The following is a 288358-nucleotide window of genomic DNA, read 5'->3' as shown; positions in this document are numbered from 1 at the left end:
GCGTGTCTTCGTGGTGGTGCAACGCGAAACTATCGAAAACTCAGGGATATCCGGGTTCACCCGGATGACTCTTTGCTGCAACTGATCCTGTTTCGGGAGAATCCAGCCGATGAATTGAAGACTTATCGGCTGAAAACGGTAACATACGGGACTGCCCCTGCACCGTATCTCGCTACACGCGTTCTCAATCAGCTCGCCGAGGACGAAGCCGACAAGTACCCCCTCGCTGCCCCAAAGGTTGGAAAATGTTTCTACGTTGATGATTATTTCTCGGGGGACGACAACGAAAAAGCTTTGCGGATAGTCCCCTTGTACTTCTTGAGGAATTCGATTTCCGCCGAAAAATAGACCTGCTGCGTTTGCCTGACGAGCTCCATCAGCGCTTGTTCCAGTTCCATATGCGAAAGCGGACCAAATTTGCGCCTTTCAGGTGGTTTAGTGCGGCAGTTATTAACAAACCGCCGCAGCCATGCGACCTTGCGTTGTAGATGGGAGAGCGATGAATGCTGTTCGATGAGATCAATCGTATCATGGTGAGCGACTACAACTGAAACGACCTGTTTGAATTCGGTTTTCCGAGCTTCTTGATGTAGTGGTGTTAGTTTGATGCAGTTCTCCGGCCAAGTATCCGAATTTTGCCGAAGGTAGGGGGGACCGTGCCACCAGAGCGAATCTTCCATCAACAGCGACGGAGAGACTCCCCTCGAGATCTTGTCCGCAGGGTTCAGCTCAGTCGGGACGTGCCGCCACATACTTCCTCCTGTCAGCCGATGAATTTCAGCAATCCGATTCGAAACGAATACCTTCCACGGCGTAGAAGACGAAGCTATCCAATGAAGAACGATCGACGAATCGGTCCAAAATGTAACCGGGAAAGCCAGTTTCGTCGAATCCAATACAAAATCGGCCATTTGAGCGCCGAGAACTGCCGCACACAATTCGAGACGAGGAATAGACAAATTACGAAGTGGACTGATACGCGATTTCGCTATCACCAGGTTGCATTGCTGTTCCCCAGTAGAGCTTATGGATTTGACATACATGCAGCAGCCGTACGCATGTTCGGAAGCATCTGAAAAGACGTGAAATTCTACGGCTTGGTAGTCTTCGATGAGAATGCGACGTGGAATTCGAAGCGAAGATAGCGTTGCAATCTCGTTGCGGAACTGGATCCACCACTCTTGATATTTCTCCGGCAAAACGTCGTCCCAGCTGAAGTTTTCGAACCACAGTGCTTGCAAAAAGATTTTTGCACCAACGATGGATGCCCCGACTAATCCCATCGGGTCGAAAAGACGTGACATCTCAGAAAGAACCAAACGCTTTGTGATTGGCTCAGAAGACGTGAGATCTGGAACGTTGAAGCTAAATTCATCTGACTGTGGGTGCCAAAGAAGTCCAAGAGCTTTCACCGAGTCAGATTTGCTGATATCTAGTTCTGTTCGAGCGTCCCGAAGCGATTCCGGAATTTGGGAGAGCACAGTGGGACTATTACTGCTCCATTTTCGCATGTTGAATCCGCCTGAACGAAGCAGCTCGATTAGCTGATGGTTTGTTTCCACCAAGCGTTGTTCGTTGTCGTCCCCCGAGAAATAATCATCAACGTAGAAACATTTTCCAACCTTTGGGGCAGCGAGGGGGTACTTGTCGGCTTCGTCCTCGGCGAGCTGATTGAGAACGCGTGTAGCGAGATACGGTGCAGGGGCAGTCCCGTATGTTACCGTTTTCAGCCGATAAGTCTTCAATTCATCGGCTGGATTCTCCCGAAACAGGATCAGTTGCAGCAAAGAGTCATCCGGGTGAACCCACACTTGCCGGTACATTTTCTCGGCATCCGCACTCACCGCAAAGCGAGGAATGCGAAAGTTGACTAGTGTAGCGATGAGGGGCGGTTGGACGGTGGGACCAATATAGCAGAGATCGTTCAGCGAAATGTTGTTGCTGCCGCGACACGAAGCGTCGAACACCACGCGTGTCTTCGTGGTGGTGCTGTCGGGCCGCTGAATGGCGTGATGAGGAAGATAGAAGTGCGGGGTAGACGGAGATAAATCAGGCTTGATTTCTTCCATGTGCCCCAACGATAGGTACTCATCCATGAACTTCGAGTACTCTGCGTGTAGTTGTGGATCAGACGACAGCTTCCTCTCGATTGCCGAAAACCGCCGCTCGGCGATTCTGAACGACTCTCCCAACGAGTCAAGCATCTCCCCACGAATCGGCAAACGAACCACGTACCGACCGTCAGAAGCTCTATAGTGTGTCTTTCGGAAATGATTCTCGCAGTATAGCTCCTCCAACGAGAGCGCCTTTCCCTTCTCAAAACTCTCCACCTCCCAAAACTTGTGAACCATCGACTCCAGGTTGTCGATCGATGACACGTTGCAGACGACGGAGGGGGCGCATGGTTGTTCTGCTTCACCGGCGACAACATAACCGAAAACTGTTTTGCGAAGCACTGGCAAACCATTTCCAACGGAGATTTGATCGTTCTCCAGAATCGAGAAGAAGTTTTTGATACCGATGATTAGGTCGATATCATGCGCAATGTTGAATTTAGGATCAGCAAGGGGAAGGTGGCGAGGAATGACCCACTTCGAAATGTCAACAGTTGCAGTGGGTAGGACTCTAGTCAATGTGGGCAAAATTAGAAATTCCATGCTACTTGTGTACGAACCGTAGCGCGACGATACAGTAATGATCGTTTTGTGCTTCACTTGTTTTACTGTTTGACTGATACCGTACACATCGATATTGGCTGGTGTGCGTTTCGAGCAAAGCCGTTGAGCGAGAGATTGGGTTACGAAATTGGCTTCGGATGCACAATCCAGCAAGGCGCGAGCGAGAATATGAGTGCCATCCACGTGTTGGACTTTCACGTAGGCAGTAAGCATGAACACTGACGAGATACATGCTTTCGATACGAAAGAGTGATTGGGTGTGACGGTTTGGCAGTTCGTCACTTGCGAGGAGCTTTGAGCTAAGCTTGACGGTATAACCGGGGGAACCGGCGACGAAACGGACGATAACGAACGATTGGTTGGCCTATCCGACGGCGACGAGGCCTGTCCCGTAACCAGAGGGACCCCGTGACATTGATCGACAATGCACGGCACCGACGACGGCGATTCGACGACCGTGGCTGATTGTGAGGATTGCTGACATTGGCCAACCTGTGCTGCCACAGATTTATCGTGGGACTCTGTATTGCTGGCAGACTGCGAGTTCAAATGCAAAAGTGTGTGGTGACGTTTATTGCAGGTCCGACACGAACCAGCAGAGCAATTTTTCATCATGTGAGATGATTTTAGGCAATTCAGACAAAGTCCTTGCCGTTTAGCCAACTCGAAGCGTTTTTGAGGCGTTAGCATCCTAAATTCATCGCACTGCGATAGTGTGTGCGATTGCTTACACAAACTGCACTTTTGAGTGCTATCATTGTTGGCTGAGTGGTACAACGAAGTTTTCGACCGAGCGGGTCTGGACTCATGCTTCGGTTCGGATTTACTCGCAGATGGCGAAGGTTGGGAGAGCGTAATTGACTGCAAAATGCGAGAACGTTTTTGGATGAAGGCAACCAGGTCAGCATACACTGGCCGCACATTCTCCTGGAGCTGATTCTCCCACTCCTTTTGCGTCAACGGGTCAAGTTTGCTGCTGAGCAGTTCAACTAGGAACGAATTCCAATGCTCTCTGGGATCTTCTAATTTATTGAGCACGCTCACGTGCTTGTCGAACTCGTCCGCAAGGTTGCACAGCGCAGACGAAGACTCTTTGCGCACAGATGGAGTGGACATTAATGCCGAAAAATGTTGCTTGATGAGGAAGTTTTTGTTGTCGAACCGCTTTTTTAGCAAGTCCCACGCAACAGCATAGTTTGCCGCGGAGACTGCGAGAGATTGCACGAGTCGCAAAGCATCACCTTTCAGTACAGTTTTCAAGTACTGAAACTTCTGTACTGCCGAAAGTTGGCCGTTAGTGTGGATGAGAGTGGTGAAAAGGTCGTGAAAATTCATCCACTCATCGTAATCTCCACTGAACTCCGGAATTTTAAGTTCAGGGAGGCGAACAAAAGGAGCATGTGCAGGCGGAGCACCAGGTGAACCGGGCCGCCTTTCAGCTCTTTCATCAAAGACCGCAAGTTTGGTGGCTAACGAGCCTTTCAATTCGAAGTATTGCGTTTCAAAATCAACGCGTTCTTCAGCAAGTTCCTCCGAAAGCTCATCCTCAAGTTCAATTTCTGCCTGCACCTCATTGAACTTTTCCCACAGGCTATCTAACGTCTCAAGCCGAAACTTGAGTTGAGGAAAATCACGGTCAAACACGAAATTTTCATCGTATTCTTTAATTAGCTTGGCGGAACCGATGATATTGTTCCTTTTCAGGAGGAGCTTCTTAGTTTTCTTACACTGTCGAAGCACCATTTTCGAACAATGGGACCCAAAATGGGTGCGATAACAATAAAACGCACGAGAACAATTTATTGGTCGAAAATAAAATGGCGGTCCACTCACCTTTTGTCTCCAGTGCGTTACCTGGGCTCACTTGGCTTGACCTGCGTCCTTTGCTCGCTGGTGATCTTCCGTGCCTTTGCAAACGTCCAGGTCGAGAACAGCTACCGATGCAGCAAGTAATCCGGCTGAAGATCCGTGGGGTGGCACAACAGCGGCGAAAATTTCCAAAATGGAGCCCGCTATTGTTCGAGAACAATCCACGCTATCCTCTTACGCCGGCCGATAACGATGACGGGGACCTGGCAGTCCCGGGTTTCGGCACCAAAAAATGTAGGCAAACCTGGCTACGTCGACGGGGACACGGCCGAGATTCCAACAGCCACCAGCTACAGCAGGAGCAGAAGCAGCACAACCATGCGCCCCCTCCGTCGTCTGCAACGTGTCATCGATCGACAACCTGGAGTCGATGGTTCACAAGTTTTGGGAGGTGGAGAGTTTTGAGAAGGGAAAGGCGCTCTCGTTGGAGGAGCTATACTGCGAGAATCATTTCCGAAAGACACACTATAGAGCTTCTGACGGTCGGTACGTGGTTCGTTTGCCGATTCGTGGGGAGATGCTTGACTCGTTGGGAGAGTCGTTCAGAATCGCCGAGCGGCGGTTTTCGGCAATCGAGAGGAAGCTGTCGTCTGATCCACAACTACACGCAGAGTACTCGAAGTTCATGGATGAGTACCTATCGTTGGGGCACATGGAAGAAATCAAGCCTGATTTATCTCCGTCTACCCCGCACTTCTATCTTCCTCATCACGCCATTCAGCGGCCCGACAGCACCACCACGAAGACACGCGTGGTGTTCGACGCTTCGTGTCGCGGCAGCAACAACATTTCGCTGAACGATCTCTGCTATATTGGTCCCACCGTCCAACCGCCCCTCATCGCTACACTAGTCAACTTTCGCATTCCTCGCTTTGCGGTGAGTGCGGATGCCGAGAAAATGTACCGGCAAGTGTGGGTTCACCCGGATGACTCTTTGCTGCAACTGATCCTGTTTCGGGAGAATCCAGCCGATGAATTGAAGACTTATCGGCTGAAAACGGTAACATACGGGACTGCCCCTGCACCGTATCTCGCTACACGCGTTCTCAATCAGCTCGCCGAGGACGAAGCCGACAAGTACCCCCTCGCTGCCCCAAAGGTTGGAAAATGTTTCTACGTTGATGATTATTTCTCGGGGGACGACAACGAACAACGCTTGGTGGAAACAAACCATCAGCTAATCGAGCTGCTTCGTTCAGGCGGATTCAACATGCGAAAATGGAGCAGTAATAGTCCCACTGTGCTCTCCCAAATTCCGGAATCGCTTCGGGACGCTCGAACAGAACTAGATATCAGCAAATCTGACTCGGTGAAAGCTCTTGGACTTCTTTGGCACCCACAGTCAGATGAATTTAGCTTCAACGTTCCAGATCTCACGTCTTCTGAGCCAATCACAAAGCGTTTGGTTCTTTCTGAGATGTCACGTCTTTTCGACCCGATGGGATTAGTCGGGGCATCCATCGTTGGTGCAAAAATCTTTTTGCAAGCACTGTGGTTCGAAAACTTCAGCTGGGACGACGTTTTGCCGGAGAAATATCAAGAGTGGTGGATCCAGTTCCGCAACGAGATTGCAACGCTATCTTCGCTTCGAATTCCACGTCGCATTCTCATCGAAGACTACCAAGCCGTAGAATTTCACGTCTTTTCAGATGCTTCCGAACATGCGTACGGCTGCTGCATGTATGTCAAATCCATAAGCTCTACTGGGGAACAGCAATGCAACCTGGTGATAGCGAAATCGCGTATCAGTCCACTTCGTAATTTGTCTATTCCTCGTCTCGAATTGTGTGCGGCAGTTCTCGGCGCTCAAATGGCCGATTTTGTATTGGATTCGACGAAACTGGCTTTCCCGGTTACATTTTGGACCGATTCGTCGATCGTTCTTCATTGGATAGCTTCGTCTTCTACGCCGTGGAAGGTATTCGTTTCGAATCGGATTGCTGAAATTCATCGGCTGACAGGAGGAAGTATGTGGCGGCACGTCCCGACTGAGCTGAACCCTGCGGACAAGATCTCGAGGGGAGTCTCTCCGTCGCTGTTGATGGAAGATTCGCTCTGGTGGCACGGTCCCCCCTACCTTCGGCAAAATTCGGATACTTGGCCGGAGAACTGCATCAAACTAACACCACTACATCAAGAAGCTCGGAAAACCGAATTCAAACAGGTCGTTTCAGTTGTAGTCGCTCACCATGATACGATTGATCTCATCGAACAGCATTCATCGCTCTCCCATCTACAACGCAAGGTCGCATGGCTGCGGCGGTTTGTTAATAACTGCCGCACTAAACCACCTGAAAGGCGCAAATTTGGTCCGCTTTCGCATATGGAACTGGAACAAGCGCTGATGGAGCTCGTCAGGCAAACGCAGCAGGTCTATTTTTCGGCGGAAATCGAATTCCTCAAGAAGTACAAGGGGACTATCCGCAAAGCTTTTTCGTTCAAATCTCCTTTAAAAACCCTCTGCCCGTTCTTAGATTCGAATGGGTTGCTGCGAATTACTGGTCGGCTGCAGCATCTCGATATTCCGTACGATACCAAACACCCATTGGTATTGCCCCAAAAGGCCCACCTAACAACGCTCATCGTGAGAGCAACGCACCTCCGAATGTTACATGCTGGACCACAACTTCTCTTGTCGACGTTGCGCCAGCGCTACTGGCCAGTGCGAGGCCGCGATCTTGCCAAAAAAGCTGTTCGGGAGTGCATTACCTGTTTTCGCTGCCGTCCCAGAAATGTCTGCCAAATCATGGGACCATTACCTGCAGTGCGAGTTACGCCGTCGCGCGCGTTCACCCACTGTGGCGTCGATTATTGTGGGCCGTTTTCGGTTTCGATTCCGAATCGTCGCGGTCCGTCGGTCAAGATACATGTCGCGATTTTCGTATGTATGTCGTCGAAAGCGGTACACATCGACATGGTGTACAACCTTACGTCCGACGCGTTCGTGAACGCATTAAAGCGCCTCGTCGGTCGTCGCGGTCGTGTCTCCGATATATACTGCGACAACGCACGAACTTTCGTCGGAGCAAATCGTATGCTCGAAGAGAATCGGAAGCAATTCGACGCGATGCACCGATCGCGTGAACTGCACTCGTTTTGTGCAGAAGCTGGAATAACTTTCCACTTTAATCCAGCCCGTTCACCCCACTGCGGCGGCCTCTGGGAGGCTTCCGTCAAGACCTTCAAGTACCACCTCTACCGTGTCATGAAGGATACGGTACTCAACACGGATGACTTCAACACCCTGATCATTCAGATCGAGGGAATAATGAACTCTCGTCCACTATGTCCGATGTCGTCGGACCCCGGAGACGTCCTTGCCTTGACACCAGGGCACTTGCTCGTGGGAGAACCACTTTGCTCTCTCCCCGAGCCCGATTTATGCAATACTCCCATTAATCGTCTCAATTCGTTCCAGAAAATGCAACGAAGCCTCCAGCATTTCTGGAAAGCTTGGTCGCGAGATTACGTAGCCCAATTACAGGACCGCAAGAAGTGGCCAACTGTCCATCAGGACATCGATGTAGGAACGTTGGTGCTCCTTAAAGATGATAACGCACCTCCGATGCGCTGGAATCTCGGTCGGATCGAAGAGGTATTCCCCGGTAAGGATGGACATGTTCGTGTAGTTCAGGTTCGAACTGCACACGGGAGCTACCGACGAGCAATCACCGAAGTGTGTCCACTTCCCATCGAGGATCCCTCTCCCCAGCAGCCTACCACCCACTGAGCATGGAGACGCTTGGTGTTTGTTGAAAGCGGGCTTTCAACGGGGCCCGGCATGTTGGCAATCAAATGACTTGTTAAAATTAATTAGATCTAACATTTGAATTACTTACTATTGTATCCCATATTATAACGTGCAAAAGCACTCACGCCGTTAATGAGCCGAACAATACTCAGAGAGTAGGGGAGTAGATTGATAATCCGATCGGTACCGTGCCGATCGTGTTAGCGCGATGATAGGATAGGATAGGCAGATATGGATCATTTCGGCTCTTTTAGGTTAGTCTTGTTTCGATACCCGTCAAATACAGTCGTGTCCAACAAACCTACCCTCGAGTTCGTCATTCCGCGAGTGAGAAAGACCGTAGAATTCTCTTCGAAAGTGGTGTCCCTCCCCACGTGGTCAACGGAAAAACGTGGTCGCCGCCGTTCCGTAGTGGTTTGCTGCTGTCTGTTCCTGTTGTAGCTGGTGACTGTTGGTCCCTCGGCCGTGTTCTCGTCGACGTAGCCAGGTTTGCCTACAGTTTTGTTAACGTCAAATGGACGAAAACGAGGTTTGAAGTTGAAAAACACTTTCACATTTTTTCCTGCCGCATACTGTAATTGCGCCTGACTTCTTGCATTAAAAGCTTTTTAACCGTTATGTGGCCGGCAAACTTTTGGCTTTTTTCTACACCATGTATTTTAAATGGGTGCTGGGTACCCGGGTACCCTGCTGGCCACATGAGGGTTAAGCATGTTCCTACTCATAGTTACATCGATTCTATCTCTATGTTCATTATAACAAGACATTATTATGTTTAACCCTTTGAAGCCGAATTTTTTCCAAGCGTTATTATGGGTTTTTTTCTACGTATTTCTGTAGTTTTGGTGCTCAATAGTATAAAAAAGGTAGAATATTATGCAGAATATTTTTTCCGGACATCCTAGGTCATCCAAACTGTTCTTGAGTTTAGATCTGAAAGTAACGGTTACTTCTTTCATTACACAAAGCTACGATTTGTGATCTATCATGTCCAGTAAATAAAAGAAAATCGGGTTAAGTACGGTTCCTTTGAATTCCACTAAGAATTTGCATCCTTTGACAGATACGTATTTCGACCTCAACTGTAAGGTCGTCTTCAGTGTCTTGTACTTGACTCGACTCAAGTCGAGTCAAGTACAAGACACTGAAGACGACCTTACAGTTGAGGTCGAAATACGTATCTGTCAAAGGATGCAAATTCTTAGTGGAATTCAAAGGAACCGTACTTAACCCGATTTTCTTTTATTTACAGATATTCCCCTAACAAGCCCAGGTTAATCATCATGTCCAGTAAGTCTTCTGAAAGTTCAATAGAGAGTACTACATCAGTCGGGATATCCTAGGTCATTCAAACTGCTCTTGAGTTTAGATCCTATAGTCTACGGATGTAACGATAGATTCTTTCATTATACAAAGCTTTGGTTTGTAATCTATCATGTCCAGTAAGTCTTCTGGAAGTTCAATAGACAGTATCAGCTCAGTCGGGATATCCTAGGTCATCCAAACTGTTCTTGAGTTTAGATCCTAAAGTCTACGAGTGTAACGGTAGCTTCTTTCATCATACAAAGCTATGATTTGTAATCTATCATGTCCAGTAAGTCTTCTGAAAGTTCAATAGAGAGTATTACATCAGTCGGGATATCCTAGGTCATCAAAACTGTTCTTGAGTTTAGATCCTATAGTCTACGGGCGCAACGGTAGCTTCTTTCATTATACAAAGCTTTGGTTTGTAATCTATCATGTCCAGTAAGTCTTCTGGAAGTTCAATAGACATTATCAGCTCAGTCGGGATATTCTAGGTCATTCAAATTGTTCTTGAATTTAGATCCAAAAGTCTACGGGTGTAACGATAACTTCTTTCATTATACAAAGCTACGATTTATAATCTATCATATAATATGGCAATGATGAACAGATACTCGTTGCGCTGCATGTGATAAGTACATATGTAAGCGTTGTTTTTACGATTTTCTTAAAAAAAACTAGAGGAAGTCTTAGAGTTGTTAAACTTTTACAATTATATTTAATGTAAAACATACATTCTTCAATTGACTTTTTTATTTTTCACTGTAAGAATAGGGTAACCAATATAATTTAGACCCCCATATATTTTGGACCCCCTGGGTCGTATTATCACAACTTACACAGGTTTAATGATGAGTCATCCGTGCGAGTGTCGCATCATGTTTACAAAAAGAGATTGCGTTGCTGAGGAAACTTGCAGATGTAAACAAAAACGTTTATCACTCTAGCGCATTAAATTCGCAAAGTTCGTCTAAACAGCCTTTGTCAATCAAGTAATTAGGATGTGATCCAGCATATTCAAGCGGCATAATCTTCCACAATAGTTTCAAACGAGTTTAAACACCGGGTGTCCAAAATATATACTAAAGAGGGTCCAAAATATATTGGGGTGTCCAAAACAGTGAAAACTGATGCTTCAAAAATTAGTTATTTTCATCAAATTTTCCGCCAGAAATGACCTTTTGGGTATTTTTAACGCACAGTGGAGGCTTTTACGAATATACTAACATCATCATTATGTGTAAATAGCCTCTGAATCTGTTTGATTTTGACTAAAATTCAAAGCAATGCCCTCTAGGGGTCCAAAATTCAACCGTTACCCTACACAAAAAAATGTTGCCCATACACACTCCTAAATATAAACTACCATGATCTGGCTGTGTTATGTATACGACATTGAAAAGGTTGGAACATTTTCGAATATGATTACTTCACTTGACCATTGCTTGAATTTCTCATCCAATTGAAGCGCCCTGTACCGTTGTAATATAAGATAAGTGATGGTTTGTGATACTTCAATATAGTTTATTAAAAAGATGTCGGACTGTAATGAAATGAAAGATATCACATTCCGTGTATTGTTTAATGCAGCCCCTGGACGGTACAGGGCTCTTCACAATAGGTTGAATTGATAGTTATTTCAGGTAAGTCTGCTTGACATCATTATAGTATATTGACAAACCTTTTGATATTCCAACATGCAATCTAGTTGATTGTGTCCCATAATGTTTACAGTGCAAACAGCTACTGTTACGGTTTTATATCTTGAGAACTGAGCTGAAAGTTATTTGGACAACTTACAATATCCCAAAAGTAGTCGATTTTACCTGACAAAATGGTTCAGTGTACATTGTTGATTACTGAACGTTTTTCAACCCATTGTAAAATTCATTTACCATAATTGTAGACTTGAAGCTCTGAACTCCAAATTACTGATCGAGCACCAAACCATGAACTTGTCCAAATTGGCTGATGTGGAATGTGGAATTATCACAAAAATTATCATGAAGTAACCCTTAAGAGTTTAGAGGTTCAGAGATCCTATTTGGTAGTATAACGTTACTATCTAAAACAAAATCACCGCGATTGATTATGAAACTTAACTCAGTATGTCGGATATAGCTGATGTTACGAGTGTAGACCTTAAGTTCTGAACTCCAAGATAGTTTGGCTGACCTTAAGCCTTTTCCATAGTGTCTCTAAATAACTTTTAAGATTGCAAGAGCTTCACGGATCTCAGCAGATTATGCTATGCTGTTATTTATGGCAAAAACACAAAGTTTATCTTGTAGATTTGAAGGACTCCATTTTAGAACAGTTTGCCCGACCCTGAATGTCCTAAAGGTTAATAATAAAAAGTAGCCTTCAGATTGGTCCAGTAACCACAGATAAATATGCAACGTTACTTAGTATTGCAGATATGGCTGTTGTTACGGATGCAGACCTGAAGTTCTGAACTCCAAGGTAGTTTGGCTGACCTGAAATATCCCTATAGTGTCTCTAAATGGCATTTAAGATTTTAAGAGCTTCAGGGATCCCTGCAATACTATTATTTGTGGCAAAAACACATAAAGACATTCTTGTAGATTTTAAGAACTTCATTATATAACAGTTTAGACGACGCGAATATCCCAAAGGGCAAGAAGACTTCAGACTGCTCCACAAACCGCGGTTGATAATGCATCGTTACTCAGTTTAACAGCTATGGCTACTGTTACGAGTGTAGACCTGCAGTTCTGAACTCCAAGGTAGTTTGGCTGACCTGGAATATTCCTATAGTGTATTTAAATGACATTTGAGATTTCAAGAGCTTCACGGATCCCAGCAGATTATGCAATACTATTTTGGACGACCGTGAATATCCAAAAGAGTTAAAATATGCTAATAGACTTCATATTGCTCCAGTAACCGCGGTTAATTATGCAGCGTTACTCAGTATAACAAATATGGCTACTGTTACAAGTGTAGACCTGAAGTTTCGAACTCCAAGGTAGTTTGGCTGACCTGGAATATCCCTATAGTGTCTCTAAATGACATTTGAACATGAATGAGATTTCAAGAACTTCACGGATCCAACCAGATTATATAATACTATTATTTATAGCAAAAACACATAGAGCTATTGCAGATTTTAAGGACTTCATTATAGAACAGTTTGGACGACCCTGAATGTCCCAAAGAGTAATAATAAGCTAGTTGACTTCAGACTGCTCCAGTAATCGCGATTGATTATGCAGCGTTACTCAGTATAACAGATATGGCTATTGTTACGAGTGTAGACCTGAAGTTCGGAATTCCAAGGTAGTTTGGCTGACCTGGGATATCCCTATAGTGTCTCTAAATGACATTGTATATGACAGGAGCTTCATGGATCACAGTAGGTTATGCAATGCTATTATTTGTGGCGAAAATACATAAAATTATTCTTGAAGATTTGAAGGACTTCACTCTAGGACAATTTGGAACACCTAGAACATTCCAGAATATAAAACATCTCATGATATTCTTGACCAAGGGTTAATGAATACATATAAACGTAACCCATATATAAGTTCAGCTTTTAGAACAACTGGTATGTCATTTATTTTGTTTCAAATTTCATGGTGTTCAGGATGTTCTAGGTTGTCAATTAAGTCTCAAATACAAGTATTCCCATTTTTCCTTAATAGAGGACTCAATTTGCAACAACTTTGCCGAAGACAGTATTCTGTTTTGCTGAATGGGTGAATTTATACAGCCGTTTCTATGTTGGGGTCATATATGACCCCTCCGGCTCCAAAGAGGCCCATTCAAGGCGTAATTTGTTCGATGACTGTTTATATAAAACAAGTTTATATTCCTTAATGATCGAGTGGGAGCATAAAAGTTTATGTTTTCAAGAATTTCCGGAGAGCATACTTTATTTAATATGACATCATTTAAAAGTGCTCTACTATTGCTTTTCTGGGTGTTTGAAGGTTTTCAGCAGGCTACCTTACCGGGGCCGCGCTGCCTACATTGCGTTGAAGGGGCTGCCTTCTTAGGTATAGCTGACGCAATACAGCATTTCATACTCAGCCGCTGGATGCCAGAACAGACGCTGTTTGAGCCGCACCTCCTTGGTGAACAGACGCTCGGATCGTACCTCCTCAATCTAGCTGAAGTCAGAAGGACAACAGTGCCCAGGCTGCACTACCAGCTAAGCACACAACTCTTAGCTGGCGGTCTTTGGTCGTGGGCTGGACACGTAGTGCGAATGTCGGAAGAAAGAATAGCGAAAACAATATTCAGCAGAGAACCCGGTAGAGGTAGGCGACTTCGTGGGCGGCCGCGAACTCGCTGGCTGCACGCGGTTGAAGAAGATCTACGATCCCTACACGTTCGGGGAAACTGGAGGAACATCGCCCAAGACCGACGAAGATGGTGCTCTACTATACGCTCGGCATTGGAGTAAAGTTACTTTGTAGCCAACAAGGTATCAAGGTATCATTTAAAAGTGCAACCATCGCAAGCTTTCTTCGTTTTTCAAGGGAACTTAGTAACTTTGGTAAAAAATAAATGCAATTGATGAAATTAAGCCACTGCGTCCAATAAGCTGAACAATTCCACCTTAGAATTTTAAAATTTCTTGAAAAAAGTATTTGTGTCCCACATCAAAATTCTGAATTCCGACCAAATTTTTCCGAGAGGGGAGGTGACATAAGAGAAAATCGAAGTTTGTGTTAGCCTGATAATAAAAAAGTTAATTAAAACTTTGCATAGTTCCAAGGACATCCATCCAGTTCTTGTAACTGTGCTTATTTCGTAACAGTAATTTCTTTAAATTAATCCTACGAATTGTGCTGTGCTCGTGTCATCTGCGGTATACAATGATTCCAAAATTTTCGATTTATGATAAAAATTTTAGTGCTCAACAATTGGCGAATCATCCTATATCTAATTGACGAGAAAGAACAATACCATCGATTCCCTGAAGGAGATACAATAAATAATGAAACGTTGAATGGAAACATAAAACCCAGAAAACAAATGAGTTGATTTTGATCCAAAAAAAAAATTTACTCCAAAAACACTACCCAAATGAAACATTAATGTGTAGGTTAGAACGAAATTAAAATACTACATATGATGATAATATAGAATCATACATGAAGTATTTATCTCCATTCCTGCTAAAAATAATCATGGCACCAACATTTGGTGACTAGCCAGCCAGTCGTTACGAGATCAGTGATTAGCTAAAACAAAATCCCAACAATCCCGCAAAATACGACTAATTGATGTGTTATTCATACTCACTAATTTACGGCAAGCTATCCCAAATAATATACCACAGAAGGTTGGAAAGTGATTCAGCTCTTCGTAATGCCCAAATTCACGAACCCACATATTGATCGACCGTTCCAAGCAAGGGAACCAAATTGCTTCGGACTGTGTGCGGATCATCACCTGGTGGCAGCCCACGTAAAAAGCTTCGGAACGTCATAGTTGGCATCTCCCACGGGGCACGCTGCTGCTGGCTGCTGCGAGGCTGTTTAGCCGACTGGTCATTACCGCGATGCTAATGTAACTCATTCAAATGAATGAATTTTTATTTTTATCCAAATCAATCAATCGCAACGAACTGGGGGCGAACTGTATGCCAGGCCTAACCTAGGCAGACCACTTCAGTGCCTTCAGTCCCAGCCAGAGCTCAGTGTGCGCCAACCAGAAGAGCAGCCAACAGAGAGGATCGAGAATGACACGTACTGTAATTTGAAGGATCGTGTATTTGGACATAATTCAACGGTTGTGGGTAAAGCTTTCCCCACCCATTTGTGCGTCTTGGGCGTTTAGGCTGGTAGAATTAGGCAAACTTGTTTCGAAATTTGTGCATGACATAAATTACATATGATGCTAGTTAATACGATAACCTACAATTAAATTGTTGTTCCCGATTTTTCCGTTTTCCACAAAATTGCTAGAGACCGTCACCTACCCTAAAGTGTCAGGTATCCACTGAGGAAGATTACAAGTGGCAATCTAAATACGCGTATCTGTCAAAGGATAAGCAACATAGGGCGGAATTAAAAGGTACAAACTGATTACACAGTAAGTAAAAGAAAATCGCGTTAAGTACTGCACGCTATGTCTGAACCAGCAGATTGTAAAAATTGAATGTACATCGGGTTTCTTTCCATAAAACATCAGTATTCAAGCTATATTTTCATTTGCAGAAGGTTTCAAAATATTCTATCGGGGAAATTTTGATTTTTCCATCTTTTTGACCGTTTTTCATATAAATTTACTTGAAATCCTCATTTTCGGTCAATTTCTCTCCCATACAAAATGTATGGAAAAAATTTCACCGATAGAATATTTTGAAACCTTTTGCAAATGAAAATATAGCTTGAATACTGATGTTTTATGGAAAGAAACCCGATGTACATTCAATTTTTATAATCTGCTTGTTCAGACATAGCGTGTACTGTTCCTTTGAATTCCACTAAGAATTTGCATCCTTTGACAGATATGTATTTCGACCTCAACTGTAAGGTCGTCTTCAGTGTCTTGTACTTGACTAGACTCGTCAAGTACAAGACACTGAAGACGACCTTACAGTTGAGGTCGAAATACGTATCTCTCAAAGGATGCAAATTCTTAGTGGAATTCAAAGGAACAGTACTCAAAGCGATTTTCTTTTACTTACAGATATTCCCCTAACAAGCCCAGGTTAATCATCATGATTACACAGTCCAACCTGTTTTTTTGTCTCAAAAGCAAACTTAAGGAGTGTATCGTAAAGTAGTTGAAAATGTTTAAAAGAGCCTCAAAATAGTTTGATACAACTTTTAAGTAATTTTATTTTTGAAGATACTGTATAAATCCTTGAAAAAAGAAATGACTTTTATGATTTTCTAAAAATGTTCTTTTAACTGGGTTTTTAACCTAGATTACTGAACGCATGTTTTTAAATTTTTGCACACCTTTTAAAAAAATGAAATTGCGAAAAAAGTTCGATAATGTTCGAAAAATGTTAACTTTTTTGTGCAAATATAATAAGCTAAAGAATCCTCATGATATAGGCAAATTATTTTTTACAAGAAAAATCTCCACTGCATTTAAGCGCAATTCTTAAAAATGAAAAAAAGGCCATTTTTGAGGAACCCCCTTTTTCTATGCTCCTCAAAATCATGTTTACGCAAATAAAAAATACATAAAATGAACTATTCGCATTTTTTTAAATAGGGTATGTTTTTTAATTTATGGACGAGTAAGTTAGGGCAAAAAAATAATTTGATAACCTTTTCAGATATTAAAAGCAGAACTTCAAAGTTTGACCAAAAAATAGACGTTTTTTGTAGTGGACCATTTTGTAGATATAGGAGATTTTTCTATCGAAAATATGAATTTTGAAAGTCGGTGTTGAATGATATGTTATTTGTACATAACTGTTATCAAGCAGCAATATTTTCCAGATTTTTTATCGTACAAACTTTACTCGCTACAGATTTTTGAAATGTTGAAAAGTCTTAACAAAATTGCATTTTGTGCAGATTTTTATTTTGTGATGTATATTCATTTAACCATATTTTCAATAATACTAAACATTTTCCAAATTTTTCCAAGGTATTCTAAACTTAACTATATTGTGAAGATTTCATAGAAGAACCGAAATGAAAAGACCAACCCAGCTTCGAGATAGAGCATTCTGAACATTTTCAACTACTTTCCGATACACTCCTTATGTGTCTCTGACAGATTTTGGGCCACTGAATTCGAATCTGGGCTAAGATTTGCTCCATCACGTATCAATATTGAGCTATACCTAAATTTATAGGGCAAAATATGCGATTTTGGGCGTTTTTTTACTGCAGACCATTGAACACGGGAATATTTTTTAAGCAATCAAAAGGTTAATTGGTCAATTAACATCTAAACAAACGACTCATGCAAAATATTTCGTTTAACAAAATTAACAGATTTAGGCATTTTATGTTGGTTTGTATACTTGCATGCAATTTTTGGAGGGTGACTTGTATGGGAAAAATCGTACCGAACATAAATTGCATTAAACTATCAAATAAGATTTGGTAAAACGTAATATTTTGCATGAGTCGTTAATTTAGATGTTAATTGACAATTTACCATTTGAATGCTTAAACAATATTTCCATGCTTAATTGATTTCGGTCCAAAAAGGCCCAAAATCGCATATTTCATTTTTATTTTTAAATTGAGGTACAGCCTAAAATTGAGACGTGATGGAGCAAATCTAAGCCCAGATTCGGATTCAGTGGCCCAAAATCTGTCAGAGACACATAAGTTTGCTCTTGAGACAGACCAAAGGTTAATTTTTGTTACGCTGTGTTACATTCATTCGAAAATGGTATTCTGCTTAGAGGGTTTGAAAAATCGGTATAAGATGTTTTTTTTTTTTTTTTTTTTTTTTTTTTTTTTTTTTTTTTTTTTTTCCTTTTTTTTCTTCTTTTCAAATTTTTGTACAATTCAGGTACACTTCCAGTGAGAAATAATTCTCTTTTAAGGAAGTGTGTCTTTTTTTTTTTTTTTTTTTATCTTTAAAACTTTTTATTCACGGATCATATCTTAAAATACTAACTACAACCTTATAATGTATCGTACCTCATATACATAAATGGTAATAATTAGGCATTAAATATCTTAGATCTTAACAATTGTTACCTACTTAACATATGTTAAGACACGTGCGGAAAAATGTTCTAAACATTTTCCTATTATTCCATCTTGCTTCTCGTATAATTTTTTGGAAATAAAATAGGCTGGGGTTTCTATTATGATGGATATTGTATGCCATTGCCTCCGCTACCAAGTAGAGAGCAGCGTTTTTAGAATGATTTTTCTTAGTTATGCCGTAATACAAAATTTCTTCTGGTGACCCTAATTTCAGTTTAAGTTTTTGTTTTATAATATTTGTAATCCAGTTCCATATAATTCCCGACTTGCTGCATTCCTTAATTCTATGGATATTTGTATCAGGTTTGTTGCATATTTCACAAACATTATTGTCAACTTTATCAGTATAATTGTACATTTTTGCTTTGTTTGGTATAACATCATTGAAAATAAGGTAAAGCAATGACCTAGTTTTTAGACTGAGGAAGGAATGATTGATATTTTCCCAAATGCAGTCCCACCAGAGTTGCGGAAACTTTTGTTGTATACTGGGTTGGGTTTTTAGTTCATCAATGAAGTAATTATACAATGTCCTATTATTTTCAGTACATGAATGGTTTTCAAGCTTTTTCGCTTCTTCGATCCATTTCTTTGTGTTTCTGGATGAATTAATATTACAATGTTTTATCAAGAAATGGTTGGTCTTTGTACCACAGTCATACAAAATATTCCTAATAAAAAGTGCCTTACACTGACTCTCTGGGTCTATAAGTTTGAGCCCCCCTTCACTATAATCGAGATATAATTGATTCCTATTTACTTTGAAGAAGTAGGAATTCCATAGAAAGTAGCCCGTTCTTTTCTTAATTTCAGCTATGTGAGAATTATTAGGTGGTAACATATGAGCCACATACCACAGTTTTGATAGTAAGTATGTATTCAAAATCATTACTCTTTCGATCAGACTTAAGTTTCTTGCACTGTGGTTATGACATGCAGTAGTGAAGGCTCTTATCACTTTATCAAAATTAGACCTAATCATGTCCTTATAATTATCTCTAATTATTATACCTAAAATTTTGAATTCTTGTTTCTCTTGTATCATTTGGGGCCCTAACGAGCAGTTATTGAACCTTAAGAATCCAGATTTTTGAAAATTTATTTGGATTGCTGCTTGTATGGCAAAATCAGTTACTATAGACATCACAAGATCAAATTCTTCATTGTTTCTTACTATCAGTGTAAGGTCATCAGCGTATGCCATTATCTTATAAAATCTTCCCTCTATCATTAGTCCCATCGTTGAATCGTACAGCTGCCGGATCAGAGGTTCCACGTAGAGTGAAAACAGCAACATAGATAATGGACAACCTTGACGTACAGAACGAAAAATCCTGAACGATGTTGTTAGAGCACCATTCACCAACACTTGTGACGATGCGTTGCCATACAGCTTTCGTACGAACTCAATGAACTGTCCTGGAAGTTGATATTTCGCCAGTGTTTCCCAAAGCCTGGTGTGATCTACAGAGTCGAACGCTTTCTGCAAATCTAAACTCAGCAACGCAAATTGCATTCGCTTGCTTTGTTGGCCCCGTGCAACTACCGTTCTCAGCTTGTCCAAGTTTTGTGTACAAGATTTTCCTTCAAGTCCTGCTGTTTGTCCTTCTCCGATGAGTAGTTCCATACATGCTTTGAGCCTTCTTGCACATAACTTCGCTAGAATTTTGTAGTCTGTGTTCAGAAGGCTGATTGGACGGTAATTCTGTAGATCGTTTCGATTCCCGGACTTGAAGATCAAGACGATGATTCCGTTGGAAAAGTTCTCTTGGATTGTAATAGATCCATCCAAAAATCCATTGAAAAGTTTCAAAAGATCCTGTTTGAGCAGCTCGAAGTGCCTTTCGTAGAACTCATAGGTAAGTCCATCAGGCCCAGGAGCTTTTTTCCTTGTTGCGCTTTTGATTGTTGCAAGTAGCTCCTGTTCTCCTATTGGCGACATTAGATTGTTTCCCATGTTTTGTGGTAGCTGTTTGTTGATATGGTTCAAGGCGGAATAAGCTGATCTTTGTTGCTCTTGTGGTTTACTGAACTGTTTTTCGAAGTGATCGTGCACCGCTTGTTTAGTTGTGTATCCTTCCGGAGTTTCAATTGTCAGCTGTGGCGTAATAAACCCGCGCTTCATAACGCGAGACACCTGGTATATGCTTAATTTCTCACTCTCGAGCATGGTAGATGGCTGCACCTTATTACGAAGGCTTGCCAAACGTTGCTCTTCCAGTCCGACAAGTACTGACTTTACACTGCTCATCTTCTCTTGTACGTCCAAGCCATCAGACTGCTGTCGCATTAAGTCATTTAACTGACTGTAGCAACTTCCTTTCTTTATTGCATGAGCTCGGTTGAATTCAAAGGCTTTAGACTTGTAGAAACTTTTCACTTTGTTCTTAAAGTCGTACGACCACCATTCCGAAAAGCTAACTGCATGCTTGCGTCTTTGCTTTAGACTGGCAAATACTTGAGCAAATTCCTCAGATGTCTCATCATCTGCCAGCAAAGAAGCATTTATTTTCCAATATCCTCTACCCATAGCCGGAGGAATATTTTGGGAGCTGACTTCGAATTTGAGAACTACTGCGTGGTGATCAGAAAATGGAACTGGCATTGTAACGTACTTTTTAACTTGTTGAACGAAGTCTTTACCACCGTAGAACCTATCCAGACGAGATGCCGAATTAAGTCGCAAGAAGGTGTAGTCCCGATTTTTCAACCCAAGGTCCTCGAGTTGGAACAAATTGATGAGATTGCGTATTCCTTTTGAGAAGGGTTTGTACTTCCCTCTACAATCAACTGCATCCAATATACAGTTGAAGTCGCCCCCTATTAGAATCTGCTGTCCCTTATTCAGATGCGGAGCGATAGTGTTCTGGAACAAATCATCTCGCTCAGCGCTATGTTGCGATCCCGAATGCCCATAAACATTAATGACGTTGAGACCACCGATAACTACGGAAATGAGTCGGCCGGTGGGACACATTATGATCTGCTCAAATGGAATAGTTTTTCTTATAAGTATCGCTGTTCCAACATTCGCATCGCTACGGTTAACAATCGCGTGATGTGAAGGGATGAAACAAAAGTCATCAAACGCAACTTCTTGTAGTAGTACAATATCCACGTCGTTTTGTACCACAAAATCTCTTAGCAATTCTTTTTTGGAGCACACTGTTATCGCATTAATATTGACCGTTGAAATATTTCTCACAAAGTTCATGTCACTTGCATTCAATGTTGTGTACGAGATTCGAGTTTCGAGTAGACAGCGACTCGAAGTATCGTTTAATGTTGATTGACATTAAATGTCAGAATCAGCATTTATCGGTTGCAGCATTGGAGAGACTCACCTTCACACCACTTCGTGATCGCGATCGCTCCTCCTGCTGGCGTCTGGATTTTGATCTGGTGATCCGTTCATCGCTTCGCACCGCAGCTGCAATTACTGCCAGTGGATTCGGCCTTTCCGCATCTTCGTCACACCGCTTCTGTTTACGAGTCCTTCTGGATCGGTCAACTGTAACAAACATGACACCACCATCGTCGGACCCGGATTTGCTGCTTGCTGTGAGAGGTCTTTTGTTGGTTCGCTCGTTGTCCTCCGCAGTGAGCTCGTCTGTTGTGTCTGGTTCCTCCTCAGTGTTTGCCTTGGAATCAGCCTCAGACTCCCGGTCCTCTGGCACACGGACGGTTAAGGAGCTCCCATCCATCACCCTCTGCGCCACGCCGTCATCCTTCGCCGATACCAGTTTCACCATTGACAACTGGGGTTCTTCGCTGATTTTGCTTGATGCCGTGGTTCCGATCACTGCACCGGCGTATGTATTCTTGCTGGTTACTGGTTTCTCGCTTGGTGATACTGCCACCCCGGATGCACCACTTTCTGGTAAACGTCGTTTATTTTGGGGGCAGTCTGCCTTCAGATGGCCCTCCTCCTTGCACAAAAAGCACCGCTGCTTCAGCCCTTCGTAATACACCCTAGCTCTTCGATTCGCGACGTACAGGGTTGATGGTATCTCCTTTTTAATGTCCATATGGATCCCTCGGACACCGGTAAAGAGGTCCAATTCGAACTCCGCCGGAAACCTCTCTCTGGTCATACGTTTCACCGTACCATATCTCCCGAGCACCAACGATACGTCCAGCTCAGATATCTCGGGCGGCAAGTCAAAGACACGCACGTAACGTATGCATCCTCCAGCCACCGTCATTCGTACTTGCACTGTGTCGCCATTGGAGTACTGGAACGTATGTAGCTCCGGGTTCTGCAGTAGCGCCTCCTTCATAGCAGCCTCTGTTTTGAACTTGATGCAGATAACCCGTTCATCGGAGATCTTGTAGCTTGACTCCATTGTCCGCTTGTCTGCATCGAAGGCTTTCACAAAGCGGGCGATCTCCACCAAAGTGGGACCTGCCGCACCCTCCGGGAACTGGAATACCAAAGTGTTCTTGATGATTCCGTTCGACATTTTTCCTGTGCTACAGGATAGCCAAAGCACAGCTAGGAAAACAGCCAGAAAAAAGAAAACAAATCTAACTCTCAGTGCAGCGGATAAACAAAAGTGTCTTTTCGCTTCGGCTACTGATCGTCTACTGTCTTAAATCTAGCTTACATTACAGTTATTACATTTCATGTAAAATTCATTATAGCAATCATGTTCCTCTCGTTCATGTTCATACTCCTCAGTTTTCAATCTTTAGTAAATGTTTCAGATATCATGTGTTATTCAGGGCACTATCAAAGTTACCACAAAATAAAAATGTGGTTCTCACTCATATGTAAAAAATATCAAAAAATAGATCATCCAAAATGTTTATTTATTACCCAATCTTTGAATTGCTGTTGATAACTGAAAACCTAGTACTTGTTTTTATAATATAAAACAAAGGAAAATACTGTTACATGAGAAAATATTTAAAATTCCTGAAAAACTGTCAAAGTTACCTCGTTTAACGGTAGGGGAAAATAGGCTGCAAAGGTTCTAAACGGAAATACTTAGCGCAAGTTCTCTTCCATGGATTACCATTGAGGGGCCCAGAATCAAAATGGTGTAAATGACCATTTTGTCGATTTTGAGCTGAGCATATCATAAAATTCTTCAGATTCCAAGCTTTCAGGAACTTTTTTAAGATTGTTTCTACGATGATTGGAAAAATTATAATAAATCTGAGAAAATTGGATTAATTTTGAAACTCCATACATGTATGGGATGAAAAATTGGTCCAAAACTTTAAACCTCATTTACTCGAAACTAGGTTTTTGTCACTTACACCCCTTTGCTTCTAACCCCCTCCATTTGCATTTTAGTTCGTTTGGAAATTTGTTTAAAAATTCATTTAGTATTCGTTACAAACATTTACTCAGGCCTTTTTTGAGATCATCTTTTCTATATGGCTTTGCTTAAGCTTTTCCCTGAATTTGTTTTCCAGAGCATATGTTTTTCCAGAACTGCTCCCAGAGTTCCTCGTGAGATTTCAACTAGAGTTGCTTCCAAAATTAATCTAAGGGTTTGTAAAAAATCCCTTTTCCCAGGTTCCTCTAGAAATACAGAGAACGCAGTGGGGTGGGGTTTGCTGCAGAACAAAGGGGTCCCGGAGATAGATAGTGGGAAGTGCCTAGAATCGGGAATCAGTACAGTGTAAAACCTTAATGAAGTGTCATTATTCATAAGTGCTGTAAGTTCCACAGTTTAAGTTTGAGGTTTTCCAATTCGAGGATACCGTGACGTGAGCGTTCCGACCCTGAGACTATTGAGTCGGGGAGTCTCCTTACCAACATCCGACATTTAAAGTGTTCTCTCAACTCTCCTGCCTACTTCTTGGAGTTCTTGATTGCTCTACGAAAAACGAGGTGACGACAGAAAGCCAAGTCTAAGATACGATGATCTAGAGATATCCCGAAAGAAGCTCCAGATGGATTTCTGAGAAAATTTCAGTGAGAAGGTTCTTTGCAGGTAAGGAAATCGGAGAAATCCAGGGAAACCTTTTAAAAAAATGTGAAAAATCCCAGCAGGGGCTCCAACAGGAAATATTAAAGCAATTTTGGAACAATAAATATGTTCAAGAAATTCTAGAAAAGGATCTTAGAGGGAGTAATCAGGAAAAAACTTCAACAGAAATATTAAAAAGAACTCCAGGAAAAAACGGGTGAAACTTTGACCATAATCAGTAAAAATTTTTGGATAAAAAACCAGTGTGGAATCCTAAAAGAAAAACCGTAATCATGGGCGGAAATTGCTTACTTACCTTACGGGTCAGGCTAAGGCCTGAATAGCCTCTACTGTACATAGTAGCCGACTTCATTCTACTCGGTCCATGGCTGTGTGTCTCCAGCAGTTCCGCACTCTGCGAAGGGTCCGCAGATCGTCCTCCACTTAAAAAGAAACGGACACCGTCTTCTGCCAAAGGCTGTACAGACTGAACGAAACTTAACACTAGACAACGTACACGATACATATTACGAGCACCAGTGGATACGAGGAAGAAACATTTCTTAGGAAAAGTTTCATCCCCCGGAGCGGGAATTGAACCCTCACCCCATAGCATGGTACGATTACAGGCTTGGTGACGCTAACCGCACGGCCACAGGGCTCCACTTTTTTTTAAGAAAACTTGATCGAGTTCGCTGCGCTCTACGTCTCCTTGTAGCGGTCGAATGACTCTTGAGAACCATTTTAGTCGGCATCCTATCCCACATCCTGATGACATGATACACCCTCCAACCCTCCGTAGCCACCCGATTTCCGCGGTGTGGACGATGGTTAGTTATCTCAGCAGCTGATGCAGGTCGTGGTTCATTCGCCTTCTCTAAGTCCCGTCTTCAATCTGCACTCCACCGTAGATGGTACGCAGAAGCTTCCGATCGAAAACTCCAAGGGCGCGTTGGTCCTCTGCACGTAGAGTCCATGCTTCGTACTCACAGAGGACTACCGGTCTAGCGTTTTGTAAATAGTTAACTTCGTTGGACGGCGAACTTTATTCGATCGTAGAGTTCTGCGGAGTCCAAAGTAAGCTTTATTCTTTGCCACAATGCGTCTTTGAATTTCTCTGCTGGTGTCGATGTCGGTGGTCACCAGCGAGCCCAAGTATACGAATTCTTCAACCGCCTCGACTTCATCACCGTCGATAGAAATTCGTGGTATCGGGTGCGTTGATTCCTCCCTGGAGCCCTTTGCCATCATGTACTTTGTCTTCGACACATTAATGACTAATCCAATTCGCCTGACTTCACTCTTTAGTTATCGGACTTTGTGAAAATCGTCCCACTCGTGTTATCCCCGCTCTCCTTATGCCGTGACGAGCTCTTCCACTTCGGTGATCTCGTCAATGTCTTTGACCTTCAGAGTCGCCTCATGTGTCAGAGTCCTCACTTGCACGCCCTCACCAAGGACCTCTTCTGCCAGCCTCTTATAGGCGGCGCCCTTGTGTTCCTTCTGGCGCTTCAGCTCCAGGATCATCTCGCCCGTACGAGTACGTCTAATACTGCGTACGTCGGCTCCAAGACCCTCAAGCTTGACGTCGCTTCGCATCGTCTTCAAAACGTCCGAGTACTTGGACTGTTCCGTCTTGATGACGATAGCGTCGCCTTTCTCGCGCCTGGCACCTGCCCTCCTACGCCTTGTCTTGGCGTCCTGCACTTCTACCTGCGGATTCGCCTTCTTCTTCCTCTTCCGCTCTACCTTTGTCCAAGGAGGGTCCTCTCCTTGGATCGCCCTGCTCTGTGGCTGCTGAGGGCCCACCAGTGGTCGCAGCCCCTTGTTCCCATCGTTCCGGGACGGGCCGGCCTTTTTAGGCCCACCCTTCCCAGCTTTCCGGGAACCCTGGCTGGGGTCCGACTTTCCGGCATTATTACCGACTTTAGGGGTTATTATACGTCTGGCCTTGCGGGCGCGCCAAACAGCTCATCACCTGACGGCTTTTCAGCTCCTCACCTGACGGCTGCCTCGCCCGCTTCTGCGAATGCTTGTCACGTTTGTCACGAGCATTCACTTCCACACTCTTCGGACTGCCTGCGAAGGAGAAGGCCTCCGTTTGTGTAAACTTCGACGCATTCTTCTTTGCGGGTTCCGCCGCTGCAGCAGTCGGCAACGCGACCGCGTGCTCCTGCTTGGCCTCATCGACAGACACTCTAAGTCTAAGCAAGGCCGTTTTCAGGTCCTTGCTTATATTTGACTTAGTTGTCGCGAAGTCGATGATTTTTCCAAGCTGCTGCTCAGCTACCTCTAATGCGGGCCGTCCTTTTCCTACTTCTTGGCTGATGGCCCTCAGCAACCACGCTCCACCCATGACCTCCACCGGCTGGCTTGCCGTGGAGTGGACAGGAGCTCCCACGCTTGAACTACGTAAGCAGCTTCCAGCACCTGACTCCTCACTTCTCCTTGTCGGAGACCTCAACAACCCGCTTCTTGCGAAGGGGTTGATCGCACCACTACTTCCACCTATGTTTTGTTTTGAATTTTTGCTCATATTTGATTCCCACGAGTTGCACGGGAAAGAATGTCCAGTGGACATTGTCCACAACGCCAGAGCCCTGCATTAACGCGGTAAGGGACAGTTTACTGTGGGGGGTGCTAAATTTCCCCAGCAGCGGTGTAGAAAAAAAACACACAATTCTCAGCTGGCGATTGACCCGTAGAAGCATGAGGTAGGAACCAGAACTATGCTGAACGCTACATGTCGACTAACTAATTTGTAGCCCATGTGACACTTGGATTGCAGTATGTAATATTGTGTAGCCAAAAACAGCAATATGAAAGCCGTAATAATGCTTCAGAAAACATTTTCTTAAATTCTGGACAGATTAAAACATCCTGAATATCCCGACAGTATGTCATAGTCTCTATTGATATTCGAAGAACATAAATAACCTAATTTGCCATGTATAAAAAATAATAACTCCATGAGAAACTCCTTGAAGAAAATTTTCCTTCATTTCTTCAAATTTAAAAAAGTCCTTCATCATTGTTTGCAATTTTTATGTTTCCGAGCACCAAAGCTATAGAAATATGTGATGAAAAAACTATATAACAACGCTTGTGAAAATTTGGCCTAAAAAACATCAAGAGATTAGCCAGGAAACTGAAGTTCTATTTTGATGAGTGCATTATTTTATCTTAAGTTGTATAGTTTATTGGAATGATTGAACATTCAAGTTTTATTACCCCATAGTCGATATTTTTTCCTACTCTTATGCATGTCTCACAGAGGAAATATCCCATAGTTGGTGGCAATAAGCTGAGAATGTTTACCACCCGTTGCTGTTTCGACCTCAACCATTTTGGAGAGGGTAATTATACCGGAGCCAATAATTCACTACTGACTATTTTCGTTAGACCAATAATTATGATATTTTAAGTGTGTAACAAAGAATGAGAAAGAGAGATTGTAACAAGCTCAGGCAGCGATCCACAAGCGATCGGTCAGTCGTTCGATCGATCGATTGATCGTTCATACGTACATACGTACCCATAGCACAGCGTAGTGAAAACGAGTAAGAATAGCAGAGAAACTGAAATTGTTAGTTAAAAATCATTTAGTTCACAATTTAGCTCACTGCTTTGGTGCTACTGGAATTTAAATTCGACGATAAATGTGCTCCAGGAGGGTGAGAGGGAGCAGGACTCCCGAGAGCCAGTGACGTTCGAACTGGATGCTTCAACACGAAGGCCTGCAGACGGATGGATGGTGGTGACTCTGTAGAGGCCGCTAGCAAATAAGCACCCCAAGCAAAGCCGGTGGAGGAGAAATCGATGATTGCCCGGTGGTGGCCTGACTTGTTAATCCAGAGGAACGACCAACATTGACCAATTTGGACCATGACGAGTACGAGCATATGCTGAAATTGAACCATATGCTTATTAGAAAGTATTTGGATTGGAATGTTAATTCGCCAAATGTACGGTAAATTACCTTTAATTTTACGGTGAAATGGTTTAGGGAGCCTTGTCTTAAGAAGTTTTGAGATGTACGTACCTGAGTAATCACTGCGAAAGCGTTGCAATGGGCAAACGAGGTTGCTTCCTGTGATGATAAACGAATTTGTTGCCAATTTCGTTAGGTCAGAGCACACATAGCTCGTTACTGTTGGAATTTTATAATTTGAATCCGAGCATGAGGTTTGTGGAAAGGATATGACTGCATGACAATTATTTTTTGGTGAGAGAACGAAATTGCCATAATCACAAATCAGTAGCTTTCGACGAAATTAGGTTTCTAACAACTGAAGCTCCAAGTTCATGCATTCCGTTATAATCGTAAATCGAATCCAAATATGGTAAAATAGATCATCTAAAAAAATATTGTTTCCTTCTCTGTTAAAGGTATCTTTATAGAGGGTACGGCAGGAAATAATGCGAAAGTGTTTTTTTTTTTTTTTTCATTTTAAATCTTATTTACATCAATTTGCCCAATGCATGTTTAGGCGTCCGATCATCTCCATCAATCTATTTTCTCTTAAGTTGTGTGAAGTATTTTGAATATTCATCAATAACCTCCAAAAGACAGTGTCTGGAATTGAAGACATGTAGCATTTTCAAATAAAAAAAAATCAAAATTCTATGTTTGAATTTTTTTTTAATTTCTCTAAAACATTAATTTATGTGTTAATTTTACCGAGAACGGGAACGGGGACAGCTAACATGTAATACATATGTATAATAAAAATTTGAAGTTGTTTCTCAAATTGTCTTCAGGCGCATGGGCCTACCAAATAAAGAAACTATGATAAAAAATGTCCATCTAAAGGAGCACTACCACGAACAGTGTTGCAAAATTTAGTAATACCTAATCTAATTGACATCTCCAATTTTTTGATATGTTATGTATAAATGTCTCAGCTTTCAATTGATGCAAAAAATTTGAAAATCGGTGGTTGCCATCATGATGAAAAAAATGTTTTGTTATAAAAATCCAAGATGGCATCAAAATTCAATATGGCCGACCCAACTTTTATTATTGTAAATAGTAGCTCTATCTTTCCTTGCTTCAACAACAATTCGTTTTGAGGTGGTTTTTGGAGAAACTTTCGAGTTATAACGGTTTAAATGAGCATCCATTTTACCAAAATCGAGGGTTCTGCAAAAAATTGTTGTGGCTAACGGGGGTCCATCAATTTGAGTAACCAAATGCATTTTCCTTACTTTTTTTAGCGAGGGCTTTTAGAAAATCGGCACCTTGTACATTTTTGAAGACAAGGTGTAAAGAGTGGGCCGGTCTCAGCGAGAATTACCCATATGTAGACAGGAGGGAGAAGGTATATACGAAGGGACGGGCCAGGGATTGAACCCAGGACCTTCTGCATATGAATCAGAAGCGGTAGCCACTAGACCACCAAGCCCGTCTATACACAGCTACGCTGAGACTATACGAAAACTGAAGAAATGCTAAATGTTTTCATATCACTTTTATTTTGGATTTTCATGTACGCGGCACTACTTCTTTGGATTTTCCACATTTCTATCTAATCTCACAAATTTCGAAAAGTAATGTTTAGCAAGTATAATTATTTCTACTACTAACATTATCATATTAGTTGAGTTCGAATTTAGTGACTCTGGAAATAAGAATTTAGTGACTGGAAATAAGATAAACCAAATTCGTTCATATATTAATCGCACAACCAAACAAAACTTTGCCATTTTACGATATTCCAGAACAATGACAATTGTGTTTATGTAAAATCTGATAAGTTGGAGTTGGTTCCTAAACATTATTATAAACCATTGTTAAACAGAAAGCTGAATTGTACGAAACTTAAAATCTTCTAACAGACAGCATTTAACAACAGTATAATCTGTACAAATTGACAACATAACCAATAATGTGGCACCTCTGAGCCCTCCAGGGATCCCCTGGGACCTTCTGGAACCCGAAAATATGTTTATGCAATTTAGTATCATAATTTATATTTTATGTAACTCATTTCGGTATCATAATGGTCAACTTTTTTGAACTGGTTCATCATGCAACTGAAATGAGTTGCATAATGAAAAATAGTTGTATAATGTACATAATGCAACTCATTTGAGTTGCATTATGAACATTATGCAACTCAAATGGGTTGCATTATGAAAAAATCATTGCATAAAATTTTGTATGGAACTCAAGCAAAGCAAAGCAAAGCAAAGATAACCGTACACATCGTAGTTGCTACTCCGTGATTGACCAGAACAATCGAAGTTGCACAGAGAGCCAATGAATGTGAAAGCTTGGGACTAGCTTTCTGTTTGGCAGAACATACAAAATATTATTTTGCATCCAACCAGATTGAACTGTAAACCATTCGATAGGATCAGCGAAATATTTTAAGTTCTCCTCATCGCCGTCAGATTTCTAACTTCTAACCGGCTCATTGTGAGATAAATGAACACGTTATTAGAAATATGGGTGTTGAAGGAATCAGCAATGTTTCGATGGCGATGATCGCCATTTTTCCAAATCATATTCAGCCAGACCGAACCAAGTCCACAGCATTTTAGAAGCAATTAATTCTCAAGAATACAAAAACCAACTGGTTTTTAATACAAGCGTTATGTCGATACACCTCATTCTGGTAATTTTTCACAGGAGCCGTCATTGTACAACAAAGCTATTTAGAATAATAAAGCTTGAAAAAATCAAACACTTGGTTCATTTGGCTCATGCTTTGGTTGATCGAAAAATGGCGTTTTCACAAAAACCATCCTTGAGAAGAATGTTTAGAACTTGATTCAGACTTAACGACAGACCTTCAGCAAGGTAATATGACCTAGAGGTAACGCGCTTGGTTATCACTCAGATGATCCCAGCTCGAATCTTTTTCACATTTTTGAAAACTTTTTTTGTACTTAGTGCACTTTGACAGAACATTTTCATGGTTTTCTTCGACCAGCATAAATTTGAAGTACACAAATTGCTCCACATTCACATCTCAGGCCCTCAGGGCATGCAAGGACATCATTTGACATAATCACTCTTGCTCTGTGCCTCCACAGTCCACATGCACCGCTTATGAATAAAAGCATGGGTGGGAAGCTGAGCTGGAAGGGCTTCCGCCGTTCATATTTCAAACTATTTTGAGACCTTTGTGCTACATACTATACGCGTCCTCTTTGATTCATGTAAAGGATTGTGAGTGATATCGATTTCAACTTGATAGACGATGAAAAATCAAGATTATTTTCACAATCCAACTGGTTTTATCTGAAACAAAAAAAAACACATTCAGCCAAACTGAACTATAAACCACTTTCTAATGTTTTTGATCAGCCACAGTGAACTGAGTGCAAAGTACCAAGAAATAAAATGTAATTATAACAATGATTTCAAATAATTTACATTTATTCTTCATTTCTGATGGTTAACCGTTATGTGGCCGGCAAACTTTTTGCTTTTTTCTACACCGTGTATTTTAAGTGGGTGCTGGGTACCCGGGTACCCTTCCGGCCACATAAGGGTTAAAGAAGGCTTGTAAGTCACCTGTGTGCGGAAAAGTTTCGAATAATCTCCGCTGTTGTTTATTTGTGAGTGGTTGAACTTTAAGCTCAATTATCTCGGAATTATCTTTTTGGCGCTTAGTTCGGTTTAGCAGAACCCCGGCCAGTTGAGGTTGAAATACGTATCGTATCTGGATGCAAATTATTAGTGGAATTCAGAGGAATAGTATTTAACACGATTTTCTTTTTACTTACCAACAACATTGCAATGTTGTTATAACCCGAGCAGGAATGAATAACTGTCACATAACTGGAGCATACCAAAGTCAGGTATTTATTATACCAAGACAAGGTATTGGTCGGTAGTCCAGGTATTGAAAATAACTTATTTTGGTATTTTGTAGGTATTGGTACAATACCTCAACGAGTTATTGGGTTGGTGTTGAGTTGACGACTGCTTGAGATATTATTCAATTATGGAAAAATCGCTATTTGTATGGAAAAAAATCTCTGATTATTATTTAGGTATTGATGTCATTATTCACCCGTTATGCACAGAATAAACACCAGTTATTATTTTAGGTATTTTACCTCTTATGCAGGGCTACTCAATACCTCATTCAGGTTGTAGGTATTCGGTTTTCCATACCTGAGTTAGTTATTCTTCAGCTATTTTCTCCTGCTCCGGAAGTACTCCCTGAAGTGCAGAATCCGAAAAACCTTTTTACTTCATCCTCACACCTGCAGTTCTTGAGAAACTCGCTTGGCCCTTGATCGTAGGTTAGGAACCCCTGAACCTAGCAATTTTTTTTTTGTGTCTGTATTAACGAGATTTTTAACCCTAGGCTAGTTCATCTCGGGACCCACGCTTTACTTCCTGATGCGTCGCGCAACGACGCTTTGATGAGCCCCTCGGCTCGCGCTGTGTGTGAGAGGGAGAGTAAAGGAGGAGAGTTCATTTTTGTTTTGAGAAAAAGTTAGTCTGAATAAACGCCTTGTATCGAAAGCACGCGAGTTTTTATTGATGCACCAAATTCCATCGAAAAACCAATTCCACTGAGCTAAATCCGCGAACATTTGGTCCACTCGAACCAGATAGACATTTTCGATGGTTTTTACGTTGGTTTCTGGTGCAATTCCGACGGAAAAGTGAAGTTTTTCGCGATTTCCACCGTGTGGAAAAGTTCGGCATTTGCCAATCGACGCGGCGTACCGTTGTGTGTGTGCACGCGAAACCTGTCGGAACGTGTTCGACACACGTCCTCCGATGAAATAAGTGAACTGTATCAATGAGTGAAGAACAAACCCCACAAGCGTCGCGGAACATAACCCCAAAAAATCTGCTCGACGCTTTGATTGGGGAGCCAACAAGCTACGAACCGATAAAAGTGCAAAAATTGTTGAAAACCCGAGCACAAGTGAAGAAGGCCATGGCTCAGCGGCTGGAGAAGGCGGTTGATCGCCGTGATATGGCCAAAGAAAAGATGTTGCGGATCCACGCAGGCATGAATCAGCCGGATAAAAACATCCACTGGCTGAACCTGCAGCTGGAGAACCTTCGGCGCTGTTATGATGAGGTGGAGAGGAGCTATTTGGAGATCTGCGATGCTGTTCCCCGAGACCAACGAGAGGATTTCAAGCTCCAAAACATCCAAATTGAAGAAATGTACGACCATCTGTACGTGAACATCCAATCGGGAATTGCGGAGTGGAAAGCGAGAGAAGAACAGAGCAAGCTGAATGCATTGGCCCCTGCATACAACCCTCCTCAGCAACCGACGGCTGTGTCTAACATGCCTCCGCACTTGCACGTCCCATTGCCAACCTTCGATGGCAATCTGGAGAATTGGTACTCCTTCAAGTGCATGTTCCAGACCATCATGGGAAGGTATCCGAACGAGTCTACAGCTATCAAGCTGTACCATTTGAAGAACGCCCTAGTCGGAAGTGCAGCCGGAAAGATCGATCAGGATGTCATTAACAATAATGACTACTCGGCTGCCTGGAAAATGCTGGAGGATGCATATGAAGACGAACGTCTCATAATCGACACGCACATCGACGCCTTGCTGAGCCTGCCGAAGATGACGGCGGAGAACGGCGAGGAACTACGCAAGCTAATCGACACCTGCACCAAACACGTTGATGCCCTTAAAAATCGCCAATTGCCGGTTGAAGGATTAGCTGAGATGATCCTGGTCAACGTGATCGCCAAACGTCTTGACAAGGAAACGCGGAAGCTGTGGGAGTCGCAGCTAGCCCAAGACGAACTTCCCGCATACGCCGAAATGATCGATTATTTACGAGAACGAGTCCGGATTTTGCAGAAGATGACAGGATACGCTGAACCACGAACTACCTTGAAGCCGAAGAACAAACCAGAACAGAAGATCCCGCAAGCCAGAAATTTCGTACAAACCAAGGAGGTGTGCCACTGCTGCAACGGTGATCATCTTATCTACAAGTGTGGTCAATTCAAGGAGCTCAACGTCAGCAGCCGGTACGCCAAGGTGAAGCAAGCTGGGCTCTGTTTTAACTGTTTGCGACGCGGTCACCGTACGGTCGACTGCAATTCCGAAAGGTCGTGTAAGAGTTGCAAGAGGAAGCACCACAGTCTGCTTCACGACGACAAGCCCGTTCAACAATCCAGCAGTGCACCCAGCGAACAACCAGCGAAGCCTGAAGAACGACAGGAAGTAGCAGTACAGGCCGGGTCAGTGAACTGCGCCACGTCTCTGATGCTGAAACAACAAGTGCTTCTCTCAACGGCAGAGGTGCTTGTGGCCGGATCCGGTAACGTCGGTTTGCCGTGTCGTGTTCTGTTGGATTCGGGTTCTGATTCGAATCTGATCTCCGAAGCGTTTGCCAAGCGATTGAACCTGCCAATGGAAAATATCAACCTACCGATCAGCGGACTCAACAACGCTGAAACCCGAGTTAAGTTCAAGCTAACCACCAAGATCAGTTCTCGTGTCAATCCTTTCAACGCTATTTTAGATTTCCTGGTGGTGCCAACGATAACCACCAACCTACCGATGATGAAGGTCGACATCCGGTCTTGGTCCATCCCGACGAGCGTTGATTTGGCGGATCCATCATTCCACGTCCCAAAGGAGATCCAGATGATTATCGGCGCCGAGCTGTTCTTTGTCCTCGTGAAGAACGGCCGCATGAAGCTTGCAGAAGGAGCCCCAATGCTGGTGGAGACCGACCTGGGTTGGGTCGTCAGCGGACCGGTGAAAGGGCACTCGTCTGGTCCACAAGGAGGCATCTGTCAACTGAATCTACGCGAAGAACAGATCAACCATACTCTTGTCAAGTTCTGGGAACTGGAAACGGTCCAGGAAGCATCGCCACTGACGTCAAGGGAGCAAGCCATCGAGAAACACTTTGAGCAAACGCACTTTCGTGACGATACAGGCCGATTCACTGTGAGGTTGCCATTCAACGATAACAAGGGTCAACTTGGCGACTCCTTGGAAACCGCTCGAAGTCGATTTGATTGGCTACCACGATCGTTTGCCAACAAAACGAAACTCAAGCGCTATTCGGAGTTCATGACCGAATACCAAGCTCTGGGGCACATGGTCGAGGTTTTCGACAACCCCGTCGATTGTTATTTTCTACCCCATCATGCTGTGTACAAGGAGTCCAGCACAACGACAAAAATCCGTGTGGTTTTTGATGCTTCGGCGAAGACCTCGTCCGGTCTTTCGTTGAACGACGCCCTGGACGTAGGGCCAACGGTGCAGAAGGACCTGATCACGATTCTCTTGCGATTTTGCTGTTTTCCGGTCGTATTAACTGCAGACATCCCGAAGATGTACCGCCAGGTACAAATCCATAAGGACGATCGGAAATATCAACGGATCCTTTGGCTCACCTCGACGAATGAAGTTGGAACGTTTGAGCTGACAACTGTTACGTACGGTTGTTCCAGCGCGCCCTACTTGGCTACGCGCGCTCTGATGCAGTTGGCGAAGGACGAAACATCGGACTTGCCGGTCGCGGCGAAGGTGGTCGAAGAAAACAGCTATATTGACGATTTTCTCACCGGAGGAAATACTACTGAAGAAGTGATCGAAATCTACGAGCAGCTGACGGAGATGCTGCGACGAGGTGGATTTGGAGTCCACAAATTCTGTTCCAACCAGTGTTGGTAAACTCACACTCAAATCACACTCATGAACCGCTCCTGCGTGAGCTATCTCGCGCGCGATTCTGAATCGTTTTCTCACGCGCGAGTTTTTCATGCAAAATCTCGCTCTCACGAGTCAAGCGCCGAAATCTCGTTTGCTTGTAAAACGAATTCCAATCAATTTGAACGACAATCAATGGTGTTGTACGCTAGATATGCTTTTGTTCTATCATGCAAACCTACAAGCTTCGATGTAAATAATAACAAAACCAAGAAATAAAGCAATGAGTGGAATCATGAGTCAACTCATGCATGATTTTTTCGGCGGTGAGTTTGGCGAGTCAAGAATCGCGCGTGAAACAACTCAACCACGAGATTTGAGAATTTGAGTTTTTACCAACACTGGTTCCAACAGTGAAGTCGTTCGGAGTAGCATTCCGACCGAGCTACAGGAATCGCAAGTCAAGTTCGAAGATGCCGATATTAACAACGCGATAAAGACACTGGGTCTCATCTGGAATCAACACGAGGATTATTTCCGGTTCAACGTTGCGCCGCTTGACGAGAAGGTTCCGACCAAAAGAAGTGTTCTCTCTGCAGTTGGTCTCCTTTTCGATCCGTGTGGTTACCTCGGCCCGGTCATCACAACAGCGAAGATGCTAATGCAGGACTTGTGGCGGCTGAAATTGAAATGGGATGATGAATTACCGGAAGAACCAAGGAAAATGTGGATCGACTTCCGCAGACAGCTACCACTTGTGAACACTTTGCAGAAAAAACGATGCGTTGTCAGGAGCGACACAAAACAAACCGAACTTCACGGGTTCGCAGACGCGTCACTACGCGCATACGGGGCAGTCTTGTACACAAGGTGCATCTCCCCTGATGGAACGGTTGAAGTCAATCTGGTGTGCAGCAAATCGCGTGTTGCACCCCTCAAGCCAATGACGATTCCACGCCTGGAGTTGTGCGGTGCTTTGCTACTGGCTCGGCTGGTCGACAAAACGGTAGCAGCCATGGGAATTCCGTTCAAGAGTGTGACACTTCATCTCGACTCGCAAGTGGTGTTGTGCTGGCTGGAAAAATCACCGCTTGCTTTGAACCAATTCGTTTCGAACCGTGTAGCAGAGATACTCGAGCTGACGCAAACCTATCAATGGCAGTACGTACGGTCCGAGCAAAACCCAGCAGACCTGATTTCGCGAGGGGTGCTTCCAGCTGAAATTTCGACAATGGATTTGTGGTGGGATTCCTCCCCTTTTTTGTGGGAACTGGATCCGAAGTACAACGATGAACGAATCAAGCTGAGTGACAACGAGGTACCTGAACTGAAGCCAACGGTGGTCGTTGCTACCACTGTACAAGCGAAGCCGTTGATTGTTATGACCAGATTGAGCAACTTTCGACGACTACACAGAGCGTGGGCGTATGTATTGAGGTTCTGCAAGAACGTCCGCACTAAGAACCGTGACACTTTGGAGCTCAAGGCGCAAGAGATGGCAGATGCACTTCATGCCATTTTGAAGCAAATACAGAAGGAGGAGTTTCGTGAGCTGTTTCGTTCTCTGGCTGGTGATGAAGCGAAGCGGAACAGGTACAGTGGACTGGCCCCATTCATAGACACGGATGGTTTGATCAGAGTCGGAGGCCGGTTGAAGTATTCGTCGATTCCCTATGATGGAAGGCACCAGATCCTGTTACCCGAGAAGCACCATGTGACTGCCATACTCATCCAGCAACTACATGAGGATAACTTTCACGTCGGACAGCGCGGACTGTTGTCGATTGTCCGTGAGCGATATTGGCCCATCAACGCGCAGATGCTGATCAAGAAGATTATTTCCAAATGCCACGTGTGCTGTCGCCATAACCCCCGTCCAGTGGCCCAGTACATGGGAAATTTGCCGGACTACCGAATTACTCCAGCACCTGTCTTTTCGAATACGGGAATCGACTACGCGGGTCCAATTTTCCTCAAGGAAGCAGGTAGGAAGACCGTAGTATACAAGGCGTATATTTGCGTGTTTGTTTGCATGGCCACTAAGGCCATACATATGGAGGTTGTTTCAAACTTGACGGCTGGAAATTTCATTGCTGCTTTGCAGCGCTTTATTAGTCGACGAGGTATGGTAGCTAACATCTACTCTGATAATGGCACTACGTTTGTTGGTGCCAATCACGAACTGGCGGCTTTGCGCCAGTTATTCGAGGATCAGGCGACCCAGAGGAAGCTGGCTGATTTTTGTATCTCCAAGGGAATCCAGTGGCACTTCATACCGCCACGCAGCCCCCACTTCGGCGGCATTTGGGAGGCTGGCGTTAAGTCAGTAAAGCACCATCTAAAACGAGTTGTTGGCGAGACCAAGCTGACGTTCGAGGAAGTGTCAACGTTTTTGGCACAATGCGAGGCGATCCTGAACAGCCGGCCCCTTATTCCGGTTTCCAACGATCCCAACGATGTCGAGGTGCTGACGCCGTCACACTTCCTCATTCAGAGACCGGCCTTGAGCATTCCGGAGCCGTCATACGACGAGGTGAAGATTGGTCGACTTGTCGACTTAGCCGTTGGCAACATGTTCAGCTGATGAAGGAGCATTTCTGGAAGCGATGGTCGGCTGAGTACTTGCACCACCTACAATCTCGACCGAAATGGCATAGCGGAGTGACGGACATCAAGATCGGTGCATTGGTGGTACTCAAGGACGATAACACCCCACCACATCAATGGCATATTGGACGAATCGTGGCCACCCATCCGGGTGCAGATGGAATTGTACGAGTGGTCACCGTCAAGACGGCTACATCGGAGTTTCGACGAGGTGTTGCGAAGATCTGCTTGCTTCCGTCGGTTGAGCCTGCGGACTCAACGGGGGGAGAATGATGCGTCGCGCAACGATGCTTTGATGAGCCCCTCGGCTCGCGCTGTGTGTGAGAGGGAGAGTAAAGGAGGAGAGTTCATTTTTGTTTTGAGAAAAAGTTAGTCTGAATAAACGCCTTGTATCGAAAGCACGCGAGTTTTTATTGATGCACCAAATTCCATCGAAAAACCAATTCCACTGAGCTAAATCCGCGAACACTTCCCTTCCGAAGGAAGAACCCACATTTTGTGAGTATGTCGGGAGTGGGATTCGATCCCAGGTCCTCGGCATGATAATCTTGTGTTCTAAGCACCACACCAGGTCCGCTCCACACCTAGCAAATTGATAAATTATTGATTGTAGCTAAATAACTTGTAATCTTTTCACAGTGTAGTGATCTTCACAAACTAACCCTGAAAAAATACGCTTCCTCGATTTACGCACTAATTCCGAATTAGCGCTCCCCCCAACTTAGCGATTAGCGAACCCCCTTTCATATTTAATTTTGGGGAATGGTCCATTATGGTAAACGGTTTTCTGAGAAAAGATCCATTCTGGCGAATGGCTTTTTGGGAAATAGCATATTCTAGCAAATGGTTTTTTGGCGAAAATCATTCTGGCAAATTGATTCTGGCAAATGTCGTACAATCATATCAGGGGCATTACGAGCGTTTTCAGTGGCGTTCCAGGGGTATTTAAGGGGTTTCAGTGGCGTTACGGCCACCCAAGTAACACACTTGTCACAGGCGAGTCACGGCAGAGCAGGTTTTTGTCGCGCAGAAGGAACTGTGACTTGCTTCTAACAAATAAATACTTACTTGATAGAAGTAAATCACAGTGATTTCTGGGTAACAAAAACTTTCGCCGCCGTGACTCTTCTGTGACAAGTGTTCTACTTGGAGGGGGTGTCAGGGGTGATCCAGGGGGTTTCAAGTTTCAAGGGGGTTTCAGGGGCGTTCCAGGGGATTTCGAGGCATTTTAGCGTAACATGACCGTTCCAGAGGTTTTCAATGGGGTTTCAACACACTTGGTTAAAATCACCGACTTCGGTAATATTTTACCGAAATCTCCACCGTTAAGTTTTGTTTACCGAAAAAATCGGTAAGCTGACAACATTTATCGAACTTCGATAAAGTTTGACAGATAAACAATCAAATTTTTCCGATTTTTTTACAGAATTCCGGTGAAATCCATTACCGAACGCTCAGCAGTTGAGATTTCGGTAAAAAATACCGAACGCGATTCACTGTGGAGGGTGTTAAGATTTCCTCTTAATGAGTTTCTAAAGGAAAAAAGTTGTGGTCGTGTTGTTGTGTTGTACTTTTAGCATCATTCATCTCTCCTAAATAGCAGCACTGTGGCATTAAAGCAGCAGATCAGATGCCTATTAACCAAAGTACACCGTGAACTTGAAATGCTACGCAACAACAGTCAGATGTTAAGCAGCAGTTCTATTGCTTGTTTAGGGCAGTTTAGCAGTCGAACTGCTATTATACAGCAGTAAGCAGGTGGAATGCAGTTTTGAAACTGGAATACTGCTTATTTAAATGCTTATTGATTACCTGGGTATTGTATGCTAAATTTGCTTTTGTTCTATCATATAAGCCTGAGCTTGAGCTTGATTGACCGCCCGTAGATGCTACTCCAAAATCGCCAGATCAGCTACACTCACACAAAGAACCAATGAGATATCTGCCGGGGACTAGCAGGCATCTTCAGTGTGTGAGCGTTGGTGATCTTCTATTTTTAGGCAACAATTGCGCCTGCCACGTCAGGTTGCTGGTCAATGTGGGGAAGGGTAAGGAAGCGATGATTGTAATCGTTTGTATCCACATCTGACCGAATGTACTTCTGCGCGTCAGCACAAATTCATGCAGATGTTGGAGTGTTGGTGGGATATGGTTGGCAGGGGGTTCACACATTGATGCATGGATACCAGGGTAAGGTGATAGAAATGTGTGTTTTTATTATTCTGAAGATGTGCGGTACAGTTCGCTTGTAGGCGTTATCTAATATGATTGAGAGACTGTGCTGTAAAAGTTTGGAAGGAAGGGAAACGGTTTTTTTTTTCAATCCGTTTCTATTCTAGCGATGGCTATGAACATGTAAATATACATGTGATGTATATGTAGAGAAAAGGGAGAAATTATATAGGAAGATACAAAGTAGAAGGAAAGGGACGGGCTAGGGATTGAACCCAGGTCTGCATATGAATCAGAAGCGGTAGCCACTAGACCACCAAGCCCAAAGAGGAAGGAAGTGATGATTGCAAACATTTGTATCCACAGACCGAAGATACCTCTGCGTCTGCACAAATTCATGCGGATATCGAAGTGTTGGTAGGATATGGTTGACAGACGGATCACACATTGATGCGGGGATGTCAGGCGTAAGGTGATAGAATTGCGGTTCGCATGATTGCATAACTAGATAGACATCGTGCAGTCAAAATTGGAAACAAGGAAACGGATTTTTTTCACTTCGTTTCGGAATCTAGCGATAGCTACGAACGAACATATGAATGTACATGAATTCTATATGTAGAGAGGAGGGAGAAAGTACAAATAGATACAAAGTATTAGGAAAGGCACGGGCCAAGGATTGAATCCAGGACCTTCTGCATACGAAAACGATAGTCCCTAGACCACCAAGCCCGCTTTGAATAGTTGAAACCTAACAACAATCAGGAACCCGTGCATGACATCAGATTTTGACCGGAACAAACTCATCTTTAATTAATCGTATAAATACAATATTGAAATACCCAAGATATCGAATGTCGAGAAGATTTACAAGCCGTATGTGCCATTCACATTGAAGCATTGTTCGGAATTATTATTCGTTCCCAGGCAGCCAGCATATCAGCACATTAGAGTTGATTAATCGTTTAATGAACATATAATAGCGAATGTTTATCAACGAGCAACGGCACTGCAAACAAACATCCCATTTTCTCATGTTTTCATTATTGTGGCCCACACTCCTATAGAGGAGGACCGCGTTCACCACTTGCAGGTTCCATTCAAAAATCCCCATTCTGCAGGACATTTCATAAAACATAGAAGAATGTAAAAGGGTAAGCCGAACACAAAGATTCCCACTCGATTGCGAAAAAAATCGCACAATACCAGACTTTGAGGAAGTCTGGCTTTCGGCGCGGTTCGGTTGAGCTTCTGCCTCCTGTTGGCTGTTGTGGTCTCCATATCTACATGTCGAGAGGAAATCGGAACAAGCTGTTAGGATTCAGTCTCTGACGAAATGAATGCCGTGTTTTGTTTTACGGCTTCACGGTATATTAGGGAAATTAATATCAACAGGTTTTGAAACGAAAACACAAAAAAAAAACATGACAGGGTGGATGTTGGACGAAGTTTAAAAATTGCATAAAAATCAGTAAGATGAAAAGACCAATATAAAAAAACAGAATGCAGAAACGAGAATACAAAAGATAAAAATAAAATAAAAAAAACACAGAAGAGAAAGAATTGAACATATAAAATTGAAAATAAAAGACGGAAGCCGAAGATAGAATCAGAAGTTATATGGAAATTGAATGCTGTATACTTAAACTTAGATGGCTGAGTAGTTTATAGAATGTTTAGATGAAGAACAGAAGAAAGCAATGAATGCATATTGCTTTTTAAGTTAATATTTCCATAAAACGCTAGAAGAAGGACCCTAATGTTACGTGATTAAAACAGCACTCTCTCAGCACTTTTCAAGTGTCGCGTTAATTCGCTCTTACTTTCTGCACGGTGTGCCCACAGTTTTGCGGTAATGAATAAACAATGCCACTTGGAAAATGCTCTTTATTAACCCTTATTAATTTCCGCTCCATTGTGATATGTGATATGTTTTTGCATTCACTCGACATTCATAACAGAATTATGAATTACACATCCTGACAGTCGCAGGATTTTTCGTCATCGTCGTCCGTCTTATTTCTTTCCTCAGTCACATTCAAATCTAATTAACAGTTTAAGAAGGGACCGAAATGAAGCTCTCAGAAACAAAACAATTGAGCTATGGCAAAAAAAATAAAATAAAAAACGGGCATCCTCAAACAAAGGAGCATGAAATTAAACGCCCGGGTAAGTTGAATTTAGTGCGAGCGCCTCCGAATCAAAGATGATCTCCATTTGCCACCGGATATATCTGCAGAGCGAGCGATGCGAGAAGAGATTCACGCGGAACAAATCGCGCGGTCAAGAAATTCCGGAATGATAAATTGATTTTTAAAGTAGCATTCTTCAAGCGGAGATGCTTAATTGAGATATTCCACCATTAATTACGGTAACAAATTATACCTGGGACCTGCATACAAATATGCACCTACTTATTACCGAGCACAGAGTGCTTCGGTGCTCTGTTGAAACAAATCTCGAGCGAAAGATCTTGCAAGGAAACAGGGTCGGTTCGAGAACAGGGATTTGCACGAAATTGGTTGCACGCAATGATGCGCACTACTCTAAACTCTCTGAAAAATGTTAAAATTGTTTATTATCAAAGTTTGTGGGTTGCAAAACGATGCAGTCCTTCTGGCTTCAACTAGGTTGAGGAAGTGCGTCCGGAGCGTCTATAAGCCAAGCTGTGACTTAATCAGTGTTTTCCTGGTATACGTACTTTTACGGTGAGATTACATCGTATAAGAACCAAAGAGCCTAACGCGTACAAATGTGTAGGGGACATATATGCATTGGCAGGTCCAGACGGAATTCCGAACCTGGCCTTAAAAGTAGCTATTGCAGAGGCTCCCGAGATGTTCCCAAAAGTTTAAAAACGGCAGAACCTGATTCTATTGCCAAAGGCGGGGAAACCACCCGGACACCCGTCGGTAAAGGTGCTCGAAAAGATTATCCTTAACAGTTTGTCGAGGCAAACTGAGGGTGTAAATGATCTCTCGAGCAACCGGTTTGGCTTCCATGAATCACATGAAAAGGGGTTTTTATACGCCCTGTTAGTGCTACACCGCAAAACAAAAAAATAAATTCACTGGAATTTTCATTATTTTTTTTTATGAACAACTTGGCACGGCACAGTTACACTTCAATACAAATGAAAAAAAAAAAACTACAAAAATCACGCCAAAAGCAGACAATTACCAGCGGTCGTGAAAGTTCATTTTTTTCATTTCATTTATTTAGTTAACATCAAATTCATGATAATACTGAATCAACAATTTGCCGCCATAATACTCGATTTGCAGCTGCAGCTCTCCAACGTCGGTCACGCCCAACACTCGCCAGATCACGCTCCACCTGGTCCGCCCATCGTGTTCTCTGCGCTCCACGCCTTCTTGTACCAACCGGATTGTTAGCAAACACCAACTTTGCAGGGTTATTGTCCGGCATTCTTGCAACATGCCCTGCCCACCGTATCCTTCCGGCTTTAGCTACCTTCTGGATGCTGGGTTCGCCATGTATCCCGTAACGTGGGTAGATCACCTTGGAATGGTGCGTTACGGTGTAAGATCTACGATTTCAAGTTTTGATCTTGCTATTTTCCAGCCCGGTTTATTTAAAGGCAGGAACATTCCAGGATCAAGATTTGGTGTACTTTTTTACATTATTTATTTATTTTTTAATTTTATTTATTTTTCACTGCTAATATATCGTTTGTTTCAGAGGGATAGACTGCCGTGTGCAGCATAGTTGTCCCATGTTCTATGGGAATCCCTATTAACATGGGACAACTATGCTGCACACGGCAGTAGAGGTAAATTTAACCTATATATAAATAACAATTTTCAAAAATATAACAGTGGAGAACGTATCACAATTTAATACTTTTTTCTATTTCAGATTTACAAGCAGGCAATCAGCGATCAAAACGGCGAAGTATCCCTTTCTTTAGAAAGGTCAAGATTACCGTACGATACAGTGACAAGTAGACCACGTTTTCCGCGTTGATTTATTCGTGCCGAGTTCCATAATTTTGGTTTCTTTTTCGAACATTTACGATAATGTATTTTTGTTCATCACACCTTCAACTTATATTACGCGTTGCGAACATTCGCGGAAAATAAATATGTACAACGGTTTTATTATCCGCAATCTTATAACACGGGAACGCGAAAAAAAAGTAATACAAAAACATAGGTGAAACTCAAGTGCAACGATTTTATTTGTTTAGTTGTCCAGTTTTCTCGTAAAGCTACGGCGCGGGTTTCGGGTTTTCAGCATTGGCAGTAACACTAAACGGAATTGCATACAGTTTATTTTCTGACTGAGAAACGATAAGATAAAACGTGCGTTATTACGAGTTGATCCGTCATAAGCGTGGTTTAAAAATTATTCATACCCGGTATATAATTAAATTTAATACACAAACATACAATAAAATTATTGTATTCTTCCGACAACCGGCTGGCGGAAGACTAAATCATATCAAGGGTTGCATAGCTCACATCACTTACCAATGTGAATCCAGATCTATGTAACTTTCTATCCCTTCCCTTCCCACTAACAAACTTCCTTCCTGTGGCAACCGTGGGGATGCGGAGGTACACACGGTCTCTAGTAGCAACGGATGTCACACCAACATTCCTTCTCTTCCCCCGATGACCGTAAGGACGTGGCCGGCGCCGGTACTGACAATATAAAGTTTTGAACCTTCAAAATTGCACATTGAGGATGGAAAGCCACACCCAGGCCCCATCCATTTGGTTCCCTGTGCAATGTTGACTGTTCTGATCAGTAACGGAGTAGCAACTACGAATTGTACGGTCATCTCATGCTCATCTCTGCTCATGCTCTCTTCTGGATGCTGGGTTCGCCATAAAGTGCAGCGAGCTCGTGGTTCATCCTTCTCCGCCACACACCGTTCTCCTGCACACTGCCGAAGATCGTCCTTAGCACCCGTCGCTCGAAAACTCCGAGTGCTTGCATGTCCTCCTCGAGCATCGTCCACGTCTCGTGCCCGTAGAGAACCACCGGTCTTATTAACGTCTTGTACATGGTACATTTTATGCGAGGGTGAATCTTTTTTGACCGCAGTTTCTTCTGGAGCCCATAATAGGCACGAATTCCACTGATGATGCGCCTTCGTATTTCACGGCTCACGTTATTGTCAGCCGTTAGCAAGGAACCGAGGTAGACGAATTCTTCTACCACCTCGAAAGTATCCCCGTCTATCGTAACATTGCTGCCAAGGCTTGTCCTGTCTCGCGCAGTCCCACCTACCAGCATGTACTTTGTCTTAGCCGCATTCACCACCAGTCCGACCTTTGCTGCTTCACGTTTCAGGCGGGTGTACTGTTCTGTCACCGTTCCAAATGTCCTAGCAATAATATCAATGTCATCCGCAAAACATACAAATTGGCTGGATTTCGTGAAGATCGTACCCCGGCTGTTGAGCCCGGCTCGTCGCATAACACCTTCCAGGGCGATGTTGAATAGTAGGCAGGAAAGTCCATCACCTTGTCGTAGTCCCCGTCGAGATTCAAATGAACTGGATAGTTCACCCGAAATCCTTACGCTGTTCTGCACACCGTCCATCGTTGCTCTTATCAGTCTAGTCAGCTTCCCGGGAAAGCTGTTCTCGTCCATAATTTTCCATAGCTCTGTGCGGTCGATACTGTCGTATGCCGCTTTGAAGTCGATGAACAGGTGATGCGTTGGGACCTGGTATTCACGGCATTTCTGGAGGATATGCCGTACGGTGAAGATCTGGTCCGTTGTCGACCGGCCGTCGATGAAACCGGCTTGGTAACTTCCCACGAACTCATTTACTTTAGGTGAAAGACGACGGAAGATGATCTGGGATAGCACTTTGTAGGCGGCATTCAAAATGGTGATCGCTCGAAAGTTCTCACACATTAACTTGTCGCCTTTCTTGTGGATGGGACAGATTATCCCTTTCTTCCACTCCTCCGGTAGCTGTTCGGTTTCCCAGATCTTGACTACTAACTGGTGCAGACAGGTGGCCAACTTTTCCGGGCCCATCTTGATGAGTTCCGCTGCGATACCGTCCTTACCAGCCGCTTTGTTGTTTTTGAGCTGGTGGATGGCATCCTTAACTTCCCTCAGCGTGGGAGTTGGTTCGTTCCCGTCCTCTGCTGCACCAACATAGTCATTTCCTCCGCTGCCTTGGTCCTCCGTGCCTACATTCTCTTCGCCATTCAGGTGCTCGTCGAAGTGCTGCTTCCACCTTTCGATCACCTCACGTTTGTCCGTCAGGAGGCTCCCGTCCTTATCCCTGCAGATTTCGGCTTGCGGCACGTAGCCTTTGCGGGATGCGTTGAGCTTCTGGTAGAACTTGCGTGTATCCTGTGAACGACACAGCAGTTCCATTTCCTCGCACTCCGCTTCTTCCAGGCGGCGCTTTTTCTCCCGGAAGAGACGGGTTTGCTGCTTCCGCTTCTGTCTGTATCGCTCCACATTCTGTCGGGTTCCATGCTGCAGCATTACCGCCCGCGCTGCATCCTTCTCCTCCAGAACCGCTCTGCACTCCTCGTCGAACCAATCGTTTCGTCGACTCCGTTCTACGTACCCGATAGTGCTCTCAGCTGCGTTGTTGATGGCTGCTTTGATTGTACTCCAGCAGTCCTCTAGAGGGGCCACACCGAGCACACCCTCGTCCGGCAACGCTGCCTCGAGATTCTGCGCGTATGCGGTGGCAACATGCGGTTGCTTCAGTCGCTCTATATCGTACCGGGGCGGCAGCCGGTAATGTACGTTGTTACGTACATTGTACGGTCGTGAAAGTATGAACATAAAAAATCATACAAGGAAAATGTATTACAACATTATGTCAAAAGCACACACGTGAAAAAAAAAATTGTTGGATTCCTTGACCCACCATCATAAAAAAAAATCACGTGAAAAGCACAAACACACAAATATTGTTGTGAAATACGCGACATAACGAAAAAAAAACACTTGCACGCTTTATTACCAATAAAAAAAAACTTGAATGGAAAAATCACGCCAAAAGGTAGCATTTACCAGGGGTCGTGACGCCCACAGCAAGATCAAATCACATTTCTCCTCGTCGACACTGTTACATCCGTAAAAAGTAAATAAAAAGAAGACATTTCGGATGTACTATATGTGTGACCGGTTACGTTCGTAGTCATTAGAGAACTAAACTTTATTTTTACATATTAACTCAGTACGCTCAATGTAATTTGAGAACCCTTTGAGAGGGTTCGGTAGTTTTACCGAGTGAACATTGCCACTACACCGTCCACCTCTTTCTCCAGCGTAAATTTTATGCTCTCATGCTGGACATTCAGCAGGTCAAGTAGGGTAAAAAAGCCCAAAATGCCAAGATGGGGTAAAATGGCCCAACTCATAAAATCATTCCTGAATGGGACTTGATCATTGCTATAGGTGAATGGTGTCAAGATATGTTTGCATCAAACATTCTTCTAGAAGCTAGGCCACCAAACCCACGAAAAATCCTTTGATTTCCCAATGAAAATTGGCAACTTCCGGTTTTTCGTGCTTGCAATTAAGGTTTTCTGGTGATTTTATTACCAGCCAAGTGTTTCCAACGAGATTGAGGCATACATGGAGACGCATGGTTGTTGATGTCTAAGCTTTCCATGTTAGGGGTCATTCAAATATTACGATCATCGTTTTGCGGGGAGAGGGTTAACACTCCATTTATTGAGTATACGAAAAAAGCGAGACAGAGGGGGGAAAAGGAGTCGGAAATGCCCGAAAACTGATGGACGTAATTTTTGAATGTTTTCATGAAGTGGCATCTTACCCCTTGCAGATGGTCGTTTTGCACCACTTCCGTTTTACGCATCAGTTTTTAAAATCGCTTAAAATCGATGAAAATGCAATAGTTTTGTGAATATTTTTGCTGAAGTATCGAGCAAATATTGTCTAGTTGCTGTTACCACTTTGGAAGCCTAACAAATGAGGCTAATTATCATTGAAAACGATGAAAGTTTGAAAAATGGCATTTTACCCCACTTGACCCTACCTGGGATAGATACCGCTCCTTTACAACAGCGAAAATATCGTCCACATAACGTCTCCACACTCGGGGAACAACTTTTCTTTTTGCAGTTCTACTTCAAAGTCGCTCATGAGAACGTTTGCCAGCAGTGCCAGTGGAGATAGTTTTCTGCCCATGCTGAGACCAAAGGTTTGTTTATAGAACTTACCCCGGAACGAGAAGTAGTTCTGATTCATACAGACCTCGGCTACTTGCAGGTAAGCGTCTATCTGGTTATGCGGTACACGACTCCTTTCTAGATGTCTTCGAAGGCTTCGCAAAGCATCGCCCACTGGTACGCTAGGGAATAGCGCAGTCACATCAAATGAAACCAACACCTCCCCACGCCGAACTTCGACATCTTTCAAATGCTCTACCAACTCTACAGAGTTACGGACGCTTTTACCGTGGGTTATCGGGAATTTCCGTAATTCATTCACTAACCAACCTGCCATTTTCTCGGTGGGGGTATTAACGTTTGATGAAATCGGTCGCATCGCCACTGGGTTTTTGTGAATTTTCGGCAAGCAGTATAACGACGCAACTTTCGGGTTGGGTACGAGAAACCTGCGTTCCAACCGGTCTTCTCCCATCAAACGCGCAACTTTTTGGCGGACGGCATTGGCCTCTTCAACCATCGCATTAAGAAGTTCTCTCGGTTTCCCGTTCTTAAATTTGCACTCTTGCTATGGGCCAGAGGTGATCATATCAAGAACGCGAAAATCGTAATCATGTTTATCCATCATCACCACTGCGTTCCCCTTGTCAGCTCGAGAGTAAATCACATCTCGCACCCGCAGCTGACGAATCGCACATGTATTAGTGCCTAACGTAATCAGTCGGACATCGTCCTGTAGATGGGCAACGTCGAGCCCGAAACCGGTCGACTTAAAAGGCAAATTAAAACCCCTTTTAATTTTTTGTAAGAACTAAAAGTGTTGTGTCCTGTCTCGCACCGCGTGTTTTGTGTAGCTCCGTGGCAAGCTGGAAAGTTCTTATAGGTTAATTTGCCTGAGGGTTGCGAGCGCCTACCGTATCGTATCGCGCTATGCGTCAGCACTGATATGGTGCTTATCGGTATCTTTATCGGAAAGGACATAGAGTGCTTCGAAACGCGCGGCACAAGAGGCACACGAAGGACTGACAGTTTGGCCTCCATGGTCTAATGGCAGCGCGCGTGGGACAGTTCCACCAAAGGAAGGTGGACCCACAGGTTGATCCCGAGGGTAGAAAGTACGGTGAACAGGTTTCATAGAGAAGTAATATCCCACCTGACTCAGGTCCTTTCAGGCCATGGTTGCTTCGGACAGTATCTATGCACATTGATTCGGTCATGTGGTTTCTCCCGACTGTCCGGTTTGTGCAGGTTTAGAGGAAACGGCGGAACACGAGACGGGCTTGGTGGTCTAGTGGCTACCGCTTCTGATTCGTATGCAGAAGGTCATGGGTTCAATCCCTGGCCCGTCCCTTTTCATCCAACTTTGTATCTTTCTATCCACTTTCTCTCTCTCTCTCTCTTCTCTACATATAAAACTCATGTATATTCATATGTTCATAGCCATCGCTAGAACCAGAAACGAATTGGGAAAAAAAAGTCGTTTCCCTTCCTTCCAATTTCCACTGACAGCACAGTGTATATAACGCCTACACGTTATGCAACCAAAGCGTGCTGTGCCACTTGACCTTATTCACCTCATTCACCACACAATCTATCACCTTACGAACACTATAAATAACCCCCTATCCATGGATCGCATCACCGACCCAACGGTGACTCCCAGATTTCGCATCCTTTCCGTCTAACAAAATACCCCAGTCCGTGCTGGATGTGGGGATGCAAAGGTGATCTCGGTCTTTAGTAGCAACAACCAGCACACTCTAACATTCCTTTCCCTTCCCAACTGACTATAGGGACGTGGCCGGCGCCGGAATTGATCCAAAATGTATGAGCTGCTAGAATTGCACTTTGAGAATAAGTGGAGTGTCCCAGCCCTTATTCATTTGGATCTCAGTACAATTGGTACCAGCTCAGATCAATAACGGAGTAGCAACCATTGACATGTATAGTCAGATTTGATCGTATTTGATCGTTTAGAGGAAACGGCGGAACACGTTTTGTTCGGGTGCCCGCGTTTTCGCACAATGCGTGACCGCATGCTTGCCACATGCGGAGAGGACACAACTCCGGACAGTCTTGTCCAGAGGATGTGTAATGATGAATTTAGCTGGAATTCCGTTTCACCCAAATCGTCTTGGAGTTACAGAGGAGGTAGCGCGTGGGCTCGGAGAATGGCTAGTTCAGATGTGGTACGAGAGGTGGTCCAGGGGTTCGGAGTCGGCTTCGTTGGTCATACAGGTGCGTTGCGGTCAAAATCGACCCTTACAACGATTAAGTGACCGCTGGAAGAACATCCTGGTAGCGTTGCTGTCGTGTCGTCGGTCTACAGGGTTGGTTGGAAAAGGGCCCTGTGTAGTTGGACGCAGGCGTGGTGTCAACCCTGCCTGACTTACGATCAAATCGATCAAACGATCAAATCTGACTATTCATGTCAAGTCAATGGTTGCACCAGGCTCCTCCGTGATTGATCTGAGCTGATACCAATTGCACTGAGATCCAAATGAATTAGGGGTTGGAACATTCCACTTATTCTCAAAGTGAAATTTAAGCAGCTCATACATTCTTGATCAATAACGGCGCCGGCCACGTCCTTATGACTAGAAGGGCTAGTTGGGAAGGGAAAGGAATGTTAGAGTGTGCTGGTTGTTGCTACTATAGACCGAGATCACCTCTGCATCCCCATAGCCAGCACGGACTGGGGTACTTGTTAGACGGAAAGGATGGGAGATCTGGGAGTCACCGTTGGGTCGGTGATGCGATCCATGGATAGGGGTTATTTATAGTGTTCGTGATAGATTGTGTGGTGAATTAGGTGAATAAGGTCAAGCGGCACACAGCAGATGGAGGAGGTGGCAACCCTGCCTGTGAAAGTGTAGTGGATTTATCGTTCCTGATTTTTCATCAATTTTCGTATATTTTACGCGCGATTAATTAGTAAATGTTTGATAATTGAGTGCCCTAAGGGGGCTTCGTGTTAGGAATAGTGAAAATTGAGTGAAGGAACTGATTCCTGCCTCAAAATTCAGAGTTTTCTTTTGGTTCTTTTCATGCTCTCAACATTTTTTTGTGGCGTGGAATGTTGTGCCATGACGGGGTGGTTGTGGTGGTAGATGAAATGTGATTTGAGTGTGCAAGTATGTGTAGTGCTGGGCAGTAAAAAATGTAGAGCAAGTGCGGGCGTCGTCGGCGGTCGGCAGCGTGTCAGAAATATGTTTCACTGTTCGTTGCGTCGAAGCAAAGTAAAGTGTCGCGTCGAGGATTACTATGCAACACTTTGGTTAAATGATGATACATGCTGCACACGTAGAAGTGTAGTAGTCAAGACGTGCTTGAATAATATTGCTTAATGATGATGAAAAGATGCGTGACATGATAGCTGCCACTGAAATAAGATGTTCCGCGTTTCGGTAAAAGGGACTGGAGTGACCAAAATAGTGAACGGCTTTGATTTGATCATCTAGAATCTAGACCGTGGGAAAGTTAGGGTGGTTAGCATAGTTTGGAACTGGTTCATCCTAAATTTCACGGCCGGCAAGTTCTTATTAATGTTTTGTTGTATTCGTTGATGCGATTCATGTTCGTCGCCGTCGTCGTCGTTTTTGTCAAAAAAAAAATGCGAAACAAGAATGCGCGTGTATGTGAATGTGATTTTGGGATCAGAGATGCCAGTGAATCAAATTGTGGTCTCATTTTCATAATAAGTTCTGTCAGAGGTCAAGTGACATGTGTTCTAATGATGACTGAATGCACGATTGAGGTGAGACGAGGAGCATGCCGAGCAAGCTTAGCTGCGCTGTGAAGACGGTGAAGACATTAGAATAACCAGCCACAGAAATCCAATGTCGCGACTGTTCGTGTGACTAACATCTAGTTTGCCTCGCCCTTACAGCGTCAGTAGCGGTACTATAAGTGTCAAATAAATTTTGTTTACCAAAACAAAAGGTCCCCTACAAGATGGGCACTTAAAAATAATTAATTATTACAACTTAGGTTATTAAAATAATTAAATAGGAAAACTGAGTACAGCGCCATTGGCGTTCTAGTGTATTTCTATTGTGAAGACGTTCCCATGCGGTGATGGCAGCGCTACCTTTGATGGATTCCGGTGAGAAAGTTCTGATTATCGTTATTAATTATATACGAAAAATTGAACTAAATACGTGCCAGATTCGAAGACTATTTTTGACTCAGGAAGTGTGTTTGCATTATCATTATCCAATTGATAACGGTAATGCACACATGCGGGGCTTATTGTAAGTGAAAGTGACTTCTGAATGGACGTGTCTCTCCAGCCATTCTGAAATGGGTCTCTGAATCTGCAATAGAGCTATCACCTTCTAACTCCCGGATTAAAGCTTTTTGCAATAGTATCAAAATGATATTGCAGAAATCTTTCTTCCATAATATTGTGCCTTGCAAGATAAATCCGCAAAACGCGTTAGTCTTCTTCTTTTCCATCAAGTTGCAAAAATATGACCGCACCACTATGAGCGACCTGATGGTCAGAAAATCTGCATGCGGCGCTTATATCAAATCCACATGAGGCTGCGGCGATATAGCCGCGAGGAGATGCACGCGATACAGACGCAATGTGGAAATGGAAAAGATGCAGCCGCATCCCCCTGCAGCATCACTAAATAACATCCCGATTATTAAACACAAAGCCGACGAGGTGATGCGTATGCGTATATTGAATCAATGTCGCGATAAATATTTATTATTAAATACGATTTCTGGCCACCTGTGTTGCCATTGTGTTAACTTTTGTTTTGGTATGAACGGCCTGAAGGCTGCTGCGATGCTGCTGGGTGGGTGACAGTATCTGTTCGATTTTGACATTGCGTCTGTATCGCGGGAATCTCCTCGCGGGTATATCGCCGCCGCCCAATGTGGATTTATTATGAGCGCCGAAATATCACTGCCGGACAGTGGGTGTTAGTTGGATCACACACACACACACACACACATAAGGTCAAGCGGCACACAGCACGCTTTGGTTGCATAACTTGTAGGCGTTATATACACTGTGCTGTCAGTGGAAATTGGAAGGAAGGGAAACGACTTTTTTCCAATCTGTTTCTGGTTCTAGCGATAGCTATGAACATATTAGTATACATGAGTTGTATATGTAGAGATGTAGAGAGCGAGAGAAAGTGGACAGAAAAATGCAAAGTAGAATGAAAGGGACGGGCCATGGATTGAACCCATGACCTTCTGCTTACGAATCAGAAGCGGTAGCCACTAGACCACCAAGCCCGTCTTTATGTCAACCCTGCCTGACTTCGGAGGACAAAGGGAGTGAGTGGTGAGGACCACTCGGGAAACTGACTAAGCGTCAGCATGCTACCTTGATGGACTCTCCAAAGCAAGTCACTCAAATATGGCCCAAACAGGTCTTTGCCATTAAGAGAAAAAAAAAACAAGTCATTGATGTTCGTTGCTGCAGGCTACGCAGCTTTATCTTGAGGGTGCATTGGCCCCTCTCTGAAGCAATGCCTGCTTTCTTGCAAAAAGAGACAGATTAGATTATCCAAATCCCTGAACGAATCTTTGTAACGTAGCTTGAAAAAATCCTCGGAGTTGTAACTCTCTAGCTCAGGGAATAGGGGATTGGGGTTCTCAGGGTCGCTTTATAGGATGGCTTGAACCCTCAGTTTCCTCACTCGTTTAGGGACACTTCACTAACAGGAACTAAAGAATAATCTCACAAATAGAGCACAGTATCAAACAGGAATGAACGGTCATATAAACACAGACAATAAAGGGGGGGGGGGGGGGGGGCAACTCGACTATACAAATGGTTTCCGACGGATCATGGGAACAGCGAGGCTTGAAGACTCCGTTATGAGTCCGGAACAAGGCGGAAAACACAAAATGGTGAAAAAGACATTACCAGGGCTGCGTTCTGAATGAATTAGCTAACATTGAGGCAATTTACATAGTACAATAATTTATTCTATGGTGACGTCACATAATTGGGCTACTTCCTCTCCTCTCCTCTTCTTGGCGTAACGTCCTCACTGGGACAAAGCCTGCTTCTCAGCTTAGTGTTCTATGAGCACTTCCACAGTTATTAACTGAGAGCTTCCTCTGCCAATGACCATTTTGCATGCGTATATCGTGTGGCAGGCACGAAGATACTCTATGCCCAAGGAAGTCAAGGAAATTTCCTTTACGAAAAGATCCTGGACCGACCGGGAATCGAACCCGTCACCCTCAGCATGGTCATGCTGAATACCCGTGCGTTTACCGCCTCGGCTATATGGGCCCTTAGGGCTACTTGCATGATCCGGATATTCATTGGTGGATGTTTGGTGGTTGTTCGACTTCATCGGCGGCCATAGCCGATGTTATTCACGGAAAGTAGCGGGGCGCAGGCAGATAGCGATGGCGGCAGATACCAGAGGGAACTATGAATGGCAATGGCGGCTCCTACAGGCAGGCCGGTGAACCAAAATAGTCGTTGGTGGAATGGGTCATCACCTCGCGCCGGGACGCAGTTTCGAGGCACGAAACACCGTTTTTCCGATCGATGACGGGAACATTCGCCCTGGAGAGTGGTTCCTGGGGATCTTCTGTCGGTAGTAGAACAAAAGCACAGAGAAAAAGGCCCAATTGATGGACCTAACCACACTTATTAGCACCTTATGACATCACTATGCAAAGCCCTATAAATTGCCGTGCTATAACAATAAACTTAAGAATTTACCTTTTTCTATGGTTTCTTCACACACTTTAACTTTTTGTTGTGCTTGGTTTGTTCGTTTTTAGCTTTAACGTAATATTAACTGTAGGAAATAACATATTATTTTTAAGTTGATTCTACCAATTTTCTACTCACTAACCGTACTAATATTTGCATGTTTTAGACCGTTTTACATTTGCACTAATCGTTACTAACAATTGCTTTGACCTAATACAAAAGAAACAACACTGAATAATAAAACTTTCACCATTTATAAAAAATAACAATTAACATACAAACTCTACAATCTACACACGCGCGCACTACTACTCTGTTCAAATATCACGATCGGAAAAAAAAGTCGGAGAGGAAGCTCTGAGCTTTTTATAGATGAGTCAAACATACATTTAACATTCTTCACACAAGTAACATAAAATTACATTGTATGCACCTTTAATGCCGGAAACATGAACGAACACCCTATTTTTGCTGGCTCCATCTGTGAGTGAATAACGATTGACCCAGTTGTTTTGGCCTGACAGCTCAAACTGTTATACGAGTAGGTTGTCACCCAACCAGTGTGGAACATGAGAGAGGAGAAACGCTCTACACTCATCGAGCCGCTAAGTGTAGCCTAGTGTAGCCACTGCTCCCTCATAGTGTTAGTGGGCGAAATATTTGAAAAGGGCGTGTTATTATGGCATGAATATTTTGGGACAATAATCGGGAAAAAGGAACTTAAGGAAAATTCGAGGGAAAACTAATCTTGTGGTGGAGCTACAAGTAAAATATGGAACCGACGGTTACAATACCCCATCGACCCTCCTAAAAAAAATGAAAGAAATTTCATTTTTTTTTTCAATTTGATAACCTAATTTATGTTTTCGCACTTTATTTATGCTTTGATTAAGCCCTTTTTGAAAAACTCTTTTACCTTCATCGCTCACGCGATGGAGAAAAGACACTCATTTAGTAACTCAATACAATGATAGAAACTGTCAAATCATCAACTTGCTAATGTTCACGTTCGACGTCCGACGACGATCCGCGGAATCGCGACGGAAGTTTTCTCGGTTTCCCGGCGATTAACGGGTTGAAATTGTGTCCGGCGGTGTGAAGTTCCCGAATTTGTGCACGGATCCTCGATTCGCCTGCATTTTTCGGTTGTCTTCCACTGGTCTGTTGGGGAATCGGCCTGGGAGAACTTCACCCTGCTGAGGCAATTATGCCGTTTACCAGGTAAGAGAAATTTATTGTAAACAAAAGTGTCGACTAAATAATTTGTTATTCTACAGGATTGGCAACATCGCAAATTCATTGATGCCCGCGTCCGGACAACGGAATGGTAAGTAACTAATCAATTAAATCGACTGAATTGAAGAATATTCAATCAGTTTCTGGTTTCAGAATGAACTTGAGAATCGACCGCGAAGGTTCCTGTGAGTGGGATAATCGGTTCGCCAGCTGAAAACTAAGCTGGTCCCGCTCGAGGATGTCATGGATTATGGACCGCAGAACCAACAGCGCCATCTCGGAAGGAGATTGGGCTGCGTCCGCTATCAATGGGAGGACCATTGTTTACATTCCGGATGAATGAACACCGGAGAAGAATTCGTTGAAAAAGTAATTAAATTTCGATTTTTGTTTTTAGATCTTGAGAGCCGAACATATCCGAATCCCACTATTATTGGCTACGATTCCTTTGGGTTTTGCAGTAGGGACATGATGCCGTATCCACGTTATGGAAACCGCAATTTTGGCAGTATTTATGCCTCGGCCTTTCGCAGAATCGCGCGTGATGGCCGTCTAAACGACAGTTGAAGCAGCAACCGTCCTTCGGGGGTTTGTAGTGGGCCAACAGGATTTTCATACCTGTGGAGACATAGGACTCTGCCTCGGCGGAATCTGAATCGTGCTGTGGCGCGTTAAGTGATCGATTTACAACTTTAGAGTTCGTTTTCGAGTGGATTTCGTTTACCTGCGACGGTTTTCCGCGAGATTTTGAATCGTTCGACGCGATTTGTGGTTGATGTTTGAACCAATACGTGGCATCTAATTTCCGACCGAATTTCTTCAAATCGACAAGATTATCAATCTCCGCCGAGACCGCGTGACCTTTATAGTCGCTCCGCAAGTTCCGGAACACGATTTCGAACTTCTTACTCTCCGTCAACGGCTTTGTCAGCGAGTTGAACAGTTTCTGAAGTTCAAGGAAAAACTCCTGGAAACTTTCGCGAGGACCTTGCTTTCGAGAAATCGCGCGTGTCTCAAACGTGTGGTCATGATCAGGGCTGAGGAATTCGCGTTTCAGTTCCTGGACCAATTCACGCCATGACGAAAAGTCTTCATTTTCAATACACGACATGTACCACGCTCGCACCGAACCGGTGAAGAGGTGTATTGCCGATCGGAACAGTTCTTTTTGGGACATCCTCTCAGATTTCGCCAAAAATTCAACCTCTTTTACGAATTTTATTAACGATTTCCCGTTATCCGACCCGTCGTACTTCAGATGCCACTCTGAGACAGGCTTGTATCTCTCAGACCGGTGGACATCCTTCTTTCCGCGGAGTCGTTTACGCGAGTCATCCGATGACCACCCAGATTCGGAACTGGATGAATCTGAAATACAAATTTCCCTTTTCGACCGTCGTGATTCACCGATTCTTTGTGGAACTTGTTCACTCGGGTTGCGCTTCTTACTCCGCCCTTCCTCTCCGTTCGTTTGAGGGGAGGGATTCACCGATAGGGGTAAAAAGCTCCGAAGCGTTGCTGGATTAGCAAACGGGTTGAGGGTTGTATCATGCATGGGTTGTCGCGTGGAACTTGATCCGACGAGTGGATCTTTCGGATTCGATGCTGCTTGGGCTAACGCGAGATTCGCAAGCAGGTAATTCATTTGGTTTAACGGTAAGTACGAGAATTAAGTATTGAACGTATCGCGAACGCTAGATATCAGCGCATCAATGTCGGCTAGATCATCGTCATCGTCCGTGTTATTCGGCAAACGACGTAATCGCGCGAAGTAATGGGCAAGACGGGTTTTTAACTGATCTCGCGGCGCTTCGTATCGTTTCCGGTTCGACAGGAAATCCTGTATTTCCTTCAAATTCTCGTCGATGGTTTTGATCTCATCGTCGACCGTCGTTTCTAATCGATCAAAACTCACGTCGGGATTTTGAACATTTTCGATTTTTAGTCGATCCTTCAACCGTTTTCTCATCTCCGCGCGCGTTTCAGTTTCGACGAACGGCAATCCGCGAATTTTCAGTTCGTATACCATCTCCGATCGCTCGAGATGGTGAATTAGCAAATGTTTGTAGATGAGTTCGAATTCTACATCCATTGTTGATTCAATTGATTATTCTATCGGTTAAAAAAAAAACTTCGTTAGGAGAACGAAGTGGTTACCAAAAATAGGGCTCTATTTTTTCGTTCCCGGTGGGGGGAAAATGAAAATTTCAAGTCATTTTTTTAGTTGGGCGCCATTTTGTAACTCTCTAGCTCAGGGAATAGGGGATTGGGGTTCTCAGGGTCGCTTTATAGGATGGCTTGAACCCTCAGTTTCCTCACTCGTTTAGGGACACTTCACTAACAGGAACTAAAGAATAATCTCACAAATAGAGCACAGTATCAAACAGGAATGAACGGTCATATAAACACAGACAATAAAGGGGGGGGGGGGCAACTCGACTATACAAATGGTTTCCGACGGATCATGGGAACAGCGAGGCTTGAAGACTCCGTTATGAGTCCGGAACAAGGCGGAAAACACAAAATGGTGAAAAAGACATTACCAGGGCTGCGTTCTGAATGAATTAGCTAACATTGAGGCAATTTACATAGTACAATAATTTATTCTATGGTGACGTCACATAATAGGGCTACTTGCATGATCCGGATATTCATTGGTGGATGTTTGGTGGTTGTTCGACTTCATCGGCGGCCATAGCCGATGTTATTCACGGAAAGTGGCGGGGCGCAGGCAGATAGCGATGGCGGCAGATACCAGAGGGAACTATGAATGGCAATGGCGGCTCCTACAGGCAGGCCGGTGAACCAAAATAGTCGTTGGTGGAATGGGTCATCACCTCGCGCCGGGACGCAGTTTCGAGGCACGAAACACCGTTTTTCCGATCGATGACGGGAACGTTCGCCCGGGAGAGTGGTTCCCGGGGATCTTCTGTCGGTAGTAGAACAAAAGCACAGAGAAAAAGGCCCAATTGATGGACCTAACCACACTTATTAGCACCTTATGACATCACTATGCAAAGCCCTATAAATTGCCGTGCTATAACAATAAACTTAAGAATTTACCTTTTTCTATGGTTTCTTCACACACTTTAACTTTTTGTTGTGCTTGGTTTGTTCGTTTTTAGCTTTAACGTAATATTAACTGTAGGAAATAACATATTATTTTTAAGTTGATTCTACCAATTTTCTACTCACTAACCGTACTAATATTTGCATGTTTTAGACCGTTTTACATTTGCACTAATCGTTACTAACAATTGCTTTGACCTAATACAAAAGAAACAACACTGAATAATAAAACTTTCACCATTTATAAAAAATAACAATTAACATACAAACTCTACAATCTACACACGCGCGCACTACTACTCTGTTCAAATATCACGATCGGAAAAGAAAGTCGGAGAGGAAGCTCTGAGCTTTTTATAGACGAGTCAAACATACATTTAACATTCTTCACACAAGTAACATAAAATTACATTGTATGCACCTTTAATGCCGGAAACATGAACGAACACCCTATTTTTGCTGGCTCCATCTGTGAGTGAATAACGATTGACCCAGTTGTTTTGGCCTGACAGCTCAAACTGTTATACGAGTAGGTTGTCACCCAACCAGTGCAGTGTGGAACATGAGAGAGGAGAAACGCTCTACACTCATCGAGCCGCTAAGTGTAGCCTAGTGTAGCCACTGCTCCCTCATAGTGTTAGTGGGCGAAATATTTGAAAAGGGCGTGTTATTATGGCATGAATATTTTGGGACAATAATCGGGAAAAAGGAACTTAAGGAAAATTCGAGGGAAAACTAATCTTGTGGTGGAGCTACAAGTAAAATATGGAACCGACGGTTACAGAGTAAAAGATCATATATTTACTGAAATTTCTTAAAGGATTATTGAACGAATTGCGAAAAAGGACTTGAAAAAATCGCTCGAGGAATCTGTGGCCGATTTCCGACAGCAATCATTGGAGGAATTTTTGAAGAAATCCCTGCTGGTATAACCAAATAAATGCTTGAACAAATTCGTAAGTAATCCTTGAAAGGGCTGCAAGAAAAAACGCTTGAGGCATTGCAAATAGAACCCTTGAAGAAATTTCTAAAACAATATTGAAGGAATTCCTAAAGTATTCCTCTGGTAAAAATGCTGAAGGGGACATATGGGGTAGTCCCAAAGAAATTGTTTGTGGAAATCTTTAAGAAACTTTTGATGAAATTCTTAGGAATACATAATTCTAAAGAAATACCTTCAGAAAAGCTTGGAGGAGTTCCCGAGGCAATTGCTGTAGCAACTTTCGAAGGAAATCTTGGAGGAACTTGTAAAGAAGTCGTTGAAGTAATTCTTAGATGAAGATGAAGTAAGAGTTCTTGGAGATGCCCACTTTAAACAAATGCTTGATGAATTCGTTAGAAACATTTCTTAGAAGTATTGGAAAGGATATTCGAACGAAGATGGTGTTATCGCTGAAGAAATATTTAAAGGTATCAATAAAATATTCCAGATGGAAACCTTGGAAGAATACCTAAAGCATTCCAGAATTTCTTAAAAAAAGCACTCTAGGATCTGTAAAAAAATGATGAAAATGTATCACTTGATCAAACAACGTGTCCCACTGGGTTTCCGTATAAATCCGGAACCGGTCATCTATCTTAACCAACCGATGCATTCTATGAAATGGTAGACATTTCCGGTTTTTCTGTCAAAATCAAAATCGGGAAAAAATTGAAGAAAATAGGGTCAAATGATTATCAAAATTTGGGACAGGATAGGATTCAATCAAATGGCATTCAAAACTTTAAGAATATGATTATTAGAACACAAAGAATTCATGAGTAATGCAAAACTATTATAACAATATTTTCTGATTTCAAAATATACGCTTTAGAAACAAAGAATAATAAAATAGTAAAAATCCATCTCTGTTAAGCATAGCACAATGGCGATCCCAGCAAAAACTACTGAATTTCCGCGCTGAATTTATTACCATTTGTATTAATGATCTCTCACTCCCTTCTGGAATATCATAATCATAATCATTCGAGGGCCTCAAAATGGTTTGTAATGCATAAATGAGCCTCCGAGGCGAGGGAAGCAAAACAAAAACTACATAAAGACAAGTAAAAGGGTTCGACATAGTGCGGTCTCTCGCCCTCTGACTCTCCCCGACGGTCAGCCGGTCGGTGTCAAGGAGGATCTCAAACAAATCGGGAGAATCGTAAAAACAACGATACCCGCGGGACAGGCGATATGTTTCCTTGCGCAGTTCGACAATATTATTTATCGCCAAACCGGGCCGTGAAGTCGCGGTCGGGATTAGCTGCGAGCTTGCAGCGCAGCGCTCTCGTCGCCAGGTTGTCGATATCTTCTGCCGCGTAGTGGCGAGTAGCAAGCGGAATGTTCTTGAAACTTTGTGTACTCTTTAATTATCGTGTGCAGATTTCGGGTGCTAATAAGCGCTATAAAACTACAGTAAATTATACCGTGTCGTAAAATAAGATGTTAGTTGCTAAAATACCGACCGAAACGAGCCCTTTCCAAATTGATGGGCAGTTGTGTCGAAAATATGCAATCCATTCAATGTGTTCAAGGCGATTTTAGTTCACCAGGATTTTGTGCCGGAATTCCTCTGAAATTTTTGCTGAATTTGTTCGAAGATATCTTCGTTTATCATGATATTATTACCTAGACCTAGATGTATCCGATCATGTTCGGTTCCGCCTACCAGCATATACGATGTTTTTGACGCATTCACCACCAGTCCGACCTTTGCTACTTCACGTTTCAGTCGGGTGTACAGTTCTGGCATCGTTCCAAATGTACTGGCGATAATGTCCATGTCGTCCGCAAAGCACATAAATTGACCGGATTTTGTAGAAATTGTACCACCGGCTGTTGACCCTTGTTCATTGCATTACACCTTCCAGAGCGATATTGAAAAGTAGGAACAGGGCCGGATCTAAGGGGTAGCTGGGGGGGCAGGGCCCCGGTCCCCCACATTTTAGGCCCCCCACAAAAACCGTTTTTGCTTGCTAAACATTACCTTTATTTTAAATTTTGCTAAAGGACTGTTCAAAAACAAAAACTTTTATGTTTATCGCATTTGTACCTCCGAGGGGCCTCCACATCAGTTCCGGCCCGGTTTCCCACAATCCTTAATCCGGGCCTGAGACGAGATCCGAATGAACTGGATAGTTCACCCGAAACCCTTAGGTAGTTTTGTTAACCGACCATCGTTGCTTTGATCAGTCTATTCAGCGTCACAGGAAAACCGTTTTGTCCATGATTTTCCATATCTCAGTGTGATCGATTCTGTGTATGCCGCCTTGAAGTCACTGAACAAAGAAGAAACAACATGATGTACCTACTTACTGAATAATTTTATTTAGATTTAGATTTATCAATATGTAATAGTATAGCAACGGCAATTAATTCTTAATTTTTTTCATACTTTAATACTTCAACATTGCGAATCCTAGCTAATATTACTACGATGGGGTGGTTTAATTATTTCCTCCCATGACAAGAGGAATGTTTATGTTGATTCTCAATAAAAAGAATAATAAATTTTGACCACATGAACATGAGTGACTACGTTGAAGATGGTATGCATAGAAGCCTACACATGCCCCCTAATAATGATCTTGGAAGCAGTCTATTAATATCATATGACAAAGGAAAGGTGCTACTTTTATCCGGATAATCACCGGATGGCTCAATACCTGAACATCGAACATCGAGCTTGTTATTTTTGTGCCCTCTAAGCCGTCGACCGCCAACTTCACACTTTTTTTTGTCATAGAAGATGGGCACCGCAATCCGGGGTAACTTTGGTCATTTTGCTTTCCTCGTTCCTTGTTTGTTTCAGAAACCAAAACATAAACTGGTTCAGGGTCGTATCGATCAATGTTACCCCGTTTTACGGTACCTTTCTCAACATACAGATGTAGGCTTAAAAATGCCGTTTTCCTTTCAATTCCGTCTTCTCCTGTTTTTATTTCCGATTGTTCTCTTGATGCTATTAGTTACAATATTTTCATCCGCCGGCCTGACCGACCACTACTGATCCATTCAATTTAAGCTGCTGATGGCTGCTGCTGTGGCTGCCATAGGCCAGATTAGCATGTAAATAAAACAAAAATATTGGAAGGAATGTCAGCAATGTGCGACCGAAGCTTGCTGACGGGTTTATGCTGAAGTGTGAAGCAGATGATTGGTTACCAAGCATCAGAGACATGTGCGTTTTTGACGTTTACATCCGTTCGCGTTGTTGGAGGACCTAGACCATGGCATTCGAATGCTCGTGTTTAGTATCGTTTAGCCGACCTTTTCGCTACTCACGTATGAAAACAATAGCGCCACCGTATATGGACTGTAACATTGGAAGTTGGTGTAAAATCAAACGTTATATCCGAGTGTAGTTCAGAGTTGGAATCAGGTAATCAGGCTTTTAAGGAGTTCCAACAAAACCCAGTAGCTCTCCTAATGCCAAATATATTCTCAATCCCTTCATTAGGACTCATTAGCGTTGGCCTGCTTAAGGTCTCCCACGAGCCACCAAATTCCGTGGTGACCCGAGCAGAAGAAAATATCAACAGCATAATAAAATATGTTATTTGGCCCAATAACTGTATAATGGAATCAGTCATTTTTATGTTATTATAACATATCTTATTGTGTTATAAACATGTCTGTCGTAAGCGGCAAAATAACAAAAACCATAACAAAAAAAAAATGTTCCTGGAAGATCAATTGAATAACATGGTTTGTTAGATTCAACAACAACTTAATAATAATGAGACACGGTAAAGGCTGGGTATGTTGCGCAATTCAGATCCCATTGTGATCCACTAGCCTCTACCCAGCAACTCCTATCCCTACTTCCTCGCGGTACCGGCCGGAAACTATAAGCAACCTTTTTTGTCATTTAATCGTTATTTACATTAACATGAAATATAAAACTATCTAAGCCTATTTCGTTTTCAGGTGTTTCAATTATATAACTGAAGTAAATGCCAAGTGCCTTAATAATCATTTGTTTGGAGTTTCGACTTATGTTACTTAGAGTAGGGTATATAAATTCTTCCGGCTCAAGCCTGCACAAACTAGACTCACTTTTCAAGATTAGGCTACGTTGATATCTCCAGATATCCCTAACACGATTACATCGAAAAACTTTATGCACTACAGTCTCTGGTTCTCCTGGACAAGTTTCACAAATTTTTTCACCAACAACGCCTCGTTGAAATAATAATTCCCTATGTTTAATCTTCTTATGCATAATGGTAAACCAGTTGGAACGTTGTGACGAAATTAAGGTTTTACTGGAGGGGTTTGAATACTGCTTTCCAATTTCGCTGTACTGCAGAGACAAATCCAGGATCGGGCTTCAGCGAAAGAAGATGATGATAAAATCCTAGTGATGACGGCGTGTCTTTAAGGCGATCCGGTAAACTGGGCAGCTCTGCGTTCAATAGAGAAATGTGGTTGAACATTGGAGGGACGGGGGTGTTTGGATTTTCCAACAAACTACTTAAAAATGGAAGCTGGGGCATTAAACTTATAAGACGATTTAGCAACAGTGATTTTGATTTAGTTTCCGGACAATGCAGATTCAATCCACCTCTGTTTTTGGGAAGAATTAAATTGGAAAATGCTATCCGTTGAAGAGATTGTCCATGCCAAATAAATTTTCCCATTTCGGCTCTTATTTTGTTGATGAATCCTTTAGAAACCGGGATATTTGCAGTCAAGCGCATCACACCTTCCAGAGCGATGTTGAAGAGTAGGCATGAGAGTCCGTCACCTTGTCGCAGTCCCCGGCGCGATTCGAATGAACTGGATAGTTCACCCGAAACCCTTACGCAGTTTTGCACACCGTCCATCGTTGCTTTAATCAGTTTAGTCAGCTTCCCAGGAAAGCCGTTTTCGTCCATGATTCTCCATAGCTCTGCGCGGTCGATACTGTCGCGTGCCGCCTTGAAGTCGATGAACAGATTATGTGTTGGGACCTGGTATTCACGGCATTTCTGGATGATTTGCCGTACGGTACAGATCTGGTCCGTTGTCGGCCGGCCGTCGATGTAACCGGCTTGATAACTTCCCACGAACTCATTCGTTTTAGGTGACAGACGACGGAAGATGATCTGGAATAGCACTTTGTAGGCAGCATTTAAAATAGTGATCGCCCTGAAGTTCTCACATTCCAAATGGTCGCCTTTCTTGTGAATGGGGCAGATTGCCCCTTCCTTCCACTCCTCCGGTAGCTGTTCGGTTTCCCAGATCCTGACTATCAGCCGATGCAGACAGGTGGCCAACTTTTCTGGGCCCATCTTGATGAGTTCAGCAGCGATACCATCTTTACCAGCTGCTTTGCTGGTTTTGAGCTGGTGAATGGCATCCTTAACTTCCCTCAGCGTGGGAGTTGGTTCATTTCCGGCCTCCACTGCACTGGCGTCGTCGTTTCTTCCGTTGCCTTCCCGTGCCTACGTTATCCACGCCGTTCAGGTGCTGATCGAAGTGCTGCTTCCACCTTTCGATCACCTCACGTCCGTCCGTCAAAAGGCCTCCGTCTTTATCCCTGCATATTTCGGCTCGCGGCACGGTAAAGGCTGGGTATGCTGCGCAATTCAGATCCCATTGTGATCCACTAGCCTCTACCCAGCAACTCCTATCCCTACCTCCACGCGGTACCGGCCGGAAACTATGAGCAACCTTAGGGAAGATCGGGTAACCAACCCCGGTGGGAACTTTGGTCGTAGGCTGACAGGGAAGGGGGGTTTTGCAAACCTGAGCGTCTGTTCTCCAGGAGGAGCGGCTCACAACGGCGTCTGATCCCCATGTTAGGAGCGGCTGATCTACGTCCGAGTGCCAGGGAAGGACTCTAAGCTCAACTGTGCACTATGGTCCTCCGGAAAGTAGGGGGTTGGTGTCAGGCCCTACGAGCCAGCCGTAAAAAACCATTGTAACGGAAAATCAGCAACAGAATAACACGAACCGAGACCAACGGCAACGACCCCAGCGAACAAAAAGGACTTGCTAATCTAATCTAATCTAATCTAATCTAGTGCTTACACAGCCAGTATTGAAATGCATCCTGGAAATACCGAAATTACTTCTGGTATTTTCTTGTCATCATTAATATTTGCAGCATATCAGGTATGATGTGATACAAATATTAAAACGGCCAGGCCCACTGTGCAGACTAATGGTTGCAAAGATAACTCAAAATATTGTGGCAATCAGATTATCCACGTATGAATAACATGGTTGACACAAGCTTTCGAATTGGAGGAATGATGAAACGGGGACAACCGTACCAACCGTTTCGTTATCAGGGGAATGAGGATTAGGTACAAGATCGTTGGGAGTGGTGAAGCTAAAAAGGTTAATACGCACTCCATTGGTATGCCTACTCCTGGGATGGAACACAGGTATTTGATCTGTGTCCGGGCTCGAAAGCCTAGACTTAAGCGCCATTACTCCCCTCATGCAGCCCTTACATTTTTCAAATATCCAATAGGTTTATGAAAAATAAACAAAATAAATTAGATAGATCTCCACCCATTCTGGATGGAGAAAGTTATGAGGTCAACTTTGAGTACTCAGAAGCTGAAATCACTTGAAAATATCAAAAAATGGATTACATTGAAATGAATTTTAAATACTGTTCAAGTTTTGATTATATTTAATTATATAATAAAAATTAATATGTATGAAACTAGCAAAGCATCAACATGAATTTGAAATTACATTCCAGCGAACAAAAAGGACTTGCGATTGGAAACTCGGTACGTCGAACTGCCTATCTCTCAACTTCATTGGGAGCACCCGCATACCCCGAGCAGAGGAGAATATCAAATTAATATCTACGAAATAACATAACCTGTTTTTATATCTTGGTTTGTTATCATTATCTTATCAAGGCATTACTTCTTCATAACATCTTTTGGTGGGCAATCTTATTTTGTTATGAGCATAGTATTGGTATACATTTATTAAATAGGGCCGGAACAAATCTCATTTTCTTCTTTTGTCACTTTGCTCGTTGAATCGTCAAGGGGAGGGATGATAAATAATAAATAAATGTATTTGATGAAAAATTACCCAAGCAATTAGGCCAAACCGTCAAACTCATCGGATTTGTTGAGAAATTTTCTTGACGACTCTAATTTCGCTTTAAAATTTTTAAATTTCTTAAATAATTTATTTGTGTCCTCCCTCAAAATTTCGACAAAAAATTCCGAGGGGGGGGGGGGGGGGGTGACATAAGAGAAAATCGAAATTTGTGTCAGCCTAATATCTTTTGTTGTAAAACAAATTTAGTTATCGCTGCGGGCTGAAAATCTCCTTAATAAAGCTAATAAAAATAGATAATAATTAAGTTATTATTGAACTATAGAAAGAGCATAAATATGTATTCATCAATACCACAACGATAACATGTTTTGAAATTAAAACTACATCATTAGATTTACGTTGTTTTCAGCATTCCGTGATTGGGAGCTTATGCATAATCTCTCATCTGTTCACCTTCATCTTCTCTTTGGCCCTACATCCTAACTGCTAGCATACCAGCTTCTCAGCCTAATGTTTCAGTGTTATAGATAGTAGAGTCAACATTGATCAGCGGAGTTGAGCGACCTGTATCCAAAAGAACATGATTTCATGATTTCAACGACGCCAACGAGCCATTTTACAAAATGTTTTCGATCAGTTGGTAAAATTCCAGGAGGAACTTATTGAAAGGTTTATTAGAAAAATACCATAAACTTCAGTATATCAATAACATCGAAAGTTCAAAGTTTGTTATTGAAATATTTTTATATTTATTATTATTAAGTTGTTATTGAAACCAACAAAACATGTTATCAAATTGGTCTTCCGGGAACATTTCTTTGTTATGATTTTTGTTATTTTGCCGCTTATGACAGACAAGTTTATAACATAATATATTATGTTAATAACATGAAAATAACTGAATCCAGTGCTCAGTTATTTTGCCAAAATAACGCATTTTGTTATGGAGTTGTTATTTCCTTCTGCTCGGGACACTCGCCGATCTACTGAAGGATCGCGGGTTCGGCATCGTAGCGCTGCAGGAGGTGTGTTGGACAGGATCCATGGTGCGAACGTTTAGAGGTAATCATACCATCTACCAGAGCTGCGGCAACACACGCGAGCTGGGAACTGCTTTCATCGTGATGGGTGATATGCAGAGGCGCGTGATCGGTTGGTGGCCGATCGACGAAAGAATGTGAAGGTTGATTATCAAAGGCCGATTCTTCAACTTCAGCATAATAAACGTGCACAGCCCACACTCCGGAAGTACTGATGATGGCAAGGACGCATTTTACGCGCAGCTCGAACGCCAGTATGATCGCTGCCCATGCCACGACGTCAAGATCATCACAGGAGATTTAAACGCTCAGGTAGGCTAGGAGGAGGAATTCAGACCGACGATTGGTAAGTTCAGCGCCCATCAGCAAACGAACGAAAACGGCCTACAACTCATTGACTTCGCCGCCTCCAAAAATATGTCCATACGTAGCACCTTTTTCCAACACAGCTTCCCTTATCGTTACACCTGGAGGTCACCACAGCAGACGGAATCTCAAATCGACCACGTTCTGATTGACGGACGTGCCTTCTCCGACATTATGACCTATCGTGGCGCCAACATCGACTTCGACCACTATCTGGTGATGGGCAAATTGCGCCCAAAACTCTCCGTCATCAACAATGTACGGTACCGGCGACCGCCACGGTACAACCTAGAGCAGTGATCCTCAGCCTAACTGTCTTTGCGGGCCAAAATTGAATTTTGAAAAGCGACTGCGGGCCGCAAGTCATTTAAGAGTTTATTTAAAAAAAATCAAGATTCAATACAAAGTTCGTTTGTTTGATTTTTATAAACTATTGAACCATAGCAAAGATATAAACAACCTGTAGTTATCAGCAGATTTTATTTCACTAGAAAAAAACCCTGAAAATCGTAGCAAATTAAAAACAGGATGCAATGACAGTAACATTTAGGTTTTTGTAGTTCTCTAGTTCTTGTTGAGCAAATTATTTCAGACTAGCTACTTGAAAGTTATACAAAAAATAAGCAATAGCGATGTTGGCGAGAACAATATGGACCTCTTTAAGAATGTTGTGGATGAACTTACAGTGCATAACTCCTAGACCCGAACACGGATAAATTTCTAGTAATTCCCCTGGATCCAGTTTTGAGAAATTTCCGAATGAAGTTTCTTACTGCAGCTTAGGAATTTCCTGAGAAGTATATTGAAGCCTTTATTTAAAAAAAAATCTTGGAACTGTGTTCCATTTTTTAAGGACTTTTCGTGGATTTTAAGAAATTTCAGAATGATTTATAGGGGTTTAGGGTTCTCGAAAGAAATTCCGAAAAACTGCCTGGAGATACTGTTGTGGAAATCCTTGATGATTTTTTAAAGTTTTTCTAGTGTAATTTCTTACGATACCAATGAAGATAAACCTGAAGACATAATTTCCTGAGCAATGTGTGCAAGTATTTATAGCCGATTTAGAAAAGATATTTTAGATATTTTTTAGAGGAATTCCCAAAAATATTGCAAGGGGAATGAACAGTATCTTGCCAAATCCGTGAAGTTTTCAGCGAAATTACAAAAGCTTGGGCAAAACTTCCTTTAACCCTCGAGCGATCGCGCTGTTGTATTTTGTACAACACGTTGAAAAAATCTCGCTTTTTGTACTCAGCATTGGCGTGGTGCTGACGCAGGTAGTCAACCGCGCGAGTTACGGAAGGTTAAAAAAACTTGTAGACAAAATTTCTGTAAAATGTTTTAGAATATTTGGAATATAACAAAATGGATATTATTTTAATTTTATTTTCGTGAAATTAAACAAATTACTAATGACGAGTTCTGCCACAAGTCCAAAATCCATGGCAGAGAACCTGTAAATTTCGCCTAAACTCAATATTTAAGCGACACACACTTCTTATCAACAGTTTCAAATATTTTTGGAATGATATTCGAAAAGTAGTCTTTTAAAGTTTGTAAAACTTTCAAAAATCTTACATCTTTTGAAAATCTCTCCAGGATATTGGCAAAGTTAATCAGTAGTTAATATTCATTCTCATGAAGGTTTTGAAGTATGGTGATTTTCATTATATGTAGAATCTTTGAGTGGGCCACTTTCTATTACATTTCAAAATCAGTTCGCGGGCCGCACAAAACCTTGTCGAGGGCCGCATGCGGCCCGCGGGCCGCAGTTTGGTGACCACTGACCTAGAGCGACTGAAAAAACCGGCTGTCGCCTCAGCATACGCGCAGAACCTCGAGGCCGCGTTGCCAGACGAGGGCGAGCTCGATGAGGCCTCTCTAGAGGACTACTGGAGTACAGTGAAAGCAGCCATCAACGACGCAGCCGAGAGCACCATCGGGGACGTGGAACGGAATCGACGGAACGAATGGTTTGACGAAGAGTGCAGAACGGTTTTGGAGGAGAAGAACGCAGCGAGGGTGGTAATGCTGCAGCAAGGGACTCGACAGAACGTGGAACGTTACAAACAGAAGCGGAAACAGCAGACCCGCCTCTTTCGAGAGAAAAAGCGCCGCCTGGAAGAAGCGGAGTGTGAAGAAATGGAGCTGCTGTGCCGTTCCCAAGAAACACGGAAGTTCTATCAGAAGCTCAACGCATCCCGCAACGGCTTCGTGCCGCGAGCCGAAATATGCAGGGATAAAGACGGAGGCCTCTTGACGGACGGACATGAGGTGATCGAAAGGTGGAAGCAGCACTTCGATCAGCACCTGAACGGCATGGGCACCGTAGGCACGGGAGCCCACGGCAACGGAGGAAACGACGACGCCAGTGCAGCGGAGGACGGAAATGAACCAATTCCCACGCTGAGGGAAGTAAGGATGCCATTCGCCAGCTCAAAACCAACAAAGCAGCTAGTAGGGATGGTATCGCAGCTGAACTCATCAAGATGGGCACAGAAAAGTTGGCCACCTGTCTGCATCGGCTGATAGTCAGGATCTGGGAAACTGAACAGCTACCGGAGCAGTGGAAGCAAGCGGTAATCTGCCCCATACACAAGAAAGGCGACGATTTGGAATGTGAGAACTTCAGGGCGATCACTATTTTGAATGCCGCCTACAAAGTGCTATCCCAGATCATCTTCCGTCGTCTTTCACCTAAAGTAAATGAGTACGTGGGAAGTTACCAAGCCGGTTTCATCGACGGCCGGTCGACAACGAACCAGATCTTCACCGTGCGGCAAATCCTCCAGAAATGCCGTGAATACCAGATCCCAACGCACCACCTGTTCATCGACTTCAAAGCGGCATACGACATTATCGACCGCACAGAGCTATGGAAAATTATGGACGAGAACAGCTTTCCCGGGAAGCTTACCAGACTGATAAGAGCAACGATGGGCGGTATTCAGAACAGCGTAAGGATTTCGGGTGAACTATCCAGTTCATTCGAATCTCGACGGGGACTACGACAAGGTGATGGACTTTCCTGCCTACTATTCAACATCGCCCTGGAAGGTGTTATGCGACGAACCGGGTTCAACAGCCGAGGTACAATCTTCACGAAATCCGGCCAATTTGTCTGTTTTGCGGATAACATGGGGATATTATTGCTAGAACCATTGGAACGGTGCAGAACTGTACACCCGCCTGGAACGTGAAGCAGCAAAGGTCGAACTGGTGGTGAATGCGGCTAAGACAAAGTACATGCTGGTAGGTGGGACTGAGAGAGACAGGACAAGCCTTGGCAGCAATGTTACGATAGACGGGGATACTTTCGAGGTGGTGGAAGAATTCGTCTAGGGGTGGTGGGGGTAAAGTGGACAACCTAAGCATTTTGGTCGTTTCCCGCGGAAATGCAGCAAAATCCATCTGCTTTTCCGAGTAACATGGAAGGTAATGATATACTCTAGAAATCTTGTAAGGGGTTGCATTTAAAATATATTGTTTTCTTTGATTATTTTCTTCACCAAATCGTGCATCAAAATAGCGTGAAAAAAAATTGTGGGGGTAAAATGGACAATCGATGGGGTAAAATGAACAAGTCGTTAAAAGTTATACAACAGCATATTGTATCTATGTTTTTAAATACAAACTATCAAATTTCATACGATACCTTTATTTTGTTGTTTTCAAACTTTTAATACAAACTTTGAAACACACTTAAATAATTATTGTAAAAATAGTGTAAAAAACAAGCACTGCTTTGGATGAAAATTATATTTTGTTGACATAAAATATTTTTTTATAACTTTTTACTTCAACTATCTCACGATAGGTATGACGGCTGATGATTCTGAAGTTTGCAAAAAAAACATAAAATTTTGGTGAAATTTGAACCGATTGTCCATTTTACCCCCACGGTCTGATTTTGTTAAAAAAATTTCCAAAACTTTTTTTTTTACAAAATTTTATTTTTTTTTTTTTTCGGTCAAATATATTCTTCTACGTGGTCTTTATTGGTTAAGGGTGTAAAACTTGTAATAATTTGAAAACAACTTACGAGAAAACCTTAGCAATTATAAGCAGATTTTACATCATTTCCGATTTTTCACGTGAGTTTTAAAGTTTTTGTCATGTTGAAGAGGTTTATTTGATTTTAATGTTCAAGATCAGCAATAGTATAATGATTCATGCTTAGGCATAAGCTGCAATCGTTGAAATATTTCGAAAAACAATAAAAGCCATGAAACTGTACCCTGTCCATTTTACCCCACCTGTCCACTTTACCCCCACCACCCCTACCTCGATTCCTTGCTAACGGCTGTCAATAACGTGAGCCATGAAATACGAAGGCGCATCATCAGTGGAAGTCGTGCCTACTATGGGCTCCAGAAGAAACTGCGGTCAAAAAAGATTCATCCCGCACCAAATGTACCATGTACAAGACGTTAATAAGACCGGTGGTTCTCTACGGACACGAGACATGGACGATGCTCGAGGAGGACCTGCAAGCACTCGGAGTTTTCGAGCGACGGGTACTAAGGAAGATCTTCGGCGGCGTGCAGGAGAACGGTGTGTGGCGGAGAAGGATGAACCACGAGCTTGCTGCACTTTACGGCGAACCCAGCATCCAGAAAGTGGCCAAAGCCGGAAGGATACGGTGGGCAGGGCATGTTGCAAGAATGCCGAACAACAACCCTGCAAAGTTGGTGTTTGCTAACCATCCGGTTGGTACAAGAAGGCGTGGAGCGCAGAGAGCACGATGGGCGGACCAGGTGGAGCGAGATCTGGCGAGTGTTGGGCGTGACCGACGTTGGAGAGGTGCAGCTGCAAATCGAGTATTATGGCGACAAATTGTTGATTCTGTATTATCATGAATTTGATGTTAACTAAATAAATGAAAAATGAACTAGGCAATGAGGATCTCCAAGAACTCCCTTGAGTACTGAAATTACATGAGTACTGGATTTAGTACTGCACAACGGTGTCTTATCCGATCCCATCCGGGTCGTTGCTGGAGTGAGACAAGGATATATACTATCACCGCTACAGTTCCTCATCGTAATCGACGAGATCCTGGTAGGTGCGATTGATCGTGTACCAAATCGTGGGTTGCTGTGGCAGCTGGCAGCCCATTACCATGGTGCACCTAAATGACTTCGAACTGCCGGATGACGTTACTCTCTTATAGCTCAACGGCGCTCTAATATGCAGAGTAAGCTCAATGATCTAGCAAATCGCTCCTCGGCGGCAGGTCTTACCATCAACATCAACAAAAACAAATCGTTAGATGTAAACACGGTCAACCCTTCCAGGTTCACGGTAGCTGGGCAAGCAGTGGATAATGTTGAAAGCTTGCTATATCTTGGTTGCCAAATGGCGGCCGATGGTGGGACCAAGATGCACATAGGTGCACGGTTAAAGAAGAAAGTTCAATAAATGTATAGAAAAACAATCAGATTAGTCGACGCTCCAAAATCCGAATTTTCAACTCAAACGTGAAATATAGTCCACCTACTTCTATAGAGCCACCCCATAGTGGAGTGGTAGAAACTAGAATTTGACGAAAAAGCAAAAATCATTGCTAATCCGAACTGACCTGCTAAAACAAGCAGCGAAGTACGCCTCAACAGCTCAATGGTGTATATCAATCGATGAGACAGCTGGTCACATTTCAGCCAAAGGTGATGTTGTGAAAACGTTGCACTCCACTTATTTTCGTTGTCCAAAGCCGGAAGGATACGGTGGGCAGGGCATGTTGCAAGAATGCCGAACAACAACCCTGCAAAGTTGGTGTTTGCTAACCATCCGGTTGGTACAAGAAGGCGTGGAGCGCAGAGAGCACGATGGGCGGACCAGGTGGAGCGAGATCTGGCGAGTGTTGGGCGTGACCGACGTTGGAGAGGTGCAGCTGCAAATCGAGTATTATGGCGACAAATTGTTGATTCTGTATTATCATGAATTTGATGTTAACTAAATAAATGAAAAATGAACTAGGCAATGAGGATCTCCAAGAACTCCCTTGAGTACTGAAATTACATGAGTACTGGATTTAGTACTGCACAACGGTGTCTTATCCGATCCCATCCGGGTCGTTGCTGGAGTGAGACAAGGATATATACTATCACCGCTACAGTTCCTCATCGTAATCGACGAGATCCTGGTAGGTGCGATTGATCGTGTACCAAATCGTGGGTTGCTGTGGCAGCTGGCAGCCCATTACCATGGTGCACCTAAATGACTTCGAACAGCCGGATGACGTTACTCTCTTATAGCTCAACGGCGCTCTAATATGCAGAGTAAGCTCAATGATCTAGCAAATCGCTCCTCGGCGGCAGGTCTTACCATCAACATCAACAAAAACAAATCGTTAGATGTAAACACGGTCAACCCTTCCAGGTTCACGGTAGCTGGGCAAGCAGTGGATAATGTTGAAAGCTTGCTATATCTTGGTTGCCAAATGGCGGCCGATGGTGGGACCAAGATGCACATAGGTGCACGGTTAAAGAAGAAAGTTCAATAAATGTATAGAAAAACAATCAGATTAGTCGACGCTCCAAAATCCGAATTTTCAACTCAAACGTGAAATATAGTCCACCTACTTCTATAGAGCCACCCCATAGTGGAGTGGTAGAAACTAGAATTTGACGAAAAAGCAAAAATCATTGCTAATCCGAACTGACCTGCTAAAACAAGCAGCGAAGTACGCCTCAACAGCTCAATGGTGTATATCAATCGATGAGACAGCTGGTCACATTTCAGCCAAAGGTGATGTTGTGAAAACGTTGCACTCCACTTATTTTCGTTGTCCAAACAACATGAGGCATGAGTCAACACGTTGCGGTATGATATATTTTCAAAATAAATACTAAACACCAAATGCTGCTCAGGTCGCAGACGCTGAACGCTCTCCAACGTGTGCCATAATGAGACCAACTTCCACTAATTAATAATCGAAACACCTTTTTCCTCGTGGCTGTGCAGTGAGGAAATACTTGAACAGGTATCAAAAACGTTGGAAAAACACATATAAATGAATGTATGTAGAGTAGATTGACACATAAAAATATAGGAAGTGAAGAGCGCGATCATCATCAAGGGGTCGATTGTTTGGTGCGATGAAACCAACCTGTTTAGATGAATTTTGACAGCCCAATTCGCTACGGTTGCATCCTGCCCGTACACATATCACACTCGATTCCGCTGGAATCCACTGAGTCATTACCTTCAATGGACACCTAATTTAATTACCCTACCCTGCCTACTCGCTCGCTAAAGGGGGAACCCGAGCACGTGTATAAGAATACAGAGGGAAAGACTCGAACAAATTGTTCTCTTTTTCTTGCGTCCTTAAATTAATGATAGTTACATTTACAAAAAAAAAAAAGAGAAGTCCATCAGTGGCGTGGAGCGCGAAAAACAAAGGCAAAGGTGAGGTCAAGTCACGGCCGAGAAGCGAGCTGCCGACAAAAGTGTTGCGCGCATTCAGTGTATACACATAAATAAATTATTCATTTTTAAGACATAGAGTGTAGTAATTGCCTGGGTGCTTAGTTCTGAAAATGAACAACTTCATAAGAGAGCTCGAGATAAGGTAAAAAGCGGACGCTAAGAAAGTGCGCCTTTTGCATCTTTACACAATGGCCGAAAACTTGAATTTTGTGGCGGCAAAATGCGATTCGTTGTATTAAATATTTTATGAAATATGGATTTATGGGTGAACGCGCTACAATGGACAAGATGTTCGCCCTCCGCCAGGTGTTGCAGAAATGCCGCGAATACAACGTGCCCACACATCACTTGTTCATCAATTTCAAATCGGCGTATGATACAATCGATCGAGAACAGCTATGGCGGATTATGCACGAATACGGATTCCCGGATAAACTGATACGGTTGATCAAGGCGACGATGGATCGAGTGATGTGCGTAGTTCGAGTATCAGGGACACTCTCGAGTCCCTTCGAATCTCGCAGAGGGTTACGGCAAGGTGATGGTCTTTCGTGCTTGCTGTTCAACATTGCTTTAGAGGGTGTAATTAGGAGAGCGAGGATAAACACGAGTGGAACGATTTTCACAAAGTCCGTTGAACTGCTTGGTTTCGATATTGATATTGTTGCTCGTAAATTTGAGACGAAGGCGGAAGCGTACATCCGGCTAAAGAGTGAAGCCAGGCGAATCGGATTAGTCATTAATGTGTACTTTACATGATGGCAAAGGGCTCCAGGGAGGAATCTCCGCCCCCGCCACCTCGAATTTATATCGACGGTGATGAAATCGAGGCGGTTGAAGAATTCGTGTACTTGGGCTCACTGGTGACCGCCGACAACGACACCAGCAGAGAAATTCAGAAGCGCATTGTGGCAGGAAATCGTGCCTACTTTGGACTCCGCAGATCTCTACGATCGAATAAAGCTCGCCGTAACACGAAGTTATCCATCCACAAAACGCTGATTATACCGGTCGTCCTCTATGGGCACGAAACATGCACCCTACGTGCAGAGGACCAACGCGCCTTTGGAGTTTTCGAACGGAAGGTGTTGCGTACTATCTACGGCGGAGTGCAGATGGAAGACGGGACTTGGAGAAGGCGAATGAATCACGAGCTGCATCAGCTGCTGAGAGAACCAACCATCGTCCACACCGCGAAAATCAGGTGGCTACGGTGGGCGGGTCACGTCATCAGGATGTCGGATAGCAACCCGACTAAAATGGTTCTCGAGTGTCATCCGACCGGTACAAAAAGACGTGGAGCGCAGCGAGCTAGGTATGGGTCGACCAAGTGGAGGACGATCTGCGGACCCTACGCAGAGTGCGGAACTGGAGACAAACAGCCATGGACCGAGTGGAATGGAGACGGCTACTACACTGAAAAAAGAGTCATGGTAACGGTGACCAAACCGAGGGTAAAATTAAGACACTTTTACCACTTGATTTTGGTAGACCATGATTTAATTTTGAAACTATCATGTGCAGGGTACAATTTACCATGTCGCTTTTTATTTACATTTTATGGTATTTTCAAATATTATTCCATAGTTAATTTTACCATGTGTGTCACATGCGGCATGGTAAGTTTGACTATCGTAACATAGTTTGAATTACTAAGTACGTAATTCAGCAGTAGTGTCATCCGTTTTTGCTCACGTTTAAAAAACCTGTAGATTAATAGTTAACATAAAGTTTAGTACATTTTAATCAAATAAAGCTTTCAATAAATACATATAACAAACATGTTTATAATTAATTTCCGGGAGATGTTGGAGCGGAGTTTTCTCGGTCACCATCAGCGGAGCCGTTAAAAACCCACAGAGTAATTTTCCGACCCGGATGCTTCTGGACGATGCCTACAGGCTGTAGCGAAGTTCTTGATTTCACTCTTCCGAGCCCCAGATTTTCAGCGATTGCTATTGTGGTCTGCATATTTTTGTTGGGTGAATTTAAAAATGTATCTTTCCCTTTGAATGAATTGACGATTATCTCACCCACTAGCTCAAACGACGGATCATTGGATCTGGAAAAAAAAATTCTCCGCTCAGTTCGCCCAGGATGCATTAAAATTGATCACGCATTCCTCCCGTCCTGGATATCCAGACAAGTCTTCCGATTACCTACGGTGGATTAGACTTTAATAAGAAATTTGCTTTTTGTGATGAACAATTGTTTAACAATCGTTTAAACGATTTACTTACCAATAAAACATAATTTGGATTCAACTGAAACGGGTAGTGCTAGTGCAGTTGATTCTTATTGAAGCAAACACGATTGACCGTGTGAACGTATTTTGTTTAATTATCAAGAATGTCGCCTGTTCATGGTAACCATAAATAAGGCATGGTGTACAATAATATAGTAGAATGTACAATACAAACATAGTTAAATTAAGCGGTATAAATAGTGATAATGACAATTCATCAAACTGGCAAAAGCATAGTAGTAATTCCCAAATGCTGGTGTTCGGTACAATATTCATGGTAATGGTAACTAAAACGTCGCATGGTAAAAACAAAAATGGTTGGATAGTTCCTAATACTATGTTATTTTTTTCAGTGTATGTACAGCAGAGGCCACCTCGACCTTAGCCTGATCGGTAAGGTAAGGTATGTATTAAATATTTAATCAGGTACATTATTCGTTAATATATTCTACTATCATTGAAAACGGCTACGCAGTCTTGAATTACCAAACGATGTTTATTACTTGCCCAACGTTTCGACGCGCTGTTAGTGTTTTCTTCAGGGAAAAACTAAATTCGGTCATTTTTGATCTTATATTTCGTTGAAAGTTAAAACAAACCGACTAAATCATAAAACATTAAACCAACCCTGGAGAAGATAGTAACTCCGCGTCAAGACGTTGGGCAAGTCATAATCATCGAATGGCACGTCTTGAAAACCTTTACCAATCAACTAGTAGAGCATAAATGTGTTTCAATCAAAAATGCAAACAACTGGTACAATTTGGATCTACTGCATCTTAAACGCAATAGATACAAACTGTACAAAAAATGGCGTAGAAATGAAAATTTTAATAATTGGAGCAATAAAGTATCGATTTTGATACAGTTTTTGTTTTGTTTTCTAAGAAATTTCTTTCTTATAGAAAACAAAACAAGAGCACTGATAATTGGCCATGCATCGGAAACCTAGCATCACCCTTGTTTACCGCTAAATTGGGTTTTTAAATTTTGAAAAATGTATTGATGTTTTGATTTTATACGAAAGAGCACCTTTTTCTGAGTCACTATGATTTTTTTTAAGATTTTTAGAACTTTTTTTTGATACCTAAAAGCAATTTCAAAGAGATTTTTTGAAATCACCTTTTGACAGGTGGGCAACTGTTTGACAGCTCCGCCCAGTACAAACTGCGACGAGGGGTGATTCGACAAATCGCTCCCATACATACTTCAAGATTTTTAACCCTCGAGTGATCGCGCTGTTGTGTTCTGTACAACACGTTGAAAAAGTCTCGCTTTTTGTACTAAGCATCAGCGTGATGCATGCGGTGGTGGCCAACCGCGCGAGTGCCGTTAAATAGGTTCCCGAGCTCCAAAATTCATGAAAATTTAGATTTCGACTTAGTTTGACATGCAGATTCAGAATATCGAATTATCTCAACACCGTTAAAGAAGCCAATTCTCCCCAGTAAGAAGTTTCGAACCCGGGTTTGAACATTAGCAGCAATACCATTCCAATGATGGAACATGTGTTCAGTAATAAGGATTCTAGTATTGCTGTGTGCATTCAAAATGCAAATATCAAATGCGGTACCACCAAATGCGGTAAGATTTTCTAACAAGTAACCCGATGTCAGTGGGAGCTTTCGGTTCCTAGGTTGGCGGTGATATTGGCTATGGTTGCTACGTTGCCTTTGGTAACATGTGTTACCGCATTTGAAGCGCATTTGGGCACCGTTTGCATCTTGAACGCACACAGCAATATGTTCCTTGCGTGCTAGCACTTTCCAGTCTTCGAAGAGTTTAGTATATACATGGTGAAACTTGCTTTTGACCCCGGGAGAACCTTGACGCTCCAGAAGGGAAGGTCGCTAAGCCCCAAGCAGCTGGTCTGAGCCACGGCCGCTTCCGGGGTGGGCACAGAAGGCCTCTTATGCTCCCGGGTCCCAGGGCGTTGTAAGTGTGGGAGGGGTTTTCGGATGTGGGTGGTCCTGAAAAGCGGTTACATTCGCTTAGTAGGGGGGGGGGGTGTGGTTCTGTAATGCGACGTGACAGGCACTATGGGTGGTGGCGTCGTGGCGTCGAGTGATGTCCACCACTGGCACCACGTAGAACTTGATGGTCCGGCGAAGACAACTCGGACTCGAGGCAGAATACAGGGTCTTGCGCTGTAGGTCGGACTTCTGGACAACACGAGGCGCGGATTCTTCCAGACGGCCTATTTGATGGAAGCCTCGAATGCGACGGGGCTCCGGCTGGACTTCAAGTAGCCAATGGTTTCACGTGGCCGGAAAACAAGTGTGGTAAAGGCTTCTGGCACAAAGCGCGGAGCGTGATCCGTGCGCAGATAAACAGCTTTGCAGAGAACCACACGCTCCCAATAATGGGGGTCCCAAGCAACCAAAAGTTCGGATTCCACTTGAAGAACGAACTCAGAAGTTCAAATTTGGTTCAATTTCGGTTTCGTAGAACTTGATTCTCCAAAAAGTTACTCATGTATTGTTTATGAACTTGGAAGTACATATACAAGCTTTTGACTTCTCTTCAAAACGACATTAAAGTCGAAAAATGGTTCAGAAAAAAACTTACTTTGAACTTTAGGGCAGAGTTCAATCAAATTTTAACCGAACTCATGTTGAACTTTTGCGTGCCACTAAAGTTCAAATACAGTTCAAATGGACATATAACAACAACTTGAAATGTTCCGTTCCGAACTTGTTTTGAACTTACTACTCAAAGTTCGGATAAATATTAACCGTACCAAAAGTGAACTTCACATGAACTTCGGAGACAGCGGAGCTTGGGAGAAGCTCACATTCAATTAAATCACTCGGCAATCGAGCTCAGCAGCCACAGCTTGTGTTAATTTCACAAGTACACTTTGTTTCACTATTATATTTCAACGTACTTACTTGAAATCCACGCAAAGAATCCGTGTTGTGTGGCTCAAAGGCTGCCTTCTCAGCGAGCAACTGCTCCACCCAGTGTTCCGCCGGAATTATTTTTTTCGGCTACGGCAAAAGTATTCCAGTTTTGCTGGATGTTTTCCATCCCGTCTCACTTGTCGCGCCAGCGCACCGGTGATCGACGCGATCGTAGTCACTGAAAACTTATAATCTTTTCCGAATTACCGACACTGGCACTAATTTATTGCTTTACACTTGCCTAAACTGCAAACCAAAACAAACTGAAAATGTCAAACTGTATAAGTTCACAAGAAGTTCCACGTAAACTTCTTCCGAACTTTCGGCTTCAAAAAGTTTGCAGAGTATTTCAAGTTCAGAGAAAGTTCACACGCGATCCTGATTGAGCACTAATAAATGATATCAGCACATTGAGTAAAATCCCTCAGTACTTAAGAATCAAAACATGGAGTAGTGGTAAGGCGCCGGCTTTCAACGAGGAGAACCCGAGTTCAAGTCTCAGTAAGTAAAAAACATCAAAAATGTATTTCAAGATATTAGTCAATTAGGATTCCACATATACTAATGTCTCTCAATCAAAAATTACTTTTGATGACTAAGCGGCTTTTTTTCATTTTACGAAAGCTTATTTTTAAGCTGAATAGCATTCCTTTCAGCGGCAAAAGTGTACTTTTTGTGAACTACTTAAAAAGTGAGCTGTATAGAACGCTATTCATCTTCCTTCTAATAGCTGATTAAGCCCAAACATACTGTTTTATCCGAACTTTTGGTTGCTTGGGGTGGGAGTGCACAGTGGGAAAAATCGACCCAAAAAACGGATCTTTTAACGCCGCTGGTTTCGGTACGTGAAGTTGACCATTTCTGACGTAAAAAAATACGAGAAATCGATTGGTGCTAAATTCATTCACCGCACGGCACGGGAAGTGGTCCATTTTGCCCCATTTTGCCCTTTTTTCATACAAGAAGAAAGTCAAAATGTACTTTCAAACAACAAGCACAACTGTAGATCGTTGAAAATAGCTGCACGCATAATTACACGCTAAGAAAAAGTTACTCTAAAATGAGTAAGATTAACACAAAACTGAGCTAAAATGGAACAGCTCAAAAAATGAGTAAATTGCAGTTCCAGTGATAGCGCTGCCCCAAGTGCAAAAATTAAACCAATTTCAGTCGTATAATATTCTTCACACCAGCAAAAATATTATACGGCTTAAACTGATGCGATTTTCGCACTTGGGCCAGCGCAAACGCTGGAAATAAAATTTACTCATTTTTGAGTTGTCCCACTTTAGCTCTAAAATGAGTGAATTTTCTGACCGTGTAGAGATTCATAGCAATCATTAAAATACATTAAAAATCCTTTCAAATGCTTATTTTGCCCCATATGCCCCCACAACTGCTGGAAATTCACACTATTACCTAATTATGAATGGATTTTTAATGCTACTGATTTGAAGTTGATTTTTTTTTGGCATAAACAAAAAGCGCTAAATCTTTTATCACCAGAATCATCTTCGGGAGTTGTCCAAATTGCCCCATGTTGCCCTTTTTTGATAGAAAAGGAGATTTAAAACGTATTTATAAGAAACAGATACTGCTAAGGAACGTTAAAATTAGTTTTTGGTGCAATTGGCAGCTAACAGTAATCATACTCGTATATGAAAGATTTTTTCCCTATTTTACCCTACATGCCCCAAAATCTGCTGGATGGTAACATTTTTTGTATTGTTTTGTAACATCACTCTACATCATGGTTGCAACATGAAGTCATTTTTGATACATACAAATACGGTTTATCGATTAGCTTTAGAATCACGGGAGGGTACAAACAGCTGTCCATTTTACCCCAATTCGCCCTAATTTTTTGTCGTCTCATGAATAAACTGATTTCTCATGTTTGCTTATGTCCGAATCAATCGACTTCTGGTACTGAAACCAACGTAATCAAAATGACATGACTTTTTTCCAATTTTTGCTTTTGGTGGGGAACTGAGGGCATAATAATCATTAATCTTAATCTTAATATGTGGCAAATATGCTCAGAATTGATTAAATGTATATGTATATATACAGGTGAGCGGGGCATCCACCCAGCTTGCACAGGCAAGTACTATGACAATAGCGTTTTTTCGTTCCCTGAATCCCTTCTCGCTTCCAGTTACGTTTCGCCAGGATGCCGTAGCCAATGCGCTGTTTCTTCTAGTATCTTCAAAGACTCTTTATGGATCCCTGAAGAAAATGACGCTGCCAACGGAACGCTGCCAACGGAACGCATGTCAAAAAGCTCGATGGATGCCCCCAAGCCACCCGATACAGTCGAGCCCTGCGGAAAATCCAACAAAGCTGTTTGTTCCTGCCATCCAAGCCGTTCCGTTCCTGTGATCGGTACAGGCGAGGGGGGCATCCACCTTGCTTTCTCGGGCAAGTATTATGACAATAGCGTTTTTTCGTTCCCTGAATCCCTTCCTACTTGTAGTAATGCTACGCCAGGACGCCAATACCAACTTACTGCATCGTCTACCATCTCCAGAGAGTTTTCGAGAACCGTGGAGTGTTCTCCAAATTATCAAGAAGCTGCGAACGTTGGAAATCTTGATGACATCAGTTTGCTGGCAACGGAACGCATGTCAAACAGCTCGATGGATGCCCCCAAGCCACCCGACACAGTCGAGCCTTGTGGATTTTTCAACACTGCTGATAGTTCCTGCCATCCAAGCCGTTCCGTTCCTGTGTTCGGTACATGCGAGGGGGGCATCCACCTTGCTTGCACAGGCAAGTATTATGACAATAGCGTTCTTTCGCACCCTGAGCTCCTTTCTGCTTGCAGTGATGCTACGCCGGAGCACCGTAGTCAAGTCAGCGCCTCACCTGGCACCCATAGCAGTGCACCAGACATTACATCAGAAACATCAACAGATAGGCTTCTGATCTACTATCAGAATGTTCGTGGACTGCGAACTAAAATCGACGAGTTTTTCACTAGCTATTGCCGAAACTGACTATGATGTGTTGGTGCTCATTGAGACCTGGCTCGATGATCGGATTTATTCTGCACAACTGCTTGGTGACCGCTTTACGGTTTTCCGGAAAGATCGGAATCCGTTGAATAGCACCAAAAAACGTGGTGGCGGCGTTCTGATAGCAGTTTCGACGCGTTTTAGCTGTAGCTTAGACACTACATTGGTGAGCACGGCAGTGGAGCAGTTGTGGGTGAAAATCAAGCTGCTCAATCGCGTTATTAGTATCGGCGCTTCATATATTCCTCCGGACCGTAAATCTGATGTGGCATATATCAACAACCACATCAATTCGATTGGTAGTGTTACGTCAAGACTGGACAGCAACGACCTGGTTCTTCAGTATGGCGATTATAATCAATCCGGCTTGTGTTGGAATATTTTGGGTAGTGATGTACCTACTATCGACGTCCTCCGATCTCAAATGCCAGAGTCATGCTGTATCCTCTTGGATGGCTTTGACTTGCACGGGCTAGTGCAGATTAATAAGATCCTTAATCCAAATTCCAAATTGCTAGACTTGGTTTTGGTTAACGAAGTGGCTCTATCCAGTTGCTCAGTTTCGGAATCACCAGAGCCTCTGATTAGACTCGACTCAGCTCATCCCGCGTTAGAAACATCAGTCAGGATCCCTGTACCCGTCATTTTCGAGGACTTGGAAGATCTACAGGCATTAGATTTTAGAAAAGCTGATTTTGGTTCTATGGCGCAATCACTAGCACAAGTTGACTGGCAATTTCTTGACACATGTTCTAATGTCAATGAAGCGGTTTGCCTTTTTACTCAGACATTGAGTCAAACAATAGCTGTCCATGTGCCTCTGCAAAAACCGATTCCCAAGCCAGTGTGGGGTAATGCTCGACTTCAGTACCTGAAGCGTTTAAGATCTAAAGCACTTCGTAACTATAGCCGGGTTAAGAATGTGTTCACCAAGCGCGCATTCTCAATTGCTAGCAACGACTATCGCAAGTACAACCGCCACCTCTACAAATGCTATACTATACGCATGCAGAATAAACTCCGCCGAAATCCTAAATCATTCTGGTCTTTTGTCAAGACAAAGAGAAATGAGGATGGCCTGCCTGCTGAAATCTATCTCGGAGAAAAACGCGCAAGCTCTGCTAGTGAGAAAAGCAATCTTTTTGCGGAACGCTTCAAGCAGGTTTTCAATGATGCACGTGCTACGACAGCGCAAGTGAATAATGCACTCAGCGATACGCCAAGAAACGTAATTGATTTCAACAACTTCACAGTCACCTCGGAGAACGTGAGGTTGGCTATCAGTAAGCTCAAGCATTCAAACGTAGGAGGCCCGGACGGTGTTCCACCCAGCATCCTAAAAAACTGCTCGGCCGAGCTAATCGATCCGTTGACGAAACTGTTTAACCTCTCTCTGCTACAAAGTGAGTTTCCTGAGCTGTGGAAATCTTCTTTCATGTTCCCAGTATACAAAAAAGGCGATAAACAGAATGCGGAGAACTACCGAGGAATCACATCGCTCTGCGCGTGCTCGAAGGTTTTCGAAATAATTATCAACGACGCTTTGTTTTCTTGCTGCAAAACTTATATTTCTCCGGATCAGCATGGATTTCATCCAAGAAGATCAATAATAACTAATCTTGCTCCTTTCATATCGTCATGCGTAAGGAATATTGAGCAGGGTGCACAGTTAGACGTCGTGTACACTGATCTTAAAGCTGCTTTTGATCGAGTTGATCACTCAATCCTATTAGCCAAATTGGAAAAGATCGGTGTGTCTGCTGACTTGGTTCAGTGGTTTAACTCCTATTTAAAAGACCGCAAACTTTGTGAAAAACTTGGCTCAGCCCTCTCAGTCAATTTCACCAACATTTCCGGGGCACCGCAAGGAAGTAACTTGGGACCATTGTTGTTTACTATTTTCCTGAACGACGCTGGACTAGTTCTTCCTCCAGGATGCAGGGTTTTTTATGCAGATGACGTCAAGATTTTTGTGGTAGTTCGCAGCCTTATCGACTGCTTGCGCCTACAACAGCTGATCAACGAGTTCAGTGATTGGTGTAGCCGAAATTTCCTAACACTCAGTGTCCAAAAATGCAACGTTATTAGTTTTCATCGAAAGCTGAAGCCAATTCTGTTTGATTATATGATCAATGATCAACAGCTGCAGCGAGTTGAAACTGTTCGGGATCTTGGTATCATGCTGGATGCACCGCTAACGTTCAAGTCACATTATGCAGATATCGCGGCCAAGGCCAGCAAACAACTTGGTTTTATCTTCAAGGTAGTGTCGAGTAGCTCCGGATTACGTGCAGTTTCGGATACCACACAGAAATTCCGCATACCTCACTCAAGTTACGAACAGCGATTTGTTAGTCACTCCGCTTTCCGATGTGGTTACAATTCTACTATTATTGTTTATTTTTTTGAGCTTCTTAATAATGACATTTCCATAGACAAATAGACGACCAAAGCTTGAACCAAAGCGTCACAGACAATAGACATACAAATGACAAATATAACATAAATCTAATTACCGCAGGGTACATCAATAGTGTTTATGTACTCTACAGGTAGCTGATGAGTTTCGCGATCCCACCTGCCTCAAATCATTGTATTGTGCTCTTGTGAGGTCAATTTTGGAATTTGGCTTAGTTATTTGGTGCCCGTATCAAAGAGTGTGGATAATGCGGTTGGAGACTATCCAAAGAAAATTCGTTCGATATGCTCTACGCCATTTACCGTGGAATGATCCAAACAACCTTCCACCGTACGAACATCGATGCCAACTTCTGGGAATTGATACGCTTGAACGTAGGAGATCAATTGCTCAAGCAGTGTTTGCTGCAAAAGTGCTGACCGGGGAAATCGATTCACCGGAAATTTTGGCTAATCTTACAATCTACGCCCCAGAAAGACCTCTGCGGATCAGGAATTTCCTATATCTCCCTCTCCGATCAACTGGATATGGACAGCATGACCCTTTGCGATCCGTCGCAGCACAATTCAACGAATTCCATTACGCCTTCGACTTCAATATTACTACGGATACTTTCAAACAGCGGATTTCTAGGAGTTTTCGTGAAGAAGATGACGGCTGCATTAGTTATGTTATTTTTATGAATATTCTTTTATGCGCATTATGTTAGGTTGTCTATTGTTTCATTGACCATTGTTGTAAGTGTTAGTAAAATTACTTTTAATATTATTACTTCATTAAGACATTTTGTCAGATGATTTTAACCAAACTAAATAAATAAATAAATATATATATATATATATATATATACAGGGTGTTAGGATCCTGAGTGCAAACTTTTTAAAGGGTGATAGAGGACCATAAATGGAGAAAAAAATTGTTATACGCGTATGGTCAAATCTCAACCGTTACGTAGTTATTGAACTTCCCATGTTTTTGACTCTTATTGCCTTAACTGGAAATAACTTGAAAATGGTCAAACTTATCGAAGTTTTTTTTACCCTTATTCGAAAGATTATTGAATTTTCTAACAAATGGCATCTTTGAATCGATTGGTTTAGTTAAATAACTAAGTTTTCTAGAGCAAAATAGCTAAAAATAGTGTATTTTTATTGGGTTTTGTCAATTATCTTTGAAACATGCGTAATAAATTAAAATTCTTTCTTTGGCAAAGTTGTGGCCCCTGTTACACTCTACAGTTCGTTCTTTGACACCAAACTTCTAGCTCTTATCGTTTTCTTGCAATTTTGATTTAAATGTGCGGCACAATGCGCAAAAAAGTGCTTTTCATGACAGTTGCAAATTTATGATCTGAAATGCAATGTTAAATACAAGCGATACAATAAGGGGAACTCACTAATTGTTGTCTGAGGGGCTAAAATCACGGTCAGCCCCAATATATGTTACGACTATAAAATTGTTGATAGCGCATCGATTTTTTTTTTAAATTTTGCCTATACAAGTAAAGTAGATTGAGAGGTTTGTGTTCAAAATTTCAGCCATTTCCTTTATTGAATTCAAAAGTTACAGCACTGACAAGCTAAACCAGGGGCTGTACAAAATTCAATTGCTCGCGTTCTACTGTTTCATTGCTACAACAAAAGGTACTTCACCGAGGTGAAATGAACACATCTTAAGATATTATCAGGTAAAATTTGAGCAATTTTAATGTATCTATTGCAGAGTTACACCCATATTTCTGTGTCCCAATTATTGCGGATACAAGCTTTAAATAACATCCTGATTATTAAACACAAAGTCGACGAGGTGATGCGTATGCGTATAGTGAAGCAATGTCACGATAGATATGATTACGATTTCGGGCCACCTGAGTTGCCATGAACTTAACCACCGTGACGTCACATTCGGGAATTCGGGAAACCTAAAAAATGTAGTTGCAGGCAATGTTTACATGTCTTCCGGAAAGACGAACGGCTGAATAAAAGTGAAGTACGTGAGAACTTTCCTCGATTTTCGTAACTGTTTTATAAAGAATGACTAAGAAGTGCATCGTATTTAAGTGCCATTCGACTCACAAAACGAAAGGAGCACGATTCTTTCGTTTCCCACATATAAGGCGAAGAACAGCGGTGGACCTTTCGAAGCGAAGCCTTCACGAATGGCTGAACATTCTCGGATTCAGGGACTGCTTCAATACAAAGGAAAAATATATTTGTGGACTACATTTCATTTCCGGTAGTTACAAATAACATACCCGACCCCAAAATGGAAAAAAATATCGATCATTTTTATTAGGAAAAGCTGCCACTATCACTGATGTGAACAGTGTTGATTGGATACCATCAATCAACATTGCAAATTTCGACGAATCAACTAATCGCATCTACCAAGCTGACGTGACCAACCATGGGGGCTTTGAGTCATTCGAAGAACAGATTTGAACTCTACAGCTTTTCAACATGATTCGTTATCTCCAGCTGAAAATTTGGCCCGGTACAATGAGTGTAAGTATATCATGTCATGTTTCGGTTGTTCAGTTCAATGTTTAGTTTTTTATGTGTTTATACATGTGTACACTTCGTATTTCTAGCTGATTCTTCAAAACACACCATCGAAGAGACACCAGGAAGAGCTAATCGCGTGGTAGTGAATGAAAGCGACTTCGAATCATTTGCGACAAGTTTATTGGAAGGATCCAATCAGATGTCCTCTGAATTGCTGGATTTGTAGTGGCTTAAAAACTGCAACTGATGATGCAGTCACTTTCGAAGGTATGTGAATAGTATTCAAATTGTAAAGTGAAGTATGTATAGAGTTACAATTTTGTTTTATAGCCGAGGTCGCCAAAGAACAGTTTGCAAATGCAGAAATTAGTGATAATACCTGCATCCATCCTGCAAGTTTTACCACCGAATTAGATCGCCTCTCGAAACACCGGGTGACACCGAGGACCCCAGCTGTATAAGTGATCATGGTTACTGCAAAGAAGAACAGTTCAGCTGTAATATCAGTGTTGAAAATTGTTCGCAGGACCGAACAGAATTGGAAGGTATGAAAGAGAAAGAAAAACATCAAGATGCAATCATCGCGCCGTACCAGAAGGAACTTGCCAGGTTGCAAGCAAGAGTTGGTGTATTAAAAGTGGAGCTTTTGAAAAAACAATGCGGCTTCCGCGGAAACTTCCGGTTTTCTCGACATACTTGAGCCAGGTGACGTCGTCATTGCAGACAAGGGTTTCGATGTGAGCGATTTAATTTCATCCAAGGGGACAATCTTGAACATCCCAACATTCCTGCGAAAGGACACACAACTGAACCCTTTAAACTTGGAGAGAGAGATAAGCAAATAACTGCATTACGAGTACACATAGAACGAGAGATTGGGGTCCAAAAATCCAAATATGAATATCTTAATGGGCTGATTTTAGTGGATTCATTACGACGCTTCGAAAACAATTTAATTGCAGTAGATTTATTTAAGATTGTATACGAATAAAAGACAAATATTGAGAAACACTTACAATTGAGGGGCCCAGAATCAAAGGGGTGTAAGTGACCATTTTGTCGATTTTGAGCTGAGCATATCATAAAATTCTTCAGATTTCAAGCTTTCAGGAACTTTTTTAAGATTCAGGGTTGTTACGAGAAGAGTGGAAAAAAATCCGCGCCAAATCCGCGCGAGCAAAATTTGAATCCGCGCCAAATCCGCGCGATACTGGAAATAAATTCGCGCCAAATCCGCGAGAGCGTGAATGTTTTTTTTTTATTTCTTCACGTTATTGAAGAAATTCATTAAATCAATTCAACTGGAATGGACTAGTTGAGCGCTGGAAGAAGAATAAACTGTTGATTCGTAAATCAACGCAACTCATGCTTTCTGAAAGTGAGTTCGAAGACATTTCGGCAAAACTCTCGTTATTTTTAAAATTTCAAAAACATTCCTTAAAAATCTATTGGGCAATTTTTGAAAAGAATTCACTAGAAAAAATCTTAGAAAAAAACATGCCAAGAACTAGGTACTGTATTCGTGGTAAAAATATAAAAGAAACTGGAGAAATTTTAAAAGAAACTACAAAAAACTTTGAAATAAACAGAATTGAACTTTCAGTATTGCTGAATATTTTTGGAGACAGTAACCCGATACAATTTATTTTTAGAAATTTTTGAAACCAATATGAATTTGAGAAGGATACGCATGAAGCATTATCATAAGATCACTTCGAACATTTTTTGAGTAATGCCTTAGTAGTTCTTGAATGAATCTTTAGTGAGAAATTTTCCAAGGAGAATACCTGGCAAAACCTGAGAAAACGTCCCTTAAAATGAGTAATCAATGTAAAAATCCTAGAGGGACAATGTTGTCAATTTTCAAGATTTACTTGCTGGAGTCTTTTGAAATTCCTACAGGGTTTTCCTGGATTTTTTAGAAGTTTCTCCAAGAATTCCTGCAGTAATATATCCAGTAATGCCTGCAGAGATCCCCTAGAGTTTTTCGCCAAAGTTTTTACTAGAAGTTTCCTCTAGGATTCCTCTTAAAGATTTTTTCCAAAAATAATCTAGGGACTTATCTAGAAATCTGTTTTCAAAATATAAGCAGGTGCCTTTCAAAATTGTACCAGTAATTCGGGCAGATTTCTATTACCCTTTCGTGGACACGAATGCCAACTTATTTGGTAAAGTGTCTTTAATAAAATATTATAATAATATTACCCTTTCAGCTTATGATTAACGAATATCATTCGGATATTATATTTAAAGGAACATCGCCACCGGCGGCGGACAATACGTTACGTCTGAGACGAACGTGTACTATGCAGTGGACTCATACTTACGATAAAACGGAGCATAGTTAATTCTCAGAAGAAGGCAACCAAAACGTCGGATGAAAGCTTAAGAATCCGCTTTTGAGTTATTCCTCCAAAGGCTGAACGCCATACCTCCCAACATAATCACCAACAGTCGAAATTCGAAGGAATTCCTAGAAACAAATTGATTTTTTTGAGAAAATTGAGCTTGAGAAAACTCAAAAGTTGAATAAAGATGCACATCATACCCGCCATGGAAATATTGGAGAAATCGTTGCACAATTTCTTCAGAGAAATATTTTGAAGAGCTGATGAAATTCGTTAACAAATGTCGTAAACTAAAACGAAAACTTGCTCCAAATACACTAGTACAATTTTGGGGTCAATGCGACCCAGTCAGGCACGCTGATCGTACACTACGCTATCGTGGTGCGAAAGTTCTAACATCTTAGGAGGGTTAAACACATATTTACTGCCGTGAATCGCATATTTGTCCCATTTGCATAGGAAATCCAGCAAAGGTAGGACTGATATGCGATTCCCGGTAGTTTACATTTCATAATTTTTAATTCAAGTGTCGATAATCATTCAAATATTTCGCTGTACACACTACAAAAATCATTTCCGCGCCAAATCCGCGCGAGGGCCAAATTCCATGGGTAAATCCGCGCCAAATCCGCGAAAATCGCGAAATCCGCGGAATTCGCGAAATCCGCGCTGTTGTAACAACCCTGAAGATTGTTTCTACGATGATTGGAAAAATTACAATAAATCAGAGAAAATTAGGTTGATTTTGAAGCTCCATATATTTTGTATGGGATGAAAAATTGGTCAAAAACTTTAAACTCGAAAGTGGGTTTTTGTCACTTACACCCCTTTGCTTCTAACCCCCTCAATTAAAACTCATTATCCTTTGTTATGCATTTCTGTTTAGTAATTACCAAGCAACTCTGGGAGAATTATGTTCTGCAAATACATTTTGCTTCGCTTCTTGCTATGCTCCCATAATTCTACATCTCGGCTGACTTTAATTATACAGTTTTCTGTTTTGCTCCAAACCATGAAGAGACCGAAATCAGCTCTAGCAATGAAAATTTGAGCCTGGATTTGAAAATAATAAGCATGCGTTTTGACTAACTCGAAAGCATCATTTTCGCACTTTATGAATGAGTTTGGAAGGCAGACCAACTTATCTAAATTTAGCTGATCATTTAAAGGGCTTTTTTATCTAAGCGATAGGGACATTTGATTTCCACCACAAATTTTCCGCAGCATAAGCAACTTCCCACGCAATCAGGCGATGCTGCCTGGAATATATTTTCTTGATCAATGAATGTGCCACAATCCGACAGCTGAAGGTTACCATGATGTTCAGTTAACAGTTTATGTAGGGCTCGATTAGCAATCGATTCATTTCTTCGACCATATGCTAGCGCCGGAGAGTCATAGGTATTCAAATAAGGATGGCATATTTTCTTTAGCAAGGTTAATTTCGGCGGAGGGCATTCATTCGACGTGCACACAACTTCCTTGAGACATGAGGCCGTGACTCTTCCCGTTCGAGCCCACACCCAAAAACTACTATCCTTCTGTTTACGGGTCAATTTCTCAACTGCTTCTACATCGGACACCGTCAGAGAAAATTTGAAGCCCCGTCCTAAATCTCGCAGATCTTGAATATTGCTCCCACGGAGTGCAATGTTGAAGTTTCCTTGCAGAAGTATGCTTTTGTTCATGATAATGTTATCGGGAATGAGATTGTCTTCGCAGTTCTGGCACGAAAAGTTGACACCATCACAAATCGTGTTCAAAATAACAGGATTTTCTTTTTCTTCTCTCAGTTTCCTTAACATACTGTCGAAATCATCTCTCGTCTTGCTAGCAATCGCATCATAATAATATTTGGATGTCTTCCCATAACTAACATCTCGCACTTTTTTATACATATCCATTCGAATGTTCTTCGAAGGTTGACACCAGTAACATGGCATATCTGTAACAGTGACCTATGGATATATTAGAAAGATTAAAAGTGCATGTATCATTTTTCGTATAGAACTTTTGTTTTACCTTTCTATTCACAAACTGTGCATGCAGATTAGCCAATGAATATAGCACTGCGCAGACGTGAGAACATGTCTCACTTATACACGCAATGCACGTACAATGAGCATAGATTACGCGTCCTCGCTTATCTATGATAATCCAAGGTTTCAGCATATTCTCCTTCAATTTCATCGAGTGGATAACCTGCAAAGATAACACTGTATAACATTTTGTAAGTACAAAAACAGAACCACTTACCTTTCCAACGAGGACATGATAGCCTTCGCGGATAGTTCCCTGGACGGAATGAACGAATCCAGACTCGAACTTCTTATATCCTTCCATACTGCGACTATTTTTCATTGGTTGACCACTGTACGGCGAAACGAAGCTCAACAAATAATCGATCACATGACCAGTAGTAACCGAGGTCGGAATGGCCAAGTTTTCACTTCCCCGTGCAAAAAAGGAGGGGTTGTACGGATCGTAGTATCCAATAATCCTTATTTTTTCCAAATATCTACGGCACACATTTGGCGATGATTTCGGCAATGCTTTGGCATAGCTTGAGAGGCGACCTCCAGTTGGATTGAGTTGGCTGAACATGAGCATTATTGTTTATCTAATTGTTTAGATGTTTATGATGCAAAATAACACTAATAATAATGAAAAAACGAATGTACAAACAGTTTAAAACCGCAAACTAAATTGATGTTGCTTCCGGTTCACCAGACACGACAACGACCGATTTGTTTGTAAACATTGCCCGCATTTACTCTGACAAAAAAGAAGAATTTCAAGTGAAGAAGAAGAGCGTGGATAAGTCCATAGAGGTAATCACGTTCAAATGATGCGTGCCTTTTTTGTAGATGTAGTTGTGAAACTGCGAGGAAAATATTTGCACTCTTGCCCCGGACGTTAGTTTTATCATTATTTACCCGTTTTACCTAATTCGATTGGGTAATATTTGCATATGCAATCTGAATAGCCTTTCAATCGTCGTGCACTTTTGTGTGAGGAAAAATTTGCGCTAGTGTTCGTGTGTTGAAATGTCACTTATCTCTATTGTGCTAACTTTTGTTTTGATATGAACGGCCTGAAGGCTGCTGCGATGCTGCTGAGTGGGTGACAGTATCTGTTCGATTTTGACATTGCGTCTGTATCGCGGGAATCTTCTTGCGGACATATCGCCGCCGCCCATTGTGGATTTGATATGATCGCCGCAATAAAATAGCCAATTAACGTTAATAGTAGATTTGAATCTTTTCACCCTATAACATTAAAAGAATTAAAAAATATTTACTTTTCTATGAGCAAAACGTTTGGGGTAGATAATGTAAATGCGAGAGTTGTACAGGATTGCTTTGATGTCATCGGACACGATCTGCTGGACCTGATTAATGAATCGTTACAAACTGGGCACGTGCCACACGTTTGGAAGGAATCTTTGGCGATTCCTATTGAAAAAATTGCTGGAACGATTAAAGCCGAAGAATTTCGTCCCATCAACAAGTTGCACACATTAGAGAAAATTTTGAAACTTGTTGTAAAAGGCCAGCTGTTAGCATATTCAACTACCTAGTTTTAATTTGCTAGTACCAGAGCAATCGGGATATCGGGAAGGTCATTCCTGTGAAACCACATTAAATCTGGTGCTAGCGAAATGGAAAGAAAAACTAGAGCGGAAAGATACGATTGTTGCTGTTTTTTTTTTTAATCTGAAACGCGCTTTTGAAACAATTTCTCGGCCCTTGTTGTTGAAAACGATAAAGCGCTTTGGATTTGCGAGTTCTGCACATAGATGGTTCGAAAGCTATTTGTGTGACAGATTCAATTTCGAGCCCCGTGGCGAACAGCCTTGGTGTACCATAGGAGAGTGTATTAGGGCCGTTTTATTCATTATGTAGGGGGATTAGGGGTATAATGGACACCCTAAGCTAATGAGTATGTTAGGCCTGTATAACAGACAAAAACTTAACATATTATCAGTTGGCTTACAACTTTAACTTGTTTCCTACGTCTTGCAGAAGTGTAAAGGAACAAGTCATGGTTCTATTTTTCAAAAGTACCATTTATATTGCTCCAAAATAACTAAAATATAATTGAAATTGAAATATGTTTTTCATATGGTGAATTTCTTATAATTTAGCAGCAGCAAATAAGATATTACGAGTGCTGGGAGTGTGTCTGCCATAAAAACAAGTTAATTGTTACCTTATCTACATGTATACGGTGATTTAACAATGGATGAAGTATTTTATTTTTGATTAGAATTTACTTAAAATAGCGATTTTAATGTTATAGTCGAATCGGGGCGAAATGAACACTAGCAATTACGAATGGATGTACGTGCATTGTATACTGTTAGGCGTTTTAGAAAGTTGGGAAAAAATCAATCCGATTATTTTAGCCTAAAATTTATTTAATTGGGTTTTTAAATTTAGAAAAATTCATTGATTTTTAAACGAAAGAGCACCTTTTTCTAAGCCTTCATGATTTTTTTCAGATTTTTAGAACTTCGTTTTGATACTGTAACGTTTTGACGTTTTTATTCTTTTAAGTAAAATAAAGTTTGAATTCAATTAGGTAGATTAAATTGATATATTTTCTGAATAATTTGATTTTGATTTTAGAATTTGTTTTTTTTTTAATTAATTATTAGTTTTCATGATTATTTTAGTTAATTTGTAGCTTTTGACGTTTTTATCTTTTCAAGTAAAATCTTATTTGAATTGGATTCGTTGAATTTGCCTTAGAGTTTGAACCGTTTCATTTAGTAGAGATTATCCGTTTCATATAAGGTTTGTGTCTAGGCTAAGCTAATGACGATTCATGTTATGCATCTTATAGGACTTTTTCGATGGCGCTGAATAGTTTTTACGGCCATGTGCGATTTAAATTTGGCGCACTTGTATATAATAGTTTTTAGATTCAATAGACGACTGCTTCAATAGCAGGAAATTTACTTGACTAGAGATTTCGTCTGACTCCATCACTTGATAGTTGAGTCGGCTGGCGAACAGAAGCGAGCTTCGGCGACCTTCTGCCAGTTTTAAGTTTTTTTAAGGTGTGTAGTGTTTTGTAGTAATGTAGTTCTGTGAAGTAGTGCTGTTGAAGTGAATTTATAATAGATTGTCTTTGTTTTCCGTTCTCTAGTTACTTAATTTTTGGATTTTGTCGCCAGGGGCAGACGTTCTGTTCCCTGTGCGTTTAATTGTTGTTAAAAAAGGTAAATATTAAAAATTGAATTCGTTCTAGTGTATGTTGTTTAATTTTGTGTTCGTCTTTGGACCTTAGCGTCCAAGACGCTTTTTATTTTGGGCTTTAAGCCACAACGCTCGTCCTCGCCCGCCAATTACTGGCAGTTAAACGGAGTACAGGGGAATTACTTCCGGCCTACCTGCGTGCGGTGACGCACGATCGGGCAGAGTACCGGAACGCCGACGCCCCTCCGCACCTATAGTCCGGCGAACATTCAGGACAGCGAGCTAACGTCGACGATTGGCCAGGAGAAAGCACCGTCGACGAACAAAACCTGCGCAGGTACGTCGTTTTGAGTTCATGGCCATGATCACACACACACACACACACACACACACACACACACACACACACACACACACACACACACACACACACACACACACAACACTTGACGACCATTTGTAAAAAGCAATATATCCTAAAATGAATTCTACTGTTTTGTTGTTCTCGTTTTATTGTTTTTTGCCTTTCTTACATTCTCTCAAATAAATTCACTTCAAATGCGTCATTTCGTGTGTTCATTCAGTTTCTGGGTTCCGTTCTTTGTGTAAATTTCCGTTATTGTTTGAGTTTATACGTTTTGTATATTAGCTTAGTTCATTTTGAGTTTTTAGTCGGCCGTTCGAGAAAGCCCTTGAGATAGGAGTCGAGTAAATAGTCGGGCAAATCGAAAATGAACCGGTGGTCTCTCGTACGCGAGAGTGGCGCAAAAGCCACCGCGTTTTGGAACATCTCGAGCAAATTCGACGAACGGTTACAATACCTAAAATCAATTTCAAGAAGATTTGTTCAAATCACCTTTTGACAGCTGGGCAACTGCTTGACAGCTCCGCCCAGTACAAAATCCGACGAGGGGTGATTCGACAAATCGCTCGCATACAAACTTCAAATTGATTTTTAAATAGGTTCCCGTGCTCCAAAATTCATGAAAAATTGGATTTCGACTCAGTTTGGCGTGCAGATTCAGAAAATGGAATTATCTCAACATCGCTTAAAAAGCCAATTGACTTTTATGTTATGTAAACTCATCCAAGATGGAGTGGTATTGATCTCCGAAAGTACTTGACTGGTAGATTTAACCAAAGAATTAGCATAAAATATGCAGGGGTGTCCATTATGCCCCGATGGGTGTTCATTTCGCCCCGTACCTTTCCTGCCAGCCCTGAAAAATACTCGGTTTACAATTCAATATTTCTTCACAACATATACATTCTACCTGATGTAAATGATTGAAATACGTAAATAACAAGTTAAAGTTGTAAGCCAACTGATAATATGTTAAGTTTTACTCTGTTATACAGGCCTAACATAAGCATTTGCTTAGGGTGTCCATTATACCCCTAATCACCCTACAGTTTTGTTGTGTTCCTGGTGTATTGCAGTAGGTCTAGCCGAACCAACCTCAAAATCTTCTACCAGGATCGAAGAGTCTTTGTTGAAGTTGGATGTAAGTTATATGTTAAGGGTACCTTTCATATAAGTTTTTATATAATTTGAGTACATACGATTTTTTTGTGGATATTTCATCCTCAAAAATTTCTTCCTGTTGGGTGTGGTTGTATTACAAGTTTTATTTTTTGCGTTAAATGTGATATTTTAACTTGTAAATGTTCCCATATGCACATTAATAGGGCTCTGGCAGAATAGAGGCCCGCAATCCTATTTCGATAGCCAACATTCAGGCCATTTCGGGCCCTGATTAAGTACTAGAGATGTTAACCGTTCCCTGGCACAGACTTCAAGTTATAGAACTCTAGTGATGAAACCCGAATCGGATGCCCTCATAGGATTAGAAATTCCTAGACCAAACTCAAGCTATGAAAGCAATTAATACTGCGAACAAAAGGCAACCTGCCAGAGAAAATACGATTACAGGATTGACTGATGGACCAACAACATTAAGGATACCTCGACATCCTGTCATCGGAAATTGTTATCCACAAGGATAACAGGGTAAAATATATGCTCTGTGTTGTGTACGTCCAAATGTGACGTCCTAATTTATTACGCATTTGTAAGGTTCCACTACATAATGCCATCTTTTAATGTACATTTGTAGTGCTTCATTATTTTTCGTAATACATAATGGCAATATCTGTGGTATTGCTCGCCAAACGTTAAAATATCTTTGCATAAAAATAAGAATGACCTTAACAGCAGCCACATTTGGGAAGCGAGCGGATTGGTTGACAAATTACTCTTTTTGTTTGATTTTAAAATTCGCCGATGGATTGTCACTGGATTCAAGAGGCCCATAGTCAAAATTATTTATTGCATCATTGACTTGGACAATCGTCACTGTTTTATGTGTCTTTACCAGTAGAAGCGCGACACCTTCAAGCAAGTCATGCATTGGATCAAAGGTGTTGTGAGTTGTGAAATGGAAGTGTGGCAACTTATTTAACGCGCATACTTGCTTTAAGCTACCCTGCCATGTTCGGCGAGTCCTTTGTGAAGAAGCAAGCTCATTTGCTACGGTTTCAACTGTTCTTGGTGGGTAATGGTTACCTAATCTTCCAGAGTACAACTGTTCGCGGGTGATGTAGCAAGCCGACGAGCTGACCATCTCGAAAATATCATGCATCGCCGACGTATCGCCTACAACGTGACACAGCACAGCGCGTAAAACGTATTAACTACCGTCGTCAACCAGTACATCGACGCCTTGCTCTGCTTGCAATACTTGCAGATCGCGCAGTAACGGTTGTAATACAGCTTTATACCCGTACCTGTAGAAGAATAAAAAGCAATACTAAATATTCTACAATTCAAAATGTGTATCGCTATTATAATTGTATCGATCTTAGAATTTGTAATGCACTTTATATATATATATATGTATATTTTTTTTTGTTAGAGAGACTAATTCATTCGTCTCTAAATCACTTCATAATCATTACTTACTTTTTCACGTCAGTTGAGCGTGCGATCAAGGCTAGGTATACGCGACTTGGTAAGGCGTTTTTACTTGGATGGATATTCTCTCTTTAATAGCTGATAATAGTCATCTTCTGCTTAGTTTTCCTTGATCCTAAGGGGTTGGCATACTCGACATCATCTAAATGTAGAGATAGGCGTACCGTATGCGGATACTTCTTAAGAACCTCATGATGCTAGAACTGCTGACCGTCCCAAAAGTTTGTTAGGCAATCTTAGAAAAAAAATTTTCTATCCACAAATAATTGTTACCGTTTGAAAGGCGATTGAATTATAAAAATGTGATCTATAAATTATAATCTTACCTTCATGTTGTTTTTTGGGGCATTTCTCGTGGAGATCATTTCTCGTGCCGCTGGTGACCGCACAACGAGAGAAAGAGTTTCCACCACAGAAATGTACTGAGCCGTGTCTGTTTGAACGCGTACTTTTCTAATATGCTTAGGCTTCCTTCCATACTGCGTTGGAAGGACCACTTGGTGCATCCTTGCATTGGTGCCTCATTGCATAGCTGCATCGTTGCATAAGAGCATCGTTGCATATGTACATCGTTGGATTGGCGCAACATTGTATTGATGCATCATTGCATTGGTGCATCACTGCATTCGTGCATCGTTGCATTGGTGCATATTTGAATTAGTACATCGTTGCATTGGTGCGCATAAATGCATTGGTGCATCATTGCATAGGTTCATCTACATTGATGCATCATTTCTAGAATTTTCTTTCCATTCCATGGGTTCTGATCCTACAACAGTCATTTACAGTCAAAAGGTGGATGCTTGGAAGTATACCTTCTGGCGCTTCGCGATGAGATGCTCAATGCTGTGAAATATTTCACATATGCATCGATGTAATAGATTTCGTGGAATCTTTTAAAAAGTTTTCTTCTAGAAGATTCTGTGAATAAAAATCATAGATATAAAATCCCAGAGTTGTCCGTTCTTCAGTCACGTTTGAAATGTTCCGATGAACTGTTATACATGGTTACACAAGTATTACCTTTCCACTGTTCCGTCGTACATTGATGTATTGTTGTATTTTTGCATTGGTGTATCGTATTGTTGCATCGCTGCATTAGTGTATCGCTGCATTGTTTCATCATTTCTTGATGCATCGCTGCATTTTTGCGTTGGTGCATCTTTTTTGCATTGCTGCATCAATCCTATAGAAAGATCTAGAAGTTTCTTCCATTCTATGAATAAGAACCCTACAACAGTAATACACAAGCCAATGTTGGATATGTAATAGTATACCTTATGGCGCTTTCTCAAGAGGTGCACCATGCTGAGTGAAATATTTCATATATGCACAAGAAAGCTTCTTGAAAATTCCTTCTAGGAGATTCCAGGATTTCCTTGATTGTATAAAGAAACTACTTTTTTTAGGATCGTGGCTAGCCACGTTGGGTCTGCTAGTTTCTGTATAAAATTGAATATTTTCCGAAACTGCGTGTTTGGCGAATTTCAAGTACGCTTTCAAACTTTTGTAACCGAAACTGTATCGCACATGGAACAAATATTCGAATAAATGTTTATAGCTGCCAAGTGTTCGCTAAACCTGATTTCGTCATCAAAAGTTCCATAAATATTGATATTTATGCATAAAATTGTACTTTTGCTAAAGTAATCACTTTTTAAGTATGAAAATGCATACTTTTAGGCGTTTTCTTTAGATTTATTCAACTTTAAATTTAAGTAACTAAGAATTTACTAAACTTGTATAAGTTTTACAAAGGTTTCGCATTCTGGGGTGGTTAATTCAGATGGAAAATTTATTTTCAGCATTTACAAAGACATTTCACTGCCTGATCAATTTCACCCCGAAACCAAAATTTCTGATTTTTTAATTTAAATGATATTTACCTATTGCAATTGAATGATTTGCAGTAAAAATTTCAACTTCGTTGACTGATGAAACCCGTGGTCGTACTCGTTTTAAAGCATGGAGTTTGACCATATCGATAACTTTTCAAAAATGAGAAGCCAAAAACTGTGAAAAGTGATCAATTTCACCCGAAATCACGGTATATATTTTCAAATGTCATTTTCTGGACTACAGTGGTTGAGCGAGAAACAAAGCAATGTGCCGCATATCAGCATGGAAAGTAAAGTAACGAATGCGCGGGGAGTGCGCCAAGTTGGAAGTGCACATCACGAGAGGGTCCATCCAGTTTATGTTGAGAAGTGGGTCCCAACCCCATCCCATTATGGGTTTGTCGAAGACGATGCCGATGCCGCGCCACTGACTGCTGCTGCCGATCGAAGCCACGCTTTAGCGAAAAAATGCTACAAGTAACGCGTTCTTTGAAATATGACTACTTTTTCAGTAAACGTATTACTTATGATGATGATTTGACCTCGCTGGTCATTTGTAATAATGAAAGGTGTTTCTGACAGAAGCGAGATTACCGATGGATGAGCTTGCTCGGGGGACTTTTTGTTGTGCCGACTGTGGCAGGGCTTACCGTTTACCCGACCGCCTCGCATAGGGATACATTTCAAATAATTCCGATAATTTTACGACCGGCATGCGTGCAGAGTGATTCGTTGATTAGTCCGATCAATAATTTATTTACATAGTTGTATTGCTATGATTACTTTGAAAATATGCATACCGTCGTTGAAGTGATTTAATAACTTTTTTGCAATTTCTCATCGTAATAGGCTCACGCAAACCTGACAGGGAAAGGCCTATTTTCCCACACCAAATTAGCAGTGCTGTAATGGTTCATTACAACACTGACTTGCGTTGCGTAATGAACCATTACAGCACTGTTTTCTGTTTTGATCAACTTCTTGATGCTTTCTGAACGCAGGTTTGAAAAATTGTGACAACTGCACATTATAACCTGCTATGATCAGACTTTCATAAACATGGCTATGAACTTCAGCGTGCAGTTTGATGAAAACATTTTATGAAAAATTATCCTTAAGTGGTGATTTATGAAATTGCAAAAAACTTTGTACGCCACTCAGTGCAGAATTTGATTTTTATAGCACTCGTCGTAATTATCCAACTCGGCAAGCCTCGTTGGATGAATGTGCGACTCGTGCTGTAAAAATCTTCATTCTGCACCTTGTTGCGTAAACTACTGTAGTGATACCATTTGACATAACTTTCCGTGTATGGACAGAACATACACACCAAACGCTTTCAGCAATACGTTACTGGTGATCAGCCGAGGTTACCGAACAAATCAGTAAATTTTGCTGAATTTCAGCATTTTTTTTTCTAAAGCCTTCAGCTCGGCAAAATTCAGGAAAATTTTGCTGAATCCCGCAATCGTTTTTTGGTACACTCTTGAGTAATGGGTTCGCAAATTTTGATAAATGAAAGTCATTGCTAACTCAGTCTACCCTAATAAACCAACACCATACACGGACAGTGATGCAGACGGTTCAACAATACCGCATACTGTTCGAATTGTATCCCGAATGGGTGGTTAAGCACATGTTATGGTTATCGTTCATGCGGGTAGTCTAATAATACTAGGGGCCATCCATAAACCAGGTGGTCATGCTAAAGGGGGGGGGGGGGGGGGTGTTTGGGCAAAGACCACGATCCATATTTTTTTGTGTGAACAAAAACCACGGGGGGGGGGAATCTTCCAAAAAGTGGACAGCCCCCAAGCAGCACGTGGACGATCGCATTTCAAGTAGGTACGTACCGGTGGTGTACTGGCAATCACTCGCTGATGGCTGCTAACGGCAATGAGACCGTATTGGCCACGCCTAGAAGGGACCTCTTTTGCGTTTAGGGCAGTAGGCCCCCGAGGAATCGATCAGAGTCTGGTCATTTGCGGTTAAGCGTAAACCGGGTTACCGAGCTAGGCCAAATCGTGTTAACAGTGTGGTGGCGCTTCCGTGGCGATACCAAAAGGTAGGTCAAAAAGGTAGGTCAAAAAGGTCCTGTTCATCAGTCAGGAATTAGGCACTAGTGTCATATAGGCCGGAAATTAGGGCATGCCTGAATGAACACTTTTTAAAAGAAAACTCCCTTTCGTCTACAAGCGTTAAAATGTTCTTCATTCCAGTTTTGTGTTCAGGATTTGATTTCTCGCGCTTGAGCAAGCTCTCGCTACTAAACCTCGAGAAGGATATGACCACTTGCGGCACCAGCACACTTCAATGTGATAAGACGTGCGATCGCGCTAGCGTCCAGAACGAAATGCCCCCACAGCATGTGGATAAAAGTTTCGATACCGCGATAACCATTTAGGAACGGATCACTCTGGTGTCCAAAATCTACGGAAAACATAGGTTCTCTCACCCACAAGATACAACGGACACTTCGATCCGACTACCCGGAAGTGGTTACATGTCCACAACAACGGAAAACTGTGAGATCGATCATACCAGGAGTGAAGGACAAGCTGGAAGAAAATCAACGATCGAACGTCATCTACAAAATACCATGTGCAGACTGTGGATCAACCTATGTAGGTATGACATCATGCCGACTAAAAGATCGCGTGTCCGGCAACCGATCGACAATCAACAAATTAACAGAACTACGAGAAGCCGGAAAGGATGAGACCGACCAGGAGATCATGAGACTGAGGGATCAGTGCATCACCAACAATCACCAATTTCTATTAGACAGGGTAGAAGTATTGGATTCAAGCCACAAAAAAACAGAATCTAGCTATATTAGAGTCATGTCACATCCTTAACACACAACACCCTGTCAACAAGCGAACCAACACCGATAACCTGAGCGGCACGTACGCCGGGGTATTACACACAGTTAAAACGATACAACACACTACACACAGACGAACAGTGGAATAGGCGCACAATAGTAGTCATCACCATAACGAGACACAGACAGAATCCGAAATTGGCGCGAAAGTGACCGACAAGTGTAGGAGGTAAAACAAAACCCAATGTAAGTGAACCGGTAGATTTAAAAAAATGCGCCAACGATCGAACTCAACCACGTGAGCGACGATATACCTCCTCCACAAACTGGTATCCGAATATAATCTTGTATCTCGTTATAGTGAATGGATGACGTGCGACTATGTTCAACACATTATAACTCACGATTGAACGGAGTGATTATCTGTAAGATTTTGTAAACTATGTTGTTAAATGTTGTACTAAATTGTCCATTTCTAGATCCTTCGAAAAAGGCTTAATACATGTAGCCGAAACGTCAGGTGTAGAGCATAAATCCGTTTATGATTACGCGAAGACTGAAAGCCGAAAATACCCTTAACATAACCTACGGAAAAGTTCATGCAACAGGTGCTGTTTTAGCCTCGTTTATGTACTGTACAAAATCGCAATATTTTTGGGATATCGTTATTGAAAAGATTGGGGACAAACTTTACATGGACATGCATGATAATGTGAAGTTCTCTGTGATTGAAACCGGCGTTCAGCGATGCATCATCGACAATAGACCATTCTCGTCTGACCTAACCCATTTTTTTGATATTTTGACGTAAACTACGTCTAAGGGGAAGGTACGGTACTGTACCACGGCACCGGGTGCAAAATGAAAATCTAAAATTTTGCGACCGTCACGAAATTGCATCAGATTTCAAACGCTAATAACTCAAAAAGTAATCGATGGATTTTCCGGATTATAGCTCGAATCGATGGGAAAACTGCACAACAATTTTCTACAATACACAAAAGTTACTATTTTCAATTCTAAACTATTGAAAATTTGGAAATAGTGAACCCATGTTTTAATTTTTTTTTCGAAAAACAATCAATTTTCATGATCTTTGGCGCTTTTGAAAATTTTTATATGTACCGTAATCCGGGGTATCATTGATCAGCGGGGTAACATTGATCGGCTTGACCCACCTCATGAAATGTTAAAACAAGCATTTTACATTGAATCAGTTTCTGCTATGGAATGGCATATCGTAATCTGCTATCATTTAGCTATTAAATGACATGCAATTTATGAAAATTGAATTTCATAAACATTGAATTAAATCGATTTTTCCATAACTGTAATTCGTAACGCAATGAGATACATTGTCAAACATTCATGCTTGGCGTGAATACTAGATACAATATGAGGCTCGAAATCACTGTATTACTTCAAAATGATATCCTAGAGTTGAATTTAAAAAACGAAACTTTTGTGAAAATGCTGTTTTTTAGTAAAATATACGATTTATTAAAAGTCGGCTACCGTCAGTGGGGGTGTCATTGGGCCAAAATTGTATAGTCCATCTCTTTGTAGGTCGTTACAACAGTATTTTAGCTCTAAACCAATTCGCCTTGACGGAGGCTCTCTGAGAGAATTGCGCTTGCGTGAAAACAATTTTTTTTAACATGGGAAAGGATAGGAGCTGCATTTTCAAATGCTTCTAATTCTTTATAGAAATTTTTTCAAGCAAAACGTTCTTAATGTTATCGAATGAGATTTTGATACGCTATATTATAGACATAACATTGTAATTTAAAAACTTTTGTCTAAAACCAGTTATAATGTAGCTAATTGAAAGTATATTGCAAAACATTAACACTTTTTTCAATCTGAAGTCCCTAAAATATTTTAGAAGCATTTGAAAATGCAGCTCCTATCCTTTCCCATGTTAAAAAAAATTGATTTCACGCACAGCGCAATTCTCTCAGAGAGCCTCCGTCAAGGCGAATGTTGTATTCGGTAGACACGTTAATTTTATACTGTTTAGGATTGTTTAAAGTGAAAATGCTTTAACTTTAATTTTGACAATGATATAACTTAAATGAAATTGGCCCAATTCCACCCCTTCTAGGGGGTGACATTGGGCCAAACACTAAAATTCAAACAAAACAGTTAAATGTGAGATAATATCGCTTGAAAATCGAAACTATCAAATATATAGATACTTGCCCACAACTTATCAGTGTCTAGTTACTTCAAAATAACATCACAGACAAACAAACGTGACAATTTTACCACATTCATTGTAAACGATCAACGTTCCTACACAATATACCCGCTATCCCATAAATATAACTCCAACTAACATTCTCAAAAGACGAAAGCAATATTTCTTTATCATCTGCCTAGAAACTGATATGCATGAATTTCAATTTTGCATGAATCTAACATTTATTTCCAAAATTTCACACAGTATTATGCATAAAATAATGTGAATACTCTCAGTCGTTTTAATTCACATTTGTATGGTTCTCGTACTGATTGCATTGCTTTTATATGGCCCAAAGTCACCCCCAAAACGAAGTATTTGTACTACAGCTTGAGTAAATAAGTTTTTCATGCTAAATAGCATACAAAACCAAGAAAACTTATTTTACTTTTCAAAACAATTACCCAACACACCGAGGAAACAGTAATTCATTACATGTTCGGTTTTCAGCTGTTTTCTGCTGGGCATTTTAAAACAACGATATTGTACAGTACGCCTAACCAGAAAATTCACATCAAGTTTTCTTAATAGAAAATTGACTAAATGTGACTTTTTTATAGATTGGATGGTCAACGCAAGTTATATTTACTATGTATTCGTTCAATACATGGCCTACTTGTCTAATTTCACCTTCTATAAAATTTTCACACTTGTTCGCTACCTAGCAAATTCTATCATATCTATCATTTCATTATCCACTTTGATCTCTACTCCCTTATACTTATGAGTAGAAAGAGACCGATATAGCCACAAAATCATCAAGTTACAGTAAATAGTATACCATTAACTTTTTGATAATCACTTTGTTAAATTTTAGTATTTTGAGCGATACATCTTTTTTGATTTTTGGCCCAAAGTTACCCCCCAGGCCCAATGTCACCCCGACTGGCGGTATCAATTCCTTAAGCCATTGCCTACCTTTAGGCGTTATTCGTGGTTTAGAGGATTTTAATCCTAAAATAACTTAAAAAGTACATAATTTGTAAGAATTTGGACAACATATTCGAGATCAGCCACCCCGAATTTAGTAAGTAAGGGTATTTTCAACACAAATGAACATTGATCACTGACATGATCAATGTTACCCCAAATCAACACAATCAAAAATTAGATTAAAAACCTATTTAAACATGTTTTAAAGTTTTGCAATACTTTTTCGAGTAGCTTAACACATACTCAGAGGTCCAGTACTTGTTTTAAAAATATAAAACATGTAACGTTTGCTTTAACAAGAGAATTATTCAAGAAAGAAAGAAAATTCTGATCAATGTTACCCTGGATTACGGTATTCCTGACTTTCGTACAATTTTTTGAAAATTCGTAAAATCACTCCAATTTGAAATTAAAATCACCGTGCGAAGTAGTGTGTACACTTCTTGCATGTGGAGATGTTTTTTTTTTTACTGTGGAGAATAGGGTTCCATCCCTACCGTCGTTTTGGCATATTTACATTTCGAACTGTCAAACCCCCATCGCCTCACCTCAGCTCATCTCCTGCCCTTCTGTCAACTGATTGTAAATAGTAAGGAAAAGTCTTCGTCGCAAAAATCGGAACTGTGGCCAAAGGACCGAAGGTGGTGCGGCAATCGGAGCTGTATCTAGTCCTGAGGTTACCGAAACTGCTCCCCACTGACACGCTGGATTCCGACGGAGTTCCCACCAGTGCAATGTCGTCAGAATCAAAGGATTTATGCGGTTATGAAGCATTTTACATTGAACCAGTTTCTGCTATCGAATGGTATATCGTAATCTGCTGTTATTTAGCTATTAAATGACATGTAATTCTTGAAAATTGAATTTCACAAACAATGAAATAAATCGGTTTTTCCATAACTGTGTTGCGTAACGCAATGAGATACATGATCAAACATTCATGCATGGCATGAATACTAGATACAATATGAGGTTCGAAATTACTGTATTATTTCAATATGATATCCTAGAGTTGGATTTAATGAACGAAACTTTTATGAAAATGCTCTTTTTCAGTAAAATATACAATTTACTTAAAGTAAGCTATCAAATCTTTAAGCAATTGCCTACCTTTAGGCGTTATTCGCGGTTTGCAGGAATTTAATCTTAAAATAACTCAAAAAGTACATAATTTGTAAGAATTTGGACAACATATTCGAGATCAGCGACCCCGAATTTAGTAAGTAAGGGTATTTTCAATGTTACCCCAAATCAACAAAATCAAAAATTAGATTAAAAAGTCTATTTAAACATGTTTATAAGTTTTGCAATACTTTTTCGAGTAGTTTAACACATAATCAGAGGGCCAGTACTTGTTTTAAAAATATAAAACATGTAACATTACCTTTAACAAGAGAATTATTCAAGAAAGATCGAAAATTCTGATCAATGTTACCCCGGATTACGGTACTTACAAGCTTCAATGAGATTGCCACAATTTCTAAATAAATTTTATGAGAAGTGCTACAACAAATAGGGGAAACTCACTAGGGTAATTCATGTATTTTGGACAGGCTGAGGACAACGTTGGAAAAATCGCCCCCTGGCTTCCTTAGAAAGCAATTGATTATTTTGCAAAGTTACCAATACGCTTAAAATATGATTGTACTTTGCGTTCCTGGTGACAAAAACCTTAACGAAAGCATTTTAAGCTGAGAAATTCACAATTTCCGATCGCCTGTAAGAATTGCATTTTGGACACCGAATATATGTTTTGGACACCCTCAGCTATATATAATTTGGACAGGGCAATTATCTCAATGTTTAGCCATGAACACTGTTAAATCATGGAAGTAGCATAAATTAACAAATATTTTCTTACAAATAATCAAATTTCTCCGCTTAACAGGAATCTATTTTGATAACTATTACAGTTTTTGTTAAAATCGAGAAAATATCGCCAGACCCACAGAATACGCCTCCAAGTATGCAATCGCACAGCATCCCCATGTAGTTCGTCAGATGACCAAAACATATTAACAGTAGAAACCATGCAATGCATTTTGGACACTTCCTATTTTAGGGTAAAAAATATAATTTGGACATGTATATAATTTGGACATGCACGGCGATGTATGCCTTGTTCCGGAGAGCTAATGAAAGTAGATACTTCTCAATATCGATTATTGGATCAAATAGACCCTATTCTGATGATTTACGTTGAAAATACGCTTAACAATTAAGAATTTACTTCAAAATTATCGAAAATGTAAATTGTTTCACTGAAACCCCTCAAATGCACAGGTATGCAAGACGACATACACTTCACAGTCACATACAATATTCACCCCAAAATCGTTGAAATAATAATTGTAAGAAATTTAAATGCCTTATTGCAACGAAAAATGGTTAATAAAGAAGCATTAGGCAGCCAATCTCTTAACATTCATCTAGAACGCTTAAAATAGGAAGTGTCCAAAATGCATTGCATGGTTTCTACTGTTAATATGTTTTGGTCATCTGACGAACTACATGGGGATGCTGTGCGATTGCATACTTGGAGGCGTATTCTGTGGGTCTGGCGATATTTTCTCGATTTTAACAAAAACTGTAATAGGGGAAATTACCTATTCTCGGCCGTTTTGTTCTCTTCGTCTTAGGGGGTTTTTTAAAACCTATTGAACTCAAAGTTGGTCTCAAATCCTTCCAAACTAAGCTGAATTATATGGCCAAGTTTCAGGCAATTTGGCTGAAAAAAACCCCTTATGACGAAGAGAACAAACCTGCCGATAATACCCATTGTCACCCTAGTTATCAAAATAGATTCCTGTTAAGCGGAGAAATTTGATTATTTGTAAGAAAATATTTGTTAATTTATGCTACTTCCATGATTTAACAGTGTTCATGGCTAAACATTGAGATAATTGCCCTGTCCAAATTATATATAGCTGAGGGTGTCCAAAACATATATTCGGTGTCCAAAATGCAATTCTTACAGGCGATCGGAAATTGTGAATTTCTCAGCTTAAAATGCTTTCGTTAAGGTTTTTGTCACCAGGAACGCAAAGTACAATCATATTTTAAGCGTATTGGTAACTTTGCAAAATAATCAATTGCTTTCTAAGGAAGCCAGGGGGCGATTTTTCCAACGTTGTCCTCAGCCTGTCCAAAATACATGAATTACCCTAAGCGTTCTAGATGAATGTTAAGAGATTGGCTGCCTAATGCTTCTTTATTAACCATTTTTCGTTGCAATAAGGCATTTAAATTTCTTACAATTATTATTTCAACGATTTTGGGGTGAATATTGTATGTGACTGTGAAGTGTATGTCGTCTTGCATACCTGTGCATTTGAGGGGTTTCAGTGAAACAATTTACATTTTCGATAATTTTGAAGTAAATTCTTAATTGTTAAGCGTATTTTCAACGTAAATCATCAGAATAGGGTCTATTTGATCCAATAATCGATATTGAGAAGTATCTACTTTCATTAGCTCTCCGGAACAAGGCATACATCGCCGTGCATGTCCAAATTATATACATGTCCAAATTATATTTTTTACCCTATTATGTATACTACGAAATTTCGCTAAAATTCTTGTATAGGCTTTGCATAAGGGCCCTTATAGCCACAGTTGTAAAGACATGACCATGCTGAGGGTGGTGGGTTCGATTCCCGGTCGGTCCGGAACTTTTCGTTAAGGAAATTTCCTAGATTTCCTTTGGCATAGAGTATCTTTGTGCCTTCCAAACGATATAGACATGCAAAATAATCATTGGTGTTGTTGATTATTTCATAACGATTTCATTTAGAAGTTTCTAAGAATTGCCAAAATATTATTGTGAAATTTCTCTACAGATTGTTTCTAATGACATAATTATTTATAATTTCCATCAGAAATCTTTTTCAATTTGTACGTGACGTAATATCATATTTTTCCTTCTTTCCTTTTCCAGCTATTTCTGCCACCCATCGATAAATAGGATGTATCAATCAGATACCATCATTTCTACTGGAGGTTATACGTTTTGTCATTTGATGGACTATTAATAAATAAATAGGGGGTGGTGGGTAGGGTGGTTGTGGACATCACAATGTGGAACTAACCGAAGATACCCAAAGCTATATTAACTTCTTAACTGATTGCATCTAAAGTGAAGCACTTGTTACCATTGTTTCGTCAATGTTCTTCCAATGTCCTTAGCAAATATTTCCCCATAATCAGATTTATTTCTATTTTTTGCGTGCATCATGTCCACCCGAGGAGATGCAAATATAGGTCGAACGTATTTGAGCTTTTTGGGTGCACCATGTCCTCCCAATGCAAGGTGAAGCAAACATAGTTCGAACGTATTTAAGATTTTTAGGTTCAACATGTCCTCCCGCTTAAGCTTTGTAGGTTCAACATTTCCTCCCACTGCAAGGTGAAGCAAACATAGTTCGGACGTACTTGAGCTTTTTGGGTTCACCATGTCCTCCCAATGCAAGGTGGAGCACACATAGTTCGGACGTACTTAAGCTTTATATGTTCACCATGTCCACCCAATGCAAGGTGAAGCAAATATAGTTCGGACGTACTTAAGCTTAAGTAATGTGAAGCAAATAGTATTCTCTTCTTCCAAGAGCTTCTGGAGTTGTTGCAAAAATTCTTGAGCGATATTTACTTAGTCTCTTTTAGTCCTCCATCTGCAAGGTGAAGAAAATTTAGTTGACTTTTGAAATCAATTATATGTTTCAATATCTTCTGGAGTTCAAGAAATGCTTGGAAGATTAGTCAGTACCTATTCACTATAAATAGAATTTTCGACACGCAGTTTTACTATGATTTTGTCTGTGCTATGATACCATGTCCAATATCTCTCCCCCCTCCTCCCCCGAAAATTTAATTTCAACCTGTCTAAACTGTCTAAACTAAATGACACTTTACCGTCTTTAACCAGACTGAACGGACACTAACATTAAACAATGGGCAACGCGAGCAATAATATCAATATCATCGGCGAAACCAAGCAGCTGAACGGACTTCGTGAAAATCGTCCCACTCGTGTTTATCCCCGCTCTTCTTATTACACCCTCCAAAGCAATGTTGAACAGCAAGCACGAAAGACCATCACCTTGCCGTAACCCTCTGCGAGATTCGAAGGGACTCGAGAGTGTCCCTGATACTCGAACTACGCACATCACTCGATCCATCGTCGCCTTGATCAACCGTATCAGTTTATTCGGGAATCCGTATTCGTGCATAATCTGCCATAGCTGTTCTCGATCGATTGTATCATACGCCGATTTGAAATCGATGAACAAGTGATGTGTGGGCACGTTGTATTCGCGGCATTTCTGCAACACCTGGCGGATGGCGGACATCTGGTCCGTTGTAGCGCCAACAATCAATACGAAACTGGCGAATTTTTTGTGACGCCAGTCGTTCCCCCAGTAAATTCGCCCAATACTGTTGGTTCGGACGCAACGCTTTTAATGTCGGTTGGGTGACCATGACAACGAGAAAAAAAAAGTTTGTTTATTTACTCATTACGTTCCGAAGGAGGAAAAAAACCAACGCCAAACGAAAGAAATGGAGAAAGGTCACTGCTGTTGCACACTTTTTGTCCTTTGCGGCTGCTCCTTCACTACCGTGCGGCCGGAATCTCCTCGCCGGGCCAGCTCGCGATCGGTAGGTTTGGGACCGTATTCTGTCAATGGTAACCAGCGAGCCTAACCGGGTGCGATTCAGGTCTATCGGTCGATGACCAACACTGGCAACGGAGATGGATGGGAGAGCTTGTACACTCGATCGGTCGCAGTTATCGGTATCTGACCGCCACGGGTGACTTAGGCTGATGGGATGATTGCTCACCGTTTCCTCCAACGTGATCGGTTATTATCGGTCCCTGACCGAATACTCTGAATTAAGATAAATGGTGTTTGAGAATCTGAAGTTGTAGTCCGATCATTCATTAGGCCCACTTCCTGATGGTGTCCGGGGCTCTGAAGGGCCTCAGAGGGTCTGAATTCTATATGGATACCTTATGAAAATTGACTGGGCAAGTTATGACTAATTTTTATAACATCTATGTATATAAAAATGAATTTCCGTCTGTCTGTCTGTCTGTCTGTCTGACCGCTATGCATTCGGAAACTACTGAACCAATCGGCGTGAAACTTTATATGTGGGTACTTTTGGGGCCGGGGAAGGTTCTTAGCATAGTGTGTATCAGGTATCAGGTATCAGAAGGCCGGCTCCAGAGGCACGTTATCCTCCATTTGGGACATTTGTGCCATCGCCAAAATAACAGCCTATTTCATCATCTACCTGAGGGAAAAGGAAGGAAAAAGGATTTGGATGGTGATAGGGACAGGTAGGGAAATAGGAAAAATACCCTGGAAGAGGGTACTAACGCACAAGCGTACCACAATGGGTTCAAACAGCGCCCTGAAAAGGGCACTGTAATAACGCATAAAGCGAAAGAGAGCCTATAGCTCTTTACCACAGCGGGTTAAGAACAACAGAATATCCTGAAGATTCAGGTTTCTGAAGTCAGTTTCACTTAAAAAGTGTTTACCGAATACTCGGAAACGCAGTTGCGCGAAAACTGGACAGTTACATATCAAATGATACGAAGTTCCATAATCGGATTCACAGCTATCACAGGCAAATGAATCAGCTTGCTGAATATTCGCCATGTGATAGCTGAGTCGGCAGTGGCCAGTCAATGCTTTGACCAGCATGCTGCAATTCTGCTTAGACAGATTAGTTAGATACTTCGCCACCCGTAGAGATGGCTCAGCACTATACAATTTGGTTTGACGACATGACTCCAAACTATTCCAATATTGTCTGTGTTGAGTGACAGCCCAGGTGTGAATCTGAAGCTTAATCCAACACTTCGATATCGGCCAGCTGGTTCAGGGCCAATGAAGTCATGTACTCCAGAGCGAGCTAGCTCATCAGCCAATTCATTTCCAGCGATGGAAGAATGACCAGGTACCCATAGCAGGTGAACAGCGTTTGCTGAATTCAGCTCCTCGATTTGAGTTCGACAAGCGATAACTATCTTCGACCTGGAGTTGGCCGAAGCAAGTGCTTTAATAGCAGCCTGGCTATCTGAACAGAAGTATATTACTTTGCCCATTACGTGCTGCTGAAGTGCTGATTGCACTCCGCACATAAGAGCAAAGATTTCGGCCTGAAAAACGGTGCAGTGTCTACCAAGTGAATAAGACTGATACAGCCTTAGCTCACGAGAATAAACACCAGCACCTGCTCGACCTTCGAGAAGGGAGCCATCAGTGTAACATACGATGGCGTCTGAAATACTTCTTTCCAGATAACCAGATGTCCACTCTTCCCGGGAAGGGAATTTCGTGGAAAATGTCCTATATGGAAAATTACAAGCAATTGTAAGATCACTTGGAGCAAGGACAATTTTGTCCGAATTCACCAAAAATGGAAACAACGAGGTGTGTGTTGATGTGCGGTTCACAGGAGTTTCCTCTAGTAGACCGAGTACCCGTAACCGGTAAGTGCAAGAAAGGGCTTCTTGTTTGAGATAAATGTGTAGTGGGGCAACGTCAAAGAGAACTTCTAGCGCTGCCGTAGGAGTTGAAGAGAACGCTCCAGACATCGCCATTAAGCACATCCTTTGGAGATGGCCTAATTTTGATTGAACCGTTCTCACTTCACCCTTTTGCCACCACACAAGACATCCATAAGCCAATATTGGCCGAACCACAGTTGTGTAAATCCATTTGATATACTTGGGTTTTAGACCCCAAGTTGTACCAAAAGTACGCCGGCATTGCCCGAAGGCCATACAAGCTTTCTTGATTCTGAACTCAATGTGAGGTGTCCAGGAAAGCTTGGAATCAAGAATGACTCCAACGTACTTTACTTGTTCAGTCACATCGATTTCAGAATCAAAGAGACGCAAAGGTCGAACGCCATTACGGTTTCGCCTTTCCGTGAAAAGAACAATAGATGTTTTACTCGGATTAACCGAAAGGCCATATTGGCGACACCAACCCTCAACTACCTGAAGGGCGTTTTGCATCAGGCCGAAAAGGGTGCTGATGCACATACCAACTAACAATGTTAGGTAGTCGTCGGCAAAACCATAAGTAGGAAAACCGCTATTATTGAGTTGCCTCAATAGCGTATCTGCTACGAGATTCCACAAAAGCGGTGACAAGACTTCCCCTTGTGGGCATCCACAAACACTCAATTTCCTAATCCCTGCTAGACGCAATGTCGAGAAGAGATATCGGTTTTTGAGCATTTGGTGAATCCAATTGGAAATCATTGGAGATATACCATGACTCCGTGCGGCTTCCAATATGGCATCGAAAGACACGTTGTCAAAGGCATCCTCGATATCTAAGAAAACACCCAAACAAGATTGCTTTTGAGCGAATGCTTTCTCGATATCGTAAACAACCTTGTGTAAAAGAGTCACAGTGGACTTACCAGATTGGTAGGCATGTTGGTTCACATGAAGAGGCACGTTGGCCAGATGAACATCACGGATGTGATGATCCACAATGCGTTCTAAGCATTTTAGAAGAAAAGAGATCAAACTGATGGGTCTGAAACTCTTTGCTTCTTCATACGACGCACGACCCACTTTCGGAATAAACTTTACAGTAATATCCCTCCAGGATTTGGGAATATACCCTATAGCAAAACTGCAAACAAGTAGTTTATTCAAAACATGTTTGAGATAATCAAATCCCTTCTGAAGCAAAATAGGATAAATCTCATCTGCCCCAGGAGATTTGAAAGGAGCAAAGCTATTAAGAGCCCACTCAATCGATTCTATAGTTACAATACTCCGAGCCGAAGCTAAAGAATCATAACTACAAGAAAAGACATCAGAATCATCCGAAGATGTAATATCCACACATCCAGGGAAGTGTGTGCTGAATAAGCATTCCAAAACTTCCTCATCAGAGGAAGTCAGATCGCCATTTGGCAAACGAAGTTCGTTCACCCGGAAATCCTTAGATTTCGCAAGGATTTTGTTTAACCGACTGACTTCACTCAAGCTGGAAACATTTGTACAAAGGTTTTTCCAGCCGGATCGTTCAGCAGACCGGAGAGCTTTCCTGTAGGCCTTGCGAGCCGACCTGAAAGCCTCCGAACCAGCCGAACGTCGTCTGTTCCAACTCTTTCTACATTGTTTCCTGAGTTTCGCCAGATCAGAGTTCCACCAAGGGGTTCCTCTTGTGATCTTCACAGACCGTAGAGGGCATGCTTCTTCAAAAGCTTCCATGATGAAGGTCGTTGTAGTATCAACGGCATCATCTAAATCACTTGGAGTGTCAATGGATGGTGAATATCCATGAAATTTGGCTGCAACCAAATCAGTATAAAGATCCCAGTTTGTTGACCGAGGATTCCTGAAACGCAATGTTTGCGAAGTAACATTTAAATGTTCAAAAAAGATATAGCGATGGTCAGATAAAGATTCTTCATCTGACACATGCCAATTGGTCAGCTCGTGACTAATTCTGCTAGAGTAAAGCGTTTTATCTAATACTTCCTCTCTAGCAGATACCATGAAGGTTGGGCGGTTACCTATGTTAAGTAATGCAAGATCTGTACTACTTAAGTACTCCATCAAACTGGAGCCTCTCAAGTTAATGTCTGAGCTGCCCCAGATGATATGGTGAGCATTAGCATCACTGCCAACAATTAGCGGAAGGCCTTTTGAAGTACAGTATGCGATGACTTGTTTGAAAGCATCCGTAGGGGATGGTTCATCATGCGGTAAATACACAGAACAATAGACGTATTTCCTGTTGAGGTTTCCAACAGATACATCAATTGTGATAGCACATACATCTCTGGTGGTTAGTTCAGAGATGAGTGTAGCAACTATTGCGTTGTTGACAAGCACACAGGCTCGAGGCATGACACGCGAGTTTGCCATGTCATGTTTACTGAAAGTGGCAAACACCGGGTTCACAAGGTTTCCTAGATAGAAATTTCCCTTACGAAAGTAAGGTTCTTGTACCAAGGCCACTTGGGCTGTACCATTTTGCATAAGTCTGCAAAGATTGATCGTTACTGTTCTTTTATGCTGAAGATTGATCTGAGCTATCCTAACCGTAGCCACTACCCAAACTAGGTAAGATTGAACTCTTCGCAACAACAGCACAACAAAGAACAGCAACAATAAAACCAAATCGGTATCGATTGGAAAACGCCAAAGGCGAGGATACACAGAATACACTGTGTAAATCGCATAATGCGAAACCATATAGGTGAAAATTTAAACTAATTAACAACATCTTCATAATCCCGCCCTTATTTAGCCTCAAGTGAGACTAAAGAAGGGCAGCTGATTGTCTCGGAGAAACACAAGGTCCACTGCACCATTGCTCCGGTTAGCGCAGTAAGGGCTACATACTGTGGAGGGCGCCCTGGTACTCCACAGGCTCCGTTAGCGGTTAGGTTTTTATTAGACCCCCCTAGCCATTCATTCCTAGGCACGGTAAGCATAAAGCCGCATCACACCATGAATTAGGGGTCACCTGTTGGTGGATTCTTACCACCGGAACAGGCGGTCCGTAGTGTTATTCTTAGCCAATTGAGACAATCGCTACCGACACTACACAGCTATCTAGGCTGATCGAGAAAAGAAATTAATATTGATGATCAACTTCATACGGGCTCGAACAGCCGTGGGCCGGGGAAGGTTCTTAGCATAGTGTGAGACTCCTCCGGTCGCTGGAAAGGGGGATTCCCAAAGAAATGAACCGGAAATGAGCCGAACAAAACCAATCTAGAGTGCGGTGCTGCAATGAGCCCCGCAGTTGTCAAATTGGAAATGACAACAATGTTTGCCGAGATCGACGGGAAGGGCTGATACAATGTTTGATTACGGTTATCGGTTGCGCCAACCCAGTAGTGGACGTTTCCAAGCCCCAAATTGATGATCCAGCCAAAGGCTTGGCCTAGGGCTTGGCCAAAGGCGACTTCCGAGGTAGGCATGAAAGGACTATTTCTAAGCCCGGGTTCCAGGGCGCTTTTGAATGGGTGAGCTATTCAGCACTAAAACAACTTTTGAGTCCGGGAGTGAATCGCGCCGGTCCAGAAGGGGACGTGCCTAAGCCCCAAGCTGCAGGTCTAGCCAACGGCAGCTTCCGAGGTGAGCTCGCAAAGCCACTTTTGACTCCCGGGTCCCAGGTAGTTTTCTGGATGCTGGAGCTTTCGGATGTGGGAAGCCTACAAAAATATGAAGTTCGTAACTTCCTTCGGTTTGTTCATGCATTTCTGGCGATGTACAGGTGGATGGCATGCCGGGCGAGTGTTGCTGAAGTGTAGCTGGCCATTCCTCAGCCCCCGATGTTGAGGTAGCACGTGTCGATGCCAATTGGCCGCTCCCTTGATCGGTGAATGAAGGGGGGGGGGAGTCGGGTTTGATTGATTGCTGCTGGTGACACTCTCTTGATCGTTCGACGGGACATAGGTCTTAGTTGCGATAACGCTTGGTCTTGCAGCGATTGACGGGTATCTATGTGGAGGCTCTAGGTCAACAGGCCGGATGTCCACACGCGATTACATATCACTCGGTGAATCATTAAGGAAGCCACCCTGGTAGATGATCTGGAGGTTAGCGGTCACAGTTGATTTAAAAAAAGGGCTTCCGCCACAGGGTATACGGTTCACACCAGGCCTCAAGGCAGGTTACCATTCTCAAACAATAGGGGTTTTAATTTTCCGAATAGTTCTTCTTGGCGGGTACTCCACCTCGAGACGATTCAAACGTGGTTTTCGTCTGAACTAAGACTCTCCTCGATCGTTCGCCGATCGCTTTCATGCTTACTTTCTGTGACACTATAGCAAAAATAAGGTTATGATTTTGTTCATACACATGTGTTGCTAGAGGAATTATATTAGGGATATAATTTAGAGCTTTTTTACACATGCTTTGAGCTTTTATACGACCTTATTTATAAATTGGTGCATCTCAGATAAATGATAAAACTTTGGTAATATTTCATATATGGGGATTTTTTTTTTATTACCGTACGGCTTTGAGCCGAAGGGTCTCAGTTTTTCATGAAACTGTTTTCACGGGCATTGCTCATGGATATATGAACAAAAAATAATAGAAAAAAATTCAGGGTTGCCTATTTTCGGAAAACTCAGGAGGAAATTTTTTGTTTTCCCCTAACACTACTTGCTATGAAAAATCTTTACTCAAGAACGAAGCATCGTAGAAACATTTTTTTTTTTTAAGAAAATGCAAGCAAATTTTCTCAGAATTCAAAAAAAAATATTGTCGTCGAAGTTTCCCCACACCCGACAATCGAATTTTCTCAAAATCCATACGTGAAACCTAACGTCGGACGTAGTGCGCTGGACAGCGGACGTGGCCCTCTATCCAGCGCACTGTGCCCGACGTACGTCCGACACACGGTTTATGAGAAAAATCGATTTTCGCGTGTCAAAAATTCCGATTTTCAACTGCACGAACAATATGAACTGGAAATTTTTTTCCACTGTTGAGAAAATTCGTTTAGAAAAGCTGGAAAAACTATGCCCGAACTTGTGGAAATTTTTTTCCAAAAAAAAAAAAAAATGAGAAGCTTATTTTATAAGCTTTAATTGCTCTTTGGAATGCACTTTTTTCGTGTTTGAGTTATGGCCAATTTTGTTAAAAAATGTCCAAATTTACTTTCATTTTCATCAAAAAACTTTATTTCTACGATGCTTCGTACTTGAGTTATGATTTTTCAAAGAAAAGGCTAATATGGCACATTTTGACATTTTTCATAAACGAAAAGAAAGTGCATTATTTTCACAAAAAAAAATGTTTCTACGATGCTTCGTTCTTGAGTATTGATTTTTCAAAGTCAGGGGAAAACAAAAAAATTCCACATGAGTTTTCCGGAAAAATAGGCGACACTGAATTTTTTCAATTTTTTTAATTGTTCAAAAATCCATGAGCCCAGTCTGTTGGAAAAGTTTCATGAAAATCTGAGACCCTTCGGCAAAATTTGTTCGAAAATTAGAAAAATCCCCATATTCCTCCAAAAAATACAAATGCTTGGTAGGTTGAAAGGACTAACATGATCAAAATCGAACCTAGGGTACTAATGACTGCTCTTATGGCATAACCACCACGTTGGCCACGGACAGAGATCATTATTAAACAGTAGGAATTAAATTGTTTTCCAGATTGAAGTTAAGTATATGCGCGAACCTTACCTCTTCTGAAAAGGGGGGCAAAAACACAAATGAAACAGATATTTATGCATAACTTGAGAATCAATCGGCATGTAGAGGCTTTAGAAGGAAATTAATCTGGGGATATTCGGCCCCAAATCTTGAACAAAAGAAGGATTTGTGAAATTTCAAAAACCAATTAACCCTAGTCGTGCATTGGGGTCATTATGCCCCTAAACGTGCACTAGATCAGCGAGGTGAGCGCAAGCTAATGCACGAAGAAGGTTAAGCAGATGAAACCAGATTTGTCATGCTGAGGGTTAAATGTTTATGTGGGGGTATGAATTTCTATCTCCCTGCACGGAGAGACAAAACTATTGACGCAATAAAACTGCAAAAATCGTTTATTTCGCTCTTCAAACATGAAAGGAAGATGAAAAAGAACTCAAAATTGAGTTTATAAGTTTCTTATTTTGAGTTTTAAAATGACATGTGGAGGATTATGAAACTACTTCTATGGTAGTGTAAGACCCCTCCTTCTTATGAAAAGGAGGAACCCATGTTTAAAAATGAAACAGAAGAAACTGTCAAAAAGTACATCTTAAATGTTTACTTCTTTTCATCAAAGATTTTTATTTGACTGACTGTAAGTTAACTCTATGGGTGGTTTGTTCTTTTAAGTTTATATGATAAAGTTTGGTTGGTAGCCAAACTGGGAGCCATCTGAGATTTTTCCTTCTTTCAAAATTAGTCTGTTCTTTCACATTACACTGTTATAAAAAGGTAGCTTTCACTTAAAAATTATAATCAAAATGATTAAATTTAAATTAAAAGATGAAATATGTTAAATCAAATGTATACATATAATGTACCTTTTAATTCCCCGCTTAATGTTTATCCTATGACAGACACGCGTATTTCGACTACAACTTGCAGTCTTTCTCAGTGTCAGTTATGGAGTGGATAACTGACACTGAGAAAAACTGCAAGTGATATTACCAAAAAAAATGAGAGGGCGTAATTAAAGGTTCATAATATCAATACACTCGATTCATGAATGTATTGCTTAGTTGGTGCGAAAATTCGTTGGTTCGGTATAAGATAAAATGTGTGTTTCTCAAGTAAAAAGCATGTTCTAATCTTATTCATAGTCAAGAATGAGAGAATGCTCCTAAATGAAAGTCTCTGGATTTGATAAAAAAAAACCTGATTTTTGCAAAGCTCAATTCGTCTTCAGGGTGACTCTGATTAGAAGCAGAAAAAGTGGAGAAAATCTACTAAACCATGAGAAAATCTTTGACAAATACTAAAATATGTATGAGATTAGACGAAATTCAAAACCATAACAACAAAATCAATCTGATGTGCGGTAAATGTGCAGTGTCAATTAAAAAAAAATATTAATGGGCAATACAAGGTTTGCCGGGTCAGCTAGTACATTTATAAAAAAAAAATGCCAAACTGTGCAGACAACTTATTAAAATGATCCGTGCAAAAAGATTGTACAACTATGCAGACTGGAATCGAACCATAAACGTCGAGATCACTGAGCTCTTGTTTAACGCACACGGTTATCAACGCTTGAAGATATGGTGTTGCTAAATATGTATAAAAACCAATCTGTCAGTTGACACTGCGTCATTGGGCAATCTTTCTCGTTGTCATGGTCACTAATTGGCGAACTCAGTCTTGCTTTGATGAAAACGGGTGGAGCCAACTGACATTGAAAGCGTCGCTTTAAGAAAACCAGTATTGGGCGATTTTACTGGGGGAAACATGGGGGAAAAACTGGCGTCAGAAATCGAACTGAATTTGTTCCTGACATTTATGTCTTAGTATTAAGTCTATGGTAGCGCGTTCACCCATAAATCCAGCCTGATATTGCCCCACGAACTCTCTTGCAATCGGTGATAGACAGCGGCATAAAATTTGAGAGAGTATCTTGTAGGCAGCGCTCAGTAGTGTGATCGCGCGGTAGTTCCCACAATCCAACTTGTCGCCCTTTTTGTAGATGGGATACACGATACCTTCCATCCATTCCTCCGGTAATACTTCCTCCTCCCAAATCTTGGTAATGACCCAGTGTAGTGCTCTCACCAGTGCTTCTCCACCGTATTTTAGAAGCTCGCTTGGTAGTTGATCTGCTCCAGCGGCTTTGTTGTTTTTCAACCGGCCAACCTCCTCCTCAATCTCTTGAAGGTCAGGGGCCGGAAGTCTTTCGTCCTGTGCACATACTCCTAGATCTGTTACCACGCCACCTTCGGTACTTGCAACGTCGCCATTGAGGTGCTCATCGTAATGCTGCGGCCACCTCTCGACCACCTCACGCTCGCTCGTGAGAATATTCCCGTGATTATCTCGGCACATGTCGGCTTGTGGCACAATGCCTCTGCGCGAGCGGTTCAGCTTCTCGTAGAACTTTCGTGTGTCCTTAGCGCGGTACAGCTCTTCCATCGCTTAGCGATCTCGATCTTCCTGCTGGCGCTTCTTCATCCGGAAGACTGAGTTCTGCCTGTTCCGCGCCTGTTTGTAACGTGCCTCATTCGCTCTCGTACGGTGTTGCAGCTTTCTCGCCCATGCTGCATTCTTCTCGTTTTTCAACTGTTCACATTCGCCGTCGTACCAGTCGTTTCTGTGATTCGGAGTCGCGAAGCCTAGTGCTGTAGCCGAGGTACTACCTATGGCGGATCGGATGTCCCTCCAGCCATCTTCAAGTGTAGCTGCGCCAAGCTGCTCTTCCGTTGGTAGGGCCACTGTTAACTGCTGCGCGTAGTCTTGAGCCACTTCTACGTTACGAAGTTGCTCGATGTTGAGCCGCGGCGTTCGACTTCGACGCGTGGTGATAACTGTCGAAAGTTTTGAGCGCATGCATCCAGTGACTAAGTAGTGATCCGAATCTATATTCGCACTGCGGTATGTGCGGACGTTGGTTATATCTGAGAAGAATTTACCGTCGATTAGAACGTGGTCGATTTGGTTTTCTGTTTGATGGTCGGGTGATCTCCAGGTGGCTTTGTGGATATCTTTGCGGGGTAGAAGGTGCTTCGGACTACCATACCACGGGAGGCAGCAAAGTTTACGCATCGCTGGCCGTTATCATTCGATACGGCGTGCAGGCTGTTTCGCCCGATTACCGGTCTGTACATTTCCTCCCTTCCTACCTGCGCGTTCATGTCGCCGACAACGATTTTCACGTCACGCGGCGAACAACCATCGTATGTTTGCTCTAACTGCGCGTAGAACGCTTCTTTCTCGTCATCGGGTCTCCCTTCGTGTGGGCAGTGGACGTTGATGATGCTGTAGTTGAAGAAACGGCCCTTAACCACAGAGAACAGACGTCTATCTTCGCTTTCTGCCTTGTGCAAAACTTTGCAACGGTCATATCAGAGTAGGTGGTTATGCTCCCGTTGCGTGACGCTAGCATCCCATCACTTTCATTGTCGTGTTGTCATTTTTGTTTCCAGTGCTCGTCGTTTTTGGCCGTTTGGCGCTCGCGTCGCTTTGTGGGCTAGTGTATTTTAACGATGAACACTGCCATCGCGGGGTCAAGTCGACTTTATATGTCGGGCAGTCTCCGTTGGTGGCGTTGAGGTACTTTAAATCTTTTACACACGATTTCGACGTATTTTTGTTCGAGCTTAAACGTCTGTTCTCTGTGCCTTAACTCTCAACATGCACATCCTTGCGTTGATCGGCTGCCACCCGATCACACGTTGTCGCATCTTGCCCAACACTATAAATCCTGTTCCCAGTTCATTGGTGGTGCCACAGCTTTGGTAGAAGGTAGCCGCTCGATGCCCGCTTTCCCACACTTTCTGTCCAGTCCAACAAAGTTCCTGCAACGCCACGATGTCGAAGTTGCGGGGATGTAATTCGTCGTAGATTATCCTGTCACATCCTCCAAGTTTCCAATCGTAGTCCTTATTTCGTCGCGTGGGTCTTTGCCGATTGTATCGAGTCGTATTTTCTCCTGTGTTATTCGCAATGGGTATTTTTACGGGTGGCTTATTGGGCCTACGCCAACACTCCTGTCTCGCCGGAGGGCCATCGTGCCAGTTCTGTTTAACGTCCCAACCAACACTGGGATGACCACGCTGATGGGGCTACCACCTTGGATCTAGCTGGGCGTGGTGCAGCGTTGTAAGTGTTTGGTTTGTTAATTGGTTGTGTTGAAGGGATTTTGTATTTGTATGTGCGGAAATGTGTTAAGGACAGGTAGATTTTGTGTTGGATATTCAGGTTTTTCCCTAGCTGACCCACCTGGCATACGAGTAGGGCACTAGTAGGCGAAACCACCCTGACTACCACCACCTACCAGCTTTAGAAACCCACCACCAGAGGTCTTCGAGCGGCCCATTCAGGCGGCCATTAGGAGGGCGAAATAGGGGCCATTGCAACAAACCCGAATGAAAGGGTAATGACCGATGGCTCAGGTCAAGAACCTTGAAGGCCAATACTGAAATTCCACTCGCTCACTTGCCTAAAGACAGTCCCAGAGATTAGTTGGAAGAAAAGTTTAAAGCTGTGAGCAAATTTTGTAAGACAGAAGTTATGGTGGAAAGAGTGGAAAGAGAGGAGGAAGAAGTGAGCGGAAAGTGGACATCAGGTAACGGCCATGGACCACTATTTTTCTATTACCATGGTTTGACCATTCCATTCACAACAGGACCCCGCCGTTTTGGTATAGAAACCACCACATTTCTATTACCGCCCCTACGCTGTCCTAGTGCCCCATTCTGGGTGAATTCCGGCATCGTTGTTGGCCGAAGACCGATCCACCAATATCGGTAGCCTAGGACGCGTGGGAAGGTCCCAGGAAGCTGCAGCGAGAACCCCTAGAGCCATCGCAGAAGCAGAAGTGGCCAGACGTGGCCGAAGCCGTGAAGAACCAACGGAGAACATCGGCGGCCGTTACCAGGCTGCGAGGAAAGCGTGGTCAGGTGGTTGGTGAGGAGCAGAGGGGCCCCGACGAAGAGAAAAAGGTTAGATTAGCGCATAAGAAAGTGGGACGAAGTGTAGGATAAGGAGTAGGCCAAACTTGTGTCAGAATAAACAGTTAAGAAAGACAGAATTAAAGTGGGCGTTTTTTGAAAAGTGAAGTGCTTGTGGTTTTCCTGGGTTTAGTGCGAAATTTCCCTGTCCCGCGGTAAATTAAGGGTAGGCATGCCGACCCTGAGGCAGTTGAGTCGGGGAGTCTCTAAGACGCTCCCGATTGGCTGACCCGATACTTACAGCGTTTCATATTCAGCCGCTGGGTGCCAGAACAGACGCTGTTTGAGCCGCACCTCCTTGGTGAACAAACGCTCGAATCGTACCTCCTCAATCTAGCTGAAGTCAGAAGGGCAACAGTGCCCAGGCTGCACTACCAGCTAAGCACACAACTCTTAGCTGGCGGTCTTTGTCATCGCTTGACCCGTGGAAGCATGAGGTAGGAACTTGTGAGGACCAGAGCTATATTGGACGCTCTCCTTATCGACTCACCGTTTTAATGACATGAGAAGCATCAATATTTTGTTGATAAACGTTCAAAAGTTCATTAAATTCGGTTCACTGGTTTCCGAGATATGACAGTTTAAAAATAAGTTGTCTAAAAAATAGTGTTTCACGAGAACGTTTCTAGCTTCGCGAAAGATTAACCAATCGAGCTCAAAATTGTACTAATAATGAACATATAGTAGGTAGGTAAAAAAACAGTGAAAATTTAATATTTTTTTATGCACTCTATGCAAAGTTACAGAAAAAAAAAGTCACCTATCCGAAACATTTTGGCCACCCCGTGTATTCCTTTTTAAAGGGGCATGGTAACAGAAATTAGTTCTAGAATTGGGTAGACAAAGAAAAAAAATTGCAAGTGAATCTTCTGCGAATATTAATGTTTAAATTACTCAGCAACTGTGCACAATTAATGCGAAAAATCAACAAAAAAATTTGCGACGGCAGTTTTACTATTTTTTGGGTGAATGAGTTGTGAACTAGTTTACAGCATTTCTGAACTCGGTAAGCTGATGATCGTTTTTGGTGTAGAATCATGCCCTGAGTTCGCGAAGGAAAAAAATTACAATAGAGCGGATTTTTTTTTTTAATCGAGTTCTGTTCTATTTTTAACACTCCCACTGCCATGCCTCCCAAACAGTGGGAACGGTAATTTCAACTTGATATAACTCAGCCGTTTTTCATCCGATTTGCAAAATTTTTGAAGCTATGAATTTTCCCCGCTATCTAGATGAATCTAAAATTTTCAAACTATGGATTTGACCAAAGTTCTATTTTTGAGTACTCAAAAACTCGGAGCAAGTACCTTAAAAAATGCTGTTTTTCTGGAGCCATTCCGAGTGTAAATAAGTTTCCACGCTTATTTTAATGTTGAATTGCCCATATTACTAAAGCAAAATTATTGTAAAGAAATATGTGGAGATACTCATTATTTAAGACTATAAAATCTTCACAAAATTACGTATAATACAGAAAATTTGTATATTCGATTTGAACTTTTTATTCATCGCGACAACCCCTGTGTTTTATTGCTTGAAACCAATCACGTGCACATGAGAAATCTTTTTCCAAACGATTGTGAAAAATATGAATCTCAGAAACTACAAAATTGTCATAAAATCACGTGTAATACAGGAAATTAGTATTTTCAGTTTGAACTTCACGTTCATCGCGACGATCTCCATGTTATATTGCTTGAAAACAATCACGTGTACATAAGAATACATTTACAGATAAATGAGGACAAGTGTGAATCATAAAAACTACAAAATCTTCACAAAATTACGTATAATACAGAAAATGTGTATATTCGGTGTGAACTTTACATTCATCGCGACAACCCCTGTGTTTTATTGCTTGAAAACAATCACGTGTACATGAGAAAACTTTTTCCGAACGATTGTGAAAAGTGTGTATTTTAGGAACTACAACATTTTCACAAAATCACGTATATATTACAGGAAATTTGTATTTTCAGTTTGAACTTCACGTCCATCTCGACAACCCTTGTGTTTATTGCTTGAAAATAATCTCGTGTACATTAGAAAACTTCTTCCAATCGATTGTGAAAAGTGTGTGTTTTAGTGACTGCAAAATTTTCACAAAATCACGTATAATACAGGGAATTCGTATTTTCAGTTCGAACTTTACGTTCATCGCGACAATCCTTGTGTTTTATTGCTTGAAAACAATCACGTGCACATAGGAAAACTTTTTCAAAGCATTTCTGAGAAGTGTGAATCATCAAAACTACACAATCTTCACAAAATTACCTACAATACAGAAATGTTGTGAATATACACTTTCGAACTTTACATTCATCGTGACAATCCTTGTATTATATTGTTTCAAAGCAATCACGTGTATATAAGAATAAATTTACAGATCACTGGAAACATGGATTCCTACATTTTTTTTCTTCTAGGCATTCCTACAGAAATTGTTTTAAGAATTCTTGAGAAAACTTTCCTGGGATTTCCTAAGTAATTCCTCGGACCTGGTGTTAAATCACAGGCATTTCACCCCGAGGACCTGGGATCAAATCCCACTCCCAAAAAAACACACAAAATGTGAGTTCTTACTTCGGAAGCGAAGTAAAGCGTGGGTCCCGAGATGAACTAGCCAAGGGCTGAAAATCTCGTTAATACAGATAAAAAAAAAATTCATCATAGGATTGCTTATGAGATTCCTCATTGGATTTGTTCAGGAATTCATCCTGAGATTATTTCTTCAGTGTTTATCTCAGGAACAACTCCAGGAATAATTTTAAAAATTCCCCAGGAATTCTTTTAAGAATTTCTTTAGGACTTCCTCTTGGAATCCTTCCAGGAATTCCTCCAGGAATTAATCCAGTACTTTCTCCAGGAAATTTTTATGGATTCCCTTAGAAATGCCTCTTGGAATTGCTTCCAGGATTCATCCTGGGGTTTCTACAGGAACTGCTACAGGGATTCTTCCAAAAGTTCATCCACTCTTTCTAGAATTACTTCAGGATTTCTCTAAGAATTCCATCTGTGATTTATTCAGGAACTTATCATGGGATTCCTCCACGAATTTGTTCAGGAATTTCTCTAAGAGTTTATCCAGTGATTTCTCTGGGGATTGTTGCAGGGATTCCTCTAAAAACTCCTCCAAGGAATCCCTCTGAAATGCCTCTAATTTTTTATCATATTCCTCTAGGAATTCCTTTAGAAATGCTTCCAGGAATTCTTCTAGAGATTCCTCCAGGAGTTTCTCCAGAGATTCCTCAGGAAATCCCTACACGCTTTCCTCTAGGGTATCTTCCAGAAGTTCCTCCAGGAATTTCTCCAAGGCTTCAGTCGGGAATACCTTCTGTAATTCTTTCTGGAACAACTTCAGGAATTCCTTTAGGGTTTTCTTCAGGAACTGCTATAGGGATTCCTCCAAGAATTCCATCAGGAATTTCCCTAGGAATTCCTACAGGATTTTTTTCAGGAATTCTTGAAGGGATTCCTCCAAGGGTTTTTCCAGATACTCCTACAGGAATTCCTCCAAAGATTTCTCCAGGAATTTATTCAAGGGTTCCTCCAAGAATTCCACTACGAATTCTCCTCGGCATTCTTCCAGAAATTTATTCAGGGATTTTCCAGGGATTCCAACTTGGATTCATGAAGAAAATTTTCCAGGATTCTTTTCAGCGATTCCTTCAGGAATCCCTCCTGATATTCCTCCAGGAATTCATGCAGGCATCCCTCAAATATAGGAAATTTCTTCAGGGATTCCTCCAGAAAATTCACCCGGAATTGATCTAGAAACTCCTCCATAAATTCTGTCATAAATTCATCCAAGAATTTCTCTAGAAAATCCTTCAGGGATCCGTTCAAAAATCCTTCAAGGATTATCTCTAGGAAGACCCTCTGAAATTTTTCCAGGGATTCTTACAGGAATTCTTCCAGATTTTCCTCCAGCAATTGCTGCAGCGATTCCTTCAGGAATTCTGCAATTCATCCAGAAACTTCTTCTGCACGAATTTCTCCAGGGATTTTTTAAAAATTCCCTTGAGGATTTCTTCATGAATTCCTCCAGAAATTCCTCTAGAAATTCCTCCAGGAACTTTTCAGATTTTTACAAATTTTTACAAAAAAATCTCCCAGAGTTCCTTTAGAGATTCCTCCAGAAATTCATCCAATAATTATTTCAATGATTCCTCTAGGAGATTCCTCCAGGTAATCTTTCAGATATTCCTCCAGAAATTCTCGCAGAAATATCTCCAGGAATTCCTCTAGGATTTAGTCCAGGAATTGCTCCAGGAACTCCTGGAGGAAAATCTCCAGGAAATACCCCAGGAATTTCTTTAGGAGTTGATACAAAAATTGCTCCTGGACATTCTTCAGAAATTATGCCAGCAATTTCTCCAGGAATTTCTCCAGAAAATCCTTTAGGAATTTCTTCAAAAATTCTTGCAGTAAATTCTCCAGGAATACCTTAAGGATTTCTTAGGAATTCCTTCAGGCACTTCTCCAGGAATTACTCCAAATATTGTTTCAAGAATTGTTTCAATGATTCCTCCTGGGATTTCTCCATGAATTTCTCCAGGACGTTTCTCAAGAATTCCTCCAGGAAAGCCTTCGAAAATTCCTCCGAGAAATACTTCAAAGATTCATCCAGGAAATCGTTCAGAAATTCCTCTAAGAATCTTCTAGGGATTTCTTCAGAAATTCTTCCAGGATTTTTTCCAGGGATACTTTCAGGAATTCCTCTAGAAATTCCTCTAGGAGTTGCTTCAGGAATTCCTCCTGGGATTTCTCACAAATTTCTCTAAGGATTCCACTAGGCATTAGTTCAGTAATTCCTTCGAAAATTTCTCCAGGAATCCCTTCAGAAATTCCTCTAGAAAATCCTTCAGGAATTTCTCAAGGGATTTTTTTCAGAAAAATAAATTTTCCAGATTTCCTTTAGAGATATCTTCAAAAATTCATCCAGTAATTCTTTCAAAAAATTTCTCTAGAGATTCAGCCAGGATTCCTCCAACACTTCTCACAGGAATACTTCTAGGAATTCCTCCAGGCATTCCTTCAGGATTTTATCAAGGAATTTCTCCAGGAACTCCTCCGGGAATAACTCCAGGAATTTCTTCAGGAATTCTTCCAGGAAATGCTCCTGGACATCTTGCAGATTTCAGATTTTTCCAGAGATTCTTCCAGGAAATTCTTCGAAAATTCTTCCAGGAAATCCTTCTGAGATTCATCCAGGAAATCCTCCAGAAATTCCTCTAAGAATTCTTCCAGGAAATCCTTCTGAAATTTCTCAAGTGATTTTTCTAGAAATTTCTCTAGAAATTCCTTCCAGAATTCCTCTAGATATTGCATCAGGAATTGCTCCAAGAGTTCCATCAGGTATTTATCCAGGAATTGCTACTGGGTCTCATCGAAGAATTCCTCAGGGGGTTACGCCAGAAATTCATTTAAAAGTTGCTCCATGCATTCCTTCAGGATTCTCTCTAGAGATTTTCTCAGGAATTGCTTCAGACATTTCTCCAAGAATTCCTTCACGGATTACTCCAAGAATTTCTTCAGAGGTTCCTTCAGTAATTCCTCCAAGACTTTCTATAGGAATTCCTTAAGAGATTTCTTAAAACACTTTCTAGGGATCCCTCCCAGAATTCCTTCAGGATTTTTTAAGAAATTACTCCAAGGAACCCTTATGAAATTTATCTAGGATTTCTTCTAAGAATTCCTCAACAGATTTCTTCACAAATTTCTCGAAGGACTCCTCCCAGAGTTTATCCAATAATTCCTCTTGATATACTTTTAGATAATACTCCAGAGATTCCTTCGGAAATTCTTACGGGGTTTTCCTGGAAGTCTTCCAGGGATTGCTCCAGGAATTCTACAAGTGATATCTTCAGAAATTCCTCTCAGGTTCTTTTCAAAAATATAGTAAGAAGTTCCTTCAGAAATTTCAGAAATTCTTCAGTCATCAGGGATGTACCCACGAATTTCTCCAGGATTATTTGATATTTTTTTTATTATTTCAACAATTTCTGGAGGAATTTATGCACCGAATAGTATTGGAAGATAATTTAATAAAGATGCATACAAAAACCAGGAAATAATCCAGGGATTCTTTCAGTAATCCCTCCAGCAGTTTCTTCAGAAGTTTACTCAGCGATTCCATTAATAATTCTTTCAATAAGCGAGACTATTAGTCCTCCAGGGAATCTTCCAAGCAAAACACATGCCACAAAAAAAAAACACGGCAGGGCAGGTTTTGGATAATGCAGAAGTCACAGTGACTTACTATAAACATCTAGATACTTACATTCTAAAAGTGCTTTCATACATTTCTCCAGGGAGTCCTTCAGGAATTCACCCAGGGAAGACTCTTTCGGAATTCTCCCATGAATTCATCCCGAAATTTCTCTCAAAAATGCACCAGGAATTCCTCCAGGAAATTCTTCTCAAATTCTTCCAAACATTTCTCTTTGAATAAACTCTTGGTTTTTTTAAATTCTTCTAAGGAACCTTCTGGAAATACGTTCATTGACATTTCTGTGACATTGCTCTGACATTAGTGCATGCAGTATAAGGGTATATAATACCACCTTTAGAGAGATTCCAGCAAGGATGTACTCGGAACAATTCAACTGAAGGTTATTTCAAAATAAGTATACAAAGAGGATGCCGCTACGAACGTTGTGTTTTCACCAAAAATAAAAAAAAAATCTGTAATTTACGTAATTTTGTTAAGATATTGTAGTTCTAATAGTTCCTCCTTCTCACAATCATTTTGAGAATGTATTCTTATGTACTTGATTATTTTCAAGCAAAAAAGCAATAAGGTTGTCACGATCAATGCTGAGCTCGAACTTAAAATACATTTATCTTGCATTATACCAGTGGTTTTCAACCAGGGGGTAATTCCCCCATACGGGGGAATTTCGTTCTTTCATGCGGGGAATTGCGAATTCAAGAATATTATCCTATGATTTCATCTAAAGAACAAAGAAACAATTTTCAACATTGAAAATTTCAGTGTATCGTGAATCATCGTCGTCAAAATGTAAGTGTATATGAAAACAGTTATTTATGTAATGTTCTATCAATGTTCATGAAATTCAAAAATGTATATATGTTGAACAGGTGGGTTTGAGGTTAGGGAACCGCCACTGTACGTGATATCGTAAAGATTATACATTCAAGGTTTACAAACTTCTCAAAATTAATCTGGAAAGTATTCTCATGCACACTTGATCGTCTTCAAACAATAAACCCCAGGGGTTGTTACGATGAATGTTGAGTTCCAACCACAAATACAAACTTCCTGTATTATACTTAAAATTGTGAAAACTGTGCAGTTTTTATGGTTCATACTTCTCCCTATCGCTGTGGAAATGTATTCTTATGTATGCATGTGATTGTTTTGAAGCAATGAGAGACATGAATTGTTGCGACGGACGTGAAGTGTAAAACTGAAAATACAAATTTCCAGTATTTCACGTAATTTTGTGGTTTTTTAGCTCTTAAGATTTACACATTTCACATTCCTTTTGAAAAAGTATTCTTATGCACATGCGATTCTTCTCAAGCAATAAAACACAGGGGTTATTACGACAAATGTGAAGTTCAAACCGAATATACTTATTTTCTGTATTATACGTAATTTTGTGAAGATTTTGTAGTTTTTACGATTCACACTTTTCACTTTCGCGTTGAAAAGTATTCCTATGCACACGTGATTGTTTTCAAGCAATAAAACACAAGGGTTGTCGCGATGAATACAAAGTTCAAATCGAATATACAAATTTGCTGTATTATAAGCGATTTTGTGAAAATGTTGTAGTTCCTAAGATACACACTTTTCACAATCGTTCGGAAAAAGTTTTCTCATGAACACGTGATTGTTTTCAAGCAATAAAACACAGGGGTTGTAGCGATGAATGTAAAGTTCAAACCGAATATACAAATTTTCTGTATTGTCCATAATTTTGTAGTTTTTATGATTCACACTTGTCCCCATTTATCTGTAAATGTATTCTTATGTACACGTGATTATTTTCAAGCAATATAACATGGGGATTGTCGCGATGGACGTAAAGTTCAAACTGAAAACACGAACTTCCTGTATTATACGTGATTTTATGAAAATGTTGTAGCTTCTAAGATTTATACTTTTCACAATCGTTTGGAAAAAGATTTCTCGTGTGTACATGATTGGTTTTAAGCAATAAACACAAGGGTTGTCGCGATGAACGTGAAGTTCAAACTGAAAAGACAAATTTCCTGTATTATTCGTGATTTTGTGAAGATTTTGTAGTTTTTGTGATTCATACTTGTCCTCATTCATCTGTAGATGTATTCTTATTTACACGCGATTATTTTCAAGCAATATAACATGGGGATTGTCACGATGAACGTAAAGTTCAAACCTAAAGTAAAAATTTCCTGTATTATACGCGATTTTATCAATCTTTTGTAGTTTCTAAGATTCACACTTTTCAAAATCGTTTGGAAAAAGCTTTCTCATGTGCACGTGATTGTTTTCAAGCAATAAACACAAGGGTTGTCGCGATGGACGTGAAGTTCAAACTGAAAATACTAATTTCCTGTATTATACGTGATTTTGTGAAAATGTTGTAGTTCCTAAAATACACACTTTCCACAATCGTTCTGAAAAAGTTTTCTCATGTACACGTGATTGTTTTCAAGCAATAAAACACAGGGGTTGTCGCGATGAATGTAAAGTTCAAACCGAATATACACATTTACTGTATTATACGTAAATTTGTGAAGATTTTGTAGTTTTTATGATTCACACTTGTCCTCATTTATCTGTTAATGTATGTACACGTGATTGTTTTCAAGCAATAAAACACAGGGGTTGTCGCGATGAACGTAAAGTTCAAACTGAAAATACTAATTTCCTGTATTATACGCGATTTTATGAAAATTTTGTAGCTTCTAAGATTTACATTTTTCACAATCGTTTGGAAAAAGATTTCTCATGTGCACGTGATTGGTTTCAAGCAATAGAACACAGGGGTTGTCGCGATGAATGTAAAGTTCAAACCGAATATACACATTTACACACTTGTCCTCATTTATCTGTAGATGTTTTCTTATTTACACGCGATTATTTTCAAGCAATATAACATGGGGATTGTCGCGATGAACGTAAAGTTCAAATCGAAAATAAAAATTTCCTGTATTATACGTGATTTTTTGAAACTTTTGTAGTTTCTAAGATTCACACTTTTCAAAATCGTTTGGAAAAAGCTTTCTCATTTGCACGTGATTGTTTTGAAGCAATAAACACAAGGGTTGTCGCGATGGACGTGAAGTTTAAACTGAAAATACTAATTTCCTGTATTATACGTGGTTTTATGAAAATTTTGTAGTTTCTGAGATTCATACTTTTCACAATCGTTTGGAAAAAGATTTCTCATGTGCACGTGATTGGTTTCAAGCAATAAAACACATGGGTTGTCGCGATGAATACAAAGTTCAAATCGAATATACAAATTTTCTGTATTATACGTAATCTTGTGAAGATTTTATAGTCTTAAATAATGAGTATCTCCACATATTTCTTTGCAATAATTTTGCTTTATTAATATGGGAAATTCAACATTAAAATAAGCTTGGAAACTAATTTACATTCGGAATGGCTCCAGAAAAACAGCATTTTTTAAGGTACTTGCTCCGAGTTTTTGAGTACTCAAAAATAGAACTTTGGTCACATCCATAGTTTGAAAATTTTATATTCATCTAGAAGGCTGGGAAAATTCATAGCTTCAAAAATTTTGCAAATCGGATAAAAAACGGCTGAGATATTAGCAGTTGAAAAATACCGTTTCCACTGTTTTGAGGCATGGCAGTTGGTGTAAGTGATTTATAGCATGGCAGTGAGAGTGTTAAGCAAAATCGCTCACTTCAAACATCTCATTCTCCGTAATCAATGCTTCGGTTGAGCTGAAGTTTTTACTGTAACTCGCCTACATATGACATGTCAAATAAACGCTGAGAAAGAATTTTTAAATTGTTTTTCTTTCTTATTGAAAAAAATACATTTCTTCACATATTTTTGGAAAATTTGCTAAAATTAAAGGAGATTGTCCTCAAAACTCGCCAATAGGGGTTGTGGGGGTAAAGTGGACAACTAAAGCATTTTGGTCGTTTCCAGTGGAAATGGGGAAAAATCCATCTGCTTTTCCGAGTAACATGGAAGGTAATAGAAATCTTGTAAGGGATTGCATCTAAAAATATTGTTTTCTTTGATTATTTTCTTCACCAAAACTTGCATCAAAATAGCGTGAAAAAAATCGGTGGGGGTAAAATGGACAATCGATGGGGTAAAATGAACAAGTCGTTAGAAGTTATATAACAGCATATTCTCTCTATCTCTTCTTGGCGTAACGTCCTCACTGGGACAAAGCCTGCTTCTCAGCTTAGTGTTCTATGAGCACTTCCACAGTTATTAACTGAGAGCTTCCTCTGCCAATGACCATTTTGCATGTGTATATCGTGTGGCAGGCACGAAGATACTCTATGCCCAAGGAGTTTTTTAAACTTTTAATAAAAAACTTTGAAACACACTCAAATAATTATTGGCCCAGTGTGCTCAAGTGTCCTGATTCACAAAAGTGCAGATAACTTTTGATAAAAAAAAAGATACATCTCTAAATTTATGATATGTTATGTGAAAATGTCCCCGCTTTCAATTGACGCAAAAATTTTGAAAATCGGTGGTTGCCAAGATGGCGGCCAAAATCAATATAGCCGACCCAACTTTTTATAACTGTAAATAGTAGCTCTATCTTTTCTCTTTTCAACAACATTTTGTTATGAGATGGTTTTTGGACAAACTTTTGAGTTATAACGGTTTAAATGAGCCAACAATTGATCAAAATCGAGGGGTCCGCAAAAAAGGTTGTGGTTCTAACTTACGGGGGGTCCATCAAATTGATTAACAAAATGCATTTTTCTTACTTTTTTGAGGAAGACTTCACCACCTTAAACATTTTTAAACACATGGTGTAAATAGTGGGACGTTCTCAGCGAGAGTTACCCAATGCTAGTTGTAACTATATTGGAGGGAATGCAGATGTAGTGTATTGTTGATTGTTGCAATGAATATGATAACATTTTCATATTTGTTTGTGTTTGATGTTGTATTAAACTGATTAAACACTTAAAAGCTGTGCATTAGTATCCATATATTTAATATTCTTGATTTGCGAGTTTTTTTATATTGAACTATTTTGTATGAATTTTAAATGGTTGGTCCAATGTCGGTCCAATTCACCCCTAAGAAGGGTTGAGATTAGGCCAATTTTAATATTGTAATAGGGTGCCTGTACCATTGTACCAACCATGGCACTACCTAAGGAAAACTATTTGTACAAAAATAACGAGAAGAGCAACGAATGGCATCAATATGTTAAAAGATAGCTTAGTTTCCATATTTTACAGGAAAAATATAGAAACGGAGTCAAAACTACTTTTAGTATTTATTACAGCGTGTGCCAATGATAGGAACCCTTTACCAGTTATGGTTACATTTTTTAACTTCGGTCCCTTTTCGCACTATTTGCACAGACAAACAGACGTAACACTCTGATAATTTTTGTTTGTCTGTGCTATTTGCATGCATACATTATGGGATAAGCCATAACTGATACACTATGGCGACAAAGGGTGCAAGTAAGCCGAATTTTTAAGGAAAATTATTTATTTCTACCATAATTTGAGCGAAATGTTCAGTTTAAATGAGTGCAACCATCTTTTATGAACGTGATCTGTTGTTCACATTTTTTTTTAAACGGTGAAAATCAACTATGGCGAATAATTGGCACTATAGCCATAATTGGTTCACTTACCCTATCATCGTGAAGATATGCTTTAGAGAATTCATATCCATGGTCATAGATTACTTAAAAATAAACGAGTATACCACATTTAAAATTAATTTAGAGCCAAAATATTGCTGTAACGACGGCCCAATGGCCCAATGACACCCCTACTGACAATATTCAATGTTCATAATTTTAAATCGAAATTCAGCACCAGAAATAAATCATACTTGGAAAATGTTCACCGAAGATCAATTTCTAGGTTCATATGATTATTTCGCGACTAAAGAACATGCTGAAACGTTTAATTGAAACATTCAAACGATGCGATTCGCACAGCCGACGGAAAACACTAAATTATCATATTTAAATCAAAATGCTCCTCTTCACACGACGATTTTGCATCACTGCGCTGTGTTAGTTCATTGCAATCAAACTAGACAACATCACACTGCTTCACAGCTCGCGTTTCCTACAGCAATGGCTGTATAGTGAACATATACGACAAAATTGTCTCTTCCATAGAACATGCGCCATCTGACGCAAATGGAAGCAAACTCAGAATAAAGAGGGGAACTATGCATGAGTGTGACTTTGCTAACAAACGAGTAATATAACAGGCCAACACATTCACTGAACAGCAACAGACAGATAGATATCTAATACTGTTTATGGGTATAAGCTGCTAACATGTTACTAGTGAAAAACATCAGCGGTTTTGGTTTTCGCAATCAAAAGTTAAAGACAAATTTGTGCGATAAATGTTTTCCCGTTCCATTTTGTAACCCAAAAGCAATTTGCAAGTTTTGATAGGTACTTAATAAATGAGTAATTTTGTTTACATTTTATACAAATTTCGAAGGGGCCAGTCAAATCATATTTGTCAAAATATCAAGTCTTTCTAAAAATTCAGGAGATATCCTGATCATTTTGATAGGCAACATTGCCACTTTTTCAAAAAAAAAATGTTGTCAACTAGCTGTAATTTTTTGTAATAGGCATGAACAATTCTAGAATGTTCACTGTTAGTAATCTATCAATGCAATGGTTCAAATTTGGACTATTCTAAATAAAGTTGGAGTGATTCTTGACGGTTGCACCACTCGGTAGCCTATTTTGAACTATTGTATCTCCCGATTAAATTATCAGAATTAAATAAAATTTTGAATATTTGGGGAATCGCGCCACTTGGGCGGTGGCTTCTATATTCGTCTGTTTTCCACTATCACTCAGTCAAATTTGAACCAATTGACACAACTTTTGGAATATGGTGAGATAGGTATAGTACCCGTGTACAAAATTTCAAGTCAATTGGTTCAAAGTTGACTGAGTTATAGTGGAAAACAGACGAATATAGAAGCCACCGCCCAAGTGGCGCGATACCCTACGAAAATTTGAAAAACTTTGAAAAATCATGCATGAGTTGACTCGCGATATCACTCATTGCTTTATTTCTTGGTGTTCTTATTATTTACATCAAAGTTCTTAGGATTGTATTTATTATAGAACAAAAGCAAATCTAGCGTACAATAACATTAAATTCCGTTCAAATTGATTTGGGTTCGTTTTACAAGCGACCATTTTGACCATTTAGAAAAAGGTGGGGCAAAAGTTCGACCCTAGTTGAAAATTATTTTTTTTTTTTTTGAAAAAATCGAAGCAAATAAAAATAAATGAATACCGTGTAGTGATTCTACCATCCATGAGCTAAACAATGCTGAACAAAGTTACGCCAAATGTCTTTTCAATTTTGAGTTACAACACCTTTTGTATGTGTGCGTCTTATTCGAACTCTTGCCCCACCACTGGGGCAAAAGTTCGAATCTAGTGTTTGTAGAATTTCACTAACCGTAGCACACTATTTTGACACTTTGGTAATAGAAATAACTGAAACCAGTTAATATTTGATGTTGCAACTGGAATACACTTTAAAGTTCGATCTGGATTTTACCCAAATCAGGGCTAAATTTACTACACCAAAAATTTGTAATTTTCCGCCAAATTCAGATAAAACAACAACTTTTTTCAACTTTGAACGCTTTTTCTCACTAATTCCATCATTTTTAGAGATAATATGTACATTTTACACAATTTTAGGTTTTTACCTGAAGTTGCCACATGACTCGAACTTTTGCCCCACAATTCGAATTTTTGCCCCACTATGTGTAAAATATGATTTCCAAATCTTTTTTGCAAAAAGTTATACATGCTAAAGTATCTTCAAAATATACCTAGTTACGCCCCAAAATAAAAGACCGAGTTCGATTTCATTACAATTCCAATCCATGCGTTGGAAGGACCATCGCAAATTACATTTTTTGATCAAAAACCAACATTTTGTCATAACTTTCCGAAACATTGATCAATTTTTGTAAGTTTTGGAGGGAAAGACTCATTTTTAAAGAGGTTTCGAACAACCTAAACACCCGAAAGAAATAAGTTGAATTGCGCTCATAAACTTCAAAAGAAACTCTTTCCCCACTCGAACTTTTTCCCCACTTTACTCTATGACTAATATAATGAGCTTAGAAATGACGTCAAAAATTAACTTAAAAATAATTAGAAAAAAGTTATAGGGATTTATTTAATTTATGGATGTTTAGTAAATTGGTATATTTTTACTGTGCATCCCATTCCTTTTTTTCAATTTATTACCGGCTATTTTGTTACTTTCCTTCAAAACTTTTTTATGTTCAAGTCAATTCGAAGAAATTTAAATTAGCTACAATAACTATCACGAATTTTAAATGATGTTGAAGTTGTGTATACTTTGATGTTAAATTAGAAAAATAATCTAATCGTTACAATTCCGTGTCAATAATTTTAAGTCAAGTCAAACGTTTTTTATAGCTCATTGTATGAGTCACAAATTCTCAAAATTTCATTGTATTCGGTTCATTGAATCCGGAGATGGGCAATTCTCGCAAGGACCGGCCCACTATTTACACCTTGTCTTCAAAAATGTTTAAGGTGCCGATTTTCTGAAAGCCCTCGCCTAAAAAGTAAGAAAAATGCATTTGGTTACTCAAATTGATGGACCTCCCGTTAGTTAGAGCCACAACAATTTTTGCTGGCCCCTCGATTTTGGTCAACTGGTGGCTCACTAAAATTGTTATAACTCGAAAGTTTCTCCAATAACACCCTCAAAACGAATTGTTGTTGAAAAGAGGAAAGATAGAGCTACTATTTACAATAATAAAAAGTTGGGCCGGCCATATTGATTTTGGCCGCCATCTTGGATTTTTATACCAAAACATTTTTTTCACCATGTTCACCAATTTTCAATTTTTTTGCATCAATTGAAAGCTGGGACATTTATACATAACATATAAAAAAAATGAGAGATGTCTTTTTCTTCTTTCAAAAGGTATATCTGCCGTTTTGTAAATCATGCCACTTTTGCGCTCAGAGCCCGGTGCCGGCCGTTTACATAAATGCAGCGTTATTTCACAGTGTTTACGAACACGAATTTAAATTCTGAACCCACTAATGGAAAGCTGAAGGTTTAAGCTTTCCAAAACACTAAAAAGTTATAAAGGCAATGCCCGCATCATTGAGAAACAGTCAAAAACGGAAACGAACCCCCGATTTGGCCAAATTTTGCGGCATGCGCCTTTGTGTATACATGCAGGCGTAAACTCGGATGTTGTTGCATGTCGTTGCCGGCGCGCATGGAAATGTATGGAGAAAACGTGGCTTAATTTACAAAACTGCAGATAACTATTGATAGGAAAAAAAGACATCTCTAATTTTTTGATATGTTATGTAAAAATGCTCAATTGATGCAAAAATTTTGAAAATCGGTGGTTGCCCTCACGGTGAAAAAAATGTTTTGGTATAAAAATTTAAGATGGCGGCCAAAATCAATATGGCCGACCCAACTTTTTATTATTGTTAATAGTATCTCTATCTTTCCTCTTTTCAACAACAATTAGTTTTGAGGTGGTTTTAGGGGAAACTTTCGAGTTATAACGGTTTAAGTGAGCCACCATTAAACCAAAATCGAGGGGTCTGCAAAAATTTGTATTTCTCCTACTAACGAGGGGTCCATCAATTTGAGTAACCAAATGCATTTTCCTTACTTTTTTAGTGAGGGCTTTCAGAAAATCGGCACCTTTAACATTTTTGAAGACAAGGTGTAAATAGTGGGCCGGTCTCAGCGAGAGTTACCCAGATATAACAGCTCAAAGTTGGATATCAGATAATTCTATTTTTTTAACATTTCTAACTTAGTGTAGAATAGCCCGATCTTTTCCAAATTTGGACCACTGATGCACAACTTGTTGATTAACTTACAGTATAAATTGAGATGCCTCCAGAAATTCCTCCAGGAAATCTTGGAGGCCGTTTGTACAAGTTTCCAAATTTATGTATTTACGAGACTCTTCCTCCAGAAATTCTTACGATGATTTATATTAGAACCTCTTCAGATACACCTGTGATTTTCCCAAGCAATGATAGCTACAGAAGTATTCCTCGAGATTCTGTCGGGTTTCAGATTTTGCAGACCCGAAACCGACCCGTACCCGAACAATTTTCAATATCAAAACCCGGACCCGACCCGAACCCGAGAATTTTTTGTTCCGTCAAACCCGGACCCGACCCGAACCCGAAAAATTTTCGATGATCAAACCCGAACCCGACCCGAACCCGAAAAAATATTTGTCAATAAACCCGAGCAAAACCCGAGTTCCCAAATAATTGTTAAATGAATCGGTTATAACAAATCAGGCCGAACATTTCAATAGGTCCTATCTGCATTTGAGAGGCTCTCTTTGTTCACTTTCTCTTTCAATTATTGCAATGTAATGGTACACTTTTCAACTACTTTTGCAGTACAAATCAAAAGACGATTATTTTGACCATCGTTCCATGCAAGGAGACAATCATAATTCAAATAAACAGCTGAGATATTAACGAAAGAGAGGAAAACCAAAGAGAGCCTCTCTTCTGCAGATTGGACCTTTAGACATGTTTGGCCTGAAATATAACATATTTCCAAATACTGATTCATCTACACTGGTACCAAACCCGACTTAAACCCGACGTTATTCAAACCCGACCCGACCCGTACCCCGAAAATTTTGAATTTGTTTAAACCCGAACCCGACCCGAACCCAAGTTTAAGAAAATTTCCAAGCCCGAACCCGACCCGTACCCGTCGGGTTCGGGTTCGGGTCGGGTTTCGAACCCCGACCATCTCTACTTTAAGAATGTCCTCTAAGGATTTCTCAATTGATTACTGCTGGGATTCCTCCAGAAAATCATCCGAAGGGTCATCTAGATATTTCTTCGGAGTTTTCTCTAGAGATTTAAAAAAAAAACATCTATGGTTGCCAGTTTTTTCTCCTAAAAGAACTCAAACAATTTGTATAGGAATTCTTGAGCGAATTTCTACAGGATGCTTCTAGAAATTTTCCCGGAGGGCTTGCTATGAATTTGTTGGGGAATTTCTCTTGAAATACCTCCAAGATTCCTTGTGGTTATCCTACAGGAATAACTCTTGGTAATGCTTAAGGAATATCTTTTGTAATTTCTTCCGGAATTCCTGCAGAGATTCTTCTAGAATTTCTTGCTGAGAGTTTTTTAGGAATTCTGTCGGATTTCACCAGGGTTCCATCTGGAATTCTACCAGGAATTTCATTATAGATTTCAATAGATATTCCTCTAACGTTTATTTGAGGAATTACTCCTGGAATATTTCCAAAAATTCCTCTAGGAATGCCGGGAATTCTTCGGAGATTGAAAAGGTATTTCTTCAAAAACTACTCAAGGGATTTATCCAGGACCTTCTCGAGAGGTTTCTAAAGAAATTACTTACGGGATATCTTCAGAAATTCCCGTTGGGTTTTGTTTGCAGTTCCTCAGGTAATTTCACCAGAAATGGTTACAGAGATTCCTCCGAAAACTCACCTTCAATTTTACCAAGGATTTTTTTTTTTTCATTTGTTCAGATATTCTTCAATCAATCAGAAAAATGCATGGGACCTTGTAAAATGACCTACCGTAAAATGGGGTAACTTTGATAGTTTTTCAGCGAATTTTCTCAATATTTTTACATGTAACAGTATTTCCCCGAGTTTTATATTTTTAAAACAAGTACTGGGGTATCAGTTATCAATTGCAATTAAAAGATTCGACAATCTGAAATACTTTGGATAACTTTTAGTTTTTCATAAAACCGAAAATCAGATTTTCATTTTGGGGTAACTTTGATAATGCCCTATGAATACATCAAATCTCAAAAAATAATCACAGATTGAAATATTAGGAGTATGAACATGATGAGAGAAGGCTTGTGGAATATATTAGATAGAATTTTTATATCAAAACATTGATTTTTTACTAAATTCTACACATAAAAAGGAGTTTGTGGAGTATTGAGTGCAAAACACAATAAATTTAGCTATCAAAAATCATTATATTTGTAATAATAAATGCTTAACAGTACATCAACATATAATTACATGCTATTCATGGTTAGTTTTCTTTTTTTGGGTAGTTTTTTAATGTTTTATTAACAAATTTTGAACAACACATATTATCTTCATGAAATTACAAGGGCATTGCATACTTTTAGGCGTTTATCAATATATGGAGATTAATATCCCAATTTACAAAATTGCTTCCATTTCGTAAAAACACACTTCGTTAAGAGATTCAAGGCCAGATTTGGAATCTACTATGATGAATCTATCGAGAATAAAAGTCCATTCATTGAAAAAATAGTTATAACGAAGTCGTATAGCAGATTGTTTGAAGGGGTTGATAAATGACAAAAATATTAACAATTTTTATTTTTTGTCCAAAAAGTTGTATATAGACTAGATTTTAATGAAAATACGGCTAAGATGGACTTTCATATGTATAGAATTGATTAACGTTTACCTTTTTCTTAACTGGTTGAAGGAATCATTGTTATAAGATAAATTATACAATGCCTGCCGCACTATCAAAGTTACCCGCATTATCAAAGATACCCCGTTTTACGGTACGAACCTTTTTTTACAGTTTTACTGTTTTTGTCAAAATCTATCAATTATTTCTTACACATGTGAGCTTCGACCGCCAAGAATGACATTTAAGAATTTCATTTTTTTATTTTTCATTTTTTTTTAATTTTTCCTTATTTAAGGATGATTTGATGTACGGAATAAATATTACACTACCTATCGAAAGTTTGTGGTCGACTCCTCAAAAACATGTCATTTTTGAGGCCTATATCTCCGTCAATTTGCGTCCAATTTTAGCACCCCAGGTCTCATTCGAAAGATAATAAGTCAAAGAATCATTGAACATGATCTAGATATTGCAACATTTTTCAAAAAATAAATTTAAACTTAGGTACAGCAGTGTCGCTGAAAATTGGGACGACCAAACATTAAGATGAGAGTATCAAAATCGCAATAGTGGAGTCCTTTAGCTTCACAGATAAAAATAATGAGAATCACACGTCATGTTAACTTCATTCTAGTCATGTAAACTTAGTATTGATTTTTACATGACACAGGGGATAGACAAAATGATCGGAACCGGCAAAATTTTCATTTTTTTTAAATATTTAGCTAGCTGTAACTTTTCGAAAAATGGATCAAATATTCTAAAATTTTCACTGAAAGTTCATCAACTAGGTGTGTATCAGGGTCCAAATTTGGAAAAGATCGGAAGATTCTGCCCGTAGTTATAAAGATTCTAGAAAAAGGTATAATTATTCGATAGCCAAATTTGAGCTGTTATATCTCCGGATTCAATGAACCGGATGCATTGAAATATTGATCATTTATGACTTATATAATGAGCTTTGACAAACGTTTGACTTGACTTGAAATTGTTAATAACAGAAAAAAATTATAGCGGTTTCATTTATTGTATGATCTTTTAGTAAATTGGTCTATTTATATATGACCCATTATTATTTTAAAGTAAGAAGAAAATTGGGTTAAGTACTGTTCCTTTTAATTCCACTAAGAATTTGCATCCTTTAACAGATACCGTAATCCGGGGTAACATTGATCAGAATTTTCGATCTTTCTTGAATAATTCTCTCGTTAATTTTTTTTTTTTTTAGGATTTTTCTGGCTTTTCAGTCCGATTGTGAGATCAAAAACAATCTTATGTTCTCTTACTCCGACGTTTCGATCCGTATCGGATCTTTCTCAAGGATTCGAGTTATCGATTGCTTTCTCGTCATTTGGATTTTTCAATCTCTATTTATATATGACCCATTATTATTTTAAAGTAAGAAGAAAATTGGGTTAAGTACTGTTCCTTTTAATTCCACTAAGAATTTGCATCCTTTAACAGATACCGTAATCCGGGGTAACATTGATCAGAATTTTCGATCTTTCTTGAATAATTCTCTCGTTAAATTTTTTTTTTTTTTAGGATTTTTCTGGCTTTTCAGTCCGATTGTGAGATCAAAAACAATCTTATGTTCTCTTACTCCGACGTTTCGATCCGTATCGGATCTTTCTCAAGGATTCGAGTTATCGATTGCTTTCTCGTCATTTGGATTTTTCAATCTCTCAACCGTCATTTGATTTTTGTGGAAATCCGTTTTTTACCCGGAAAAAACGGATAAAAAACGGATTTCCACAAAAATCAAATGACGGTTGAGAGATTGAAAAATCCAAATGACGAGAAAGCAATCGATAACTCGAATCCTTGAGAAAGATCCGATACGGATCGAAACGTCGGAGTAAGAGAACATAAGATTGTTTTTGATCTCACAATCGGACTGAAAAGCCAGAAAAATCCTAAAAATACACCAAGAACAGTCGTAACCAATTGGCAAAAATCTCTCGTTAAAGCAAACGTTACATGTTTTATATTTTCAAAACAAGTACTGGCCCTCTGAGTATGTGTTAAGCTACTCGAAAAAGTATTGTAAAACTTTAAAACATGTTTGAATAGGTTTTTTAATTTAATTTTTGATTTTGTTGATTTGGGGTAACATTGATCATGTCAGTGATCAATGTTCATTTGTGTTGAAAATACCCTTACTTACTAAATTCGGGGTCGCTGATTTCGAATATGTTGTCCAAATTCTTACAAATTATGTACTTTTTAAGTTATTTTAGGATTAAAATTCTCTAAACCACGAATAACGCCTGAAAATAGGCAATAGCTTAAGGAATTGATAGCCGACTTTCAATAAATCGTATATTAAATCCAACTCTAGCATATCATATTGAAGTAATGCAGTGATTTCGAAACTCATATTGTATCTAGTATTCACGCCAAGCATGAATATTTGACAATGTATCTCATTGCGTTACGAAACACAGTTATGGAAAAATCGTTTTTTTTTTAATGTTTATGAAATTCAATTTTCATTAATTGCATGTCATTTAATAGCTAAATGATAGCAGATTACGATATATCATTCGATAGCAGAAACTGATTCAAAGTAAACTGCTTGTCTGAACATTTCCCGAGGTGGGTCCAGCCCGGGTAGAGGTAAAATACTGACGATCAAAACGTGATATTGATTTGATTGATATAAGAGATAAAAGATCTGAAAATAATATCTGAAAAATGTTCCTGGAACATCTGAACAATATCAAAATTTGATATTTCAAGATCAATCGAATAGCTTGCTGCTATTGGTTAGATCTTACAAGATCTAATTATGATCTGATGATGATGTTCCAGGAATAAATTTTAGATATTATTTTCAGATCTTTTATCTCTTATATCAATCAAACCAATATCACATTTTGATCTCAATATCAAAATGTGCTATTATTGAGCTCTTTTCCTCTACTCGGGAGCCGATCAATGTTACCCCGCTGATCAATGATACCCCGGATTACGGTACGTATTTCGACCTCAACTGTAAGGTCGTCTTTAATGTTTTGTACTTGGCTCTACTTTTTATTTTTTTTTTCTGGTTATGTTGTACTTTTCTATCCAAACATATTTATATTCAAGTCAGAAATTTAAAAGAACTATAATTGGCATCTTTAGTTTTGAAACGATGTTGAAGTTTTTGATAATCTAATGTTATATTAGAAAAATAATCTTATCGATATAATTTTCTTCCGTGTTAAGAATTTCAAGTTATTTCAAAATATGTCATAAAAGGTTGAAATTTCATTGCATTCGGTTGATTGAATCCGAAGATACAACTACAGTCATGACCCGCTGGTTGGGGGCTTAATAGTTGGGTGACTTTTTAGTTGGGGCCCCGTTAGTTGAGCTGTCAGCCAACTAAAAAGTACCTGGATGTCATAATTCAATGTCAAACTGAAAATGACAACCAATTTGTTATTCCGAGGGGCGAGCTAATGAGTTTTTGATTTCTTAAACTTTACTGATAATCGAAAAGAATTTCTATTTCATATTTCTTAAAAAAAGAAAGAATATGTACAATTACTTCGAAACAAATGCAAAACATCGGCAATCTTTATTTTGTCGATCACTGAAAGCGTTTTGTGCTTGCTTTTGGCCCGGGAGGTTTCATAAACATCTATATTTTCACTTCACCGACTAAAAATGGGTGAAAATAATTATTTCTCGCATTGGCCATATATGTATCTTGCAAAACGTATCAGTTTTGCTCTGAATGTGAAACAAATTGAAAATTTTTCCTTTTTCATTCCAACCTAAACATGATTTAAAAAAAACAATGAGCACGCCCCTTGTGCTGCTGTCACTTCACCCAACTAGCGAATCGAATTCGTTGGTTGGGTGGAGGTTGTGGCTCAACGAGCGGGTTCCGACTGTACTCAAATTTGGCTATAGGAGAATTATACATTTTTAACTTCATGCCGAACCTACCGATCTTTTCCAAATTTGGACCACTGATACATAACTAGTTTATCAACTTACAGTGAAAATTTGAGAATATTTGATGCATTTTTCAAAAAGTTACAGCTAGTTGAACATTTTTTTAAAGTGAAAATTTTGCCTGCCCCGATCATTTTGTCTATCCCCTGTATTTTATGTAAATTTGTGTAACACTCAGAGTCATGAGTCATATGTCATTAAAACTTCTGTGATATCCCACGCTCCAATTATGTGCATCATTTGTCACATAATTTTACACACTTTTTTCGATCTGTGTTGTTTTGGGAATCAAATAGTAATAAAAATTCTAAGAAAAAATAGTCAGACATATTTGACTAACCATAGACTTTTTGTCAATTTTGAAGCCGAAAATTGGCTATCTACAGAAAATTTATAAAAAAAAATCAAAGAGCTTTTGAAAAATTTAAATTATATTAAATTATATGTCATTTAACATAGATCCGTTATGAATATTACTCTCAGTGTATTTTTTTAAATTCCAATATCTTTAAAGACAAGTAAAAGATAATCGGGTTAAGTACTGTACCTTTTCAGCTCACAAAAAATTTCTTTGTGGAATTAAAAAGAACAGTACTTGAACCCATTTTCTTTTACTTGTTTGACGATTCACGATATTGAATAGTTAAAAATTCAAATTCGTGAACCTGTGATAACATGGCATTAGCTCAGAGATTATTCATTAAATATAATTATTATCTAAAACACGTCAACAATTTATCTTTATAATAGTTTTACGGCTCTCTTGAACGTAATCTATATGTAATGTCTTCTGAAACACTAACTGTTCCACTATAAAGAGCATCTCCGTCATGTCACTAATTTGAATTTACTCCCCCCAAAAGTGGCAGACAAGTGCAACATAAAGTATGCACTTGAACATGTCTGTCATATTGTCAAGTGACACTCATCCGATGTCGTGTAGATATAGATGCTCTACTTGACGTTGCTGCTAAACTTGTACTTGAGGGTGACTCCATCTACCCCGACCGGCCGACCGGCATAAAGAACACAGCGCTTGCCTATCTCGACGATAGAGTTGCTCTCTTTTCTTCGGTTTTCAGGCCGGTAATCGAAATAGAAGGTGGTTCGTCGAGGTATGGCAAGAAAACCTTCTGTCCAGTTGAACCCGCCACTCCGAACCCGAATGAAATAAAATTCAAGAGCTCCACCACCAAGCTCAGGTCGCGTGCAGTCGGCTCGATTGCCGTTGAGAAGGACAAATTTCCCAATTTTGGCCCTTTTCTTCGAACTCTTTCCGAATAATGACAAACTCAAGTGGTCGAGCAATTAGTGAAATCCGGGCAGATTTTAAATGCGTGATTTGGCTAATATTCAGACCATTCACGCTTCAAGATGTTCTTTAGCAAATTGCTATGCTTTTGAGAAGAGCTCTAAATCAATCATTTGTAGGAATGCTCCGGTAGACAACTAGTACCAGACTTCTTGAAGTAAAATTGTGAATATTTGGATATTCTGTATGGAGCTCATAGATGCATGATCCCTGCACAAATTTCCATAAGAATTTCTTCAAAAAATCCTCCAGAAACTCTTTCTGAAATTTCTGTGGTATGTCCTTTGGAAATTCATTCAAAGATTAAAACATTAAAACTCACTTCAGCAATTTTCGTTTAGAAATCCGTCCATATTTTTTTAAGGAAAATCATATAACAAATCTTCCTGATGTACAGTGTATCAAACAATTGTCCGTACAGCAATTTTTTGGTCAAAATAATTTTTCATTCAATTGCTCATAACTTTTTTATACATCAATCAAATACGATGAAATTTTGATCATTTATACACCATATATCAAAGCTCCATTGGTAAAATTTTGAGCGAGATCGAATAAGTTTTCTGAAAGTTATACAACTTTTAGTAAAACATAAATTTTTTGAACGCATTTTCAAAACATTATATCTCAATATGTACTCGATAAAACTTTTTCATTTTTTTTTTTTCTATGATACAGCTTATATCTATGGCTTTCATATGCAGCTTCGTTTGAAGTTTTATATTCACTACAAAAAAAAATGAAAAATCTGTATATGTTCAGAGTGTCATTAGTAAATTTATCATATTTTTAAACAATAAAAGTGCCAAATGCTTTCTAACGTTTTTAAATTCTCCTAATGTAATATTTTTATACAGGACCTACTAAACTACATATGAAGAGTAGGTCCTATGTATTTTTCATTCAGTTAATGCACTTTTATTGGTGGAAAACGTTTGGCAGATTATGTGTGCAAAATATGGTAAATTTTTTAAACATCGTCAACTACAGGGGATGGCCAAAATGTTTGGGATAGGCAACTTTTTTTCTCCCACAAAAAAATTCAACATGCTGTAACTTTTCATAGAGTGCATCAACAAATCTCAAATTTTGACTGTTTATTCACCTGTTATATGTGCACCATTGGTACAAATTTGGGCTCGATTGAATATTTTTTAGCGAAGTTAGAACCGTTCGGGTAAAACACTATTTTTTAGACAACTCATTTTTGAGCTGTCATATCTCGGAAACCAGGAAACCGAATTGAATGATTTTTTTTAACGTTTATCAACATATATTGATACTGAATACAACATTATAAAATGTAATATTTTCTCACGGCGAATTAAGTTATACCGGGTTGAACTTTTTACCCATATAGAGGAAAATAAGTCAAATTTACAATACCACACAAAAATACTAAATGTGTTCTTCCTTTAATCTAAATAGGCTCTAATATATCTGATTAGATAATTTGAGAACAGAAGTGAAAAATCTTTGGACATCAACACTAAAATTTATTGACATTGACGTAAAAAAATACATTTTTTCGAGAACGTTCAAAAAGTATTTATGTTTTAATAGTTTGTGAAGCATTTGTATATTGTTAGTGTACGTTCAAAATTTTATTCAATTCGGTTCACTGGTTTCCGAGATATGATAGCTCAAAAATGAGTTGTATAAAAAATAGTGTTTTACCCGAAAGGTTCTAACTTTGCGAAAGATTAATCAATCGAGCCCAAATTTGTACCAATGATGCACATATAATAGGTTGACAAACAGTCAAAATTTGAGATTTTTTGATGCACTCTATGAAAAGTTATAGCATGTTGAACTTTTTTGTGAGAGAAAAAAAGTTGGCTATCCCAAACATTTTGGCCATCCATTGTACATAAGCACATTTTTCATATTTTTAGTAGTGAATATAAAACCTCGAAAGTAGCTGCATATAAAAGCCTTAGGTATCAGCTGTAACACACAAAAAATTAAAAAAGTTTCATCGAGTACATACTGAGATATAATGCTTGAAAAAGTGTTCAAAAATCTTATAAGTTTTTCTAAAAGTTCTACAACTTTCAGAAAACTTAATCGATTTCGCTCAAAATTTTACCAAGGAAGTTTTGATATATGATTCATGATTGGTCAATATTTCAGCGTTTTTGATTAACGTATAAAAAAAATTATGAACATTTGAATGGAAAATTATTTTGGCCAAAAAATTGCTGTACGGACAATTGTTTGATACACTGTATCTCCAAGTGTTCTACCCACTATTTTTTCATGGATTCCTTCTGAAATTTGTTCATTCAAGAAATTGCTCAAAGATTTCAGGTTTGTTGCAGAGATTCTTTGTAGATACTCCTTCTAGGATTACTTTAGAAATGCATCCAGAGATGCCACTAGCAATTTTCACAGAGATTCCTTCATCCCGGAATTTCTTAAGACCTTCCACCAATCGGTGTCCAGCCATTTTACCGAATATCGTTGGGTCGAATAAGTAGTTCGGCCGAATTATGTTCAAAACAATTCGCAGGAACCTTTTGACATTTAGACTGCCAATCATAAGTTATATTAAATCATTTTAAAGTATTGACTATTCTTTATAGTTTTTAATTCAGGGACAGCGAAGAAACTAAAAATATTTTATCAGAGATGTTTCTTTCTTAAATCATTTCTGTTTTTCAGCTATACTGATTTGGAGAATTTCTTCAGATATTTTTTGCAAACATTTCTGTAGAAGTTCCCCCAGTTACTTCTCAATGCAAATCCTCCAGAAACGACTTTAAAAATTCCTGCAGAGATTGGCTAAGGAAGTAGATTTCTCAAGAAATAATTTCTTCGGGGTTTCTGTAGAAGTTTATTATGAGAGTTCTTCCAATGGTTTCTCCAAAAGTTACTTTAATTATTCCATCAAAAATTCCGGCTTAGATTTTTCAGAAATTTATTCAGAGATTTCTTTAGAAATATCTCCAGGGATTTCTCTCCATGATTTTTTTACAATTTTTACGGTCTTCTGCCAAAGACTGCACAGACTGAACATTAGTAACACTAAACAAAGGATAACACAGAGAACACCCGGTCGCCTAGCGAAGATCGTTTTCGTTTCCTCCGTCTGAGGTGGGAATCGATCCGACTTTTCTGACTCAGTTTTTTTTTTTAAATTTTGAACTTTTGACCTTTTGTCCTTTAGACCTTTCGACTTTGGACCATATGCCCTTCGAACTTTTGGCTTTCGATTCTTTATCCTGTATTACAGATAAAGTTCTTTTAGTGATTTCTTAATGGATTCTTCTGGGAGTTTTTCTAAGGATGAGGTCGTAAGCATCTCTCCCCAAAAGTAAGTTTTCATCGTTTATGAAAGACCGCTTAAATTTGTGTGGGTTTTTGAGTATGAAATGAGCTTCAAGACTTTAATGAAGGAAGATATCCAGGCTTTCTCCGAAAGAATGTCTACTCTACAACTTACATCCAAATGTAACTAAATCGCTACATTTTTTTCAAATTCCGTATTCTTTTAAACAACACTGCATAATGTAATAACGTCACTCTATCAGAGTTCGACAGTACAGCCTTCTGTCATACAGTAACTCAAATTTACAAAATTTCAGGACTATTTGTTTCGAACAACTGATATATTTAAAACTCAAACATTTTTCTCGTAGCCTTATTATCAAGGAGCTGTTCGGGCTCGTTTGGAAGTTAACCATCAATGTTAACTTCTTTTCCCGATCAGCCTAGATAGCTGTGTAGAGTGGTCGGTAGCGGTTGTCTCAATTGGCTAAGAATAACACTACGGACCGCCTGATCCAGTGGTAATAGTGCACTAAACAGGTGACCCCTAATTCATGGTGTTATGCGGCTTTATGCTTACCGTGCCAAGGAATGAATGGTTAGAAGAGTCTAATAAAAACTTAACCACAAACGGAGCCTTTGGAGAATTAGGGCGTCTTCAACAGTAGTAAGTCCTTACTGCGCTTACCGGAGCAATTGTGCTGTGGACCTTGCGTTTCTCCGAGATAACCAGTTGCCCTTCTTCTCCAATTTGAGGCTAAATAAGGGCGGGATTATTCAAATGTTGTAAATTAGCTTACTTTACTACCTATATGGGTTCGCTTAATGCGTTTTCGCGATTGGCGTTTTTCAATTGACACCGATTTGGTTTGTCGTTGATGTTTCCTTTTTGTGCTGTGATTGTGAAGAGTATAATCCTGTCTAGTTTGGGTAGTGGCTACGACTAGGAAACCTCAGATCAATTTTCAGCGTAAAAAGCTTGCATAGCTCAAGTTGCTCTACTTCAAAAAGTTCATTTTCGTAGGGTAACTTCTGTATAGGTTACCTTGTGAACCCAGTTTTGCTTCTTTCATTATAAATGAAGTGTCGTGCCTCGAGCATGCTATATCTTAGAATAACGTTAACAGTATGTTTCAACCTTTCCTTATGGATGTCTTCAAGCAAGCTCTTGTATTCAGCATCTTTTCGCTGATATTTGGCAGTAGTATTTCTACAATGATTATGTCATCAGAAGTAGCTCAAACATTAATTTGAGATGCTTCAGTTTGACGAATTACTTAGGTAGTACAGTTCATGGATAACTTAACATAGAATTGCACCTAATCCAACTCTGCATGAGCATAATTTGTCATGAGTTGACTGATTGGCATGTGTCATATGAGGAGTCTCAATTTGACCTTCTTTACACTTTTGAGTGTTCCTTCGCAAAATTTGCGTATTCAGGCGTCCCTGCTCAACAAACTAGGGAACCTGTACTAATTGGTTGCGAGCGACCGCATTTTATGGATAACTCGCTTCCATTGCTACTCCAAGAGAGTCTCATTGTGGTTGTGTTCCTACAATGCCCTCCATTGTGGTATACCATAACTATTGCTTCGAAAGAAGCTTGTCCTCTGCGGTCTGTGAGGACCGCAAAGAGGTATTCCTGAATGGAACTATGATCTGTACAAGTTCAAAATATCTCCGGGTAAACCATTCTTTTGTATAGTTACGAATCTCTAGCTTCCGTCCCGAGAATTGTTGCTATATAATCGACTTAGTAGGTCGGAAAAGCTCTGCTTACTTCAAATCTCCAGGAGCATATGGGGGTTTGCCCTATTTTTCTCCAGAGGGATTTGAGTATTTCAAACATGTTTTGTAGTTTTCTATTGGGTATTTTCATGGCGTGATATACATACATTTATTTGTTCAACATCATTTAGACAAGACATAATCAACAATAGTACGCCACAATACTCGGTTTGTGGCTGCTGCTCTCCATCCTCGGTCGCGCCCAATGCTCGCCATGTCACGCTCCACCTGGTCCGTCCGTCGTGCTCTCTGCGCTCTACGCCTTCTTGTGCCAACCAGATCAGTTGCAAACACCAGCTTTGCAGGATTGTTGTCCGGCATTCTTGCAACATGCCCTGCCCACCGTATCCTTCCAACTTTGGCCACCTTCTGGATGCTGGGTTCGCCGTAAAGTGCAGCGAGCTCGTGGTTCATCCTTCTCCGCCACACACCGTTCTCCTGCACACCGCCGAAGATCGTTCTTAGCACGCGTCGCTAGAAAACTCCAAATGCTTGTAGGTCCTCCTCGAGCATGGTCTATGTCTCGTGCCCGTAGAGGATCACCGGTCTAATAAGCGTTTTGTACATGGTGCATTTGGTGCGTGGATGAATCATTTTCGACCGCAGTTTCTTCTGGAGCCCGTAGTAGGCCCGACTTCCGCTGATGATGCGCCTCCGAATTTCACGGCTCACGTTGTTGTCAGCCGTCAGTAAGGATCCGAGGTAGACGAATTCCTCCCCCACCTCGAAAGCATTACATTATTATCCACTCGGATCCGGTCGTGTTCGGTGCCGCCTACCAGCATGTACTTAGTTTTTGAGGCATTCACCACCAGTCCGACCTTTGCTGCTTCGCGTTTCAAGCGAGTGTACAGCTCTGCCACTGTTCCAAATATTCTAGCGATAATGTCCATGTCGTCCGCAAAGCACAGAAATTGACCGGATTTTGTGAAAATCGTTCCCCGGCTGTTGAGCCCGGCTCGTCGCATCACACCTTCCAGAGCGATGTTGAAGAGTAGGCATGAGAGTCCGTCACCTTGTCGCAGTCCCCGGCGAGATTCAAATGCACTGGATAGTTCACCCGAAACCCTTACGCAGTTTTGCACACCGTTCATCGTTGCTTTAATCAGTCTAGTCAGCTTCCCAGGAAAGCCGTTTTCGTCCATGATTCTCCCGCGCAGATACTGTCGTACGCCGCTTTGAAGTCGATGAACAGGTGATGCGTTTGGACCTGGTATTCACGGCATTTCTAGAGGATTTGCCGTACGGTAAAGATCTGGTCCGTTGTCGACCGGCCGTCGATGAAGCCGACTTGATAACTTCCCACAAACTCATTCGTTTTAGGTAACAGACGACGAAAGATGATCTGGGATAGCACATTGTAGGCAGCATTCAAAATAGTGATCGCCCTGAAGTTCTCACATTTCAAATGGTCGCCTTTCTTGTGAATGGGGCAGATTACCCCTTTCTTCCACTCCTCCGGTAGCTGTTTGGTTTCCCAGATCCTGACTATCAGCCGATTCAGACAGGTGGCCAACTTTTCTGGGCCCATCTTGATGAGTTCAGCAGCGATAACATCCTTACCAGCTGCTTTGTTGGTTTTGAGCTGGTGAATGGCATCCTTAACTTCCCTCAGCGTGGGAGTTGGTTTATTTCCGTCCTCCGCTGCACTGGCGTCATCGTTTCTTCCGTTGCCGTGGGCTCCCGTGCCTACGTTCTCCACGCCGTTCAGGTGCTGATCGAAGTGCTGCTTCAACCTTTCGATCACCTCACGTCCGTCCGCCAAGAGGCCTCCGTCTTTATCCCTGCATATTTCGGCTCGCGGCACGAAGCCGTTGCGGGATGCGTTGAGCTTCTGATAGAACTTCCGTGTTTCTTGGGAACGGCACAGCAGTTCCATTTATTCACACTCCGCTTCTTCCAGGTGACGCTTTTTCTCTCGAAAGAGGCGAGTTTTATAAATCTGATGTAAATACTGTGAACGTATGACCGGGAGAAATTTGAAATTGATTTGAAATTGATTGACTACATCGCAAGATATTTTAATTCTATATTTTTCTATTTTTTAACAGTACATTACTCAATTTTTATCTATAACTCGAAAACTGTTCTGCTCAATTTTATTTTGGTTAAAACGCTGTTGATGAGCAGTCCATTTGCCCATTTCCGATAATTGAAACAAAAATGCTATTCATTTTTGTATACATATTCATTGCTGATTTCATATCAATATGCGAAAATAAAATTGAAAAAAGTATTCTAATTTATTCAACACAAAACTGACGTCAATTGGTATCGAATTTCCAGCCCAGAAAGGCCCGCAGCAGCAGCAGCGTTCTACCGAGTACATAAGCCCATATGTGCAATTACGGCGACGTCAAGTAGTGTAATTGAAAAAAGAAAACATATTATCGGAAAAGTTTCCTGCCAGCATTATCGTTAGAGCATCATTTAGCGACCCAATATCGGAGTTTCATGATGGCAGAATTCCCTCCTCGTGGAACAGGAATTCTTCGCTCCAGGGGGAAAACGAGTGCCTACCTACCTACCTAACTTGCACAATTCGATGATACGTGTCGCCTGGCGCAAATAGGAAGCCTAACGCTCCGTTCTCCCACAGCCAGTCAGAGTGTGTCATCTGTGACTTCATTGTGTAAATGGAAACCCCGTGTAGCGGCGGCACGGTGGTATTCCGACGAATGGAGGGTAAGAAAGAATTTTCGTCTCGTTTCCAAGCTACAACTCCCGCAGGAAAAATTCAAGAGGGTGTTGAATTGTGTAATTTAATTTGCACGCTTACAAAAGGCCTTTCGTGCCCTCCTAATGTGTCGAGAGCGTCAGCAGCGTAATGTATCAACTTCGATTCGGGTCTCGCTTGGCCTTCCGGGGACGCCTGGATAGAGGAACGTGATACTTTTTCGTGTGGATATATTCTTTTCAAGCGAGTTGTCACGTAACATTGCTGTTGTTGTATTACTTTTACGAATATATGTGCATTATTTTTGCAAATTGAATGTAGCGTCGTTCTCACATAAAAAAATATTACAATTTTGTAAATTGTGTTACAAAAAATGTTAAACCCCTCATGACTCTCTTCTACACCTATTTCAAGACCAAATTTGGTCTTTCCTAGGATATTTGACCGGAGTTCTGCTAAGCCGAACTTAGCGCCAAAAAGTTTTTTGTTAATGTAATCAAGCTTAAAGTTCAACCACTCACCAATGAACAACAGCTAAGATTATTTAAAACTCTTCTGCACACATGTCACTAATTGTTCTAATGTAATATATAACATTACGTTAACTCGCTGGTTTCTCATCCTACCCGTTTCAATTTGCCTCGGTGTACCTCATTTTCGGTGTTGATAAGATAGTTCAAGTCAGTAAATGTCAAATAAGACATGCTCTGCTTTTAAGAATGTCTTGAAACTTATTATCTAAAAATTGGTATTCTTACGAATGATGTTTGGCACGTTAAAGGCTGGGTATGCTGCGCAATTTAGCTCCCATTGTGATCCACTAGCCTTTGCCCAGCAACTCCTATCTCTACCTCCTCGTGGTACCGGCCGGAAACTATGAGCAACCTTAGGGAAGATCGGGTAACCCATCCCGGTGGGAAGTTTGGTCGTAGACTGACAGAGAAGGGGGGTTTGCTTCGGCAAACCTGAGCGTCTGTTCTCCACGAGGAGCGGCTCACAACAGCGTCTGATCCCCACGTAAGGGGCGGCTGATCAACGTTCGAGTGCCAGGGAAAAACTCTAAGCTCAACTGTGCACTATGGTCCTCCGGAAAGTACGGGGTTGGTGTCAGGCCCTACGAGCCAGCCGTAGGAAATCATTGTAACGGAAAATCAGCAACAGAATAATACGAACCGAGACCAACGGCAACGACCCCAGCGAACAAAAAGGACTTGTGATTGGAAACTCGGTACCGTGATTTCGGGTGAAATTGATCACTTTTTGCAGTTTTTGGCGAATAATTTTTGAAAACTTATCGACATGGTTAAATTCAATGCTTTAAAACAAGTACGACCATGGTTTTGATCAGTCAACGACGATGAAAATTCTACTGCAAATCATTTTTATACAAAAAATATCATTTAAAATAAAAAATCAAAAAATTTACTTTCGGGGTGAAATTGATCAGTTAATGAAATGTTGTTGTAAGTGCTGAAAATATTTGTTCCTTCCAAATTAACCACCCTGGAATGCGAAAAGCTATGCAAAACTTGAACAAGTTTACTAAATTTTTAGTTATTTAAGTTAGAAGTTTAATTATTCTGAAGAAAACGCCTGAAAGTATGCAATTTCCAAACTAAATATGTTTCAACTTCCGGAAAAGTACCGTAGACCAAATTGATCTCCGGGTCGAAATTGATCAGACGTTTTTCTATTAGAGAAAGCATATTTTAAATAGTTTCCATTCAATTTTCGATTAGTATCGGATTCCAATAGCACGATACTTGAAAGGATACAACTGAAAGTATACTTCATCTAATAGAAAAACGCCTGATCAATTTCGACCCGTAGATCAATTTGACCCCGGTTTACGGTACAGCTTTATGCATAAATTTCAATATTTATAGAATTTTTGATGACGAAATCGGGTTTAGCGAACACTTGGCAGCTAGAAACATTTATTCGAATATTCGTTACGTGTGCGATACAGCTACGGTAACAAAAGTTTGAAAGAGTATTTGAAGTTCGCCTAACACGCAGTTTCGGAAAATATTGAATTTTAAACAAAAATATGTGACTAATTGGCTGTAGAACAAGTAAACTCATCATTCAATAACTTTTGAGCCAGATGGCGGATATTTTTTACAAATTGTTTTAAGTTTAAAGCGTTATTTTTAACAAATAAAAATGACCCACGTCGATCAATTTCACCCCACTGATCAATTTCACCCGAAGCCACGGTACGTGGAATTGTCGATCTCTCAACATCATTGAGAGCACCCGCATACTCGCCGATCTAACTGAAAGACCGCGGGTTCGGCATCGTAGCGCTGCAGGAGATGTGTTGGACAGGATTCATGGTGCGAACGTTTAGAGGTAATCATACCATCTACCAGAGCTGCGGCAACACACACGAGCTGGGAACAGCTTTCATCGTGATGGATGGGTGATATGCAGAGGCGCGTGATCGGTTGGTGGCCGATCGACGAAAGAATGTGCAGGTTGAGGATCACGGGCCGATTCTTCAACTTCAGCATAATAAACGTGCACAGCCCACACTCCGGAAGCACTGATGATGACAAGGACGCATTTTACGCGCAGCTCGAACGCGAGTACGATCGCTGCCCAAGCCACGACATCAAGATCATCATAGGCCATTGAAACGCTCAGGTAGGCCAGGAGGAGGAATTCAGACCGACGATTGGTAAGTTCAGCGCCCACCAGCAGACGAACGAAAACGGCCTACGACTCATTGACTTCGGCGCCTCCAAAAATATGGCCATACGTAGCACCTTTTTTCAACACAGCCTCCCTTATAGGTACACCTGGAGATCACCACAGCACACGGAATATCAAATCGACCACGTTCTGATTGACGGACGGCACTTCTCCGACATTATCGACGTCAGGACCTATCGTGGCGCCAACATAGACTCCGACCACTATCTGGTGATGGATAAACTGCGCCCAAAACTCTCCGTCATCAACAATTTACGGTACCGGCGACCGCCACGGTACAACCTAGAGCGACCAAAACAACCAGATGTCGCCTCAGCTCAGCACACGTGCAGAATCTCGAGGCCGCTTTGCCAGACGAGGGCGAGCTCAATGAGGCCTCTAGACGGAGTACAGTGAAAGCAGCCATCAGCGACGCAGCCGAGAGCATCGTCGGGTACGTGGAACGGAATCGACGGAACGAATGGTTCGACGAAGAGTGCAGAACGGTTTTGGAGAAGAAGAACGCAGTGAGGGCGGTAATGCTGCAGCAAGGGACCCGACAGAACGTGGAATGTTACAAACAGCAGCGGAAACAGCAGACCCGCCTCTTTCGGGAGAAAAAGCGCCACCTGTAAGAAGCGGAGTGTGAAAAAATGAAACTGCCATGCCGTTCCCAAGAAATACGGCAGTTCTATCAGAAGCTCAACGCATCCCGCAACGGCTTTGTGCCGCGAGCCGAAATATGCAGGGATAAAGATGGAGGCATCTTGACGGACGGACGAGAGGTGATCGAAAGGTGGAAGCAGCACTTCGATCATCACCTGAATGGCGTGGAGAACGAAGGCACGGGAGACCACGGCAACGGAAGAAACGACAACGCCAGTGCAGCGGAGGACAGAAATGAACCAACTCCCACGCTGAGGGAAGTTAAAGATGCCATTCACCAGCCCAAAACCAACAAAGCAACTGGTAAGGATGGTATCGCTGCAGAACTTATCAAGATGGGCCCAGAAAAGTAGGCCACCTGTCTGTTCATCGACTTCAAAGCGGCATACGACAGTATCGACCGCGAAGGGATATGGAGAATCATGGACGAAAACGGCTTTCCTGGGAAACTGTCTAGACTGATTAAAGCAACGATGGCGGTGTGCAAAACTGCGTAAGTGTTGCGGGTGAACTATCCAGTTCATTCGAATCTCGACGGGGACTACGACAAGGTGATGGACTTTCCTGCCTACTATTCAACATTGCCCTGGAAGGTGTGATGTGACGAACCGGGCTCAACAGACGGGGAACGATTTTCACAAAATCCGGTCAATTTCTGTGCTTTGCGGACGACATGGACATTATCGCCAGAATATTTGGAACGGTGGCAGAGCTGTACACCCGCTTGAAACGCGAAGCAGCAAAGGTCGGACTAGTGGTGAATGCCTCAAAAACAAAGTACATGCTGGTAGGCGGAACCGAACACGACCGAATCCGTTTGGATAGTAATGTAACGATAGACGGGGATGCTTTCGAGGTGGTGGAGGATTTCGTCTACCTCGGATCCTAACTGACGGCTGACAACAACATGAGCCGTGAAATTCGAAGGCGCATCATCAGCGGAAGTCGGGCCTACTACGGGCTCCATAAGAAACTGCGGTCGAAAAAGATTCACCCACGCACCAAATGCACCATGTACAAAACGCTAATAAGACCGGTGGTCCTCTACGGACACGAGACATGGACCATGCTCGAGGAGGACCTGCAAGCACTCGGAGTTTTCGAGCGACGCGTGCTAACGACGATGTTCGGCGATGTGCAGGAGAACGGTGTGTGGCGGAGAAGGATGAACCACGAGCTCGCTGCACTTTACGGTGAACCCAGCATCCAGAAGGTGGTCAAAGCTGCCAGGATACGGTGGGCAGGGCATGTTGCAAGAATACCGTACAATACCCCTGCAAAGCTGGTGTTTGTAACTGATCCGGTTGGCACAAGAAGGCGTGGAGCGCAGAGAGCACGCTGGGCGGACCAGGTGCAGCGTGACCTGGCGAGCATTGGGCGCGACCGAGGATGGAGAGTGGCAGCCACAAACCGAGTATTGTGGCGTACTACTGTTGATTATGTCTTGTCTTAAATGTGATGTTGAACAAATAAATGTAAGAACGAAAGGTGTTTGTAACCACGATTTGAATTTAAGAAGGATCAACAGATTCGCCTTTATTCACTTCACCACTGTTTCCTGGGCTGTTCGTGCGAATAAATAATTGAGAAAATGGACATGAAAGTAAGATAAACGCGAAAATACGGTTCAACATTTTGTGGAGAATATCTTTAAAAAAAACTATAGGGTCGGCACGCGTGTGTTCGTTCTTTTTTTCCCGCATTTTATCATTATGTGCCGGTGGTGTCTTCGCGGAGCACCAAATCGAAGTCACGATTTTAAAGCATTCGCGTAGATGCAAATGTAAGGATACATTACATATACAGCTAGTTCATGGCACGCGTGTGTTAGAGCCGAAATTAGGGTATTGGTTCCCTTATTAAGCATGTGGCTCCCATTTTCATCCTACGAAAAACAATGGATTGAAGCGTTGTTTGTTTTGTTTCTTATTTTTGTATTTTTTGTTAGAAGTGAGCACGGACAAAAACAAAAAAAAACGGAATCAATCGGTGCCGTAATCGCTTGTTTTCGAATAGGATGAATATGGGAGCGTGAGATTACTGATGGCACACATACCCTAGTTCCGTTAGGGGTGGTTTGGTCGTGCGGTAGCTAAAGATCGGAGTTGTGCGGTAGCTTTGCAGCTAATCATCCAAGTTAGTGCGCACTTGCCTTTGTGATTTGTTCGACGTCGAGATACATAGACAACCAGCGATGGAGACACATAAATGGGTGAGCTCGTTTCATGCTATTATTTTATTGTGAATATTCGTTGTAAAATAACATGACTTAGATAGTCGTAGACTTTATTTTGTATTCTCTAAAGCACACTTTGTATAGTCCGTCACTTCAAGTAACGGCGCTGACTCATAAAACTTTGGGAATTATACATATTTTTTTAATGACCAGTCCGGACAGTCTGGCAAAATAAGTTTTTATAATTTCTCGCCGAAAACACGGTAACAAACCTATTAAAATACGATAACAAAATAATGAGGCTTTAATGAATCAATGAAAAAGTGATACATTGAGAACAATTTTCTTTCTGGAACCTGGGATATGCATAAACTACGACGCGTTAAGTACGCGCAGCATGGACCCTAGTATTTGACGAACTACGAATCAAGAAAGGTTCGGTTCGTTGTTCAATGAAGCGAAGTTCAATTCAGATTTCCCAGGAACTTATTCGCAATAGATGATAGACGACGGAAGGTCACATTGAAGGTTGCATTAAGAAAAGTGAGTGCTCATTCTCACATTACATTTTTAAATTATTGTGTGTAGAACCGATTGTCTTTATCTTTAGCAAAAACTTTTCAAAGAACTACTTCGAGAATTCTGTCCGGAAATTCAATTGTTAGGTTCTTCTTTCAATTTCTTAGGAAATTCCTCTAATGGTTTTATCTAAGAATAAGTCATTGAGAACCTTACGAGATTTTCCGTTTGCCAAAAAACTTCATAAAAAATCTTTAAATAATTGTTATAACAAATTATGAACATAATATATTACATTGCTTCAGATATCCTTCCAGATAACACTCTAGTAGACATCTTCAAGAAGTCTTCCAAGCCTTTCTCCATGAATAATCATAACAATTTCGTGTTGTATTACTTTAAAAAACCCAAATTAATCCACCTAGTGGTGATAGTGCCTTTCTCGTTGAATATGTTCTCACGATATTTCCGTCGACGTAAGCCAAAGTGTTCTGAATCCTGATACTTTATAAGAAAAACAAGCATTTCATCAAAGCCATCATTGAATTGACTCAAAAATTATTGATGGGACATATGTAGTCCGACGTTATGCTCAACGTATGAGCAGAGCTGTAATGTATCAGACTTCTCAGTTGTCTGCTTGAGCACCTTCACTAACACTGGAGGCCAATCAATATCTAGACGATACTTACAAGCTAAGATATAACTTTTAACACAATCACAGATCGCTTTGCGGTTTTTTCTGCACACTTAAGGCTATATTAAGGCTATTTTATCATATCATAGGTTACAACATTCATGTAAAATTTGACAAAAAATGCAAGCATGTGAAATTTTCCATACAAACTTCAACCACATTATAGAGCGCAAGGGCGCAACCAGTTGCATCAAAATTTTATCCAGTAATTTTAAACGCAAAAGGGAATTGGAAAACTTTTGTTCGGTGTTGATGCGATTAGTTTTAAATTTTACCATACAACGTTGACTCATCCTACTGTACAGACGCGCCAACTTGGTCAAATTATTGGGGGGGCAAAGCCTGGTTTTTCGGATTTTTTGTATGGGAAAATCGAAAAATCAATAAAAATCGTCAAATATTGGGGGGGCAAAACCATGCTTGCCCCCCCTAAGTTGGCGCCTATGCTACTGTATATTTACACCTCAGGAATCTGAAATTGTGTGATTTGGTGAGATCTCTTCACGGTTAGTTAGACGGTAGAGGAGCAAAAAGCGACATGCGCCGTGAACGTTCAATTTGCGTACTGATGAATACTTGGTTGAAAACAAGAACGATAGATAGTGAGTATAGTAAGACGTCTGTTTATACATATTTGGGTTTATTTTTTCAAGATTTTGTTCTCTTACATATATCTATCGCTTGCATTGATTTTATTCACTTTCGTAGTTCCGGCGAAGCACCAAACGCTGGTTCTGCAACCCTACCGGTAGCTTTTATGTGGTATGATCCTATTTTCTAGTTAACCGTTAAAAAAGAAAAAAAAAGACACGGACACGTTCAATGCTTCTAGTGAGCTTTTCGCTCTTTGAAGGAAACACGACACTAGACAACGGACTAGCATGCAACGCCCAGTGGCACAGCCGAAAACTTTTCCTGACAGCTGCGGCGGGAATCGAACCCGCGCTCCTCAGCACGATGCGACTAAGAGCTTGGTGATCCTAGCCACACGACCACGGAGCCGCACCGCCCAAGTAACCAAAAGTTCCGCTTCCCTTGACAAAATGCACTTTCAAGTTCCGCGAAGTTCAGATAAAGTTCCAAATGGAACTTTCTGGCTGCTTAAGAGGCTAACGATGAGCCTTGATGGAACTTCAGTCACAAGTTCCGGCAAGGCTCATTGCTAGCCTCTTAAGCAGCCAGAAAGTTCCATTCGGAACTTTATCTGAACTTCGCGGAACTTTAAAGCTGCTTAAGACGCTACTCGGAACTTTGTCGGAACTTTCAAATTCATAGAAGTTCAGTTCAGTAGCATTGTGTTTCAATGAAGATTAAATTTATTTCTTTTACAGAAAACAACTGTTTAAGCACAAACGAAAAAAAGACAAATATGAATTTATCAAATCAATGAATACTAAGCTTGAGCAAAAAAAAAAAAGAATTGCCACCCATCAGATTCGAACCGATAGTCGCTGCGTGAGAACCCTACGCTCTACCACTGTACTACAGTTGCGATTGAGTGAGCAGCAGGTAAAGTCTAACTTGAATCGATTTTCTGTCGGCAGCTAGTTTTGCACATTTGTACAGTAGTGAAGTTAGCTTGCCTTTGTAAAGTGTCTTCAGCAGCGCAGCGGTAAGTCGGCAGGCTATAACACAGGAGGATCCGGTTCAAATCTCCATAGTCGCGACATGTGTGTAAATATAATTATCAGAAGCAATTTCCAGATATGAATTTCAAACCCACCAACAGGGAGGGGGAGTGTGATTCTGAAAAACACATTTTTGTTTTTGCATGAATTTTATCAAAGTTCTGTCAGAAGCTGCTTAGAAGGCTATCCAGCGTGCTTATGTGAACTTTCAAGTTCCAAAATTACTTAAAAATGAAGCTGCTTAGAAGGCTAATGAGCAACCTCGAACAAGCTGCTTAGCTTATAAAGTACCCTTTTATCTGAACTTTTGGTTACTTGGGCGTTCCTCAGGTTATTAAAAAAAGCCGTAGTTTGATGTGTCACATGGTACATTTGGCACTTTCGGTGGGGTCCCCCGAGCTGGTTCCGGAGCACTACCAGGTCCCCCAGATATATTCTGTGACTATTTAATTGCTAGTGTTCATTAGGTTACCCAAACAACACGATTTAATGTATCGCCTGCATGGGTATTAGAGTGGGTCATCGTTGATATGGAAAAATGAAAAATTCAATGGTATCCAATCAGATCAAAGCCATTTTGATCCCATTTCAGGACCCAAACGAGTGTGCAAAATTTGAGCACGATCGGTTATGTCTACGTTTTGCGCATCGCGTTTGAAGTTTGTATGGAGTTTTACATGAGAAAACACACTTTTTAGCATTTCTCTCATAACAAGCTCGAATTTTTCTGAAACCATGTAACCAATAAAGTTAGAACATAGCCTAAAGTGTCCTGAAAAACTTTGTCGAAGACCGCGAAGTGATCTGATCCTCAGTGATGGGACCATTCATTTGCAAAGAGTTACATTCACTTGCTATTATCTCAGTTCAGAAGCATGCTATCGAAAAACAATGTATGGATGAATTTAACCTTGTAGTTTTATCTCAAAGTTTGTTGAATAACATTGGGGTCGCACATGCATACCAAACTCGTGAGCGAGCTGTGAAGGCTACTCTCCACGCTATGAATGTAAATTACATTCACGCCTTGGAGAGTTGCGTTTGCTGAATCCTGTTGACTTAATTAATGATTCTACGCTGATATGTTCTTCTACAAAGTTTCAGGTAAAACAAAGATGAAAAAGTGTTCCATACATTGCTTTTTGCTGCGATGTTTCTGAAGCGAGTTAACAGCAAGTGAATGTAAATAATTGCAAATGAATCATCTCTCCCTTGCTGATGCTTATGAAAAAAGTTATAGCGTTGACATTGCTTGGCGAAACAGTATGATTTTGTTGCTATTGTTATTCCTTTACATGTTAAAAAAAACACATGCATGCGATTCGTTGGTTATAACTATTTTCACAAGCATCGGATTGCTTTGCGGTTTTCAACGAAGTTTTTCAGAACATCCTAGGCTATCAATTTATAGTATCGGTTAAAAAGTTTCAGACAAACTTTTTCAACTTATTGCAAAAATGCAGTTTGGGATAGGGGGTGGGGATCTGGCCAAAGTCTACGCTTCATATAAATTTCAAAATTTGTGTATGGGCAAAAGTCTACGAGGGGAGAGGGGGGGGGGGGTCTGAGATTGCCAAATTTTGGTCTACGTGGTTTATGAACAGCCCCTAACCGTTCATCAGGTTACCTAAAAAGTCATTTAATGTGTCGCATTCATGGGTTGGTTCTCCTTTACGTTTGACCATTTTCTATGGATCATCCGTAATCGGTTACGGAACACTAGCGGTAGTCCTAAATATGATCGGAAACTATGTACGGATTTGGTTTACTTTCATAATTGGCCATTTCCTGCTATTTTCCTACTTACTGTTCATAAGGTTATCGAAAAAGCCGCGGTTTGATATGTCGCATGCATGGGTTTAGTTCACTTTTATATTTGGTCACTTCCGGTGGGATACCTGGAACCGGTTCGAGATCACTACCGGTTCAAGTATTTTCTGAGAATATGTTCCTGCTTACTGTTCATCAGGATATCAAAAAAGCCACCATTTGATATGTCGCATGCATGGGTTTGATTAACTTTTATACTTGACCACCTCATACCTTTTATATGACACCTTTTATACTTGGCTCACCTCAGCAGAGTTCGATTTTATGTTTGGCCACTTCCGGCGGGACACCCGGAACCGGTTCTGGAACACAACCGGTTCAGATATGGTCTGGGACCATTTTCATGGTTACCATTCATCAAGTTATCGAAAATGCCGTAATTTGATGTGTCGCATGGATGGGTTTGTAGCATTTTCATATCTGGCCCCTGCCTGGGGTACCGGTCCGGAACACCTAAATGGCCATAACTCCTGAACGGCTGGACCGATCCGAACCATTTTCAATAGGAAACAATGAGACCAGATTCCGCGTCGAATGAATCGTTGGTCATTAAAATCGGTTGAGGTTTACTGCCAAAAAGTGATGTGAGTTTATTTGTACACACACATACACACATACACACACACAGACATCACCTCAATTCGTCGAGCTGAGTTGTTTGGTATATGTGACTAGACCCTCCGGGCCTTCTATCAAAAAGTCATTTTTGGAGCGAACATATAGCCTTTCCAGTACACTTAGTGTACGAGAAAGGCAAAAAATATGTCGATCTCACACCAACGTTTTATTCAGAGTACTATTTTGAAGTTATTATTCTTTCGTTTCAGTCAAGTTAAACAAAGCGAATTACCAACACTTTTATCGTGTCCTAATCATTATTTTTTTATTTTTTTTTTTCTTATTCAATTATAAAACTCTCGCAGGGTTTCACCAAGAACTTCCGCCATATAACATAACATATTCTAACATTTTCCGGAAAGTTGCAGACTAGCTCTTTCCATTGATCAACCTAACAAATAAAGGTACACAATTTCAAAATTGACAACTCACTGTCGTCAAATGAAGGCAGACGAAAGAACACGAGACACAGTTATAATGGCAATATGGATAGAAAACAATTCCCAATGGCGCCAATCTGTGCAATTATGCACTTTTATTTCCATTTTTTTCCAAATCGATGGCTGACTTCTCCATTCGTCTCTTTGACGTCGTTTTTTCCACTGTTGCTGGCTTGAAGGAAAACGAAGAAAAGCATAATTGCTCTGCTCAATTTAGATAACTACGGTGAGGTTACACGCTTGTTATTCTTACCTCTGGCACGAAACAAATGTTTAAGCTTAATTCGTCTTCCTCTCGTTCGAAAAAAAAACGAAGGTCCATGATATCAACCCTTGCGCCATTGCGACCAGCCAATGTAGCTAGATACAGACACCAAAACGGCCTTCTCTGCATATAGTCTACCACTAGGTCCAAGCAAGTCATTCCCGCAGTGCCATCCTATACCGCATCGTTTTCCCTGGAAGAGGCCCATGAGGCTGAAGTACTCGGCCGTCGTCGTCGTCGTCATCGGTCGTTCGATCCCGGACCTAAGCGACTACCACTACTTAGCTTTGTTTGCTTTAGAAAATGAGCTGTTTCCAGATAATCATGTAATTTGAAGTAGCACAAAACAGAAAAAAGCTTCTCCCATTTCCACACGCAGACCCCGTAGGCTCAGACGTGAGCGAGCGACCAGCAGCAACCAGCAGTCCTAGGTTTGGTTTGGATAGACGGACGAAATGCTTCACGAAACGATTCTAGCTCTAGATAATCATCAGATACCCTTCATAACATGGAATTGATTTTAAGCAATTTAAAATTTGTAATTTTATAATAACATCTTTTAGCGCAAGATGGCCAGTTGAACGTTTTGTCTATGCAGCAATCTCTAGGCCCTTTGTTTCTGCCTTGGTTCACTCAACCGTATAGTTATTGAGTGGTTTGTTTTGAGTACACACTTCCCTGTATGTTATGAAACCAGTGGTTTCACCTTGTTCAAATCTAAAATGGTCTTTTGACGTTAACGGTTTTTATTTTAGGGCTCAGATCTTGCTGGATCATGCTCAGCAAACTGATGGACATCATCATTGACTGAATTAGGGCCAGTGACATCATGAAGGATGCAGGCCCAGGGTACATACACCGTGAACCAGAACTTGCAAACCACTGACTTGGAATGATTGTTTCGTTGTTCTCCTTCTTGATACCTAGGTGCACGCCACATACCCGCCCAATTATGGGTGGTTTTACCGTAACACTAATAATCACTCACATTTAAATTTTAGCGTGATGTCGCTTGTTTGGAAAATGATTTGCAACTATTTCTTAAACGCTCTCCTTCCATAACTATCCTCGCTCATGGCTGATATAATTTCACAATCTGCGTCTGCTGCTATACTGCCAATATAATGCACCATCGTAGGCACGCTTGCCATCATCACGTCGTCTTCGTCGTCGTCGCCCTCAATCATCAGTCGTTACATGAGTTGGCATTTTGTTCTCAGCGATTTCAAACTAGTTACAATAATGCACCCCAGCTCAGGTCTGAACCCCGAGCCTGAACAGCACTCATTTGTCTCCAATTTATATAACAGAATTATTTGACAAGGCGTACCGTTCGAAAGGAAGAATCAAATTACCATCACGATCACACCTTGTTGTCGCCAGAGAGCAAATGAATCCCATTACTTTGATATTTAGGATGCCAACCGAGGAAAAAAATGTCACAATGTGTGTTGAAAGTGATTCAATAGCTGCGTTGAACAGGAAACAGAAAAGGAATTATCAAAACCACATCTTTCGAAAGAAGTCATCGTACTCACTATAGGAGGTCAGTAATCTGAACTTCTTCTTGTAAGATGACGTGGTTTGCACTCCGTTATGTGTTTGGAAATGATAGCTTTCATGGAAATCAGGTAGAATGACAAACAGCAATTAAAATACGTTAGGGAACCATACAATAAATTAATTCGGCAAAGTCTCGTTAATACAGATATAAAAAATGCAGTTATTAAAGAATCTTCTCGCAGTATTGACCACAGTCTATCGTTGCCAAAGCCATTTTGATTACTTCCACAAACCTTGTATTGGTTATTGGTGGCAGACGACGGAAGATGATCTGAGTCTGTGGTATAATTTTGTTGACGGTATTCAGAGGAAGATCACACTCTAACTTTGTGCATATGCAGACAGATTACCAACATATCTAGGTCCATCTTTATGAGTTTGGCTGAAATACTGTACTTATCCCGAGCAGAGGGGAATATCAAAATAATAACAACGAAATCACAAAACCTGTTTTTATATCTTGTTGTGTTATTATTGATTTATCAAGGCATTACGTTTCCATAACATGTTTTGTTGGACAATCTTATTTTGTTATGACCAAGCTATTGGTATACAGCAATTAAATAACATTTCAATATTACATTTTGTTGTGGAACAAGTTTAGTTATTATTGTATAATTGAGAGTGTACAAATACTTTATCCCATTGCCATCAAAACTAAAACAAGTTTTGAAATAAAACCTACGTCATTCTACAACGTTATTTACAACTGCATTCTCTCATCAATTTGTCTTCCTCTTCCATTTTTTATTACAGTGACCCCACACCGATGAATCACCTTAATTTTTGTACACTATTTATGAATCACCATGTTGATCAAATGGAGTGATCTGTGGTCATTTTTTCCGATTCATAAATTGTGGGGTCACTGTACATCCAAACTGAGACAGAGTACAAGCAAACTTTTTCCCACGGAATACTAGCTAGTGATACACCAGCAAAATTTTTGAAAGATTTTTTGAAAAGTTCGCAAAGTTAGGCCCTAGGTTACGCTTACGGTATCACATTTGATAAGAGGTGTGGTGTATTACGTGACATTGGGGTGCTGTAATGTATACAAAACCAAGTTCCTGCTGGGCGGTGCGAGGTTTGAAATTGACTGAGATGTAGCTCAAAGGTACCATACATACATCAAAACGAGAACATAGCAGACGATATTGCAGGTGGGGTTTGAAAGGGACGTTCCAGATTCCGCCTTTGACATGAGAATTTCAATGATAAAAATGTCAAAATTATTGAGTAAACTTGTTTGAACGAATCTAATACAGACAGCTGAATCCAAAATTGTAGATGGTTTTTAATGGGATTTTTCAGAAATATTTTTGTTTTTTTTTCACATGTTTTCCCTGTCGTTCCAGAGGATGACCCAAGTAACCACGGTGTTGAAGCCTTATTGCATGCAGATATACGGTGTACTTAGAGCAATCATTACTTTACATGCAAACTTAAAGTTGATTTAAAGTGGAAATGGGCAATTATGCGACTGCTTCAAGATTATACCAGTATAATCCTAATTTGATTCTATAATTGCCCACTTCCACTTTAAATCAACCATAAGTTTGCATGTAAAGTAATGATTGCACTAAATACACCGTATATCTGCATGCAATAAGGCTTCAGCACTGTGGTTACTTGGGGAAGTCGGATCTACCTATTTGTGGTAAAAAATTACACGAATAGTTGAAAATGCGCCTATGAGGGAAGAGAGAAACTGAAGTTCGCAATGATTGTTCCGCCCTTCTCACATGTTGGTATAAATATGCATAACATTCTCAGCCATCACGAAGTCATATATGATGTAGAATTGTAGAATAGGATGCTAAAGTGGAGGCCATATGCGTACTTGCTTCCATTTAACCACGAGTAAAGTGTACGCATATCGCTTCCACTTCAGCATCCTATTCAACAGCATATGCGATCTTTTGATATCATAACTAATTTTGCTTTCGGAATGTTATCAATAACTCTTTAATATCAAATTTGTTATTGAAACATTTCCCAAATTCACTGTTATTAAGTTGTTAATGACACTAACAAAACATGTTATTGAATTGATTTTCCAGGAACAAATGTTTGTTATGTGACTTCCCGAATAAAAAATACCGTAGAAAAACCGAACGTTATATTGTAACAGTACTATTTAGAACCATATTTTTACAATAGACACCACTGTAAAAATAAAAATACAAAAACAATAAGATGTAATGTAGGACACCATACCGTGAATTGTAAATAAGATTTTTACAATATACTATACAGGTTGTTAAGTATCGTAACAATATAAATAATATTTTTCTCCATATATATTTTTTTGAAAAACCATACATTTTATTGTTAATGAATTGTTCAAAGTACTGATACGTGGGTTTAAATATACCGTACATTGTATGGTACATGAATGGTTTCAAACAATAAAATGTACCGTAAATAAATTGTTTTTAATTGTAATTTCACTACTGGTTATACATTTAATATAATGGTTTTGGAATGGTTCTCTTTTGTTATGTTGAATTGTTTTACATTACATAAACCATATATTGTTATATTATCTTGCCATTTTCCTCCTGTTAATGGCATCTTAGGCTTATTAGATTTATTAGAATGCGCTTTGGGAATTCTCCAGAGCGTTTTGGATAACCCTTCATATATAGGATCGCCCACGTCTAAAGCCTGGAACACATAGCGTCCGTTCCGTCGAGGTTTGCGTTTTTTTGACAGCTTTCCCATGGGAAATGTGTCAAACTACTGTCACGCACACGCAAACGTATGCATTGTGTGGGGCACTTAAGTCTGAGTAGTCTCTGATTGCATTAACAGTTGAAGCTTAGGCTCCCATGCCCCACCAGCCAGATAACCGGGTTTTGCAAACTTAGCATTATTTGTGGCAACACTTTGAGCGGCATGATGGAACTATGCCGAGCGCGCTAAGTGTTATTAGACCACTAATGTAGTGGGTGACGAGGTACATAAGTATCATTACAGCGTGCTTAACCGTTATTGCAATATTGGGGTACCAGTCTGACTAAAGTTTGAAATACATAACAACTCATGAGATAACTGACAAGTTCGATTCAAATATAAGTTAGGTTAAAAAGCGAACCCGCAGACGAACCTATATTAAAAGTCATTTCAGTGTTCAGTCCAGTCCATATGTTAAAGATGGCTCTACGTCAAAGATAAAGTTTGTCAACCGCATTTGATTCGATTGTGGTCGAAGGCAAGTTCACATGAGAGAAGAGGAGAAAACTCTCCTAAATGCAAATACAGAAAGAATAGTGTTGAACCAGCCTCCTGTCACGCGGCCATGTTTTTGAGGTCAGCATCAAAATCCAGGATCGGTTATTGACTGTGGCTGCATCATGTCAATAACAATTCTAAATTTTATGAAAACTTTATTCCCGTGACGAAGACGAGCTGATACTTTTACGACTTCATTTTAAATAAATAATTGATAAATTAAAAATCAACTAACGATTTTTAAACCCTTTGGAGCCGGAGGGGTCATATATGACCCCGGCGATGAAACCGAGCATAACAAACGTGTTCGACACCAGCGAGGTTGCGTCGACAGCGGCGAAAAAAAACGATTCCAAAAGGTTAAATTGATGTTTCAACTTATTCACTTTTTTCTCTTTCCTTTCCTTTGCATCAAAAAAGTCACAAACATCAACAAAACAAAGGACGGAAAAAATCTTAAACTGAATAAATCTGGTGTTCGATTTGAATAGGTCGAATCTGCATAAGAATCACAGCAAACGTGAATGGTTCAAACGTAAGAAAAACAGTATAGGCTCAGTGTACCAGTTATGGCTATAGTACCTCAAATTCGCCATAGTTGATTTTCAACTTTTAACGATGCAAATCATCAAGAAAAAATATGTGAACGATAGATCACGTTCATAAAAGATAATTCCAAGCATTCAAATTTCACATTTTGCTCAAATTATGATAGAAATAAATCATTTTCCTTAAAATTTCGGCTTCCTTGCACCCTATTTCGCCATAGTGTACCAGTTATGGCAAATCCCATAAGGAATGCATGTAAATAGTGCGAAGTGGAACCCAAATTAACAAATGTGTCCATAACTGGTACAGAGTTCCTATCATTGGCACACGCCGTAATAAATAGTAAAAGTGGGTTTGGCTCAGATTTTATATTTTTCCTGTAAAGTATGAAAACAAATCTATCATTTGACATATCGACGACATTCGTCGATCTTCTTCTTATTTTTGTAGAAGTAGTTTTCCTTAGGTAGTGCGATAACTGGTACAGGCACCCTAATCCAGCTTTTTACGCTGGCTATAAAACGACAAGGGGTGAATTGATTTTGACATTTCTTGCCGACAATTTTTATAGTAAGATCGGAGCAGGCTGAAAATATAGCTTGTTGATTAAACTGTCAAATATTTTCACCATTTTCTGCGGTTGACCATTTTGCATTGTGTTTCTCCCGCATTTTATATTTGTAATCTTCTTTTTTATATAATTTTAGGCATTAAATTGAAAGGATCAACATTTAATTGGTAGCCGAGATATCTCTGAACATATAAGACATGCTGCTTTATGTACAACCCGGAGAATTCATTAGATTCAAGGCTGATTTGCTGCTGCTGTGGGGGTACGAAAGTCAAGTCCGATCCTACTCCTGCGTAGAAGTTCCGTCTTGTCCCACGCGTCGAACGTTAACAGTGTCGAAAGTTCGTGGCTGGAATATTCCGTCACCTTCGACATCGCTCCTGAATTCCCTATCAGTTTATATCACCGTCACATTCCTAGATCTCAGTAAATCGACATACAATCTGGTCTTGGTCAAGTTGATCTAGTGTACGTCTTCCTGTTGGGTTATGGAGGGTCATCACAGAGCCGTCTCTTACAAACCGGACAGGAATGGACTAGATTTAAATTTTCATCCAATAAATCTGAGACTTGTAAGCTAGTAGGAACTCCTCCATGCCAAGAGTTTAGTGCGTATGCACTTCCAAATGTCTTAATAAAACTATGTCTGAGACCCAGTCGGTCCTCTACCTGTTCCCGACCAGTCAAACGTGAAAACGAACATTGAAAAATAAAATTTTTGATCATCCACGATAAAGCTTTGGGGATGAGTTATACCTAAGGCTAGTAGTACACAGGGTCAAATATTTGACAAGGAAAGAACTCAAGAAACAACATCAGTTTGACACTAATGAAAATTCGATCGAGTCAAACAAGATGTTTGAGCATTGGTTTCTTTTTGGACGAATATTTGACCCTGTGTACTAACAGCTTAAGGATCGACTACTCACTCTGAATCAATTCCTCTGCGAGAGCTATGAAATTAATCAAATTATGTGGGAAATTACTCTGTAACTACATCAATAGAATACAAAAATAGGTAGTCGACATCCAACATACATAAGTTTTCCTGTTGCCTATTTCGGCTTTGGTATAAAGAAATGTGAATTCACATGTGAATTCTTAAGTATACATCGTGAAGCCGTGAGGGCTCCTGGTGATATTATTATTACAGAGTCAACTTTGTATCATAATGCCCATGGCGTGGAACAACTAAGTAAAAATTTGGTCGTAATCATGGTCCAAGCAAATAACCGGCTAAAATCCAAAATCAGTGCTAGGATTCCACATCATGCACACCCGGCATCATCCTGTCCCGGCAAAGTAGAATAGGCTTTTGAATCAATCTACTGCCTTCTGCGGCCAGCACCGTTGTAAAGTTTTTCGCACCTCATAACTCGTGGCATCATGAATGTCCAGTTAAAACAACCTAAAAAGCAAAATATAAGGAATTAAGTAAGAAATTATTGCTATTGAATTTCCATTCCCGAAAACTAGAATTGGAATTTTGACGTTTTTCATCAACAATGAGAATTCGCAACACCTAAGAGCTTGCTTCGATTAACCCATAATAAAATTATAGTGTCGGCAAGAATTGTCAGAGAGGGGTGATTCAAAATTTATGGAAAGCTAGCGTAAAAAGCTGGATATATTGTTACATAAAAATCCAATGTAAATGTATAGTATAGCGAACCATTTCATTACAATACACTTTATTGTAGCTGGTACACTGTATGGTGCAGGAATGGTTTTCACCATACACCCTATGGTTAGTTTTTATCCGGGTTGTTATATTGCCGCTTATGACAGACAAGTTTATTACTATCACCGACGTATGTTCCAGCCATCAAAGCCGCCCCGGCCCTGTAGTTGGAACCGGATTGGAGGTCTTCCAGCTTGCACACCTAGGCAAGTATGATTGCTGCAGAACAAATACTCCTTCTGAAATACGTCCCGCTTCCAGATCATTTCCTGATCATGATGTTGCTACTTCTGTTACCACACATATGGATGTTCTCCCCCACGTTAACGCTAGCCCTGAGCTCGCGGTTTCTTCGGATGTGTCTACATACCTCCGGACAACGGGTTGCCCTCAGGGAAGCCTTATGGAAGTCCCTAGATCCTCCACCGCAGTCGAGCTTGTACCGGAAGTTCCTGTGTCTTCGACTTGCAGCCATCAAAGCTACCCCGTTCCTGCGTGTGGGTCAGGTCTAGGGATCTTCCAGACACCTCTCTCAGGTGAGCATTCTAGCTGCAGTTCATCTACCGTGCCTGATGAGTCTTTTACCCCCGAGGTGACAACGTCCAATAGATCGTTGTCCTTATACTACCAAAACGTCAGGGGCCTCCGCACAAAAACGGATCAACTTCGCCTGCAGTTATCGAACACAGACTACGACATACTGCTGTTCACTGAAACGTGGCTTCGTCCGGATATCAACAACGCAGAGTTATCTTCCGATTACGCCATCTTCCGCTGTGACCGCAACGAATTGACTAGTCGATTTAGTCGTGGTGGAGGAGTGTTGATCGCAGTGCACAATCGTCTCCAATGTGAATCTGTTGCGCTGTCTGGTAACGAGATACTAGAACAAGTTGTAGTTCGCATCCAATTAGCAAACAGATGGTTGTATCTCTTATCGATTTACCTTCCACCGAATTCTAGTTCGGAGGTCTACAACGCGCACTTAACGACAATTCATGAAGTTTCTGGCTTCATGCGTGACTCGGATATTTTGTTTTCGGTGGGAGATTACAATCTGCCCAATCTCAATTGGCGATTTGACGAAGACATCAACGGTTATCTACCTTCCAATGCCTCGACGGAAGCTGAACTTGCACTTGTTGAAACCATGTTCTCCACGGGTCTTCAGCAAATCAATAATTTCTTTAACGCAAATGGAAGGCTTCTGGGCCTTGCGTTTGTCAACTTGTCGGAGCATATAGATTTGGTTGAACCATCGATATCAATTTTGCCAGTGGATTCGCATCATCTACCGATAGTAGCAATTCTCGATACTCGTTTCGATGTTGTGAATTTGGCAAACGAACAAGACTCCAACTTGCAATTCGACTTTCGAAAATGCAGTTTTGAAAATCTGTATACTGCTTTCTCTTTGGTTGATTACTACTGCATGGAAGCACAGTGGACGAATTGCTGTTCAACTTCTACGATACCATACAAATTCTATTACAACAACATGTACCTCGCAAACGGCCCCTGGCAAATTCGGTGTATAAGAAACCGTGGTGGACCCCGGAGCTGCGTAATCTTCGTAATATCCTACGCAAGGCACTGAGCCGATATTTTCACTCCAAGTCCGACGACGACAAATTTCAACTTTGACAACTTGAGTTTGCATACAAGGACCTTCTTGCGTCAACATATGAGGATTGCGTTACGAATATCCAGGCAAGCATTAAGCAGAATCCATCGCGTTTCTGGGACTTCGTCAAACGTCAACGATCGGGTACTAGGATCCCGAACAATGCTCGATACGAGAGTAATACTGCCAGTCCGGATGTCGAAACTGCAGAGCTGTTCGCAAAATTCTTCGAAAGTGTGTATTCCAGAGCTTCTCCTGTGCCACGGGCTGACAGATTTCTCAGAGTACCGTCCTACGATATCCGTATCCCGAATATCCAGTTTACAATCGCAGATATACATCAAGCCTTGAATGATCTGGACGAGAAAAAAGGACCTGGTTCTGATGGATTGCCTCCGGTCATGTTCAAAAAGTGTGCCACTTCGCTTGCAGCCAAAATCGCAACAATCTTCAATCAATCGCTTCGGGAGAAGAAATTTCCATCCGTCTGGAAAACAGCTGTTATCGTGCCCATTCATAGATCCGGAAGCCAGCAGCTTGTCGAAAACTACCGAGGAGTATCTATTCTGTGCTGCCTCAGTAAAGTGTTTGAATCACTCATACATAAAACTCTGTACGATGCTGCGTCACCGTTCATTTCTGAATTTCAGCACGGATTCATGAAAAGCCGATCGACGACATCCAATCTAATGTGCTACGTTACGGCCATTTCACGAGCATTCGATTCTAAGCAGCAAGTTGACTCAATGAGAGGTTCCCAAACTTTTTGCTACTGCGGCGCCTTTCGAAATTTTTAAAAATGTCGTGGCGCACCAGCTACTTTTTACAAAGAATTTTCAACCCTCAGTTCAAAATGTGGGATGCAAAATCGTAAAAACTTTTATGTTTTATTTTCTTAGAATCCAAATTTAAGTTCCGTAATCCAAGATCAAATTGATCTTCGGGTTTTGACATTGATCAGACGTTTTTCCATTAGATTGAGCATACTTTTTATAGTTTCCTCACAAGTATGGTTCAGCTAGAATAAAATACTGAACAATATTTGCAAGGAAAATATAGGGGGAATGACACTTCCTTTGCTAACCGGAAAAGTTTGCATTTAGCGACGGTAAGAAACAGATAAATGCGGATTTTCCGGTTAGAAAAGGATATATTATTCCCCTTGGAAAAATATTTAAAATATGCAAAACGGAAAAATGTGATATGTTATCATTTTTTCACCGAGATAAATTTAACCCCGGTTTACAATTTTTGAACCACCCTCCTTGAAGAAAAGCTGCTTAGAGATTCACAGAACATCACAACAAGTTTAAGTTTTTGCGAGAAATACAATGTAAAACGTTCAAATGTGTTGAATGGAAAAGTTTAGCAAATTTCAGGAAAAAAAAGATACATGATAAGATAGCAGTAATTGTTCAGAAAGAACTTTAAAATGCTTTTGAAATAAACTGAATCATGGAACAAATAAAAAGCTAAAATTTCAGAATCTTGTGGAAATTTTTCAAAAATCCATAATTTAAAAAAAAAATTGGTAAAAAAACACAAGTTCAAAGAAAAACTAGAAATTCAATAGGACATTCGAAGTTTTTTTGGAAAAAATCAACGATGGAAAAATTACTTTGAGTGACTTACTTTTGAAGTTTTTCTCAAAAAGACAAGACTTTGGAAAACACAAAAAAAAACAGAAAAAAATCGTTCTATGTTTTTAATATTTAGAGTGTGTTCTTATTTTGGCTCAAAAGCCTGCGGCGCACCTGCGATATGTTCACGGCGCACCAGGGCGCCGCGGCGCACAGTTTGGGAAGCAATTTGCAATATACGTTGACTTCGCCTAAGCATTCGACACGGTACCGCATCTCCTGGCCGTAGAAAAAATGGATCACATCGGGTTTCCCAGGTGGATTACATCGTGGCTGTATTCGTATCTTTCGGACAGAGAGGCGTTTGTATCTTTCAACTCGGCACGCTCCCGGTCATTTGAAATTTCTTCTGGTGTACCACAAGGTAGTGTTTTTTTTTTCCTCCCCTGTTGGGGAAATTAAGCCACTGCGTCCAATAGGCTGAACTTTTGTGGCATGGTGGCAAGGTAGTGTACTAGGCCCTCTGATTTTCATCATCTTCGCGAACGACCTATGCTTGCAACTCTCTTCGTTCAAGTTATCGTTTGCAGATGACTTGAAGCTCTATCGCATCATCACATCCATTGTGGATTGTATCGCCTTGCAAGAAGACGTCAATGTGCTGCTGAACTGGTGCGACGACAATGGTATGCGTATTAACAGCAACAAATGTAAAATCATCTCCTTTGCCAGACGCGGTACGCCTTACACACATCAGTACTATATCGGAACGACACCACTAGAACGTGTCCAGTCAATCTGTGACCTCGGCGTTACATTGGACTCGAAACTCCGATTCAACGAACACATATCCTCCGTTATTTCCAAACCTTGGTCTGCACTTGGATTTATTCGCAGACACGCCTCGATGTTCAACGACGTGTACGCTCTTAAAACACTCTTCTGCGTCCTAGTCAGAAGCATTCTAGAATAGGCTGCCCCTGTTTGGTCGCCGTATCACATGACGCATATTATCAGAATCGAGCGTGTCCAGAAGTGGTTTCTGCGATTTGCTCTGCGTGATCTCCCTTGGAGAGATCCCTTCAATTTACCAAGCTACCCTGACCGTTGCCAGCTTATCAACATGGAAAGCCTTTCAGCAAGAAGAACGAAGCTTCAACAACTTTTTTTATTTGACATTATCAATGGTGTACTCGACTGTCCGGCGCTTCTTGCTGAAGTCCCTTTGAATGTTCCACCCCGACGTTTTCGAAGCTCAACGTTTCTTGCTGTTCCGAGTCACAGAACAAGCTACAGCCAAAACAACCTATTAAGTGTATGTATACGAGCGTTCAATAATGTAAGTGTTAGTTTAAAGTTTAATATGGCCAAAGAATGTTTTAGAAATAGGATACGTAATTTAGTATAGTTAATATTAGAACAGTCTGTACGACTAAGTCGAAGACAAAGTTATAAATAAATAAATAAATAAATAAATAAAATGTTATGTTAATAACATAAAAATTACTAATTCCATTATGCAGTTATTTTGCCAAAATAACGCAATTTGTTATGCTGTTGTTATTCTCTTCTGCTCGGGATCAGTTGCCTTGATCAATCTGCAAAGTATTTAGGTGGCACGGTAAAGTTTTTTCCCTTCTAAACCTTGGGGTGAAAATATGTTCAACAGACACCAGAAGAAGAACGTCCGGGTAGTGTGGGGCCGTCTTCTACAACAAAAGTAAAGCCAGGACTACTCTTCAATCGACTCACTAAATACATCCCATGATCGATAAACCCTACGACTCACCGGAACTACCGAGAAGACATTGCTTCAGAGATGCACTAGTGCACATCGTACCCTTAAAGTTAGCTGCGTGGCCTGCAGCAACGAACATCGATGATTAGCTTTGGAGTGTCCATCACGGTATCATGCTGGCGCTTAGCCAGTTTCCCGAGTGGTCCTCTCCACTCCTTTTGTCCTCTGAAGGCGGGCAGGGTCAACTCCACGCCCAACTGTTTTGCAGACATCAAGAACCGATGCCTACGTGCAATCAGATCTGACCTGCTGAAGGCAAGGATATCAGCTGCACCAGAAAGTTGCTGATAGCAGGGTCTCCACCTGCCTGTTCAAGCGAAGTTTGTCTAGGCGTGGCGGGGGTTCAGCAGTGGGCTCTGCTGGGCCTCTTCAGAAATACCACACATCCGGAAGCATCCACTCTGTACAAGCGAATCGGCACCGTTCCCAAAGTACCCTAGCCTGGTCAGGGGTGCCTCGGGCACATCAGGAGCAATGCCAGTAAGTTCCTGATTACGGTATACTGGCGCGCGTGCTGAAACTGGTCAATGAGATGGTACATACAGAAAAACTTGTAGTTAGAAGACACAGAATGTTGCTAATTGACAAATTGAGGGATGAATTTTTGAAAAAAAATCGCGTTCTGGTGGGATGGTACACTCTTAGATGACCGCGAAGTAGAGGTGTGCTACAATTTTTTGAACTTAAAAAATAGTCGAAAAACGCAAAATTTGATGCACCTCTTAATCTCAATAGATTTGGCTTAAATTTTGACCAGTTACTTCTTTTAGGATGCCAATCAAAATATGGGGGTGGACTTGAGAATCGGACAACATTTTTGAAAAGGTGGACAGGCCTATTGTACATCCTTCTTCAGCGTATTTCCCCATGCTGATCCTAGCATAGCATAGCATAGCATGAATACTTGCACAAATCTTGGATGGAGTTGCAAAGTTGAATATATCCATTGACATTGCTGATGTCGCTACTATCTACATTCACTCAGCTCCACACACCTGGCCAAATCCTTGCAAGCATTTATAAATCCCTTCATCAACTTAGAAAGAGCCCAGAACTGAAGCAGCTTCCAATAGATGAAAGGATGTTGAAAATAGCGAATTTTCAACTTATATGCAGTTATATAGCAAATATATACTGAAGTAGAATTATTTATAAATAAATAATATTGGAAAGATCTCTCCAATTGTTGTGTGGTTTTTGTGGTTCATTGCCGATCATCTCGCGTATTTCCCCATGCTGATCCTGTTCCAAAAACAGACAATTAGGGAACTCTTGGGAGGAAACCAAAAAAACCCAGATTAATCCACCTAGTGGTGATAGTGCCTTTCTCGTCGAATATGTACTCAACATTTTTCCGGCCGTAAGCCGAAGTGTTCCTGAATCCTGAGAATACTCTAGAACGGAATAAATCTCATTTTCTTCTTTTGTCACAGTACTCGTTGACTCGTCAATGGGGGGTGGAGTTCATAAATAATAAGGCATGGTACACAAATTACGTAACGCTAAATTTAGCCTTTTCAGACCCCCTCCCTCCCCCCATGTAACGCTTTTTGTATGAAAACCCAAGAGTTTTTGAATGGACCGTAACGCTACACTGACCCCCCCCCCCCTCCCCCTGTATCGTTACGTAATTTGCGTACGGTGCCTAAATGTATTTAATGAAAAAATTCTTTAAAAACTTGGCAAAACTGCTTAACTCATCGGTTTTGAAAAAAAAAACTTCTGGAAGACTCTAATTTCACTTTAAAATTGAAAAATTTATTGGTTTATTTATTTGTGCCCTTCTTCAAAATGCTGAATTCCGACTAAAAATTTCCAAGGGGGGACCCCTCTGGACTTAAGAGAAAATCGAAATTTGTGTCAGCCTTATTCAGAAAACAAGAATTTTATCAAAGCCATAATTGAAATCGAACAAAATCGATGCACATCCCTGAACAAAAATGTCAAATTTTCTCGATTTTGTTTTGTTCTTCCTGTTCTTCCGGTTGGAGCCGAGGTTGGAGCTTGTTTATAAACAACAGCTGTTCACAAATGTGACTGTTGTTTACATAGTCTACTCACTATTTTTATGCTCAGTATATTATATTGCAAATACATCTTCTCAATAATAACATTTCCCATATTTCCGAGGTAATCCATTGTTGCAATCGCTGATTCCAGCAATTCTTACTGCTGAGCGACCAGCTGATGACCGACGCCTCGGTCGACGCTGCTGATTGTTTACCTGGAAGATTTGTCAAAATTTTCGACGTGGCGTCGCGACGTCGTAACATTTTAAGAGATGTTAGCCGTTTTCAGCGCCGATTTTCAAACGATTTTTTTCATTTTATTCGATTTTTCAGATATGTTCCATTTTTACCATTTTGCTGAAAATAGCATAAAATCGATTTTAACTTGGAAAATGGCAGAAACTTGTTGATGGCTCATATTCCGACGCTATGTTAAACGTATAGGCCGAGCTGAAAAATATCAAATCTCTCAGCTGACTGATTGACCACCTTCACTAGCACTGGATGCCGATCATTATCAAGACATTTCGGCAATTTTTTTTTCTGCGCATTTTAGCCTATATTTTATTATCATTAGTTATAAGATTCATGTAAAATTTGACAAAAAAAAAGGTCAAAAGTGCGCGTGGGCTCAACCAGTTGCATCAAAATTGTTCACAGTCATTTTAGACGCAAAAGGGGATTGATGCTATAAAATTTATTTTTTTCCATACAACGTTGATCCTCAGGAATCTAAAATGGTGTAATTTGACAAAATCGCTTAAATTTTTATCAAGATTTTGTTCTTTTACACATATTAATTCAGCAATGGATCCAATCCTGATTCTGCAACACTGCCGGTAATCTTAAGTGTGGTCACAGACTATTTTCTTGCTGCCCGTTTATCTGGTTAACAAACATTTTTGATGATTTGATGTTTTGCAAGTATGGGTTTGGTTTAGTTTTTTAATTGGTCACTTCCGACGGGACACCTGGAACCGGTTCCGGAACACAACCGGTTTAGATACGGTATGAAACTATTTTCCTGCTTACTGTTCATCTGGTTATCGAAAAAGCCGCTCTACGATGTGTCACATGCCTGGGTTTGGTTCACTTTTTTAATTGGCCTCTTCCGGCAGGACATACGGAACCGGTTCCGGAATACAATTAGTTCAGATATAGTCTGAAACTATTTCCTTGCTTACCGTTCATCTGGTTATCGAAAAAGTCGCTCTTTCATGTGTCGCATGCATGGGTTTGGTTCACTTTTATTATTGACCACTTCCAGCTACTACAGCTGGAACCGGTTCTGGAACACAACCGGTTCAGATATAGTCTGAAACTATTTTCCTGCTTACGGTTCATCTGATTATCGAAAAAGCCGCTCTTTGATGTGTCGCATGCCTGGGTTTGGTACACTTTTTTAATATGCCACTTCCGGCAGGACATCTGGAACCGGTTCCGGAACACAACCGGATCAAACATGGTCTGAAACTATTTTCCTGCTTACCGTTCATCTGGTTATCGAAAAAGCCGCTCTTTGATGTGTCGCATGCCTGGGTTTGGTACACTTTTTTAATATGCCACTTCCGGCAGGACATCTGGAACCGGTTCCGGAACACTACTGGTTCAAACATGATCTGAAACTATTTTCCTGCTTACCATTCAACTGGTTATCGAAAAAGCCGCTATTTGACGTGTCGCACGCATGGGTTATGTTCACTTTCTTATTTGGCCACTTCCGGCGGGACACCCGGAACCGGTTCCGGAACACTACCGGTTCAGATATAGTCAGAGACTATTTTCCTACTTCCCGTTCATCAGATAATCGAAAATGTAGTGGTTTGATGGGTCGCATGCATGGGTTTGTTGCATTTTCATATCTGGCCCCTTCCTGGAATACCGGTCCGGAACACCTAAATGGTCATAACTCCGGAACGGCTGGATCGATCTGAACCATTTTCAATAGGAAACAATGGGACAATGTACCCCGTCGAATGAACCATCGGTCGTTGAAATCGGTTCATATTTACTATCTAAAAATGAGGTGACCTTTTTGTACACATACACACACACACACATACATACACACAGACATCATCTCAACTCGTCGAGCTGAGTCGATTGGTATATAACACTTGACCCCTCCGGGGGCTCTATCAAATTTTCGTTTCTGGAGTGAACATATAGCCTTTCGGTACACCTTGGTGTACGAGAAAGGCAAAAAGGTTGATAGATGAATCCCGGAGGCAGTGTCTGGAAGAATTCCAGAAGAACTTCCCGGAAGAATCCCGGATAGAGTTCCCGAAGGAATCCTGGAAGAAGTTTCCGAAGGAATCCACGAAAAGGAGTTCCTTAAGAAATTTCAGAAGCAATTCTCGACAGAAGCCTAGAATAAATTTCCTGAATTCTTGAAGCAATTACAGAAGTAGTTGCTGGTGAAAGAATTCCGGAAGGTCCTGGAAGAATCCCGGAGAAGTTTTTGGAGGAATACTGAAAGAAGTTCTTCTATGATTTTTGGAAGGCTCTCATACAGAATTCCTGAAGAAATCCCACAAGGAACTCCGGAATGAATCTCGCATAAGATTCCTGGAAGAATCCCAGACGGAATTTTGGAAGGAGTTTCTAAATCCTGAAGCAATCCCCGAGAGAACTCCCGGATGATTTCCGGAAGAAAATGGTGGAATTCTCAAGCATGTTTTCCAGAAATACTATAAGGAAACTTGGACAATCTAGTTACCCAGAAGGAAACCTGAAAGGAGTTCCTGAAGGAACCTTTTAGGAATCTCAGAAAGGATCCTAGAGGAAACTTCTGAAGGAACCCCAAATACAAACTCAGATGAAGCTCCTGAGAAATCACAGACGCAAAATTCTAGATGAATTCTAGAATAAATTTTTGAAGAAAATGTTTAACCATGGTTAAGATTCCAGGGAAATTCATTTTGTTTCGCATTGGAAATGAAGCTCATAGATCGTAACAATATGTAATCTCATTTAAGCCATCTAGTGAATTACTCACAAACTATATTGTGCACTATGAGCATTTCTGATAGAGCAATGTATGGATCTCTGAAGAAAGTATTCTAAAGTTTTGCATAATTCTGGAGACATTCACATAAAAAGGGCTGTCCTATTTATAGGATGCTGGGCGGCCATGGGTTAAAAAATCGGACAATTTTTTTTTTTGGGTGACCAATAGCTTTTTCATATGAGCGAGAATCATATTTTCATTTTGGGGTAACTTTGATTGTGCCCTGAAAATCACATCAAATAGCAATTTTAACAGTACCTACCAACATGATGGAAGAAGTAGTATAGAATGGATGGTCTTTTTTTTAAATTGTACATATCAGTTTGTGGAGTATGTACTGAGTGAAAAACTAGATTATATATTTTTTACGATACACCAACATATGATTATAAGCTAGCATAGTGAGTTCTCCTTATTTCGGTTATTTTTTATGTTTTATCAACAAATTTAGAAAACAACAGTTTAACCTTCCCTCAATCGCGCGGTTGGCCACCATCGCCATGGCTGCAGCACCGCGTTTACGTTGAGTACAAAAAGCGCGATTTTTTTCAACGTGTTGTACCAAATACAACAGCGCGATCGCTCGTGGGTTAACTACATGAAATTACAAGAGCATTGCATACTTTTAGGCGTTTAGCGATGTATGGAGATTTCTGTTCCAATTTGCAAAATTGATTCCAATTCGTAAAAACACGCTTTGCCAAAAGATTCAAGTCCAGATTTTGAATCTGCTATGTTCGCTCTATCGAAAATAAGCGGCCATTCGTTGAAAAAAATAAATTTGCTGGAATAATATCTTTCAAGCGCGGAACTACAATTTGAAAACTTATGGCATCTGAAATGAAAAAAAAAAAATGATTATCTTCCGCTTTCAACTGCACAACCAACAATGAGCATCGCTCATTTAACTAGTTATGTGACAGGAAACTTTCAGCCCACACCAACTAGCAAGAACTAAACGAACTAGTATAGTATGCAAAATCCCAAGGGAATGAAGAAAAACGTTCGATTCCAAACGTATAATTTATTTCTGTTCGCGTGGACAGCAATTTATATCGGTCCATAATTTGCATCGTTAACGATAATGGTGAGGCGTTACTCCCGAGCTTTTCTCCTTCGGATTCAACTTGATCGAGTTTTGAAAGCGCCTCCCATTCAAATGAAATCTGGTTTTCGGTTCACATTCAATCTGAATCTGTATTAAAACCAATAGTTTAAATTCTGAATTTCTGCTTTCAAAGCGTCTATTCTAAAAAGGTCGACTATCATGTATCTAAAACAAGTTGTGTATCGAGCATATTGAACTTCAATTCAAATTGGTTATCCCTGTCGATGTGACTAAGCCGATTGAAATGTATTAAAATTATCATCGCCTTTTATGGGCCATGCATTCCCGAAAATGATTTGTGCTTCCCCACTTTGATATCTCAATCATAATATACACATCTAGGCCAGTGCGAGCCTTTCAGGAGATGCGTTATTCATGTTCATCACAAAATTGCCCAATTTGTACTAAAAGCATACAGCGGTACGTGATCGGCATACGAATCGGGCTTGATCGGTTGCTCGCTTTTCAAAACTCAACCTCAACCACACCGAAGCGTGATACACAATATACATGTTTCACCTAATTGAAATAATTTCATCCCGCCACGGCTAGTTTCACTTCGGGGTCCTGTCCTATCCGACACCGCCGTTGTCGTCATCGTGAGTTGTTGGTTACAAAAGGCATCTTTTCAGATCCATATCGCTCCCGCACTCTGGTATGGTAGCAAGCAACACCCCTGATGTCGACGAAAAGAGTGATAGAAAACGGTCGGGGTAAAATGCGCCAATGAGAGAAGCTCAATTCAAGTTGAGCATGAGTACAGCTGACAGAAAAATTCGTAGTACTAACTATTTGGTAATTGAGGGGCATTGAAATTATAAGCCTCTTCCCAGCAACTTCTATTCCTATCTACTCGTGACACTGTGCACCGCGGTGGGGCCACGACCAACCTAAGGGAAGTTCAGGTCTAGGTTAGTTACCTACATTCCTGATTGATCGGATATCAAACCGCTTGGGGCAGCAGAGATTACAGTCCCGGGTCCCCTGACGAATCACCCCACTTACGAGTCAGTCTTGTAGTCGCCGATTAAGAATAGGACTACTAATCCCAATTCAAGATGTCAAGCGAACCGTGTCGAGGAATGAGTGATCGAGGTGCTCGATCATTAACGGTGCCTGTTGGAGTACCTGGACCCCCCAACCCTCCACAGTATTACGTCCCTTAACGCGTTAATGCAGGGCTCTGGCGTGGGGAACCTCTTTTTCCGTGAGGTAGTGGTAGTGGTAGTGGTCGAGGTAGTGGTAGTGGCGATGCTAATCCCTTCGCAAGGAGTGTGTTGAAGAGGTTAAGGAGAAGTGAGGATATAGGTGCGTTGAAGCACCGACGAACCGACGTGACAGTGGTGCTTCAAAAGTGTCCCCCTAAATTTAACGGTCGACCAGCAAAGCGAGCGAACGCTTCTGTCAAATCAGCTCAGGCGCGAACCTTTTCCTATATGAATACACGGGGGTTTGGAGTCAAGCTATCAAAACAACGCGAACCGTTATAGAGGAGGCGGTAGTGTTCGGCTATTTTTCATCATGGCGTCGGGGACAACAAATTTGAATTTTGTAACCAGTGGTGTGTTGAAGTGTCCAAGATTTGTGAGATTTTCGTGATTTTGTGTTTCGTTGTATTTTTATGTCAAACCAAGGAAGTCCTTAAATATCTTAACATGGACACTACCCAACACCCACTGTGAGGAAACACAGCAATTAGTTCCGCTACTCACCACCAGACGTCGCAGAAGGATATGTTGGGCGGCCATTGTGGGTGGTGTAAAGGGGGCCATGATGGGGCGAAATTGGATGGGCGGATTGCAGGACGGTCGAAGGCCTGGATCGTGAACCACCATTACGAATTCAGCAATTAACTTGCAATAGTTGTGAAAGCAAGACGTGAGCTAGCAAACTGAAAGCTAAAAGTGAATTTTCAAAGCCAGCCAAATTAAGACTTTGGTCTACAAAGAGTGAAAAGTGGAAGTAAAGAAGTGGTGATAGCATCCAGGTAATTCACAATACAGCGCATTAATTCCCGACCGACCTAGCATTAATCGCCAAAAACCCCCCCTCCAGGACCCCTGTGCTATAGTTTTAAATAGCCTGTGCAGCTAGTACTTACCTGTGCCTAGTGCTTACCTGGCCGGAGAACTGCCGAAAGTACGCCTTAACGCTGTGCGAACCAACCAAGGTCCGGAGTTTGGCCCAACCGTCATGAACGCCACTCCGTCGACCGGATAGACCGCCGTTGGCCAGTTAGTCACCAGATAATAGGGGCGCGGCCATTTTGGAAGCGTGTCCTGGAGTTAACGCGACGCGACTAGACCCGCGACTCGGACATCGAACGGCCGCCCAACCCAACGGAAGGCGACAACGTAGAAGAAAGACACCGAAAGGAAGGACGAAGGAGAAGGTGAAGTAGCGGAGCGAGAAGAAGGGGCCCCGCCGACTGCATAGAAGAAGAAGGTAGGAGTTAGCCAGTAAGAAAGTGGGAAGTAATAAAGGTATCTAGTTTGTGTAGAAAGCGAAATAAAGTGGGTTTGTGTTCAATCGAAGTGTTTAAGTGTTTCCTTGGCCGCGATAGTCAAGCGCGTACGCCGACCCTGAGGCAGTTGAAGGAGGGGGGTCTCACCAGTGCTGGGCAGGGATCGCCCACTAGTTACACTTGGCGCCCAACTGAAATTTGCGTAGACTATCAGAGCCCGGGTACACTTGAATAACGATTGCGTGTCTTTGCGGAAGTCTCTGGGAAAACTTCCAGACTTCGCGGACGAACTTGACCAAAGCACACAAAACAGGTAACCGATTGATGAACGGGAATCAATATAATCGATTCTTAAAGAGGGGTCTTGGATGTGAGTGAACGGTCTGACTAGCTACCAACAATTGAGCAAAACTTAATAAAAGCATACGAACGAAGTCGGAGAGTTTTCGCGGTGAATTCCGGAATCTCGAACAGTGTTGTGTGGTTTTCAGACTGTGAAACAAAACGCCAAACAAGAACGAAACGTTTATTTCAAATAAGCGAGCTAAAACTAGGATTTTTTTTAAATTATTTGCTTCAATAGGGAGCGTGAACAAATTTTAGGTTTTTTTTTCAATTTTTTTTACAGCTTTCAAGCTAACGGAAGCGTTTTCTAATTAGAATTTTCAAATTTGGTTCAGTGGAAACCCCCACTTGAACACTGTTTTAGTTTCTTTTCAAATTTTATTCTGATTTTCTTTGTTGAATGGCATTCGAAGAGATGGCTATGCCCCAGTTCGTGGCGTGGTACCACGCGATGAATCCTGGGCATCTCACCCTCGATGAGCTGGAGCACGAGATGAAAATCAGGGACATTCCTCTGGACGTCTCTCGTAGCGCAGCTGAGCGGACACTGCGTAGCCATCTGAAAGAGGAGAAAGGCAAGTCTGAGATTAGAAAGCGGTTTGTGAGTGATTCTGTAGTTGCTGAATTAGAGGTTTGTGACGATAAGCTAAATGGGATTAAAAACCACCTGGACAAGCGAGTGTCTAAAAAGGCACCAGACCAGCTGTTCAAAACCAGGTTAATTCACATTCTCTTCCGAATGCAGACGTTGAAAGACCACGCAGAGAAGGAAGAGGATTTGAACAGCCTTGCAGTGATTGCTGGTGAGTGTGTGAAACTGCTCAATGTGTACTATTCCGCCACCTCTCACCTCTCAGAAGTGCGAGACGCCGAATTAGCGATTATTAACGAGAGTTTGAACCACATTAGGCGTGAGCATGAGTCAGGTGAGGGCAATGAAGAAGAAAATGACGCGAATGGTAGGACAGATGAAAGATCGACTGACGAAAGCGTGGTCGAGCCCAACGGTAGGAATGCGGATACAGATAGGGAGAATGCAGGTGGTCAACCCGAGAGAACGACCGAAAGTGAGAAAGAGGGATTAGCAGCTGAGATCCGACAATTGACGGCAGTAGTGACTCAACTACTGCAACGCATCACAGTTCTTGAGGCTGGTCAACCCGTTGCTCAGTCTCAGAATTTAAATGCAGGGACTGCTAACAGCACTCAGATTGAGAGACACATAGACGAGGAGAGGGACGTAGATGAGGTTCAGGAAAAATCAGTGGATTTCTTAGGCTGGTTGAAACAGAGGAACGAGTCAATTGAAACGCTGAAAAACTCAGATGAGGGTAAGGTTGTAGGAAACAGACTGAAAGGGAAGAGTGAAAATAGCAGGTCATTGAAGAGTGGGAGCAAGTTTCCCATTCATAAGTGGTCTGTAAGATATGACGGAATGGATAACGGTAGGAGGTTGAATGAATTCCTGAAGGAGGTGGAATTCAACGCTCGCTCGGAAGGATTTTCTGAAGCGGAGCTGTTGCAGGGTGCTCACCATCTGTTTACGCAGAAGGCGAGATCCTGGTTCATGGAGGTTAGTGGAGAGATAGGGTCGTGGAACGAGCTAGTTAGTGAGTTGAAGAAGGAGTTCTTACCGGTCGACATTGACTATGTCTATGAACGGCAGGCGAATAACCGGAAGCAGGGTCCCAGAGAGAAGTTCCAGGACTTTTACTTGGACATGGTCCGGATCTTTCGCAGCATGTCAAGCCCCTGGGACGAAAAACGAAAGTTTGACGTTCTTTTCCGGAACACTCGTGAAGACTGTAGGATCGCGATGCTGGCAGCCAATGTGAACACAATACCTAAAATGAAAGATTTTGGTAAGCGTTTTGATTCCATAAATTGGCAAATGTACCAACGGAAAGAGAATAGGTTTTCGCGAAGAGAGATAGTTCAAATCGACGAGATTAGAGGTCAGCACCGGTTTAGAGATAGTCCAGATAGGCACAAGAACCAAAACCAAGAGAGAGAGGATTGGAAGAGTAGGAAGCAGTTTCACCCAGACTCACAGCAGTTCCCAAAACGTCCTTGGAAGCAACAGCAACCCAACAGCCAGAAATCCGATGAGAAGCAGAAAGAACATGAGAAACTCAAACCAAAGCCTGACAATGCACAACGGCAAAACAACCCAGCTCCTGGAACCAGTGGAACAAACACGCTTCAGAGAATCGTGAATGCGTATGTTCCTCCCGGGAAAAATGTTTGTTTAAATTGCCATGAAAGTGGGCATAGCTTTGAGGACTGCAACAAGCTGGACTCAGAGCGTAAATTGTTTTGTTTCCGTTGTGGGTTCCCAGGTTTCAAAACTAAAAACTGTCCATATTGCCAGTCAAAAAACTTGTCCAAGACTGCCTAGAGAGGCAAGACAGTCTTGCAATGATCTCCACAAGACCTCACACAGAGCCGGCAGTTCCAGACTCTCTCGAACAGCTGGGTTACTCGCGAGTGAGTGGAGATACTGCTGATGAGGCCGAGCTAGCAACAATCCTCGTGACTCTCAGCGATGACCCCAGACCATTCGTGAGAGTGGAAATGCTGGGAATCCCAATAATTGGACTGTTAGACAGTGGAGCAGCAAAAACAGTTTTAGGCATAGGCTGTAAGAAACTAATTAACGCCTTGAAATTAAAATTGAGACCCACGAGAATTGACTTGAAAACCGCTGGAGGGCAAAGTTTAGAGGTTTCTGGGACAACTGACGTTCCAATAACGTTTAACGGAGAAACCAAACTCTTACCAGTTCTGGTCGCTCCAAATCTGAGTCGTCGCTGCATTCTCGGCTACGATTTCTGGCAGGCTTTCGGGATCCGTCCTACGGTATCTCAACATATCGATGCGATCGACGAAGCTGAAAGAGAACCATTAGAAAAGATGAGTGAGTTGAGCGAGGATCAAAAAAGGCAGCTGGAAGAAGTAAAAAGTTTGTTTCTCCCAGCGAGTCCAGGCCATTTGGGCAAAACAGGTCTCATTGAGCACCAAATCGAGCTGAAGGACGAGTTTGTAAAGGCCGATCCTGTTCGGAAGAACCCGTACCCGTGGAGTCCTGAGATCCAGAAAAAGATCCATCGTGCATTGGATAATATGATCAGGGACGGAGTGGTCGAGCCTTCGAACTCGGACTGGGCTTTACCGGTCGTACCCGTTAAAAAGCGCGATTGCGATGATGTGCGACTGTGTCTCGATGCTCGAAAGCTCAATGAGCGAACAAAGAGAGATGCGTATCCTCTCCCACATCAAAATCGTATCCTCAGCCAGCTTGGTCCATTCAGGTTCTTAACAACCATTGACCTTTCGCAGGCTTTTCTGCAAGTACCTTTGAACCGTGCATCGAGAAGGTTCACTGCTTTCTCGGTTCCGGGGAAAGGTCTTTTCCAGTTTACTAGGTTGCCTTTCGGACTAGTAAATAGCCCGGCAACTCTGAGTAAACTCATGGACAGGGTCTTAGGACATGGCGAACTTGAGCCCGCTATATTCGTGTACCTCGACGATATAGTGGTGGCGAGCCACACCTTTGAGGAGCATATCGCGAAGTTGAGGGAATTAGCGCGAAGATTGAAAGAGGCAAACCTCTTCATCAATCTGGAGAAATCAAAATTCTGCTGTCACGAATTGCCTTATCTGGGATACATCCTTTCCGAGAAAGGATTACGGCCTAACCCGGATCGAGTCCAAGCGATCCTGGGCTTTGAGGCACCCAAATCGATAAGGTCTTTGAGAAGATTCCTCGGTATGGTGAACTATTACCGCAGGTTTATCGCCAAATTCAGTGAACTCACCGCACCTTTGACGGATCTGTTGAAAAACAAACCCAAGAAAGTGCGGTGGAATGAGGCAGCAGAAAACGCGTTCATAGCCATCAAAGAGAAGTTAATTACTGCCCCCGTGATGGCTAACCCCGACTTCAGCGTACCGTTCTGCGTGCAGACGGACGCCAGCGATACGGCACTCGCAGGTGTGCTCACTCAGGTCCACAATGGCGTGGAAAGAGTGATTGCATACCACTCGGAGAAGCTAAAAGGTGCCGAGCTTAATTACCATGCTGCAGAGAAGGAAGGTTTGGCAGCCCTCCGCTGCATTGAAAAATTTCGATGTTACATCGAAGGCACACGCTTCACTCTCGTCACGGATTCATCGGCACTCTCATTTATCATGAGAGCCAAGTGGAGATCGTCGTCTCGCTTGAGCCGATGGAGCATCACCCTACAACATTTCGATATGGAGATAAAGCACCGAAAAGGGAAGGAAAACATCATCCCTGATGCTTTATCCCGATCTATTGAAGCGCTGGATGTAGTAGAGTCGGACAAATGGTACCGTAATTTGTTTGAATCAGTAGAGAACGATCCCGAAAAATTTATTGATTTCCGGATTCAGGACGGAAAGCTGTTCAAATTTGTAGCCGCACAGTCAGATGTGTTGGACTACAGATTTGAATGGAAAGAATGTGTACCCGAGTCCGAACGCCAGCGCATCATTAGACTGGAACACGACGAGATGATGCACATCGGGTTCGAAAAGTGCATCGAAAAGGTCAAGCGTCGGTACTATTGGCCCAGAATGAGTGCTGACGTGAAAAAGCACATTGCAAAGTGTGAGACTTGCAAGGAAAGCAAGCACTCCACCACATCCACAGCGCCGGAAATGGGACACCAACGGATAGCCAGCAGACCATTCCAGATTGTGTGCATGGACTATATCCAATCACTCCCTCGAAGCAAGCAGGGCAATGCCCACTTATTAGTCGTCCTAGACATCTTTTCTAAGTACTGCCTGCTTGCTCCGGTGAAGAAGATTGCGTCTGGGAACCTGTGCACAATCCTGGAGGAAAGGTGGTTCCGTAAGTTGTCCGTTCCGCAGTATGTCATCACCGACAATGCGACGACCTTCCTATCAAAAGAATTTCAGGATTTGTTGAAGAGGTACGAAATTCAACACTGGGCTAATGCACGACACAGAAGCCAAGCCAATCCCGCAGAGCGATTGAACAGGACCATAAATTCGATGATTCGAACGTACGTCCGCACTGATCAAAAGCTCTGGGATACTAAAATTTCAGAAATCGAATTCGTCCTCAACAACACAGTACATGGGTCAACAAAGTTCTCACCTCATAGAATCATCTTCGGGCACGAGATGGTCACCCGTGGTTCGGACCATCGCAGAGAGGCAGAGAGTGAGCTCTCAGGGGATTATCGTGCTGAAATGCTGAAGGGTATCAGCAAAAAGAACTTCGACCTCGTCAAAGAAAACCTGAAAAGAGCACATGAGAACACCAAAAACCAATACAACCTACGTCACAAACGCTACTCACCTACATTTACTGTCGGACAGCGAGTTTTCAAGCGTAGTTTCGCTTTGTCCGAAGCAGGTAAAAACTTCAACGCGAAGTTAGGCCCGCAGTACAAGCCGTGCGTCATCGTCGCTAGGAAGGGCAACAGTTCCTATGAAGTAGCCGACATGAACGGCCGGTCGCTGGGAGTGTTCTCCGCAGCAGATCTCAAAGCCTGAAAGAGAATTTTTCATGAATCATAATTGATTCCATTAAAAGCTAGCCTGATTCTTGAGTGAGGGAAGGTCAATTGAGAGGAAAGTGACTGATCCGTAAAAACTCCATTTGGATCAGTCTACTTGAATCCTATTGCGTAATTTCCGCATCGAGGATGGAATCAGGACTAGAATAGGGGATAGGTGTCTGCAGTAAACCTCCCTGAACTAAATGCATTCAACTGAGAAAAAGAAAATCATGTTTTAATGTGTTGTTTAATTGTTTTATAAAATTTTATTTCGTATGTCCAATTACTTTTTACAAATTTATGTTTCTCTGTTATGCACATTATGCAGTTGTCTGACTTGCATGCAATATCGTGAATAATAATTTGAAATTGCATTAGGAGCAGGCAACGAAGCAGTGTGAATGTGAGTGTGTGAGTGTGCATTATGTTATGAATGGCCGTATTTTATCCAAGTACTTTTGTCACTTTCGTAAATTAAAATATAGCGATATTGCTGAATAATCCGTTGTCACCGTTATTTGTACCGTCACTTTACATTTTAAGCCACAATCATCACAGCTGTATACTTACCTTTCATACAATCATGCAGTTTCATCGGTGATGAACTTAGAGCTAAAATCATCAAATAATAGGTGATTTTGAGAATAAAACGATCAAAATGATCAACTGGCCAAAACTGAATTTCGACATGTCGTCAAAATGATACGAAAATTCTCAAACTGCACCATAACTCACTAGATTTTAGCTACAATTTCATCGCGAACATTCCGCACCATACCACGTTTCACCATATTGTAAACACAATAGAATTGACAGTTTGGTTATTCATAGTCATTCGTACGCACACACTGATAAAACCGATAATGTCATCAAAGCCACAGTTGATTACACTGATGGGCTCTGACTCCGACATAGTGAAACGAAACGTTAGTGAAATATTTCATACCGTACTCTAGAGTAACTTTGTAAATGTTGTAAATATTATTCCGGAATTCTTTTTTTTAATACCATGGTAGATTTAAGCTTTGCATGATCATTAAAAATGATAAATGCATGTTTTAAAATGTTATTTATTTTTTTTTTAATTTGTTATCATAGTATGTTTGTATATATTTTAATTCGTTTTGCTTCAATGTTGGTCCAAAATTTATGTACAGTTTAATGGGTTCGCTGGAGACCGGAATCGTAAGATGTTGATGGTCAGTAGGAGGCCAAAGCCTCGAAACAGAGTGGAGTTGGAATACCAACGATGAAAACTTATGACCCCGACCCAAAATATGGCTGATACTAATAAAACGCTACTTTTTCCCTAGCTTACAACTTTGATTCGTTATTTTTGAATAGGTTTGAGATTTTCAGGAGTCAATTAGTGTTAAAAAAAGAGTGTGTGAGTAAGTTTTGTTCTGTTTGTGAAGACCCTGGTTCAGAGGTACGCGTCACAAAGTTGTTGTTCTTGTGTATGAAAACAAAAAAAAATTCGGCTTCACCGAATTTTTTTAACCCGAGCGGGGGGAGAGTGTAACCAGTGGTGTGTTGAAGTGTCCAAGATTTGTGAGATTTTCGTGATTTTGTGTTTCGTTGTATTTTTATGTCAAACCAAGGAAGTCCTTAAATATCTTAACATGGACACTACCCAACACCCACTGTGAGGAAACACAGCAATTAGTTCCGCTACTCACCACCAGACGTCGCAGAAGGATATGTTGGGCGGCCATTGTGGGTGGTGTAAAGGGGGCCATGATGGGGCGAAATTGGATGGGCGGATTGCAGGACGGTCGAAGGCCTGGATCGTGAACCACCATTACGAATTCAGCAATTAACTTGCAATAGTTGTGAAAGCAAGACGTGAGCTAGCAAACTGAAAGCTAAAAGTGAATTTTCAAAGCCAGCCAAATTAAGACTTTGGTCTACAAAGAGTGAAAAGTGGAAGTAAAGAAGTGGTGATAGCATCCAGGTAATTCACAATACAGCGCATTAATTCCCGACCGACCTAGCATTAATCGCCAAAAACCCCCCCTCCAGGACCCCTGTGCTATAGTTTTAAATAGCCTGTGCAGCTAGTACTTACCTGTGCCTAGTGCTTACCTGGCCGGAGAACTGCCGAAAGTACGCCTTAACGCTGTGCGAACCAACCAAGGTCCGGAGTTTGGCCCAACCGTCAAGAACGCCACTCCGTCGACCGGATAGACCGCCGTTGGCCAGTTAGTCACCAGATAATAGGGGCGCGGCCATTTTGGAAGCGTGTCCTGGAGTTAACGCGACGCGACTAGACCCGCGACTCGGACATCGAACGGCCGCCCAACCCAACGGAAGGCGACAACGTAGAAGAAAGACACCGAAAGGAAGGACGAAGGAGAAGGTGAAGTAGCGGAGCGAGAAGAAGGGGCCCCGCCGACTGCATAGAAGAAGAAGGTAGGAGTTAGCCAGTAAGAAAGTGGGAAGTAATAAAGGTATCTAGTTTGTGTAGAAAGCGAAATAAAGTGGGTTTGTGTTCAATCGAAGTGTTTAAGTGTTTCCTTGGCCGCGATAGTCAAGCGCGTACGCCGACCCTGAGGCAGTTGAAGGAGGGGGGTCTCACCAGTGCTGGGCAGGGATCGCCCACTAGTTACAATTTATTTGTTCTAGCTGTCACGTCGGTTCGTCGGTGGTTGAAGCTCCGGTTCACTCCCCGGCAAGCCAGCCGGTGGAGATACTGGATGGATCGTGTTTGTTGTGGGCCATCCATCTAAAAAGAGAAGGACGTCCCGCAATCGAGGTGGCTGGGCAGCAGCTTGGCAATATCATCGACTTTGCGTCCACGAAGTTCAACCTTAGTAAGGACCTGATAACGGCCCTGTTGCTACTTCGTAAGTCGATGGACGTTACCAAACAGGAACACGTGAGACTCGTGAAGACTGCAGCAGCGGCGGAACTTGTGAAAGAGAAGGATACAAAGTCTAACCAGACGGAGGCCTTCGCTTTCGCAGGTAGTCCAAAAGGTGTGGTGGATGCAACTGCTCGTGATAAGCACTCGCAGAAGCGGGCGAGGCAGCCGTCAGGTGAGGAGCTGTCTGGCGGTGACCACTAAGCCAGGCGAATACTTACCCCGAATGTCGGTAGTAATGCAGGCAAGTCGGACCCCTGTCAGGTGTCCCGAAAAGCTGGGAATAGTAGGCCTGAAAAGGCTACCCCGTTCCGGCAGGATGGGAACAAGGGGTTGCAACCGCTAGGCCTTCAGCAACCACAGAGTAGAGCGAACCAACGCATTAAAAAAGGGAAGTTGCCAACCACGAACATCAGCCGCAATAAATCCCGCCTGAGATTTGGTTCAGGCCTCTTTTTGGTAACATAATTTACCCAAGTGTATTGTAGTTCGCGATTTTACCTATATTCCCACTATAGTAACAGAATTCCCATGTGATCGACCGTCCCGACGCCTTCCGGAATACTTCCAGAATAGAGCACTAGTTTACAACACAGAGGTGGGTCGCAAGTGCTCAAGAGTCCCGTAAGGTTAAAAAAAAACACATTATACCGTCTTCAACCAGAGGTTGTACAGACTGAACGATCACGAACATGAGATAATGGAAAACACATGAAACACCCAGTGGTCCAGTGGAGAATTTTCCGTTTTTTTTTATTCTTAATCACTTAACCTAATTTACAGCTCTTTTGTCCACTTGGGCACTACGTGAGCGATTCCAATTGGACGCTGCACTTACACTTTTGTACAGCGCCTACAAGTATTCTATTCTAATTCAACTGTATCGAACTGGTGCCTTGTGCTGCTTCAACTTTTCTACCCTGTCCACGGTAGAATGATGAGCACGATGATGCTGGTGGTTGGCTGCTGTTCCTTTTCCAGTCGAATTGGGGGTCGTCCATTATGAGTTGCGGTTCGCCGATATCCAAATTCCGGGTCCGTTAGAGCTATATGCTCCGAAGAGGGTCAGGTGCCAGCTGCTCTCGGGGGGAAGAGCAACTGACGAAAAATTGCAAGTGCCGGGGCTGGGTTCGAACCCATGACCATCCGCTTATGAAGCGAACGTGTGGACCACTGCGCCACGGGCCCCGACAATTTTCCGTTTAACGAAAAGTTTTCACTGACTGGAGTGGGAATAGAACCCACACTCCGAGGGTTACGAAACGGCTAAATGGCTGACGCCCCTATGCGCACGGCCATGAAGCCCACACAGGTTACATCCGAGGAATGTCATGTACGACGAGGTGTTGAGGCTGAAATTCCCGGTGGGAGTGGTAATCGTCGGCTTTGCTGGCGACATTATGCTGAGTGTCTACGGCGAATCGATCGAAGAAGTTGAATTGGCTATTGCCCACTCGATCACACTTGTGGAGGATTGGATGAGATGCTTACTTACCTTACAGGTCAGACAAAGGCCTGCGTGACCTCTGCTATACATAGGAGTCATCTCCATTCTGCTCGGTCCATGGCAACGTGTCTCCAATTCCGCACTCTGCGAAGGGTTCGCAAATCGTCCTCCACTTGATCAACCCACCCAGTTCGCTGCGCACCACGTCTTCTTGTACCGGTCGGATGACTCTCGAGATCTATTTTAGTCGGGTTGCGCGTGGACTAGAGGAATGGCTAGTTCTGGCGCCAGTCAAGAGGTGGTTCAATGGGTCAAAGTCGGCAACGCAGACCATGTCAGTGCATCGCGGTCGATCTGGCTCCTTCTATCGAACAACCCAAATAACACACATGTTATATAAAAGTTAGGACAGCGTAAGTTTTGGTTGTATAGAAGATTATTTTACGTTATTTCAACACAATGTTAGAATTACGTAAAATGAACTTCTATACAACCAAAACTTGCGCTGTCGTAACTCTATTATAACATGTGTGTTGCTTGGGAAGTGGCCGCGCGGAGGGCATCTGGGTATCGTTTCTGTAGTAGCGTCGGTCTACTTTAGGAGGTCAAATCGTGGTGCACGCGGCATCAGTTCTTGATACTAGCTTAGCAGTTGGAAGCAGGCGGGATGTCGACCTTGTCCACCTTGCGAGAACAAAGGAAAATCCCGAAAGGATAGAAATGCGTCAGCACTTTGCCATGGTGTCCTCCCCATGTGTTATAATTTTATACACAAGAAGTCGTACATTGGCTACATTGTCGTCCAACGCGTATTTGTCCCAACTATCTTGGGGTTTCCCAGTACCAAGGGACAGGCAATACAGAAGAAGATTGTAACTAGTTAAACCTTAGTGGTACATTTGATTCCGCTATCCCGACACATTCTACCATCCTAGCTGTATCGGTTCGGTGGCGTACACTGAATGAAGCCATCACATTTCAACACGGAGCGACCGACATGGGACTGAAAACTGTGCGCAACCGTGGCCAGACCACCAGCACCACCCGGCAAACAATAATGGCAGGCACACACAAAAAGGGAAAGGAAGCGAACCCAACCGAACGAACGAATGTCGTCGTCGTCGTGAACCTTTCCATCCCAAAATTAAAACATTTTCAATTTGCGTCCCATCAGTTTTCGCATCGGGCGAGCTGCTGGGTTGTGAATAAGGAAAACTTTTTCTGTACATTATTATAGTAACGCCCAAATGCGATAACGTTTTATTTCAATTCGAGCTGCTGCTACGTCTCTTGTGCTGTCACCGCCCAACAGGGACGTGCGTAGAACTATCAAGATAGCAGATGGGATGTTATTTTGACGCGTTATACGATCACTCTGAATCGCTCTTAGATATTATGTAGGTTCTTTCAGAAGCGCAACGTCCCTCCGGGAGGTTTCGTGTCATCAGCTGTAAACGTGCAGGCATAAAAAGATAGCACATCCTCTTGATGGAAAAATATGAAGTGATTGAAAGGTGGAAGCAACACAACGATGAACACCTGGTGAAAGTCATCACATTCTGAAAAATATCAAGGATGCCGCTGTAGCAATTACAATGATACTCTAGTCCCAAGGCAGCCGAGAAAATTTCCAAAACCGAAAGATCTTGGAACGATAGGGAATCAAACCTGTCACCCCCAGCATGGTCTTGCTGAATATCCGCGCGTTTGTCGCTTCGACTATTGGTGATATCTTGTCATTTTCAGATGTATATTGTTTGTAGCGATCAAGCCAATATCAGCCATGATTCCCATGTCAAAATATGCCATTATTATAAAGCTGCAAGTGCTGTGGAGCAGATTTGTTTATTCATCCTTATCCATGTTGATTAATGGTTCTCTAAATGGGGAAAAAATATCCCGATGGTCGAATTTGGACGTTTTATGGAATGAAGTTAGGCTGCAAAACAGTGAGTCGATAAGGAGAGCGTTCAACATAGCTCTGGTCCTCACAAGTTCCTACCTCATGGAAACATAGAACATGGAATTGCAAGTTACTTGGTTTCGCAGGATGTGCCAGGATAATCTACGACGAACTATATCCCCGCAATTTCGACATCGTGGTGTTGCAGAAACTTTGTTGGACTGGACAAAAAGTGTGTAAAAGCGGGCATCGAGCGGCTACCTTCTACCAAAGCTGTGGCCCCACCAATGAACTGGGGACAGGATTTATAGAGTTGGGCAAGGATGTACATGTTGAGAGTTAAGGGTCATCATCAACGTCCACTGTCCACGTGTGGACGCAAAGTGAGACCAGATGACGAGAAAGAAGCGTTCTACAAGCAAACATACGATGGTTGCACGCCGCGTGACATAAAAATCGTTGTCGGTGACTTGAGCGCGTAGGTAGGAAGGGAGGTAATGTACAGATCGGTAATCGGGCGTAACAGCCTGCACGCCGTAACGAATGATAACGACCAGCGATGCGTAAACTTTGCAACCTCCCGTGGTATGGTAATCCGAAGCACTTTCTACCCCCGCAAATATCTATATCAATAAAGCCACCTGGAGATCACCCGACCATCAAACAGAAAACCAAATCAATCACGTTCTAATCGACGGTAAATTCTTCTCGGATATAATAAATGTCCGCAGTGCGAATACAGATTCAGATCACTACTTAGTCGCTGTATGCATGCGCTCAAAACTTTCTACAGTTATTGCCACGCGTCGAAGTTGAACGCCGCGGCTCAACATCCAGCAGTTGTGTAACGTAGAAGTGGCTCAAGACTACGCGCAGAAGCTAGCAGTGACCCTGCCAACGGAAGAGCAACTTGGCGCAGCTACATTAGAAGATAGTTGGAGGGACATCCAATCCGCCATATGTAGTACCTCGGCTGCAGCACTAGGCTTCGCGACTCCGAATCACAGAAACGACTGGTACGACGGTGAATGTGAACAGCTGAAAAACTATAAGAATGCTGTATGGGTGAGAATGCTGCAACACCGTACGAGAGCGAATGAGGCACGTTATAGACAGGCGCGGAACAGGCAGAACTCAGTCTTCCGGAGGAAAAATCACCAGGAGGAAAAACGAGATCGCGAAGCGTAGGAAGAGCTGTACCGCGCTAAGGACACACGGAAGTTCTACGAGAAGCTGAACCGCTCGTGCAGAGCCTTTGTGCTACAAACCAACATGTGCCGAGACAATCAGGGGAATATTCTCACGAGCGAGCGTGGCGAGCAGCATTACGATGAACACCTCAAATGGTGACGTTGCAAGCACCGAAGGTGGCGTGATTTCAGATTTAGGAGTACGTGCGCAGGACGAAAGAATTCCAACCCCTAACAGGAGGTTAGCCAGTTGAAAAATATCAATACCACTGGAGCAGATCAACTACCAAGCGAGTTACTAAAATATGCTGGAGAAGCACTGGTGAGAGCACTACACTGGGTCAATACCAAGATTTGGGAGGAGGAAGTATTACTGGAGGAATGGTAGAATCGTGTATCCTATCTATAAAAAGGGCGACAAGTTGGATTGCGGGAAATACCGCGCAATCACACTACTGAGCGCTGCCAACAAAATGCTCTTTCAAATTTAATGCCGCGCGAACGCGCTATAATGCCTGGTTTAGACGGTGCAAGTGACTTGATTCCAGTCAGTTGAAAACGCCCAATTGAATGTGAATTGAACGTGTAAACACCACCGTTCATCTCACTTGAGCAACTGACTTGACTTGAACGAAAGTTGAACATGTTGAACTTTTCCGTTCAAGTCAAACGTAATCATCTCACTTGCCCCGTCTGAACCCGCGATTCATGTGAGTTGAATTCAAGTTATCTGTCAGATGAGCTGAATTCAATTCAGTTTGCTTACGCACCGCGCGAATTGATCAATGCAAACACTTGCTTCAACTGAAATGCATTCAAGAGCATGCAAGTGGCCGTTCGAGTCGTTTGCTGAGTCTAAACACATCATTCGTTTCGAATGAATATATTTGAGAAGTTGGCAAGTGAAATGCTCGTTTCAGTTGACCCATGTAAACCAGGCATAACGGATGTTCTCCATCCGCCAGGTATTGCAGAAATGCCGTGCCCGCGCATGACTTGTTCATCGATTTTAAATCGGCGTATGATACAATCGATCGAGACCAACTATAGCAGATTATGCACGAATACGGATTCCCAGATAGTTCGTAGTTCGAGTAATAGAGACACTCTCGAGTCCCTTCGAATCTCGCAGAGGGTTACGCCAAAGCGATGGTCTTTTGTGCTTGCTGTTCAACATTGCTTCAGAACTTCTGAATCAGAAGGTGTAATAAGGAGAGCAGGGATAAACACGAGTGGGACGATTTTCACGAAGTCCGTTCAGCTGCTTGGTTTCGCTGATGATATTGATATTATAGCTCGTAAATTTGAGACGATGGCGGAAACGTACATCCGACTAAAGAGTGAAGCCAGGCGAATCGTGAAAAATCGAGAGGCTACGGTGGGCGGGTCACGTCATCAGGATGTCGGATAGCAACCCGACTAAAATGGTACTCAGTTTTGCAAAATTTCTCTCTAAAGATTAGTGTGTTAATCTTATTCGGTGTCCTGGGCAGGGGCACCACATCGCCGGCCACGCCAGTGTGTTTCATTCACCCTCAATAAATATATCCAACTGCGATGTGATGATGATGATGATGCCGATGACGATCGGCAAAGAAGGGAAAATGTATACAATTTTAAAAGAGGGGGCTTTTTCATTATGTTTATTCATCGAAAATGAATTTGTATAGATTCTTTTTTTTTCCTGCCACCATTTTTATTCACAGCCCGTGATTGAGGTTGTGACAAAAAGGAGTCAACAACAATAACCTCTCGGAGATGCCTGGTGCGGAATACTGATAGCACGGGTTTGAGTGAGGGTGAAAGTGTGCTCCTGTATGTATATTTTTGGACGGCGGAAAAGATGATGAATAATGGGTGCTGTGGCGTTTCTCGTTGTCAACCGATGTTGTCAGCCTGTTACTCTGCTATCTTTTAGCGACACTCGAATCTAGCACCTATCTCATACAAGTCCCAGCGGGGCGATTTGCAGAAAAAGTTCCGAATAAAAAAGAATAGGCACGTCTGGGTTTTTAGATAACAGAAAAAAATGTTTCATGCCTTCATTCAAAACTAAACTTGTAATAGGGTATGTGTGCCATCAGTAATCTCATGCTCCCATTTTCATCCTATTCGAAAACAAGCGATTACGGCACCGATTGACTCCGTTCTTTTTGTTTTCATGGGTGCTCACTTCTAACAAAAAATACAAAAATAAGAAACAAAACAAACAGTGCTTCAATCGTTTGTTTTTCGTGGGATGAAAATGGGAGCCACATGCTTAATAAGGGAACCAATACCCTATTGCAACGGGTAATATTTTTTCAACAAAAAAAAATCGAACATAGGTACCTACTACATCATAGAACTATTATGATAGAAAGACTGAAACTATGTATGTGTGCAATTTAACAGATAATCGCTTGCTGTCCGAACTCGCTAACGCTCGTTGGACTTTAAAAAGGGATAACATCTCTGTTCGCATTAGAACGGGCAAATTCTTGGATCTGTGGATTGCCTAGAACCGAATCGACGCAGTTACGACGCGTCGGATTTCGGAAACCTCGGCGGCCTTCTGCCGCCTCAATTCTTCAATCCTTTACTTTACTCATTAATTCGTATTTATTGCTAAATTTTCAATTGCTTTTTTGATGTTTTTCAATTGGGAATTTTTTAATTATTTATGGAAAGCTCAGATTTATTTATGGAAAATTTAAACTTGTTTGGTGGAAGAGAAGTAGTTATTTAGTGCAATTATTGAATTATTCGTGGCAATTTCGACATTTTTTATTGCTCGAAAACCAATTATTTATGGGAAACTTTGATTTATTTATGCATTTTTTGATTTGTTTATGGAAATTTTATAGTTTATTATTGCTCCCACCCTCACTGCTTTACACTAAGGTCTTTTTTTACACGGGTAGTTTTTCTGCTTTAACTCGGTCAATTTTGAGTCAATTCACATGAAAATTTGTACACAGGTAGACACTGTTAGTACTACCTGTGTACGGAAAATCAGATAGGTAGGTTCAAAATTGGCAATTTCTGAATTTGTTATGGAAAATTATCACTTTTTTCTGAGTCGTTTATATTATAGCTTTTGTTTTATACCATCACATGGAATCTTTACATAATTTTACATACAATCGTGAGTTTTTTTTCGCTCTCCTCCACACCAAAAGGCTCAAATTGAGCCCCCTGGTGGTGGACAATCAATAATTGATCAATAATTATTCACAGCCACTGGGAACATTACAAAATAAAAATAAATAGTTGTGACTGTGAAAAGTTTATTAACAAAATTCTAGAAGAGAGTATACAATTCAAAATAATTTTTAAACAATGTGCCTCTAGTGGATATTATTTTTTTAAGAAGCACGGTAAGGAAACTTAAACCTAAAATTAAATCTTACAAGAAACTAATTCTGTTTGAAATGAATAGGAACAGCTTTTAGGTACCTATTCAGAAATGGAGATGTATCAACTAACTTTATTGTCAGACATATCTCTTACGTCTCTATGTCAGTATATAGATATTGATGTCATTTTTGACTCATTGATGACATTTGACTCTTGATTTGTAAGTAACAGAACATTAGTGGGTAAAACGGGGTAACTTTGATAGTTTTTCAAAAAAAAAAATCCTAAAATTTGATGGAAGGAAGCAGAAAGAATGTGGGAAAATACTACAACTATGGTTTTAATTATTTTTGTCGGTATGCCGTTAGGACCAAAACTCTTGGTGAGTTTTAAATCATTTATGAGAAGTGTAACTTCGTTGATTGATGCTGGCTGTAGAAAGCTTCCCGATCAAAGAGTCTCCAGTGGTGTCCAGAATTTGGCTACACAGATCGAAAAAAGAATGTGAAATTGTGTGACATATGATGCACATGATTTGAGCGTGGGATATCACAGAAGTTTACATGACATATCATGTAAATGTCATAAAATATCATGTAAACTTACATTATATGTCATGTAATTCAGCATGACATTGAGTGTTTACATGACATATGACGCAAATTTACATGATATATCATGTAAACTATCATAACAGTAAGTTTACATGACTAAAATTAAGTTTACATGACGTGTAAATCTCATTATTTTTATCTGTGTAGCCAATTTAGAGCCATTCGTTAAAAAATGCTCGTTAAATACCGCACAGATCTTATTATTGTCAGAAATACACTCACCATCAACAGATAATGTAAGTTCCGAATTAATTTTCGATTTGCCTAAGATAGTATTCATATTTTTCCATAGTTTTGAATGTGTTGTATTACATATTTATTAATTTTCATAGAATCTCTTTTTTGTTTGTTTTTTTTTTTGTGACGCCTGTTTGAGAAGTTCGGCTAAATGAGTATTATTATACTATTTCCGACATTTTTTAAAATAGGTAGTCATGTTTTCCATTTTTGCTGAAACCATCTTTTGTAAAATTTTGTTCAAAAATGGTTTCTGCGAAAACGAAAAACATTTTCCACCACAAAAAAAAATCAGAAGATACCTTGATTTATACTCTACATGTGTACGAAAACCGATTTTGAAAATATTGCTTTGTTATTTAATAAAAAATAAATAAAAACCGAAAAGTGAGGAAATGCTTCCAGGTTCGCCTTAATAAGGTATTATATTTAGCTATTACATTACTTAAACATTTATTTACATTTTCTACAACATCAAAAGTATCCATTAAACATTTAAATTAGTTGCACAGTTTCTCATGATCAACAATATTTTTTGACAACACAACTCTATGTGAATTACAATTTCTATTAAATTCAGATAGGATAAGAGAGTGACCGCTTACATCATTCAATATTGTATGGTTACGGAGCGCATCAGCCATTTTACATATAACATGGTCTAAAATATTGGAACTTACAGGTCAGGTGATACAGTATCGGACAATAAAAATGCACCAAAGCCGTTTTCCCATACAAAATAGTCAACTTTAGATTACCATATCTCAGTTATCTCTCAACCGATTGTTTTCATTTTTCTGTGACGAACTACAAAACATTTCAACTCTCAAAAACAATTGAAAAAGTTCAGCGACAACTATTGATACAAAAGTTACAGATAGGTTGAATTTTGACAATAAAAATGCACCAAGACAAAAAGTTGTAGAGCAAAACATGCTGAAGTCATATAATGTTCGTCTCTTCAGCAAATGTATTCGTCATTACACAAGAAATATATTTGCCGAAGACACCATAATGATATAACGTAACAATTTTTTGCTATAAAACTTTTTGACTTGGTGCATTTTTATTGTCAAAAATCAACCTATCTGTAACTTTTGTATCAATAGTTATCACTGAACTTTTTCAATTGTTTTTGAGAGTTGAAAAGTTTTGTAGTTCGTCACAGAAAAATGAAAACAATCGGTTGAGAGATAACTGAGATATGGCAATCTAAAGTTGGCTATTTTGTAAGGGAAAACGGCTTTGGTGCATTTTTATTGTCCGATACTGTAAATCTATTTGCACAAAAATTCTGGGAGGAATCCCTAGAGAAATTCCAGAAAAAAACTTTTAAGGAATTCCTAGAAGAAATCCTTGATAAATTTCCGAAGCAATACCTGGAGGAATTCTGGAAGGGAAGAAATCTGAAGAAATCTCTTGAGAAATTCCTAGAAATCCTTAGAAAAATTCCTGAAGGAATCCTTGGAGGAATTCTTGGAGAAACCCCCGAAGGAATTTCTGGAGGAATCGCAAAAGAAATTCCTGGAAAAATCTCTACACGGAAAAAAATCCATTCCCCTCACCATGAATAAAAAATCATGTTCGTATGATGTATTGCAATTCATAATATCATGGTTATGATTTATAATCTCATGAATGAGTTGACCAGAATTATGAATAGAAACAAGCATTTCCAGAAATTATATTTATGGTCGCTTCCTAGCGTACACTTATCTGCTATATGTAATTATATAATTCGCACGGTCGTCCAGCACAGACATATGGAAAAAGTTGAAGCTGCTAATTTTGCAACATTTTTATTTGGTTAGAGTAATAAATGTGCCTATATTAGGAAATGGAACACCATCAACACAGTGCCCGTAAGATTCGGCAGTTTGATTGACTAAAAAGTAAACGCGCAAAAAGTGAACAGTGCCCAGTTCTGCGTTTTCGTTGAGCCATACGTCGTAGTTCCGAGTTTATGTACGGAGGGTGAAGCAAAGTGGAAATCGTGCGTGCTAGTTTTTGGTAATTCTCTCTATTTTTCTGGTTTATCCTTCGGAGACTTCGGAGACTCCGCAAGTGGTGTTAACTAGTGAATATTCGATATGGTATGGAGGGCATCCTTAGCCTATTGGATGTAGCAGCCAAAGAAAAAAATAGAAAACCAACTAAATATGATTATACGGTGAGCTCGATCATTGTTGTTCTCTTTTATATTTGAACATGACATATCTTCACTAACAAGAGGCCAACTATAAAGTGCTGCTTGCTCATAGAAAAAAAAGGATGATGGATATCACGTATTTTATTACTTATGATTTTAGCTTGCATCGTTTTATTGATCTAATTAAAAGCATTTGGGAGCGACGACGACGGAATCATAAAAATTATTCTTAATTTCATGAATTCTATGCATGGTTCTACATCACCAAACCATAATTTTAAGAATCTGGTGGTAAAGCATCAGGATCTGCATCCAGGTTTATGAAAATTATTCTCAACTTCATGAATGCTTCTCATGATCTTAGCTTATTTAATCATGATTTCATGAATATATTTACCATTTTTGTTCGTCGAAAACAAAAACAATAACATGTGCATAGCGTTATGGTAAAACCAATCATAAAATCATAAATTATAATCATGGTGTATATTTATAACATAAAATCATAATAATATCGGGAAATTATGAGTCATATTTATTATATTGGGAATGGATTTTTTTCGTGTAGAGAGAATGCTGGAAGAATGCCTGGAGGTACTTCTGACAAATTCCTGGTGTAATCTCTGGCGGAATTCCTGTCGTAATTGTTGGATAAGACCCAGCAGAAAATCCTGGACGAATTCTGGGAGCAATCGTTGGAGGACTTCCTGGAGAAATTTCGAAAACAAATCCTTTGAGAAATTCCAGGAGGATTTTCTGGAAGAATCCTTGGAAGAATTTCTGGAAGATTTCCTGGAGGGATCTTCGGACAATTACGAGAGTTTCGGGGAGAAATCCTTGAAGCAATTCCTGAAGAAATCTCTGACGAAATTTCTGGAGAAATTCCTCGAGGAGTCTCTGAAAGTGTTCCTGGAGAATTTCCTGGAAGAATTTTTAGAGAAATCCTTAGAGGATTTCCTGGTGAAATTCCTGGAGAAATTTATAACTTAATTTCCGAAGGATGTCCTGGAGCAATTCGTTGATTAATTCCTGGAGAAATTTGTGGAACGATACCTGGAGAAATTCTTGGATAAAATGCCGGCGGAATGCCTGGAAGAATTCATAGAGGTATTCCTGTGGTAATTGCAGGAGGAAACCCTGAAGGAATTCCTGCAGGAATCTCTCGAGAAATTCTTGAAAAAATACTAGATGAATTTCTGTAGGAATCTCCTGAGGAACTCTGGGAGAAATTTCTATAAAAAATCCCTTGTGAAATTCCTGGAGGAATTTTTTGAGGAATTCCTGAAGAAATCCTCTAAGGAATTCCCAGGATAATCCTTGAATAAATTCGTGGAGAAATCCCTGGAAAAGTCCTGGTGGAATTCCGGGAGGAATCGCTGCAGCAATTCCTGGAGGAAAATCTGGAAAGATTCTGGAATTCCAGGGAAAATCCTGGAAGAATTTCTCTTCCTGGAGGAGTCCTTGAATCAATTCCTGGAGGAATCCCTGAAGGATTTCCTGGAGAAATTCCTGAATAAATTGCTAACAGAATTTATGAAGGTATTCCTAGATTACTCCATGAAGAAATTCCTGTGGTAATTTCTGGTGGAATTCCTCGAGGAGACCCTGGAAAAAATCCTGGATGAAATTCTGCAATGAATTCCTGAAGGAACTCCTGGAGGAGTCCTTGAATCAATTCCTGGAGGAATATCTGAAGGAGTTTCTGAAGAAATCTCTGCAAGAATTCAAGGAGGAATTCATGGAAGGATGCCTGGATTAATTCATGGAAGAATGCCTGGGTGGAATTCTTGGTGTATTTCTTTGAGGAATCCCTGAAGTAATTCCTGGAGAAATCTTTGGAGTAATTCCTGTAGAAATCTCTGGAAAAATCATTGGAGAAATCTCTGAAGAATTTCTGGAATTCTTGGAGGAATCCCTGAAGCAATACCAGGAGAAATCTCTAGAGTGATTCCTGGAGGAATTCCTGAAGGAATGCATGAAGGAAACCCTGGAGGAGTTCTTGGAGGTATCCCTGGAGGAATTCCTGAATCACGCGAGGAACTCCTAATGAAATCTCCAGAGGAATTTCTAGCGGAAATTTTTAGAGACATCCCCGCAGGAATTCCCAGAGAAATTCCTGAAAGAGGAGTTCATGAAGATATTTCTGGAGGAACCTCCGAAGGAATTCGTAGGGGAATACCAGAAATGATTCCTGAAGATGGAATTCTTGGAGAAATTCTGAAGGAATCCTTATAATAGCTCGTGGAGGAGACCCTGTAGCAGTTCCTGGAGAAATCCCTAGAGGAGTACCTGAAGAAACTCCAGAAGGAACCCGGAAGCATTTTCGAAAGGAATTCCCAAGAGAATCCCTAAACAGTTCCTGGAGGAAGTACTGAACTAATTCCTGGAGGAGTTCCTTAAATAATACAAGGAGGAATTCCTGAAGGAATCCTAATAAGAATTTTTGGGGGAAACTTTGGAGGATTTTTTAAAATAAGTTGTTCCAGAAAGAATCACAGAAGGAATTCCCCCACGCATACCAGGAACCTAAATATTATCGAACTTGAATGAACCTAAAATCTTTTTCCATAGGGTTTCAGCTTATGGTCTAACCTTTCAGAAAAGCCTTTGTTCAAAATATTCTATCGGTGAAAATTGAAATAAATCATGTTTGAAGATTTTCTAACGAATGAGGTATATTCAGAGCATCCTTTTACTTGATGAGGAGCAATCGATTGTTTTGCCTCTGCACGATTTTATTTACGCATTAAAATGTTTGCACACGATAATTCAACTTTTTGTCTATGACTTGTTTTTAAGTTTTAGTATTTATCAGGGGATTCTTTTCTATTATATGGATCTATTCACCTTGTTAACAATTGATTTTGTTGTTTCATAATATTCATTACATTTACAGTATTCAATATGATGAAATGAGGTGATACACAAATTATGTCACGCAAAAATCGACCTTTTTAAACCAAACCCCCCCACCCCCTATGTCACACTTTTTGTATGGGACCTCAATATTTTTTGTATGGGTCGTCACGCTCTGCAAAACCCCCCCTCCCCCCTAAAAGCGTGACGTAATTTGTGCACGGCCCCAATGTTACCAGATGAGCCCTATTTGAAATTTTGATTTCATATGTCGGAACAAAAGAACGTGTGTTTAAGGGGCGATTTCTTCACCCTGGCTTAAGCGTTAAACCAGGTTTAACTATATGGGTAAGCCTGGCTTACCAGTTACGCCGAGGTGAAGAAATCGGCCCTAATATGTGCATTGTAACAGGCTTGGGCTTAAATATCCCTCAGCTTTATGTCAAGTGTGTTTCTTTTGCTTTATTGCCTGCGTGCTTGGCTTCGTATTCCGACGACCTTACAGTTTTCAGTGTCTCGTGCTTGATTCGAATAGAATATTTTCTTTTACTTACAGATATTCCACTAACACACCCAAATATTTCATCAATCAAAAAAAAACTGGTACATAGAATAAACATTTTACGATTATTGAGTTTTACAATGAAAGTCTCATGAAATTTATTGCAAGGGACCCATATCCAGCAAATTTAAATATTTTTACAGTTCTCACATATTATAAACGAAAAAAAAAATTGAAAACAAATCACTACCACGCAAGCATTTGGATTGGCGAAGGGAATAAATTACATGCTGAGTACACTTATGGAATTCAAATCATAAAAATAAACATGACAAAGCTTAAATGTTGTTATTATCCTAATTATTTTCCTTTAATAGCAAAACTATCAATCTTATGCTAGATTTTATTGGAATTTTATCAGTTCAATAAAAAATGTAATTGGATCGATTGTTGTTTTAACTGAATACTTTAAGTTAGTAGAAGGTTTACCAAGTGTTACTGAGTCATGTACCAAAAAAAAAATAAAAATCAGGACAATTGAAGTTAGCTAAAACACTAGAGACAAAATAAAAATCGTATTTTCCGCCTGATGAAGGCACCATCCCTAAGTGACGAAACGTTGGTAAACAATCAACCCGGTTTATGAATAAAGAATGGGTGGCCACTAAAATTCTCCACAAACAATTTAACCTTCCGCTAGTCGCGTGGTCGATCACTACCGCCAGCACCACGGATAAACGGTATAACATCCGTTGTGTTGTACAAAATACAACAGCACGACTTCTGAATGATTAAATCAAAGTATTCTAATCATAATATCATTGTTTGCTTGAACATCCATCGAAATTGTTTGTCTAGCATAAAATTATTAATCATTTGTAAAGTGTTACTTCATGAGTCGCGCAATGCAATGTTCATGTTGCGTTTCACAGGAAAAAATGCGCTTATTTGGAATACGACAGACTTCCTTGGGCTGGTCATATAAATCGGATGCCGGAAGATTATTGTCGTTTTTCTTCTTTTAGGAGCCTAGGTAGGTGTTGGGTTCGTAATCGGTAACGCAAATGACACATAGCTATTTGAAACTACGTATACCTACGTCAAAATTATGCTCTGAATATACCTCATTTGATAAAAAATCTTCAAACTTGATTTATTTCCATTTTCGCCGATAGAATATTTTGAACCAAGGCTTTTCTGAAAGGTTAGACCATAAGCTGAAACCCTATGGAAAAAGATTTTAGGTTCATGCAAGTTCGATAATACTTAGGTTCCTGGTATGCGTGAAGCCCTGGAGAAATTCTTTGAGAAATCCCTGGAGGATATCCTAGAGAAATGCCTGTAGAGATTCCCGGAGATTCCCTTCTAGAGGAATCTTTAGAAACATTTCTGTAGAAATCGCTGCAATTTTTAGAGGAATCCCTGCAACAATTCCCAGAGGAATCCCTGGAATAATTCTTGGAGGAATCCCTTGAAAAAATCCTGAAGAAATCGCATATAAATTCTGGATCTTTGGATGGACTCTCAAAAATATGTTTTGTATAATGTTTTAAGGAATCCTGGAATAATTTTTAGATAATCTCTGGTAAAATTTCCTTAAAGAGTTTCTGGAAGGTAATCCTGCTGAAATACTTTGAACTATTTGAAATAGATTCTTTGAAACAATCTCGAGTGGAATTCTTGAAGGAATAAATGGAGAAATCCCTGAAAAAACATCATCAAATCAAATTGATTGATGAGCTCACATCGATGACATTTAATGCATTGAAATGAAAATACTACACACACACAGTATATTTCAAAATAATTCAGTATAAAATAGCTCCAACGGCAGCACTGAAATATTGCACATATGTAAGGACTAAGTTTACTGTAAAAGTCGACTGGAACAGTATTTTACATGTTGGATATGACCGTATTGCACGTTTCTGATACAAACATACCATTGCTCGCAGAACCACATCAACCAACGCCTCAAGGCATCATTTACATGAACCCCAGAACTACTCTTTTGCCCATGATTAAATATCATTATCACAAGGCGTAATTATAGCCCACCAGAAAAAGTGCCTGCAGGCACTCAGGAAGGACACGTCTCTACCCTCATAATTTCGCCCCTGCAGGATACACAACGTCAATATGGCGTAATTCTATATCGTATCACATTTTACCCCATTCACCATCGCCACAAAGCTTCTCAGTCAATATGAAATGTATGAATATTAATAATCCCCCAGATTTGATTTCAGCGCCATTGTAAGGCCATGTAACCGTTTCCTACACGGCCGGCCGTAAATGATACGATAGGCTATGTACTTAATCACGGCACAAATACCGCTGCCATCATTGCCTCAACGTCGCGCATGAGTAAATAGGACCCCTTCTCTATCTCCTATACCTACCATCAGTACTACGGTGATGGATGCCCCTCGATAGCGAGCGAACCAGTTCGGCAACGACGCGATTGCGTGATTCGTCTTCGCCATTAGTTTCCATCCCTCGACCGTTGGGAAGTGGGCGTGGTTTACTACAGATTTTTGCCTTTTCTTGTATCCACACATTTTCTTATCTTTACCGAGGTGCTCTGGCGGATATTGGACGAATCATCACACAAGTTGGTGCGTTTTCCACATCGAATCACTGGGCGCCCAAATCTGGAAATAGATCTGGCTCTATAGAACTATATAGCACGGAAATGCATAATTCGGTACGACTGAATCACTCTTCTATCACGAGCGGGAATAATTTGAAGCTTCAATAACTCGTGTTATACACAGTGGCGCATTGCCATTGATTTTGATTAAACGTTTTTAAGTAAAGTTGCAACACTTTAGAATCGGAAAATCTCAACTTCAGTGGTAACGTAGAAGATTAAGTTTGACATAATGATTTCAAATAAGTTTCGCTGTTTTTCAGAATATTTATTTAACATTTCATGAGTAAATCGAGTCAACCATGAATCAAAAGTTTGCCCTGTGGCAACTTCTAGATAAATTTCAGAAGTACAACTTGCATACTCGATGCCACTGCGGCACACGATTCAGTGAACACAGGTCCCAACTAACAATCGCCAGCCGCAAACAAGCATGCATGCTGAATTGTTGCTTTATAATAGTAATTATAGCTGAACTAAACTTATGCTGTACATATTACTGTACAAATGCTATTTCAATTGAAAAAGTAGTCAGTAGTAGCTTTTCGTATTGGTATTAACAATGATAATTTACAACACTTTTCAAGCGTTTAATAAGATTTTTATTCGACTCGCAGTAATTCCTTTACAACATAATTTAACAAGACTTTTTTCTGCTTCTTGTTAAGTTTATGTACAAATTAGGACATGTATCTATATAATGTGTTATTCACAAGTCAAATAAGCGCTTTCGTTTCATCATACTTCGACTTAGAATGATATGATATGATATGAAGATTTTCATGGAAATCAAAAGTCAAGAAGACACTAGTATATATCTAAACGAAATACGTTTGTTTTACTTATGATGTAATAAAAGTTTGCTTCAGTTAAACGTAAAAAAATGTAATTCTATCGCCTTTAGTAGAAAAAGGAACCAGCATATAACTAGTGTGACATTAGGGGATCAAATCGTTGAACGATGTGAAAGAGTTAGAGACTTAAGTGCGATCTTAGATACTAAAATAAGTTTTATCGATCCTTACAATACAATAATTCATGAAGCTACCAACATGCTGGGGTTCATAAAGCGATTTAGTATCAACTTTAACGATCCATACACTATCATAACATTGTACATTTCTTATGTGAGATCGATTCTTGAATATTGTAGTGTTGTTTGGTCCCCATTTATGAAAACTCATGAAGAACGCATAGAATCGGTGCAGAAGAAATTTTTGCTATTTGCTCTACGTAAGCTGGGATGGACAACTTTTCCACTTCCTTCTTATGAATCACGTTGTATGCTAATAAACATACAAACTTTAAAGGAACGTCGTGAATATGCTATGAATCGTGGGCCGCAGGGTTTTGAGCCAAAACAATATAATTCAATATCGGAACGTATTTTTTTATTTGATGGATCTTCGAAGTGTTGCTGCACGACATTTTTCCAAAAACTATACCAACCTTTGAATATTCTTGGAATTATGGTATCCTCTTAAAACATTTTGATTTTTATCAAAGTTTTCAATTCTTGGAGTTTTGAGAAATTCTTGGTTAAGACTCAAAAATAGATGATTGGATTTCTACCAACAGCTTGTAACTGAAAGTAAATATTTCAAAATCATATTACAGTTTTTTCCAGAATAATTTCCGTCAGTCTCCCGGGCTTTATGTTGTATTCTGCATTTCGGGACGACATTTTTTTACTAACGTCACTTTCACAGAATACTTCTGCAAATTTTCGGTTATGTGCAAGTAGATCACATCTCAAAAATGATTTTATTGAAGCTATGTACTCCAAATACCTTGTCTTCAATGGAAAATCATGAAAAAGGTAAATAACTTTTGATCGACATTCAGACATTTTTTTAAAAGTTTTTGCACCAAAGGCACTTCTTTTTCAATTGTTGGATGAAATATGCGTCCGAAACTTATGTGAAAGATATACCTTCAAGCATTTCTCAAGACATAATGATCAAACACATGGAAATTAATGATCCATCATCAGCCTAGTCCTGAACATTATATTTTTGTACCGTAATCCGGGGTAACATTGATCAAAATTTTCGATCTTTCTTGAATAATTATCTTGTTAAAGCAAACGTTACAAGTTTTATATTCTTAAAACAAGTAATGGCCCTCTGAGTATGTGTTAAGCTACTCGAAAAAGTATTGAAAAACTTTAAAACAGTGGTCACCAAACTGCGGCCCGCGGGCCGCATGCGGCCCTCGACAAGGTTTTGTGCGGCCCGCGAACTGATTTTGAAATATAATAGAAAGTGGCTCACTCAAAGATTCTATAACGAAAATCACCATATTTCAAAACTTTCATGAGAATAATATTAACTACTGTTTAACTCTGCCAATTCTCTGGAGAGATTTTCAAAAGCTATAAGATTTTTGAAAGTTTTACAAACTTTAAAAGACTACTTTCTCGTATCTTGTTCCAAAAATATTTGAAACTGTTGTTCTAGTGAGTAAAATCTGCTGATAACTACAGGTTGTTTAGTTCCTTGCCATTGTTCAATAATTAAAAAAAAAAATCAAACAAACGAATTTTGTATTGAATCTTAATTTTTTTAAAAGTAAACTCTAAATGAATTGCGGCCCGCATTCGCTTTCAAAATTCAATTTTGGCCCGCAAAGACAGTTAGGCTGAGGATCACTGCTTTAAAACATGATCTTGTACCGACTTTTCGAACCCTCTAAGCAGAATACCCTCTTCGAATGAGTGTAATCAGTTTCGTACCTTTTAATTCCTTTGACACCTTTTAAAACATGTTTAAATAGGTTTTTTTAATCTAATTTTTGATTTTGTTGATTTGGGGTAACATTGATCAGGTTCGTTTGTGTTGAAAATACCCTTACTTACTAAATTCGGTATGGCTGAATTCGAATACGTTGTTCTTACACAATATGTACTTTTTGAGATATTTTAGGATTAAAATACTCCAAACCGCGAATAACGCCTAAAAGTAGGCAATGGCTTAAGGAATTGATAGTCGACTTTTAATAAATCATATCTCGCGTTTAGTATCATACAGGGGTATCTACAATGATCGATTTCTTTTCATCGATCTTCTCTTCGGATTATTCCGCAAAATACGACCAATTTTCGGATGACCTCTCGGTGTGTTTCGGTGAGGGAGGATTAGGACTAATATCTACAACAACAAACAGAACCGGAAATGTCTTGTCGGCAAAATTATTAACCAAAGAGAAAATCGATGAAAAGAAATCGATCATTGCAGATACGCCCGTATGATACTGAGCGCGAGATTTCATTGAAAAAAAAAACATTTTCATAAAAGTTTCGTTTATTAACACCAACTCTAGGATATCATATTGAAGTAATACAGTGATTTTGAACCTCATATTGTATCTAGTATTCACGCCAAGCATGAATGTTTGACAATGAATCTCATTGCGTTACAAAACACAGTTATGGCAAAATCAATTTATTTCAATGTTTATGAAATTCAATTTTCATAGATTGCATGTCATTTAATAGCTAAATGATAGCAGATTACGATATATAAGGTGTCCCAGAAAGTATGGGCACAACTTTGTATAGCAAAAATACAATAATTTTCTTAACAAATTCATTTCATTTTTCAGGTCCAAAAGTATAAGTTTTCAATTCAAACAAAGGGTTGTATAATAGATACGCATGTAGAAATAAACGGATATATTTTTTGAAATTTTTATCGAGCTTAATTTCATGCGTAGAAAACAATTAGTTAAGCGATGTTTTTGAAAAATATACCAATTTGTGCAGAAGTTTCAAAAGGTCTTTCAGGGAATGTTCTACCGCATTCAAACGAAGTGTGAAATGCTAGTTTTCATAATTGGCATTTGATGTTGATATATTTAGGCAGGATATGTGTGAAAATAAAGTTTGTTTATGCATCCATTCCCAAATGGCAGAGCTACAAAGTTGTGCCCATACTTTCTGGGACACCCTATACTATTCGATAGCAGAATCTGTTTCAATGTAAAATGCTTGTTTGAACATTTCATGAGATCAGTCAAGCCGATCAATGTTACCCCGCTGATCAATGATACCCCGTTTTACGGTACCGTAATCTGGGGGGAAGTTGATCACTTTTGCTCTATTCTTTTGAATGAAATCAAGTACAATGCACATGATTCCAAACAAATATTTTTAAAACATGTACTGAGTGGACCTGTTTCAAATTCCCTAAACGAAATTCTTACAAGAAATTGCTAAATTTTATTAAAATAGCTCAAATGGCCAAATTTGAAAACTTTTAATCCGGGGTGAAGTTGACCAACCAATGCACAGTGGTCCACGAACCAGATTTACGAGGAAAGATGCATTCAGCGCCTTCGAATAATTTTTTATACATATATGGTCTTCTACAAAGTTGTCCTTAATAATAAGGCCCTCTTTAAAATGTGCATGAAAATTAGGGTGGTCCATATTTTCAAAGAAATTGGGGACCAAACTTTTTTATTTACAAGAATAACTGTATACATTCTTCGGGAAAGTTGTAGATCTATCAATTTTGAGCAAGTTTGCTGAAGACACTCTTTATGTAGCTTTAATTGACCGATCTAGAGGTATTTTTCTGAATAAGCTTAGGGTGGTTCAAAAAAAATCGGTTTTCTGGCGATAACTTTTTCAGTTTCGATTTTTCATCAAAGTCGTCCAAGAAACACTTGTTGAGCATTTGAAGACGCGTTTTTTTCGTGCGCTGAGATGGTCGTTATCTGTTTTGGTTCAAAAGTTACAGGCGTTTTTCTTCATAGTTTTTTAAAAAGGGTTTATGATGGGTTGGGGGCAAACATAAAAAATATCTTTTTCCAGCATTCGAAAGAAGAAATATTGTATTAAAACATATCTAAAAAATTAGAGAGGTGTTATTTTTGTAACTCAAGAAAAAAAATAGTAGAAAAGTGCCTATTTTTTCTAGAAAAGCATCAATATCTTTTGAACGGAATGACGTAGCAACATTCTCAGCGAACGAAAATGCGCATTTTTGGAAGCTCTAAAAGTGGTTCTTAGGCGACTTTGACGAGAAATATGAAATAAAAAAGATAAAGCAATAAAACGATTTGTTCTAGCGTCACCCTATGGGAAAATGCTCCAAATTTAGTCAAAACAGTTTAAACGCTTTATCTTTTTTGTTTCAAATTTCTCATCAAAGTTGTCTAAGAACCATTTTTAGAGCTTTAAAAAACGCACATTTTCGTGCGCTTAGAATGTTGCTACGTCATTCCGTTCAAAAGATATTGATGCTTTTCTAGAAAAAATAGTCACTTTTCAAGCATTTTTCACTTGAGTTACAAAAATAACACCCCTCTAATTTTTTGATATGTTTTATAACAACATTTCTTCTTTTGAATGCAGGCAAAAGATATTTATATGTTTGCCCCAACCCATCATAACGCCTTTTTAAAAAACTATGATTTTTTAAGAAAAATGCCTGTAACTTTTAAACTAAAAGAGATAACGACCATCTCACCGCACGACGCGTCTTCAAATGCTCTACAAGTGTTTCTTGGGTGACTTTGATGAAAAATCGAAACTGAAAAAGTTATCGCCAGAAAACCGGTTTTTCTTGAACCACCCTAAGCTTATTCAGAAAAATACATTTAGATCGGTCAATTTTAAAGCTACATAAAAAGTGTCTTCAGCAAACTTGCTTGATAGATCTACAACTTTCCCGAAGAATGTATACAGTTATTCTTGCAAATAAAAAAGTTTGGTTCCCAATTCCTTTGAAGATATGGACCACCCTAATTTTCATGTATATTGAAAAGAGGGCCTTATTTTTAGGAACAACTTTGTAGAAGACCATATTGATCTAGAAAATCATTTGAAGGCGCTGAATGCATCTTTCCTCGTAAATCTGGTTCGTGGACCATTGTGCAATGACATAACATGCTACACACTAAGATTAGCTCGGTATTTTTCCCATCTTTTTACTGAGTTCTCAACAGCAGATTTAACTCGGTACGCTCGGTTATCCATTTTGCTGAATACTCTGTAAACGAGTTAACGAGCTCTGCAAATGAACTGTCAAAAATTACAGATGAACGGTAAATATCGTTACTGATGTACGGTAAATATTGATTACCGAGTGTACCGAGTTAAAACTGCTGTTGAGCACTCAGTAAAAAGATGAAAAAAATGCAGAACTCGGCGAAAAATTTACTGAGCTGGAAAATTAGAATCTTTCTTAGTGTGTAAGATCAGAAAATTATTGAATAAACTAAATTTGATGATGCTGAATCTGAATAAGTTTTTAAAATTGTTACGACTGGTGTAATTTGTATGTTAAAAAAAAATAAGTTTAGTAAGTTACAGAATGACCCACATTAAACGCCTAAAGGTATGCAATTACCTTAAAAAATCGTCTTACTTTCGCAAAAATATGTTTTTTTTTTTTCAAATAAAACTTATATGTTAACATTAATTTTAACTCAGAGCTATGTTCAATAAGCCTACCATGAATAAATAAAAGTGTTTTGTGAGGCATCTGATAAACAAGGCGTTGCTGGGAGGCGATTTTTTGAAAGGCAGTCTATTCACCGAGTTTCAATACACATCCAAAAAAGTCGATATTTTGTATGTAAAATCTGTCACAATTGCCATAAAAACCTTCAAAAATTCTTCAAATATATTCACACAATCGATTTACATCAAAAGTTCTTCCATTGATACAGAATTGTAGCGTCCTCAGCGGTTGAAGGATGTGTATCCCAATGTGATCAACTTCACCCCGTTGATCAACTACCCCCCAGTTTACGGTTCTTAAGTTTGCTGAAATTTACCATACTACATTCTTTACAAACCGTTTTCGAAAATTTTGTAATTCCAACAAAAATCTAAGGTTTTTCTGAAATTCTGTGAAATCATTAAACACCTTCGGGACGATTTTTTTCACCAACCTCGACGCTGTCGAACGCGTCAGCGAGGTGCAAATGACCCAACCGTCCTGAAAGGGTTAAAGTACCCGGAATCATTAAAGTATTGCAACAGTTTTACTATTTTTGTTTTGTTGAATTATAAGGCATCAGCAGCTCGATTTATCTGCAGAAATTTTTGACATATTGGTTTACCTTGTTCAATAAATAAATATGACATTTGAAATCTAACAAATATTTATGAAGTATTAAAGCATTTTTATTGAAAACACGTTTTGACCCAAAAAATTCAGTTTTAATTGGATTTTGAGGAAACATGGTACTGAAAGTTCTCCACAATTTTGCATTTAAATGTTTGAACTGAGAATTGTTTGAAAATAATGAAAATTATCTGTTAAAAGATGTAGGTGCGCCGCGAAATTTTTGAAAATTTCAAAAGGCGCCGCGATAGCAAAAACTTTGGGAACCTCTGCATTATACTCATAAGTTGATTTTTTTTATCTTAAACCATGTAACTAAAGACGTTAAAGTATAGTCTGGGATATGCCAAAAACTTTGCCGAAGACCGCAAAGTTATCCGATACTTGTGAAAAAAGATATTCGCTTGGTAACTTAGGCCAAAAATTGAGATTGTATTATTGATGTTATTCCTTTACATGTTAAATGTTCAGCACCAGCAGACACTGTGAACGTAATAACTTTGGTCACAAGTATCGGATCACTTTGCGGTCTTCGGCAAAGTATTTCGGCATATTCTAGGCTATACGTCAGCTTAGATCATTTTGAACACAATATTTCAATTTAAAGTGCGTTTTCCCATACTAAATTCCATACAAACTTCAATCGCAATGCGGAATACGGGGACGCAACCAATCGCTCCCAAATTTTGCACAGTTGTTTGGGACCCTAAAAGGAATCGAAAAAGCTTTGTTCTAAAAAATCGACTTTGTTAACCCAGCCTAATGTCCATGCTCAATTGTTCACCTAGCTGTTGGAGGTCTCCTAGAACTCTCACGCTGTATTACGATTAAGGTTTACATTCACATATGTACATACATAAACGTTTTATAAATTTTCCCTTGAACTCCTCCAAAACCCCTTGAAGCTCCCCTTAAACGTCCTGAAAACTATTGAAACACCTTGAAACCCTTCTAATCTCCCTTGAGATTCGCGGAAATTTCTTTTAAACTTTTCTTTAGTCTCATGAAACCCCCTGGAACACCCCGCAACCCATTAAACCGTTCTGAAACACTCTGAAACTACTCCAAACATCTAGAAGCTCTCACAAACTTCACTTAAATTCCCTGAAGCTAACTTAAACTCTCTGTAACTCAATGGATAGTCCTACAATGTTTTGAAAGTCCTCTGAAATCCAAGCTGAAGTGAAAGCCCCTGAAGCTCATCTAAACACCCTGGTACCCCCTGAAACTCCCTGAAGCTCTTTTCAAGTCAAATCCCCATAAAACGCTAGAAGCTCCCTCAAACCCCCAGTAGCCCCACTAAAGTCTCCAGATAATTCCTGAAACCCCTTGAAACCCTAAATAACCGTTCGTAAACTGTTCTGAGTACGCAGTTCATCGTTTTTTTTATCAGTCTGGAAAGCTTACCAGGACATCCGCATTCGTCCTCTGTACTCTGTACGGTCGAAACTGCCATATACCACCTTAAAGTCGATGATGCGTTTGGACCTGGTACTCGAGGCGTTTCTGGAGGGTTTGCTGTGCGATGAAAATCTGATTCGTTATCGACCGATCGTCGATGAAGCCGGCTTGATAACTTCCCACGAACTCATTCGGTTTAGGTGACAGAAAACGGAAAATGATCTGGAATCGAACTTTGTAGGCGGAATTCAAAATGGTGATCGCACTGCAGCTCTTACATTCCAAACGGTTACCTTTGTGAATGGAGTAGGTCACCTTCCTCCCACTTCTCCGATAGCTGTTCGGTTTCCCAGAACATGACTATCAACCGGTGCAGACAGGTGGCAAACTTTTCCGGGCCCATCTTGATGAGTTCAGCTGCATTACCGTCCATACCAGCTGTTTGCTCTGAGCTAAAGAATGACATCCGTAACTTTCCTCAGCGTTGGAGTTGGATCATTTCCGTCCACTGCTGCATCGGCATAGTCGTATCCTCCGTTGCCGTGGTCTCATGTGCCCACTTTCTGCTTCCACCTTTCCATCAAACACCTCATGTTCATTTTTCGGCTCGTGGCACGAAGCCTTTGGTAGGATGCGTAGGTAGAAACTCCGTGATTCTTGAGAACGGCAAAGCAGTTCCATTTCTTCGCACTCCATTTCACCCAGGCGACGTTTTCTTTTTCTTCCGAAAAGGACGCTGTTTCCGTTTCTGTTTGTACCGTTCCACATTCTGCCGAGTTCCACGCTGCAGCATTACTGCCCGCGCTGCATTCTTCTAGACAAATATCGCTCTGCACTCATACGTTCTGTCGACTCCGTTCCACTTACCCAAGGTGTCCTCGACTGCGTATTTTTAGAGATGGTCGGGTTTCGGGTTTTCAAACCCGAAACCCGACCCGAACCCGAACCCGACGGGTACGGGTCGGGTTCGGGCTTGGAAATTTGAAAAAAGCTCGGGTACGGGTCGGGTCCGGGTTTAAACAATTTCAAAATTCTCGGGTACGGGTCGGGTCGGGTTTGAATAATGTCGGGTTCAAGTCGGGTTTGGTACCAATGTAGATAAATCAGCATTCAGAAAAATGGTTTATTTGTTGTATCCGATACATTTAATGATTATTATTTAACTCGGGTTTCGGTCGGATTTATTGGCAATTTTTTTTCGGGTTCGGGTCGGGTTCGGGTTTGATCGACGAAATTTTTTCGGGTTCGGGTCGGGTCCGGGTTTGACGGAAAAAAAATTCTCGGGTACGGGTCGGGTCCGGGTTTTGAAATTGAAAATTGTTCGGGTACGGGTCGGGTTCGGGTCTGTAAAATCTGAAACCCGACCATCTCTAGTATTTACTTATACTATACTCCCGCTAGCAGTCTTCTAGAGGGTCCTCATCGATCTCATCCTCGTCTGGCAATGCTGCTTCGAGATTCTATGCGTATGCTGAGGCGACTGACGGTTGCTTCAGTCACTCAAGTTTTTACCATGGTGGTCGCCGGTATCGGATATTTTTGATGACGGAGAGTTTTGGGTGCAGTTCGACCATCACTACCTGGTGATAGTGGTCAGAGTCGCCGTTACCGCAACGATAGGACCATAATATCGATGAAGTACCGTCCATCAATCAGAACGTGATTGATTTGCGATTTCGTGTGCTGATCTCCAGGTGTAACGGCAGGGGAGGCTGACAGCCTCAGGCTGTGTTGGGAGAAGATACAACGCATGGCCATATTCTAGAGGTGTTGAAATCAATGAGACGTAGGCCGTTTTCGTTCGTCAGATCAGGTGTTATGCTGAAGTTGAAGAGGCGTGCCTTCATCCTCAACCTGCACATTCTTTCGACGATTGGCCACCAACTGATCATGCGCCTAAGCATATCGCCCATCACGATTAAAACTGTTCCCAGCTCGCGTGTGTTGCCATAGCTGTGGTAGATGGTATGATTATGATTATCTCTAAACGTTCACACAATGATGGCTCCTGTCCAACACATCAGCGCTACGATGCCGAACCCGCGGTCCTTCAGTAGATCGGCGAGTATACGGGTGCTCCCAATGAAGTTGAGAGATTGGCAGTCCCACGAACCGAGTTTCCAGCCTACGACCAAGTTCCGACCGAGGTTGGTTACCCGATCTCCCCTGCGCTCCACGCCTTCTTGTGCGAACCGGATCAGTAGCTAACGCCAGCTATGCAGGGCTGTTATCCGGCATTCTTGCAACAAGTCCTGCCCAACGTATCCTTCCGGCTATGACCACAGGACCTGGATGCTGGGTTCGCCGTAGAGTGCAGTGAGCTCGTGATTTATCCTTCTCCTCCGCACACCATTCTTCTGCGCACCGCCAAAGATCGTCCTTAACACGCTACGCTCGAAAACTAATGGATATCAACGGGATTTGAATTATGCAAAATATCCAGCCTTTACCGTTCTTTAACGATACAGATCTTCTAGCTTATTTCTTAGCATCACATTATCTCGGGTCAATTGTGCAGGGAAACTTGAACTCCGTGCATAAAATAAAGTGGGTTTAGAAGTTCAAAGTAACAAAAATTGAGATGAAAGACATAATGTTTATTAGTACAAAACCTTGGATTTTTTCTTGTAATAATAGGAATTTCAAACATTAAATATACTTAAAGCACACTTTTAATTCAAAACTTCACTCCTATATAAAATGTATATAAAATAGCCACAAGATTCACACCCGAATTATTCCACCATAGACGGCACGCACACACGACCCTAACTCTTTAGCATAAAATTTGGCACACTGTTGAAAGCCGTTGCAAAGGAGTAGCCATCCTTGAGATTGTTCCCCAGCCTGACCGTATTGTTCGCCACCGCACCAATACCTCCAAAGACTCTCCCCACCAATCCTCGCGAAGGAGATGCTGTTGCACTTTCTGATGATTTCAAGAGCATTCGTTTTCCTAAAATTATAAAAATGATAGGCTATTAAAAGATTTTGGGAAGTGCTGTGCTCATGGTGCACTAACCTATCAAAAACTTCAGTAGAGTGCTGTTGAATTCAGTCGACATTTCCTGATGGGGAGCATGACCCGACTGCTCAACGATCTTGATCACAAAATTTTCGCAGTAGTCCGAGCTCTTGACCACCGATTCCAGCTTGTATATTCGATCCTCGTTGCCCGTAATGATCAGGCATGGGCACTGCAGCGTTTCGCCGTCCTTTACCCGGAAGAACATAAAGTTCCGATAGTAGTTCAACGGACCACGCCAGTCCTCCGTTTGGCTGAACGCGTACTTGTAGCCTTCCATGAGATTGTTTATCACAGATCCGTTTGTTCCGGATATGAACGTTTTGTCCTTCAGAATATGGGGGTAGCACTTTTTCAGGGTACGCTCCGCATTGTGCTGCATCTCCATTTCTGGTAGATAGGGTAGCTAAAGGGGAAGAAAACCCGTTAAAAAGCTGATTGATTTGCGATCGATCGACAATAGAATATGTTAGTTGAGGATGAAAGACTGAATTTCCACATCGTCTTAACCCTCGAGCAGTCGCGTCTTCGACCACCTTCAGCGACACCACGCTCACGCTGTGTACCATAAGCATGCATTTTTCATGGCGCGTGAACTCAGTACACGACGCGACCGACCCTGGGATCAGCTAACACTTTTGATACATCCTTACAACTCACCTGAATGAATTCCAGCCATCTCCGGTTAAATGGAGAGCTCCGTGGCAGGTTGTCCCACAGAAGGTTCGGATGAGGCGTCGACACGCTCACAAACTTGTCCACCATTTCCGGATTGGTGTGGGCAAACATCCACCCTATAATGGCACCCAAATCGTGGCCCACAACCGATACACTTTTTGCGCTGATGGCTATCAGAAATTTTCGCAGATCTTCACAGATTGTCCGTGGTGTGTAATCGAAACGCCACAGGGGCTTGTCCGAGTCGTTGAATCCCTTCAGGTCTAGTGCGATAACGTGGAAGTACTGGGACAACTCTGAAATCTGGAAGAAATATTTGATCATGGATATAGTGAGCTCAAATTCTGCAAAATGAATATCTGGAGCAAGCAGAGTGTAACTCACTTGGTATCGCCATCCGAACCAGCAATCAGGAAATCCGTGAAGAAGTAGCACGGTTGGATTGCTGCGGCATCCTGCCTCCACGTAGTGTAATTTAGTGTTCTGTAACATGCATATTTTTTTTTAATAAATCACAACAGTTTATAAGGTTGAAAATATGATTTATTTACTTATGTTATAACAACATGAAAAAGCTTTTTTGGGATCATGGAATGGTATCACGTAGATAACTATGCTGGAAAAAGCCGATTTTTTTTTCAAATGTGAGGAAAAGCCTAAAGCACGGTGAAGCACAGAGAAACACACGTAAGATTTAGAACAAATTATATTAGAAATCATCGTCACGAAATCGTAATCGCCCAATTCTAACCATGCCGTGTTTGGACAAGCCACCACTAGATAACAATGGTGAGGCAACGTCAAACAGGAGCAAAAACGATGCCAGTAATTGGCCAACTACCGAATATTTGAATAAACCTTCAAAAGGTAATCGATGGGAAGCGAGTAGAGTGTGACGCGTAATACAAACCCCATTGATCCGTGGCTATCACACCGAAAACTTGGGATCGAATCACACTCCGGACATACTCACGAAATGTGAGTGCTTCATTTGAAAGGTAAGTAAGTAAAGTCGTGATTCCCGAGATTAGCTAGCCCTGCAATTTCTTTCCTTACCTTCTCGTGACACCGGTCAGGCTACGATCAAATGTAGGGAGGATCGGGTAACCAACCCCGGTGTGAAATTTGGTGTTAGGCTGATAGGGAAAACAAGGTGTGCTTCTGCAAGTCTGAGCGATTTTTTTCTAGGCTTGGAGCGGCTAACAACAGCGTCCGTTTTCAATATTAGAGGCGGCTAAACAACGTCTAATGCGACCGGATACTTCTAGACTAATGTGCTTGTTTGACACGGTGGGAAAGGTGCTTCTCCACAGGTTGTTGAGGCATGACAGCAACAAGTTCGGTTTCCGGAAGTAGAGCTCGACCGTAGATGCTATCTTGTCGGTTACAAAGACCGCCGAGATAGCGCTGCTGTGTAAAAGGAGGGGGATTCGCTGTTGTGCAGCAGTAACTGTACTCCCTTTCCGGAAACCCAACTGGCAGCTCGAGAGAACATTTACACCCTCAGTGTGCCTCAACATTCTATTAAGGATGATCTTTTCGAGCACCTTTTACGCTGTGTCGATCAAGCATATTGGTCTATATGCCGACGGGTATCCGGGTGGTTTCCCCGCCTTTGGCAATAGGCTCTGCTTTTTCCAAACTTCTGGGAAAACTCCCTCATCGACGCATTTCTGCATAGCAGACCTGAACATCTCGGCAGCCTCTGCAATAGCTACTTTTAAGGCCAGGTGCGCAACATCGTCCCATCTGGGGCATCACCTACGCTAAGGGACTTTGCTTTCCCCGCCAGTTCCACATCGGTGACCCTCCCCTCATCGCCAGCCCCCAGTCCCCGGATGTCCTACGAAAGGAAGCCAAGGCCTAGGATCATGACGCGGAAAAAGCCCCTCGATGATCTCCTCCAACATCTCTGGTGGTTGCTCTGTAGGAACTATTACACCTCTCGTCTTGGCCACAGACAAACAGACGTAACTCTTGGAGGAAATTCATTAGAAACTTTTGCCCGGTGTCATTTTCATGAGCACACTGCCACCTGTTGGTAGAACCGCGCGCGACACTGTCGGCCATGATGGATTTCGATTTGACGTTTTGCTGACACGCACACTACTACACAAATTGCCTGTAATTTTCGTTTGCATCATTCAGCAACTTGTACACTGGCAAACGTCAAAGCGATCGAGCACTAACGCATCTAGTGGAACAATCGCGCAAATCAAATGAAATTTGAATTGATCGTTAAATGCATGTGCCAAGCCGTTTTGAAGAGTGTTACGTCTGTTTGTCTGTGTCTTGGCCATCACGATCCTGTAGGCATCACCCCACGGATTCGCATTGGCACTTTCACAGAGACCCTCGAAGCAGACCTCTTTGCTTGTTCTTGTCTCAGTTTTCAGCGCGGCTTTTGCACCACCCACCGTTCGTTTCGCTCGTCCTCTGATCGTGCTCGCTGCATCCACAGCCTAGCCCGAAGGCAGGCGCAATGCAGGTCCGCAATCGATTGAGTCCACCGGTGGCCTCCCATTTCTAGGGTGGACTCGCCTAGGCATGGTCGCATCGCACGCACGCCGTCTAAGCCTAGTAGGTTTCGCTCACGGCAAAGCGCCTCCCTAAATACCCCTTCGTTGAAGTATGATGTCTTCCACCTGCGAGGGCTTGGCCTTGGCCTAGCCTCCTTTTCCTTTACGCGATGCCTACTGTTATTGTAGTCAATACTGTTGCGAACCGCCATATGATCGCTGTTAGTGTAGCTATCGTCTAAGTACTCTCCAGTTCGAACTAATTGTTAGGCCAGGACTACAAAAAGTAACGTCAATAATCGACTCCGCACCGTTTCGACCAAAGGTACTGTTGTTAACAAAGTCGACATTTAATATGGCCAGTATCTCTAGCAGGATCTGAACCCGCTGGTTCGTGAAACGGCTTCCGCATTCCACGGCCCAGGCATTAAAGTCACCCGCTATTACCACCGGTCCGCCCTGTCAGTACGGTTGTCATACAATCCAGCATCTGCGTGAACTGCTCGATCAACCAACGCGGAGGCGCATAACAGCTACAGAAGAAGACCCCATTTACTTTGGCGACCACGAAGCCCTTATAGGTAGTAGACATCAGCTCCTGGACGGGGTTTTTACCCGTCGCCCACATCGCCGCCATTTTTCTGGACCCATCCGAGACTCGGTATTCGGTATGGGTCCGCTATGATGGCGATATCCGTCCCCCAGTCTCCAGGTCTTCGGTTACCCTAGTGGTTAAGGCTATGGATCGCCACTCCGGAGACGGCGGGTTCGATTCCCGTTCCGGTCGGGAAAATTTTCTCAACTCCTTGGGCATAGTGTATCATTGTGCTTGCCTCACAATATACAAAGTCAGGCAATGGCAGGCAAAGAAAGCCCTTCAATTAAAAACTGTGGAAGGTGGAAGTGCTCAAAGAACACTGAGTTGAAGCGAGGCAGGCCAAGTTCCAGTGCGGACGTAGAGCCATAAAGAAGAGGAAGAAGATCCGTCACCCCCTCAGAAACCGGTTGCTGTGCAGCTGCTGAGGGGCCGTACACAAATTACGTCTCATGTTCCCCTAGAAAAAGTGTGACTAGGGGGGAAGAGTGTTGAAAAAGATCGATTTTCGGGTGACATAACTTGGTAGCACCCGTGAGCTGCGTCAACGTGGTTCAGGTTCAGCTGCGTTACCTGTACTGTGATTTGTTCACTGTGGCTTTCTGGAAGGCTGGGCGGGCACCTTGGACCAATGGGTGGACTCGTACAGCCTTGTGGCTTATGGCCTTCGGCGCTGCATCTCCCGCACAGTTTACTCTTCCCAAGAAACAGAACTAGCTGAACAACAGTATCTTAAGCTAAAGTTTGTTTAGGAGTCGTTTGTTCAACTTTTGTACAGCGAAAATGTTTGTTGGGTTGTCATGGCCTTTGCAGTCCCATGACTTGTGTTCTAGTTCCAGACACCTAAAGCAAACCTCCGGTGGCTAATGAAAGGACAGATGGCATACTGACCTGCCCACCTTGATCTTCCTATTTTAACGGATTTATTTACATCCACCACAGGTAGCTGTATCAAGGATACCCGTGTCCCTGCCTGCCCCTTTTGTAGGTGACCACCTGCACCTCGCACTGTTGCCGCAGTGCCGTGACGAGCTCTTCCGCTTTAGTGACCTCGTCTAGGTTTTTCACCTTCAGAGTCATCTCTGCTGTAAGAGCCCTCACCTCGACCCTTTCGTCAAGGACCTTTTCCGCCAGACTTTTTTAGACGGCGCCCTTGCATTCCATCATTTCACCCGTACGAGTATGTCTGATACTACGCACGTCGGCTCCTAGATCCACGAGCTTGGCGTCGCTTTGCATCGTCATAGAGACGTCCGAGTACTTAGATTGTTCGGTCTTGATGACGAGCGCGTCGCTTTTCACGCGCTTGCCACCTACTCTTCTACGCCTTCTTGGTGGCGTCCCTGATCTCCTCGACTTGCGGTGTTTTCTTCTTCCTCTTCCGCTCAACTTTCGTCCAAGGGGAGTCCTCCCATTGGTTCGCCCTACTCTGTGGTTGCTAAGGGCCCAACTATGATCGAAACCTTCTGTTCCCTTTCATCCGGGAAGGACCAGCCTTTTCAGGCTTGCCGATGGGTCCGACTTGCCGACATTACTGCCAACCTTTGGGGTTAGTATACACCTAGCCTTGTGGGCACCACCAGATAGCTCCTTACCCGCTTCTGCGAGTGCATATCAAAAGGAGTCGCATCCGTCACACCTTTGGGGCTTCCTGCGAAAGCGAAAGACTCCGTCTGGGTAGACTTCGTAATATTTGCTTTCGCTAGTTCTGCCGCTGCTGTAGTCTTCACGAGTCTCTCGTGATTTTGCTTGCTAACGTCCATCGGCATACGAAGTCGCAACAGGATTGTTTTAAGGTCCTTACTTATATTGGACTTCGTGTGGACGCAATGTAGATTATCTTGCCAAGCTGCTGCTCAGCCACCTCTATTACAAATAGCCCAACTCTTTTTTAGTTGATGGCCCTCATCAACGACGCTCCGTCTAATATCTCCCCCGGCAGGCTAGCCGGGAAAATGGATCGGAGCTCCCACGCTGGAACTGCGTGCGCCGCTTCCTGCTCTTGATTCCTCACTTCTCCTTAACGTAGACCTAGCCATCCCATTTCTTACGAAGGGGTGAACTTCGCCACGACCACTACCACCTGTTTGATTTTGATTTTTTTTTAATTTGACTTCATATTTAATCCCACGAATTGCCCCAAAAAGGAGGTCCACCCCGCCAGAGCCCTGCATTAATGCGAAAAGGGGCTGTCCATAAACCACGTGGTCATGAGGGGGGGGGGGTTCAGCCAATGACCATTTTGTATGGACGATTAAAAAAATTTGTATGGACTAATGACCACGCGGGGGGGGGGGGGGGGCGGGGTGAGAAGTCCCAAAAAAATGACCACGTGGTTTATGGACAGCCCCAAAGGGACGAAATACTGTGGGGGAAGGCCCAGGTAGGGTAATCGTTCCCTTCGTTGTGATAGTACCTAATTTTGCGGTAATGACAATTGACCGACTTACGTTTTTAAACCCTTCATTAGGAGGTACGGTCATTGTTTTTGAAATTAATTTACACTAATACCACAACGATGGGCACACTTACCCTACCCCACAGGCTCTGTTAACGATACACTCCCCTCAATCACTCATTCCTCGTCCAGAGGATGTGTAATGACGAGTTTAGCTGGAATGTCGTTTCATCTGCTGTCACCCACGTCGTCTTGAAGATTCAGAAGAGGTGGTGCCTGGATTCGAATTGCTAATTCAGACACTATACAAAAGGTGGTCCAAGGGTTCGGCGCCGGCTACGTAGGTCATGCCGCGGTCCTGCGGTCGAAATCGACCCTTACAGCGATTAAGTGGCCACGGGGAGAACATCCGAGGTTGGATCCGAGCCCGCGGTTGACAAGGGGTCCCCGGTAAAAGCCGGGGCAGATGGATGCCCTACTACTGTCAGCAATGTATGCAAGTATCATTTATTGATGCTTGCAGAACAGTTGGGCGCGGGCATGGTGGTTGACTCTACCCGCCTTTCGAGCTCGAGGACAAAGGGAGTGGTTAGAACCACTCGGGAAACTGGCTAAGCGCAATCATGCTCCCTTGGTGGACTCCCCAAAGCATATCATCGATATTCGTTGCTGCAGGCTACGTAGTTATCCTTAAGGATGCGATGTGCACTAACCAGTCTCTGAAGCGATGATTCGTCATCGGGTTTGGCGGCAATGAGAATCTTGTTTAGTGGAGCTAGAAGAGAGTAGTCCTGGGTTTTGAGACCTGGGCCGATCAGGTGTCTGTTGAGCAGATTTTCCCAATGGTTTAAAAAAAAAGAGGATGTGTGGCTATGCAGATGTACCTGGACAGAGGCGAATTTCCGGAGAGGTGGAAAAAAACAAAGACTGGTTCTGCTGCTCAAACCCGGGAAGCAATCTGGCCACCCATCGGCATACAGACCTATCTGCCATCTGGACACCGCCGGGAAACTGTAGGAGCGGATCATTCAGTCGAGGTTGATGGTCTATATCGATAAACCAGATGACTCTGTCCTCTCGGATAACCCGTTCGCAGGGTACGAAAAACGGATCACGCCGAAAAACAAACGCTTTGTCCTAAGCGGTGCATGTCGGTAACAAAAGCGCTCCGCAACAAACGCATGTCAAGCGATGAGAGCAATAAAACAAACATCGCTTGCCGTGCGTGTGCCGATATTTCGGCTTTTCTGCTGAAATTTTCGACCCACATCATCGAATTCATGAGCATTTGGACGAATTAAGAATCTTGCCATCCTCAGAGTCGAGTTTCAGTTGTAAAACAATGCAAAAATCACGATGTGAATAGAACGAGACAAATATTCCAACCGTTTTTGTTTTGAACAAACTCGGGAGCGATTTTGTCATTATCTGCTAACGAAAAAACAAAGCGTTGTTGCCGTGCCTTCTTTGTTGCCTTTTCTTCGCTTGCGGTGCCATATTCTGCGTACACTGCCCGTTCGGCTTCCGGAGTGATTGATCGACGATGGACGCTATTAGGCCTGTACCGAAACGGCCGAGATAGCGCTCCAAAAGAAGCGAACGGGACGTCACGCTGGACTTAAAGAATGCGTTCAACAGCCATCGAGTGCGCCATACACCTTATAGGAGTCCCGGTTATCCTATGCCGGATACTAGCTCTCCAGTATAGGAACTAGCTCTTCCAGAATAGGGTGCTAATCTATGATACCGAGGAAGGCGAGAGGAGCTACCACATGACCGCGGGGGTACCTCAGGAGTTTATCCTGGGCCTGGTACTATGGAACGCGGCGTATGATGGCGTATTGAGGCTCACACTTCCATCGGGCGTAAAGCTAGTTGGCTTTGCCGATAATATCGTCCCCTTAATGCTAGAACTAGGTAACTCGAAATTTGACGTTTTTGAGTTGAATATACCATTATATCTAGCTTTTTGAGCTCTATAATATATCCAAAGACCAATGATATACCATTTTAAACGACGAAAATATTCACCATTTTCAAAACTAGGTATCTCAGTGCAGAGTACAAGAACTGAGTGCTATAACTAGGTAACTAAGAAAATCATACCTTATTCCAACCGTACAGGTTAAAAGCTTTCGGACGCTTGGACGTGGAAATGTTACTAGTCATTCTTTTGTTAGTAGATTGAAAATCTACTACTGTTTTTCATTTTAAGCCTAAAAACTTGAAATATTTTTCTTGTATTGATGTAGGTAAAAACTGTGATTGTTCGTAGACGATTATTTTATGAACATTTTGAGGTGTCTTGTGGTGATATAGCAGGCATCCTAGCAAATTCAGTAATTACGCGTAAATTTGAATATGTGAACCCTTTAAATTTGCATACTGCAACAAGAAAACTGAAAAGAATGATATCAATAGTGGTAAAAACTAAGTATCTCAGAACATCTCCACCATTATTTATGTTGCATTTTGAATGCTATAACTAGGTAACTCGACAATTTTTAAACCATTTATTGTTTTTATCAAAAATTCAAACCAAAATAGTTCAAAACTTTTCCTTGTAGCAGAAAAAGTAGAAGCTGAATAAGCAATCAATGCTAAAAAATAATCATTTAAAAGGCTCTATACCTTTGGAACAACTGCATGAAAAATTGTAAAATTTTCAAAGCCATTTTTCTCGAAACTATGATTTTTGAGTTACCTAGTTCTAGCATTAAGGGGACGATATTACGCTCGTGATATACGACGAGTCGATAGAGGAAGTGAAAGACAGGATGAGGTCGAGACAGCTGGTGCTCGCGCATCACAAAACGGAGGTTACTTACCTTACCGATTAGGCTAAGGCCGGGGTAGCCTCTGCTGTACATAGTAGCCGTCTCCATTCCACTCGGTCCATGGCTGTTTGTCTCCAGTTCCGCACTCTGCGTAGAGTCCGCAAATCGTCCTCCACTTGGTCGATCTATCTAGCTCGCTGCGCACCACGTCTTCTTGTACCGATCAGATGACTCTCGAGAACCATTTTAGTTTGGTTGCTATCCGACATCCTGATGACGTGACCCGTCCACCGTAGCCTTCCGATTTTCGCGGTGTGGACGATGGTTGGTTCTCTCAGCAGCTGATGCAGCTCGTGGGTCATTCGTCCTCTCCAAGTCCCGTCTTCCATCTGCACTCCGCCGTAAATGTTACGCAACACCTTCCGTTCGATAACTTCAAGGTCGCGTTGATCCTCTGCACGTAGGGTCCATGTTTCGTGCCCATAGAGAACCAACGGTCTAACCAGCGACAAAACAGAGGTGGTAGTGGTGAATGAGTCTGGACAACGGGCACGATCAACTCCAAGCGCTTACTGAAGCAACTGGGGGCATGGCGATTATGGTATTGTCGAATATGATGTCAAATAGTTCGGCAGTAGTCTCAAGCAAACGTAAGCTGCTCGCAACAGTAGCGGTCTCCATACTACGGTACGGGGCCGCTGCGTGGTCGAGGGTGCTAGTAGTTAACCGAAACCTTAGGGTGGTCAGCGCATACTGCACAGTCCTCAAGGACGCGAAAATGACAAAGAGAATGGGATTCCTTCAGCAAGATTAGATAGACACACAGGCTCATACCAAGTATGTCTAAATGGGTGAGCAGGCCCCATGCGAATTTTCACTTGACACAATTTCTATCGAGCCATAGATGCTTTAGGTGGTATTTGCACAGATTCGGACATGCAGGCTTCCCAGCATGTCCGGAGTGCGCGAACTGCGACGAGACCGCGAAGCATGTGCTTTTTGAATACCCACGCTTCGAGTATGCAAGAGATATGCGGTAGAAATATCACTCCGGACAACATTGTTGAAAGGATGTGTACGGGGGTGGACAAGTGGGATTCCGTTACTTCCACGGTTTCTCGAATCGTAGGTACTTGAACTACAGCGGAAATGGCTGGCTGACCAACAACAAGTTGTGTTGGCCACCCCTTCTCCTTCCAGGAGTTGAGTCCAACGGGTAGTCTATAGTACTAGCCAGGACCCAATCTCAAAGGTTACATTAGAGACCGCATATTTAACTTAAATAGGCCCTTCAAACAATTTAGGGCTTGTATGCACAAAGGATTACTTTGGAACTGATGACTCGTTTTCTGATAGCCGCAGCGGTAAACGCTGAGGTTCCTTTACTTCCTTGGACATAGAATATCTTTGTGCCTACCACACAATATACCCATGCAAAATGGTCACTCACTAACTGGAAGAGGAAGCTCTTAGTTAATAATTGTGAAAGTGCTCATAGAACACTTTAGTTGAGAAGCAGGTTTTGTCGCAGTAAGGGCGATACGCCAAGAAGAGGATAGGAGAACTTGGTTTCATCTCTATACATGTTTAACTAAATGAATAAAATAAATAGACCCATCTAAGCCAAAAAACAAGAAAGGTTTCAAAATTTCAAAATTTGGTTGAAACAAAACTAGAAAATAGCGCATCATGAACAACACCATTTGAATGAGCGAAATATGTCAGAGATACATTGAATGCGACGCTAATTTTACATTTTCCCCTATGCACGGTCGGCTACAAGCAACCTTGACAACAACCAACCATTTGACCTATAAAAGTTGTTTTACAGTCAAACCGATGGAAACAAAAATAAATCAACCCAGATGACGCGATGAACTTCGGACGTTAACCTTAATACGAGAATAAAAAAGAGACGGAAAAAAGTTCTACATTTCGTCATTCCAGAGACATCACGAATGATTCACGCTCATAATCCACTAGCGCATGGCACACCACGCGAACGTTTCGTCAAGCTGGGGAGCTTCAATCAATCTAGCTATTTGTCGTTTCTACCCTCTGCTCATTATCTGATCATACGTCCCAAACGGCTGAATCGTTAATCAAACACCACACAACACATGTGTGGCTACTGCCTACTTACCTCTAGCTTCACGTACGAATGTCGTCCCATTTTGCTCTCGGTCATGAAGTTGGGCTGCATATTTGGAAAATGTACTTGCTCGATCGATCTCCGCATGATGGTGGTCTTGTGCACTCGGCACCTGATGCACTCGAACAGCCATTTTAACAGCAATAGCAAATTGGCCACCAAACAGCGCAAGCCCACCTTAAAAATTTGCCTCTTGGGAACGACTTGAAGGATGTCGTATTGTTTGGATTGGGTCATTTTGAACACTTTGGGTTATAGGGTGGGGGTGTCCTTGAGAATACACAGAATGATCACTTTGGGTTCACTTCAGTTTGAATAGTTTGCCATTATTTGTAGAACTGCGAATAAGTAATTATTGATCAGCCATGGCGCCACTCGCACTTCCGACCGATCTGTTAGATTTCACGCTTGTAACTGTCTACGGGGACGTCTTGCATTCGGGAACGAACGCAGCATTAAAAGATTAAACCTGGCGCGTATCACTCTTACTATCAGCTTGTTTTTAAACGTCTCAATAACATTTGCCCTCTTCCATTACGTACGTGTACTAGGTCGTCGCATCAGCTTCAATTCACGAGATTCACCAAACAGGCCACATTTTGTTCTGTTGTCACTGCATTGCATTGCTTGCAGTTCCCCTACAGCACAAATCTTTGATTCAAGAACTCTCCACAACGAAACTCAACCCTTGTTCAGCGATACACTTTAAGCACTTTTACTTTCAAACTAAATAAAAAACGATGTCATTGAATTGGCCATCCAAAAATCGAATGCCCTCTACAACGTTAGACACACGAACACATCAACAAGCACCCTAGCATAATGCCCAGCATAATCCGGTTTATGTTGTGGTGCTAGAAGATGCAACCTTGCTCACAAATCACGCACATTCTTTTTTTGCTTTTCTATTAACCGAGGGTGCAAAGTCCGAGAGTGGTGTGACGTCGTCTAGGGAGTTCCATCATGCGCGCACACGTGATTCCTTCGTACGCCTATCGCCTTTAGTCGGTCTACGACGACGACGACGACTACGCGACAATGCTTGTTTATTCTGTTCGTGTTTCAATAAGGTACCCACTGTAGTTCTGATAAGGAACTTAGCCTTATCGATTCCCTAAGATTCCACTATAGTGGAGTGGAACGATACAACGAAGAATCACCAACCGCCACTACTGTCCGCTTGAAACTGACACCCACAGCAACTAGACAATCCAATGCCGCCCTCGTCTTGCGTATGGCATGGCACGGCTGAAGCGTTTAACTCCTAGGCAGCCCTATAGAGCTAAGATTAAACTTATTATGCAGTACATGTGGTGGTGTTGGCCGACCGATAGTTTGTTCTATCTAGGGTCCTGTTGCATCGTTTGTTTTGGATCTTTTTCGTATCTTCCGACGAAAGTTCTAACTTTTTCCCTATCAATTTCAAACGCGCCATTAGAGGGTGTGCATTTCGAACGTGCATCGCAACCACCACTTGCTTATGCGTATAGCGCAAACATAGGAGCTACGAGATAGATATGGTCCACAAACAAACAGATTTTACACTTTTAAAACATAATCGATTGTAAAAATTCAGCCGGTTTATTTATGCCTCATAAACTTTTCTTCAGGAACTCTTCAAGAATACGATAGAAATAGCCTAACCTATTTCAAATAGGTTTTAAAATTACGCTGGTACCGTAAAACGGGGTAACTTTGATAGTTTTTAGGCGAATTTTCTTAATATTTTTCCATGTAACATTAATTCCTCTAGTTTTATATTTTTAAAACAAGAACTGGAGTATCAGTTATCAATTGCAATTAAAAGATTCGATAATCTTAAATATTTTGGGTGACTTTTAGTTTTCCATATGAGCGAGAATAAGATTTTTATTTTGGGGTAACTTTGATAGTGCCCTGAAAAGCACATCAAATCTTGAAAAACAGTCACAGATTGAAATCTAAGGGGTATAAACATGATAAAAGAGGCCTTGTGGAATATATCAGATGTAATGTTTATATCAAAACATTGATTTTTTACTAAATTCTACATATAAAATGAGTTTGCGGAGTTCTGAGTGAAAAATACAGTGAATTTAGCTATCAAAAATTATTATCTTTGTAAAAATATATGTTTAACGGTACATCAACATATGATTACGTGCTATTCATGATGAATTTTCTTTTTTTTTTGGTAGTTTTTTAATGTTTTATTAACAAATTTTGAACAACACAGATTTATCTACATGAAATTACAAGGGCATTGCATACTTTTAGGCGTTTATCGATGTAAGGGCCCATATAGCCGAGGCGGTAAACGCACGGGTATTCAGCATGACCATGCTGAGGGTGACGGGTTCGATTCCCGGTCGATCCAGGATCTTTTCGTAAAGGAAATTTCCTTGACTTCCTTGGGCATAGAGTATCTTCGTGCCTGCCACACGATATACACATGCAAAATGGTCATTGGCAGCGGAAGCTCTCAGTTAATAACTGTGGAAGTGCTCATAGAACACTAAGCTGAGAAGCAGGCTTTGTCCCAGTGAGGACGTTACGCCAAGAAGAGGAGAGAGAGAGGAGGCGATGTATGGAGATTTATGTCCCAATTTACAAAATTGCTTCCATTTCGTAAAAACACACTTTCTTAAGAAATTCAAGCCCAGATTTGGAATCTACTATGACGAATCTATCTAGAATAAAAGTCCATTCATTGAAAAAATAGTTGAAATGAAGTCGTACAGCAGATTGTTTGAAGGAGTTGACAAATGATTTTTGTCATTTTTATTTTTTGTCATAAAAGTTGTATATAAACTGGTTTTTAATGAAAATATGTCTAAGATGAACTTTCATATGTATAGAATTGATCTACTTTTGCCTTTTTCTTAACTGGTTGAAGGAATCATAGTTTTAAGATAAACTATGCAATGCCTGTCGCACTATCAAAGTTACCCGCATTATCAAAGATACCCCGTTTTACGGTACTTACGGTACTACGGTGCATAAATTGAAACAGGGCATAAAGGAAGTTTATGTATACATTGATTCAGCACTTTAAATGAGCTAACTTAACCCTTATCCCGGTCAACTATTTCTTCAAAAATCTTTACATTTCTTTATAACGATCTTTAACCCGTAAACATCCGGGACGATTTACTTTTGGCAGAAATGCAATATCTTCTTTGTTTTTAAACATTTTACCCTGGATTTTTTTTATAGTCAAGGGGAATAGTTGTGCTAAGAAATTCGTGGTACCTCTCCCCTTTGCACCCTCCCCCCTTTGGCTGGTAACCGAAAATACGTGGCTTTTTTGTATTTTTTTATAAATTCTACATGTTTTTACTCAAATTTCATCTTTTTGCTAATCATCAATAGTTTTCCCTGATCCTTGACATGCAATGTATTACTACCAATCCTAGTCTGTTGAAGTTTTGATCCCAGAGCTATTCTAAGGCCTCCAAAGTATTCCGAAGTTTGTGTCACAAATCCAACATCCTATATCAAATTTTATACACGATGAATCCTCACAGAACATAGTCTACGGTACTCAGAAAGCCTCAAAGCACTCCTAGAATATTCATGGTACATGAATTGGGTGATCTAGGTCATCCAAATTACTCTGGAATTCATTTTCTTAAGATCTACAACATCTACCGTCATTTGTGTTCATTCTGTTCGTGAAATTTAGTCACGTTGATGTCCATTAGACCTCGCAATGCTACGAGCAACTCGATATTGTGGTAGTTGGACATTCCGTGAAATACAAATGGCCTCCAAAACACTTCGAAGTTTGGGTTACGATATCTACATACTGTATCATGCTTTAATTGTAAAATAATATTCGTGGGATTTAGTCTATACTGCTGCCAAGAATTCCTCAAAGAATCCCTCTAGGTATTCTTCCAACAATTTCTCCAGGAATTCCTCATAGACTTCGGCCAAGAAATTCTTCATACATTCCGCCAGAAATTTCTTCAAGAGTTTCTCCAGGAATTCCTCAAAGAATTTCACCAGTAATCCACAGGTAATCGTCCAGAAATTATTTCAAAAATTACTCCAGAGATCCATCCGAGATTACTTTCAGGCATTTCTCCAGAAATTCCACCAGGAATTCGTGAAAAAAAATTTCAAGGAATTCCAACAGAAATTACTTAAGGAAATCCTCCAGGAATTCCTACAAAGTTATCAGAATTGCACTCCGAGGCTCTAAGAGTAGCGCAGATTATATTCCACGAGCATTCATTACAATAAATATATCATAAGATTTACGGATATTGCGAGCCATACTTCAAAATACATTGGGTCCATTTGAATACCAGTGGACACCCAAATAACAACACATAGAGATACGTGCAATATTATGAGGTGCAACAGACACAATCGTGAAAGAATTATGCCGATAGAGTGAACAGAAACAAGAGTAGAGCCTGTAGACCATGAAGGTCCTAATTCCAAAATAGTTTGGAAAGCCTGGAATACCCCATGAATGTACCAAAAGCATTATAGTTGTGCACTGAGGCTCCATCAGCAGTATAGACTAAATCCCACGAATATTATTTTACAATTAAAGCATGATACAGTATGTAGATATCGTAACCCAAACTTCGAAGTGTTTTGGAGGCCATTTGTATTTCACGGAATGTCCAACTACCACAATATCGAGTTGCTCGTAGCATTGCGAAGTCTAATGGACATCAACGTGACTAAATTTCACGAACAGAAACACAAATGACGGTAGATGTTGTAGATCTTAAGAAAATGAATTCCAGAGTAATTTGGATGACCTACATCACTAAATTCACATACATTTATTTCTTCAACATCATTAAGACAAGACATAATCAACAATTGTACGCCACAATACTCGGTTTGTGGCTGCCGCTCTCCATCCTCGGTCGCGCCCAATTCTCGCCAGGTCATGCTCCACCTGGTCCGCCCATCGTTCCCTCTGCGCTCCACGCCTTCTTATGCCAACCGGATCAGTTGCAAACATCAGCTTTGCAGGGTTGTTGTCCGGCATTCTTGCAACATGCCCTGCCCACCGTATCCTTCCGGCTTTGGCCACCTTCTGGATTCTGGGTTCGCCGTAAAGTGCAGCAAGCTCGTGGTTCATCCTTCTCCGCCACACACCGTTCTCCTGCACACCGCCGAAGATCGTTCTTAGCACGCGTCGCTCGAAAACTCCGAGTGCTTGTAGGTCCTCCTCGAGCATGGTCCATGTCTCGTGCCCCACCGGTCTTATTAGCGTTTTGTACAAGGTGCATTTGGTGTGTAAGTGAATCTTTTTCGACCGCAGTTTCTTCTGGAGCCCGTAGTAGGCCCAACTTCCGCTGATGATGCGCCTCCGAATTTTACGGCTCTCGTTGTTGTCAGCCGTTAGTAAGGATTCGAGGTAGACGAATTCCTCCACCACCTCGAAAGTATCCCCATCTATCGTAACACTACTACCCAGACGGATCCGGTCGTTTTCGGTTCCGCCTACCAGCATGTACTTTGTTTTTGAGGCATTCACCACCAGTCCGACCTTTGCTGCTTCGCGTTTCAGGTGGGTGTACAGATCTGCCACCGTTCCAAATGTTCTTGCAATAATGTCCATGTCGTCCGCAAAGCATCAAATTGACCGGATTTTGCGAAAATCGTTCCCCGGCTGTTGAGCCCGGCTCGTCGCATCACACCTTCCAGAGCGATGTTGAAGAGTAGGCATGAGAGGCCATCACCTTGTCGCAGTCCCCGGCGAGATTCGAATGAACTAGATAGTTCACCCGAAACCCTTACGCAGTTTTGCACACCGTCCATCGTTGCTTTAATCAGTTTGGTCAGCTTCCCAGGAAAGCCGTTTTCGTCCATGATTCTCCATAGCTCTGCGCGGTCGATACTGTCGTATGCCGCTTTGAAGTCGTTGAACAGGTGATGCGTTGGGACCTGGTATTCACGGCATTTCTGGAGCCGGCTTGATAAATTCCCACGAACTCATTCGTTTTAGGTGACAGACGACGGAAGATGATCTGGGATAGCATTTTGTAGACAACATTCAAAATAGTGATCGCCCTGAAGTTCTCACTTTCCAAATGGTCGCCTTTCTTGTGAATGGGGCAGATTACCCCTTCCTTCCACTCCTCCGGTAGCTGTTCGGTTTCCCAGATCCTGACTATCAGCCGATGCAGACAGGTGGCCAACCGGGCCCATCACCCAATTCAAGTACCACGAATATTCTAGGAGTGCTTTGAGGCTTTCTGAGAACCGTAGACTATGTTCTGCGAGGATTCATCGTGTATAAAATTTTATATAGGATGTTGGATTTGTGACACAAACTTCGGAGTACTTTGGAGGCCTTAGAATAGCTCTGGGATCAAAACTTGAACAGACTAGGATTGGTAGTAATACATTGCATGTCAAGGATCAGGGAAAACTATTGATGATTAACAAAAAGATGAAATTTGAGTAAAAACATGTAGAATTTATAAAATATAGAAAAAAGCCACGTACCAGCAAAAGGGGGGAGGATGCAAAGGGGGGAGGCACCATGCATTTCTTAGCACAACTATTCCCCTTGACTATAAAAAAATCCAGGGTAAAATGTTTGAAAACAAAAAAAAAGATATTGCATTTCTGCCAAAAGTAGATCGTCCCGGGTTAAAGACGTTCGTATCAAAAATAGAATAGCGATCGTCATCGTTTCCTAAAGGAATTTAAATAAAAGTAAAGTCAAATCGTTATCGATTGATAAATATTTTTGAAGATAAATCGGTACTGAAAATAGTGGGTTTTGTTTTATCGACATGTCAAAATCATCAGAAAAAAACTAAAAATAACAACCACCTCACCACCGCACCACCCACCCTTCCTGTTCATATATATGTATTGTGTTTTTGTTGTAATAATTTCCTAAATTGGGAATTGAACTTATTATAATTATTATTCATAGGGACTTAAAAGTGTCATGTCGAAGTATGAAGAGTTTGCGCCATCGCACTAATAATTTGCCGTTAAATGTGTTGAAATTAACATAAACTATTTAAACCTAAGCATTATAATCACAGGTTAAAATCACAGATCGTAAGTTATTCCTAAAATTAATAGTGCTAGCCTATTATTTTCTATTCTAACCTAAAACCACAGATGAATTATTAAAACAACACGAACAAGGATTTCATTTATTTAGTTAACATCAAATTCATGATAATACTGAATCAACAATTTGCCGCCATAATACTCGATTTGCAGCTGCGGCTCTCCAACGTCGGTCACACCCAACACTCGCCAGATCACGCTCCACCTGGTCCGCCCATCGTGCTCTCTGCGCTCCACGCCTTCTTGTACCAACCGGATGGTTAGCAAACACCAACTTTGCAGGGTTATTGTCCGGCATTCTTGCAACTTGCCCTGCCCATCGTATCCTTCCGGCTTTGGCCACTTTCTGGATGCTGGGTTCGCCGTAAAGTGCAGCGAGCTCGTGGTTCATCCTTCTCCGCCACCGTTCTCCTGCACGCCGCCGAAGATCGTCCTTAGCACCCGGCGCTCGAAAACTCCGAGTGCTTGCAGGTCCTCCTCGAGCATCGTCCATGTCTCGTGTCCGTAGAGAACCACCGGTCTTATTAACGTCTTGTACATGGTACATTTGGTGCGGGGGTGAATCTTTTTTGACCGCAGTTTCTTCTGGAGCCCATAGTAGGCACGACTTCCACTGATGATGCGCCTTCGTATTTCACGGCTCACGTTATTGTCATCCGAGGTAGACGAATTCTTCTACCACCTCGAAAGTATCCCCGTCTATCGTAACATTGCTGCCAAGGCTTGTCCTGTCTCGCTCAGTCCCACCTGCCAGCATGTACTTGTAGGTCAAGTCAAGAGAACCTACACTGCTTGACCTTGACCCATTAAACAACATTACTATGGTTGCCAAACCCTTCGTCTCTTCGGAACCACCAAGAAGGCATTGTTAAAGAGAGGAACTAGTGATAAAGCTAATAATAATAAGAGGAACTAGTACACATCGCACCCTCAAGGTTAACTGCGACACCACTGGTATTTAAGCTCAACAACCTGATCGAGCGCTCCACTACGGCGACGAGGGACGAATGCCCATAAGGTTAAAGTACCTCTTCAAAACCAAATACACACACGCGAGTCTAACTAGCAACGTCAGCAAGACCAACTCGTTGGATGTCAACACAGACAATAACCCCTCAAACTTCATGCTAGGTATGGACCTCAAACGGAATCGCTCAAGTAAATTCAATGAGTGACGTCACTAATTGAGTTGCATTAGATCAGCGGTAGAACAAAAGAGATAACTAGTGGTTCGTAATGTTTATCTGCGCCACCTGTATCTGTACTGCGCCGCGCCTGCCTACGGGCTAGGAGGCGGATGCAGCGAGAATGATCAGAGGAAGAGCGGAATGAACGGCGGGTGGTGTTCGCCGGTGCAAAAGCTGCGCTGAAGACCGAGATAAGGGCAAGCAGGCTTGCTTCGAAGGTCTCTGTCAGAGCGCCAATGCTAATCCATAAGGCAATCTAGCATTCATCACCCTTCTCTCTCAAGCAGCAGCAGAAGATAGCAATTTTTTGTTTAATGTTTTCATAGAGAAACGTTTCCCTATGAAAACAAACCTATCCTCCTCGGGAGCCAAAAAGAGAAAGGTGATTAAACGTCAGATAGCCTTATGGGGTGATGCCTACAAGATTGTTATGGCCAAGACGAGAGGTGTAATGGCTCCTACTGAGTAGTCTCAGGAGATGTTGGAGGTGATCATCGGGGGCCTTTTTCCGCGTCATGATCCTAGTCCTTGGCCTCATTTCGTAGGAAAGCCGGGGACTGGGGCTGGCGATGAGGAGAGGGTCAACGATGTGGAACTTGCGGGGATAGCAAAGTCTCTTAGCGTAGGTAAGGCCCCTGGTCCGGACGGAGCTCCGAACCTGGCCTTAAAAGTAGCTATTGCAGAGGCTCCCGAGATGTTCAGGTCTGGTATACAGAAATGCCTGGACGATGGAGTTTTCCCAGAAGTGTGGAAGAGGCAGAGCCTGGTTCTACTGCCAAAGGCGGGAAAACCACCCGGAGATTCGTCGCCATTAAGACCAATATGCTTGATCGACCCGGCGTGGAAGGTGCTCGAAAAGATCATCCTTAATATAATGTTGAGGCACATCGAGGGTGTGAATGATCTCTCGAGTAGCCGGTACGGCTTCCGGAAGGGGAAGTCGACCGTAGACGCTATTGTCTATCCGGTTGGAATCAAGACCGACATTCAATCAAAAATTGCCATTTTCTTAGTCTACAAGTGTCGCAACTGTTTCGCATCTAGTGCGCTGTGTTGCTGACAACAACGGGAAGGATGCGCACTACTTTTGACATGATTAAAAAATGTCGCGAGTTGGGTCGCGTCGCGACTTGATTGTGCGAAGTCCGGTTTGGTGGCGGCCCGACAATATCCTGTCAGTTACAAAAACCGCCGGGAAAGCACGCGAGCGCAATAGAAGGGAGATTCGCTACTGTGCTGTGGTGACTCTGGATGTAAGGAATGCGTTTAATAGCGCCAGTTGATCAGCTATTGCAGATGCGCCCTTACGTCTGGGGACACCCGGGTACCTGTACAAGATTCTCGGGAGTTACTTCCAGAATCGCGTACTAGTTTACGACACATAGGTGGGTCGGAAAAGCTTTCATCCCAGCCAACAAATTGATTCACATAACTCTGCTACATCTGTGCTAACTGAACTCTTATCCGTCCAAAACACATTGTGTAAGATGCACCAAATATGCTCTATTCGCACAAATTTGGAGGCCATATACGTACATTTTGAGAAAACCACTTTGTGTTATACAACTTCAGACGAATGCATGTGGCATGTAGTATAACTTCTTTTTATAACTTTGCTTGGCAATATATACGATTTCATTTTCACATGTTCAAATATTAAAAAAAAAGTTTTCCAGCCTCGATTTTCATACCTGCAGCTCAATAATCAGATACCCTACCACTGTGTACATCACTGACAAATTGGTTAACGTTACTCTGTTGCAACTTAGTAATTAGCATTAGCATTAGCATTAGCATTAAGCGAGTCGCACAAATTCGTAGGTGGTACAGTCCTAGACCGCTGTTATGAGGGTTGCCTCCTTCCCGTCCGGACCAAAGCACAAAGATTTGGAACTAATCTCTGACTCTTAGACAAGACTGACGCAATCCTCCAATGGTCGAGCACTGTCCTGGCCACGTCCTTGCGACTGCTGAGGAATGGGAAAGGATGGTTAGTTTTGGACACCTATGAAAAATGTCACGGGTGTCACGGGAATTTGGGTGTTGTTAGTGGAAGGGTAAACTCCAAAGGATACGCTTGGTTAACGTTCAGGCACACCATTGTTAGACTGCTTCGAATCAGTTGTCTGCCCAATTCATCCTGTGGTTTCCTGGTCATCTTGTTGGCGTTTGGTTGAATTACTAGATTCTTCGGTTGATAATCTGAAATATAAAATAATATTAACATCGCACGTCAAATAAGCTACATATTAGTGATACGTTCGCCACAGTTACATATTTTTAAAATATTATTTATATTGTAAGATACATTTACCTAAATCTTGCTGAAATCAAATGTTAATTAGCAGTACATACATTGAAACACAAATACTACAAAACACAAAAAAAAAGAGCATCAAACTTTGATCTTGCAATATTTAAAAATACGGTAAATATCAAGATCAAAATTTGATTTGGTAGATCTTACACCGCAACGCACCATTCTAAGGTGATCTACCCACGTTACGGGTCTCTGTTGCAACTTAGTAATGGACATTTATTCGTTCAAAAAGGATTGTAATGCACAATATTGTTTCGATACATACAATTCTAGGCGAATTCATTCGGCGTATAATATGATTCCAAATATAACTCGGTTTGAGCCTTTATATGATTTCGTTTTAACAAACAATAAAATAACAACAAGTCGTGTCCGAATCTTGATCCGAGTAGTGATAAAAGTGAAAGCAAAGTGTGAAATTGATGTTTAATTTCGGCGTGAATTTCTTCAATTTTGTGGGTGTCAAGCTATGCAGAAGCTGAATGCAGAAGTCGTTCAGGAAACGAAAGAAACATCTCCTTGAATAGCGCAGCTGTTGATCCGCGATACGGCTGTGCTGGTATTTGCATTGAGCTGCCTTGGAGCTGCAAGTGGGACATTCAGGTAGGTGAATGTAACAAAACTTGCCTGCATCTCTATTTATTTGAGTTAAACGATGCGCCTAGCGAAACATTTCCTAAAACACTTAATGATCATTGTCCACTAGATCGCCTTACCGTATAATTTCATTTTTACAAATATGACCCCATATATAATCTTGCATTTAAGATTACAATGGAGTCGCAACAAGTGCATTTGAAGTTGTTTAAGGATGTCAACTTGAAGTTACAAATTGTTAACGCCAAGTTGAAGTTGCTAATGCTGCCAAATGAAATCGGATAAAATTGTGGGATTCTTAAACGATTTCACCTAATCTGTTATTGCACCTAATATAATTCTAACTTAATTTGTTCAATAATACAACTTTTAACTAACATCCTTATACGACTGCTGGTTTGCTGGGATATTACCTCAGGAGTCCCGCAAGGTTCCATCCTGGGTCCGGTGTTATGGAATGTTACGTACGACGAGGTGTTGAGGTTAAAATTCCCGGTGGGAGTGAAGATTGTCGACTTTGCTTATGACATTACGCTCAAAGTCTACGGTGATTCGATTGAAGAAGTGGAGTTGACTACCACCCACTCGATCAATGCTGTGGAGGCGTGGATGAGGTCCAGGAAACTGGAGTTAGCTCACCACAAAACTGAGGTGATGGTTGTGAACCAACGGAAGTCGAAGCAGCAAGCGGTGATCAATGTAGGCGAGGCGCTCCGTCAAACACTTGGGCGCGATGATCGACGCAAGCTCACATTCGGTAGCCACGTAGATAATGCTTGTAAAAGAGCCTCCACAGCTGTCCGGAATGATGTCCAATAGCTCTTCGGTGTACGCCAGCAAGCGCTAGCATCTGGCTAATTTCGCTACGTCCATACTAAGGTATGGCGGCTTGGTGTGGGGTACGGCGCTAAGTACCGAAAGCTACCGTGGTAAGCTGGAAAGTACTAACAAGCTGATGTGCCTGAGCGCGTACCGTACTGTGTCACACGACGTGCTCTACGTCATCACTGGTATGGTGCCTATCAGCATCCTTATCAGTGAGGACATGGAGTGCTTCGAAATGCGCGGCACAAGCGCCATACGCAGGACTGCCAGGATGACCACTATGGTCAAATGGCAGCGCGCGTGGGACAGTTCCATCAAAGGAAGGTGGACCCATAGGATACCGATGGTAGATAGTTTTAGTTGGATAATGCAACTTGGATTAATAGCCACCATGAGGAAGTAACATTCCACCTGACACAGGTTCTTTCAGGCCAAGATTGCTTCCGACAGTATCTACACCGTTTCGAGCATGCGGGTTCTCCCGGATTCCCTCTTTGTGCTGGTTTAGAGGAAACGGCCGAACATGTTTTGTTCGTGCGCCCGCGTTTTCGCACAATGCGTAACCGCATGCTAGCCACATGCGGAGAGGACACAACTGTGGACAATCTTATCCGGAGGAAATCTAGGGATGAGTTTGGCTGAAATGCCGTTCCAACGGCTATCAAACACATCGTCTATGGAGCTACAGAGGAGGTGGCGCGTGGACTCGGAGAATGGCTAGTTAGGATGCGGTACAAGAGGTAGTCCAGGGGTTCGGAGTCGGCTTCGTAGGTCATACCGGTGCACTGCGGTCGAAATCGACCTTTACAGCGATTAGATGGCCGCGGAAAGGGAGTCCTTGTGACGTTGTTGTCGTGGCGTCGGTCTACTGAATTGGATCCGAGCCCGCGGATGGAAAGGTGTTCCAGGTATGGGCCGGGGCAGATGGAGACCCTACTGTCAACAACCTTCTGGTGCAGCTGATAGGACCTGAAGGGTAGTGATATCCTTGCCTTCAGTAGGTCAGATCTGGTTGCACGTAGGCATCAGTTCTTGATGCTTGTAGAACAGTTGGGCGGGGGCGTGGGGTTGACCCTGCCTGCCTTCCGAGGTCAAAGGGAGTGTGAGGACCACTCGGGAAACTGGCTAAGCACCAGCATGCTACCGTGATGGACTCTCCAAAGCGAGTCATCGATGTTCGTTGCTGCAGACTACGCAACTAACCTTGAGGGTGCGATGTGCACTAGTTCCTCTCTGAAGCAATGCGTTCGGAGACACGAAGGTTTTGGCGACCATAGGAATGTGTTCAGTGGGTCAAGGAAAGAGTAGTCCTGGCATTTATTTTTGTTGTAGAAGACGACCTCAGCCCACACTACCCGGACCTTCCTGTTCGTGTGTCTGTTGAGCAGTTTCCCCCCTATGGTCTAGAAGAGGAAAAATAGGACTGGAGACGCACAGCCATGGACCGGGTCGAATGGAGACAACTCCTGCGTACACTCAGGCCTTAGTTTGACTGTTTAGGTAGGTTGTGGAAGTTCTCTACTGATTTGGAATGCATGGCATTACATATCTGCTTTCCAAAATAATCTTTGTTAGCTGTTTGTGTCATCAACATTAATGATTTATTGGAATTAGGGGTCAATATAGGTATGATAAAATGTCCTAATATGTATTATACCGTTACACGTGGTACACAATATATTATTTTGTAAACTCCTATTCGTACTCGGAGTAGCTGTTACGTTTTTACTAAGATGAATTTATCAACTAAGTTATTAAATAAAATCATATTTACAAATTTCCCAAATCCGGTAGCCCACCAGTCACCATTTTCAGATCTTTTCCGTGCTCCACGCCAGCGATAGCTTCCTGCATCATGGCCAGCGTCGGTTTGGTTTTCATCCCGTAGCCGGGTTTCTTCCCAGCTACAGTTGGATTCCTCTGTCCCCTGTCGTTACTTGCTCCTCCTCCTACTCCTCCCCCACCGTCTTTGCCATCTCCGTCGTCGTCATCGTCGTCCTCTTCATCCGGGTCGGAATTCTTGGCCAATTCTGCTGTGGTGGGCGTACATCATTTGTCCCACAGGCCGATTTCCTTCATCTTGGTCTGGAAGTATCGCTCCAATGTGTTGGCGCAACTGTAGAAGGGAAGAAGAGACGCAAACGTATATCGTTGTAGTAATCCAATTAAAGAACCATGAGCAAGCCAAGGCACTTACCGATAGTATTCAGTCTCGGGTGAATTATATAATCGACAGTTTGTGAAAATGCGTGCCATGTCTGCCATAAATAACCGACGCGAAATATAATACCTGGAATGGGGTCATTGAATGTTGCATAATTAAAAATCATGTTATGCATTTGAAAGTAAGACTAATTCTAAGTTGTAACGTCATTTTTTTTTCGCTTCAAAAGAGAGCCAACTGACCATACTTTACTCTTCATGAAGTTTTGATAACAGCTATGAAGATTGTATTTCATTGGTAAGAGTTTTGCTGATTAGATATCCTTGTGTATTTAATTACATGCTCATGCTCAACGCACTAATGGGTTCAACACGGTGTGACGTTATAAGAAAGCCCCAATGATCTGACTTACTTGTTCTTCAGCCGTTCGCCCATTGTCTTCAGGTCCATCGGGTACTTGATGTGGTCGTAGTAATCCGGCACTTCCGTAGGATTCACCGGTTTTAGAAACGGCCAAGCGGCCGAATGTTGTCGCACCGACTGGAGCACGCCGGTCAGGGCGTTCGACAGCTTGTCCGGATCGGCCGACTCCTCCAGCGGGCGAGCAGTGCGTTGAGTGCGGAATTGTGGTCGCCATCCGACTTCGCGCAACCCCGGAATGGACTCGATGGGAATGCTGCGGAGCTGAGAATTAGAAAAGAAAAGGTTATTAATTGTCCGAACAAGCTATGTGAATGGCATACCCCTTCTTTGAAACACGTCAATCCAGGATGAACCTTCTGAACCTCTTGCTGACGCTGAGCAATCAGTTCCTTAACAATCTCTTTCTGCTTCCGAATGACCGAACTGAACTGAGTGTAAATCAGGCTTGGATGCAGTTCACAGTGCATCAGCGTAGCGCCCTCGTATTCCTTAATATAACCGGCATAGACATGACGTGCCACCTTAATGTCCTTGGAGAATCCCTGCTTCTTGAAGTACCCAATGGCAAACTCATCGGCATAGGTCAGGAAGTGTTTGATTCCTCGCTGTGTGCTGTAGTCCTTCAGGTGGTTCATCAGATGGGTACCGTAGCCCTTGACTTGCTCGCTGCTGGTGACGGCACAGAACACAATCTCGGTAAATCCCTGTGTGGCGAATGTACGGAAGCAGATTCCACCAATTGGGCGACCATCTTTTACCAGAGCCAGGGTTTTGTGCTTGCTGAAAAGTATTTTTTTTTTTAGTTTTATTAAAATGTAGTTTTCATGTGCAACTCTCTTAAATTCTATGAGGTTCAATTTTTAAATTCTGATGTTTTACAGTTCATTCGTGTAGTATATGTTTCAACATTTGATGTTATTTTAATATAATTAAAATCTTATACATATATAGGTATACTGCCCTCACTCGCATAACTGTCCCATATGAATAGGAATCCCAGCAAAGATGGGACTGTTATGTGGGGGCAGAATAGTTCAAAGAAGATTGATACTCACGGATCAAACACCAGCTGACTGATGTACTCCCTCGGCATTCCCGGAAGCTGATGGGCAAAAACGCTGTGCAACCCCAACAGCCACAGCATGGACTCCTTCGTGACCGGCTTGGTTAACGAATTGCCCACAACGTGAAACTCGATCTCCCGTCGGTTTTCCTCCGCCTTCGCCGCTTCATCTCTCGGCGCATTCGGGGGAAACACGACCTCCGTCCGACAGGTGTAGTTCGAATCATTAAGCCGTTTCAGTGCTTTGACCACCACATCGTCCGGAAGATCTTCGCAGTCGGAGTCCTTCTTGTATCGCTTGGCGTCGTTGGACTTTTTACCGCTAGAGGAAGTAGCTGCTTCGTGTTGACGCTTCTTCTGTAGCATCAGCGACGCCGTTGGTTTGAAGTTTTGGTCCCATATTTGAGACTCTTCGTTGATCACTTCGTGCTTTAGCGCTTCAAGAAACTTGGGCAGTTGAGCCAACATCAGACGCTTCTCCGGAGGCATCCTGTCCCTCTCGATTTTGCACTTGGTCAACAGCTGTTGGTACACGTATTGATATACCGCTTTCAACAGCGTTCGGCCAAAGACAATGGAAGTCTCAAAATGGCGCAAGGAGCTGCAGAATGCCGGAACGTGGCAAAACACCAACCAGCGAGTGTAGTTGATCTTATAGTTCGAAGCGTCTTCATGACTCAGATCCTTGCGGGCACTCGGAGCCTCGAAATTCCAATGATTCAGACAATGGAGGAAGGTTTTAGCCACCTCAGTCATAGTTTCCAGCTCTGTCTGATTCAGGTGGCTATATTTGAAGAGCACAAAGTTCGTTACTGCCTTCGAAATAGACGGTTGCTCAAATGGAGGGTCGCCCAGAGGACCTCGAATCACCGGTTGCGATCTGGTAAGGATGCATTGTCTCAATAGCTGAAACGATATAAAAAAGTTACAATTTGGATCGGCTTTCGATAGTAATCCTATCCTGTTGCAGGCTATCCCATCCTTCTAACTTACCCGAAAAAGATACGCGTAAACCTTCTTCGTGTCGGTGTCAGTCTCCCGCAGCATACTCATGTACAGGTTCTCCACATCCACAATCGCACCTAACAGCTCGTTAATCTGATCGTCGCTAATCTCCCCCAGATGGGCAATGTGCATCTCGAGCGGATGCTTGCAGTTCGGGTTCCGGCACTCTTCCTTGAAGCTGGGACAGTAATCCACCTCGACGTCCTTGTGCCGATTCTCTTCCGGCGTCTTCCAACCCGTACAACGACAATCCGGCCCGCGGCAAGCCGAATACATAGATAGCTTTGTCAGCTTTTGATTCCTCGGCAACTGGAAGACTCTTTGCTTCCGCTGCAAAATCCGTTCGATGCTGTCTTGACGGGTTGCCTCTTGCGATCCACCGCCCCCACCTCCACCAGCGGGACGATCATCTTGCTTCTCGATTTTCACTTCCACCGAATGTTTCGAATGGTCATTCATAATTTCACTACCTTCGCGTATCACCTCACTAAGCTAGGGGTCTAGAATTATCAAAATTATTTCGATTTTCGCGTCCGAATTTTCTATTTTTGTTGATGCTTCTGCTCCCGAGCAAGAGGCAAAACTGCGTCAGTCCGACACTGCGCCAGTCACAACTACGACAAATTTTGACGTTTGTGGCAAACTATTTTGATGCTATAAAGTTTTTCTCCGACAAAATAAAGACCAGGTAAATGCATTTTAACCGGGATCCATGCAGCTGCTTGTCAGCGGGCAACATCAGAGGGCGATTTAAATACCGTTGTCTTGCACACGTACTCCCTTCGTGATTTTTGTTGTGATATCAGATTCCAGTAACAAAAAGTTTTTCTAATTGATACACTATGCAGGAATCGTACCCGGTGATTGGAAAAGTCCCCACCCACATCTTGACGTGGGGCAAATGGATCGAAGAATCGCTGGGTGACCACAAGGAAGTAGTCCTCTGCATCACTGGAAACCCGGGTTTGCCCGGGTTCTACACCCAGTTCCTTTCCACGGTGCACGAATGTCTGAACAAGGAGATGCCTGTGTGGGTTATCGGTAAGTTTGTTGTGACTTGGTAGTGACCTTTGATTTCATCCTGTATGTTTTACCTTCAGGTCATGCTGGACATGACGAAGCCCGGGATAGCCCCTACAAGAAGCCGGTGCCGCCCATTGATAAAAACGAACACCTATATAACCTTAAAGGCCAACTACAGCACAAAATCGACTTCATTCGTAAATATGTTCCGGCCGATGTGAAAATTCACCTCATAGGGCATTCCATAGGATGTTATCTTGCGTTGGAGCTGCTGAAAATACCGGACATCAGCGAGCGAATTCAACACTGCTATTTCCTGTTCCCGACCATCGAACGGATGGCGGACGCTCGGAATGGTTTCATTCTGACCAAGATCATAAATCCGATATACTTCGTAGTCCAGTGGTTCTACCGCTGTTTTGCGATGCTCCCAACCGTCATCAAGGTTTGGGTCATTTACTGCTATTTTGTCCTAACGGGAACCCCCAAATACTACCTGGGAACTGCCCTCAAATACACAAATCCCGCCGTTATAGACAAGGTATGGTTCATGGCCCTGGATGAAATGAAAAATGTCCGCAATCTGGACGTGGACATCATAGAGCAGAACAAACATCGCCTGAAGTTCTACTACGGAACCACCGATGGATGGGTTCCGGTGAAATACTACAAAGAACTGAAGCAAAAGGTGCCGGATGCCGATGCAGAACTGTGCACCAGGAAAATGGAACATGCTTTTGTGCTACGCTCGGCAGCCCAGATGGGATTTATGGTGGGCGAGTGGATCCTCAAGCACCGGGTGGTTATGTAAGACGCAGTTGTGATATGTATCCAATATGTACTGGAATATACATTCAATAATCGTACTATATAATACGGGGACTCACTAAACAGTTTAAATTGCTGCGTAAGCCATGATTTTCTGTTATTTATTTGAAATGTTTCATCAAATTGTGAATGTAATAATCAAAGATTGCGTTGGCGATCGCGACGTTTAATCAGAATAAACTTTAATAAGCGGTTTACGCCTAGGTTTACGCTGTTAAACGAACCCCCTTGATAAACTTATTTATATAACGAGTTGCAAACCTAGACCTTAGCTGCACGAAACGTGACAAGTTGCATAATAAACCATTTCCGTTAGACCTAATACTCGCAACGACTATTCCTGTGCAAGAGAAATGATTGAAAACTACTATGCACAAAGAAACAATAGTTTACTTGGGTACTTGGTGGGACTGTTTCGCTCTGTTGAATATACGCCGAATAAAGCGTCTTTCTCCGCTGAACTCCGTTTTCGGCCAATGGTCCACTGCACGAATTTATTCCGGCCTGCTTACTCTCACGCGAAATTTGACGTTTGAGCGGTGTCGGCACCGCTCAAACGTCAAATTTCGCGTGAGAGTAAGCAGGCCAGCATAAATTCGTGCATTGCACCATCGCTTTCAATCTCTCTCTCTCCCTCTCCCTCTCCCTCTTTCTCTCCCTCTCCCTCTCCCTCTCTCTCTCTCTCCCACTCTCTCTCTCCCTCTCCCTCTTTCTCTCCCTTTCCCTCTCTCTATCTCCACCTCTATCTTGAATTGATATCTCCGGATTTATAACTTTGAAAAACGTTTGCTTTAGCTTGCAATTATTAATAAGAAAAAAAAATACAGAAACTGGGTTTTTAAATTTTGAAAAAAAAAATACTGGTTTTTCAATTTTATACGGAAGAGCACCATTTTCGGCTTGACACGAATGCACCTGTTGGGAATCGTCACCAGGACAGGTAGAACGCCTTTTAGCAGCTTGACTGTGGTGCAGCTTAAAGCTAGAAGTTTATTGGTTCTAATTAGCATCATTGTACGGTTACCAATATATGATTCTATCTTACATTTCTGTACGCTTGCTGTGCCTGGTAGGCCTTCAGACACTTAATTCCCAACAAGTAGTTCAAATATATAATAAATATATATATATTCACGGATGGTACAAAGAAATCTAAGACTTACGACTAATTCAAGTTTCCTATTATTGTCGCGCTTATTTTTTATTAGAGTCCTGCGGCGGTCGTACGCTCGCAATGCATACCGCCGCATGACAGTCGCAAGGCAAAACAAAAGAAAAAGTGTTCCCGCCAAAAACAAAAGCACGTTGGTTTCGCGAAGTGACAGATGTTTTTGAATGTATTTGTGACGAACGGCAAGAGTAGCTCAGTGGAATGAGTGTTCTTCCTGTCAAACCCCATATAGTGGAATTATATACTTTTAAATCTGGTGACGCTGTTATGATTAGTGACTGTCGCGCTGATATCAGAAGCCAGAGGCAGATAATCGTCATATTCTGATTTTTCTTGAGAGGCATAATATAAGGATAACCTATTTTCAACCGCCTCGTCGGTCAGCAAATCCAACGCTAAATAAATTATAAAGTAATTAAAGCCAACTAATTCAACCACTTTAGTATTTCAATTTACCAAATTATAACAGCTAAACCTCTAACAATCCGATATCTCAGTTTTCGCTAAAGATCTTTAACAGCTAATCAACAACCTTACTACACTTTTTGCAAATCACTCTCCTTCTATTTGACAGATCGCTATACTATTCGTATGCATTGGGTGGTGAACGGCAGCACGCGGCAGCTTGGAATAATTCGACACTCACACTGCCAATATCAATTGTCGCACGGTGGGTTCGACAACATTCCTCCTCCTGTGTGATTGCGAGATCCAGAGCCTTCTGCCGTGGTCAACTCGCCAACATCCAACAATGCCAGTTTTACCGCCGGTCGTGTAAGTACTCCGCTTGCTGTCTGTACCGTAGCCTTACGTACCTGACCGTCTTTGCCTTTTACGACCTGCACAATTCTTCCTCTTTCCCATCCATTACGTTTGGTCTCGTCAAACACGATAACGAAGTCACCTTTTTCTAGTGGCCTCACAGGTTGGTGCCATTTTGTGCGCTTGGCCAGGTCTGGCAAGTACTCGCGAATCCACCTTCTCCAAAATCCGTCCACAAGATTTTTCGTCAACTTCCAGCTATCTCGGAGTGTTGCACGACTTTCATCTACCAACGAAGCTGGTTGAATGATTCCTTGGGTTCCATATAGCAGGAAATGATTGGGCGTCAAAGCTTCATCCTCTGCGGAATCTAACGGCACGTGAGTTAGAGGTCGAGAATTTACCATTGCCTCCACTTCCAGTATTATGGTTTCCAGCCCTTCATCGCTGGGATGGTGCGGGTGATCACTGATCGCTGTCATCGCCGTTTTGACCGATCGAACCAATCTTTCCCAGGCTCCGCCCATGTGAGGGGCAGCAGGAGGATTGAACAACCAGTTAGTCCGAGCGTTTGTGAAGGTCGCCGCGCACTGTTCTTCAATCGTTCGAAGCTCCTCTTTCAATAGGTTGTTGGCCCCCACAAAGTTGGTGCCGTTGTCCGAAAAAATAGTTTCAGGTGCACCTCGACGTGCCACGAACCTTCGAATGGCCATCACACATGACTGAGTAGTAAGGCCATGAGCTACTTCCAAATGAATGGCCCGGATAGACAAGCATGTGAACAATACGATCCAGCGTTTTATGGTGCTACGACCTTGCTTCACCATCAGTGGACCGAAGTAGTCAATTCCAGTATTGGTAAAAGGCCGGATGAATGACGCCAAACGGACTGCGGGTAGTGGAGCCATAAGAGGGGGGTTAGGGACTGCCTTGGATATGCGACATCTCTGACACTTTCTGCTTGTTCGCTTAATCAGGGTACGAAGTGCCGGAATGCAGAATCGCTGCCGAATGCGGTTAAGCACGGTTTCGTTATTCGCGTGAAGACATCGACGATGATAATTGTCGACAACTAGTTGGGTTATACAGTGATCCTTGGGCAGTATTATGGGAAACTTTGCGTGGAAAGGGATGATGGGCGCCTCTCTTATTCGACTATTCATCCGTATCACACCTGCATTGTCAAGATACGGAGACTGTTTCCACAATGGACTTGACTTATCCAGCATCTTTTGCTGGTCGGGATTGTCTCTGTTGTGATGCAACGTAACGTATTCATCAGGGTAGCTCTCCATTTGTACCTGTTTCCATAGAATATTCTCCGCATCTTGATACTCTTCGCTAGTTAACCATGGTGATGTACGTTGCCCTTTAAACCTTTTGATAGCTCGTAACACCCACGCAGTTGTACGTAGTAACCTTTGCCATGATGAGAACCGAGCAGCATCAATAAACGATTCATGAACAACATGATGATGCATGTAGACGGCGCGTAGTTCCTCCGTTACAGAGACTGATGACTTTAACTGCATTGGCCAGAATTCTTCATGTTGCTTCAGGAATGGCGGTCCACTAAACCACCTGCTTTCACGATCGAATCTTGGGCCTGATCCCCATTTCGTGGCTTCGTCCGCCACGTTGTAACGCGATTGTAGATGCCGCCACTCGTCGACGGTTGTCAGGCTGAGAATCTCACCAACACGATACGCTACGAAAGGATGATAACGCCGGCTATCAGAACGGAGCCATGCCAAAACGGTTGAAGAATCAAGCCAAAGGAAGCGTCGATGAATCGTAATGTTCAAACTTTTACAGATACTATCAATCAATCGGCTACCGATCAGTGCTGCTTGTAATTCAAGCCGAGGGATGGAAAGTGGTTTCAGAGGCGCCACTTTTGACTTTGCGGCTACTAGTACTGTTGGGATTTTACCTTAAGCGTTCATTGCTATTTCAAGACCTGTCTAGCTTCATTAACTGTCATTGTCATGTGGGGAAAGCAAGAGAAAAATAAACGGCACTAAGTTGTAATCCGATGAGCAAGTCGCACGCGTTTTGTAACTGTTCGTCTTCGATCCGAAATTACTGCACGAAAGCTGTAGGTTACAGCAGTTTGGCGACGAAAACGGAAAAAACCTGCGCGGAAGAGAGGAGTTCAACGTCGGAACAACAGAAGTTTGCGGTTCCGGAACGGGATTTACAACGAGCGAGGAGATTTCAAAGGAGTATCCATCTGCGGAAGGAGTAGCCATTGCTGGTGCTCTGGAAGGGGGCACTACCGGACGGCGATTGCGTGTTGTGCATACGACGAGTTGGAGTGTATGTGCAACCTGTTAGTTCTCTGCGAGGAGAGAAGAGATACCCGATTTTGCTGCTGCTGCGAGCTGGTTCGAACATTTTGCTGCTGTGTGTTGGTGAGGCCATACGATGAGCGACACGGAGGACGAAACCGCCGCGGCTCGGCTGGCTGCTGCGGCTGCGATTGCGAACAATGCTGCTGTTGTTGCTGCGCCGGTTCCACCCAATTTTGCTATGGAACCGTTCGATAAGGAAAAGTGCAAGTGGGCGAGATGGGTGAAACGCTTGGAAGGCATTTTTCGAATTTTTACGGTGCCGCCCAATCGCCACAAGGACTATCTACTTCACTATATGGGGACCGCGACGTATGATTTACTCTGCGATCATATGGGTCCTGTCGAGCCAGAAACCAAAACATACACCGAGATCGTGAACATTTTGGGCGCATTTTTCGATCCTGAGCCGCTCGAGATGGTTGAAGTCTAGAAATTTCGCAACCGGCATCAAAGAGAAGGTGAATCCATGAAGGAGTTCGTGACAGAGCTACAGCGCGACGCAAAGTTTTGCCAATTCGGAAACTACCTGAACAAGGAACTTCGGAATCAGCTGGTCTTCGGCATGCGATCGAAGCGGATTCGATCGCGGCTAATTGAGGAGAAAGCTTTAACGTTCGAGAAGGCGGTGGACATTGCGCTCTCAATGGAAGCGTCTGGTGAGGGCGCGGAGCTTTTCGACAAGCGTCCGCATGATGTCAACTACACTGAGAAGCGGTCACCGAAGGTAACTAACATTACTAATAAGAAATGCTACCGATGTGGAAGTGGGGCTCACTTGGCGAACGCTTGCCGTCACAAGGACACTGTTTGCAGTTTCTGCAAGAAGTCCGGGCATTTGCAGCGAGTGTGCCTCAAGTTCCAATCGCAGGGGGGACAATCTAAACAGAGTAACGATAACAAAGAAACAAAAACGAAAAAGAAAATGCATACAAACTTGATTAATGAGGGGAATTGTACTGAAGAGGAAAGGGATGATGAAGAAACAGAAGTCGATGAGGTCCTAACTCTAGAGATTTGCAAGGTTGAAAAATCAAAGTCTTTGTCGAAAGTTATCCTACCGTTGAATGTAAACAAAAAGATCATCAAATTTGAGGTCGATTGCGGCTCTCCCGTTTCACTCATGAGCCTTAACGACAAAAAGACGTATCTGAATGAACTGCCGTTGCTGAATACTGACGTGGAACTGATAAGCTACTGTGGAGGTAAAATCGAGGTTTGTGGGTATGTGAAAGCGGAGGTAAAACACAACGGTCAGACGGCTGCGATGCGGTTGTTTGTCGTTAACACGGAACGTCATCCTTTGCTTGGCCGTGAGTGGATGCGGGAACTGAATGTTGATTGGAACAGTGTCATTCGTAACCCAGAGTCTTGCGTGTGAGGTGTGTATTGTGCTTAACCTATGTGAGGTTCCTACCCCTCACGATCGCTAAGTGCATACAGGTGAGAGCGTGACCGAGACGTCATTCAGTCGACAATGTTGGCAACACCACACAAGGAACGGCGACAGCGTCGACGGTCTCACTTCCGCGCCAGCACGTCCATCGTCCGCCATTGTGCAGTGAAGTGTTCGGAGAGGTAAGTCGTGCGTTGGATTGCGGGAAAGCGTTGGGTGATTCCTGCTTGGGAATTGACTCAAGAAATGACCGACCGATCGATTGATGTGATTTGTGGTGGGCAACAAATATGCCCGAAGTGAGAACCTGGCAAAATCACATTGGCGATCCTGCCAGGATTTTATTTTAGAATCTCTAATACAAAGCATGGAATCACCCGACGAATGGGGAAGGCATTGACATTAGAATGTTTCGACGGTTTGGCAAAGTTTACAGTTCAAATTGGTACAGTGTGATTCGTTTACGTGATTTTTTTTTGTCGATCGTTTTCCTAAGATAATGTATGGAAGTGGCAAAGCTTGCAAGTGAAATAAGGTTATGAAAAAAAGCATGAACATTTGTTGCAAAATTGCGATGATACTGTACTAGTATGATTCAGCAATTTGTGAATTTCAATAATTGGACTTGGGGAGTTGGTAAAACAATAGTGGTTATACAAGATAACTAGTGAACTATCGGAACAGAGGTCATAAGAATTATTAAAGGGCGTGTCGGGACAACAGCCAAAACTAGAGTTTAAAGGGCGTGTCGGGACAACCGCCGGATTTGAAATAGAAGGGCGTGTCGGGACAACCGCCGGATTTGAAATAAAAGAGGGCGTGTCGGGACAACCGCCGGATTTGAAATAGAGGGGCGTGTCGGGACAACCGCCGGATTTGAAATAAAAAAGGGCGTGTCGGGACAACCGCCGGATACGAAATAGAAGGGCGTGTCGGGACAACAGCCAACATAAAGTTTGAAGGACGTATCAGGACTGCCAGAATTGAAGTTGGGAAAAAAATTGTCGATGCATTAGGACAATCCGTCGAAACATTGCTAATTGTGGACCGAAAAATAACAAGAGCAACTAATGTTCTGCGAGAGGGGCAATTAATTAATCATTTGTTTTCCCAGATAAGTGCTGACAACAAAACTGTTTCGAATACAACATGTCGTCAGGGGGAAAATACGTTCGGATTGATCGCCTTTCAGGCGACCTAGAGGTTGACGAGGGCGATACGGACGTAATCGATTCATCGGCGGGAAAGTACGTTCGCATACCGCATTCTCGTGGTTCCGAATCAGAAGGAGATGACAATACAGATCATTACAACGCCGTGGTTGACCCGGATCAGGAGAACAAGGTGCTACGAGAAGAGGTGGCTGAACTGAAGCGTACTGTTGCTGAGTTGACATCTGGAATCAAGAAGCGCCAGGACGATAATCTCAGGAGCGACGACATCGATGAGAGCTGGAGTTGTCCCCGGAATTTGCCATCATCATCACAAGCGACGAGGAACATCACTAACATCAGGTGGGACCAAATTAAGCCTTTTCCTAAAGGCCTCCCCGCGAACAAGATGTGGCAAGAGTGGACCAAGTACATCCAGAACTTTGAGATAGCTGCCTCCCTCTCTAACGCCTACGATCCAGCTCGCCGCTCTCAATTATTGTTCCTCTCGATGGGTGATGAACTACAGAGCATCGTACGCGCCGCCAGACTAAGACCCAATCTCAATGACGAGTATTGTTATACAACATTTATCAAGAACATTGAAGGTCATCTGCGGTCCCTGACGGACACGGCGGCAGAGCATCAAGCGTTCACTTGTATGCAACAGGAGAAAGGTGAGTCCGTTGTCAATTTCCACGCCAGGTTGATGGAAAAAGTACGACTGTGTCAGTACAGCTCGGATGATCAGGAAAGATTCGTCCGAGCACAGCTGATCAAGGGTATGTCGAACCGAGAACTGGCCAGGGCTTCAAGAACATTCGGCTACGAGACGAATTTCATCGTTCAGTCGGCCATGCGAGATGAAGCATACCAGGGAGATGAAATACGTCGCGATAATGTGCAGGATCCAATGATAAATCAAGTGCGCGGGCCAACATTCAAGAGTCGCTTCAACGGAAAGCGTCGTGGTGAAGATGGTGGAAATTTCGGCTCACGCGACAAACAACAACGGTTCAACCGCAGCTTCAACGATAACTTGCCCACTGGTCGTCGTCAGCGCTGTTCAAGATGCAACCGTTGGAGTCATTGGAATCGGCCATGTCCCGCGTCGAAGCAAAAATGCAACAGCTGTGACGTTGTTGGCCACTTTGCTGCTGCCTGCAGGCAGAAACGAGTCAATGCTGTTCAAGATGCGCCGGTCCAACAGGAAGCCTTGCCGGAAACTAAAATGGAAGAGGTATAATAAGTTGATTAATTTGATGTGACTTGAAACTGATTAAATACATGAATTCGGAAGTTAATGCGTTATTGTTGCTTCATTTCTAGATAAACACACTTTCTCTCGAGGATGTCCTTATTGACTGTCGTCTGGGTTATTCGAGTGTTGTTAAGTTCCTCGTTGATTCTGGAGCGGACGCTAACGTCATCGGAGGGACCGATTGGAGAAACCTGAAGAAGGATTACGAAACTGGTCATGCGAAAATTACGCCTATTAAGAAGGATGTGGATAGCGGATTACGAGCATATGCCACGAGTGTTCCCATGAAAATTGATTTTGCTTTTCGAGCGAACATAGAAACAGTGGGGGGAAATATTTCAGTTGTAGCTGACTTCCTGGTTGTAGCCGAAGGAAAGCGATCACTTCTTGGCAGATCAACGGCAAGTGATTTAAAATTATTGTTCGTTGGTTCAATCAATAACTCCGAAGAGATGCAGAACGAATATTTTCCAAAAATGCCTGGCGTCAGTGTTAAGTTTAGTGTCGACCAATCAGTTCCTCCCACCAGGAACGCATACTACAACATTCCGGCCGCTTACCGTGACGCGGCTCGTCGTCGTTTGACAGAAATGGAGAATAGCGGAATCATCGAAAGGGTGACGACAGCTCCGAGTTGGATTAGCGGAATGTCTGCTGTACCAAAAGGAAAAAATGATTTCAGATTAGTTGTGAACATGCGGGCACCTAACCGAGCCATTATGCGTGAATACTTTCGTCTACCATTACTAGACGAAATGAAGGTCAAACTACACGGTGCGAAGTATTTTACAAAACTGGATTTAAAAAGCGCCTATTACCACCTGGAGCTGAGTCCTGACTCGAGAGATTTAACGACGTTTTTGACAGAAGGCGGAATGTTCAGGTTTACACGTCTTATGTTCGGGGTGAACTGCGCTCCGGAGATATTTCAACGCGAAATGTCACGAGTTCTGGAGCCAGTGGAAAACAAGATAGTGTACATTGATGACGTCTTGCTTTTCGCGGAAACTTTGGAAGAATTACATGAGACTGTTGCCGAGGTGCTGCGGATCTTTAAGGAGAACAACCTAACGTTGAACATTGACAAATGCGAGTATGACAAGACGAGGATTTCTTTCCTGGGGCACGAACTAGATCAGGACGGATTCCATATTGAAGAGGCAAAAATCTCTGCAATCCAAAAATTTCGACGTCCTACCACAGTATCGGAATTGCGTAGCTTCCTGGGGTTGGCCTCGTTCGTGAGTCCATATATTCGAAACTTCGCAAATATTTCAAATCCTCTTTGGTCAACTATTGGAACAAAAACCTGGAAATGGGGCGAAGAGCAAGAAAAATCGTTCCGCGCTTTGAAAGCCAAGATCATCAACTGCACTGCATCCTTGGGCTATTTTTCCGACCGGGATCGAACGGTCCTTTACACTGATGCATCGCCTTATGCATTGGGGGCCGTTCTTGTACAAGAATGCGAAGACAGAAGCCCGCGCATAATTAGTTTCGCATCTAAATCCTTGACGCCCACGGAAAGAAGCTATTCCCAAAACCAAAGAGAAGCTCTCGCCGCAGTTTGGGCTGTAGAGCACTTTTCATACTTTTTACTTGGTCGACCATTTACCCTGCGAACCGATGCCAGCGGTATAGCGTTTATCTTCAATCGTACGCGGGAGGACACGAAAAGAGCTCTGACTAGGGCAGACGGTTGGGCATTGAGACTCAGCCCATATAGCTACACAGTGGAGTACATCAAAGGGCAGGACAACATCGCAGACCCATCGTCACGCTTATATCAAGGCCATGATGAAGCCTTCGACGAAGAGTTCAGCCCGTGGGAAGTTGCGAGTTTGGAAGCTAACACCGTTAGTTTTCTGACGGTAGACGAAATCAGAGAATATACTGCCAAAGACGAAACGTTGCAACAGGTAAGGCAAAGGAACCTAAAAAAAATGTATATATAAATATTAACAGATAGTGATAATATCAATGGAAACGTGTATTCTAGGTTATTAAGGCGCTAACTTCGGGAAGTTGGGCAGACAACCTACGAAGGTATCATGCGATCTCGAACGATCTTCATTACCAAGAAGGATTATTAACGAAGCTTGGGTGTGCCGTTATTCCTGGTGAACTCCGTCGAAAAACCCTGGAAGTCGCACATTCTGGTCATCCTTTGTCCGCCAAACTCAAAAGCATTCTTCGAGAACGCGTTTGGTGGCCAGGAATGACCAAAGATGCGGATGATTGGGTGAAATCCTGTAAAACGTGCGCTGTGAATGGAAAACCAGAAAAGCCCACTCCAATGCAGCGAGTTTTTGCTCCTAAAACCGCGTGGGAAACGGTAATCACACTTCTGTAAAGTTAAATTCTTAATCTTTTGTTTCTAAATTAATCCATCTACAGGTGGCTGTTGACTTCAACGGCCCATATGCGAAATATGGAGGAATTTCCATTCTCGTGGTCATAGATTACAGATCCAGATATGCTTTCGCAAGGCCTGTTAAATCTACTGGTTTTGAGCACACGAAGAAGGTTTTGGACGAAATTTTCGATGCAGAAGGCCTCCCAAAAGCCATTAAATCCGACAACGGGCCTCCGTTCAATGGCGAGGATTATAAGGCATACTGCACTGCACGAGGTATACAGATGATTTTCTCGACTCCGTTTTTCCCACAACAAAATGGTTTAGTAGAGAACTTCATGAAGGTCGTCAATAAGGCCATGTGTGCTGCATATTCCGGAAGTAACAATTATCAAGAAGAACTCCAAGCGGCAGTCCAAGCACATAATTCGGCTGCCCACTCTATCACGAAGATGCCACCGGAAGAGGTGTTACACGGCAGGAAGATACAACGAGGGTTACCTTTGTTGGAGCGTGGAAAAGCGGACGTTGATGAAAATTTGTTAAACTCAAGAGATAACAAAGCTAAAACTTATTCTAAACAACATGAAGATGCAAGACGTGGTGCAAAGCCTTGTAAAGTTCTTGTAAATGATACAGTTATACTTGAACGCCAAGCGAAGACCAAAGGCCAATCAAGATTCGACCCTAAGCGCTACACTGTGGTCGAAGAGAACAATGGAAGTTTGGTTTTGCGCGATGAGGACGGTGTTCTGGTTCGACGTCACGTGACCCAGACAAGGAAAGTGGATGAGTGGAGGAATCCTGAGCCGGCAGCAGCTGGAGATCTGTCCAACCAAGACCCCTCCTTGACGAAGCGTCCAATTCGGGAACGTCGAGCACCGCGCCACCTTGATAGCTACGTGCAGCCCGTCGAGAAGTTGTAGTTGAAATGAAGCAACAGGAAAAAACTATCCGGCTCATAAATGAACTAGAAAAGTCGGTGTTCAAATAAATTAAATTTTCACTTTGAACATTCTACGTCTTCTACTTACAATTTTTCCTTATTCTTGATTTTCCATGGCTCTTTATTTTCAAAAAGCATCAAATTTGATCCTGGATTGTTTTTGCAGCGGAGCGTTCCAGGGGAAGTTGATTCCTAAAAGCCAGCATTCTTCCTTGTTTTCTTTGTGTGTTCCCTCGGCTGTCGTAGGCACGTATGCATTCCAGGGAGAAGCGTATTATCCTGGCACCAATCCTCAGTTTTTATTTCGCCAAAAGAAGGTCGTAGGTGATAATAATTTACGTTGTGGAATCTTCTAGAAGCGGCATCAAAACAAATTATGTACATCGGTGGAATGGATATTGACAGCTGACGAAGGAATGATATGGAAATGAAACAGCTTTGATAGACGAGTGCACCGATGAACTGAATTCATCGCGGTCCGAGAATTTTGACACTACAGCGGGATCGTTCCCAATCAGAATTGTTCAATTCTGATTGGAAATCTTTCACTTCTGATTGGAAGTGACCCCGCTGTAGTGTCAAAATTCTCGGACCGCGATGAATTCAGTTCATCGGTGCACTCGTCTATTATTGACAGCTGTCAATATAACTGTGCCTCTGCAGCAAAATGAATTCATTTCGTTTTGTTTTGCTGCAACGTGTACACACGAAAAAATTATCGCAAAATTGAGTATTTTTTTTTGAACACGATAAATGATTAACGGAACCAAAAAAAAAAAAACTTCCGAATTTAGTTTTTAGGGAGAACCGCGATATTCCATGAAATAACGTGGAAAGCATTATGGATGGTTTATGGCAGTTTGTGGCTGGTAAGCAGTTTACCGTTGATAGTAGAAATAATAATAATAATAACCCACTGGTCAGTTGGTTTTCACCCAAAGGAGGTCTTGTTGGATACAAAAGTGGGTAAACTTAGAACGAGTGATGTAACGAAACGACAATAATGTTGATGATAATATTGATATTCACATGTTAGGGCACCTGCTCCTGTAAAAATTCATTCATAAAATCAGCACGTAAAATGGACTAAAATTCAAAACTGCCGTCTTCCACGGGAGTGTATGAGATGTGTTGTTTATTTTTTTTGCAATTGATTACATATGCGTGAAGAGCAAGATAAATCAAAATAAGCCGGTTATCTTAAATTGAGGATGAAAATAATACTTAATTGGGTTTATTTATTTTATTTTATTTTATTTATTTTATTTTTTTTTTTTTTGAGAGAAGAGGGAGAATGTGAGGTGTGTATTGTGCTTAACCTATGTGAGGTTCCTACCCCTCACGATCGCTAAGTGCATACAGGTGAGAGCGTGACCGAGACGTCATTCAGTCGACAATGTTGGCAACACCACACAAGGAACGGCGACAGCGTCGACGGTCTCACTTCCGCGCCAGCACGTCCATCGTCCGCCATTGTGCAGTGAAGTGTTCGGAGAGGTAAGTCGTGCGTTGGATTGCGGGAAAGCGTTGGGTGATTCCTGCTTGGGAATTGACTCAAGAAATGACCGACCGATCGATTGATGTGATTTGTGGTGGGCAACAAATATGCCCGAAGTGAGAACCTGGCAAAATCACATTGCGTGGGGGCTATTGCGGTTCGTAACTCTAGTAAGGGGTTGTCTACTGCCGTGGGTGATTTGATTGAAAGTTTTCCCCGGGTGTTCGATTCGTCTGTGGGCACTATTCGCGGCGTCAACGCTACTCTACACCTCAAACCGAATAGCAAACCGGTCTTTATGAAGGCCCGTACAATTCCTTTCGCAATTCGTGATACTGTAGAACGTGAAATTAAGAGCATGGTGGATGCCGGCATTCTGGAAAAAGTGGAACGAAGTGCGTGGGCGACTCCAGTTGTACCGGTAATGAAGTCAGCAGATCGAGTGCGTTTGTGCGGAGACTACAAGGTGACGATCAACAAGTGTCTTCTGGTTGACGAGCATCCCTTACCAACTATCGACGAGCTGTTTTCGAATATGGCCGGGGGCCAGAAATTTACTAAGCTGGATCTGGCGCAGGCTTATCTGCAAATGGAAGTTCGCGAAGAAGACCGGGAGCTCCTAACCTTGAACACACATCTTGGCCTCTACAAACCGACCCGACTAATGTATGGAGTATCGTCGGCGCCGGCTATTTTCCAGCGGGAGATTTCGCAATTGCTTGGTGACATTCCCGGAGTCTCAGTGTTCCTGGATGACATCAAGGTGACTGGTCCGGATGACGAAACGCATCTGCGTCGGCTGAAAATGGTGCTGCAGCGGTTAAATGAACATGGTATGCAGTTGAATGTGGCAAAGTGTGAATTTTTTGCGGATCGCATCGAGTATTGCGGATTTGTCATCGATCGTGAAGGAATCCGGAAGATGAAGGCTAAGGTGGACGCTATCCAGGAGATGCCCAGACCATGCAACCGTGAGCAGGTTCGGGCTTTCGTCGGCTTAATAAACTATTATGGCAGGTTCATGCCGGCTTTGAGTACGCGGATCTATCCTATTAACAACTTGCTGAAAGAGAATGTTCCATTCAAGTGGAACGCGGACTGTGAGGAGGCGTTCCTGTGGGTCAAAAAGGAGATGCAGTCGGATAGAGTTTTGGCGCACTACGATCCAAAACTCCCACTCGTACTGGCAACCGATGCCTCTCCTTACGGTGTTGGTGCAGTGTTAAGTCATCTGTACCCGGATGGTACAGAACGACCAATTCATTGTGCTTCTCAAACCCTAAACAAATCACAGCAGAACTACATACAAGCCGATAAAGAGGCATATGCGATCGTGTTCGGGGTGAAAAAGTTTTATCAATATCTCTACGGACGGAAATTCATCCTCGTTACCGACATTAAAGCTGTTGCTCAAATCATGGCGCCTAATAAAGGACTTCCCACCCTGAGTGCTTTGCGAATGCAGCACTACGCTGTATTCCTCGAATCATTTGATTATGAAGTGCGGTTCCGGCCATCGAATGAGAATGCTAATGCGGACGGAATGTCTCGATTGCCCATCGAAGACGCCAGCAACAAACACCGAATCGAGGAGGTGGATCTTGTTGAGGTTAATCAAATCGAGACTTTGCCTGTCACAGTTGAAGAACTTGCAAAATGCACCAAAGAAGACTTGAATGTAAAAACTTTGCTGGAAGGTTTGAAAGTCGGACGAGTAGTCGAAGGCTGTGATAGATTCGGCGTTAATCAGAGTGAGTTTTCGATTCAACAAGGCTGTTTGATGAGAGGTATCCGAGTCTACATTCCTCCTAAACTGCGGCAGCGTGTACTGGAAGAGTTGCACACTGGACATTTCGGTGTGTCCAGAATGAAATCATTGGCCCGATCGTATTGCTGGTGGGAAACTGTTGATCGCGACATCGAAGATCTGTCAAGGGACTGTTGTGAATGCGCCAGTGTAAGGAAGAATCCTGTAAGCGTGGCTCCTCATTGCTGGGAACAAGCTACAGAGCCATTCCAGCGAATTCATGTTGATTTTGCGGGACCGTTTCTTGGGATGTACTTTTTCGTGATTGTGGATGCTTTTTCAAAGTGGCCGGAGGTTAAGATCATTCGTGATATGACTACAGATACCACCATCGACCGTCTGCGGGAGTATTTCGTAACGTACGGAGTTCCGTCGGTTATAGTTAGTGATCGAGGAGTCCAGTTCACTTCAGACCAATTCCGAGAATTCGTGAGGCGAAACAATATCATGCACAAAATGGGAGCCCCATACCACCCCGCCACGAATGGGCAAGCTGAACGATTCGTTCAGACCTTCAAAGAAAAGTTGAAAGCTTTGAAATGCGAGAGAAAGGACGTTCAGTTTGAGCTCTACAAAATCTTGATGGCGTATCGAAGGACGGTGCACCCAGTAACTGGAAAATCTCCATCGATGTTAGTCTATGGACGACAGATGAAGTCCCGGCTCGATTTGCTAGTTCCTGTGGCCGATTTGAAGGTTTCATCACGCGGAGAGGAAGAGCCTGTACGGTGCTTTACGGTCAACGAAAGAGTAGCTGCGCGAGATTTTTTGGGTGCTTCCAAGTGGAAATTTGGTACGGTGACCGAGCGACTGGGTAAGCTGCACTATTGAATCGAATTGGACGATGGCAGAATTTGGAAGCGACACGTGGACCAGATGCGAGCAGGTCCCGTACAGCGGAATACAGAAGCTGAATCGGGTAAGCTGTGTTTCGACAGACCACCTAGCACTTCATTAGCTCAGTCAGTTTCGGTTGGCGAGAATGGTACGGTAACACGCCAACAAACACCAGTTTTGCCAACGCCAAACATCAAAACATCGCCAGTTCAGGAAGCTGCGTCTACCAGGCAGTCGGTTGAAAGGGTTCAGAGTGAAACGCGAGTGAACAGAGATGTTGTTGACAGGCCACCACCAGATAAAAATGAAACGCCGCGTAGATCTACAAGAGTTAGGAAACCGCCTAAACGACTAGACCTCTGATGATATGTGTGATTAACAGTACTAACCCTTTGTGTTGAATTCAAATGTATGTTAGGGTACAACTATGTTGAGGGGGGAAAAGCTGTTGGGATTTTACCTTAAGCGTTCATTGCTATTTCAAGACCTGTCAAGCTTCATTAACTGTCATTGTCATGTGGGGAAAGCAAGAGAAAAATAAACGGCACTAAGTTGTAATCCGATGAGCAAGTCGCACGCGTTTTGTAACTGTTCGTCTTCGATCCGAAATTACTGCACGAAAGCTGTAGGTTACAGCAAGTGCACACCTCGGAACCGCATAATCTACAATCCGGAGATACGCGACACAAGCGTAAGCCTCTGCACTGGCATCCACGAAAACGTGAATCTGTGTGTTCCGAAGTGCCTTCTGACTCGCATTGCTGAAAAAACATCGCGGAACTTGGACATTGTTCAAATCTGTGAACGTTCGACTCCATTTGCTCCACTGCGCTTGTAGGTTCTCTGCTATGGGTTCATCCCAGTCAGTTCCCGATCGCCAAATGTCCTGCATGAGTATTTTCCCTTGCACTACAAAATGCGCAATCAGGCCGAGAGGATCAAAGAGGGACATTATAGTCCGCAGCACTTGTCGTTTTGTCGGAATGGTTTGTTCTGTAATTGGTTTCGCTATGTCAGACTGCAACGTCGATTCAAAGGTGAATTCATCGGTCACAGGCTTCCAAACCATCCCCAGAACGCGTTCCTTCTGCTCAGTTTGATCCAAGTTCAAAGACTTGCTCTCAGGACCACCGGTAACTCCCACCCGCCGCAGGACATCGGCAGAGTTGGAGATGAAGTTGCGAATTTCGAACCCTGCTTGAGAATGGACATATTTCACCTCATTCCATCGCTGGACAGCTTGATCAACAGTGTCGACACTGTCTAAATAGTCGTCCACATAATGACTATTAATGATGGCGTCCGCTGCGTCTGGATATTCTGACGCGAATTCTTTAGCATTCACATTTTTAACAAACTGCGCTGAGCTTGGGGAACATGTGGCTCCGAAGGTTGCCACGTCCATCACAAAAATCTGAGGGGATGAATCTGACGAGGATCTCCAGAGAAATCGTTGCGCCTGTTTATCAGCATTGCGGATGAATATCTGATGGAACATCTCTCTTATGTCACCGCAGAGAGCGATGTTCCGTTGCCGAAATCGGAGGAGTATTGCAGTTAGCAACGTTAAAAGATCGGGTCCTTTGAGGAGCATATCATTGAACGATGTTCCGCCAACTCGCGCTGCCGCGTCCCAGATAAGCCGAACTTTGTGTGGCTTTTTTGGATTTTGAACCACTCCAAGAGGTAGGTACCAAACTCTACTTGAATCCGAGGAACGCCTTTCATCTTCAGTCAGCCGATGCGTATAACCTTTCTTCTCGTATTCTACGATTTGTTCATGCACTTTTTCCTTAAGAGCCGGATTTCGAGATAATCGTTTCTCCAGTTGCACCAGTCGTTTCTCTGCCATATTGTAGCTATCCGGAAAACTAATGTTGTCGTATTTCCAGATAAGTCCCGTCTCGAATGCTTTGCCTACTCTTCGCGTAGTGTCCACCATAATCTGCTTTGCACGTTTATCGACTTCGGCTTCTGGTTTCACCGTTATACTAGCTTCTTCGATTCCGAAAAACGTCTTCATCTGCTCGTGGAGTTCTCTGTTCTTCATTTCCGAATGGTGATTCAGAAGTTCTACCGATTGATTTTCGCCGCACTGTTTACCAAAGATACACCAACCCAATCGCGTTTTTGCGGCAACTGGATCATTGGCTTTGCCCTCACGAATCTTCAACGTCGCGAGGAGGCGCGCGTGTTCCATTCCGATTATGATTCCCGGATTCGCTCTTGAGTAGCTCTGCACAGGTAACCCTCGGAGATGAGGATACATGGATCTCAAATCCTCATACTGTAACGTTTGACTCGGCAGGTTTAGTTTCTGGACAGTACGGACATTATTGAGCCTGAAGCGATTTCCCCCATCTTGTCCGGCGATTTCGATAGAAACGCGCTGCGAGTACTTCTCTTCTCGGCTGACATTGCCCGTCCAGCTGAGCCATAAAGAATCTGCGGGGCCATCTACACCGAGCTTCGTTGCAATTGCTGCTTCCATCAGCGTAGATGAGGAGCCATCATCTAAAAATGCATATGTGTATACCAACGTTTCATCCATTCCTTTGATTATGACTGGTAGATATCGGAAAAGAGTACTTGGGAATCCGTGATGCAAATTCTGATGGACTACTGACTCATTATCCGGAGCGCTGGAATCCGTACCAGTCCGCCTACTGCTTCTATCGATTTCGCTAGTGTGAAGCAGAGTGTGGTGGCGTAGACGACACCCTGCAATTCCACATTCCTTGGCGGAACGGCAAGGCCACCGTCGATGAGGTACTAGACACATTCTGCACAATCCATTTTGGCGCATGGCTTTCCATCTGGCATCCATGTCCAACGCTTTGAACAATGTACAATCCTGTATCTCGTGGCATGCGCTGGAGCAGTAGAAACATTTTTTTGGTACCGATTGTTCCGATAGATGGTGGCCTACGAGCTCTTCGTTCACGGGAGTGTCTTCTGTGTGTGTGTACAATTTGGATCTGTTACGTGTTCCAGCTGACTTCGATGACTTTGGGACTGAAAGATCTGGCAATGTCACGTCTGAGGCAGTGTTGACTAGCTCCGACATGAAGCTCCCAAATGTTGACAAGTTGACGACTGGACTGGTCCGTTTGAAAGTAGACCATTGCATCTTGTAGGTGGCCGGTAGCTTCTCCACTAATTCGTGTAGGAGCATAGGATTTTGTAGGTGATCATTTAATCTTGAGAGTTGCATATGATCCACTAGGTCTTGCACAGGTAAACCAAATTCAATCACCGTTTTGAGGTTATCCGCCTTTGGTGCCGGAACTTCTCGAAGCTTATTGAGCAATGAGTGGATCAGTATTTCCGGTCTTCCAAATAACCTTTGCAGCGTGCTGATGACGAAAGGAACCGACTCAGGCAATAACAGACGGCTTTTTACTGCCGCCAGCGCGGATCCATCCAGGCAACGTTGAAGCCTAGCCAAGTTTTCGGCATCGGAGTAACCACATGCTTGGGTGGTGTTTTGGAACGCGCTCAAAAAAATCGGCCAATCCTCAGGGTCCCCGGAAAACTTCGGTAGGTCTCTCGACATGACCTGGCGCGCCGCGAGTTGTACAGGCGATGGTCCTGTATTGGAAAGCTCCGAAAGCCTAGGCTGATGATTATGTTGAAAAGAAGTAGATTGAAGCCTTGCTGATTCTCCAGTGTTAATTCCAGGTTGGTAATTCCCATAAGCCGCCGTAGTTGACGGTTGACGCAAACTAGGCATACTGTACGTAGGGCCAACATTTCTATTTATGTGACAAGGGTCTCTCAACAGGGTTTCTATCGGCGGATGTCCAAGCTGCGACGTTGATGTTGATACAGCGCTGCGTCCCTCGGGCCCACCCCCGGGGCAAACTCCGATATGTCCATGGGAATACGCGAGATAGAGGTACGCTGTTCAAATTCACCCGATGGGTTAGCTCGGATGTGCGAGAATTGCGGAGTGGAAGAGGAATTCGGTGGCGCTTGCCTGGTGCTTGCACTTTGTGTCACGCCCTCCGACGTGGTTGCTACAGGTTGTACAGCTGCAGATGCTCGATCTCTGCTAACGGGCTATTTCCCGCGATAGTCGTTGGGTGCGTCGGGTTTTGGACACCAATTAGTGTTTGATTGGTTGGGATTCCTCCAGTGGCTTGCTGTACTAAATTACGTTCCCTACTTAACCAGTCTCGCACCTTTTGAGTACTTGTCCGACTTTTTACGCTACTTTTCCCACTCACGCTATCATTTTCGTTAGATCCTGCCAACAACAATTCGAACTTTTCCTTCAAGTAACGGCATTCTTCCTCCATTCGTTCCTTGCGAACCTTCTCTTCTTCTTCCGCTGCCTTTTTCCTTGCCGCATATTCTTCTTCTTGATGTTTCAGTCGAAGTTTTCGCTGCTCTTCTAGCAGTTGTAGCTGCAGTTGTTGACGTTGAGATGTTCCACTTTGGCCTGATGTGCGAGATGTTCCGGACTTTTGGCTGCGTGGCTTGGCATTCAGCTCCGCAAGGCATTTTTCGCACTTCCAGCTACGCTCCGGGTCGGCAATCGAGTCGGTTACACCAGCACAATCGTAGTGGACCCAGGTCTCACACAAATCGCACCCGACCATATTGTTAGCAGAATCAGACCGGTTACACTTACCGCAGTTGTGGCAATCTTTCGGATTAGATGTAGAACCCATTTTGATGCACTGCCAAGAAATCTTTAAGTTTGTTGGGAATCGTCACCAGGACAGGTAGAACGCCTTTTAGCAGCTTGACTGTGGTGCAGCTTAAAGCTAGAAGTTTATTGGTTCTAATTAGCATCATTGTACGGTTACCAATATATGATTCTATCTTACATTTCTGTACGCTTGCTGTGCCTGGTAGGCCTTCAGACACTTAATTCCCAACAAGTAGTTCAAATCTATAATAAACTGCAAATTCACTAGATATTCACGGATGGTACCGTAAAACGGGGTATCTTTGATAATGCGGGTAACTTTGATAGTACGGCAGGCATTGTGTAATTTATCTTATAACTATGATTCCTTCAACCAGTTAAGAAAAAGGTAAACGTAAATCAATTCTATACATATGAAAGTTCATCTTAGACGAATTTTCATTAAAATCTAGTTTATATACAACTTTTTGGACAAAAAATAAAAATTGTTGATATTTTTGTCATTTATGAACCCCTTCAAACAAACTGCTATACGACTTCGTTAAAACTATTTTTTCAATGAATGGACTCTTATTCTCGATAGATTCATCATAGTAGATTCCAAATCTGGCCTTGAATCTCTTAACGAAGTGTGTTTTTTATGAAATGGAAGCAAATTTGTAAATTGTGACATAAATCTCCATACATTGATAAACGCCTAAAAGTATGCAATGCCCTTGTAATTTCATGTAGATAAATATGTGTTGTTCAAAATTTATCAATAAAACATTAAAAAACTACTCAAAAAAAGAAAACTAACCATGCATAGCATGTAATCATATGTTGATGTACCGTTAAGCATTTATTATTACAAAGATAATGATTTTTGATAGCTAAATTTATTGTGTTTTGCACTCAATACTCCACAAACTCATTTTTATATGTAGAATTTAGTAAAAAAAATCAATGTTTTGATATAAAAATTATATCTAATATATTCCACAAACCTTCTCTCATCATGTTCATACGCTTAAGATTTCAAATTGTGATTATTTTTTGAGATTTGATGTGTTTTTAGGGCATTATCAAAGTTACCCCAAAATGAAAATCTGATTTTCGGTTATATGAAAAACTAAAAGTTATCCAAAATATTTCAGATTATCGAATCTTTTAATTGCAATTGATAACTGATACCCCAGTACTTGTTTTAAAAATATAAAACTCGGGGAAATACTGTTACATGTAAAAATATTGAGAAAATTCGCTGAAAAACTATCAAAGTTACCCCATTTTACGGTACAAAGAAATCTAAGACTTACGACTAATTCAAGTTTCCTATTATAAGGATAACCTATTTTCAACCGCCTCGGTCGGTCAGCAAATCCAACGCTAAATAAATTATAAAGTAATTAAAGCCAACTAATTCAACCACTTTAGTATTTCAATTTACCAAATTATAACAGCTAAACCTCTAACAATCCGATATCTCAGTTTTCGCTAAAGATCTTTAACAGCTAATCAACAACCTTACTACACTTTTTGCAAATCACTCTCCTTCTATTTGACAGATCGCTATACTATTCGTATGCATTGGGTGGTGAACGGCAGCACGCGGCAGCTTGGAATAATTCGACACTCACACTGCCAATATCAGTTGTCGCACGGTGGGTTCGACAACAGCACCCTTCTGGTGTAAAGTGTCGTAAATACATTAATAAACAAACAACCATTTTCTGAGCCACTATGATTTTTTTCAGATTTTATTTTGTTACCTAAAATCAATTTCAAAGAGATTTCTTGAAAATACCTTTTGACAGCTGGGCAACTGTTTGACAGTTTCGCCCAGTACAAAATCCGACGAGGGGTTCCCTCCCGGGCATCTAAATTCATGAAAATTTGTACCTATTTCGGCGCAATTTGACGTGCAGATTCAGAATATAGAATTATCTCAACCCCGTTAAATAAACCAATTACATTTATTTTACGATTTTTTGGTAAATTGGGTCTATACTACCCGCCATAAGTATATACTCACAAAAAGTATTTATTGCATCACATTGACTCATCTCGATAGTAGAGATGAGACATTGTGATGCAATACTATTGAAATACTTTTTGTGAGTCTACTTATGACGGGGAAAGTATTTTAACACGTATCCCATAACTTTTGTTACTTACTTTCAGACCATATTTATATTCATGTAATGTACTATAATTGGCTTCTTTAGCGGTGTTGAGATAATTCCATATTCTGAATCTGCATGCGAAACTGAGTTGAAATCCAAATTTTCATGAATTTTGATGCCCGGGAACCTATTTAAAAATCAATTTGAAGTTTGTATGGGAGCGATTTGTCGAATCACCCCTCGTCGCATTTTGTACTGGGTGGCGCTGTCAAACAGTTACCCAGCTGTCAAAAGGTGATTTCAAAAAATCTCTTTGAAATTGATTTTAGGTACCAAAATAAAGTTCAAAAAATCTGAAAAAAAATCATAGTGGCTCAGAAAAAGGTGCTCTTTCGTATAAAATCAAAAAATCGATATATTTTTCTTAATTTAAAAACCCAATTACCATCTAAATTCTAGAATTTTCGAAACGATGTTGAAATTTTGGCCAATTTGGTGTAGAATAGTCCGATATTTTCCAAATTTGGACCACCGATACACAACTAGCTGATCAAATCACAGAGAAAATTCGAGAATATTTGATGCACGTTTCAAAAAGATACAGCTATTTCACCATTTGTTGAAAAGTGAAAATTTTGCCTGTCCCGATTTATTCGTCCAGTAATTATATCTCCTGTATGTCCGGTCTGCTGTGGATACAAACGATTGTAATCATCACTTCCCCTCTCATATTCCTCATATTGACCAGCAACCTGACGTAGCAGGCGCCATTGTGTCGCCTAAAAATACGAGACCACCCAAGCTCACACACTTAAGATGTCTGTTTATCCCAAGCAACTATTCCATTGATTCCTAGTTTGAGTGTAGGTGATCTGACGATACTGGAGTAGCAATCGAGTTTTTTTCTTTCAATAGTTCGTAAACTTTAATTTGAAAATGTACTTTATTTATTTCTGATCGTGTTGATTTTATGTCTAAATGTTTAACGTAAGTACATTTTAAGACCATTTCTTATTTGCGAAACTCAAAATCCACGCGAAACGCAAAATCAATCTTAACATCCACGAACGATGTGACAGCCCTGTAGTTCAGTCGGGATTCGACACAAGCATGTTCCAAATTGTTCAGCCATTCTTCAAGAACGTAGAAAATATCACTGCCGGTAAAATCGTCGGGAACTTCAATACCGTGCTTCTGCAACCACTTGAGAAGTTCCTTCTTGCTTAGTCGTCCTTCCGCCATCTTCAATACCACCAAACTCAAAACGTCCATTGAACACGCGGTTAACTTTAAACAGTTTGCTTTTTTTCTAGTCGGTTTTATCGCGTCCAACCGTATTCGCTACTTGACATTGAATGAAAGCGGAAAGCTCGATCAGATTCACTTGTTGAGGCAATCTTCTGGTGACCTGACCTATAGGCACAGGCTGTGGCCTATACTCTGGTGGCCGTCATAAGTATAGACTCACAAAAAGAATTGCAATAATATTGCATCACATTGACTCACCTCGATATCTCCAAAACCTGAGGACTTACAAAGATGCTGTCTTCAGAAAAGTTATGCAGAAGTCCAACAGCAAAAACTTTTCTGAAGGCGGCATTGGTGTAGGCATTCTGGTTTTAGAGGTATTGAGATGAGTCAGGGTGATGCAATATTGCTGCAATACTTTTTGTGAGTCTATACTTATGACGGGTAGTGTATATAACTTGGCTATTTATAATGAAGAAAAAAAGAAACAAAACGCAAAGGTACACTGAAAGCAGCTTTATAGTGAAAATTACTACAATGGGGGTTACAATTAACAGACTCGCACAAACGTTTTTCAACCAAAGTGACTTCATGTTTATGATAAGAAGAAATGTAGTATATTTTATTGTTCTGAGTTTCTGTTGAGGTTGTTGTCTATACTATTGAATGAACAATTCATCAGTTAAATATGCAACAGAAGGTAGTTATTTTGACTATTTTTTATTTACTGCAGCGTGGTAGTATTTTTGTTGTATTTCATTGTAATTTAAAACCAAAAATTGTTATTTGAAACCATTTTATTTTATTTTTATAAAAACAAAAATGGTGAGCAAGAAAACAAATAAAGCTGGCTACGCCGTTGTATTTTATTAAAATGCTGGGACAATGGATCACTAAAATAACTAAAACGGCCGCTATAAAATGAACAGATAGCGCCACCGTAGCCTTGTGTGTTTGACGTAACTCGACTGCTGTCACTGTGTTACCGTCCATATTGTTAGAATATTTGGGCCAGCCTAATGTATGTTGCGATGTTTATCATCAATTGCCCTGCGCCGACCCTGCCTACACTGAAAACAATCCAAACGTCATTGTTACGTGAAAACATACGTGGTTTTTTTCCATCGCACTTTTCACGTAGTACCTACGTGAAACACAAGTGGCAAGGGATGAACTCAGTATTCATCCATGAACAATCATTCCATTGAGCTTTCTCGTGATACCTACGTGATTTTTCACGTAGCAGCTACGAACTTTTTCTGTACCTGTTACAGAGCTCGCCTGTAGCTCTTACATAGCGTCCTATTATTTTTAATAATGAAATATGTAAGAAACACTGCATTCCAACATAGCGCAATTGCTGGCTTTGTTTACGTACCCAATAGACATCTGATTTCGCAGGGAAACGCCTCGTAACATGTTATCCGTTACAAACCGTTTCCCAGAATAATCAAATTGGTCTGCTGAGCACACAAAACAAAGCAAGCAAGTGCTCTATTGGGCAGCAGTATCGTGGACGGATCGACCGGATCGAAAGTATACAAAAGATCAGTAATGCAAACGTAATCCTGGACGTAATCATGCAAGGATATTCATTTATTTAGTAGAATTCCACACAAAGGAGCACACTTGAACGACTATGCTTAAAATTCGCTCCCGCTCAGCTAATTGATAATTCATAACGTGAAATTAGGCGCTCTTCAGCTCAAATTTTAGTTGAATAACTATAAACATTCTTCATCCGTCCATTTCTTGATAAGTCCTTCCGCGGGAGGTTATTTCTTCGATGGCATGACAGCTTTCCGGAACCCGATAATTATTCCTGCAGAAATGTGGAAAATAACTGGTATTGTTCGCACTATCCAAGGTATTAACACAACGAATCCTTAATACTTACATAATGTGATAAAAATGCTGAGAAACAAACGAAATTAAAAATACTGCTGAGATTTGTTTTCAATTCCGCCATCTTGATATTTTGAAAGCTAGTTCAGTGCGGCATTGAGTGAATGCAAAATGAAGTTATGGAAATGAACAGGAGTGGGTATGTGACTTTCATTTAAGGAGTACTGGGCAATTTCGTTATGGTAACAGGCACATCATTTGATATTTATGATTACCTTGGTGAGGGTTATCTGCGTCAGGTAAAATGAAGCAAATGAACCATTTTTCGATGGTACGTGATTTTTCACGTAGTAATGACGTTTGGATTGTTTTGAGTGTAATGTATGTATTCTGTTATTGTTATTGTACATTGAATGTTGTAAATAAACCGACCGCCGCGACGAGCAGACCTACTTTGTGTTTGGCTCCGGTGTTCTCCGCCGTTACGCGATCCGAAACATTCCTCCCGGTCGATAGTCGGTTCCGCTGGGCCGCTTTGTGGACCTCCGTGAACAGTGATCATAAATCCAACAGGTCATGGGCCCAGTGTGGCGGAAGAGCCAGTGAAAAAGTGCTCGGAACAGTCGCGGATTAAGTGCAAAATCATCCCGCGGATGATTGCTTCTGTGTGGTGCCGGTCGGTGGGGGAGTAAAATTAATTACTCGATTCGGCTTGTGTTCCATCAGCTGCTGTGTGGAAGAACAGCTGACAGTAACCGGGACAGACTCAGTGGAAAAAGTGGTTGGCGAAATTGTTATTTCCCGTTTGGTTGGAGCGGCGCCTAGAACGATTAAGAAAGTGCCGGTGGCTCCTAGTGCACCATTTTGTCCCGCAGCCGAGGTGAAGAAAGAAGATTGTGCCATTTTGACCCGCGAATCGGGGAAATTGTTGCCGTAGCCTCAGTGAAACGAACATTTGTGACGGAGTCTGTGTGTACCGCCGTCGGGTACGTTCGCGTGTGTTGTTTTGGTTGCACCTTCGTGCGTACAGTGTGCACCAACAGAAAAGTGACATTTTCGAAATGGCAGAAAAAGTTTTTATTTCCCGTCTGGATAATAAAAATTACCAGACGTGGAAGATCAAAATGGAGATGCTGTTAATCAGTGTCGATCTGTGGCATGCGGTTTCGGAAGCAAAACCGCTGCCGGTGACTGCGGCGTGGTCAAAAGATGACCAGAAGGCAAAAGCCTTAATCGTGTTAAATGTGGAAGACAATCAGTTGCCACTGGTGAAAGACAGAAAATCAGCTGTCGAAGTGTGGGAAAAGCTGAAGAAGTACCACGAAAAGGCTACGGTGACGTCGCGAGTGTCGCTATTGAAGAAACTTTGTAGCTTCAACTACGAAGAAGGTGCGAATATGGAAGAGCACCTGTTCGCGATCGAGGAGTTATTCGATCGGCTTTCTTGTGCGGGGCAGAAAATCGAAGATTCGCTACAGGTAGCGATGGTGTACCGGAGTCTGCCGGAATCGTACAACGGACTGGTGACGGCCTTGGAGAGCCGTCCGGACGCCGATCAGTCGCTGGAATTCGTCAAGCAGCGGTTGATGGACGAGTACCACCGACGGATAGAGAAGCGAGCAGAAGAAACGTCCGGTGAGCGCCACGACCGGGCGCTGAATGTGCGAAGCAGGAGCAACGGAAGCAGAAAACCAAGACAGCGAGTCTGCTACAACTGCCGGAAACCGGGCCACTTCCGGAGAGAGTGCCCAATGCTAAGTGAAAGTGGAAGAAAAGATCTGGAAGTGAAGAAAGCTGCAGTGAAGAAGAACCCGGGAATTTGTTTCGGCGTGGGAGGTCAGCGGAAGCGGAGGTCCTGGTACGTGGACAGTGGCTGCTCGAACCACATGACCAGTGACCGGAAGTTCTTCGTGAAGATCGACGATAAAGTGAAGCAGCAAGTGAACTTGGCGGACGGCTCGGTGTTGAGATCCGCCGGTGTTGGGGGTTACGTACAAAAGGCTGAAACACAAAAGGCTGAAATAACAAAAGGCTGAATTACAAAAGGCTGAATAACGAAAGGCTGAAAATATCAAAAGGCTGAAAAGACATAAGGCTGAAATAATGATTCGACTAGTTTTCAAACGACGAGCCTATAAGCAGTCATGCTGAAGACCAGCTCAACACTAACATCACAGACAAACATACATAACACTCTTATTATTCATATCGTACACTGATATAACGGTCTTTTTGAAAATTTTCTAATTGGCCGATCAACCAGCCCAGGCACTTGTATTGGTTTGCTTGAGCTTGACATTTGACGCACACTATTGCTCATTGGTTAATGGTTGGCCAAACTAAATCTTTTTTATCATTAGGCGAACATGCTTCCGTTACTATGTTTTACATCGAGAAGCGAGGACTGTTTGTCCGCGCTAACAATAACATGCTATACATTATTGTTCGTCCACATAACTATGATAGTATTTCTCCAAAGAATAGCATTTGTTTAAAAGAAGGGAAAATCTCCGATGACAATGTTAGCAGCTGTCATGGCAACCAATCTCAACAGCATGACTCGGAAGAATAGCTCATGTTCAAAGAAGGAAAAATCTCCGATTGAAATATCATCAGTTATTTTTATGTTCGTTGGTATGCATCATTAGCCTCTTCACTAAACACAGCCTATGACTAGGACTCATATATGTAGTCGATGTGGTTAGCTAACAGGTAGTCATGCTGAGAGTGACAGTTCGATTCTCGCTCGGACCAGTAACTTTTTGTAATGGAAAATTCCTTGACTACCGCGGGCATAAAGTATCTTCTTGCCTGTTACACGATATACAAATGCAAAGTGGTCATTGGCAGAGAAGGCTCTCAATTTAATAACTGTAGAAATGCGTATAGAGGCTGAGAAACAGACTTTGTCTCAGATGGGACGTTACTCCATAAAAACGAAGATGAAGAAGAAGTATACCTCCTTTCCTGCATTTTCGCAAATTCAGCCTTTTGTGCATTCAGCCTTTTGAAATTCAGCCTTATGTTACTTTCAGCCTTTTGTGTTCAGCCTTTTGTGCATTCAGCCTTCTGAAATTCAGCCTTATGTTAGCATCCCGGTGTTGGAGAAGGCTTCCTGGAGTGCGTCGATGGAGACGGAAGAATGAACACCGTGAAAGTGGAGAACGTGCTGTACATCCCGGAACTAGATTGCGGATTGCTCTCGGTCCGGAAGCTGGCACAGAAGGGACTAAAAGTGAACTTTGTGGAGTCGAGGTGCCAGATAGTGAGTTCCAGCGGAAGAGTGGAAGCCGTCGCGGAGCTTAGTGGTGAGCTGTATGCCCTGAAGATAGCTGGAGGAGCGGAGATCGGCAACCGCCGGAGAAATGCAGCTGGGCATCGCGCTGAGGAGGAGTTCCAAGAAGAATATTTTGATTGTTATGACGAGGAACTCCGATGCTAAGTGTTAAGAACTTTGTGATTCTTTGTGTGATACTTGACGAAGCAGAAGTGTTCGGTGCAGGAGGAGGAACTTTGTGTGTAGGCTGTTGTGTCCAATGTGAACTTTGTGAAGACTTTGTGAAATAGTAACCTTTGTGAACGGACTTTGTGATTGTGATGACCAACATCGAGGAGGAGTGTTAGAATATTTGGGCCAGCCTAATGTATGTTGCGATGTTTATCATCAATTGCCCTGCGCCGACCCTGCCTAATGTATGTATTCTGTTATTGTTATTGTACATTGAATGTTGTAAATAAACCGACCGCCGCGACGAGCAGACCTACTTTGTGTTTGGCTCCGGTGTTCTCCGCCGTACGCGTCCGAAACATTCCCCCGGTAGTTTGTTGTCGGTCCCCTGGGTAGCTTTGTGGACAGTGTTGGCCCTCAGTGATATAATCCAAGACATATACAGTGGCGCTTTTGTTTTGATGCGGTGAGTAGCGGAAAAGTCGGCTTCAATGATCCATTGGGTTTTTAAATTTTGAAAAATGTACTGATTTTTTGATTTTATACGAAAGAGCTCTTTTTTCTGAGCCACTATGATTTTTTTTTCAGATTTTAAGAACTTTATGTTGGTACCTAAAATCAATTTGGAAGAGATTTTTCAAAATCACCTTTTGACAGCTGGGCAACTGCTTGACAGCTCCGCCCAGTACATAATGCGTCGAAGGGTGATTCGACAAATCGCTCCCATACAAACTTAAAACTGATTTTAAAATAGGTTCCCGGGCACTAAAATTCATGAAAATTTGGATTCCTGCTCAGTTTGGCATGCAGATTCAGAAATTGGAATTATCTCAACGCCGCTAAAGAAGCCAATTGGCACATACAAATATCTTCTTAGTACATACCTGATAATCCTTTTTGCAACAATCCGAGGTACTAGTCAGTTTGCAGCAGTCTCCGGGTTTCATCTCTCTACATATTCGGTATCCAAAATGCAATTCTAACAGGCGATTATGGAAATTGGGTTCATACATTTTGAAAAATATTTTGATTTTTTGATTTTATACCAAAGAGCATCTCTTTCTGAACCACTATGATTTTTTTTTTCAGATTTGTAGAATTTAATTTTGCTGTCGAGAATCAATTTCAAATATATTTTTCAAGATCACCTTTTGACAGCTGGGCAATCGGCTTCTTCAGCGGTATTGAGATAACCCCATATTCTGAATCTAAATGCCAAAATTTTCATGAATTTTGGTGCCCTGGAACCTATTTAAAAATCAATTTGTAGTTTATATGAGAGCGATTTGTCGAGTCACCCCTCGTCGCATTTTGTACGGCGGAGCTGTCAAGCAGTTGCCAGCTGATTTAAAAAAATCTCTTCGAAATTGATTTTAGGAATTGTTTGTGCAGTTGAAAATCGGAATTTTTGACAAGCGAAAATCGATATTTATCCTAAACTGTGTGTCGGGCGTACGTCGTGTACAGTGCGCTGGATAGAGGACCAGGTCCTCTGTCCAGCGCAGGGGCGTACAATTTCGTTTCAATGATACACTTTCATGCAACATTTGAATGAGTCACTTCAAGTGTTTCATACATTTTTCTAATGACTCGGTCGTTAAAAAAAACTTTTCCACTCATCGTAGCACTCGGTAGTCTCCCACCCGGTCGCATTGCTTGTGCTTCACCCGTCAGAGCATTAGTGTCTCACTGGTGCGCGCTAGTCTCTCAATGGTCACGGGCGCCGGTTAATTGGATTTAAGTGGTCGAATTTGTTATCCTCTTTCATAAAACATAATTATCATTCTATTGGCGTGCAACACTATTTAAAAATGTGGTTTAAATAGTGTTTTTAGCATGTTGAAGTATTTCAATGACTCATAAATGAAACGAAAATCCAAGTGTATCATCCCATGTTTCATACACACTTGTTTCTGTAGCAGCAACGAACGAGTGTGTTGCTGGGTGAGAGATGAAGCATCACAGCAGTCCGTTCGCATGGGAAACGATTTGCTACAGTCGTCGTACGTCATGTTTTCCTTTCGAAATTGCACGACCCTGGTCCAGCGCACTACGTCCGACGTGGCGTTTCACGTATGGATTTTGAGTTTTTTTTTTGTGGGGGGGGGGGGGGGGGGTGGAATTTGTTTCAACCGCTACGAAAATATCAACATAAAGTTCTAAAAATCTGAAAAAAAAAA

The 288358-nt window shown here is 41.7% G+C and overlaps 12 protein-coding genes across 15 annotated transcripts; 5 read left to right on the top strand and 7 right to left on the bottom strand.

The window, feature by feature from the left end:
• Positions 1 to 263: 263 nt before the first annotated feature.
• LOC134290524 (uncharacterized) lies at positions 264 to 4421 on the bottom strand. The gene has a single exon (XM_062857682.1). It carries the CDS (start codon positions 4419 to 4421, stop codon positions 264 to 266), a length of 4158 nt encoding a protein of 1385 aa, XP_062713666.1.
• Positions 4422 to 4917: 496 nt separating this feature from the next.
• LOC134290523 (uncharacterized) lies at positions 4918 to 8277 on the top strand. Its single transcript, XM_062857681.1, has one exon. It carries the CDS (start codon positions 4918 to 4920, stop codon positions 8275 to 8277), a length of 3360 nt encoding a protein of 1119 aa, XP_062713665.1.
• Positions 8278 to 8534: 257 nt separating this feature from the next.
• Positions 8535 to 22738, bottom strand: LOC134290522 (uncharacterized). The gene is made up of 3 exons (XM_062857680.1): positions 21620 to 22738; positions 19905 to 21258; positions 8535 to 8791 (listed from the first exon to the last, which is right to left on the bottom strand). Exons 1-3 carry the CDS (start codon positions 22736 to 22738, stop codon positions 8535 to 8537), a joined length of 2730 nt encoding a protein of 909 aa, XP_062713664.1.
• Positions 22739 to 32970: 10232 nt separating this feature from the next.
• Positions 32971 to 38404, top strand: LOC134290521 (uncharacterized). The gene is made up of 2 exons (XM_062857679.1): positions 32971 to 35840; positions 36235 to 38404. The coding sequence occupies exons 1-2, from the start codon at positions 32971 to 32973 to the stop codon at positions 38402 to 38404; spliced, it is 5040 nt and encodes a 1679-aa protein (XP_062713663.1).
• An 85306-nt stretch (positions 38405 to 123710) lies between these two features.
• Positions 123711 to 263004, top strand: LOC134290519 (uncharacterized). The gene is made up of 2 exons (XM_062857677.1): positions 123711 to 123821; positions 261189 to 263004. The coding sequence occupies exon 2, from the start codon at positions 262093 to 262095 to the stop codon at positions 263002 to 263004; it is 912 nt and encodes a 303-aa protein (XP_062713661.1). The 5' UTR covers positions 123711 to 123821; positions 261189 to 262092.
• LOC109411617 (epoxide hydrolase 4) lies at positions 227290 to 240077 on the bottom strand. 4 transcript variants are annotated; one of them, XM_062857512.1, is made up of 6 exons: positions 239936 to 240077; positions 238849 to 239583; positions 228801 to 228899; positions 228399 to 228719; positions 227736 to 228144; positions 227290 to 227669 (listed from the first exon to the last, which is right to left on the bottom strand). In XM_062857512.1, the coding sequence occupies exons 2-6, from the start codon at positions 239092 to 239094 to the stop codon at positions 227482 to 227484; spliced, it is 1263 nt and encodes a 420-aa protein (XP_062713496.1). In that variant the 5' UTR covers positions 239095 to 239583; positions 239936 to 240077; the 3' UTR covers positions 227290 to 227481. The 4 variants fall into 4 exon arrangements, with proteins under 4 accessions (XP_062713496.1, XP_062713498.1, XP_062713497.1 ...); XM_062857514.1 differs by having other exon boundaries at positions 238849 to 239195; positions 239936 to 240072; XM_062857513.1 differs by having other exon boundaries at positions 238849 to 239195; positions 239400 to 240065.
• On the bottom strand, positions 252410 to 256084 carry LOC109411614 (histone acetyltransferase KAT2A). The gene is made up of 6 exons (XM_029863105.2): positions 255477 to 256084; positions 254476 to 255389; positions 253741 to 254200; positions 253410 to 253681; positions 253031 to 253123; positions 252410 to 252949 (listed from the first exon to the last, which is right to left on the bottom strand). The coding sequence occupies exons 1-6, from the start codon at positions 255945 to 255947 to the stop codon at positions 252883 to 252885; spliced, it is 2277 nt and encodes a 758-aa protein (XP_029718965.2). The 5' UTR covers positions 255948 to 256084; the 3' UTR covers positions 252410 to 252882.
• LOC109411616 (lipid droplet-associated hydrolase) lies at positions 256202 to 257663 on the top strand. The gene is made up of 2 exons (XM_019685171.3): positions 256202 to 256529; positions 256589 to 257663. Exons 1-2 carry the CDS (start codon positions 256331 to 256333, stop codon positions 257320 to 257322), a joined length of 933 nt encoding a protein of 310 aa, XP_019540716.2. The 5' UTR covers positions 256202 to 256330; the 3' UTR covers positions 257323 to 257663.
• LOC134290520 (uncharacterized) lies at positions 259167 to 260567 on the bottom strand. The gene has a single exon (XM_062857678.1). The coding sequence runs from the start codon at positions 260565 to 260567 to the stop codon at positions 259167 to 259169; it is 1401 nt and encodes a 466-aa protein (XP_062713662.1).
• A 7125-nt stretch (positions 263005 to 270129) lies between the features above and the next one.
• Positions 270130 to 272869, top strand: LOC134290518 (uncharacterized protein K02A2.6-like). The gene is made up of 2 exons (XM_062857676.1): positions 270130 to 270230; positions 270349 to 272869. The coding sequence occupies exons 1-2, from the start codon at positions 270130 to 270132 to the stop codon at positions 272867 to 272869; spliced, it is 2622 nt and encodes an 873-aa protein (XP_062713660.1).
• A 553-nt stretch (positions 272870 to 273422) lies between these two features.
• Positions 273423 to 279189, bottom strand: LOC109432815 (uncharacterized). The gene is made up of 4 exons (XM_062857675.1): positions 278962 to 279189; positions 278831 to 278900; positions 277711 to 277775; positions 273423 to 277647 (listed from the first exon to the last, which is right to left on the bottom strand). Exon 4 carries the CDS (start codon positions 276606 to 276608, stop codon positions 273423 to 273425), a length of 3186 nt encoding a protein of 1061 aa, XP_062713659.1. The 5' UTR covers positions 276609 to 277647; positions 277711 to 277775; positions 278831 to 278900; positions 278962 to 279189.
• On the bottom strand, positions 276665 to 277551 carry LOC134290517 (uncharacterized). The gene is made up of 2 exons (XM_062857674.1): positions 277105 to 277551; positions 276665 to 276937 (listed from the first exon to the last, which is right to left on the bottom strand). Exons 1-2 carry the CDS (start codon positions 277549 to 277551, stop codon positions 276665 to 276667), a joined length of 720 nt encoding a protein of 239 aa, XP_062713658.1.
• Positions 279190 to 288358: the final 9169 nt, after the last annotated feature.

Source organism: Aedes albopictus, chromosome 3 (genome assembly GCF_035046485.1).
Source record: "Aedes albopictus strain Foshan chromosome 3, AalbF5, whole genome shotgun sequence".
NCBI classification, from domain to species: Eukaryota; Metazoa; Arthropoda; class Insecta; order Diptera; family Culicidae; genus Aedes; species Aedes albopictus.
This window is presented reverse-complemented; position numbering and strand designations above follow the sequence as displayed.

Bases quoted from the DNA above. Each gene is read 5' to 3' on its own strand.
- LOC134290520 (XM_062857678.1), bottom strand. From the start codon at position 260,567: ATGGAGAGCTACCCTGATGAATACGTTACGTTGCATCACAACAGAGAC.
- LOC109432815 (XM_062857675.1), bottom strand. From the start codon at position 276,608: ATGCCTAGTTTGCGTCAACCGTCAACTACGGCGGCTTATGGGAATTAC.
- LOC134290521 (XM_062857679.1), top strand. From the start codon at position 32,971: ATGAGTGAAGAACAAACCCCACAAGCGTCGCGGAACATAACCCCAAAA. The intron at 35,841-36,234 runs GTAAACTCACAC...TGGTTCCAACAG, and splicing joins TTCTGTTCCAACCAGTGTTG to TGAAGTCGTTCGGAGTAGCA.
- LOC109411617 (XM_062857512.1), bottom strand. From the start codon at position 239,094: ATGACCCAATCCAAACAATACGACATCCTTCAAGTCGTTCCCAAGAGG. The intron at 228,900-238,848 runs GTAAGTAGGCAG...TGCATGTTACAG, and splicing joins ATTCGTACGTGAAGCTAGAG to AACACTAAATTACACTACGT. The intron at 227,670-227,735 runs GTTAGTGCACCA...TTATAATTTTAG, and splicing joins TCTACTGAAGTTTTTGATAG to GAAAACGAATGCTCTTGAAA.
- LOC134290518 (XM_062857676.1), top strand. From the start codon at position 270,130: ATGTTGGCAACACCACACAAGGAACGGCGACAGCGTCGACGGTCTCAC. The intron at 270,231-270,348 runs GTAAGTCGTGCG...ATATGCCCGAAG, and splicing joins GCAGTGAAGTGTTCGGAGAG to TGAGAACCTGGCAAAATCAC.
- LOC109411616 (XM_019685171.3), top strand. From the start codon at position 256,331: ATGCAGGAATCGTACCCGGTGATTGGAAAAGTCCCCACCCACATCTTG. The intron at 256,530-256,588 runs GTAAGTTTGTTG...TTTTACCTTCAG, and splicing joins GATGCCTGTGTGGGTTATCG to GTCATGCTGGACATGACGAA.
- LOC134290522 (XM_062857680.1), bottom strand. From the start codon at position 22,738: ATGTCGAACGGAATCATCAAGAACACTTTGGTATTCCAGTTCCCGGAG. The intron at 21,259-21,619 runs GTGAGTCTCTCC...CCATTTGAGCAG, and splicing joins GATCACGAAGTGGTGTGAAG to ATCATAATGTGTCCCACCGG. The intron at 8,792-19,904 runs GTATGGAACTAC...ACAAAACTGTAG, and splicing joins TGCAAGAAGGCTCAAAGCAT to GCAAACCTGGCTACGTCGAC.
- LOC134290524 (XM_062857682.1), bottom strand. From the start codon at position 4,421: ATGGTGCTTCGACAGTGTAAGAAAACTAAGAAGCTCCTCCTGAAAAGG.
- LOC109411614 (XM_029863105.2), bottom strand. From the start codon at position 255,947: ATGAATGACCATTCGAAACATTCGGTGGAAGTGAAAATCGAGAAGCAA. The intron at 253,682-253,740 runs GTATGCCATTCA...TCTAATTCTCAG, and splicing joins TGACGTGTTTCAAAGAAGGG to CTCCGCAGCATTCCCATCGA. The intron at 252,950-253,030 runs GTAAGTGCCTTG...TCCCTTCTACAG, and splicing joins CCCGAGACTGAATACTATCG to TTGCGCCAACACATTGGAGC.
- LOC134290519 (XM_062857677.1), top strand. From the start codon at position 262,093: ATGAAGGAGTTCGTGACAGAGCTACAGCGCGACGCAAAGTTTTGCCAA.
- LOC134290517 (XM_062857674.1), bottom strand. From the start codon at position 277,551: ATGGGTTCTACATCTAATCCGAAAGATTGCCACAACTGCGGTAAGTGT. The intron at 276,938-277,104 runs GTGAGTGGGAAA...CGCGGGAAATAG, and splicing joins GATCTAACGAAAATGATAGC to CCCGTTAGCAGAGATCGAGC.
- LOC134290523 (XM_062857681.1), top strand. From the start codon at position 4,918: ATGGTTCACAAGTTTTGGGAGGTGGAGAGTTTTGAGAAGGGAAAGGCG.